The sequence below is a fragment of the Chelon labrosus genome (genome assembly GCF_963514085.1).
Source record: "Chelon labrosus genome assembly, chromosome: 20".
Classification (NCBI taxonomy): Eukaryota; Metazoa; Chordata; class Actinopteri; order Mugiliformes; family Mugilidae; genus Chelon; species Chelon labrosus.
In genome coordinates, this window is record NC_140353.1 from 13,723,238 (window position 1) to 13,950,142 (window position 226,905).

The following is a 226,905-nucleotide window of genomic DNA, read 5'->3' on the forward strand; positions in this document are numbered from 1 at the left end:
GTCTACCCTTGTCAAGCATAAACAGTACGATGGAAGGTAAGATTTTATGTCTCAAAATCTTCTGTAAGTGCTGAGGACGTTACTTATAAAGATGTACTTCAAAAAATGTAGCTCCAATTGTTTTATTACTCTCCATTTTTACGGTGTGGTTGAAATTGTAGTCTGATGGATGTCAGTCCTGACAAAATACCTTTCGGTAGAGGTATGCTGAGAAATACACAGACTAAGCTGTGTAATCTTTGCGTGTGAATTAGTCAATTTGCTCAGATTTTGGAGAATTATATGTCAAGTCCTGACTAGCAGCTATTGCTCAACTGCTGACCCTCTCCCCTCATATCCTCTCCCTCCCTCACGTCACCATAAATTAGCGCTATTGCTACAAGAGAACAGAAAAACGCATTGTACAGCGCTTTCTGCCAAAGAAGATTAGGAGGACATTTAACAGAAAAAGTCTGATAAGGAGAAGACACACAGTCCACTCAGTAACTGGCCGGTGAACTCTGATTTTGCGGCGTACGACGTTTCAGTTCAAGGCCCCATCTCCCTGCTGTAGATGCCTCCCCAGTCGTCTACGTCTGCTTTTATAAACAGCTGTTGTGGTGCGAGGCTCCATTTGGTGACCCCTGGGTGGGGGGGTCACTGCAGTCCCAGAGGTGCCTGCTGGGCAACTGAGCTCCAGCTCCAGCAGGGTTCTGTTCATGGCCATGTTTCCAGTGTTTGTTTTCTTTTCCTTCTGTGTTTGGCCGTAGTCATCCCTGTTCCTCCCCCACAGTCCCCCCGAACGTAACTGGGACACTTTCACACATGTACTCCCACAGGAAAGCGGACTGAACATTAGACAAACTTATTTTGTTGTTGTTCTTAAAAATGAAAACAGGATACACACTGGCGTATCGCAACTGGACTTAGGTTTCTGTGTATGAGGTATAAGGGTTATATATCGTAGGATTGCTGAGGTAGCTGCTTCATAAACACATTTACATACCTAAAGTTGCAAAAAGCACTATGCACTGTAATAGTAAGACAGAGAGATGACCATGTAAAAGTGTACTGATCCCATGCAGCTCAGCATCTACACCATCTCCATCAGAGACACGCTGCCAGGTTTCTAAGTCCACACTCAGCCTCCTACTCTCTTTCGCAGTTTTGATGTTTCAAGAGGTGTGGGGTCGCAGCTTCTGCCGGACCATCGAGAAGCTGGTGGAGGTGGTGCAGGAATACCCGACCGAGGTGGAGCACATCTACAGCCCCTCCTGTGTGCCCCTGGTGAGGTGCGCGGGCTGCTGCGGGGACGAGAACCTGGAGTGCCATCCCACTCGCACCACAAATGTCACCATGCAGGTAAGACGGAGGCATTTGTGCCGCTGGCTAACTGCTTGTGTGATCCATTTCGGTATATGTAGTGTTAATTAATTTCTTTTTTTCTTTTTTTTTTTGATAATTTTAACTACTTTATCCCCCAGCTGTTGAAAATCAGGCCATCAGAACCAGGTCAAGAATATGTTGAGATGACCTTTGTGCAGCATCAGACATGTGAATGTAGGTAAGAAGACAAGAAATATTGATAAGTATGCAAACACAGTACAAACTACTAATTCTTGCTTTTTAATTGCACCGACAACACACTATCCACATTCCTGTAGTCAAATATTGCAAATGCCAGCGCTGACTTGTTTAGCATGTGACCAAAACCACATTCCTTTCCTAACTTCTCTCAGTATAAAAATGGACAATTCCCATAAAACATATTTGGTTAAATAAAGTTAATAGTATCCAAATGTGATTTTAGGAGACTGGGTTGGGAACTTCTTAATGATTTACAATAGATTTATATATTCTTTCTAATTTATTTAAATCTTTTTCCTCAGAGTCAGGAAACCAGTGGAGAAGATTGTAAGGTAAGAGCACGTTTTATAATACCAGTTCCTAGATTGCTGAAAAGAATAAAAATGCTCCCTCTGAGAGAACGGAGGCGTGTTGGTAATTTTGCTCTCTGTGCAGAAAAAAGATAAGAGGAAGAGGGAGGAAGAGAAAGGAGAGACAAAAAACAAAAGAATGTGACAGGTAACTTGATAGCCGTTGGAGAAAGACTTCATATACCCACTAACTATCGTTTCACGTCATTAAAGATGCATCGATCTTTCCTCAGGTGCCAGATCCCTCGCAGGTAACTGCAGTGGCGACCCAAGTCCCTGTTGCAGTGTGGCTCACTATTTATTTCCAGCCCAGTGACGGCATCGAGAGTCTCACTCACTCACCTATCAATACTGTGTCTGCTGCCAGAGACTCAAACAGCTGGGTTGACTTGCTGCGCGCTCTCCTTTTCATGGGTGGGGCGTTTGTAACGACAAGGTTCAACAGGAAGTGGGTTTTGATTGGTGGAAACACTGCTGTGACACACCTGATACAATGGACATCCCTGGGAGCCAGTGCAATGTAGAACCAAACAGACTTCTTTTTTTATACTAGGTATTACTGTATCAGTTATGTTAATTTGTTGATTTCTTTGGTATTTAAAGGTGGTTACACTTGTTAAAAAAAATCTATATTTATTGATACAGCTGAATATACTTGGACCAGCAACCTTTAAAAAGTTTGTCATCCATTGTTGAATAATTATCTAAAAAAGCCTTGACTTGTCGTAATGGCATATGTTGGACTGAATGTACAGCTGCTTTGTACATGCAATAATGAAATGTCTCCCTCTAGTGTTTTAAGGAAACTGTTTAAAATGGCTCTATGTTAAAGTATGTATTTCCTGCTCAGATTTACCAGTAGGATCAGAATTTGGACACATAGTCAGTCAAAATTAATCACATTATCAGCGTATTGGAATCGCCTACCTATCATTAATGAAAGTAATCACTTGTGATAAACCATGAGTTTAATGTGTTTTACTGTCAGATGAAACATAAATAAGACATATAGTTACTAAATAAATATGCCCTCAGAAGATTGTGCATAACTAACTGTGATTTATCAGACTGTCAAAAATGTCAATTTTCAAACAAACCCTCTGTCAAGTGGAATTGAGTCGTTGCTGAGTCTCCTGTAAATATGAGACAGCAAATGTGCCCCTAATGATGAATGAGGAGCTCCAGCTCTGGATAATCACCCCTGCAGGAAGCAATGCACCAAACATATATGTTGATTTGAAATTACACCAGAAAATGTGTGCCTATAGGCAGTGGAGCGGAGGATGTGGCATGCCCAACAAAAACCAATAGACAGTAGGCTGTAGTACTCATGTGGTTTTGACGCCTGTTGTAGAATAAAAAATACACACATCTTTTTCTTTTTCAAATGCGACTTCAGGAGTTCTCATTAAAAAAAAAGAAAAAAGTATTTCTGTGCTCTGTGCAGTGAAACATCACACAATTGTGTGCACTCTAGTGACGCAAGACTCCCATAATCCCACACCACAGGGGTCTTCCTCTGTCTGTTTTTGGAAACACTGCAGTGCAGACGGGATCAATTGAGGTAGTTATGTAAAATTATGTCCTTTTTATTTTTTTTTTTTTCATGTACTACACAAAGAAAATCTATGAAAATGTACAAAGCAACATTTTGACTGTGCTAGTGTTTTTATTTCATTTAAATATTTATTTTGTAATAAAACTCTTATGGTTGTCCAATCATCTTGTGTGATTTATTAAACAACGGCATATCCCATTAGAACTAGTAGACCTATTAATTTCTGTATTATATGTTCTTTTTAATTATTACAACAGGACAGCTGTGTGTGGATTGTAACATAACACACACCGAAGAAATTAAATATGTGCACATCGTAAAAACAAGCGCTCCTGTTTCGTCATCATCCTGGAAGAAAAAGAAACCCGTTGCCTTGGTAACCTCAGTGCACAGCGGGGCACAGCAGTCAGCCAGAACAAGGACATTAGAGCCCTCGGCTGTGTTTTCCAGGAAACTTAAGCACATATCCTCCACTTGAAACTGCTTGACAATGTTTGAAACAAAACCACTAAAGATGGATTTAAAAACTCATTTGGTTAAAAAAAAAATAAAAAAATCAATAACTGTTATCTGTTAATGTTTAGACATAGATAGATAGATAGATAGATAGATAGATAGATAGATGAGGCAACCGCATTTTCGAGTTATGTGTGAATAACAAAACAATTCACCGCATAATTGTTATTTTTTGTATATATATAATTTGAAGCTCATTATAAATATATAAAAACGCCCACTTTGTCACGTTAGTGTGTGCCTGTGAGACCGCGCCGTGGGTTGTAGTAGATTACGTAAATCATAACGGCAGTTGGTAATAGCTAACATTAGCTAGCTATACCAAAGACGTGCAGCGACAACAGTAGAAACACGATTAACTCGGATTCCACTGCAGGCGGATACTCGTTTTCAAGAAAACGGCGTGTTGTTAAGGTTTGCAAAAATCACAGAGTTAGCTAAATAGCTTACGGATAGTCTCGTGATCAACTCGACAACAAGCTAATGCTATGTGTGTAGCTAGCGTAATTTAGCTAACTTGGGCTAACAGCGCAAGGGTAAATCAATAAACAAACATACTTAACGCAGAAAGCAGCTAATGTAACATTGTATATTTTCTTACTACAACAGCCTAGCTGTATAATAGAAAAAAACAATGTATGGTAAATTAACTGTTGTTAACAGTTTACAGATAGCGTTGATAAAGTTGCGTATGTAAACAACATTAGCTACAGCGTGTTACAGCTTATATTGTTTGGTCTCACTTTGTGTTTGTTATCATACTTTAGTAGCGAAAGTAGCGAAATTGTGAACAGCTTTATTGTAACTCTTTAAGCTAACTAATACTGTATTGTTGTTAAGAAGTGTAAAAGTTTAATGGCCTGTTCAAGGCATGATTTGACGATCAGCCACAACATTAAAACCACTGACAGGAGAAGTAAATAACATTGACCATCTTGTGACAGTTCATTGTGCTGCTGGGAAACTTTTGGACCTGGCATTAGTGTGGATGTTACTTAGACATGTAGCAGACCAGGCACCCCGCCCCATAACAACGACACTCCTTAAGGAGTGAATTCATGGCAGCAGCCATCCCCAACAAGATGTAGCCTGACACAGACACACACGCTAAAACACTAACAACATTCTGGTGCCAACTACAGATTAATTATTAGCCAATACAATCTTTGTTATGCCCAAGACCAAACAAGCTCCTGACACAAAAAAAATGCAAACAAATGAAATTACAACTTGAATAATAATGATATTTGACCTTAAACAAATCTGAAATTAAGGCAAAAGTTCATTCAACTTTTTCGGGCTTTCCAGGACTTTGTTCTGTCCAAATTCAGACAAACAATTTTGTTCTCGTTATCTAACTTTTTCCAGAAGAGATCAACATGAGCAGTTTTAGTAGACCAGACAGACACAGGACACCGCTGTTCACCAGGACACCACACCTTGGAACATCCAAGCATGACCTGGAGAGAGATTCAGGCTTCTCAGGTTTGATTCTGTTACATTACTCTCTGAAGGGTTGGGCCTTTAAGTTTTGGGTTTGTCTAGTTTAATTTTGGGTTGTAATTGTGGCATATGTCTTGTTCTGAATGTAATAAGAGTGAGATTATAAGGAGTGTGATTAGAAATTGCAACTGTCAATTCATAAATAAGGTCAGTCTATATCAAACCTGGAGATCTAGGTCACATTTTCTATAGAGACTATTCTCTGTTGGAAATGACCCTTATTTACATGAGAGAGCTGACCTGGATTTTGTTTAGCCCTCATCATTAGGCTGATGGTATCCGTTTCCAAGCGCTTTAGAGATGCTTATCTACATCCACCACTGTTTTCGTACCACTAATCTTCCGCCGCTCTGCACACAACTGAAATGTAAATCTGTTTCTTCTAAACATAATGACAGCCGTATGCTTGTCCCCTCGTCCTCAGATGCCAGCTCTGAGTACCTCAGTACGGTTGAGCTGACGGACTCTGAAGACATAGGACGGAATGGGTCGGTAGTCGGCCAGGAAGCGACTGGTCCGCAGGTGGCTGTGATGGGAGGCTCGTACACTGGACTTTCTCCAATGATCATCATGAACAACTTTGTCTTAAAGCAGGTAAAATACAGCTGTGTGTGTCTATGTGTGTATTTCCCTATTCTTGGGGTGTTTTACTGCACTGTTGAATTTAAACAGTAGCACACAATGGATAATAAATCATTAACTTTTCATTCATTAATGGTGGCTTTGCATTTGCTATTAACCATGAATTTTCCTCAACTAACTTTGTCACTGTGTTGGTTTATTATGGTTACAATAGGTTAACTTGCCCTTATAGATTGGTCAACAGCTGAAATTTATTTTTTCCGTTCCCTGTTCTCATTTTGTCATAATTGGGTATTTTATTAATCCAGACATTTATTTCCAATTCTTACTTTGAGTTAAGAGTGTAACTAAGATGCCTTAAGGTGATATATGGTCGCTCGTCATACCTACGTCCCCTGTTCCCTACCCCGTAGCCTGCCGTGCACCTCCCCAGAAATGTAACGACACGGAGCACAACACCTCTGATTGGTTTGAAACGCATTTGCTCCTCAACATCCCTCAGCAGCCGGACAAGCACACATATTCTCACATCTTCTGCCTCCTGACGTTATCTACTTCTCTCCTTTTTGTGTTGCAGTGATTTCAGTATAAGTAACTAGAGATGTCAAGTTGCCCTCCAATCCGATACGATCTGTTAATCTTCGATATCGGCCAGTCCGAGCCCAGATCCTATCCAATTAAATAAACAAAATTTCCTCCCCTGGAGATTTATAAAGGCTTTTTTTTTTTTTTTTATCTCATATCATCTTATCCTAGATCACATGTGCACCGTACAACTTTATAAAGTACAGTTTATAGGGCTGTCAAAGCTAATGTCGCAAGGAGAGCGTTGCACGTACCTTTGCTCCAGAAGCTCCAACACATGGTAAAAACTTGTGTTCTCTACAACCCATAAACTCTGTAACCCTCTCTATAATATTTTTCACTTGACGCAGTCTCCAGGAAACTTTTCTCTTATTTTAAACACAGAATTCAGCGTTTTTTGTTTCGGTGCAGCCAAATACACTCGGCGTATTCCTGTTTATTTTCTTCTCGTTTTTGCTGGTGGCAAATCAAGGTGGTAGTATTGAATAATGATATCTTAGTACCACCTCGCATTTTAGCATCATCATTACAGAACAATGCTTGCAGGAGCATAAAGGGTTGACATTTATTTTAAAACATTTATTTTAAAAGGTAACACTTTGTTTTGAATATCCTGCTTGTATTTAAAAAAAACTACTGTACTTTAAGTTTTAAATTCTAGATTAAAGAGTGATGTGAAGGTTTTCTTTTCTCTAGCCTTCCTCCATGACTCCAGCAGAAAAACAGTGGGGCTTTCCTTCACCACTGGAAGTGATGCCCCAGTCACAGGTGGTTCTTCTTCAACCCATGGTCCCAAATGGCAGCAGCAGCAGCTCTCCTAAGACAGGCTCTGAAAATGTGCGACAATCAAAAAGCTACATGCCCATCCTCAAGTCGTATCCCAAAATCGCCCCGCACCCTGTTGACAGGCCCACCAAACGGGTGGGATCCTCGAGGGTGAGGGGGAGTGCCACGTCAGGACACGACCAGCGACAGAGGAGGCACCATCACAGCCACAGGCCCTACAGTTCCCCGAGTCCACAGCCCGCAGTGCAGACGACGACGACAACCCAGCCAATCGCCAACTTTGAAGCAGCAAACAACCAAGCACAGTCAGCCGAGAGTCAGGAGCAGCTTGCTGACAAGTCTCTATCTTCACTAGCAGGAAGCGTCTCTCTGCCTTCCTACACAAATGAATTTAGGACTGTGACGGACAGCAGCAGGATGGATGATGACGATTACCAGGACGCCCTGTCAGATCACAGTACCAAACTGAAACGCTTCAGCAATACCTACAACATTCTCAGCAAGTCGGGCCTGCTGGGGATTACCATGCGCACAAAGCAGCTGATCAAGGAGAATAAGCGCACACAGGGCCAGCTGCAGCAGCTTAAAGAGCAAACGGCTCTGCTGCTGGAGGCTCTAAGCAGTGGAGAACCACAGCTGTGGACTAAACTCCAGCTCTCTCTGCAGGACGCAGAAAAGGAACAGTGGGGCACTAAAGCTCAGAGAGTCCTGGCGTAATATGTTTGTGGAACGGCAGTTTTGAATCTGCATGCAGGAGAATCAGTCGAGAAGCATATTTGGTGAGAAATCACATAATCAAATCTGAACTAAACTACAAGCGTTCACACTTTGATCCGGTGGCGAAAGTTATGGATTAGGAGAGCAAAATACAACTGTTGGTTTGAATCTGAAGCACAGCCACTATTCAGAAATGGGAACTACAAAGCATGCTTATATTTCAAACCCTTGCCTATAACAAAATTTTTGCCTCTGCCGTTTCAAAATAGCAAGAATCACTTGCAAATAGGGCTATGGCTTCTGTGTGTCGAACTCCTAAATACATTAACGCATGCCTTACAGAGACGGTGCGGTTGTTTCCTTATAGAGGCCGTGAATGTCATTGCTGTAGAGAAGATATGAACATACATTGTACTTTTTAGATCAGATAGAAAACCTGATGGATACACGTCCATCATGCGTCTTTAGTCAACAGACAACTTGTCAGTTTTTTTTTCTATATCCTTTAAGTGAATGAATCTCGATGAGCTTCTTTTGTAGGGACGTGTCTATACTGACGGCTTGTTTTACGCTGTTTGACATTGTTTTGTTTTTATATACATATATATGGGTTTATTAGTTCGTGTCAGTTATTATTTATTTCCTGCAGCGCTTTTGACCAAGACTAGAGCTTTGTGAATAAAATAAAAAGACAAGAAGAAAAAAATAAGATTATTTTGCCAGTTTACTCATAGAGTGAGCTTCTTGTTTGACAAGAGTTGATAAAGGAATTTACATAGTAGCAATTGCTGTAGCCACATAATTGTCTTGCCTTGGGATCTGTTGCTGACATCTTCATTCCTACTGTTTTGATATGATGTACAGTAATACTAATTGAAACTTAAAGACAAAAAGATACAGCTGAACGTTTAGCTTCATATTACAGACTCTTGCTCTTTAGTGACAAAGTTACTGAGCTTTGATAGAATAATGTGAATATAAATGTTGATCTGGATGCCTGTGCCTTTTAAGTGTGTTTGTACTTCATATCAGTGCTTGAGCAGCTTATTTTACGCTTCACGTGAAAGGAAGTTGAATGTTTTTGAGGGGTGTCCAAAGAGTCCCTATTCTTTGTTGAATTTGTAAAACAAACCACTTGGATACAGAGTGACTGTATCAAAACATCAGCACAAATGGTTGACTTTTATTTATTTGAGCAACTAAACACTGTTGTAATGTTTTCTGTTGTTGAAACCTTTTAAAACGGCACTTAAAGGAGGATGACAGGTTACTTTTGGGGTAATTGTTTTCTTGTTATTGTGAAGTGTGCTTTGTGTATCATCTTTCCTTCAGAAGGAAGTCGCACAGTTAAACTGTTGATTTCTTCTCAGTCATTTATTGCACTTCTCCAGCTCAGAGTGTGTCATTATTAAAGACAAAATCTGACCACTTGGTGTGATTTGCTTTTATTGGTATAACAGGAATAGACAAAATATCTCTAAAAAGTGTATTTCTTGAAACCCAAAACATCTTTGACGTGAAGTCCAGTATGTCAGTAGCTGTAGCCACAGCGCAACAGTGAAAAGTTCATAATATTATTATGCAGAGTGGCCTATCTTTAGCAGTAATACCTCATCTTTGGGGTGATTTAAAAGCATGTTATGGCACGTGGTGAATAATACCCTGGATAATTATATGATCCACATTCCCCCCCACCCATTCTTGTAAAGGAGGATATTACTGTATCTTTGTCAAACTGTCACATTAGTGTAAAAAAACATACAGTTCACTGTCAAAGCTGGCAGTTTATGCTGAATACACGCTATAGTTTCCTCGTCTGATAGCCCTTAACATCAAAGTGGATTACTGTCATAGAAATGACCCTAAGTTTCCTGAATGTCACATTGTAGGCATCCTATAAGGAAGTGTGGAAGAACAAAGCACTTTGACTGGTAATCTCAGAGCACCGCATGGCACAGGCTGTCAAATAACAAAACTGCAAAGCTACGAATGCATGCAAAGCCTTCTTTATATTCGGATGCAAGCATTGCATGTAAAATAGCTGGATTTCCAAAATGACCAAATTATACGTCTTAATATTGCCTTTTAAAAAGCTACTTAAAGGATACACTTACACTATGCACTTATTTGACATTGCTTGTATGGCTCCTGTCCTTAAAGGAATGTGTGCTAACAGCTAGCTATTTCATGGACGTCATAAAGCGTCCACTTAGAATTTCAAATCAATCACTGCATGGATCCAGAGTTTCAGCTATGGGGAGCTTCTGTTTTTACATCTCTCAGTCTTGTTTGTGTGCGTCTGCGTCTTCAGAGCACGTCTCCACTGTCTGCACAGGCAGGATAAGGCCGAGGATCCAGCGCGTACCAAAAACATCCTTTAGGTTGGCTCTCCAGGGGCTGCGACTCTCCACCAGCTCCCCTCTCTGCATCTGACACCAGGTCTGTCCCCGGGCCACCAGCAGCACCTGCTGGCAACAGAAACCTGCGCAGACCAGGCCGATGCCCAGCCACACGTAGAGCATCAGCACCAGGAACAACTGCAAGCCGGGGATCGTTCCTGCGAGGAGACATTGAGAAGTAAGACATTAATGTTTCAGCAAGCCTGATAAATGATCTGTTTTTGTTAGGAAACTCACCCATGAAGAAGTAGCCAGTGGAGAGAGGGAGAAGGGTCAGGAAGGTCAGCGGGTTCTCAAAGGAGATGGAGTACTCCACTGTTAGAAAGGCCACTCCAAGAACCAAAGAGTACAGACACGTGCACGATGTGTAGATACAGAACATGATGAAGTAGCGCATGTTCTTGTTGCCGATGCAGTTCCCGGTGAAAAAACAGTGGTGATCCCTCTTGAGGATGACTTTCTTGCACAGTTTGCAGAAGTGGCGGCCGTTTAGGAGGTAGTGTGCGTCCACTTTGTCCGAGCAGTGCGGCGAACACACCGGGACCACAGTCTCGTTGGCACTTTCAGCCGGATATTTAATAGTCATCATGTAATTCCCTAACGCGTTGAACATCAGGAAGAGGAAAGCCACCGTGTGGAGGGCTGTCGACGCCGTCAGCGACGTGTCTGGGTTTGGGAAGATTGCCGGCATGAAGAAGCCAAAGTGCAGAACAAAGGTGGCTGCTGTAGCCATGAAGAAGTACGCAGGGGCTACGGCGTTAAGAAGTCTGAGTTTCAGCATCCTGGTGAACATGTCTGAGAGGGAAGAACACACAGTTAGCAGCAGGAGTGCAAATCCATTTACTCAAGAACAGAAGACACGTTATAAAAGACATTTTAGATCTCATAGTGATGTTTACACATCAAAGGCATCACTACCTATAATACATTAATAGGACACATTTTAAAGTGGAAAACTGGTCCAAAATAAATTATAAATGAATTAAATTTACTCTTTGTACATTTTTAAATGTTTAATTTTGCTCGTGGAGAAGAAACTTCCTTGAGGTACTTAAATGCAACACCTGAGGACATCAGAAATTTGTGATTAGCATATTATCACAAGATAATTAACAAATACTAGAGCAAATAATCGCCCTCCAGTGATACAGTTTGATTTAGGACAGTTTTCATGGAGCATCTTACAGGAATAGGCATTAAAGAGAAAGTATGTCTGCTGCTGAGAAAACTCATTTCTGAGCTAAGTATGGTCTGGGGACTCTTAGGGGCCATGGAGAATACCAAGAATATCTTCTCCTTCTCTCTGTGAGCTCCTAACCTCCTAACAGCTCTGACACATGTACAAATCACAGGAAACGAAACCCACAAAAAAGAATGAGCTTCAACTCACTAATCCTAAAACTGTATCTTTATGAATCCTCCTCATCGACATTTAAATGCACACACAGGGAATCCCTACTGAAGGCCACTGCGTGCCGTAGATGAAAGAATGCCGCTACTACCGCCGCCTGCTCTCTAGTTTCTTAGATGATGAGATTATATCGTTGCCAGTGATGAGGTCAGTGGTTTTTTATTTCCGTTATTTTATCTCCGTGGCGACACATCTGCCTACCTGCAGATGTCAGAGGAGGCGCGCGGAGGAGAGCGGAGGAGAGCGGAGGAGCTGTCCCTTCAGCACCACGGTGGCTCGGCTCAGATCTCAGCTGCTTCTTTCAAACGAACACGAGAAGGTGTCTCTGAGCCACATCGACGTCTTTTCCATCACCGGGGTGTCTACTTCTTTGTCTACCGCCGCCTGCTGGTCCGGAATCGTCTATTTCACTCCTGTAGTTTTTTATTTTTTATTTTAATTTCTCTCTTTTATTATTGTTTAATTTCACCTTCCTGGTCAGAGCAGGTGTTTATAGACTTTCTTTATTAATAGCACAAACCCAAAATAACTGATAAAACTGATGTTTATATGTAAAACCTCAAACTGTAAAAACATAAGCAGTAAGTTATAGCTGAGTAAAAAGTGCAACAGTTTCCTCTGAAGTACACCTTAACACATGCATACAGTAACACTGCACTGCTAGCTCCTGATTATATACCAATATGTGTTCAGAAAGGGAGTCTGCAGAGGTTTGAGACAATGCAGGACAAATGCATCCAGCAGGTGGCAATGCATCCTCATTTATTTTAGCTCTCAGTCCTGAGTCAGGTTCGTGGTATAGGGACTGATAGAGGTGGCTACAGGTAACAACAGAACAAGGTTTAATCCCAGGGGAAACAGCAGTCTTCAATATATTTGCCATTAACAACTTCTACAATAAAAAACAAGACAATGACACGTTCAAGCACTGACTTCTTGCAGTAGTTAAGTCTGGACGAAGGCATCTGTTTTCAGTTTGTAGTAGTAGAGCAGGACATTGAATCTCTTTGGGTTGTTTTCTTCCTTGAATCACAAAACAACAACAAGTGCTGTCTGAGGACTGACTCCCTTGTAGAAACCACAAATTGCAGCATTCAAAATGGTTGAGCTTCTTTGGCTTCATAATGTGCCCACATCACTGTCCACACCACCACTGGACAACAACCTCTCCGTCCTAACCTCTTCCCCACCTGTGACTACCAGCTTTGCGTGAGAATGTTGACAACATCTCTCAGTCATAACATGGCGGTTATGTGTCTTGGTATTCTCCTTGTTTATCCTCTCTTGCTGCCATCTTCATCTTCTTTGTTTGGTCACCTAAGAGTAAAACAGATGTTCACTTTGGCTGAAGTCACGCGACTGACATGTCCCATCAAAAGCTTTTTGGCTTTGAAAAGACAGCTGATTGATTTCACTATATTTTGTTAGGAAATATTTGTCTTTTGTGTTGTCTTCAGTGTGGGATATTAACTATAAAATGTCTCTTCCACTCTTCACATGGGCCTTTCCTGTATTGTTGGCACCTTCTCCCGTTCCTGCAGTATCACCCTGAGATTTGAGACATTTCTGTTTTCCCTGCGGTGCGGTGCTGTGCAGCTCTTGGTGGCACTGATGAGATGGCTGCCTCTGCAGTGCTAATCAACCTCTAACAAAATCTGCAGCGGTGTCTGGTACTCCCTTGTCCTGCTGACTCAAAAGGCTATCCAGCTTCTGTTATTTTTGGTGCACATACCCAAAAGTGCAGTTCACTCCATAAATCCAACTGGACCTCTGATTCCATTAAAGTGAGGAGGTCATAGACACTGACCACTCTACACCACACATCACCCTATAATCTTTCAATGTGTTGACACTGGATTAAGATTCATTCATTCATTTTCTATACCCGGTTATTCCTGTTAAGGGTCGTGGGGGTCTGCTGGAGCCTATCCCAGCTGTCATCGGGCGAGAGGCGGGGGTACACCCTGGACAGGTCGCCAGTCCATCGCAAGGAGATTAAGATTCTCAGAAAACATTTATCACTACAGTCTGTCCTGTCCCTTAAAGGAGCTCCTTATGTGACCACAACATTCACAATGCAACCAAACAAAATAGCATATGTAAACATTTGTATACATATTTTCACGAATGCAGCTTTTTGTATTATTATTGCTGGCCGGGCCTTTCTGCCCACCATCCAAAGACATGCTCATTAGGTTAACTGGTGATTCTAAATTGGCCGTAGATGTGAGTGTGAGTGTGAATGGTTGGCTGTCTACCTTGTGTAGCCCCGCCTCTCGCCCAATGACAGCTGGGATAGGCTCCAGCAGACCCCCACGACCCTTAACAGGACTAAGCGGGTATGGAAGATGAATGAATGAGGAAGCTGTAGCAATCACATACAGATGATGCATCCATATGGTCTGCTCTAAGCTCCACATTGAATACTTCCATGCACATTTATTTTGAACTGAAATTATTCAAGTTTTCCACGATAAAGATCCACGGTACAGAGTCCAACCACTGAAATGACTAGCCCACACAAAATGAAGCTTTGAATTCAGACTATTTGTTTGTTTAAACCAGTTACCATAAGACAATAATGTTAGGTTTAGATTTCTATGTGCCCAATCTTGACAAAGCATGTTTACCTTGCAGTGCAGACTGAGGAACTGACCTCCTGGAGATACTCCCTGATCTGCTGCTGAGTTTACCCTTTGCACAGGTGAGGCCCAATATGGAAACTACCTAAACAATACCGCACATGACATTTGCAGGGACCAAATGCGCAGTGACAGTCACAGTCACAGCAATGATTGTATCCAACAGCAGCTATTGTGTGCGCAGTGAAACTCTGCTGAAAAAAATAAATAACATAAAAAATTATAACTTCAGTAATGAATATGGCTATATGTACATAGCATAATAATAATAATATGTACAGGAATCAATATTTCTATCTGTTAGATTTGGCAAACACCACACCCACTACACCATTTGTTGTTGGTGTTGTTAGTAGTGATGGTGTTGTTGTTGTTTTACGTCGGCGATTCTCCTTAATGCACACGCTGTTACCTGAATGCACCCTTACGTACGGCGTTAACGTAATGGCGCAAGCGCGGATCTATGATCTTGATTTAATCAAACAAATTAATAAATAAATAAAATAGCTTGACATTTCATTCTGCTTTACAGTACCTGTCTAAACTCAAAGAGTAAAGGCTTCACTCAAGAACTTAATTGGCAGATATATTTTATGACTTTCATTTAATTACAAACGTACAGTTTCTTTAATTTTACTTTCAATATTTACTTCCAGATTTTTCCATTGTTTTAATTAAATGGACTATACCATTGTATGTATATATGCACAGTAATAGTAGTAAAACGGCACCTTACAGGTATTTTAATGCAAAATAGCATGCAGCTATCAGCAAAATTAGCTAAATTAAATCTTATTTTTTGTTGTTTCTTTGTGTAAAGTGTGCATTCTTCAAACTTTAAAATCCACTTCTATAAATCAGCTAAACAAGCAGCATAATTTCAGAGGAAATCAAAATTTTGTCGTCTGCACTACTTGACGGTCCCTTGGACGCTTTCGAAGCAGGTGCTTAATTGTCAGACGGCCCCTGAGAAGGTGGGAGTTTCTCTTGTTTCTTGGTGTTGAAGGGGGGTAAAAAAAAAAAAAAAAAATAACCAGCAGCTTCCACATCACCACCGCCACCACCTGCACCACCACTACACGCCAGCGATCGGGATCGAGCTTTGTGAGGTGAGCGATGCGAATTTTAAACTCGCGTGCGTTGATGGAAACGTGCACTGGTCGTGGTTTATTTTGCTATTTATGGCGCAATCGTTTTTATCAAGTTGCTGGAGGAAGGTGGGTGTGCAGATCGCTCTGAGTGCTGCGGCATGCGGTTGGGGGGGGACATAGAATCGCTAAATATTGCCTTATTGGAGAGAGGACCACCCCTCTCTAAAGCTTAGATGCAAAAATGCGATTTTGAAATTTAATTGGAAAACTTCATGGTGCGGTACAGGGTTGTGGTGGCTGACGAGGAGGAGCATGTTTCTGGAAACGTGTCAGGCTGCTACACCCAAACCAGGTGCATCATTTGTTCTGTCTGTAACACCTATTGTTTATCTGGGTGGTGAATGTTTAGAGAACAGAATTAGATGTGATCTGGGGTTCCTGTTTCTAAGATAAGAAATCTTGCTTTAGTACTTATGTCCATTTCTCTCTGTTGCATCCTGCTGTCTGTTGGATTTACCCACATAAAAGCCGTAGTGGTCTACTGAGTTAGTAGTTTGACCTGTTGACTCAAAGCTTATCCTACTGTCTAGTCAGTAGATTTTAACACTTGTGTTTTCTCCTAATATTGTGCTTTAGACGTTATTCTTGAGGTAAACTGAGGTCACTGATGCTTCCCACTTACTGAATCTCTTACAAAATATTGTAATTTTGTTTTGGAGGATACATGATTTTGAGAGGCATCTCCACAACAAGTGAATTCACAACTCCTGCCATCTGCACCGACAGTGATGAAGGGAGGTGGCCTTAAAAAAATGCCAGATTTATAATGGACTTCTGACATTTTAGTGGGCCGCTCTTGCGTTGCAGCACACTATGACTGATGTCGTACTGGGAGCTTGAGAAATGGGATCTCGAAGTAAGTTATTTCTTTGTAGTGGAACATGATATGTACATTTTCAGTGAGGCTGCATCTCCTACGGCTCCATGCAGCTCATCACGTTTGATAACACCAGATAAATGAGAGCGATGACGGCAATTAGTGTTGCTCGTTAATCGGAGAGGAGCACTATCCCGTTTCCAGGCTCCCATGTAAACATCTTCTATAAATAGAGCTGTTACGCTTTCAGAGATGTTTCAGAAATATCAATCAGTCGATCAATTACTGTAACATTGTCACTCTGCGGGGTGCACCTAATCCTGTAGGTTTGAAAGGCCAATTTTGAAAAGCCAAGTACCACCACATATGTGTCGGCTGAAGGGAGAAATCATCGCATTTTACTTTAACCTTTAAACAAATAGGCGGTGGGCGTTTGATAAGTCCTGGTTCTGAAAAGGGCATTTACAACATGTGCATGTCCAAACTCCCGCACACTATTAAATGTTAGCATTTGTCACACATACATTTAAGCGCCTTGAGTTCCCCTGATGTAGAAAAGTGCCGTACAAGTGCATACCATTTAGTTATCGAAAGCAGGCTTGTTCATTCTAACTTTCGGCTTTAGTATTGCTTCATAATTTCATACCTCGCAAAGGTTTTATGACAGAAAGCTTGCTTTCTCTGTGAAGCACTGTAGTTTACCAGAGTTTACTTCCTGTGGGTGTCACTTATAACACAAACATTTCATCTGACACTGTTAAAAGGATGAATACTGGTCATCTTCAAGTGTCTCACAGGTGTTAACATCTTGGGAGACTCTAATTTGCGATCGACTAAGAGATTGTGTCAGGGGATATGGTTTGCTTGTGCAGCAGTGACCAGCCGCTGAGCAGGCGCCCAGTATTGAGATGCACGTTAAAGAAAGTGTTAGGCTAGCTTCTGTCCTTTGCATACATCCGCTTTTAGTGCTTGCCTCTGTCTGCTTGTTTCAGCACCTTGAGCCGGTGGACAGCTCCAGGTGCACAGGACGGACACGAACAGTGAAAACACTGGAGCAAATGCATCGAGATGTATTGTTGTTTAAGTAATAATAATAATAATCTTCTCAGGTTAACTTGGAAATAGTGAACGAGGCAGATGACACACAGTGAACAAGATATATCAAGCAATGCAGTGATAAATATGTAGTTTTTGATTATAAATTTTGTTCCTCATTTTATTCTGTCATATTGTTTATTATATTTTATATTTAAATATTACTGCTTAGCTGCTGTAATGCCTACATTTTCTCCAATAATGTGTTATCTATCTAATTATATCATCTACCGTCCAACCGTAGAGCTGAAGGAGGATATCATAGTACAGCCTTTACTATGGTAATGAATGGGGGTTACCTCTGCACTTATATTCAGAGAGGCAAAGCCCACGCTGCTGACACCTTACACACATTTCTGTCTTACACTACACAGGCATTTTCCTATGGACTGATGATGATGATGAGTGTGTTCCTGGCAATGAGACGCTTTGTGTGTGTGCGCCATACATTCACGACTGCACCGTGCGTGAGATGTATTTGCGTGAGTCACCATCCTCGTGTCACGGGCTGCCGGGTATAAATAAAAATGTCACAAAACACTGTGGTGAAACCCTCTTGACAGAAAATCAAACACAAACAGAATATTAGAACAAAAGGGCGGCTGATGATGCCACGCTTAGCTGTGAAAGCTCCATTTGTATTCCACCAGTCGTCTAACCACAGCAGTTTCGTACCATAGGCTCGGCTTTGTTCTTTTTATGCCTTTGTTGGAAAGTAGACTCCCTGCTATTTGGGATTCAAGCTGTGAACGTTCCTGCCATTCCACGATGGATGCCGATGGAAGCAGCTTTGTCACTGGTGTATTGTACACACTTTATCACTGATGTATTTTGTTCCCTGGCATACACTTAAGGAAATGGCATCAGATTTTCTCAGATGCCAGACTTTCTTATACCTCTTCCTGGCTCACACTTTTTCCTGATGGTGCCTTTTGTCTACACACTGTAGACTAAACACACAGTCACACCAGATTTACCAAGTAGTTTAGATATTAAAACATGTCAGCGTGACCTCTGGGAAGTTTTCTGTTCACTCATGTCATTGCTGACTATTTTCCGAAGCACATTTCACTCTAACCTTTATATTCATGTATCTAAAAACCACCGGTATTGTGTTTAATTTGTTGTTGAATATCCATGCTGCCTAAAGTAAAATGATAAATAGTTTGGATGCAGTGCGTGGTTGACAGTATGTCAGCAGGCTGAGATGTGCTGTACGTTGAGGGACTTCATCTTAATAATTCAGACGCTTACAGAGAGTGAATCTGTTCCGATGAGCAGCGTTTGCATTTTTCGGTCGATGTTGAGGTGATGGTAATTTTTACTGAAACTCTCGCAGGTCCCTCCCTGGGATCGGCTCCAGCAGGCTTTTTTTGCAGTGTAAGGAGCTGTAGGTGGAATCTTCCAGAAGCTCTGAGGCAAGCAGAGAAAATGCAGATCAGATAGGTGTTTATTGAACTGTGCAGGTTCAGTGTCATCCAGCACACATGTTAGACACCACTGATGCCAGATGGGTCCTAATGAGGAATGGCCCAGTCCACGCAGGAGCAGCAGCAGCAGCAGCAGCAGCAGCAGCAGGGCAGACACACAGCGCTCCCGCGGGGGCATACTGAGCATGTGCAGACAGACAGGAAGCAGGTGTTAGGTTTGTTGAGCAGTCATGCTACGGCTCATTCAGCCTTCAGAAAGAGGCTGGGGGAGAGGATGCTGTTTTAACTGTGAGCTCTGGGCAGACACACCTCAGTGATCTGTGCTCGTGTGTGGTGTGACAGAGAGTGAGTTATGAAAAGAGGGAAAAGTCTCCTCCCTTGCTCTCTACTGAGCAGGTGGTGAGCAGATTGGGATAAACCCTCCGCCCCCTTCCTCCCCCAGGCTGAGTCTGATTAGGGTTGCCCATCCACACATCCAACACCACCCTCCAAGCAAACCCCTCACTGTAGCTCCTGTAGCGCTGAGTATATTAGGTGCACGCACACATGGCATCCCCACTAAAATATCAGCGAACACTGATCAGATGTGCTGTGTGCCTAAAAGCACATACTGATGTCTGTTTCTAGCCACGGTCATGAAATCTTGTGCATAAAGCCATTTTTTCTCAAATGTATCCTGATTGCTTTGGGGATCCTCAGAACTAATAGCATTCCCATCAACCTATACTGTAATATTAAGCTAATGTTAACATGCTAACACACTAAAGGTTTGTGAACGCTGCTCGCAAAACCCCGGCAAATGCTTTTTTGTCTCACTGAGAGAAATCCTTGCAAAATGTGGTGGAAACCCTTATCAGAAGAGTGAATGTTGTTAAAGCAGCAGATTAATGCTTAAGGTTTTAAGGTTTTGGAATCACATGTGTGTTTAATATTCATGTGTGTGTCAGGCACTTATTGGCGTGTAGAAAATGGGACTGAATGGGAGCACTGATAAGCCGGAGAGGCCTCAATGCAACCCCTTATTCAACCTGTGGTGCATGTGGATTGTTGGAGGGCTTAGGCTTACCAGCGGCCTGCAGGAAATGGGAATCCCACGCACCTGCTCTTTGGTGTGTTGGTGGAAAACTGCAGGGGGTAGACAAACTCCCAATGAAAAATTAATTCAGCTCTGAAGTCACATAGTCACAATTAGAAATGCTCCCACGCCGGTTAAAATCACTAATAAGGGGATTAAGTGTTTCAAAGTCCCGTGGCGAGTGGAAATGCGCGTATGCTGTCTGTAATCATGCAGGTCTAAACCAAAAAGCAAAAGTGAGAGAGGGAAGTTCAAGTCTTTACCTTTATTATGCATATACACCGATGTGCACTATATGTTAATGGACAATGGCAGTCATGTGGTATCATTTTGTCTGCACCCTGCCGACTTTTTAATGTGCTCCCTTACCTCTTAGCAGGCTGCCAGTGAGAGGTAAAACATGTCCTCTGATTACACTGCTTTATTGGTTTGTCAACAGTCGGCTAACGAAAGAAAGGTTTCATTAATCAGGGTCACACTTTAACGCGGAGAGCACATCTGCAAAACAGTGAGACATATTCTACTGGCTCAGAGCCTTTAAGATGAAGGAAAAGACGAGAGAAATGTTAAACGTTTCCTGTCCACAGACACAGACACTGCTGTCTCATGCAGAGAGAGAGACCGGTCTTCGCTAACAGAACGGTGATTGGGGAAAACGGCATGCTTAACAAGGTTGCAGCCAGTGCAGTCAAGAAACCTCTAAAACCGTGGTCTCTTATTTATGGTGATTGCAAATTGTCCTTGGGGTTCGTCTTTTTTATCTCGCAGTGACCGGCAGTTGATTAGGTGCAGAGGTTTGGAAGTCAGCGGTAGTTCACGTTTTATTTATGGCTCATTTCTCTTGGCAAAACAGCGCCATCGTTCTCATTCCCTCGGGCAGGTGATGTATCTTGATCCAACTGAGTGTTTGACTAAGGGAGGGCTAGCTCTTCCGGGGCTTTCCACCAAATGGTTTACGGTATTTATTAGGCTTTGGTGCCGCAGGGGATTAGACACCGGCCTCTTTAAAACATGTTTAAAGGTAAAGATACAGATGTTTTCATAACAGACGTAGCAGCTTCTCATATCAGCTTGACGAAGTAGTTATAAATAGATCTGGTAAAGTGAATTAATGGATACTAAAAGCTAATAGTTGATGCCAACAACTGATTTAAATCCTTGTCTTAATCTTGTTTTGCATAACATCCCCTTCTATTTCTTCAGTGGCTCTATAGATGTCATCCTGATTAGGCTCTCTTCACCACGCCCCTTTTTTGAGTTGAACAATTCTGTATTAAAATAAATCCAAAAACAGTGATCAGCAATGAGCCTTGGTCTTTGGACACAGTTTGGGTGCCATTATTGACAAGGATCCAGAGAAGATGCACCAATGAGTGGTCTTCTCACCACTAATGAGGTGTGTTGGCCACAGCTCATTTCCCAGTACGTAGAACAGATTGCTTAGGGGCACAAAGGCAAACCATTATTACCTAAACATTAACATGTGTAGCATCATTTATGTAGCACATACGCTTGTCAGATACAGCACATATTGCAAGAGCAGGACAGTGGCACCAAGTCTGTGTGGCTCGGCTGAATCACTGTACAAAAAACATAGAATAGAATAAATTGTAGTAGATTATAGTGGGGGCCAGATTCTTTATAGGCAGCTGTCAGTTAATTGTTGAGACGCAGGCTAGACTAACCAGACTAACAACAAGTATCTAGTCAGTTGTCTGAGCTCCGATGTAATATGTTTTTGTAAAATATGATCATCGCTTTACGTAGCGACTCTATAAGGAAAACATCTCTGGCCACTGAGCTGAGGCTCCACCTTGATGCTGGGATGGAAGATGCATAAATTTAGCTTTCTCTGTGTATCTTGCGCATTATGGACTAATTTAATGGTGGTGGCTTTCTGTAGTTTTGTATGTGTCTATGGTGGGAGTCATTTGTTTTCCCCCAAAATGGGGCGGAGACTTGTTGCTGGCCATAGTTCGTGGACGTGCTGGTTAGTTGTTTGGTCAGTCCACCTCTTTGATCTCATCTGATGGAGGTTTTGCCATGAAATTTCAGCAACCATGGTCGACAGATTAGCTTTGTCACACTCAGCTCTTTAATGAGTGTGGTAACACGCCATTTGGATTTCGTTATGGGCCGTCTTTCAACTGAGACTTATACCTACACACTTAATTGAATAGTCCTATAACCGAAAAGCGACATTTTTTCTGAACAAATTCAACAATTCAAGTTACATGACATGTGCGTCACTATATCACTGTTGCTGTTCTGACCATCACTGCTTAAAGCCTGCCCAAACTATTTGGTTCAGATCTTTGCCGCACCATAACCAGTTCCAAATGGCGCAACTCCAGTCCAAGGGAAGTTGGTTTGGCTTCCAGGCTAATGGAGACCATGAGTAAGCTTGTGGTGTTAGCAGTTTAAATGGTGAAACCAGTGCACCACTCCTTGCTTAGCGTTTTAGAGTATGAATTTTAGTGACTTTTGAAAACCTTTCAAACCACTGGTATTTCATGTTTTAGTTTAATTGGAGTCAAAATGAGATAATTTCCGTGATTCATGTCCTGTCACACCACCACAAAGTTCAGTTTTATTTGAAATTACATTAAAAGTATTGGACGTCCTGTCCCCAGGCTTGGTCCACACGTTCATGCCCCTGTCGGCATGAATTACCCTCACTTTGGTGAGCTAGTGGCATCTCGTCAAAATGAAATATCACCAAACATGTGCAGAACTGGAGTCTATCCAATCGACCTCAACTGTGCTTGCTGTTTAGTGCTTATCACTTCCTGCATTGTCATTGTGAGCTTGTTGTGATGGCAGCATTAGCTGAAAATGAATCCCTTATCTTGCTTGTCTCTTCTGTTCTGTAGCAACACGTGTAGTTGGTGACACTACCAAAATAATGACACAATCCATGATACTACAGACGGTGATTTGATCAAAATGTTACCAGAGAGGGATGATGGATATCTGGATCACGACAGAGTTTACTGCAACTCATTGATCTTCTGACTGAGTCTAATTGTTTTGTCTGTATCACCTCAGGGATGATATCCTCTCTCTCTCTCTCTCTCTCACTCTCTTTTTCTCACTCACACACACACACACACACATGGATGCAGCAGCTGTTTTTCTTCTGGTGCAATGAGCAGATTAGCAGACCTGAGCACGCTTTTCCTTTTTAAAGCTTGCCTCTTTTTCTGCTTCTCTGACTCAAACTCAGGTGTATGTCATCGCCACCTCGTTGCTCCTGCACTGACTTCAGCATCTGTGCTCATGATAGTCTAACAGAGAACTGGAGGAGGTGATTTCACTCATTCTGCCAGCCGTAGTCACAACACTGCCTCACAAGCCAAACATCACTTTGTGATCTGCTGCGCTGGCTTGAAAGGCTGGGAAGTGAGCAGAGGGAAAGGATTAGAAAGACTCTGGATTTGCAGAGTTGAATGAGCTGGAGGAGAACTGGATACCTCGGGATCGTGCTTGAGTGTTTACACAGGCAGAAAGAGAATGACCACGGAGGCTCGCCGCTAAACTGCTGAGTCATGCTGTGACGTTTGCCCAAATGTTGTGTGAAAGCGCACCACAGTCAGCCTGCATCCTTCAGCATCCTGCCCGGTGCTGGAGGTGGAGAAGAAGAGTTTCTCTGTTAGCATCAGCAGCCGGCAGCTCACAGAGTAAATCTGATGCAGGAAGAGGGAAATCTCAATGAGTCGATAAAGGTCGGTGTGAGTGTCTGCATGTCAAACTACATTAGAGCTCAGTGTGTGTGTGTCCAATTTACAGCTCGCTAGTAGTGTAGTGTGTTTCTTCCATAACAGGGCCTCATTTCTGTTTGATTTAGCTCCTGTTGCTTCTTGTCGTAGTTCTCACTCTTTGTTTTGTTGCCATTAGTTCACGTCAGAGGCAAAGAGTATGTTTATTACTGCAGCTTTTCACATCACGCTGCTGTAGCCTGTTGACTGATTTTATTAAGAAAAAAGCAAATGCTGCGAAAGGATTAGCGCTATCGCAAGATATGGCTTGGTTGATTTGTTGCTCCATCGAAATAAATAAACAGTTTGTCTCCAAAATGACAATTGTAGATGCAGATTGTCTCCTGAATGATCAAAATTCAACTCAGGAACTGTTTCTGACGTCACTGTTTCATGAGCTTCTTTTTCTTTTCTGAGGACAGCATTTTCTATCCTAGTACTATAAACCTGTTTGATTATTTATCATCCATTTGTAGCAGTGACGTAATCCTTTTGTATGTATCAGTGGCTTAAATCCATTGTTGGCAAAGAGAGAAAACGGTTTAGTATCTGCTTCTGTGGAAACATTTCTGCAGACTAGCAGAGTGTTTGTATGTTATGGATCTTTTATGATCCATCCTCGGGGAATCTCTTCCTTGGTCATGTCTACGGGGGAGGGAGGAGGGAATGGGGGGGGGCTCAGATGCTGAGTATCTAAATATTGACTGCGAGCTATACAGTTTCACAACAGGAGCCAAGAGAGAGACAACAGTGGTGGAGAAGTGGCTGCTTAAAGATTGCTGGCTTGTATTTCTATGCTTCTGCTCTCTACCAGACCTTTCCGAGTGTGCCATTGATCAGCTCGCCTCCTACACCAGACGTCCTGCTGAGGCTTCTGTTGCACAGCGTTTGGTGAAACTATGATGGAGCTTCTCAGGAAGTGACATAATAGGTGCAGAGATAAATAGCACCAGGGTTCGGTTCTGTAACGTGCGCCAATTCTGAGACCATTAGCGTCGCCTCTTTCACCTCGCAGCACTTGTGAGAACTGGACTCACAGAGGATGCAATTTTGGCTGCCGTTTACTGCTGCGGCGCACACAGCGTGCCTTTAAGTCACAGTAACATCCCTGACTTTGAGGAATCTTAATTTTTCCCCTAAAAATCCCCTAATTGACGCCTGTTAGTCATGTGAATTCACAGCATCGATGCAGAGCTTTGTCAGCACTCTGTTTCTGCTCCATTTCCTCCGACTGTTTATTCAGTGAGGAGTGTACACAAGCTGAGCAGCTGGGAGTCGGGAGTGTATTGATTGAAAGTGAGAATAGCGTGTGCTGCTGGAGGACAGATGGTCCATGCCTCCATTCTGTGGTCATGGCTGTATGAGCGATCATATCCTATGCATGCTCTGTGGCAATAACTGCCAGTTCTCAACGGCCTGTTCAAACTTGCAGTTGAGTACAGTTTAAATGACTCGCTTCTTTGACATGGTAGAAATATGTTCACATCCATGTCGTTAAGTAGGCTTGTTAGCATTTCCAGCTTTTTCAAGAGCCGGCGGTATACCCGTTATCCAATCTGTTTGTCCCTTTTTATGTAACACCTCGACTTCCATTTGTCGGATAAATCAACAGACACTCATCAACTGCTGCTAATGGGCCGTGGTGCTAATTAGACTGATCCCTCAATGTGCTGTCATAATTTTAGAGTGCATTCAGAGGCACAGTGGTTCAGTGGTTAGCAGTGTCGCCTCACATTGCATGAGTTTGCATGTTCTTCCTGTGCCTTCATGGGTTCTCTCTGGGTGCTCCAGCTTTCTCCCACACAGTCCAAAGACATGCTTTTTAGGTTAATTGGCGATCCTAAATTGGCCACACAGCAATGTGTGTCATCCTAGTTTCACCATTTAAACTGCTAACACCACAACCGTCCTCACTGTCTCCATTAGCATGGAAGCCAGACCGACTTCACCGCCCACTAATTTGTGGTCTGGAGTCACTCCGTAGCAAACTGATTATGCTCTGGCAAATATCTGTCTGGTCAATCAAATAGCTTGGGTGTTTTTTTTTTTGCAGAGATGGACAGAAGAGTAACAGCGACATAGTCATCCACATCATTTGAACACTTTGGAGTTGAGTTTGTGTACAATAAAATGGTTCTGATTGGTTGTAAGGCTATCCAGTAGCGTGCAGAGGTATTTTATTGTTCTCTTTATGCCCCAAATATCCAAATGATGTGTTAAGAATTGAGTGTGGCTGCACCAGACTAAGTCTCAATTGAAATGCACTGAAAATATGTAAATGCATGCATGTACAGACTAAGTGTGCATTCAGCAGGTGGGTGCAAAGGAAAGAGAATCTATGTAACATTTGAGAGATTAAATAAACATTGTTTGATTAATAAAGATAGTTGAAAGCTTTTGATAAATATTTCTCTGTGATACAACTAATTATCCAGTTCACCGACTGTTCCAATAGTATTTTAGCTAAATGCTAAAGCAAAAAGTATTATTTTAATTTCAGTAATAACATTATTCAAAGCTGTATTTCTTATCATTTCAGAGTTTTAAGTCATGACATAGAGACATCAGTTGACTGGTCATGTCTGTCTTGTCTGTCTCTTCTCCCTCAGACATGTTCAAGTCCTGATGGCGCAGTCTGAGCTGTTTGTGACCCGAGCGCCGCTTGCGCAGGCGAGGCCTGTGGAGCTAGACGTTCTGGGCTTCCTGGAACCGTTCGGGGAGGAAAACAGCACGGCTGAGAGATGCTACCACTCGCACTCCCGCAGCAGCGTCCTCCAGGGTCTGCCGTTTGGCGGGGTGCCCACGGTCCTCGCCATCAACGTGGTGCTCTGGATGGTACGGACGCACACAATACACACAGCTTTACACTGTTAACTCTGGAGTAAACGTGATGAACGGACATTTGTTCTGAAATGTTCTTGTAATCCTACTTCCTTTAATGTTTAGTAATCAGCTGAATATTTCTTGTTTATCTGATGGGTCCACAGAAAGACATCAGTGATGGCTTCAAAATAAAATCTTCCAAAAGATAATAGTCTAGTCATAGAAAATTAAGGAAATAGTCCTTATCATTTTTGGTAGAAACTACTGATCCCTAAAAGTAAATGGCTGCTTAAAATATACTTGACTATCAGAATAATACATTATTTGATTTGTTAACAGTTCATCTCTAGTTAGAATCACGTATTTCCTCTTTAACAGGACACGTGTTGTCCATCTTTTACACTCCAAACCATCTCCTATATGTGTACACTGCTGCAGCTAATCGGCCTTGACAACAAGGTTTCTGAATATATCCAGAGCTGCCAACACCCTGTTCAGATATTATGAAGAGCTCTGATAGAAACAGACAGCAAGAGGTGGTCAAAGGGCTGTTCTTGTGAAGCTGTAGTAACTAATGGACACGCTGGCTCAAACACTTCAGTCCGTTGTTGATGATAATAAAGTGGCACAGCAGCGTCAGGCGTGTCGGACACCACACGTGGACACGGATCCAGGCGTTCTGTTGACGTGTCAACACGCACAAACCTGTATATGTTGGTAATTATTTGGATGACCTCACACTCTGGACTCTAACCTTCAGACTGAACTATGCCTTACCCTATAACTAACCTGAGTAGCTTAGATTTTATTTAGGAAATTTAACAAAATAACAAAATTGCTAAATGCTATATGATGCAAAGACAAATTTTTCATCTGCAAGTCAAACGTACCTCACGATTCGATGAAATAAATATAACTGGGAAAGTCACATAGAGTCCTGACAGAAAGAAAGTTGGGCTTCACCGTCCACCTGTCTCTCTGTGCTGAGCTGTATAAATCTAGATAATACATACAGTATATGTCCTTTCCTGGTGTGATTTGGATTTTTTTTAATTTAAATTAGGCCATCACCTTTCAAACAATGCTGAGTTTTTTCTTTTTCTGTTAATTATGTACAAGAAAACACCCCAAAACTTAAACTCATTATGTGCACGTTACAGTTATATTTGCGTTTCTGTTTTAACTTCCCCGTCTCTCAGCACAGTACTGTGTGTGCACTATTGACAAGCCTAGATGCATATTTTCCCTCTCGTGGTCCAGATAATAATAGGCTCGCATTTTCTACTTGTCAACCACCTCCGTTCCACTGTCAGGCCACGTCAAGCTTGATCTCTGCACCGATATCACTCTCGATCTGCCACCTCCATTTTTTAATTGGCTCATTTTTATCGCTGCCTGGTTGTCAAGCCAACACAGAGGGTTGAGTGCTGTCTCTTAATGACAAGCATGAGTCAAAGCGAGCTTCCCCCCCGAGGTGACGGGAGCACGCCTCTGCATCAATTCCATCATCATACAGAATAAATCATCTGTGGGACTTCAGGAGAGCATGCCCACGCATCGAGTCAGAGCAAAATAAACACAACAGGGAGGAGCTGGACACCGAGAAAACACGGAGACGACGGAGAGCTTCCTGTTTCAGAGAAAGGGTGTTTGGGTCCTGGCTCCTAATGTGCAATCATTATTCATCTACAGGTCTCAGTCAAGTTCACCTGATTGTCCGTGCATGGCTTTAGATCACTAAAGAATGAATCATTCAACATTTATATGGGGCCATTTTTCCCATTAACACGGCTGTCATTCCCACCCACTTAACCAAATGTCTTCCCACCTCAAATGAGGTGATGATTTAACGCTGCAATTAAAATCCGTCAGCACTTTTGCTCAATTTGCATTCGTCAACATTCATTCATCACGGTCCGGTCCTGCTCTATAGTACGTGGTTGAATAAGGAGCTTTTTCCTTTTATGGCTCATTGTGATGTCCGGCTTTCTCTCCATTATTCAGATTTATTCTTGCCTTTCGTTTTATTCACACTCATTCGTTCTCACTGCACATGTACCTCATGTGTGCATGCAGACCTGTGTTTGGCAGTTTCCAAGACAACCTTATACTAGCAGTACTAAAGACAGGAGATGGCTCGTTGTTGCTGCCTAGTTACGATCTATTGTGTCTGTTATGATTTATTTTTAGTATATTTTTAGAGGCAGGCTTCGGCTTTATATTCAAGCTGTATGGAGGTATTTGACCGAGGGCAGATGAGGACAGGGAGTGTGTGATCGCCAGGCCCTCGTGAAAAAATGTGCTCTTGTTCTGTGTTACAGTTTCTGCTGCTCATCTTTTCTTGTCTGAGGAAGGCGGCGTGGGACTACGGCCGCTTGGCTCTGCTGATGGAGAATGACAGGTAGATCCCTCACTCAGTGTTTTACAACCCCCCAAAAAAATCGGCTACGCTTTCTGGTCTGTGAGCAGCATGTCAACGTTTAAGATGGAGTAGTAATTCTCAGTGGAGTGAGTCCTGATGCAGCTGCTCCCTCTGCTGGCTGAAAATGGTACTTGGTATTACTGCAGGGAGCTTCTGCTGTCATTACCTTTGCTCCAGTGCTTTAATCATATTCTTTATATGTTCACAGTGAGCCAGAAACACTATATGTGCGGGCCAGACCTACACTTGTGGTTTAGAGTGTTTTATAACTGCCTATTAATGTATCTGCCTCCCTGTGGTGGATTTAATTCTGTAAAAATAGCTAACAGATATTTTTGAATAGGCCACATAAATGTGCATTATAGCAAGCTACTATTACCTGCCAAGGCTTAACACACATTTGTTGTGTTTGGCTACTTCTTATTGTGAGTTTTATATAGACAACAACCCAAATTGATTATTTAAAAACAAATCAAACATTTTGTAAGTTTCCTCTAATACCTTTAAGATTATGAGATGAGTCCAGGTGACAGTCTGCACGACTCTAGTTTTCTTCCACTCGACCTGAGTCTAATCTCCTGGGGGCGGCGGGCGTGATTAGTGCCGCCTGGCCGACGGTGGCTCCACAGCCCTCGAGGCCAGGCTGCATCCGTACGTTGTTGCCACGCGCTCCTCTCTCATCGTGATTCAATTACGTTACTTAATTTGACATGCTGTTGAGCCGTCAGTGGTGAAGCACACAGAGAGATTTCCACAAACTCAATCACAGCGCTCGTTTTATTAGGTTGGACCACATTGCACGTGTTTCATGTCTTCACCGTATATATGAATTGATTTAAGACGGGTGCCGCAGCAGTTACATTATGCGTGCGGTGTATGGCGTACTGAAATGGTCATGTCAGGCTGCAATCAGTGCGACGATCTTGCGATTTCTTTGTGTTTGTTATCTTCCCACATTAGTCTCACGTCCCTGTTTTACGGAGAACCAAGTGAGAAGGAGAAGTCTCCTTCAGAAGGCAGCCCCTCTGACTCTGAGACCAAGGACATGGTAAGTTTTTCATCAGCTCTTAGAATCATCAAAGCCTTTAATGACATTCTCAGATCAATTATAGGTGCAGGGTTGAGTTCATCGTATTCCCACATGGCTCACATTCTTTATTACTTTTATGTGAGTGTGCGTTTTAGCTCATTGATTTGATGAGAGCAGGTGAAATCTCTGCTCGTCAGCTTAGTATAAAGCGACTGCAGCTCTGGTTTTTACATTTTGTCAAACAATCTACTAGATGTAGACAAGTTCCAAATGTTGGTGACTATCAGACACAACCCAAAGAAGATGTTATTTCTTACTGAAGAAAGTAAACTGCCTTACAGTACTAGCTTTTTGTCGGTAGAAAATCCACCTGTAGTTTTGTCCACGGAGGAGCCGCAACAATTAAGACGTATTCATTTCGTGGCTCCGGCTTTCCTCCCGTCCCGCCTCCATGCTCTGCTCTGTGGCCTTGCCGCCCTCAGCTCCAATCCTGCAGCCAATCCTCTTCATACCACAGGATGGAAAATATTCCACTGTCTCTGCCTCTGCTGCTGACCCGTGCAGCTCGCCACACAGAATGCTGATGTGCACCTGAAACCAGGAAAGTGCACGTGCACATAGAAGCAGAGCATATACAAGCAATAAACGAACCTGCTCTGCGGTGGCTCTGCAATACATTGGCGACAGCCTGTGATATATAAGCATGTCTCAGGAAACACAGTTAGACAGTCTACCAGCCTTGTTTTAATTCATTTACAGTAAGGTGTCAACGTTAATTCGTTAGTGATGTATTCATGTCTGCTGCATGCTGAAATTTATTGCAGTCCTGTTGTCCGAGATGGCACTATGTCAAATGTTGTAAGAGGAAAGTTTGGATTATGACTCATCTGGACCGTCTGTGACTCCATGACACCTGTGTGACAGACTGAGCTCACTCCCTGCATGTTTATGACAGTGGAAGTCCAAGAGTCAGACTGGAGTCATTGGCCTGAGCCTACACACAGCTGAGGCTGCAGTAAACCGATTACAGCTCCAAGCCAGACCTATTAAATCTCCATCTCTGTGTCATTATTACTATGCAAATAGTGGATGGATGCATGCAGCCAGACGTGGTGTGTAAAGACTCACACGTATGTGTCATATATCTTTAATAAACAATTTATCGGCTGTTTTATGATTCTCCTCTCCCTCCAGGGCTTCTGCTCGTGGCTCGCATCTCTTTACCATATGAAGTGAGTAAAGGCAAAGTCCCTGTAATTATTTCATCCTTCTTTGATCTTCCATTCTTTCACTCGCCCTCTGTCTTCAAAGCTGAAGTCACCATCAAAATGTAAGGTCTCATGCTGTATCTCATTTAGCAGCAAAAACAAACGAGTCTGGGCTCGCGCGACCGCTGGTGCCGTGGTTTTTTCCCCGTCGAAAATTTGTGCCCGCTCGAGTCAGACTGCACACAACAGATTTAGACCTGTAAAAAAAGCAATTTGCAGGGTTACCATGGTTTCCATAGTATTATGGTGGAGTTTGGGCACTTCTGTTTTTAGCTCCCATACCAGTGGCTCACCCTGGGATCCCTGGGAAAACTGCAAACCCACCTCGCAAGTTCTCAATGTGTGGGCTTCCATGAGACCAGCTAGCGCTTCTTTTCTTCTTTTTCTTGCTTTTTCGTTTTTGTTTTTGTTCTATTTTATGACACTGGGTTTCCTGAACCTCCGGCCTGGTAACCGCAGCTTCAGACACCAAAGCAGCGGTGCCATCGTTTTACTTGCGATGAGGTAGAAGCTGTAGGCCCGTTTGTCCAGATCGCTCTGCTCTTATTATCATTGCATCTGCATGAGTGGAAATTTCATCACTGACACCCGGAGAACTATTTGCGACGTGAGATTGAAATACCAGGCATTTGGGTGACTGAAAATGTTCCCTCTTTCTGTTTGTGCAGGGATGAGGAGATCCGTAGCAAATGCGGCATCGACGCCGTCACATATCTGTCCTTCCAGCGCCACATCATCCTGCTCATGACAGTGGTTACCCTGCTATCTTTGGCCGTAATCCTGCCGGTCAACTTTTCCGGGAACCTCCTGGGTATTTTGGACCTGACATGATGGTCTAGCTAGCAAGGGGTATCCTTCACCTCAGGAGGCGCACATGGCCACACAGACACAGCCCCGTACATGAAACAGAAACCTTTAATCTATCTGTGGTCAAGTTTAAAAAAGAAACAATGTCTCGCAAAATTTAATTTAACTCAGAAGTTAATTTTAACCTAAACAGGTCTTACACTGCACTTCATTTAGAGGGAGTTGCTAGCATACCAGTGGCAAGTCATCAAACACTTCCCCGAGTGAAAATTTAGGAATTGAAAGTGCTTCATTTCCTTTTCAACATACACATGTAAGTGTCAGGGGCGGGATGGTGCACAAAACCGGCTGCTAAATAGCAGCAGAAATTGCTGTTGGCAGTTGTGGAAGTGTTGGGGGGAAAAAAAGTCATTCCACAACAGGATGGAGGCAGGAGCCATTATGGGGTCTCTGAGTAGCTGGGCTGCCCGCAAAAACTTTTTTTTATTACTGCTGGCTGTCATGATATAGACCAGTGTGTCACCCTAGTCATTAAATAAACCAACACCCGTTGACAGGCTGCCCTGGCAACAGCAAACAAAGAGTTCCCGAATTAAAACAGCCCAGATAGGCATCACTGTGATGTTCGGAATTAGTCTAAAATTCATTGAGAGATATTTTATTAAACTGGATGGAAAACATTCTCTCTGAATAGCTGCATTGCTTCATTTGGGCCTCGCCCTCTAGACCAGTGGGGAGGGGTTTCCTTTTAGCCATTATAGAAATTAAAATGTCTCGCTCTGTGTCCTGTTTCATTATTCCTACAGGAGACAGCCCTGAGAACTTTGGAAGAACAACGCTGGCTAATGTTAGCGCAAAGTAAGTCCAACACTGGCGGCATGGCATCAGATCTCATGAAACGTCCCAGAGCCTTTGAAAAAAGAAAAAAAGAAAAAGAAAAAAGAAAAGTGGGCTATCTATAATTGTTATATGTGTTCCTGTGCCTCAAAGGGACAGCTTTCTGTGGCTACACAGCATCCTCGCTCTGGTTTACTTCATCATCACGCTGCTGTGTATGGCTCACCACTCGATACGGCTGGAGTACAGAGAAGATGAGAAGGTCTGTCGGCATCACATCATCCTAGAACGAGGCCGTCTTTCTTTTCCACTGTAAAAATATCCATCGTATGTAGGATGTCTCCATTCTTCAAACCTAAAGGTCTCACTGTAGGAAAACAAGTCATTATCTCAAGGTTGGTTCTCAAGGTTGCCACTCTAGACATTAAAGATGGACTGGAGTGGCAGTTTCAGGTTGCGACAAGATATACAGGAAATGTGTTATTTAATCACAGGTGTTTTGATTTATTTTAAGAAATTAGGACCTTTGGAAAATAAGACACAGAAAATCTGGGCTGCAATAAGAGCAGTGCTCATCATAAACAAAATAGTTCCTTGATGGTTGTATTAGATAAAAAAGACTTTGTCTTATCCTGACAGTGTGAAAATTAATTGAAGATTTTATGTTAGTCCATTCAATAGTTAATGAACCTCAAGAATGTCACCAGAGTAAAAGTCAGATAGCACGTCCACAGAAGTGATCGCACTTCATCCTTACAACATGAAGCCTCACTGCAAATTTTATAGCAATCCATAAAACGGTTCACAACGAAGATGAACCTCATGGTGGCACTGTAGGAAAAGACAACCAGGCAATGCAATCTTTCTCCAACAAATTTCTGTAAAGTTGTGGACTGATACTAACATAACCAAACACGGTGGTTGTGTTACGTGTTACAGGTAGCCAGGACGCTGATGATCACATGCATACCCAGAGAGATCTCTGACCCCGGACTCATCACCAAACACTTCCAGTACACATGTTTTCTTCTCTATTTAATTGTTAAGTCAAGTTGAATCATCTCCGTGTGTTTGATTGCTGTTATCAGAGAGCTTCGGCTAGTTTCATTTAATGCACAACCTCGGTACATTGTAATTGTATTATAATTAACTTCCTTTCCTCTGCTCACTAGTGAGGCCTACCCCAGCTGCACTGTCACTGACATCCGTTTCTGCTTTGACGTCCACAAGCTGATGAGGCTGGACTTGGAGAGGTACGGTAGCTTTCACAGGCTGGAGCAACACAGTTTGGGATGATTAGACTCTTGACTGAGAGGTTGTTGTCTTTTTCAGGCGCAAGGCGATGAAGGGCAGGCTGTATTTTGCTACAAAGGCCCAAAAGGAGGGGAAGATCATGATCAAGACACATCCGTGTGCTCAGATATTCTGCTGCGATATATGCGGCTTTGAAAAGGCGAGTTTTGCCACCATTACTGGGATTTGTGCATTACTTTGTTTTTTAGTAGAGTTGCATCATAGTTGTGTACTGCACAGAAGCAGTGCAGCCACTGGATGGCACTGCAGTGCAATAGTCTAAGACCTTAAGAGTGGAAAGAGTAAAAGATGAACTGAATAATAAGTTTTATTTTGCTGCAGGTGGATGCAGAGCAGTACTACAGCGAATTAGAGGAGAAGCGGACGGATGAGTTCAACGCCGAGAAGAACCGCATCACCATGAAGAGGCTGGGTATCGCCTTTGTGACTTTCCGCGACGAGAGGATGACTGCTGTGTGAGTAAACAGCAGCGTGACATCGAGGTTTATGTGTCCTCTCATCATATAGACGCCGTCACAGCGGAGGGCGACCACAAAATTCCTGGTGTGACACGCTTGGGCGCTCGTGCAGCACTTTCAAGTGTCTTTCCTTGTTTTCCAGCATTGTGAAGGACTACGGTCGCGTGCACTGTCGCCGCAGACCCCAGCAGTCGAGCATCACTACTGTGGTGCAGTCGCACAAGTGGGGCGTCAGCTACGCACCTGCTCCCAGTGACATAATCTGGTGAGTACTGGTGACACTACTGGTACACTACAGTGGTGTTATGGTGCCCCTTTAAAGCTCAAGGAGCCCAATATTCCCTTGAAATTCCCCTATATTTACCAGATTATCAACATTATGCTTAATCCAGATAATAATTAAAGTTCCTTATTCACCTGTGATATATACTCCTTGATACTGAGTTACTGCACCAAGAAGCTGAGCGCACCCCAGGCAGGCAACTACTCAAACTCACACCAACAGTGCAAGAAATGTATTAAACTTTAAACTATAATGTATGTCATCTGACTGAGGGAGAAAACCCGAGCACCCTAGGGAAACCACACAGACACAGATTTTGAGTGTAATATCTAATTTTGCATGACTTGTGCATCATTTAGACACTTTCCCCTGTAATTAGGCCTGACTTTTTTGGTATCTTTGGAAACCTCGGGATTGAGACTAAACCAGAGTTCCATGGGTTTACATGTCCGTGCAGCATTAGCGTGTAGTAATGGGCCCGAAGCAGAGCGACTGTTTTAGAGAAACATCTATCAATATCTGCACGAGCATGGCTATTTCCTTTTTTATTCTTTCTACTTTCGAGACGTTTAAGATGCATCAGTCGGTTGCTGCCTGTGTGCAGACACCATCTAAAGCTCTTTCACAGTCCGCGATTGGATTAGCTTCAGTGCGTGTTTCCTATCTTGGAAAGCAAAAGCAGCAGTCGAAGGGAGATTATGTAACAAATGAGAGATGCATATGTATGGGAGATTAACCGAAGAGATGGTAGCGCTCACTGTGTGTGCTTCACGCCTCATTGGCTGCTGCGTGTTTGTGTGTCTGTATGAGCGTGTTTCAGAGCTAACTAGACTAGCGGAGCAGTCGTAGGCTGCGAGGCTGAACAGGGACTTTAGTTGCTTCCTTAAAACTGAGCGCTGAAGTATGTATATTCCAGCCTGCTCTTCAGTCCAGTGCAATGGAAACACGCTCGCCCCTTCCCTTAGAGCCGGCTATTTCAGGCATATGTCAATACGTAAAGTGCAATTATGTCAGAGGAGGGTAGTGCCTTAACTGTCGCGAACTGAGGCTCATTATTTCTCCCTTTACCAGGGAAAACCTGTCATTGTGCGGATCCCGGTGGTGGCTCCGCTGCGTCCTCCTCAACATCCTCCTCTTCCTCTTGCTCTTCTTCCTCACCACTCCCGCCATCATTGTCAACACCATGGACAAGTTCAACGTCACAAGGCCTGTGGAGAGTCTGAGGGTTAGAGTTTCAGAACTTCGGGACTTCAGTAGTTCATTTTCAGCCGCTTCAGTTTCATTAATTAACCGCTTTGTCGTCCGACACAGAATCCAGTCATTACCCAGTTCTTCCCAACCCTCCTGCTGTGGGCGTTCTCTGTGCTCCTGCCCTTCATCGTCTACTACTCCGCCTTCTTTGAGTCCCACTGGACCAGGTACTCACCAGCCATCGACTACCACTCTCCTCTGGTCCTTCGTCAAATGGACCCTTCATGTGTGGCTACTTGTCTTCCTCTCTGCGCTTTTCTTTTTTTTCATCTCAATTATTTTATTTTTTCTCCTCTTTCGCCCTCTTGCTCTTTTTACTCTCTCCCCTCTCTCCCTCCTTCTCTCTGCCACTGCCTCTCTGCACTGTTATTCTGGGCAGGTTGTCATAGAGATCTCTGTGTGAGGATAATGATATGCACAGTAGTCACCATGTGCCGATCCTGTGCGCATGGTGACTACTGTGCAGGAGGAGGAGCAGAACAACTGTGCATAAGGAGACGGCACCTATAAGCCTCCTTTCTTTACATAACCACCCCCCACAAACGTGTTGTGCAGGCGTGATGTGCGAAGGAGCGAATGCAAATCAGCCGTTTACTGGAGTGAGAAGTGTAGTTTGTGCTAATGAACGCTCCAGTAAATGTGGAGTCAGCTGATTTTTCATTACAGCGTTTCACTTAATGAATGTCTTATTCTGAAGGTCATGGTTTTGGTGTATTTTATAAGTAAACATGTATTTTCGTGATCTTGTTCTTATCCCTTAATATTCACTTAATGTCTCAGATCTGGTGAGAACCAAGTGACGATGCACAAGTGCTTTTTGCTTCTGGTCTTCATGGTCATCATCCTGCCCTCGCTTGGTCTGTCAAGGTACACTTGGACGCAAGACACGCACATGTTGTCTGCTTTAATACGCATTTTAATATGCTTAGAAGTGTCTTCTTTTTATATTTAACCCTTGCTGCAGTCTCGATCTCTTCTTCACCTGGCTCTTTGATGTCCACTTCCTGGATGAGAAGGAAGTCAAATTCCAGTAAGGTTATGGTTTTTGTTGGAATACAACGCACCAAGGGCCGTCTGAACTCTGAAAAGGCGTTTAAATAGCAGCCAAACTCTCTTCTTTGTTGGTGCAGGTGTGTGTTTCTTCCCGACAACGGTGCGTTTTTTGTCAACTACGTGATTACCTCCAGTCTGATCGGCACGTCCATGGAGCTGCTTCGCATCCCGGCTCTGACCGTGTACGCCTTCCGCCTCTGCTTTGCAAAGTCCCAGGCTGAGCGGATTCACGTCAAAAGGGTTAGCAGAGGCTTCACGTGACATTTTGATATTTAATTTGTAATGTCTAGTTTGAGTTAAACATTAAAAGGCTCTCTGTGTTTGTGTTTTTGTCTGCAGAGTCAGGCGTATGAGTTCCAGTTTGGCCTGGAGTACGCCTGGACCATGTGTATCTTTGCTGTCAGCATGACCTACAGCATCACATGTCCCATCATTACACCCTTCGGTGAGCGACGTACAATTACCCGCTTGTATCATCAGCTACCTCTTCTTCTAACCGTCGTTTCACCGCTGTCTGCATGCTATCTCATTTCCCCCCTTCGCCATGTATGTATGTGTCTGTCTGTGTGTGGGCTCTCTCTCTCTCTCCTCGTACTGTAACCTCACTCTCCTCTGCTGCCTGCCAGTCCGATGCAGTCTGTGTGAATTTGCTGCTGTAGTCCCAGACACCCAGACACAGCGAGCTGCGAGCCAGACGCCCACTCTGCTCCTGTCTCTGCCCAGAGCTCACCAAGCTTGTATTTACTCCTGCAGCCTGATCGTCAGTCCGAGCAGGCCTCTCTCAAACTCTGCTCCTCTGCGCATTTTCACCTGCGCTGACCTCTGCAGATCAGCATTTTAGCCTTACAGACGCGTCTCTGTGGCAGGACTGAGGCCAAAACACAGACCAACGACCAAAACATTCATTCATTCGTTTTCTGTAGGCATCAGTGCTAACCACCACACCACTGTGCCATCCATGACCACAACATAAATGTAAAAAATAAACAGTAACAGTAGATTTATTAAACCTGTGGCTTGATGTACACTAGAATTTTCATGCTGTCAGTGTGTGTTTGTTTTATTGTGTCCGTCTAGGTCTCCTCTATGTGATCCTGAAGCACATGGTCGACCGATACAACATCTACTATGCATACGTTCCCACCAAACTCAACCAGCGGATCCACCGAGCGGCCATCAGCCAGGTCATGGTGGCTCCCATCCTCTGCATGTTCTGGCTGCTCTTCTTCTCCGTGCTCAGATTAGGTGCTTCATCACAGACATTTCCATCCTGTTAAAGTTTCCAAAACTACTGTATCTACTGGCGTTATTGGTTGTGATTTTCGTGTTTCTCCTCACTCACGCAGGCTCGCTTCATCCCATCACCCTCTTCACCTTAGCGTCCCTGATCTCCTGCATTGCCTGTTACCTCTTCCGCTTGTGCCTTAGGAAGCAAGCAGACAAGTCCACAAGCTACCAGGTCAGCTCCGCTAAAAACTCACTGAGATCAAGTCGAGCTAAAGATGCGCTGAAGAACACTTTTACCTTTTAATCATCGCTTTCTTTGTTTCAGATGTCTGATCAGCCAGCAGAGGGGACGTTCACTGAGGCAGACAGGAGTACCGTAACATCCACCACCGCCTCCAGTGTACAGTATTTTATCTGTTAGCTATTAAAACACAGTTTATTGCATTATGTTGCAAAACTGAATCCCTTTTCAAAGACGTAACACAGCAGCCTCGGTTTAATATGTGCAGCAGTTGTATTAGGAGCTGTTGCTGAATTAGTTTTCCAGGCCGGGGTGTTCAAGCGCTGGTGGGAAACCGTAACATCTGAGATTAGAGAGCCAGCTGCTGGGCAGAGATGCGGTTATGAGCGATGGCGTCAGAGAGTGAACCCCAGAAGACAAGAAATATGCAAATATAAGAGTGATGATTTGGATTTAGTAGCTGGCTCAAGTTTTGGGTGAGCTTCAAAGCTCACTAATAAACTGTGGTATGTTTGGGAAAATAGTTTAGTTGAGTGTTAAGTTATACTGTTCACTGTGTGTTCTGCATTTATCAGAGACCCTTAATGAGTAGTTACTTAGCATATTATCTTTTGTGGTATATTTTCAACAATACAAACAACTTTTATGATTCTCCAAAGCGTATAATTGATATTGTCCCCGCATTATAATCTTAAAGTGGATCCATAATATGAGCATCCAGAATCATTAGTTTCTTACTATATTAACAAAGTGCAATGATGTGATGTTGCACCGGCTGTGTACAGTACAGTAATCATGGTACATATGCGCATATATGGATATCGACATCTTAAGTGTAGGGTGGAAAAACGTCCCTATATCTGAAGCTATACTTTCATCTCATATAGTCCCTGTGAACTAAGTGATTTACTGCGTGACACGATCGTAAACTAAATGTATGATCTGCCTCCCTCAGCTGTTTGTGGCGTCCGTGTTGCTGGAGCCAGAGCTGGCGTTGACTCCGATGCCCTCCCCAGCCCACCACAGCTATGGCGCCATGGCCAGCTCCCAGAGTTCAAGTCACGGGCCGGCAGATGAAGAGGAGGGCGAGGAAGGACACGCCCAGACCCGTGAGACTGAGCTCCAAGACCCCCCAGACCCCTACTGCTCCAGCACGCTTATGGACAGCCCTGTGGGCTTCCAGTAACGCCAAACTCATCGCCACGTGTCCTTCAGCTGGGGAACACAGATTACTAAATGCTGCGATGCTGCGTTTTCACCACTGACCTCAGGCTCCAACTTAGCTGCCTCAGACCCTGAGACTAGATTGCGCTTGTTAGAAAGGTATGAAGAACGTGAAGATGAGAGGAGCTTGGATCCATATAATCATCACAATAAAGCAGACAACAGATTGCCAAAACATCTTAAAGACACACCAGACTCGACAGAAGATCTCGTCCAACAACTACATGTACGAATTATTTCAGTTAAACAGTCAAATGCTCCACAACAAGGAATCTATCTTCTTCTATGGCTTCATTTGCAAATTAAAAAGGTGAAAAGTGAGGAGAGCGACCGGGGTGGAATTGCCTTTGGGTTGCTATCAGAGAAACTCTGTCCATGCTGTGCCACTTGGACATGAGCGGAGGTGAAAGATCCCATCAGAGTGGGTGGTGTGAGCAGGCTTGCCCCGGCAGACTGACAGAGTGGTCTGGGCACGGGTGATATCTGGTTCCTCCGCGGCAGTGCTCGGCGAGGCTGAGGGTGAGGGCAGCTAGTTGTGAAGCCATCTGCAGTGAGAGAGCAGACAGACGGAGGGTCGAATGTAACTCAGAGATGTACTGTAATATATGTACACTCTCACAAACAGAGGCACAAGCAGCTTGACTCAACCTGAAGCTTGTTGTAACTATTATCAATCTGAGGTCGCTATTTTTGCTACAGTATTTTTCGGTGTCATTGATGTTGTGCTTTGGGTTTGGCGGCCACCGAGGACTGGTGAAGGATTTGCAGAGCTGTCCCATCTTAATCCGAATCGATTCATTAAGTTGTTTTGTTCGTGTTCATGAGCCAACTGGATTTTTATTCATTCGTTTTAAACATGCACACAGATTAATACTACTCACATCTACAACTAACAAGAAGCTAGTCCGCATCCTGTTAGCTTAGCGTAGCACAAATTCGAAATGGGGGGGAAATAGCTGAGAAAAAGCTTGGTGCGGTAACTTTCTGGAGTGCTAAGCTACGTTAGCCGGCTGCTGGTACTAGCATCATATTTGTTTTTGACTCTCAAAAAGAAAGTCTTCTAAAAAAAAGTTGAAATGTTTCTTTAAGTTGTACATCCTGGACTTAAACCCTCTCAAAAATATGCCATTAGGTCTACTTTCACAACTAAGTTCGATATACTTACATACTTTAGTTGTGAAATAAAAAAATATACACACAGTATACAGTACATGTTGTTACCACTGTGGCTCAAAATCATATATTAATTTGTTTGGTGTTGGCCAAATATACCTGCGCTAAAATTACGTTTCAAATGCATTCAACAATCAAGTACTACCATTTCAGTTGCATTAATGTACTCTATCCTGTCTACTCCACTCTTGTGCATGTGCGTATGATGTATAAATGAACTAAATTCATCCATTTTCTGTGTGTTTGCCGCGTTTATCTATCTTTATTTTTATCTCCTTGTGGCGGGTGAAAGATTTTCTCATGAGACTGAATGTTAACCATTGATGTTAACTGATTGTGGTTTGTTACTCATGTCTTTAGCTGTGCCTTGAGGACCCCCACCCCCCTTTTATCATGTGACAATCCAGCATGGCCTGAAATATGCTGCATGGACTGAAAGCTAAGTGGAAGATGACCAAAAGATGAAAACACAACACAAAAACTCAACAGTCAGTTGTTGGCTCATTAGGAATATAGACAAACACGAGAGTCAGCTCCTTCCATTAGGATATTAATCATTTTCAGGCAAAATGATTAATAGAGAAGAGGTTCTGGTACAGGTTTATGACAACTGAGCAAACCTCATCTGTTCATGGAGACCAATCAACAGGATAAAATGCTCTGGATATAAGTGAATTTGAGTGAGAGTCCAAGGTCAAGAATGAACTGTCAAGCTCAACTGTGCGCTAACTTTGTGTCTTCACATCACGTCGGTTGTATCGCTTTTTAAACATGTTTTGTATCGTGGCCTCGTCGGTGCCTTGTTGTTGATTTCAATCAATATCTTTTCAGTTTCAGTCGCTGTATATTTTTTGATCATATAATATGTATTGCCAAGGTCTCTGTACAGGATAAAAAAATCTTTAAAAGTAATTGCCTTGTCTATGATTTGTCTTTGGGTGATCACAACACATTGATTAACACTGACAGCACTGCTGGCGATCGGTTCTTGGGCAGATTTGTTCAAAGCGAAACATATGAAAAAGCTTCTTGACATTCAGCACAGTGGATTTTAATCCGTTTTGTCTGAGAGAATGTAGTATAATAATATATGTGCTTTTATAAAATTGATGGCATATTATTTCATAAAACCAAATGTATTTTGTTTGGTTTTATAAGGAATCTAATTGTAATCCCTCATGCTGTATAAAACAGATGAATGCTGGCAGCAGAGAGAGTATGAAGTGGTCAGAGAATCATGAAGTAAAATCTATTTGGAAAAAAACAAACATCAAAGAGCATCTCAACATTTCTGTCTGTGGACTGCCAGCATGTCCCATGGGTTTCTCTTCCAGAAGCTTGTTTCACAGATCATTAAACATACTTTCCTTTGAAATGTACAAAATAAAACTTATTAGGTTATTCTTAGCTCTGATGGCCATGCAAAGAGGGATTGTCCATTTTCATGTGTAACTAGTTTATGGTATCCTGACATGTCTGTTCATGTGCAGTCAGCTTGGCCATCTGAGGTCTATTAGCTTTCCAGACGTGCCCACGTCCTCTTTGCTCGTGAAATGCTTTTATCATAAGACGATGATTTCAAATTTGAGCCTGCTGTAAATGTGGGTTGTTATATCTCCAGGAAGGCGGAGGCTGAGGGACAGGCTGCATTTAAGATTGATCTCTGTCAGGCTAACGATCTTTCATCTGTCACAAGTGAAGTGCTGTGATCTGAAATTAAAATTAATTCAGCCAATCCACTCATCTGGTGCCATGAACTCCTTGTCACTCTCCTCCGCCGTGGTCTGTTGAAAGGATTTTGAGAGTCAGTGAGTCAGACTTCATGTGGTAAATGGAAGTGCAAGAGCAAACATGATCCCTTCAGGGAATTATGTGCAAAGGATAGTTTGCATACAGTACAATGTTGTTCATGTGTTGAACTAATGTTAAAAATCACCATTTTAAAGGAAGATTGATACCACTCTCATGTACAGACATGACCAACAGAATGTGCTTAGCTTAGCTTAGCTTAGTTTAGCTTAGCTTAGCTTAGACACAAAAAAGGGAAACAATTAGCCTGACTCTGTTTAAGAGAACCAGGAAGTAGTCTTGATAACTTGAGTTTTTTGTTAATAAGTATATTTCACACAAGCATGATATAATGTGTTAATTAGATGGCTTTAGATGTGTGGGTTGACAGACTCTTTGCCAGCACAACCATGCTAGCTGTCTCCATGTGTTTCCTGTCTTTGGCTAAGCTAACCTAATCAGCTGTAGGCTATAACTTCATATTTGATGAACAGATCAAACGTGTCATCTGCTTCTTGGCAAAAAAGTGATGACCTCTCAGAACCCTGCAGGAAAGAATCAATCATTCAACAATGCACATAAGAGGCAGCCAATAAATGCAGGTGCATGCTAGCTTAGTGTTTAAATTAGTGCCTCTGCATACAAACTACCCTTGGCACAATCCTTTGTACATACTACAGACCTCACTGGCCCCTGAAACCACCTCACAGCATGGATTCGACTGTAAACTGCACAAGCAACTGCTTTTATTCAAACCACATTTTAAAAGAGTTGACATCTTACTGCCAGTAAAAGATGATGTTTCAGCCAAGAATAGCAAAGATGTATCTATCTTTCTGGGTGGCATTTCTTTGCAGTGAAAGATTTCGTGAGTGAGGAAAAAAAAAAAACAAACACCATAGCCTGCCTTCCATTTAATACAGTGCTTCTTCACAGCTTAGAGTTACGAAAGAAGAAAGAAAAGTCCCTGACATTTCCCCTGTCACCCGTGGCAACTGCTGAGAGCATGTCTCTCATTGAAAGGTGAATTCCTCTGGGTGCGTGGCCTGCCACTCGCCTTTCTCCTGCCCAGATGCTTAGAATAGAAAATGTCTGCCTCCTGCTGCAAACATACTGTCACTCCCATATGGGTGAGTTTCAGCATGCAAATGTGTCTCTAGAAGTTGAAGTTTTACGTCGCGCCTTCGACGTATTATACTAGTCAGCCGACAAGAAGCTTTATCTTTTAAAATTGTGAAAAGCAGTTTAGGAAACAATATCCCGCCGATGCTCATTTACTGGCTGTGCAAGAGCTTTTCATGCCGCAGTCTTTGTCTTCAGATGGTTCAGAGTTCTGTTTTTCCAAGCACCATGTACGGAGTTTTTGTCCACGTTGGCTTAGATATAAAGATTATACGTGTTTCAGTCTTTCACCTAAAAAACACTTACCACAAGGTCCATTTAGATCAGTTCAAGACCCTTTAATCATATTAAACTTTCTCAGTTTTCCATCTTAACCTTTTTAAGAGATTGCTTAGCCAATTTGATGAGGGAATGAATGACATTCGACTGAAAAAGGTCTCTATAATGACATCAAGTCTTCCTTTTAGATAAATGTTTGTGGTGTGCAGAACTCACAGTAAAGTGCTGCTTTATAGGCCTAGACCAGCTGCTGTAGACGCTCAGATTAATTGTTACTGGATTTAAATGTTAAATTAATTCTGTGTATGTAAATAGTCCTGACCAAACACAAATCATTACTCTGCTTTGAGTAATGTTTGCTATTGTGTCCAGCTGTTTTACCGGTGATTGCTTTTTAGAGATCAGACACTATGTGACACCAGCCTTAACCTAACTGACTGGACTTCATGGTAGCAGCTGCTGACAGACAGCTCCTTCCCAGTGTATCGGCTGTTGCTTGGCAGACTTGTGTTGCAGTCTCCTGGAGCGCCATCGGAGCGAGACTTATTAGCCTGATCCTTCATGCACCATCACTGTCCGCTCCTCACTCCTCTCCCTCGCAGCAGTACGATTTAGGACGAGCCAGCGACTGAGCCTTGCTTTCCTCCTTCATCGAAAAGAACAAACACACGCGCACTCTCGCACACACATATACGGCCATCACTTAACAGTTGCCATGACAACGTTCAATACCCCTTCATTCCAAAACACATTGCAGACTTTCTAAAAATAATGTTGTCTTTTTTTTTCCACAGACTCCTCTCCAGACGACCGCGTACACTACAAGGTAAGATTGAAGGACTAATAGGAATTGATTAATAAATTACCACAAGGGAAATAAACATGTGCTGTGTTTTTGTCAGCAGGTTATTGAATTTAGTTGCCATTTAACCATTGGTTGGGGGGCAGGGGAGCTGGGAGAAGGTCAAATCGGAGCGTCCATGAAGCCCAGTAACTGCATACACTCAGCCTCAGTGTTGTTGTGTAGGCTGAAGGGCGACGTGGAGCAAGAAGCCGACATAAATCCAGCAGACTCTCAGTGGGACAGAGGGAGTGAGGATACTGTTGCCAGTGCAGAGACAGATTAAGGTCATGTCAGCTCCTTCTACGACAGCCGAACAGACAGCCAGCTCATGGATGTGACTTTTTACAGTGATACAGCCAAATTGTATACGAGGGAGAAAAGAGGGAAAAGAGCCTTGTGTGTTAAGATCATAACTGCCCTCCCTTGTGCCGTTGCTGTCACTTACAGGACACACAAACGGGCACAAACACATGCAAACGGAGGAAATTTGGAGGAAAATGAGAACAGTCCACGCTGCAAAGAACACAACTGTCTGTCAAGAATCCGGTGAAGTCCTGATGTGACATTGTGCAGTTGCATGAGTAAGTGGGCTGATGCGCCTGAAGTCGCCCTCGTCTCTGTAGCCAAGGGCGATGAGCCATTCGATGCTTGGATCTTATGTAACGCTTGGGGATGGGCTGTCAGTGGGAAGGAAATCAGGCATCGTGTGATTGATTTCAAAACCGTCGCGTTGCAGCCACAATCAGTCTGCGACAAACAATCTAGGAGGAAAACACTCTGACCTCGTTTAGCCGTAAAATATCCACAGATCACTTTATTGACTCTCAAGTAAGCACATAACATGTTTGTTTTGTTTTGTTTTTTTTCCCCCTTAAAGTGAAGGATGGAATCCGGTTTACAAAGAGAGCGTGCTCGTATTAACTCGATGTGCGTTTTTTGGTGTTGAAGGATAACTAGGTGAAGTCATCGCTGTTCGATAGCAGCTGATAGTGATGAGGTAGACAGTGACACAGCCAGTATATACACATCTGGATGTTAAAAAGAAAACACGCCAGCTGTCAGTCATGCCGGCTAAAAATACTTACAGTTAGGTAATTAAAAACAGAGACATGGAGAACAACAACCTGCATAGGGCTGTGCATCAATACTAAGAAAAGAATCACTATAAATACGCCACCTACACAGTCAGTTAACAAACATTACACCTGTGGGCTGGAAAGTACACACTGAACACACTATGTCGGGGTAAAACACTTCAATAGAAACCCTGCCTTTGTACTTTTCTATAAGAATTGCTCATTTAGAAGTTGTATTTGTAATAGAGAAAATGTTGATTGAATAAAACCCAACTGCAGGGATATTTTCTTGTACTGAATCCATTAACCGAAATAAGATAAACTATAAAAGACATCTGAGAAAAAAAAAAACAACAAAAAAAAAACAATAGACATTGCTCTTTCACTACACATACAAATCAGAATATAAAAATAAACTTTATAAATATAAACTTAGACTAAAGCGATAATAACCACATATCAGCAGCTTGGATTTACAGTTGTATGGTGTTATTATCTAATACTTGGCGCACTGTTGCTAAGTTACTTGGCATTATGGCCATGAATGTAAATAACAACTGACGATGATACATACAGTGTTATGGCAGCAGTAATAATTCACACACACACATTGGACAGAGTCAGCAGCACACAGTATTTCAGTAGTTTTGTGTTAATAAATTAGAAGGATAATCAGTTTTACTTTGTTTCAGGAGAAATTCTCACTCCCAGCTTCCTCACAGAAGCTCAGCGTTGGAGAAACACTGTGATTATCTTCACCTCTAAAGCTGAGGTAATACTACGTTTGTAGCCACAATAACGCAGATAATAAGCATTACTAAGATAAGCAACTACGATACAATAAAACTACTTTACACTAACAATAACTGGAAACTGATAGCCAAGGAACAAAGATGTTATAATTCCTCCAAGATGCCCTTCGCTTTCAAACTCTAAAGGTCACGTAACAGTCTATTATGTAGAGTTTAACAGTCATCAGAAGCCAACTGAAATACTCACAACCTCGACTGAGGACAGAATCACACAGTAAGGTGCGCGTGGACGCCTTAACAGTCATAGAAGAAAGCTATCAGAGAGTATAACAGTTCTTGTCAGTATCTACCAAATATAATTTAGAAATGTGTTTATCTACAGTAGCTCAAAGTCACTCACAAAAAAGATGTAATGTTGCGTAATATCATTTAAAAAAAAAAAAAATAAAAAAAAAAATCCCCACACATTATTGGTTCTGTTTAGAATTTCTTCTGTGAAACCACATTGCCTTGTCCCACAGGTTTTGTTAAGCATCACTGTGTTCCAGTTAAATAGAGAGCTGCCCTTGCTGGCCACAGTAACCATCACAGTTTGAGTAGTGTGTGATGCCTAAATATAATACCTAGTGTTTCACAAGTGTGCAACTCTTTTAAGATACATCACAAAGACCACTACAGTCACTGGTTTCATTTGAGCAGACATATCAAAGCCATTATATACAAAGAGACTCAACAGTTATTCTCACTCTCAGAGGCGTTCAGAGTAAAGGTCCAGACTTAGATGAACCAAAGCAGGCTGGGTTTGATTCTCACAGCTGTACAGCAGCGTTGTCTGGTAGCTAAACAGCCACAGCAAAAGAAATAAACTCTGCGATTGGTCTGTCCGGTTGAAATGTGTAACTACACCATACACTCGCTACGCTATGCGACCCCACTCACAGAGCAAATGTACAGCAGCTAAAGCCACAATGCTGCGAGTTACACAACCTTATTCCATGGCAACCATGTTGATGATCTGACAGCAACTGCTCCCACTGTGCGTCTCAGTCGGCCTTGTCCTCGCCGTTCTTGGCCCACCCTCGGCTCATTGCCGCTACCACGATGGTGTACATGTTGAGCCAGGCTTGGCGCAGCGGTGCGGTGTAGGCCTGGCCCAGACTGCACTGCAGCATGTAGAGAAGGGACTCACCCACCAACTGCCAGAGTCAAAACAAACAAGCACACAAACACATTAAAGAAAAAAGAAAAATATTTTTCACAGTTCATTCACTTGTGAAATTGCATTCTGAGAGTTGTACTATGGGATGTTTGGTCCTACAGCAAAAGACTGTGTGTGAACTCCCACTGCCTGATGCTTCCTCCCAAGGTTGAGCAGAAAGTCCTCCAAGGAGTGAAGGTCATCCAGGTGGCTGACCGCTGCATCGATCACGAGCATCACCTGTGATCGCAGGCACGGATACATGCGAAAACAGAAACAGAGAGGGTTTCAGAACTGTGCACAAGTTTTGAATGTTTGTGTACTTGCAGCGGTCACTGTGGTGAACGCAGCTCACCTTGGTGACATGTTCCAGAAACTCTGGGCTGGAGAGGCAGTCTTGCGTGGAACCACAGTTTGTGCTGTAGCGAAACAGACTGAGGAGCGCAGGATCCAGCTCAAACAGTCTACCACAGACAAACAGCAGACTATTCTATAGGCGTATACACACGGCGCGGGCTCAAATGGGCACACAGACACAGAATCAATCTACAAATCATACATCTACAAATCTCCCCTGCTAGTGTCTGATTTAGCAGCAGCTGTCTCAGAGTAAATTGTGGATTATTGCAGTCTGTCGCCAAGCAACAAGTCAAGCCTCCGGTCCCTGCACGGTGAAAGTGTGCAGCGAGCGATCTAGCTCGACTCTCTCTGCACACCTGTGTTACATATTCTAACATCACAGCTATTAAGTAGCGTAGCAACAAAAAAAAAAACAGCAACATCCTATAACTTTTGTTTAAAGTGCAATTTAAAAAAATCATGTTAATAGAGAGAAAATAACTATCTTTAATACTTCTTCTTAGCTGCTTTGCTAAGATATTCCATCTAAATCATAGATAGCGTGTAGGATCTTACCTGGAAAACATGACGACACCATGAGGAACTTTGTTCTTGCCTAGGCTCTCCCAGCTGCCTCGTATCAGCTCCTTGTCTTTCCCTGACAGCTTCTCCATCCTCCCTCAGGCGGGCAAGCACGGGACAAGTTCTTCTGGGGGGGAAACACAAAACTCCTCTACAGGACAACAAGGCTCAGTTTGAGGAAAGCCATAACATTTGGGTGAATCCACAGACACAACTTCCGGCAACCCACCTGGAAAACAAAGTGGAGCATCAAGTGAGCACAGCTGATTTGTTAAGGTGCGAGACGGAAAGAGAGAGGGACACACAATCATACTGTACCTTTTTGAGGTCAGTCTTCTCTCTGAACTTCTCCTGGTGCAGCCGGGCTGTGTCTGCCTCTACGTGTGTTTGTGTGTGTGTGTACAGGCAGAAGCCTTGCCTGACTCTGGTGCACTTGTTCTCTCTTTCCCGCGGCCCACGGTGCAGTCAGGAAGACAAGTTCTGCCACGCTCTTATCTGTCACACTGGCTGCTATCTCTCTCCCCTTCCCGTTTGTCTCTTGATATGCTCTCTCTCCAGCACTGGGGATATTATTCATGCCACTGAAGGAGAAAAAGAGGGATCTCTCTCTTCTGCTCCAGAGAGGCTGCAGCGAGCCACAGCTCCTCCTGCAGGTGAACCGACGACTAAAGCACGCGGAGGCTTCCACACGGAAACATAACATTCTTAAACAAAACTTGGCCACTGGAGTTTTATAATCAGGCGAATGCAAATAAGCAAGAAATCAAGATGAACAACAAAATAACTAGAGAACACAAGATAAGACTTTTAGGGTGCAATTTTCGGTTTGAGGCAGGTGAAATCCATCTGAGGCCTGTTGTCATCTATTCTAGGATGTGTCCTAAGCTTGCCAACATTTGCAACCCATGCATTTACAAAATTAAATGTGTGGGAATTTTAATATCGTACAGTGGCTAGAATAATAAGAGACCTGAACGCACCACCTTGGTGAAATTATATTGTTCATGTGCTAAGCAGAGCCACTCCTCAAACAGCGTGATCATAACATTCAGTGGCCAGGCGTGCAGCCTCTCATTAATCTAAATGAGATGTGTTTGTTCCCTTTTTTCAGCCTCCACACACATTTGAGGCTGCAGTTTGTTTAAATAGATGTCACCGGCGCCTGCTCCAGCGCGCATTTCTCGGATGCGGATTCCCACTCAGAGATTACCTAACAGGTTGGGAGAGATTGGTTTTGTTTTGAGCTGTGCATCAGGGAATCAGAGGTGCACAGCTTTCTCCTGAGGGACTACAAGGCAGAGTGGGGAGGGATACACGGTTCCCATGACAACCCCACAGGATGGAGCCCTTGAAGCTTTGTCATGTGATGTTTGAGATTTCAAAGACAGGATTATTTACTACATCTTTTAGCGCTACGTGACAATATTCGAGAATTTAGTTTCTTTTTAATGGTGGAAAATTCATCGTGTAATTATTTAAATACCCAAACAGTCATGACACGTGTGCTCGCAGTCCCTTTTGAATGCCATTCTCTGCAGAGATGTACACCAGTCTGACGGCTATATTATAACTGCATGCAACATTTTCCTCCAAGTCTACTGTAAATTTTGCATTTCAAACTATTTTATTATATAATGACTCCACAAGCATGACACACTGGCCTATAAAAGGAACCCATATGGTATGTTCTGATCTCCCAATTTAAATGTTTGATTATGTTTATATACATATTTAGACGCGTGGTTTCTAAGTAAAACCGATCTCTCAAATTCCTGGAAGTCAGCTGTCAAAGCACAAGAGCACAGCGGAGGCCTGTGTACAAGAGTATTTGATGTGGATCTGTAGGCCTGGAGCAGACCAATGAGATGGTCTGTGTGAATGCAGATGCACAGCGAGGATTGTTTATTTAGGTGGCAGTGTGGTTACAGATATAACTGGGAACTTTAAACATCCAAACATCTAAGAAAAGTACATGTCAGACACTCTGTGCTCTTACAGGACCTGTTCAATTAAGAGTGTGTGCTTTTTTTAAGCAAATACAACTGTGATCGTAGATACAACATCTGAAATATTATCCGTTCCATATGGATATGAAGACTCTTGATTTAGCAGCGCAAATTGATGCTACAGACAAAGTGGTCCCAACTGGTGTTCTCATTTTGTTTTTGAACTGTTTATTCTGGGAACCACGTGTTCATCATCCTCTAAATTACAGTCTTCAAGTCCCTCAGCAAAATTGTTGTAAAACCAAAAGCTTTTTTATTTTCTATATATACATGCAGTATATATTCATAAATACTGCATGTGTGTGTGCGTGTGTCGCCTATAAAATATTCATCACTCATAAACATGTACTCATCTATAAACTTTTATCTTCTTCCAGTTGTAATCCCTAACATTGTAAAGTCCAGATGTTTTGCAATTTTGTAATTTATGGCTGTACATCTTAAACTATCAAACGTTTTGTGTGGATAGTTAGCCGTGACATGAATCATTTTTTGAGGACAGTGTTGTTTTCTAGTGGAGAGGCCACAAAAAACTCAGTGCCGCCTGAACCTTTTTGATCATGGCATTTCTTCCCCTTTGGACTTCACGCTGTTCTCTTCCACATCTTCAATTTTCTTCCCGTCGTCCACATTTTCTTCCCTAAATCAGACATGTTGGGTTAGAAAATGGCTATATTGTAATTACATCAAACTTTTACTTGGCTGCAGTATTTGTCTTTTTTCTTCACTAAAGGCTGCAGGAAAAGCTCAGAAAATTATGTAATGTAATATGAGCAAACCACATGAAGTCCTTGGCTCTCCAGCACCACTGCTATTCATAATTTTACCGGACACAGTGGTATTATGCAATGGATGAACAAAACTTGCTATATTCTCACGCTGTGTACCTGCTATGAATGTAATTTTCAGTGCTGTGGTCACTCAGGTCTGTATCTTCCTCTGAGCAGAGTGCTTCTCCTCTTTCTTCAACAAACTGCTCCTTTAATCCGGCCTTCTTGAGCTTGCTTCTGTATGTCTGTTCTGCACGAGCCTTTGCATTTCTCTGCCAGTAAAAAAAAATTTAAGTTATGCTGCTGGTGGTGAATGTCATCTTACAGTGCCTAAGATTCATGTCACGTACCTGTTTCACCTGTTCAAACAAATAAGGGCGTTCACTAACTCTGGCCTTCATGTCACGTAGTTCTCTCATGTACTCTCTCATTCTTTTTTGATCAGCCTCCCTACATTTAAGAGAAGATTATAGTTTCACTGTGTGGTGGTTGTTGTGATGTGAGTTGCAAAGGTTGCAAAATTGCAGAACAAACAGCCTCAGTTGACCAGAACTCACCGATGATGCTGTAGTTTTTCATTATACACTTCTTTCAAGCTGCTGTGTGGGTCCAGCAGCTTTGCATGGATGGCTACTGTCTTCTTCATGGCTTGAGATCGCAACTGGTAGCTCCTCAACCAGTCTGCACTCTCTTGATTCTTACTATCCCTCATCTCCATTGACTTCCTGTAAAGGATAAAAAAAAAAAACAACAGTCTACGTGTCACATGATTTAACCATTTAGAGAGTAGAAATGAAGGAAAAATTTACTGTCTACAGTTCAAAAGTCATGCTAAAATAATCCACCTCACCTGATAGCAGTACAGCGCTTCCTCACAGCGTCTGTGATGTATGTGGGGAGAGTATCATTGGACATACAGGTTAAGGCTCCAAGTGATTTGCTTCTACTGAGGTTACTTATTTTTGGTGCCTGTAGATGAAAATGGAAAAGAAATCATAAACATCTCACATATTTGATGTCTTAAATCAAAGCTAAATATAAAGTTTTTATCATATATTTTCATCAATGTTTTCATTAGGAATTTTAAAACTTATGGAAACTGATGGAAAGTGATTTTACACGTCAATATCTGGCCTCAGATTGACAAAAAAAGTATTCTTAATAGTATCTTTGAGTTGAAAAACCATTTCACAATGGATGACTCATGTGACACCAGGGGTGTAAACAAATGTTTTATCCAGTGAAATGCTTTCTTGAATATTTAAGTGCTGGTTAGGCCATTCGAACTCACCAGTCAGAGCCGACTAACCTTTTTGGGGCGGAAACATGTGAAATAAGTGGAAACAAGTAGTAGCCATGTCATGGGGACAGTATATATTTATATTTATTCAGTAAAAATATGCTATATATTTCTTATTTTATTACTTTTAATAAATTACTGTTACAACAATCACTACCAACATTTACAAAAAGGGACAAAAGTAATTAATTATTAATAGGACTAGACATAAGATACGGATAGATGTAGGAATAATTTGAGCTTACTCAAATCTTTACTTTGATCTAAGAAATCAGACAGTATATGTCTAAGGTTCAGAATATTTTTAGCAATTAAAAGCTTTCCTCTCTTCAGCCAAATGTAGCAGGATATGACTTTAGTTAAGTCGGAAGAATCTGCCCCAAAATATCTGACAAGTTTCTTAAAACAGAAATCTGGCAATTTTATAATTATGGGCGTATGAGTCCCACAACACATGAAAGGAAGACAGGAAGAAAATTTCACTGATCACAAAGTTCACTCTGACATTTTGGATTAGAGTAAATTACTGTTATTATTACCTACTTTCTTTTTTACTCTTTAATGCTCTCATGAGAATCATCCACCCAGACAAATTTTATGAAGACATATAGGGATGTTCCTGTGAAATAATCCCACATAAAAGATTTTGCAGAGGGGTGGAAAGTGAACAAGCATTACAGTATATGGTTGTAGGTCATACACTGCAGAAATGGGGCTCCAGTGGAACTGTGTAAATCACGACTGGGAGAAAGTTTGAAATATGACAGTTTAAGTGTGAGGTTTTTTCCTTCTTTGAAGATGGGCTGCTGCACATATTTTAAATAACATTTCAGTTCCACAACTGAGAGAAATGGTCTGACTGGCCTTGAAAAAGTAACATTTAAGGCTTACAAGAACTTCAACCGTACAATAAATCTCAATGAATCTGTTGTCATAAAACATAGACACAAAAAGGAAAGTAAACTGCGACCTTGTCAAATTACATTGTCACATTTTATGTGACAAAATAATACTTTTGATTGTTGAGAGACCACAGGAATATGTAGAGTTGGCAAAAACTACACAGTATCATCTGTTTTTGTTAAGTCTCTGCGGATAAAATAATTACTCATGAAATATTTTTTAAACAAGACATAAGGAAAACCAGTGTTTGACAATCCTCCTTAAAAAAGATGGGCATTGACCTGATAAAATGGTGTGTGGATATGTCTCCAACCATCCATCCATGAAACCATCTAGGCTTAATGCGTTGGAGCCTGAAAGTTATCTTATTTAGTTCTTGTAAAAACACTGGCTCTTTAAGACGGGCATTATCTTTTACATGTATTGTAAAGGATAACATCAATAAATTAGAACTGTATTTAATTTAATATTAATTAAGGGAAGTTATTAGTCCTGCCTACAACCATTACTGCTTCTAACTAAATGTGATAAACGAAATGCAAATTAAATGGTCATTAATTGATCATTAGCTTATAATGTGGAAAATAACTAAAATCTAAATAAAATTAAATTAACTTATTACATCAAAATCTATTAAACCATTCTAGAAACTTGAAGAAAATGTTTTACCTGTGATTTTTCCGGTATCATCCTACTTTGCCTCACAGGGAGAGCAGATGTCCTTAGTGAGAAGGGCTGACACTTTGTCACATCTGTGCTCTGCGTTTTCTTTGGTGTGTCCGTCTGTAAGGCCTTGTGCAGCGTGCTGAAGTCCGGGACCTGATGGATGATCCTTGGCTGGAAGCTCGGCTTCTCGTCCAGGAATCCCAGCTTTTGTTTCCTGGTGCGCTCAGCAGTACGAAGTTTTGGGCTGCCGGTCCTAGTGGGATTCTCCTGATGTATTGTCATCTGAGTGTGTACTTTCCTGTACCCCGCCTCTGGCTTGACATAAGCTGAAATAGGCTCCAGCCCCCGAAGACGCTCTGGAGGATAAGCGGTTAGGGACAATGGATGATGGAGAGAAGGTAGAAGCTACAGTCACATTGGTGTGTTAAATGTATTAGAGGGACCGTACACATGCATCTAATGTGACACTACATCAGTCAGGTGTGCAGCTGAAACTATTGAATCTTGTCTTTCACTTAAACGCTCAATTCAACACATATTCAGATTAATTTCTGTCTGGCAGCTGTTAATCAACTAAATTATTCAGTTATAACTAATAATAGCACTGCTGTTGCTGTGAAGCATATGCTTCTCAAACTAATCTAAATGCATCTGGTACAATTAATGTTTTCCCATAAATAAATGTAAATTCAGACATGACCATATTACACTATACTACTGTTATACTAACATTAGAAACAACAGAAAAAATACAAAACATTGTCTAATGTTTATGTGAAACTTTCACTCATAGAATATGCTTACTATCAGGGATAAATATGAAAGGTTGGGAAATGACGACCAAAGAAGCACAAAATATATGTAAATCCTTTTCTTCAGTCTTTAAACTTTTCTCGTAATATCCAGCAGAGTTGTATCTATTCTGTTCTCGTTTTAGAAACCCCTCTTTGGTTGAACTGATCACAGCCTACTGACATAAGCAACATTTGTTTGTCACATTTATTTAAACAGTTGTTTAAAAAAATGGTCAGCGTGGCCAGAAAAGGAAACCCACCTTTCAGCTCAGTGTCCGGTGAGTCTTTTATGTTTTTGTGAGGCGATTTTTTAACAGAGGCGACATCGGTTTTCTGATCATGTGAGACTTGGTTTAACATTGCTATCAGCTTCTCCCTTTTCTCCTTCTCTCTTTTCTGGAAGCTGAAAGGCTTTTGTATGGAGAGCAATAGTTGCCTCCTCTGCTCATGGCCCTGCTTCCTCTCCTTCTCTCTCAGCTCCACCATCTCCTGGTAGATGGGCTGGACAACATGGCTGGGGACAGGAAGAGCGCAGAACTTCTTCTGACACTCAGCTTTGGCCTCCTCCTCTTTGCACTGCTGCGTTGTTTTAGATAGAGCTAACCGCTCGCACTGTTGAGCACTGACAGATCGATGCTTCCAGTTCGCTGGAGATACCCCAGCTGGAGAAGATGAGTTAGGCCTCTCTGACTGTTTGGGACTGACGTAAGCTTTGTCTGAGGTCAGGGCAGATGTAGAGGTAGATCTCCTCATTCCCACACATCTGTAAAACAGCAAAACTATTTATAACAGGTCAGTCATGATTAGAACTAGACATTAGAGTCAGTTGAGGAAACTCACTTTGTCGGATCATTATCTTTTTTATCACCAGAGTTTCTGTCTGTATCTGTTGACAGAAGAGAGTTCTGTTGAATCCTCTTCTCCAGCTCCTCTGTCTGTCTTCTCTCTGTCTCCAGCAGCTGTTTCGTGAGGGCCTCGCTCAGAGCCTTGAGGTGCTGCTGGAGGACCAGCTCTGATTTTAGTCCATCTTCCAGCAAGGTCTCCAGTTTTGACATATTTCTCTGACCTATAAAACACTATAAAATTAAAATTAAGAAGCAAAATGAAAGAAAATCAAATCAAAGTACTAGAAATGTGTTTATTCCTGTAAAAAAAATAAATCATTTTGATAATTAATTCCTAAAATGTTTTATAAACATTAAGATGTAATCTGTGACCAAAATATTACACAAACTATCTTACCAAATAGTATGGAGAGAAAATATATCCACTTTTTTTTTTTTTTTTACAGTAAATTAACATAATTAAATCTGTACTTTTTCTTAACCATGAATCATATTTTAAAAATAGAGCTGAATTTATTCGTCAACTGATTGATTAGACTGCTGACAAAAACTTTATTTATCGTCATTATGTAATGTTCTAAGCAAAATAAGTAAAAAATAAAAGTATATCAGTGGATCCTGAATATGTATATACACTCCAGTTCATAAAGTACACTAGTGAAAACAAAACTATGTACGAAGGGTAGTAATTCAACCGTATGATCATTTTGGGGGATTTATGACGCTGTTTTATTGTTTTGAATTAAACACAAAAGTGTTTCTTAGACTGACAAGTGTGATTTAGACTAGACCATTGATTAAAACGAGGTTGCCAGACTAATAGAAACATGTACAACACAACACAGTTCAATAGTGCTACAAACCAGAGCCTCCAAAATGAAAAAAACTGTTTAATCAACAGCTCTCTTGGTTATTGTAAACAAATGCTGAATACCATAACCTTTATGAAGCAAAGACTTAGTGCAGGACTGTTATATTAGAATGCATTTGTCTTTACTAGTGTACCTAATGAACTGGCAAGTGAGTGTATTTTGGCGTTTTTTTAGTTGTTTAACTAGTTTTCTTACTATTTGAGACTTTAATGGAGATTTTTCAGTGCTATCATATATTTCATTTCAAGAAAATAAGTGAACAATTACTGCTTGTTTCAGCTGAAACCACAAATCAAGCGGATTTGCCGGTTTCCCCATTATCTTTTATCATCAGCTGAATATATTTGTTGATATAACAATCAATGGGAAGAAGTCCTGTTGGTCTATTTTTGTCACTCATTTCAACAGTAATTGTAAAAGATGAATACGTTTAGTGATTATTCAGTAATGGTGAAGAACTTCAAGGTTATTATGAAAATTTTACACCATCAACAGATCAACACATCAACTCAGAGAGACTCCACCTCCAGTGTGTAAACTGGTTACTATGGCAACTTCGTCCCGGCGATCTCGACGGTAGCTCATTTCGATTTGGTAGCATGTTTTTAGCGTTAGCTCAGCTAAGTTTCGATACGCATTTACTTTTATCGTTAAGACACAAACTTTATTTTAATTTTCCGCCGTTTAAACACTATTAATAATCACACAGAGCCGATAAAATCATCCAACTTTAAAAGAAATAAGCTGCCAACCTGGGAATAGGCGGGTTTTAGGAAGTATTTCTCATTGTCGAAGCGTCCATCAAACTCGTAACATGTACAAATTAATGTTTCGTATTGACACAAAGTTGTTCGTATCACATCCGAAGCGAGGCAAGTGTCTTTTGCTGTTTCTCAGTCGCCAGTTTTCGGTTGCACAAGCACAGTTTGTGGACAGACGCAGCAGCGGCAGCCGCGGGTAGAACGTCTCCTCTGATTGGCCGTGAAACCGGAAGTACTTCCTCTGGAGCGGTTGTCAACACAACATGGCTGGATTATAGAAGGGACACAGCTGCACGTATTAGGACACATTCAAGGGGAAACGTCCGTCTGTCTTGTAGCTGTATGAAAGTATTGCGGGTCCGAAGCAGGACTGTTTTCTTCATTACGACGCGGCACGTGTCTCATGTGAAGATAGACTGAAGAGGGAATAATGCACAAAATCATAAAGGCGCCGCTGGCCTTTAGCGGATTTAGCCGGTGTTTTATTACAGAAAAGCATATATCTACTGTAAAAATCATCAGGCGGGGTTTGGTATGTGCAGACCAAGGGGGCGATCCGGGGAAGAATGAGGTTTATGATGTGATTATATCGGGGGGAGGGATGGTTGGATCCACAATGGCTTGTTCTCTAGGTGAGTTCTGCTCTGGTGTGTTACTCAGATATTAACCTGTCCAAAACAGGATTAGTTTTGGACACGTGGTTTCTTATTTTCTCAAACTTCTTCATCTGTGTGAAATCTCTAAAATCTACTGAAAAATGCTCTCAGATGTGATGCCATGGGCATAATATCCATGGCATCACGTATAATATAACAAGGTATTTAGCAGTGATGCTTAATCGCACATATGTGGGTCACTTTTGTTTTTTTGCAATATTTAATAAAGGTATGGATCCCAACTTGGAGGGAAAGAAGATTCTTCTGCTTGAGGCTGGCAACAAGAAAGTAATGGACCGGGTCCCAAACACCTACAGCACCAGAGTCAGCTCAATCAGCTCAGGCTCAGCCACCCTCCTCAGTGGTACAGTATACACCCTGACACACAGAATCAGTCTCATCAAATGGTTTATAACAAGCTGACTGCTAAATGTCTCCACGCGGTAAGCCAGGGATCAGACTCTTCCCAGGCACCCGGGATTAGCAGTGATCATATCTGACCTCAATTGCTCCTCATGCAATAGGTCACCCAGTGTTTTTTGTAATGCAGTTTTCTTTCTTGTGAATTTTACCACAACCCAAACTGCACTTAAGTATCTCTCCCAGGGCCTCTCAGTGAGAGAATTACAGCGATTGTCTGAGGCAAGCCTTTTGAAGCAGCTGGGATTAAAACTGGTAGCATGCGTACTGTTGAAGTGCTGCTTTCAACAAACCGCTACAGTCTGCATGCACATCAAGCAAGTCAGCTTAGCATTAGTCTGATCCGGTAAAATAAAACAAAACCGATCAGTCCAGAGCGGCACAGTGGTTTGGTGGTTAGCACTGATGCCTTCGCAGCAAGACTGGGGAACTTTCTTTGTGGAGTTTGCATGTTCTCCCTGTGTCTGCGTGGGTTTTCTCCGGGTACTCCGGATTCTAAATTGGCCATAGGTGTGAGTGTGAATGGTTGTTTGTCTCTCTGAGTTAGCCCTGTTGGTGACCTGTCCAGGTCAAATTAATGAATGATACGGAAAATTAATGAATGAGCAGTCCAGTCAGATGCAGTTTATTCAGTTTTCCAATTGGCAGGCGGCTAAGCTAGCTAGCTCAAGTGTAGGTGTGGGTTGACGCCAAACCACAGCAAAGCAGTGCACATTTTATCGTACATGTAATGTTCACATATTATGACAATACACAGGCCAGAAACTTGACTTCTGCGGGCCAGATACAGTATTTGCAGTGGACAAGTGTGAAGGGGTAACTTGGCCAATGTAATTACTCTCCTTTGACACCTGTGCAAAAAAGTAAATTGTGCACTCTCCTGCCATTTTATTAGGTACACAAAAAGAATTCAGTCTAAAATAACAGTCCTGCACTAAATCTTAACTTCATGAAGGTCTGTGTATTCAGCATTTGATGTTTTGTCTCAGTTTGGAGGCTGTGATTTGTAGTGCTGTGGAATTGTATTGTGTTGCACCGACACATGTCTCTATTATTTTGATAACCCCATTTTAGTCGGTGGGCTAGGCTAAATAACAGAAACGTGTGGGTTTTATTCAGTACAGCGCCACAAACTACATTCTCCAAAATGATCACACAGTTGAATTGCCACCTGTCCGACGCTGTGTCAACATTAACTGAACGTTATAACAGTCATGAAGGGAGATTTAGTTCAGGACTGTTATTTTAGATTGCATTTGTTTTCACTACTGTACCTAATGAAGTTGCAAGTGAGTGTATATTCTCTTTTTAATAACGTCAAATATGGTCAGAGTAGATCTTGCGCTCCATCACCTAGCACAGTGTTTAGAGATTAGTGATTTTTATAATCTCATTACTTCAGTCTGGTTTACCTCAAGTTCTTTTTAATGGGTGGGCTTTAACTAAGGGTATTAGTTGGGTATTGGCCCTAGTGCTGCCAAGATTCTTAGACTCTCCTGCTCTTCATTAGGGCTGTATATTGGCAAGAAATTCATCACAATACTGGGGTTCTGCTTCAGTATTTTAGCATTTATCCTGATACTGAAAGCAAGGGGATCCATTACAGCTTTGTAACACAATTTTAGGAAAACTGTCATAGCATAAAAAGTCTAAACTTGGCACATTTCTGTGCTATCTGAGTAAAGGAAGTAACATTTGCTTTTAGTGGCAGAAAAAAAACAAGGACAATACAGTGTTTTTGAGACTCGATTCAATATCGCAAAGCAAAATTGTGACACTCAAGTGTATCAGTATTTACTTACAACCCTACTCTACACATTATTCATTCAATTTTTGAGTTAAATTCATGTTTTGACCTGCAGATCACGATTAGGATTAGCTGTTGCATTGACGCTAATTGTTTTACAATGTCCACACACAGGTATCGGAGCATGGGAGCACATCACAAATATGAGATGCAAACCCTATAAAAAGATGCAGGTAAGTGGATCTTCAGCTCATTATTAAGCTGCTTTTCTTTTTTTAACTCTGCAACATACGGTCACGGCCTCGGTCATGGTCACTATCATGTGTCATTCCAAGATGAAAATAACTGGAGCCCTGTGTAACACAGCGTATTCCCAAAAATCATTCTGTTACACAATGCAAGTTTTTCCTCATATGTACTCCAGACTTTCTAATTTACTGGCCTACTGTATGTATTTCTGTCATCCATCCATCATGGCACCGTGCAATTTGTGGAGAGAAAAATCTGTGACACTCAGCTTCTACTCAGTCATTCAGCTTAATGAACAAGCAACACAATACTGCATCATATAATCATGTATATGGTATGTAATTGTTCGCATTAAAATGGCGAACGGCGGTTTCGTGTAACATGCATTTTGTTCATTCCTTTGCGCAATTTATGTCTTTGCAGTAGCGCTGCGCAATCTGTGGCACACGAAATGCCAAAGAACACAAGGTATATTTAAAAAGAAAGCCTTCGCCCGGCGCATTCAGAGCACTGCTCGGCTCTTCTGCCCCTTCTAGTTTTTATTTATTAAAGCCATGTTTTCTATGAAGAATAAATCATTTTGATGTTTTCTAATTGGTACTCGTTTCCCCCATCTTCTAATTACGAAGATTCATGTGAACAAGGGGAAGAAGATGAAAGATTAAGGGGGTGGTTGTTTGCTGCAAAGTGAACCCGCTTTACGGCTGTGGGTGCAGGCTCCATCCCGCTTGTAAGATGTGGTCTGTGCGTACCAAACACTTGACCGCAGGGTTTCTCTCTGGGCCTAAGATGTCATCATGCAGTGCCTTACAGTGATTATGGTAGTGTACCTCTCCCATTATACCTTCACTCTGCTACCACTGTTTTGGCTTGTTTGCCTTCTGCATCCTAGTCGTATACATCTCAGCCATAGCGGCGGAAAGTGCTGTATGTGCTGCGCGTCGGCTCTAAATAGCATTCTTTCCATGCAATAAAAGACATTTCCACCTTAAATGTCCACCAGGCTCTGAGGGTTTTAGATTTGAACCAGAAGGCAAGCAGAGTTTTTGTTATTTTTCCCACATTTTTCTCTAGAAAGTTGCAAGGAAGCATATTGTTTAAATGTTGCACAGAAGGTGGTAACTCATTCTAACCCAGAGCTGCATCATTTCATCCCGCATTAAACGAAGCCAAAACAATTTTTGGGCTGGTCTCAGTAAATCATTCTTCCCAACCACTTATCACAAGTCGCAAACCCACTGCCATTAGTGGTTTTCTGTGGGGTATATCCCCCTACTTTATGGCAAGTTGGAAAAAAGCGGTGCAGCAGCACATTACTGCAGAATGATGGGTTCTGTCACCATAGTTACAAGCCAGGAGAGAATTAACCTTGTACAAACACTTTCTCCCCCTCGCGCTTAACTCGGACGGTGCTTTCAAGGTTGGAATTACAGTAGCCTAAAACGACAGCTCAGCCAGCCGCTTCTGGTTGCGGACAAATATTGACTCCCCCTGTAATGTTCACAAACATGTCATTTGTTATTTGCGTTTCCCAGAAAATGTTTGACAAAATCCACATCACACAGTGCGATTCGGTCCTCCGCCTCACAGAGCTGCATTAGGCTGTCGTCCATCCAGAAGCGGGGTGTTGGTGACCCTCGGGGGTTTGATGTATGCAGGCCTTACCAACCTCCAGCAGCAACTTTGATGTGTTCAGCTCAATAAAGCAACACTTCTCTGCCCGGCTATATATAGGGCAAAGGGGGTGCTTTTAAGGATAGAGTTGTAGACCGCAGGCATAATGAGTCTCTCATTTAGGTTTGGGATGCCTGCTCAGATGCCCTGATCACGTTCGATAAGGAGAACCTGGAGGACGAGATGGCGTACATTGTGGAGAACGACATCGTCGTGGCTGCGCTCACCAAACAGCTGGACACTCTGCCTGGTAAGCACGGAGTGTATGATTAAAACACAGAGTCCCACACAGTAGCCTGATTTCTGTTCCATCTGCCTAATGGGCTCAGAGTCTGGCAGCTAATGCCACCATTTTTATTCCATCCTGTCCCCAGGTTTTGTTTATTTGTACTCTCGCCCTGTGACTGTTTTTAAGGACAAGCTCTTGGAGCCATCCGTGTTTTTCCTGTAATTTCAATCAAAACCTCACATTTTGGAAACTGCAGCTCCCCGGCACCCTCAGAGAACACGTGAAATGGTCCAGTGACCTATTTAAATCTGCCATGTGCTCCCAGGCTTTGCCACCTCTTAAGACACTAAATCGCTGACAGAGAGTGTAGTGCCGTATTGGCGTTGACATTAGACCAACTTTTGTGAGGTTCGCAAATAAAATCGAGCGCTGCTACGTGCATGACAGTTAAAGTGGCATATTTATAAACAGTTTTTAACATTTTGCCCCAAACAGCGGATGTGTGGTCACGGCACGTTTTATTTTATTTTTTGTTTTGCCTCACGTGCCTCCCGCTTGTCCGCTTTTCTCTCTCCTCTCATTTTGGCCGTGGTGTTGTTATGCTCAAGACGCAGTACATGAAAAGCATCCTCCTCGCCAGCTGTTTTCAATGGAACTCCGCTCTCCAATCACCGAAAACCCATATTTGACATTGCAGGAACCCGTAGCCGTTTTGTGGATGCGTCCCGCTCCAGCTGAGCGCGAGCCAGCATTAGCTCAGCATCCTTTCATGTTTGGGATGACCCGCTGTTGATATTTTAGGAAGAGGGGCAGCTTTTAGTGCAAAATCTTACAAGCTGGCATCATGTGCAAAGCATGGAGTGGCGTGCTTGTAGATAAACACTATTAGTCTGCGCAGCGCGGCGGGCCAAGACCATTAAGAAGACTGTCAAATGTGAACTCTAGCAGCCACTATACGCCAGCGAGGAAAACCAGTAGTGTTTTATGAGGTGGTTTATAGATATTCCACTGTTTTGGCTGCAGGGAAACAATGCTTTCAAAAAGGAAAAAGTAGCAAAGTGCTGATTTAGTTGGATGATACATTCTCAGGACCAAGATTGATCCCTTTGTTGTGAGAAAGTCACACTAGCTATTGTTTTATTTTAAGGCTGTTTTATTTTCTTTCTTTTTGATGCTTTTATACAATAGTCACCAGTTTTTATGTCCTTATTTTTTTCCTCAGAAAACGTGCAAGTTAAATACAGGTCCAAGGTGGTGAAGTATAAATGGCCAATGCCACACCAGGCTGCAGACTCCGTGCCGTGGGTGCAGGTGACACTCGCTAACGGGGAGACCCTACAAACCAAGCTGCTGGTCAGTTTACAAGCTGCAGATGTTCATTTAGACCCTTTGCTTTTTTGCTTTTTCACGATCTTCTCGTCTTTATCCAAGATTGGTGCAGACGGACCCAACTCGATGGTGAGGCGGGAATTAGGGATACCCACAGTCAAGTGGAACTACGACCAGTCAGCTGTGGTTGCGGTGCTGCACCTATCAGAGGTGAGTTTTCCCCACATTTTATTATGGTGTCTACATTTATACATTTATAATTCACAGACTTGGTTATTTAACCTAGCTTTATTGTCAGTTACTTTGTGAATTTACTGTTTTTTACAATGATAATCACATCTGTCCGCCTGCACAGAGAAATGCACCCGCCTAGAAGCGCCCTGTATAATATTGTTTTCATGCGCGTGACAGTTACACAACACCCCAGAGTAAAATATTAAATACAGCTTAATTTATGTGACAGCCCACGGAGAACAATGTCGCATGGCAGAGGTTCCTCCCAACAGGACCCATTGCAATGTTACCGGTAATATATCTTCATCATTCTCGCAGTAGTATCATTTTCCTGCAAAATACCCACTCGACACAGAAATATTTGATAAACCTACGCCGATCCCTCTCTCTGCACCTCAGCTGTCGGACACCGAGAGCTCCCTGGTGTGGTCCACCAGCCACCGGCTCGCAGAGGAGCTGCTGGAGCTGGACGAGGAGAGCTTCGTCGACGCCATCAACTCTGCCTTCGTAAGTCTCGCCGGGACCGTTAAACTGCTGATGTTGTATTTACAGTCAGCCTCCACATCTGTCAGTGAGGTGTTGCAACATTTCTGTATTTGTGTGCTGTTTGTGGCTGGGCCTCCCCGTAGACTTCTCGTGTGCTGAGCTGTTTTCAGTGACTCACACAAACAGTATATTGTTTTGCCCAGACTATACACAATACTAATAGTCCACTGCAGAAATCATATTCCTGTCTATTTTTTATGTTTTGGAGAAACTTCTTTTTCCCAAGCTGGCTATTTTTACTGGGCCTGCTGATGGATGGGGTCACCACGGTTGAGTCACGTTTGGTTTCAGGCCTGGTTTGCTAATTAAACCTGTGGTCTCCCAGTGTCGACCATTACTGCATGGAATGTTTTTCAAACAGAGCTAATTCAACTGCATAGCCTGGCCGGCATCTTCTTTTAATTAGCCCAGCTCCCGGTACCCTGCCAAACCAGTTAGTTGGAGAGGGGGGAGAAAAAAAGCACTCTCACTGGCTCTGAGTTTTTGTCTTTGCTCCTATGTCAGTTAATTTCTTTGTCCACTCACAAGCACAGTGTCTGTTTTCTCTCTCTTCTGGCCATTTTTCTTCTTCTGTGAATGCGTCTCCCTGGCTGTCTGTGCACTCACGGACAGTGGAGTAATGAGAACCAGTCAGAGCTAATTGAGACGGCTGGCTCAGTGTTCCGCAGCGCCCTGTCCGCCATCATGCCGTCTGCAGGTTCACCTCGACAGCTTCCTCCAAGTGTTGCAGGCATCGGCCCGAAGACCCGTGTCATGTTCCCACTGGGTATGGGTCATGCATCAGAGTACGTCCGGCACAGAGTTGCACTCATTGGGTAAGATGGTCATACTGAAAGCAATTAACTTTGTAAGTGAAGATGCTGACCGCCTTGTCAAGTGGGCATTCAGCTAATCTCCTGCATCAAATGTAAGGGAATGTCACTTTGCACACTGTATAACTTGTGTGAGCAATGTGTTTGTGTGTGCAGGGATGCAGCCCATCGTGTCCATCCTCTGGCGGGTCAAGGTGCCAACCTGGGATTTGGAGACGTGGCTTGCCTCACGCAGCTCCTGAGCCAGTCGGCCTTTAACGGGAAAGACCTTGGTCAGTGAGACAAAAACAGACAAAAAATGCTGCAACTATAGCACAGCGGTTTCCTCTAAGCGCTTTTCCATTGCGCCCGCTCAAATGCACTTTGTTGATCTGAACTATAAAAAGCATCAGCTTTTCCGGCAACATTTATTTGATGTTTTTTCTGGACTTTCTGCCAGGAACTGTATGTAAGTTGCTTTTCATTAAAAAAAAAAAGAGTCCTGTTTATGTTTTACTCTATTAAATGTTAATATAGAACCAGTGTAGTCACTTAATGAAGAAAACATATGACAGACACGCACAGGCTTAAACTGTTTTCTCACTTTTTAACCTCCAGTGTTTGTTTTTTGTTCGTGCAGGAGCAATACAGCACCTGTTAGAATACGAAACTGAGCGCCAGCGACACAACCTGCCCATGATGGCTGCAGTCGACCTCATGAAACGACTTTACTCCACTAACGCTGCCCCTGTGGTTCTCCTACGCACCTTCGGTCTGCAGGCCACCAACATGCTCCCAGCTCTAAAAGTAAGCTCCCTCTCTTCTAGCTGCTCATCTGGGCGAACCTGACCATCCCTCAGATAACATCAACCACCTGTCAAACCTAAGCGCCGCCTCCGCCGTTACCCCACCCTCCACCCTCTTTTCTGATTACACGGAGCTTGACTTTAGCGGTGTCTATAATTTTAAGGCTTCTGAACCTACTACTAGGGCATCTAAGTTTAGCCCCAAATTTAGTGTTACCAAAAGTGTGTGGGTGGGGTGCATGGTTGGTCCCGGGGCAGCGGACAGTGGTGTTGGCTTGTGTTTTCACACCCCTTTTATTACCGACCACTCATGTGAAATGGCTTTATTCCCTACTAAGTGATTCAGACCAACACAACTGTAACTGGTTGTAAAGGCATTTCACTATGGAGGCACAGAGTTAAAAGTGACATTTTCTCCATATTAAATGCCGCGAGTAAACTGGTTTTACGGGTCTCGTGTAGAAGTTTGCAGTGCCACTCAGTTATAACAGGCTTTTCGTAAGAATGATTCAAAGGTTACAGAGCATTTGAGCTCATGTCTCTTTTTCTCTTTGCAGGAGCAGATCATGGCATTTGCAAGCAAGTGATGCATCCGTCGTGCAGTCGTCATTAGAAATCGACTGTGAGCTTTGACGGCTGTAAAAATTGTGAATGTAAAAAATAAAAATATAGATTTATTTTACTCTTCTACTGATTCATGTTTTCGTGTGTGACATAGGTGGGAGAAATCAAACAAATATGCAGCACAAATATTAACATATACACAGCTCATTTGTAATGTTTTATTAAAACATACATGTATAGTATACACCTAGCTCACTGGATTTAATAAAAACAATTTACATGTTGTCAGGTTATTCATACTGATGAACACAGACATTTCTCAGCAATTGTGCGGCGTACAGTTTCTGTAATGTAAAAGCAGTTCCTGCCAAATAATTTCACTAAGTTTACATCATGTATATACAGCAGTAGTTATTGAATATGTTGAATACTGAGAAGACAGCATAGGCATGACTTAGAGAGCAGTTACACAAAGTATTAATATTAAAAGAGAATAGATAAAATACTCTTACACTTACATAGACTTTCAGTTATTTAAATATTTGTACAGTTCACAAGAAAAATGACATACAGAATTCAAAATGACTGACCAACAAATAAGGAAATTTTGTTTCTGGTTTACATTTTGCTATCTTTAATGGTTGTAGATGAAGCTGTTGGATGCATTGCCTTGAGTGTTTTTTTCTAGTGCTTGTCTAAAATACAGTTCAGACCAAAGCCCCCTGCAATTTAGCCATGCTCAATACAGTCTTTTTACACTCTAGACGAAACAAACAGTAATGGCTGCGCTTTAAAATACAGACATTAACCTCCAACATTTATTATGTTTGCAATGCACTCTGTGAGAGGCACCTCTCACAGAGTGATCTCTTTGCCCCCCTGAGCCTTGCTGAGTCCAACGCTATTGATGAATATGTACAACTCTGTAGATGGCATCAAAGCAACTGATTATGTCTTAGCTACAATACCTGCAGATAAAGTGTTACCGTGCAATGTTGAGGAAAAGAAGCTGTAGGGTTGTTTCCAATGAACTTGGTTAGGCCTTGGAATAAATTGACCAGGATCCTGTAAAATAATTCACTGCTAGGTAAAAAAAAAATGGATTTATAAGCAAAGACAACTATGGTTGCTATGTCAGCAACTCGTCCCTAAAATTACTCCACTGTTTTGCACAATGCACACCAGGACCACAGTCAGCACTAAAATATCCTGACTGGCTGAACTGCTTCTTAGCTACCCTCTACACGCATTAAGGTATAAAGAATCAAAAATGTAAACGTTTTACAAAAATAAAGCCCACCAATCATGAGCTCAACATACAGTAGAAATAGCTGGCCTTATAAAAATATAGTGATTTTTTTCTTTCAACAGTTCTCGAAGTGTTCGCAGGGTGCTGAGGTTGAAGAAGATGTTGGGAGGGGTGACGTAGTGGGTGAGGAAGCATGGTGGGCCCGGGTGTGTCTGTGAGGGGATGGGCCGATTGAGGGTGGATGGAGGAAGGGAAGCCCCACAGTGACAGACTGTCCCTCTCAGTGCCAGCTGCAGCGACAGCAAGCTGTACTTAGTGGATGTTGAGGTTTCTGAAGTAGTCAAAGGTGGCCCCCAGGGCCCAACTTGTCTCCACATTGTTCACCTTCTTGGCTAGCTGTAAAACCAAGCGAGAGGAAAATCTCCATCAAAATCACAAAGAAGCACTACTACATCTACTATAGATGTTAAAATAATGTCACTGCTGTTCATATTAAGACTCCCGCATGCACTGTCCACAGTGGTCCCCACTCTGATTCTCTTACCTGCAGCACGGTGCTGTCCTTGAAGCCGAAGCCCTCCTTTAGCAGGCAAGTGATATATGTCATATCCATGCAGAGGTAGGGGCTGATAGCACGGTATTTGGTCATTTTGTTGCACACTGCAAACACAAAAAAACACAGGTTTTAGACATGATATCATAGGACTCACATACAACTGACAAAAATGATCTGCTTTGTCATATAATTCAGTGCAATAGAAAAAAAGACACCTTTTCTAACTTCTGTGCTACAATGATTAAAACATGACTTTTCTGTTTTGCTTGATTGAATAACCAGGGAGGTGCGAAGAGCACAACTAAGGGTCAGCACCAGGTTGCAGGTGGGTGGTGGAGTTAAACATCCTAGTAGACCGTGTGTGTGTGTGTGTGTGTGTGTGTGTGTGTGTGTGTGTGTGTTTTGGTATGTGTCAGATCCCAGGTGGTGTGTGGCTGTCAGGTGCCCTCCTGCCTGGGCCAGCCAGACATCTTCAGCTCAGCTGCCAGCCCAGCTTGAGCAAGACTCGAGACCATGTGACAGTGTTCTCACAACACAAACAGCCTTACATAACACACCAACTCCTTCTTGCTACAAATGTGGTTCAACGCGGACAATACAACTGTCACAGCTGATAAGCATGGTGCATATCGCGTTAAACCCCCTCAAACATTTTAGTGCGATGTTAACGTGTATTTACTCTATAATCTGTGTCCACAACACATTTCAGCAAATAATCGGTTACATTTTACTGTTGTAATAAATTCTTTTTGACAGGATAAACTGTGCCAATTTGCTGCAATTGTGCCAAGTTTGGGGCACAAACAAGTTTTCGCTGTTTAGACCGTGACTGTTTCGCATTAAATTTCAGTGGTAAGAAGAGTTATGTATACATAACATGTAAGATTGATGGTTTAGCCTAGTTTATCCAACCCTAGTGAAGATGGCGTCTAACTTTTACCTTCTTTGGCTCTCTTCTTGAAGTCTCTGACTTCAACTGAACCACCTCTGCTGGGCTCTGTATAGAAGAAAACACACTTGTCATTTGAATTTCTTTTTTGTGCAAAAGATGATAATTAGCATGAAAGACAATGGCACTGGAAGGTGAACTAGTCGTTCTGTGCCCACTCACCGATGAGGCCAGATTCCACAGCTCTGTCGAAGTAGTAGGAGAACGCATAGAAGATGCTGCTGCCCTTCACTTCGTACGGCTGGTGAAATATCCCTTTGATGACTTTCCTCACCTCATAGTAGCACAGCTTATAGCCAGCATATCCTGAAGAAAGACAAAGTAGAAGGTGTAGTTTTTAAAATGTGGAGTAAACCTTAGTGAGCTGAAGTTGCATGGAGGCAGTGATGGATGGAATGCAGCAGGGAGAGCTTAGAGCCTCACTCTGAGGTCAGACAGCGGTTGAAGCTGGGGGCACACCAGATAATATACAAGGGAAGCCCCAGAAGGACAAGTTTCACACAGCCCCATGGGTATGGTTGGTTCAGTTGGGCCGGCAAAAACCATGTGCTGACAAGAGCGGCACTTAACACAGCCCTGTTGTGCTGTCTATTTTTACCACATAATTGTGAGCGGGCCAGATCAAGCTGCTCGTTACACAAAAAAATAACAACTCAGGGACAAGCCCAGCATCTTTTGGCTACTCGTCTGTGGTATGGGAGTGACTGCCTTATTTGTGAAGTTAACTGACAGTTTTCTTTTCATTTAAATACAAGGTTGACTCCAGTATAATTGTTCAAGAGGGACGGCAGAGTGAGAAAGGATGACAAAACATGAGTTTGGCGCCAAGGTTAAAGGAACTTTAGCCGATAAATGTTCTCATGTGTGACTGTAATATACTGTACTCTATTGTGTTCCAGTGTTGGGAAAGGAATGCACGGATTGTTGGATCCAAAACCCTGGGAAGGCAATCAAAACCTCAAAGTGCTTTTATCTTACCGTCTGGAATCCCGCTAACTTTATAGGTGCTTCCTCCAAAAGTCACTTCTTCTCTGAATTTTTTTGGGAGGCAGGAACTAGTGAAGATTTTCCAGTCCAGACCTGGGAAAACAAAAACAAGAAACCGTTTGCCATCTCCAAATGAATACATTTCTGAAAGAATGACAGAGAGAATAAATAGGAGGATGATAAAAAAGATACTGGATACTTTACCATCAGATCCTAGTGCTCCAACCGTTGCCAAGCGAGCCGCATAGAGTCCATTACCAAGGTAGCTTCATGATGATATATAATTATGGTTAGTATTTAGACAGACATTCGTGTTTTATTCTTCGTAACACTGAAGTTCTCATGAGAAAAATCTCAGCGACATATAGAGCAGAATCTTCTCATTGCGCTATTCACCTGTGTGTGTAGACTTGATATGTATGGTTGAACAGGTTGAAGCTGGCAGTGTAACTGGGTGGAGCAGACGAAATTGTTTTCTGTTGGATTAACAACAAATGGTTAGTCATCTACTTTTGGTTGATAATAATAATAATGTATTAACTGAACGACCAAATGAAATAGTTAATGCACCTTTGACTTTGGAAGGAATGTGATCTGTGTGGATCCTCCACCCAAATCCAGAATTCCCACTGTCCTCCTTGTGTTGGAGTACAAGTGACCTATGACGAACAAGCAGAAGGACGATAAGTTGTCTATCAATCCAATTTAATGATGCATGCTGACTGAATATAACTGTGCTGACCCTGAGGGAAAATACTTTTTATATGTGAATATTAAGCTAAAATGAATCTGATGGCACCGTATCGGTGTGAAAAACATGACGAAATATTTCCAGCCTGTTTGGGGCCAGTGATTCAAGCTCATAACCTCAGAATGGAGACAAGAGTCTTTCACTGCAGGGCTTCTGTGTACACTGGAGCCTCAGATATGAGCCTCCTGACCACTAACACCACCATAGCAAAACACGAGCAATGTCTTACCTGTGAGGAAGTTCACTGTGACCCAGGCAAGGACTCCTAAAACGGCACATGGGTGAAAATGTCTGTATTAGTCAAACAAAACAATCATGTTTCCCCATTCAAACACATTCAAGCAGACCGAATAAATTAAATTGAAGATGACAGCACTCCTTCATCAGACTGATATTAAAATAGCTCGTAGGACGGCAGACCAGCCCAGGTAATTACAGTTGTCTCAGATGCAAAGTTATTGCACTCATAAAGTGAGGATAACAAATAGCACATAACTCTGTGATGAAACATAACATAGTGAGGGTGTCTTAATGAGTGATGTGGAGGCCCATGGTAAATTAAAGGGCGTGGGGCTGCACTCACACTGGTGGATTTATTTGTGACAATGAGGTAGTAACAGAACACTTGTAAAAAGTATTACGAGAGCCGTACTGTTTGATACAATCTCAGTGAATGAGGCCGTAAAAGCACCTGGACCGACAAGTCGAAAAATTAAAGTGTACTATATTTAGAACAAATGGCAACAATAAAGTAACTTACCTTCATTTATCCCCTCCATGATTGAAACACTGTTTTCTGGCACATAGAAAGGAGACTCATCAAAGGCCTCTTTTACCTGTGGAATATAATACAACTTTAATATAACTATCTTTGGAGTATGTGTTAAACAAGACAATTCAAATTATTTTTAAATAATAAATATTTTTACTTTTGATAGTATTTATTCTACTGAGGCTCTTGAAAACAAACTGTGCACTCTGTTTTGGAGTGACAGATAACTGAACCGCCGGCATGGCTGGAACAGTAGCCTGGATAATACTTAAAATGACAAATATGGTTACTCCACACAACCCCACAACAGCTGTTCTTTGCAACATGATAGCCACCAAATGGGCAGACTTGCTGCCTTTTTTTTCAGTGACACTTGTAAGCACTTAGTGGTTTCTCATCCCGTTCCTTGGCGGGGCGGCTGGTGTTTGTGCCAAACTGTCTGAGGGCAGAGGGAAAACGTGCCTTACCTCCTTTAGAATAGCAATGGCCTTGTCTTTAGGCAGCATGCGCAGACCCGCTGTGGCCCTCAGGACCACTGGGGTCCTCCTCCACTCCTCCTCTGGCACTGTCTTCTTGGCAATCTTCAGTAACTGGCGGATGGTGTTGGCAGCCTGTAGAAGGGATGATAAATATACACGGCAGCACAATTAACATTTGTGGCCAATTAGGGAACAAAAATAAGGATAATTTATATTCTCGAGTCTTTCAAAACAAATAGAACAGACAAGAGTGGGCAGCAGTGACAGCATCAGCAGCAGGTATTTTTGTAATTATACAGTGTTTACATTACATGAACCCAGCCCAAAGAAAATCTCAGTGGTTTGGTGGTTTGCAGACAGTGAACAACTCCCTAATCTTGCAGATAATTATTAATAAGTGATGGCGTAAACAGGCACACATACCTCTTCAGGTTTGTCCTTATTTTCAGACAGTCCAGGTTTCACTGCATGGTACATTTCATTGTCCAAGACGGGCAGCTCAACTAAAAGAGAAGTGAGAGATCAGATTATGTGATGGAATAGAAAGGCAGTGTAATTGCATGGGTTTGAGGGTCAGGATATTTAGACTGTAGCACTTCACCCACATCCACATTCAGTTTTAAAAAGTCTGCTTCCTACACAGCTGAGTCACACGGGCAAATTAAAAGTCCACCCAGCTACTTTTAGAAGTTGCCTTGCCCATGCACATGCACGCTGCCGGTGCAGCAGCAGCACAGTGAATGACCGAACAGCAAAGTGAGTGGGAGACAGCAGCATGTGCAAAGATGGAGCGAGAGAGAGAGAGAGAGAGAGAGAGCGGGAGAGAGAGTCTTACCGGGGTCTTTCTGGATGAACTTAAAGATGTGGATTCTGGTGCCGGTGCTCCCAGCGTCAAACATGACCCCATAGAAAACACGGCTCCCGTTGGATGGAGGAGACGCTTCAAATACGGCGTGGTCTGCCTCAAGTGGGCTGTAACGATCAGGTGCAGGATGCACGACTTCGGGAACCGGGTGGAAAGCCTCCGGAATGGGGTGGATGACTTCAGGCACCGGGTGGAAGACCTCGGGGATCTCGGGGTAGGTCGGCACGCCGGACTGCGAGCCTTCAGGCACCGGGTTGGAGACATCAGGGAGGAGGTTTTCTGTGTTGGCGGAGTGCTCCCGGTAGCGGTAGTAGTGGGGGATGTAGCGGTGGTGCCGGTAGTAAGTCGCCTCCGCTAAGAGGCTCCCAGCCAGGAGCCACGCGTAGAGAGTGAGGAGCTGACTCGGCGTGGCCATTGTTTTCATAGCCGGAGAGATAAGACAGCTGGACGAGAAGAAGAAGAAGTGTAAAGAAGCCTTCGTGGATGCTGGAGCAAAAGGCTGACAGGGGCCCTGAAGATGGAGAGAGACCGAGAGGCAGAGTGGATGCGATGCACACTCAGGACTGTCCGGTCATCTGTTTACAGTATATAAAGACATAAGGGCTTGGCATGGGGCCACACTGAGAGGAGCCTTCCACCAATCCTGTGGAGGTCCATCCCAACTCCATCAAGAGCCCCCCCTCTCCTCCCCCTCCCGTGAGTTGAGCTGTCGACGGACTACCTGCCTACCAACAGCATTTTCTTTCTTCTTTTTTTTTTCTCTCTTTTTAAGGATAATTATTTTTGGCTATGTTTTTCCCCTCCTCATCTTAACTGGTTATTCTGGAGCCAAAAAATCCCCCATACGAAAGGAGAAAGGGGTTTTTAAAGAAGTCAAAATGAATGGCTCACGCTGAAGAAAAAAAAGAAACTCAGAAGAAATGGTCTTAAAATACTTTTTATGGGACTTGTATTGTAACTTGACTCAGAGATTCCTTCACCCTGCAAACTCGTTGGATTTTCACGAGTTCATGAGTGCTCAGATTTTGCTACTGCCTAAATTAGGAGTGATGTAAGTTTCTGTTAAGCTGTTAAAAGGTCCATCTGCAGAGTCTCTACATGAATTACTGCAGTTTGTAAAAGTTAAATAGCCCATTACAAATGTTCGCGCTCAGATCATCCTGTAAGTATATGAAATACCTTATTGGAGGAGACAATAAATGACTCTAAAAGAAATCATTTATGTCAGACTGAAAATTGTTGTAGATAGACTACATTGTTTAATTGCATATCTCAACCTCTACTAAATCATGTTCAGTAGCTGGAATGAATCATGCATGCGGGAAAAAAAATCTTCCAACTTTTTCTTCATAATCCTACAATAATCACCACATTAGATCCACTGCAGCTGTTTCACCAACCGTAAAAAATGCAAATGTGACCTGCACTCCAGCTGGCATAAAAGTTGAAAGAATGTTAGCAATCATCTCACTCCCACTCATCCCAGTGTTAACCACAGGCTTTCCAAGGGAAAAATATTTGGGCTGCAAGGCACGATTCACAAGAGAATGCATGAAAAGCATGAGTAGCTGTTTCACGACTTTAGGTGGGTTGCTGGCATCCTAAGCCATGATGTAGTCTATCGGTTAATGCTTTCTCATGTAATGTTTCGTGGGTTACGGTGCAGGGATGCAGAGGCATCAGGGATATCCCACAGCAGTGGAGCACAGAGGCCAAGCAGCTCAGCGACCTTACATGAACTGAGATTTGTAGTGGGCTGTGATATTTTTCACCCACTTTGTATCAACAGAGATCTGAAAAAGAAGGCGCTGGTAGTTTAGCAATTGAGCATCCCTTTAGAACTGACCCTGTCTCAACCTCTTGTTTCAACTCTTGCAGCGACTGAGGCAGAAACCGAGCTGTGGGCCAGCCCAGCCAGGAGGGTAAGGGGAGGGCAGAGGTCCTGTCCATGGGCACAAGAAAGTGCAGGAAGTCCAAAGAGAGGACAATGTGGGGAGGGTGGGGCTTGGCATCAGTGTTCACCCATCATGCCATTCCACTCCCAGGACACTCAACTGTGCAAAGCACTGTTCCAACACTGTAATTTGGACTAAAAATATTGAACTTTCTTTCCTCCTTCCTTTTTTCTAAATACTGTGGTTACTTTTTTCAATCCTGTGGCTCACCAGAATGGTCGTTCGCCCCTATCAAAGCGTACATGTGCAGGACCTCTCACTGCCTCGCGCCCATAGATGTCTTGGTTGGATGTTAACACTGTGATACGTGATTAATAAAACTTGAATTAAAACATGTGCTACTGAAAAATGAAACAAGTTGCGTTTTATCTGTCTTACAAATTACACACGAAAACCTTCGCTAGATATGTTAAGACACATACTGCTGTTAATGTTGTAAATAATGTGCAGAACATCTGGGCAGCTCTAATCCAACTTAGAATATTTGGTGCCTCTTCCATGAATCACAGAATAATTTAGATTTCCACACACACCACAATTTAGGTTGCCACAGTGAAATGATGCAATAGGAATTTTCCTCTGAGTAACTGCACAACAGGAATCTTAGAAATGTTGAATTTTCATATTCAATGCTGAAAAATCTACAGTGGATTGCCAAATCATGTTAATGTAAGATGACATTCAAAAGCGCACTAAATCTTGTGTGTGGCGCCTGTCTGTGGCATGACACAGCACATTACAAACACACAATGTTAAACGAGAGGTAGTTTCAATTCAAGGTTTGGTATTTTGTTTCAAGTTAACTGAAACCGTAAAGCATGAGAAGGGACCCCAGCTTTGTAATCTACACTGTGCAATATATCATTAATATGCTGCAATGTTACCCTCAGGAATGCCATGTTTGTGGGTGTCCTACCCCAAAAAGTCCATTGAAGAGACCCAAACCTTGTCATTACAATTCCAATGATAATGACAGCTTTGAAAAGCTCAGGGTTATTTCAGTTTTCTCTCTTCACTGTCATAGTAATTACCTTTAAATTTAGTCTTCAAACTCTGTTCATGATGCCAGAGCAGAGAGCGACCCTATATGATTCGGTTTACAGTAGCTACACCCAGTACATTTGCGATATCTGCATTTTCGTTTGATGTATAATCTGCAGTGGACACTGAGGCTCCTGCCTGCAGAAGGCTGAACAAGATGATGGCGAGAATTCAGTGGTTTTGAGCTTGAATTATGACCTGCGCTAACTTTACATTGTTTCTTCTGGATGAGCTCCTTCGAAGATGTAAGCCAACTGCATTCACGTTGATCTTAGCGGTTTTCCCATAACTCCAGCAGAAAACAACTGCGGGGATGGCCGTGAAAAACACATAGTTCTTTTCAGGACAACACGGGCAATACTGCTGACAGGAGCTAAACGTATCTCATGTCATCATGTGGGAGGAGATCATGTGCAAACAGATCCTGTTTGATAGAGCCCAACATGAAAAGGCTGTAATTACAAGACAAGTGACAAATACAGCCATTCTGTGTTAGTCCAAAGGCTGTTCAGCACAACATACATCTGCACTCTACTCTATCCCACAGCGATTGATTTATCGATTTACAGACTGAATATTTTGCAGGAGAAAGTCATAAGATTTTTTTTGAGGGGAAGAAGACATAAAACTCAAAAATGCAAGAGAAAAAAAATGTAGATTCTGGTTTCAGTCTTTCAAACATCTGTCAGATGTATTACTTTAAAAAGATCAAAGTAATTAGTTCTTGCATCTTGTGTCCTTTTTTATAGGAATGGCTTCATAACAAAAAAAGAGGACATTTTTGACATATTTTAATTTGTTTTTCTATAATGCATGTACATGTGTAATATAGACATTAAACCGCTTTAGTTGTATGGCAATAACTTACATGTGCTGGTTCACTGGCAGCATTTTGATGGTGCCTGAATAAAAGCCAGATAACAAACACTCACGTACCAGTTCATAAGGTGGGCAAGTGAAAACAAATGCAATCTAATATAATCACCCTGCACTAAAGGCTCGCTTCATGAAGGTTATAACATTCAGCTTTTGTGTAAAATAACTGAGACAGCTGTTGATTCAACCTTGTTTTCATCAGGCCATGGTTTGTAGTATTATTGAACTGTATTGTTTTGTTTTTCCCTAGTTGTGTCCTTTCTATTATTTTGACAACCCCATGTTAGTCATAGAAATAACAGAAATACAAACAAGCTACATCTTGTCCAAAATGAAAACCTCCAAAATGATCATACAGTTGAGTTACCACCTTTCTGACAATGTTTCAACATAAACTGAACATTATAATAGTCATGATTGGGGTTTTTAGTCAGGCCTTTGTCAGAGTAGGATCGCTTACACCAGTGTACCTAATATTCTGACGTGTTGTTGCTACGGCGTCTCCATGACAACAACCTAAACAAGCATTCGCAGCAGGTTACCGGCGCTTGCTAACAGTAAAATACAAATTATCTGGGTCACTTCTTCTTCTTCTTCTTCTTGTAGCTGCACCGGTTAGTTTTTAACGCTTTAGTAAAAAGCAGCAGTGATGCCGACGACGAAAGCCTCCAAAGTAAAGAGGGTGAAAGGCGGGTAAGTGTGCGTTTAGTTTAGCTGCTGCGCCGACTGACGTTCAAACTGAAACTAGAATTTTTTATTTATTTATTTTTATGACAGGAAAGGAAAGAAAGATGGCAAACACGAGTTAAAAGCGGACAAGGAGTCGGACGTGGAGAAGGCCAAGGCCAACGCTGCTCTCTTGGAGGTGAGGCTACAGGTCAGCCAACAGTCGCTCGCGGAGTATCGCGAGGCCTGTCACAAGCTGGCACGCGCCAACGAGCAGCTCACCAATCAGCTGTACCGCGCGGAGAAGGACGCCATCGATGTAACGGGCCACTGGCAGAGGCAGCTTGCAGCCAAAGAGGAAAAGGTCAGAAAGAAAGGTGTTTTTTTTTTTTAGCTGTAAATGAAACAACGCGTGAGTGAGGTTTAAGCCAACTGTCTGTCACTGCTCCTAACAGATCCGCATGCTGGAGAACAGCCTCCAAAGTCAAGAGGCCCTCGCACGTGAAGAGAAGAACAAACTGGTGAGTTCATTTAAAACGCAAGCCACAAGAAAAGGAGATTTATTTTAGAGCTTTTTTTTTTTTAGAGCTTACTCGAGCTAGCATGGCCCTATAGCAGAGTACGGCATGGCTGTGATTTACTGTAAGCATCTTAGCATTTCAAAAATGTGCTGCGCTGTGCCTTCACAGCTGTCCTCATGTGTGCAATTATGCTGCCATTTATTATGTAAGAAAACAACAACCAAACAAAGCAGCCATAAAATAAAATAAAATAAACCCCTCACATTCCGAGTTACATGGTCTAATGTTATTTTAATCCATGTCAGTGGCCACATTGGAAAAAAAGAAAGCACAATTTAAAAGTGCTTGTTTGGGAAAAGGCAGTAACACGGCTGGTCTTGATGTGTTAACCATACTTTACTTGTCACACAAGTACCCCTAGTCTTTAACGCCATTTTAAGTTAAATAACATACACCAAAGGATCTTATTTTGTCTCCTATCCTTCGTGACCTCCAGCTTAAGATCAAGCCTTCAAATTTACATGACAAATTCAAGCAGCTTTACAAGGCAAAAATAAGGTTTCTTTTGCTAGCAGCTGTTTTCCATCTCCCGGCTCTTACTTCACGATGGTAAAATCGAGTCCAATAAGCTTCCGAGGACGAAAAAAAAGAGGCCTGGTCTGGACCAACTTGAAACAACCCTGTTTGAGACATGTATGCAACTGTCACATGATGTCTAGTGAGGGGAAAGCGTACTGCGGCTGAGTCCAATGATGTGACTTCAAGACACGGGCCTACCGTTCACAGCTATTTTCCCACTGCTAGGTGATGACGTGGTTCTTAAAAATGGGAATGTGAATGGCTTTTATGGAGTTCAGTTTAATAAACAAATATGCATACGTACATACACCAATCAGCAACTTTGAAACCACCGACAGGAGAAGTAAATAACATCGACTATCTTGTGACAATACAGTGTTCTGCTGGGAAAATTTGGACCTGGCATTCATGTGGATGCTACTGAGACATACCACATAAGACCCACCTAAGCCAGACCAGGCACTCCCACCTCATAGCAATGACACTCCTTGATGGCAGCAGCCATCCCCTGCAGGATGCAGCCTGACACACACAGAGTGTGTGTGTCAAAAAGGCACAAGGGAGACCTACACAACATTAGGAAGGTGGTCATAATGTTATGCCTGATCGGTGTAGATCCAAATATAAACTGCTACGGAGCCTTATGAGCAAAAGACAGCTGCAGTAATGACTTTTAACTTTGATAGACCATTTGCTGGAGTAAAAATTACAGATGATGCAAACCAACATGTGTAAGGACTGGTGCACTTTTGCAGATGTATGCAGAGTTATCTGGAGGATAACGATTAGGCCTAGAGTTGTAATCAGATGGTTGATAACCTCTCATTTAGTCGTCATGTACATGTTTGTGGGTGTGTGTTATTCTAGTATCTCATGACTTTGGTCACTTTGTCACATTTCCCTCTGACTGGCTTCTCCACAGTAGCATCTTGAGGTATTTAGTGCGACTGATCTGTGCTCAAACTGGTTTACAAAATAGTATTGCCATATGGCTTAAAACTCGTCTTTCTCAGCTTTTACAACCTTTGCAGCAACTCCAGAATATACGAGTGGATGCATTAATCAGTTTGTCAGCAACCACTTTAGTAGTGCAGAGGCAGTTTTAGAGTCTATTTGGGCCTTAGGCAAAGATGTCCTCTCTAGACTTGGACACGGGCAACAGACTGGACACACTGATCTGCTAGCTAATTTGACTAATGTTAACCATAGCGATAGACTGGCAACCTGTCCAGGGTGTACCCCGCCCTCTCGCCCGATGACAGCTGGGATAGGCTCCAGCCCCTCCCGTCGCAGGACAAGCGTTTACAGAAGATGAATGAATGAATGAATGACCGTCAATGAAAGAACAAACTAAACAATGTGATGCTACTGGAACTCTCCCCATAGTTAAGGCTAGACCAGCAGCATTCAGTTAGCTATTTAGTATTATTAATAATCATCATTATTTGCTGCACTAACCACTGCCTTGCTTTTTTCTCCTCTTCTTTTTCTTTCTTTCTTTTTTCACTCCTAGTGGGATAACTTTTAATTTTCAATGGGAACTGTCAGACGTAACTGCTTTAAAGACAATGCACAACATGTAACATGTAACTGTCTCATACTGAAAACTCCCCCCCCCCCCATTAACATTATGTTCTATTAAATTCTCTAAAGGCCAGTGACTTCAACATGCTCCACGATGGAATGAAGAAAATGAAAGAGATGGAAGCACAAATGGAGCAGGAACTCAATGCCGTGAGGAAACGCACATATATGGGGGGAAAAAAAGGATCAAATGTTTTCAGTTTTGAGGATGTTAAAATGCCAGCATGAACCATGGCCTTTTCATTTTGCAGTTTAGAGAAGGCATGGACATTGCTGAGAAGGAGCGCAGGGAAAACCTGAACAATATGGAGGATAAATTCTTCAAAGAAAAGGTATCGAGTCTGAAAGGACCACCTCTCCTCCGTCCTTGTCTACATGGCACTAGGCGGATTTAATAATAAAAAGGTGTGATAGAAATGTAAAGGTTTTGTAAATGTCGCAGGAAGGCTTGGGGAGGGAAATGATGGAGCAATACAATCTGATGATAGCCAAGGTGAAGAAGGACCACCATGAAGCCCTTATGTGAGTGTCTCCACTTTTACTTAACAATCAATTTTTATTCTTTAAGCTGCACTGTCATGCAGAATGAAGAGTTATATATCTATCTCTATATATATATATATATGTGTATACACATACACACACACACACTGTATTTAAGTAGAGCTAATGTTACTTTCTTGACCGCACTGGTTCATGACAGTGTAAATCACCTAAGCCAATGATCACAGCCTTAGACCATCCTGGAACCTGGAGGCAGAGAGGGGGTAGAAAAGTGTGTGTGTGGAAAGATCATAGTTTATTCATTTTGAGGCCATAGGATGTATACTCTGCCTCTGCTATATTTAGGTAAATTTTTTTTGCAGCTCATAAAACATCAACATTGATACTGGTGTGGTCCTACTTACTGAATTAATTCTGAACACACATGGGTCACCTTTAAAAGTACACCAGTCCAGATAATCCTGTTCAAGAGCCACAAAAACCAACAGCAAAAAGGAGTGAAATGCTCTTTACATTGAAAGCCTTTACCACCTTGACTAATAAACAGTCTTAAAATATTTCATAATGCATTTGTCTTACTCTATTTGGGACACCGATAAAAATAAAATGTGTACAAATTCTGTCGAGCACACTATTAAGATTCATACAGTTGTGTTCGTAGTCTGACACAAATTTCTCAGTGGCTATTTTGTTTGTACTGTAAACCTATTTAGGCAGCTGGAAGGTGACTTGCGTTCTGCGTACAAGGAGCGTGATCGTCTCAACGAAGCACTGAGATACCACAAAAAGGAGGCAGAGGACCTGCTGAAGCTGACACATTCGCTGACCAGGGAAAACACCTCTCTGGCACTGGACAAGGTATGTACGAACCGTAGGACAGCAAACACCAGTGTAACTATTGGGCACCAGTTGTCCTTGGAATGGAAACCATTCATCTCCATGAAGTAATTTCAAATCATTTGCAGTTAGGAAACACTTGTCAGATCTGTGCAGAATATATTTCAGGTGGTTTTTCCCTCGTGTTGTTTACTTGAGCTGACCCTGTGTATTTTACTTGTGGTCCTTCTATCCCCCCCATCTCCTGACTACTATCCAGCCTCTCAGTGGTCAGTGGTTGTGGTGAGTTTCCACTGGTGTCTGGGTTCAACTACAGTGGCTTATCCTCTGCAGTTTTCTGGCGCTGGTTCTTTAAGACAAATAAATAATGGGCACATTAATCTTACCTCTAATGATGACAGCAAGTCAAGAGAGTAAATCTGCTGTGTTGAAGCTCCGACCACTCACTCAGCAGCACAGGCTGGAACACAAATCCTTATCTGTTCTAGCTTACATTGGCATGAAAGTGAAAGGATTTTCCAAACTTAGCTGTGTGTCATCCATCTTACTATTTATGTTCTATTCCTGCTTATACAGGACATGTTAGAGGCGATGGTTAAGAAGAATTCAGCTCATATGGAGGCCCAGAAAGTGAAGCTGACTGAGCTGAAGGCCATGGTAGCAGCCCTGGAGCACACCCTAGAGCTAAAGGGCAGGGAACTTGAGCGACGGGAGGAGAGGGAGAAGGTGAACCTGATCAGCATCCAGGCCGGCCAGGTAGAGTTGGAGAAACTGGAGAAGGTCATCGCCATGCGACAGAAGGAATTGGGGCAGGTCAAGCAGCTTGCGAGCGCCATTGTAGAGAAGCGCACGGAGCTGGAGGACTTCTTCCACGAAGCGCTTGCTCATGTGAAGCAGGAGATTGTGGCCAGCAGGCTCCAGTACAAAAAGGAAGCACTACAGGGTTATCGTTGGCGGTTTAGAGAAGCCACAGCAGGAAAGATAAAGTTCCCACCCATCCGCACCTTCCATAAAGGTCCCCACAGTACCAACTCTGTCTATTCAGACATGGAGGCAGCCGTGACATGGTACGCCCACTTCCCTTCTCATCCTTGTACCACTATGTATTCCTTTGTGATATTTTTAATTCATGTTCCTGAGCTCCAAGTAACTCGCAGCTTATTATGCAGTGGTCAGCAAAACTCTTCTTGGTTTATCTCAATTCAACAAGTACATTTGCAGTACAAAGGTTAATTTTGTATTTTTCATCTGCTTCTTTTTAAAGGACTCATCCCCCAGACAGCAAAGTCCAAATCTCAGATCTCACTTGGGAGCAAAAGGAACAAGTGCTCAGGCTTCTCTTTGCTAAAATGAATGGACAGACGGAGAGGTAACGGAACATCCCAATCATTTATTTGTGTTTGACTTCGCTGAAGTCCTGTCGGTTGCTTGTTCTTCACTTATTGACTTCATCGCAGATAATACTTTAAAATCCATTTGTTAGCCCCTAAAGTTAACTGAAGCCTGTGCATCAATTAAGTCAGAAAGAAGAAAGTGCAGTGACACCATGCAGTAGTTCAGGCTGAACCTCCGCTGACTCCTCCCTCTTTTTAATGTTTTAAACAGCCATTTCTCAGCAGAAGAGGATACCATAAAACATCAGTTAGGCTTCAACCAATTTTCTTTTCCATCCAGCTGCTTAAAAAGAATGAAGAAAGAGTCTGGGCACAATAGTAAAAATAGGCCCAGCCACAGAGTCGTGTGCTTGGAAACAAACATCTGGTCACGTCGATTTGCTTTCAGCCTATTGGCCCCTCTTCACGTGCACCAGCCGTTTATTTTGTTCTTTGAACGCTTGTGGTCAGAAAGCAGCTGGTAACATGATTTTCAGAGAGGAGTGTGCAGGGGATCTGGACATATGGGGGTAAGGCAGGCAAGAGGAGAAGTATATTCATGTTAGCAGTGGTCTGGCACCTAGTCCTGCAGAATAACACAGAACATTTGGCAGCTGCAGATAGACGCTTTTGCAGCCTCCAAATCCATGTGCATTGTGTTGACCCAGTGTAACCTCTTCTCAAGACAAGTCTGCAGGCCTGAGTGAAAAGACACCAATGTGCTAAAACATGGCTTTTCACTGCAATGTTCTGTATTTAACTGCAGCTCTGAATTTTTCCTGATAGGAAAGTTGGCCAACATTTGTCTTTGTCTGCTTCCCCTGAGAAGAGGAGCCCAACTGACAGCAGTGCTGCAGGGTAAGACACTTGAGGAATGTGCGAGAGAATAAAAGTTGTACCTCGTCCTTGCAATTAAGAAGCCCGTGCAGATTTATTGGTCCCACATTCCATGTTTAGCAGAAAAAGCAGCGGCTGTGAGAATGTGAGTGCCAACATGTGATTTATCAAGGCGCTTGCATTTTAGCGTTGCATAATGATGACTGTCTTCCAGAATTAAAGAGGAGCTCACCCCGGCAACTATCAGCACCCAGGCGCCTGAGTCCATTCTGCCCTCAGATGCAAACAGTCTGCCGGATATGCACATCACGTGACCTTTGTGAGGCCTCTACATTTCACGTTGCACTGTGGATCATTTGCCTTGGCTTTGTTTGCTTCCCAAAGAGTGTCAATCATAAGTATAGTAGAATGCCTAGAGGTTTGTTTGTGCATATTTAAAATATATTATCATGCATGTAGGATTTGTGTGAAGATTGTTGAGCCTCAATACAAAACTCCTTTCACCTTTGACCAACGTGCTTATACCAAAAATACACCCCAGGGATTATACACACACTACGTGGTACGTACTAAAGAGTTTTAATACTGGTGTTAAATTTAACAATGCTTCATCTGTACAGAGCCTTATCACTGTTAAAATCTTGGCAATAGAGGATGTGTGGATTTGCACACAATCTTTATAAACACACACATCTAATACAAAGTCTTCCAGTAGGGTAGAGTAATATTCTTTCATAACTTTATGAAATATTCACACTGAACATAGAAGTCTGTTTTGTATATGGAAGAAGGGCGTCTTCTGTTTTAGCGTCCCATCGTAGGCATGGTGACTGCAGGACTTTTCAAGGTGGCGTCTTCAGCCTTCCACTGTGAGGTCACCGTTTTGATCTGTGTGTAGAACTGGATGCCCTGGAGGAGAAGAACGATTAAAAACATGTACATCAAACCTCCGCTCTGTACTTTTCTTATAGGTAAGTAACAATCAGACATATTTATTTGATTCTTACTTGCTTCCCGTAGAAGTTCATGTCCCCTCTAAAGGATCCTCTCGATCCAGTGAAGGAGAACATTGGCAGTGGGACAGGGATGGGGACATTGACTCCAACCTGCAGAAAACAAGTATTGCCCCTTTCATTTCCATAAGTGTAAGCTTTGTAACACAATTCCCTGGGATTCTAAATTGCTAGGATGAGTAAGATGCAGCAGATGAGAGATGTGGTGCATCCATGCCGTTTAAAAAACAAACTTACATGATGGCACTAAACAAAGCTAAACCAGTAGCTTACATTTGATGTTTTGAAAGCTTACTACACAATTATGAAAGGGAAGAAAAGCCAAATAAAACTTTGTTATGAAGGCAACAGAGGCAAGTTGCGTTTGGTTTAAAATGTCTGAAACAGCTGGAGTAAGTTTTGGACACACTAAGGCCTTTTGGCGAAGGTGCACAGGGACGGGGAAAAAAAAAAAAAGTGAAAAGTAGATGTTTGTTGCATGGAGGTTTGGACGGGAGTACAGCACATGGCCTGCGCAGCATTCCCCGACATGTGAACAGCAAACACAGGGCATAACTAGGCTCCACAGGCAAACAAACAGGGCGAAGGCTGGCCATATTTATGCTCGACTGTCGAACAGGACGCTAGGAATCCCTTTTGAGTTTTAATCTTAAGATTTCCCCTCCCTGAATATTACCCGGAAAAATGTATTTATGTCCCCCTGTTTTCATTCAACAGACACATATTTGCTGTAGCTATTTGTAGTCTTGATGGGTGGGGAAGTGGAGGGAAGGGGGCTGCTGAAGGTGTGTATTTAGGGTCGGGAGCAAACAAGGGTATGCTTGACATGGAAAATAATTGTTTTTTTTTTTTTAAAGTGCGTGAAGGTGAACAGAAATATGATGTGCTCCGTGCTTGAGAAGCCGTGCAGACATGACGCAGGGATGTGAATGCCTCCTTTCTCCCAAAACAGAGGAACACATTTGGAGGCTGAAGCCACTCACCTGGCCCACATCCACCTCGTGAGTGTATTTGCGCGCAGTGGCGCCATTTGTGGTGAAGATCGCTGTGCCGTTGCCATAGGGATTCCTATTGACCAAACTGATGGCATCATCCAGAGTGTCTGCCTCGAGAACAACCAGCACAGGCCCGAAGATCTCCTCAGTGTAGCACTTCATGTTAGGCTGTTAAGAGCACAAAAGAAATCACTATTACTGCAAGCAGAAGCTTTTTATTATACAAGTGAAAATGAGATATAATATATTTAGATATGAAACCACATACTGCGACATCGCTGATGATGGTGGGTCCCACAAAGTTACCGTTCTCGTAACCCTTGACCTTGACGTTTCGGCCATCCAGGAGCAGCTTTGCTCCCTCATCCACACCGCTTTGGATCAGGCTGCAGACTCTGTTCTTGGCCTGGGGAGAGATCAGAGGCCCCACATCTGCCCCAGGCTGGTCGCCTAGTAGGGCCCCCAAAACAACCAGCTATAACGTTACATGTTACAACACATTAAGGGAACTGACATTCAGATACGTCTTGTACCACAAGCATGCAAAAGCCAGGACGAGGGGCACAGTGGGGCACTCCCTTCAAAATGGATACTTGCGGGTTTCCTGTGTAGAACACAAATTAAACTCCATATCACTCTAAACCGGGAGATATTCTCCATTTTACTTCACATCGACTCCCTTGCTCCGACGATTTGATGCTCAAAACCGCCATTTAGGCCTGGCCCGCAGATCTGCCCACAAATTTGCAGCATGGCTGACTCAACAATCCCTCTATCCCAGCTGACTCCAGAGAGAAGTTAGAACGCGGCATAAGGCGAGAGGTGAGGTTAGAGCGGCATGGGTGGCCCCGAGATGACTAAACCAACGGCCCTTTGGGGGAAGAGGCTCAGGAGAGACGGAGGTGAAGGGTGGGGTGACGGGTGTGGTACCTGCATTCACGCGCAGCGCCTTGGCACGTTCCACCAGCTCCGGCAGCCAGCTCCGCGCCTCGCCCACCAGGACGGCTGTAGACAGAGCCATGCAACGCTGACCCGCAGCCCCAAACGCAGCGCCCACAAGCTGGTTCAGAGTATTCTCCTTGTTGGCATCAGGCATCACCACACCATGGTTCTTGGCTCCCTACAGTATACAAGAAGTGGTTAACCTTGTAACGTTTGATCTCAACATTACAGCCACTGACTGGTTAGTTACAAGTAAGAACATAACATCAGGGAATGACAAACAAATCACCTGCAAATGATACACAGTAAACTTGTTCCACATTTTACATGACCAAGAGGATTTATGGACTCAACTCATATAAACAGAAAACTTCTAATTCACAATTCTGAGCAGTGATGCACAGCTGCACTATGGTTTCTCTGATCTGTACATTTGCCAGTTAGAAGGATGTGTTGACCAATGCTGCCACCTTCTGGACATAAGCAGCAAAGCCTCAGACTGCAAACTTGTGTTTCATTATCATTTGACACTCACCATGTTGGACTGGACCCGCTTGCCATTTTTAGAACCCCTCTCATAAATATACTCTCCAGCTTGATTTGAGCCAACAAAGCTGATTGCCCTGATGGCTGGATGGTCACAGATGAAATTCACAGCTGTGGCGAAAAGACAGTCATGAACTTCTGATCTCATAATCTTCTTTAAAAGTCTTTTAATCAACCACAATAATCAATAATCACTAATATGCCCAATACCTGGTATGGTACGACAGAATATTAATTAACAGTTATCTAAATTCTTATTTTGTCAAATGATATCATTGCTGTTAGTGATTTAGAGAATACCTACACATTGTAATTACCATAGATTGCATCGATTGCAACAGAAGTTATTTAAGCTTAGATTTTGAAATGCTGAGATATGCTTGCTCTTTTACATTTGTACAATACTGAATCAATTAACTCCACCACCACCCCAAAGAAAATAAAAAGCTTGATTGAGTCGAAGCTAAAAGTGACAGATGTCATGTTTAGTGTGTCTCTAACTCCCAAACCATTTTTTCTTAAAATTTGACTTGAAGTGCTCTCAGCCTTATCTGGATATTTTTTGAGCAGAGACCAACTCTTACCATCATGCTGGCCGTGGATGATGTTGAGCGTTCCGTCCGGAGCGCCGGCATCCTGCAGCATCTTAGCCAACAGCATGGTACACGTCGGCACACGCTCCGAAGGCTTCAGCAGGTATGTGTTGCCGCACACCATGCCCATAGGGAACATCCACAGAGGGATCATGGCGGGGAAATTGAAGGGGGCGATGCCAGCGCACACCCCGAGGGGCAGGCGGAAGGTGTAAGTGTCCATGTCTTTGGTGATGGAGGGCAGGGTTTCGCCGAGCATCAGAGAGGTGATGCTGCAGGCGTGCTCCACGACCTCTGCAGAGGAGAGGTGTGAACACAACACATCATGCAACATGAGTTCAGGATGAGGATACTTTGCTTTGAGACAAATACCAAATATGCTGACTTCATGCAAGTCACTTTCTCTTTAATTTAACTTGACTGTGTTCAGAATTTGTTATGACGACAACATTCGTAACAATAATTCATTATTTAAAGACAAACGTCCAGATTATCTTATTGACTAATTCAGGTGGAAAGAGAAAGTCATAGATTGTAATTTGTGTTTGAAAGACAGAACTATTGGGTAAAAGTTGTATTTATTTATTTTTTTCCAGGACAACAACCTTTTCACTCATACAAATTCCTAAATGATCATAAATAATTTCTTGCCTGTTAAGTAATCAACTACTATAAGTAAAACAAGATGTGGTGTTTAACTCTGTGGTGATTGGGTTGAAGTAATGCGTTACTCAACAGGTCCATTGAGTGATCTTCATTTCTTTTGGTTCTCCCACGTACAGCCTTACTATAATTCATTAACAGTTGTTCCAACCTCAAAGTAATAGCCTACATAACAATGCAAACATTCACCCTCTGTAAAAATTATCTATGTAAATGTGTGATTCAAATGAACTTACGCAATCCTCTGAACACATCCCCCTCTGCATCTGCAAGGGTCTTTCCCTGCTCCACCGTGATGGACTTGGCGAGTTCTTTCTGAAACACAAGAGGATGTTTACGTCAGCCCTTCTGCTTTAGCTCAAGATTTTATTTAATCTCTAAACTGATGTGGTAAGTTTTAAGGCTAATGAACTCAAATGTGACATGGTGTTCAGCATTAACAGTTCAGCATTTTTTCAGTTTTGAGCACACCTTACAGTTTGTGACCCTTTGACTTACGATATTGTCCTTGATAAGCTGCTGATAGCGCAGGAAGATCTGCTGCCGAGTCAAGATAGAGGTCTCGGACCAGGAGTGAAAGGCTTTGGAGCACGAGTCTACAGCAGCCAACATCTCCTGCTGGGTGGCTTTGGGCACACGGTAAATGACCTCGTTGGTAGCCTGCAAATAGAGGGGAAAAAGGCATAAAGGCAAAAGATTATGATAATGTGACTGTTATTTCTTGATTCACTTTCACTTTAGATGTGTTAGTCCAACACAAAGGATCCACTCAAACTTCCACATTTGTAGTTTTACCAACAGAGAAAGACATACATCATATAACATGTAACTAGTTAAGCTACTCCAAATAGTTTTGCTGCAGTGAGGATTAGGACAAACATAGCCCACTGGTCCAGGCCAGGTGAAAGACTTACAGGATTGTGAACGTCCAGCCATTCTGACGTTTTGGATTCGACAAACTTCCCATCAATGAACAGTTTGGTAGTGGGCTGTGAATGGAGATATTACATCATGTCTGCGGGTTAATCATCGTTGAATGACACGCCAGACTGACAATTCAGGGTGCAAGGTTTCCACTCACCACTGAGGAGGAGGAGTAGCACATACGGCCGACTTTAAGGGGGACCTGCGGGGAGTCAGATCATCAAATTCATATTCATAGCGTCCAGTTTGGTTTACACACTCTGTGAAACATTAAGTGCAGACAACCAGCTGCTTCCAGTTGCAACCTGCTGGCCCTCAAGATTAATGAGCAACTACAAAGTGTGGAGTAATGAGAAGGGGACAAAGTCAAGCAGAGTGGAGTGGACTGACAGAATGAATGCAGTGCAGCCAGTTTTTGCACAATGAGACTTTTGCAGTGTTTGTAGAATTAGTTGACTAAACTGCTTCAAGTTATACAGTAAATCAGTTTATAAATAGTGGCACATTATCAAGAAAGCTACAGTCACAAGGACATTACAGTTCCTCTGAATATATTTGAAGAGAGGAAACGTGTGGATTTAACTCTGTTCATGTGAAATAATCCAGTTTGCAAAGCAACTCTGCAGCACATGACACTGGCATTTTGTAAACAATGGGAATGACCTCCTGCGCCATTTGCAACTGAGGGAGTTTAAAACCTTAAATCTTACCTTTGTCCTAAGGGCTGATCTTAATGCTGTTGACGCCATGATGGACATTTAATGTTGACTTGACCAGGTACGCAGGTAGCCCTGTGGCCAGCAGAAGACAACAGTCAGCCAGGGAATTTCACTTTCTACCTCAGGAGATGTATTTGCCTGTGGGCGGGACTTGACGAGAACAGAGGCTTGCTATTGGCTACACGTTCGCACTCCCATAAATACGGCGTCAAGATTCTTTTTTGGACGCACGTCCTGTCCAATCACAAACCACCATATTCACTATAGTCCCGCCTTTCCCAAGGAACTCGACTTCCCATTGGCTAAAAGAATTAGGCTGTTCCAGGAAGTTATGCAACCAACCAGGAGTTCAACTGCGTCCTAAAGATCCTCTAAAAAAACGCTGAAGCTACTTTCCCCATTAACTGTCTCCTAGCAGAGCTACAGGGCGTTATTTACTCGTTGTAGAAACAACTTTATGAGCAATCAGTTAAGCTTATACTAAAAAAATAAATAAATAAAACGTTATCACAGCTTAGACAATGCAATTGACGTTTGTTTGCCTCGCCAAGGTACTGTAATAACACTGCTGGATGTTTGCTGTGTGTGTGTGTGTGCTGCTTGATGTGAACCATATGATGACCAAATACTGCTTAGTCATGAACCAAATAGGGGGTAGGAGGGAGTTTAGGGAGCACATCCTATTGGCTGCTCATAGTGGATGAACCCTTGGAGAAAAAACTGCTTGAAAAAGTGGATTCACTGTAGTTGAGCTTAAACTATAGAGCTATGGCAACCCAAACCAAGGTGAACTAAGAAACTGGATATGTCTATGTAAGAGGGAATTGTGACCATTTTCAGACTGACTCTTTACTGTTTTCTGGCTTTTTTTAGCCGATACTGCATGGATACTTCAGAAGCTCCTGCAGCTGGAGAGTTCGCATTGGTAAGTCATGCCATAAAGTTACTCTGCTTAGCGGTTATCTAAAACATCTGGATGTCAGCAAGATCATAATTAGTTTTTTTTGTTTTTGCACACCAGCTTTTGCGCTTAAAGGCATTGAATATGATCAGGTTCCAGTCAATCTAATCAAAGATGGAGGTCAGCAGGTAAAGTATAAAACTAAAATAAACCATTGTATTTTAGGACTTTAACATTGTGCTGAAGTAATATCAAAGTGTTAGAGGTTATTAAGTTTTGAAATCTTGCATCGGCCTGATAATCGTTCTCTACGTGCCTAAGCTTACAGAGCAGTACAAAACTTTAAACCCCATGAGACAAGTGCCTGCAGTGGAAATTGATGGCATCACCCTTTGTCAGTCAGTGAGTCTGAACGCTCCATCTATGTCGTTTTACAGAACTGCATTTTATTTCACCTACTCAAATACTACAGCAAATGCGTCATCTTTCACTTGCATAGCTGGCAGTGATTCAGTACATTGACGAGACCAGGCCGGGACCTCGCCTCCTGCCCGCAGACCCAAAGAAATGTGCCCAGGTTCGGATGATTAGCGACATCATAGCCTCGGGGATACAGCCTCTGCAGGTGAGCATAACACAGTTTAAAGTGATTTCCGAAGCAGTTTAAATGGGCATCTCTTCAGAACACACCCCCAACACCACAAGACCATGTACTTAACAGTCAATCATTCCTGGATATTTCAGAATTTGTACGTGATCCAGAAAATCGGAGCAGAGAAGATGCAGTGGTCTCATCACTTCATTGATCGGGGATTTGAATGTTGGTGGAAGCCTATCCCAGTTTTTACAGCTATATATTATCAGCGTGATTCACACACAGATTTTGTTCTCCCCCAGCTCTTGAGCCAATCCTGAAGCAAACAGCAGGGAAATACTGTGTCGGTGATGAGGTAAGAGCGTGACTTTCATATCAAAGAGTAACAGCTGGATGATACAACAGAGGCTTTTCATGCTACTCACTGCTTTCCCTTTAGATTTCCATGGCAGACATCTGTCTGGTCCCACAAGTCTACAATGCAGAGAGGTATGTAATCAGACATTTCATTGTGGCATCTTGAACATGAAGCAAATAAAGCACGTTTTGCATTGCTTTACCTTTTTATATAAAATCCATCCAATATGTCCAGACTCCGCTGAAGCTCTAACGCATCAAGCAAGAAGCATTAATGCTGTGTTTTTAATCTCTGCAGGTTCAAAGTGGACGTCGGGAAATATCCAACTATCAAAAGGTTACATCAAACCTTAGCTGAGATTGAAGCTTTCAAAGTGAGCCACCCATCTTGCCAACCAGATACTCCCGCTGACATGCGTGCATAAATCAGCAGCTCTGCAGCTTTAAACATATTCATGCTTTACAGTTCTTCAATAAAAAGATTTGAAAGCAATCCTGTTTCAGTTCCTTTAAAGAACAAGCAAACATTTAGTTAAAATATTAGCATTTTAATATCAAATTTAATTTTGACTTAAATTTACTCATTTCAACAGTTTTCCCTAAAGAAGTCACACAGATACATGGAGAGGAGGTAAAGGGACATGAGGTAATGTGTAAAATATGCAGATCAGAGATTTGTTATGCAAGAAGCAAAACCTCTTGTATCACTGCTTACAGCACACTGCCAATCTGGTGAGAGATTATTTAAGACTCATACAACATTAAAATAAATCACAGTAAATACGAACAATATACAAGACAAACAAAACAAAACAACCAAATGTAAATTCTGTCAGATCACACCACTATTTCAATGTGATCACTTGTCACCAGGAACCTCTACTGTGCACTTGATTGTGTCGTTGTAAAATGAACCAGAGCAATCTGAGCCACCAAACACCAGCAAGGTGAACTGGATATTGATATTATCCTGCCCATGCTGCTCAGTATCTGTAGGGATGGTGCAGCCCAAATTTAGCATGCTGTGTCCAGCACGAGGCTTGGAGCAGAGCAGGGGCGACGCCACTGAACTCCACATGTTGGTATCTGAGAGGAAGACAAAGCAGGATGCGTCAAGATTTGCTTCACATTGAAAAACAAGATAATATTTCTGTCTTGGCGTCAAATACAGATGTTATTGAACAAGTATGGACCAGGCTGGATCACAATGATGGTATGGTTTTGTTTACCATGTATACAGTTTGAAATTTCACAAATGACAATAACTATAGAAGGATCAGTACTCACCCGTGTTAAAGATGTGGACATCTTGCAGGGCTCCAATCGTACTGCAACCTCCACTAATTACAATCCTGGTGTCTGACACTGGGACTGCTGCATGAAACCTATCCATTATTAAACTGTGTCATTATACTTCTAAATCCAGATATATTTTCCCCAATATATATCTTTTTATATTAAAACTAAAAAGCACAGTAAATAGTGCTAGAAGACGGTATAATTGTCTCACAACATATATTTTGTGTTAAATCTAATTGAATTGAAACGCACTTCTGTCTGAGGCACCAAAAATAGTAAAGCCAGATGGTTACATCTATGACATTTATCGAGGTTGATTAGTCCTGTACTCACCCTCGAGGCAGTGGTGGCATGTTCGCACACTTCACAGCTGTGTACTCCATGAATCCTTCACTCGGTGAGGAAAATTCAACAATCAGTGCAAACATGGACACAACATCATCAACAAAGGCAGTCAGCTGAATCGTCATCTTACCTAGATCTAAAACATGGAGATCATTAAGGTAAACAGCAGACTTCCTTCCACCAAATATGACCAACTTCTGAGAGAGAAGTGTGGTCGAGTGTCTGTTCAAGAAGTAAGATATTAGTCTTCCTGGAAATTAGGACGCCATTTAGAGTACATTTACTGAAGTGGTTTTGAAAAGGAGACTGACCCAAACCGAGGCAGAGGTCTGTCCCCCTCCACGATGGGCTGGTACCAGAGTTCAAACTCTGGGTTGAAGATGTATAGAGCATTACTGCAGGATTTATCTCCGGAACAATGGCTTGGCTGAACACCTCCAAAGACGTAAAGCTCTTTCTTGTAAAAGGCTGCAGAGTGATAGGCTAAATTCGGAACATTCCCTTTTGCCTTAAAAAGGAGGTAAAAACATAAATGCAGCAAAGAAAGTGAGTAGTTCATATGTGTGTGTAAGTTTTAAATAAGAAGGATATGTTAGCAACTTCCAACAAACCCACAGTGACAAGCTTCCACTTCCAGGTCAGAGTATTAAGGACATACAGCTCGCTGCAGCGCTGACCCTCCCTCAGGCCCCCGTAAACAAAGACTGCGTTAGAGTCTGGGTCGTAGGTCGCAGTGTGTCCTCTGGCACATGTTGGTACAGGACCAGGAGCAGAGGAGTTCACGGGGAACCAGAAATCATTGTCTGAAAAATGGATGGATGGATTTCTGGTTTGTCTTAATAATCATCTCTTCATAAATACAGACTAATACAACAAACATTCAACAAACCCCACTAACCTAACTCAAGCTTCCACAGCGAGTCCTTGCAGTAGTTTTGATCTGAGGTTTCCCCTCCGATGAGGATGGCTGTATCAGAGTCACTCAGACACATAGTATGGCTCCAGCGCTTCGACGGACACACTGAAGCTAATCGTACAGATTGTCAAAACCCATTTAGTGCAGTCACATCTGCAGACAATGTAAAGATTATGATTCTGACCTTCTCTGTCCTCATTCTTTATCTGCAGAGTCATTTCTTCTTGGCTGTTCATCCTGCACAGCCTCCTTTTCTTGGGGGTTGAAGCTTGGTCTATGTCCTCCGTGAGACTGTCCATGTCCTCAGAGCTCCATGTCAGGTGGACTCTCTTACTAATGACTGCATGTCTGGGTGTCTTCTCCTTTAAGTCACACAGAGCATATCACAGTCCAACTCCCAAGCAGACATTAATAAATTCTTAACCGTGACACTCACCGTGGGCCAAACTGAAGGTTTATTCACCACAATAGAGTCACTTGTGTCTATTTTATTCACTTGGATCTCAGCACAGCAAACGCTCTCGCCCAGTTGTGACAAGTTTGACGTTATCTGTAAAGATTTGAACAACTGTGACCCATCAAAACTAAAATTGTGGCTTGCCTCAGTAATAGTTGCACCCTGTTTATCTCACCGTTTCATTTTCAACACTTTTGTGTAGCGTGCTGGAGAGATCGGACACATCATGCTGATCCGGGAACAGACATTTTCTCTCAACCAAAGGGGTGCTGCTGAAGACGCCCGTGTTGCCCTGCGGCTGCTTGTCAGAAGTCATTGCATGAAACGGAACCCAGTATCAGCCACAAACCCCCCACGAATTACGTCCTTTAAGACAGGAACATTTTAAATAAAAAGTGTTTTCGCTTGAAAAATTCATACCTCACACACTGTGAGCACAATCTTGCCATAAACTCCTCTCCTGCCTCTCTCTGCAGCCATGTCAGCACTCCAGTCACCTTCCCAGGTCAGGCACCTGAGGTCAAAGACCAGCTCAGAAAATGTAATTTTTTTTTTTACAAACAATTATGTGACAAGTGTCTCCTCCACGCACCTTACTTCAGAGGACAGAGTCCCAATTTTCTGGGGTTCTACGTCTGCCCTGACCAGAACCTCGACTGAAACTGTCTCGCTGCATTTCCATTCTCCAAGACCAAAGATGACCAGCTGCTTGGGAAGAGGCAGCGGGACGTGGACTTGAAAGCACATTCGGTTACGTTTGCTGCGGAGGGGGTGAGGCCCAGTCAGTCTGAATGTGTTCTCAGTGTGAAAACGAGTGTTTTTAGATTTTTTTTTTTTTTAAAAAAGGACATACCTTATAAACTGTCGTGGGGCGTCACGCAGGGACCAAAGGACATAAAAATTGAGCCTCCCCATGTTGTTTCTCTTCCAACAACGAGTGGAGATGCAACTATCCTGCAGACCTCTCGTGCGACCTGGAAGTCCTGTACTAATCTCTGATTGGCCGAGTCAAACTCGAGGCCTTAGTGAAAACGCACACGTGAGTCCGCGGCACAATTAATACGCTACCAGGAATTAAGGCACGTGCACAGGTGATTTGTTAATTTATTAAATAGTTTTAATTTATATTACAAAACGATTCTATCTTTTTATTAACTTGAGGATTTGACTGGTATTTTAATTATTTAATTAGTAATTATTCCTGTTGTTTATTTTCTAAACTTGTCTGATTACGTCTTATTATACGTTGTCTATTCAGTGGCGAGAGTGAAGCTACACTGATCAACCACAACATTGACCACTGACAGGAGATCTGGGGACAAGAAAGTAAAAATTAAGTCAAACAGTCCTAGTCATAAACACGTGTGTGTATGTGTGTGTGTTGGTGAATTATTACAGTATTTTAAAGCCAAACATTTATGTTTGCCTTATTGCTTTTTAGAAAGCATGACCAGGACTAGATGTAACATAGGATTTTGACAGGCCTCAGGGGGAGCTGAAAATAAATCCCAGTTTCATCAGCACCTCTGTAACAATTACATCAATCCCCCACTGCCACAATTTAATGGAAACACAAGGGACCCTCCTGAAGCGCTTCTAATCCTGGATCTGCAGGGAGGCTGTTAAGAAATGACAGGGCAGAATGGGACGATTTGTCTGAGAGACTATGCCTTTTTCCCAAGTTAACCGTGCAGCGTCTACACAACAAATGATCACTCAACCAATCCAACAAAGAATCACAAAGAAACATAGATAATCTTCTCTTTATTGTGGAATATAAATTTCAGGAACAAGTGTCATCATAACATACAGTGAAGGAACAGTACAGGAAACACAGAAAGTTGCTTTACACTGTATACGACATTAGCAGCCAAATCTGTGACATCTTTGGGAACATGCGCACAGGTGACAGAAGCATCGATTTCACAAAATAAAAATGGAATGAAGCTATTCAGCACGATTGACTCTGAAGTGTGTCCCGATGCACAGATGATATTCAAAACAAACACAGTGATATTCACTCACATAGGCCTTTGCACAAAATACATTTAAATGGACAATTACAACTTGTCCTTACCTCCAAAATGGCTAATTAAAGGGGGGCAACGCAAATGTAAATATTGAATCTATATTACATAATGAGAGCTTTGCATGATAAGGGAGGGCTTTTATTTGTGTCATAAAAAGCACGCTCTGCTTCAGCACATTCAACTTCTATCTTTTACCAACAAGATGACAGTGGACTGGATGTCTGCTTTTATATTATATTCTGATCATCACATGACTAGATTCTTCAAATACAGATAAAAAATACATTATGCTACAAGGCCGAATCATAAATACATGTGACAACAACAAAGGCAACATTAAAAAAAAAAGGTGCACACACACACACAAAACAGAAAAACTCAGAAAGAAGAAGCACCATGCCTGAGGAAATATATTCTGTGCAGGTAGTTCCCTGATCACTGCTACCATAGAAATGTTAGGACAATATATTTTATGACCGGCACTTGACCAAATAGCACAGTGCATACATGGGAATATGGCACATATGCAGGGCTTCTTCAAATATATATATTATCAGCAAGACACTGAAGCAAATGATGCATTTAGAAGCAGTATACATCAATTCAACGTGTGGCAACACAAGCTGATGGTGATAAAAAATAGTTATGCCTATATTTAACATTTTATATTATAATTTCATATTTTTTTTTTCAGAGAGAGGAATCAAAAATAGTTCATTGTTCATAGGAGTAATATTCTTCTGTAAATTATACATTCATAAGCAATAGACTGGCATCTCAGGCACTGTAATAAACCCTGTAGTAAAGAGTTTTGTTTCTCCAAAGGGAGTAGGAGTTGTCGAACTTTAGGAGGTAAGTGCCTTCACCTGGGAAATCGTGGCTCCCTGCCTGGACTAACAAATGGCTGTCCTGACGGTACACAGGCAGAATTTCAGCCAAGTTTGAGTTAGTGTGTGTTTTGGAGCCCTTCTCAATATCTCCGTTAGTGATAGGCGCTGAAACAGAAATTACATAAGGTCAACAACACGTTGTCTCAACGAGTCGAGCGAAACATGTAAAACAAAGTATTTGATACGTTTTTGCAGAACCGTCAAGTGAAAAAAAATGATTCTGTTTCTAAGCTGCAGACGCCAACTCACCTTCCATCTCCTCTTCTTCATCTTCGTCATCACTTGACTCACTGATGTGCACCGTGATGGCCCGGGTCGTCACGGGAGTCCAGTCAAAGTATATACCGAAGCCAATGTCATAACCGTCTGTGGCAAACTCCCAGCACACTTTCTTGGCCTCGGGGATGGTGGGCACGTGAACCGTCATGATGTCGCCTCGGTACACCGTCACCATGCTGTCCTTCTCCGTTCTGAGCTTTGCCTTTAGCTCCTTCAGCGCAGCAGATGTCCAAGTTGTTGGGGGGTTCAGGGGCGGCAGCTGGGCTGCGATTGGAAGGAACAAACAGCAGTACGATTACAGCGGCACCTCTGATAATTATTTATCGATCTTAGAGTTAATATTTTAAGAAGTATATACTACACTGTATGCCATCAGCAACACATTTATGAAACATCCGAATCCAAATCACAGATGAAACAAAGCAGCAGTCATAATAGCACACTCAGCAGGTCCTCACCTTTCATCTCAGCAGAGAGCTGACAGCTCCCAGCGCTGTTGTTCTCCTCGCCTCCTTCCCCCAGGGCCAGCTCAGCGGGGGCCTCTTCATTAGCCTTAAAATGAACACACATATTATTAAACAGAAATGGCACTCAACTGTATATCCCCGATTATCAACTACCTCAGCAAGCTGTCTTGAGTCCTCCTTGGTTTCATCCATATCAGCTTGGTTTTTGGACTGAGTAAAGCTTTCTGACAGATTTGTATTCTGGAGCCTGAAGTGAAGACAAAGCAGAAATCTAAATATATTTATATGGTGATAACATTGAGATGCAAGAAGTATCAGCTATCAGCTCGTTTCAGTAGCTGTCTAAATATGAGACACTCTCTATAGCAACAGGTTACCTGTCCAGTGGTCTGATGTCGCTCTGTTTGGATGTGATTCCGGGGAAAGATGAGATGGACAAGGATGACAGCCGTGACTGGAGCTCCGATGTAGCTTCTAGTCTCTCCATGGCTGTCAGGACAAGACAAACACCTCAGTGTGCGTGGCTGGAAGGGATGAAACCCCGCCCCTTACAACCACGGGGAGGGAGAGGGATGGCAACGCTCAAACTAGCTTCTTGGATAAACGCAGGCTTGGATAAACTTAAATAACAGCTGTTTGGCACAAATGAACCCTGTAAAACATCCACACTTACGTATAATTCAATAGCTGCATCATACAGACGAATGATGTGTATATGTGTGTGTATCATGAGCTAGCTCCATCTTGGTAAACTCACATTAGCTTGCAGCTGGCTAACTGGTTAGCTCCCGTTAGCTGTCTAGCCAGCAGTAAAAGTACATCCTAAACTGAGGACATAAACTTTACCTTACCACGGTGGCACGCTGGTTATCTGACGGTCTGACACCACGACTGTACTTTAAATCAACTCAGACCAGTGGGAAGTGCGCCTCCATGTCTCTGCAATCATGTGACGGGTCTCTATGCTACAGTGCTACTGCTTGACAGGGGAAAAAACAAGACGTGAATTTTTGAGACTTCCGTGTTTTCGCGAGTGTTGACGAAAATCGGCGAAAGTGCAGATTTATTCTGAGGCAGCCTCCTGAATAAGAAATATTTATTTATTAAAAGAATAATAATATACAACAATGTCATATGCTCAAACTGTAAAAAAGACGTTTGTTTTATTTTATTTTATTTTATATTTTATAGAATATATATTTTTTTGTTACCATTTCCTTTTCATTCTCGTTTCATTGGCTATATGTGATAAACTGATCTTTTTTTTATTATTTTTTCACATATTAATTAAACTGTGTAGGTCAAAACAACACATAAAAACAACACCATGGCTAAGTGTTAGATAATAAAGTGAGTCCTACATTAGGAAGTAGTTGCGCAATGACTTCCCAGCTGTGATTTATATGCTGCAGAGATGCACTGTTGCATAGATTCACTCCTTGACAGAAAGCGCAGCAACGGCGTCTCCTTGCTCTGGGCATCAGTGAGTGAAATCCAGGGAAAAGGCCTTAGTGGAAATAAAAGAAAATGTATTTGCATTAGTTTATTTGTTTTTCCTTTCAATATTTATATGACAGTTTCTGTTTTCCGTGCAGCATAAACCACTTGGGACGCTTGAACTACTCACTCGTCTGAACAAAGTGAAGATGCATAAGATGAACTTATGAAACTCTGTGCATTCAATTCCACAGGGTTCTCTTTGAATATGCCGTTTATCAAAGAGAGAGCCTCACTGGATCCCAGACTGGCAGACGTGCAGATATTCAACAGACTGTACAACACTGCACACACCCATTTCAGTCCCAGGGAGATGCCACCTACACATGGATGAAACATTACAAATCAGCATCGGCAATAAAAATAACAGAAAAGGCAAATGAAGGACGGTCTCTCTGCAGCACGTATCAAATGTTTCACTTTCAAATTGAGGTTTTCAGAAAGAAGCTGAAGTCTGCAGAAATGAAACATGACACACCTTTCATTGTCAGAGGACAGGAAGCCTCCATCAGCAAGGAATCTGTCAAAGCTGTGTTCCGACTAGTGCAAGACAGCCACATGTCTGCAGTGTCACAAACAACAAAGTCATACTGCGGTTTCAGGACGTGCTTGTGGCCAAAAAATTCCGATAATCTGAAACAAAAGAGAAAGACTGATTGACTAAAAGTACAAAAATATGACTCGTATGTGTGTACGGGTGTGCTAGCACCTGGTGACAGGCACCGCAGAGGTGAAACTGTACACGAGGCAGTGCTTTGGCAGACGAGAATGGAGCTCAGCAGAGACTTTGGGGAGGTGAGAGGGCAGGCAGCAGAGGAACAGCACATCTGCCCACGCTGCTAGTCTGCGATTGTCAAAGAAACATTCAACTCCTGCCTGGACAACCTCCACTGAAACAGAGAATATAACAGGATCTTAACATTTCCAGAAGGAAGTGAGCTCAAGGTGCAATTTAGTTAAATCAACACGTGCTCAATCATTAACTCGAGAATATTTTACAGCCATGACCTGCAAAACTATTCACCGTGTAAACTGAGCACACGGCAGCAGCTTAAATACATGTATTCCCAGCATTTAGAAATGATTTCTTCTTTTGTTTGGACTGGAAAGCGTAAATGTATATATCCGTCTGTGATGAATGGTTAAGGCTGCATTATTTACTGCATATGAACGAGTGGCCTGTTCACAATTCTTATCAAAGTTTTTCGTTTTTACTTCCTGCAATAATGTAAGCAGCTGCAGTAGCAGAATAAGCACTTTACTCTGGTAAAAGATTTTAATAGTGCATTCAAAATCTAAATCCTACAATATAGTGAATGTATTAGTAAAGTAAATAATCTAATCATTATTATACACATTGATAATTATATACATAAATTAGATTATTAACACTGAAGCATCAGTGTGTGAGCAGCATGTTACTGTTGTAGATTCTGGGGGGCTTATTTGATCCACTTCACAACTGCTTTTTGTATGACATCAGAAGCCAAGAGAGTCGGAAACCACTGTCTTGAACAATGTACTTAATTTTAGAAGCTTGTTATATTGTCTACATTTTAAGCTTTAATGACTAACGCTGTCAAATCACATCTCCCTCTCATCGAGTGGAAATATAAAGTAGCATAAACTGGAAATACTCAGGGAAGTACAAATGCCTCAAAATTGTAATTTTCCAACATGAACCATGTCTTTTTGTGTCATTATCCGATTATTAAGATTTTGTGACATGTGACAAAAATGGGCTTTTAATTTGCAAACAAGAGAATAACAGGCACCTCTAGTGTACCTGCTGATCCCGGTCTTCTAGTGGAGATCTTAATCTGTGATGGTTTGATGGTGGTCTTTTGAAGGAGGGTTTGGAGCAACTGTCTGCCAAGGTGACCCATCCCAAGTATCCCCACACAGAGTTCACGGTCATCTCCTGAATCCAACTTGTCTCTGTTTGCAGTGTGCCTTCTGATAATACCTCTAAATATAAAAGTGGATAAGTTGCAGGTGACTTAAAACTTTAACACAAAGTCATTTCTGTAAAGCTATTCATGAACAGCACGGACACTTTAAATAGGCTTACAAGTAGATTACCTCAGTGAGTGCATGAGCTCGCACATGAAAGCTGCGTGCGCGCACCCGCAAAATGTTCGTCCAGCCGAGCGCGCACGAAGGTGAAGAAACTTCTTCTCGTCTTCAGTCAGCCCTCTTTCAAAAGAGAAGCTGCTCAGCCCCGCAGCTACGTCCTCCATCACAGTTAATATCCGAACAAAGTGGATATTGAAGAGTTTTTACTAGCAAGTGAATATTTGCCTCGTCTCGTTTCCATGGAAACGTAAACATCCGACTTAATGGTTGCACGTTTCAAAATAAAATAAGGCGACAAACGCGGTCTGTTTTTCACAATAAAACTTAACTCTAAACCTCAACTAAAATATCTCCCCCATCAAGATCAAAACATTTTAACTATACAGAAGACGAAGAAAAAACAACATACCTTTGCTGATGACTTGAACCATTTTTATTTCCCTTTCATGCTTTTAATACAAATTCATGAATCAACTGTACAAGTTATGTACAAGAAAATTATTTTTTTCACATAAACTAGAAGGTGAGCAAATCAAATGTCTGCAACACAACATTTCACATCAAACATCAATATCTACTTTAAAAAAAAAAATCTTTCAATTAAGACTTTGCTTGAAGAGACCTCCTTATAAGAGTTTGTATCAATGATTTGAAGGTGTGAGCAGCAGACTGAAGCATCTTAATCGTTTTTAAACTTAAAAAGCAGCTTTTTCGGGAGAGAAGCTGTTGTGAAATTACTGACCACAGCTCAGAATAAAACTGTTACATTTGTACAACATATCTGTGTCGTCCTTCCATCCATCGTTAATTTGGGAAGGTAACCCTTCATGTCGCTTAAAAGTGCTGATTACAGAAAGCTGTAAAACATTCAGTTTCTAAACTTGTTCTCTTATGTTTGCATGAAATGTTGCACATTGGGTTTATTTACAGTAAATAACAAGGCCTACATACAGTACATGTTATATAAAGTAAGGGCCATTACACCTATAATATTAGTGTTTGTTAACACCAAGTAGGATAAGAGAATGGAACCACACAATTTGTAAACAGAGCTCTATGAAAATGAAGTAAATGAGACAACCTGTTTCTTCACCTGCGTTTACATTTGAAAGAGCCTTGTCTATTCTACAACAGAAAATGACCCACAATAAGATATGTGGGTCACAAGCTGATCCATTTTCATATATCCCTTTGATAATACATACAGTTGGACAATGCTGTTGACCATGAAGGCACTGTGAGGGAACCGGTACGCTGACATAAGCTGAATCACAGTAGCTCAAACTGCCACGAGACAAACACTAGTTTATTTACAGCAGTGCTTGCCGTCTACCTTTCTCTGTGCTCATATTGGCTGTGCCCGCTGCACAGTTATGGTTTCTGGAACTGTATGGCATTGAGATTTACTCCTCACCTTGCCTCCACTTTTGTGACTCCTCCTGACGGGCGTCAGGGTGAATCTGGTTCCTCATCCCTCCTAGCACGTTAGACGTGGCTTCAGTGGCCATGATGAGGGGCTTAACTACTGCTGGTGGCAGCTGGCGGAGAACCCCACCGACTGCCCCAGTCATCCCACGCTGCTCGTGTTCCCGCGTGGCTGTGTCATAGATGGTCAGTGCAGTGTCTGTGATCCCCTGTAAGTGGAAACACCATGAAATCTTTACTAAAAAGTTAAATACAGATTCTCTTCATTAATGCAAAAGAAGTGAAAATATTAGTCATTCCTCATTAAGGTCTGTTTACCTCTTTCACCACAGTGTACGCTTTGGCTACACCTTCTCTAAGGTCAACAGGCTGATGAGCCAGTCCATAATGGGAGAACCGTTTTATCCTCTTTGTGTCTCTCTCATCCGGCACTGGAGACACCATGTCATAGGCTGTCTCAGCTGCTGCCTACAGACACAATAACAATTCATTTGATTCATGCCTTATGAAGGAATTAATATTAAACACTTTTTATGTGATAGGGGAAGACGACTTTACCTGGATGGTCCGCACCATCCTGTTGGTGAGCTCCAGAGCAGCCATAGCAGTAGAGGTGCCAAAGGAGGCAGTGCCACGCTGAAATCCACGGACTATCCGACCATCCTTTCTGTATTGCTCAATTGGGAGCCAGACCAAGTCCCTGAGTCCATGAACTGAACAAAACATTGGTCTTAAGAACAGGGCAGGAGAGGGTGAATTTTTTGGGACTCCCGCGGGAATACGGGAGTCAATTTCACTGTTGGTAACTTGATAGGGACGGGACGGGATAGAGCAAATAATCAACGGGAGTGGTACGGAGCTAGAGATTAAATTAAAAAATGGTGCTGCAATGCAGTGAGTGCGCCCAACTTCAGACAACAACATAGGGAGCAGGACGGGATTTGGGAGCCTTTCTCTCGGGAGTTTGCGGGACAGGATATTTTTGGGGGGCAGTCACGTGATCGGGATATGACGGGAGTATTTTTGAGGGCTCGGGATTGGATGGGAGCGACAACTGATTCCCGTGTCACCCTCTACAGGGCAGTACTACATGCAACAGATAAACCTGAATAAGTAACCTCTCAAATTGTAAACGTCCACAGCGCTTATTCAATGAGATCAGCTTCAAAAACACAGGCAACGTGTGATTCTACACCTTTAACAATAAAAATTTCGATTTTATTTTGTACAATGTTAGTTAGTCCTAACACTTACAGAGAAGACATCTGACCTTTTTTTTCTGAAACATAAGTTTACAGGTTGCAGATCGTAGAATAATGATGTATAGTATAGTAATAGAAACTGGAAGACATAACCATAAAAAAACCTGTGACTGGGTTAAGAACAAGTGTTTTACTCACCAAGTTTTACCAGAGTATGAATCGGTGCGACACCACTCAGTATTCCTTGAAGCTGGTTCGTCTTGATGTCATTTAGCCACTCGTTTATTGCATAAGAGAACAGCTTATCCACACCTAATAACCTGAAATACAGACAAGCGTTACCTTACTATGAAGAATTAATATTGATACAGAAATATAAAGTATAATACATCATTTACTGTCTCATTACAATTTAATATAGATATTCTGAGAACGTACCCTTGTCTGTAGCACAACTGCCTCAGTTTCAGCTCTGAACAATTCAGCTGTGTCAACCCAAAAATAATCCCTGCAAATGTTCCCTGAAACAAAGCATTCACAAAATTATTCATAAAGAACTAATGACATAATATTGAGCTGATAAAAACTTCAGACTGAATCCGCTTGTCCTCTCTTGTACCTGGTCCATCGACACGTGTTTGCCATGGTAATCCAGACGAATGGGAACCTCAGAGGTAAATCGAAACTCCCTGTTAGGAACAGAAGGCGTTACACAAATTAGACAAGAAATTTGGGGAATTTAGGGGTTTGTAAAATTTAGTTACTATGGACCTAAAGAAGATGGGCTGGTCTGTGAAGGGGGAAGCAGATGCTTCGTTGTCATTTGCTTCTTCCCTGCCAGATGTGGAGAAGCCATTGTGGCTCAGTCGTCTCTGAGCAGGCACTGATATGATTGGTGCTGGATCCTGACTGCTGCTCGTCTGCTTGGAGAAGCTGCATGAGATCTCTGGGGCTGCTGCTTTCTTCGTGGTAACACAGACGGCTGCAAAACAAAACACCACCAAGAGCCATGAGCTGAAAGCAAGATTCACAGCAGTAGGTGTTTTTGAAAGTCATTGGTCTTACTTTCTTGGGCAGGCGGTGAGAAGAACTCAACTTCAGTAGTAAGACTAGTAAAGAACTCCTTTAAGAAGAATAGTGCATCCTTCAAACAAAACAAAAAAAAGAGGCTGTCACTTATATGTTACAGATGATGCTCAGGGTCTGCCATATCTGTGACACGCTGGATCAATCATCTGTAGCGGTATGTACCTGATCAATATTGAGGCGAAGCGGCATCAGGGAGACACGTAAACAGCACTCTGGAGGAGCCTGGCCTGACTCTGGACACATGTGCAGTGCCTTAACAGTCAACTAAGCAGAAAAACAATCATTATGTTAAACCAGGTAAACGTTTAATGAGACTGTTTTGAGTGTGTTGCTATCCTCACCATGTTAGAATGGGCTTTTCGAGGCATTTCTTTACTTGAGTACAAATAGAGGAACTTGTTCATCTGTGAGGTAGCCAGTCTGTCTCGAATCTCCAAGTCCTGCACAACAAACACCTGCCGGGACACTGGCTGGTCGGCTGCTGAACGAGCCGGGGACTGTGGGTACACTTCATGCTGAAATCTCACCTAGGGAAATAATAAAAGAAAAACTAAATGGTAAAGAAACCTGTCTTTATTTTGCCTCTATTTGATCAGAATGAACATTTATTCCCAGTAAGATTAACTTTACCTTGCTGAGTTGGATCTCCATTAGGATGTCGGGGTTCCTTCCTCTTCCACCCGCAGCACGCCCAGAAGCCTTAACTTGTCTGACAGGAGTCTGAGAGGGGGAGCTGTGAGGTGTAGATCTGCAAGACACCAACAACAAAACTCAAACTAATCTGTTTCCCTTTGAACACATTTAAACTGAATCCATAGTTAAAAATGTTCAGGGCTCACCCCCGGCTTCTAGCAGGAGACACTGTAGAAATTGCACTCCCGAAATCTTTTCCACCATAAAGATGCCAGATGACAGAGATCTCTTTGATGAGGTAGCGAACCTCTGGGATGGGAAAGTTCACGGCTCCACGGCTGGAATCACTCCCATACAGAGGCTGACTAAAGTAGTCGTCTTTGATTTCCACTGGGTCCGAGGTAAGTCGTTTAACCACTGGCTCCTGATCTTGATCCTGAAACACATATTTCTTACAATAAGGCAAGCTGCTCACTGTGTTATGTAGCCTATGCGACTGGCAGAACAAGTGTAACCCAACCTCTCCTCTGGATCCTGGAGTTTCCAAGATACAAAAGTCGTCCGTCTCTTGGGCCAGATTAGGAGCAGGTGTGATGAGAGGAGATGGAAGCATGGGGTAGGTAGGACTGGACTCTTGGGTAACATTCCCACTCTCATCTGGGAACAGGAACAGGTCTGAGCGAGGTGGGTCATGGTCCTGAATCTGCTCCTCACGTGCACCTGCGCATATATGTATAAAATATCATTAAGCAACATAACAACCCTCATGGAGCCGACACTTTATCACTGAGCCAACTCTTCACCATTCTGCTGCGGCGCTGGTGCATGCTGTCCATCAGTCTCCTCCATGGCTTCACTCATAAGATCCTGTAACATCTGCTGCTCAGTCTCAGCGAGCAGTGAGGTTTGAGATGTTGGCCGGCTAGGAACCTCCGCCTGTCCAGAAACACACCCACACTCACTAAGCATGTACGACTGGTTTTGCACTGGCATTGTAATTGTGAATCACCAGATGATGAGAGCCGTCACCGCTGACCTTGCTTCTTTGTGTTGTGCTGCTGTGCTTGGCTTCTGGTTCTGTAGGGGGAAGTAAGTCTCCATAGCTGGCGACGTACTGGATAAGGTTCATGAGGGCGGCACAGGAGTCCGAACACGTTCTGATGTGGATTACGTCACTGGAGCAGCGCAGCTCGAATCTGGGCTCCGACTAGAAGTAGTAGGGAAAATGTGTTTAGAAATTGTGAACCAAGTTTCTGAATGAGAACGCTATTACTTTGTCTAGAGGTAGATAAATCTTACCAATTTTCCATCTACTCCAGGCTTGACAGCCGTAATCCTTAGTTCCAGTGTCCCCATATCTACCACTTGGACATAGTCTGTGATGAAAACCATCCATCGGTCAAAGCTCCATATACACATGTTAAACAGTTCATTCAAAATCGTCAATGAAGTCAACTTACCACGCACTAGATTGACAGAGACAGCGTTACTCTTGTCTGAGAGGAACAGAGCAGCTTCATCCAAAATAATCCTGAAAGCGACATATTATTATACATACAGGGTCGACAACTTCACTAGATCTTTGTTGAGCTTAGTCACAATTAAACACTTCAAAGGTTTTACCTGAGTGTTGAGGAGGAATGGTCTAAAGAGACGCTGCTGGAGATGCTGAAAGTCTCAACAATCAGTAGTGATCTGAGTGGCAGGTAAAGGGGTCTGTTAAGAGAAAAACAAACGCCATATTAGAAAACGGACACGTAACAAGTTATTATTCAGCGGTTGTTCTGAATTCTACTTTACCTATAATCTAGAGAGCAGCTCCATAGGTGTAGATGTAGAGTGGTGACGGACGTAGGAGGGGCATAACCCAACACGGGTTCATCGGAAACATTCAGAAAGTCAACAATCTGTTGCACATAAATCGGCAGTAAGATTACAAATGTCGGATTTTATCGTACATTTTCTTCATACGCTCTTTAAGTTTGAATATTTAGCAACATGGTGGCCTCGGTTAGTTTTACCTGGTCATACCAGCCCAGGCTGGGGGGGACCACTCTGTGCTGGAGCGTCGCTCCCCTCACTCCAATAGCAACCAGAAATTCCTACATAACAAGGAACAAAATATCAAAGTGAGTGGCTTGATTAATTAAAAACTGATATCGCTACATTACAATAACTCACATTACTGTAACAGCACAGTACAGAGTTCAAACAAACTGAGATTTAAGGAGAAGTGTTTAAGACAACCTGGTAAATCTAAAGGGTTGCAACTTTTTTCCTTCTACTTTTTCTCCAATCTGATTTTGGTGAAACAAAGTAGAGATTTTACATCATCAAGTCTTTAAAAATTATTTAAATATAAAACCTTTTATTTAGTATATGGTACTGGAGCTTTAAGAAGACTTTGTTGAAGTGGTTCTTAACATTTTTTCAGAGCAAAGAACAATGCTGTCTCGATAATACAACACATTTCCACGCAGTACCAGTACCTTGATGTTGCGCTCCGCGTTCTGTGATGAGATTTTGACAGCGACAGACACCATGCTGCGAGCTTCCAGACCGATGCCCTCCGAGGGCGTGGAGGATCTTTCTGGAGACGTCTCAGACTGGTAGATGGTCGGCTCTAGCCAATGAGGATGCGTCCTGCATGGCAACTTGATGTCTGAGATAGCAGTGCCTCCATCGACAAGTCCTGGATGCAGACACAGTATTGTTGTACAGTAGTGCTCTACGTAGCTTAGGTCACATTTTAACAATAGTATCATAAAGGAGTAATATTATAGTGAGTGAAAATGGTTTACCTTGATGATACATGCAAACGCTGCTAGTATGGAAGCAGATGTAGTGTTGGTCTTTGTAGCCTTCATACTGAGTGACACTGAACAATACAGCATTTTTCACCTCCATCCAGAACTCTCCATGTTTGTTTTTCAGCACAGTTTTATCTTCCTTCTGCAACAAAAACAAGTGTCTTAGCTTCACTTTACACACAACAACCTCTTAGAATCAACAAAATAAAACTGGTTGTTCTGTAAGTGATGTCAAAAAGAGTGTGAGTTTACCTTAGCGTTAGCTTGAAGAGCCACCAGGCCATGATTGACACTGAGGATGACAGAGAAAAGACTCTGGGAGGACTTGCTGTGGGGTTTGGGCTTTTTCTTCTTACGAGATCTGAGACCCATATCAGAGGCAGGGGAGTAATAGTGCACGTGCTCCTCTTCTGAGCCACTGCTATCCTCTGCAAGAACAGCACAATGAATGTTTATGAGGAGACAAGCTTTAGGATTTTACTACTATAAAATGATGTGTATTGTCCTTTCTCTTCTCACCCTCAGGACCAGTCGAGCGGAACTGGCTGAAGCTGTCCTTGGAGTAAGTGTTGATCAACTGGCTGGCGACAGAGAGTCCAACTCCATATGGCATGTTCTCAACGGTCTCCACTGGGGATGGAGCAGTGGGCTCCCACAGCAGCAGGTCATTGTTTATTCTAAAATATTGATAATATTCATTTTACATGTAAAGCAGGTAGGGATGAAGAACAGGTGGCAGTTTGATAACTGTGACAGACCAATGCTGATTCTTTATAACATATTAGCTGGCTGTCTGTACTCTGTGGGTAATTTCCAAATGACGTACCTGTTGTGTAATTTCTCATAAAACGCTTTGCTAGGAAGAGCCAGCTGCACGTTGGGGAAACACAACTCGAGGACAAAACGAGAGTTGTTCATGGTTTTTTCCTGGAACTCTGTCATCTCAGCAACATCACCAGGAATGACCATCTGGAATAATAAATAAATAAAAAAATTATGTCACCACCTGCTATGTCAACAGGTTAGGTATGCAAAGCAGTTCTCTCACTGCTGTTTGCATAATAATGCACTTGTTGTCTATCAAGCAGAGAAAATCCTCGCTTCTGAATGCAAATGTTTCCACCTACATACGAAGCACACCCGCCATGGACCAATGCCATGTTCAAAAATGTGAGACCTATTTTGCCATTAAGCAAATCTGAAAGGGAATGTTTTTATAGATGCAGATTTTATAGAAGCTACTGTAACATCAAATATATCAGTCCACTAATACTGTGTGTTATTAATGCCCCTGGTTCAAACTGGGTACATTTAAGAGTTTGAAAAGTTGCTGTTTGGTAGTCACATTTGTTTGTGACCTTGTTCTACACTAGGATTGGACATGTCCCCTACACCATTCGGAAATTATGTGCAATGAAAGCTTAAAGTCTCCACATCACATTCAGATCCAGTTGGGAGTAGGATTGCCTTTCAGACTTGTTGTGACGTTACAAATCATTTTTATGTGAGATTTTACACAGAGACCTATCTGAAAACAATCCTCTGGTATAAGACTCTGAACAGAGTGAAGGTTAAACACCCAAGTGAAGTAATACTGACCAATCAACCCTAGTATCTGTTTGTTTACATTTAAGCAAACAAACAGCAACAGGCTGTAATTTATCATTTTTGAGTTACGCAGCCCTTCATCCATGACCCACCTCTTCATTCTCATACATGACCCTACGAGAAGAAAAGGGCGATGGCTCTGGTTTGCCGAAGTCACACACATCCTTTAGTGAATGAGCGGCCCCTTCCTCCTCTTCTTCTTCGAGGGAATGGTCTTCAGCCCCCTCGTCATCTTCAGCTGTCACACGCTCAAGGATTGAGTGGACAGCGGTGGGGTTCATCTTCAGAACAATCCTGGACAGAGAAATGTAATATGACTGAAAGATACCGCTGACTGGACGGATCAGTTAGAGGTCAGTTATATAGATTTACCTCGGCCAGTCAAATTTCACACTTTCAGATGTCGACATTTCTCCATCCATGGTGTTGGACACTCTGAGGAACCGGGCAGCTGGTTGATCCGGCTCCTCCTGGAATTTCCCTGTGTAAATGGAGCGTAACAGAAGTCAGTCAAGAGCAACGCTACAGCCAATAAACAAATCTTCAGAGGTCAGTTTGGAAACTGACGTACCAGTAAGTTCCCTGAACGTGAGCTCCATTTTGGTTTGGTCAGGTGAACTGCCACCCATGAACTCGGTTTTTACTTCCAGGTCTTCAAGCTCCAGGTGGAGTATTTCTTTCTGCAAGGACTTCTTGAACCAAGGGCCCCTCTCCTGATCTGAACGCAGGTCAGGGATGGGGAAGCGCACTGCGATACCAAGCACTGGGGCATTGACTGTCACCGTTACGTGACAGTTGGTGGGAGTACGGCTGTCATCAAGGAAAACCTCTGTAAAGGCTTTGTGCTGTGAGATTTGTGTAGAAAGACAAAGATGGAGATAAAATACAATGTTTTAGAACCGATTAATATGCAAAAGAAGTGCTAAATAAAGGTGACTGAAGTGTTTGGCTGGTTCATTTCACCAACTGACAAGACTCGTCAGAACTGACAGAAAAGACAGGAAGCCAGGTAACAGTCTTCACTCAGCTAGAAGGTCTCAGTATTGTTTTTATACACTGATTTGTCAATTTTATGAATTGGACCTGCAGTATGGGCCTACAGTAAATTGGCGGTTTGTATGACGTAGACATCTGTCTGCAGAGATTACGTTGATGCGGAAAAGTTGAAAAGTTTGAAGCCTAAAATTAGGTGACGGACATCAACAGACATCAAGACCCTTACCAAACTGACGTGCTTATTGTAAGATGTATACATGTGGGAGGCCATCATCTCTGTAGTGGCAAGTTTCTGAGGCTGCAGTAGTGAGTTGAGACGGTCCACGATACTGATGTCCAGCTCAGAGCGCACAGCGCCCAGCACCACCTGAATCTCCGCTTTCCTCGGGATGGTGCTGAGTCGCACCTGGCCGCCCTGCACAGTGAGACAAAGAGTTAATAATAGAAAACCATGCAGGAAAAGCATTTGAATGCTAAATGTCCACTGTGTCTACACGCTTAAAAAGTGATGAGTATTAGCTGACTGCAATCTGAATCTTCACCGCGAGATGCTGCTAAATGTTACACACTGGACATTAGTGTTGTGGTCTCATATTGGACTAATAAATGCAGTTACCTGAGGGCCTCTGCGCTCAGCCTGTTTGTAAAGCAGGTGAAGGCAGGTGGTAAGCGGCGCATCAACATTGGCTGTGGTGTCAAATGTCAGGAGCTGAAGTGTGACAGACAAACTAGTGTCAAACACTCTTAAAGTCAAGCCAGCCGCATCTTTCAGGTGTTCGATATGCATAAGCAGTGTTCAACCAAAGCTTAGTGTACTGAAGAATTAGCTTAGGGTTCAAAGTCCAACCTCGGTGTACTGAATTCCTCTTTGGGAGCCGCCGATGACCGCCTCAGAGGGGAAGAGACACTCCAGAAACTCCATCTGGTTGAGGGAGATGTCAGTGCTAAAGGTCCGCAGGCTGGATCCCTGACAGTGTTCGTAGCTGATCTTCAGACCCTGGCCTACAAACCTGGAAATGTAATCCCAAATCAGACAGATTTATACATTCAACTCACAAACCTGTCCTACGGAAAGTAAGACAACCTTGCTCAATAGCAACTAGTGGAAAACAAAGCGCACCTGAGGTGGTCATGGGGGCAAGCCTGATTAAACACTGTCCGAGACTGAAGGAAAGCAGCTGGGTCGAGCTGGCCTGGGCCCACTGTGCTGAAGAAGTGTGCAGCCAAGGGGCCAAGGGGACTGGGAGCAGCATGTGGTGGTGGCAGTGGATCAATATGGAGAATTGAGACAGCCAGGCTGCTCAGTGTCAACCTCAGTACCAGCTCTGGCCTTGACTCATCGCCGTGAGTTTTGGAGAGATGAGCTGAAATACGACAACAGATACCGTAGTCCAACAATAACCACGCAGGGCGTTGTAGATTTTCACTTAACAAAACACTTTATCAGTAGATTTCACTGATTAGTGATTGCTTTCAACAATGCATGAGGAACTAATCAGGGAAACCATCTGATGCAATCTGTAGTTGTTTACTCATACACAATTGTCAAGTAAACTCCTTTCCTTCTTCAAAGCTAATGGCCACAAAAAGACCGGCAATTAATAAAGCAATATTTATTACGAATGTATGTGTCTATTAATCTATCATAGAGCTTACAGGTTTGCCTCAATAATTTGGGAGGGAGCTGTGAGTCTCGTGACTGGACAGGAGTTTCACTAGTTTGCTTGTCTCTTTGTCGTGGTACATCCATATAGTCATCCCACAGAGCCTAGAAACACAGATATACAGATGACACCATATTAGGAGAACACAAATAATAATTTCACTACACAAACTAAAACATCCATATTCAAAGTACAGTTTGTACAGCTTAATATGTTATCAGGATAAAAGATTACCTGACAAAAAGAAGACTTACCGTTGCATTTCCAGAGGGAGACTCTCCTGGGGAGGCAGAGTAGTTACTGTTGAGTGACAAGTCCAAGTCTACAGTGGGGGGTTCACCCAGAGGAGGGAGGGACGACAAGCTGTGAGACATGTCCATGTCAGCCATGGAAAAGAACACGTCATCTACATCACCAATAAAACAAAAAAGAATAGTTTTCATTAAAAGGGTGATTGATTCAATGACACCTGACTTCCAGGAAAATATACAGGTTACAGGTTAAGTCCAACCTCGACTCGACACAGTTCTGGTGGTCTGGCTTTCAAAAAGGTCCGGGTCGGCTCCTGGCACAGCAGTATCTTTCTTCAGACACCGGTTCAATTCCATATGGAGCCGATACTCATCCTCTTGCTGCATGGGGCGACTCTTCCTATCCTTAGTCCACTCCTGTGCACCTTCATGTGAAGAGAAAGACATAACTTGGTTGATGACACGTTTACGCTGTTTGGTCCAAATGTTTTCCTATCATCCGTAAAGAGAGGGACACTTACCTGAACCCGAAAAAGCTCCAAACAAGTCCAAAAGGAGATGAACTTGCCGTGGGGACAGAAGAATAATCAGCGTATCAATGTGTCCAACAACTTCCAGCTGAAAAGCAAAGCAGGCAAACATTTTTACGTCTGATGTTACCTCAAGGGCAATACATAATCTGGGATATTTTTTTGTGTGTGTTTTGCTAACCTTTGCTCCAGGCATAGCTAGGTTGTTTTTCAGAGTGAGAGACAACTCTATTTTACCACCGAGGCTCCCAACCTGCACAGGTTCAAAGGGTGTTGTAGAGGATACAGGCTGCGTGAACTGGGGATGAGGTTCACATATTATTTTAGGATTCCAGCTAGGGGAGAGTTTTGGCTCAGTTTCCTGCAAAATGAGAGGAAAAGGGTTTAGAAGGAACATACACGTGGAACTCCTCTGGGCCTAATTTGAAATGCTGGCTACACGAACCGTTGGAGCAGGTGAAGATTTACAACCCGCACGAGATGCATCTGAGAACTCGTCCCAAAATACAGTGATTCCTTCCATCTGAATGTTTTTATGAGCAAACGTGGTTGGCTGATGCACATTTACACTTGAACTCTCCTCGCCAGTTTCATCACAGTAAACAATCCTGAAGAAAACAAAAACACACAATTAGTTTAAAAAAAGACCTGCGGAATGACAGTAAAAACCTAGAGATATAAGAGCTGTCTCCCAAACATTTAGCTGCACGTTGCACCGTGTAAAATCTTTAAAAAAAACTACAAGGTAGGGTACTTTGTCTTCTTCCACCTATGATGGTGATGAAATAAACTGATAACAACTGCTTTAACTGTGTTCAGTTACTCTGGAAATTACCTGTTGTTCCACTGACTGTCAAAACTTACTTGCTGATTCGAATCTCAAGAGCGATTCCAGTTTTAGAGTTTTCTGGAATGTGTTCGACTCTGAGAACAGTGTCCAAAAATGTCACTTTGACTCTTCTCAGAACTGCAAGACAGGAAATTAAAAGATATTTCTTTACACAGTCTCAAGTAAGGTAAGTTTGCTGAATGCTGAGAAACAGCAGAGATATAATTTACCCGTCTCTATCGTTTCTGCAAACTTCTCTAATCCTTCAAAAGGCTGGAAGGTCTCTCCCATATCATCAGTGAGTTTCTGGCTCAGGCATTCCTTGGCGAGCTGCATGCTGCTTGTCATGAAACTGGACCAGTACATGGGCTCAGTGCCAGATGCTGGAAGTACAACCACGGTGACACATTTGCTTTTATTAGGAAAACTCACCCCCTTTCCTTCTATTGCAAAATGATTTTCCTTGATGGTGTTGCAGAGGCACATGGCGCAGTATTTCCTTACCAACTCTTGGTCTTGGTCTGAGCACCATCTCCAAACCCTTGACCTCGAGGGCACAGTTTTCCTGGAGCAGAGCTGCCCATGGGACCGTTAGAGAAATAGTCTGGATGAACCCTGTAATAACCTCAAAGGGGGCATCGGCCGTCTCCAGGAGCTCATTGAGCGACTGAGGAACAAGAAATAATGTTGAAACTTCTTCTTGATTCATATGAATTCTGTTTTTTAGTCAAATAAATTAATCTGCTGCATTTCCTGCTACAGGCGTAATATTACACCTACCCATTTATCCAGTGGCACTTGTGCGAGGGACCCCGTGCCTTGATAAAGGTCAAGACTGAGCTGATCCAGGCTCAGCTTCTCTTGTAGAAAGTTGCCCAGGTATCGGTGCAGGAGGTATCTGCAGGCCCGCTTCTTGATGGACTCAGAAAACGGCCAAGGCATCTTGATTTAGCAAGCGAACAGTACACAGGTAATGGAATGGGTGTTGAGGCTCTGCGACTAAATGCTATAGCTACCCAGACAGCTATGGATTAATCACTGGTGTTACAGTTGTGTCATCCTGTCGACTTGAACACATCGAGAAACCGTGAGCTCAAACATCCTTCATATCCCAAGTAAAGGGACACTCTGGAGGATGTGTTGACACTCAGAGATATGTGTGGGAATTGGTCCGACTCCAGTTTGCTGCACCTACAGGAAACACAAACATATGGTGCCCCCCTTTGTAATTTGACACTTGACACAACATGTGACTTGACCAGAAATATTTACACAACACATGCGAAATCAACAAGGTCCATCAACTGTTAGCGGGATAATTCAAGGCAATTTAACTACTATAAATTGCCACTGGGCATCTTTGCAATATACTGCAACGTAAACTATCCAAATACCGTTTGTGTGGTGCTAAGCGGACGTCTGTCCTACTTTTAGAGCCACTGTAAACCTGCAAATCATGCTTGCTAAAAAGCTGTTAGCATGCCACAAACTTGCTATTTCACATCTACCCTTGGCGATGTTTACTCACACACAGTTGTCATGGGCCGACGGGGGCTGTGCTGTAACTGCTGGCTAGACAAAGGCATGTCATTGAGCTAACTAGCCGGCTAGCATGCGTGAAATTAGCTAGCGGGATGAAGCTGTCAAAAGCGGCAACATTAGCATAGCCAGCTACCGTTTTAGCTAAACACGTTAGCTAGCAAGCTAACCTAAAATCCAACAATTTCGAAAGTTGTCTACCTTCATAAGTCAGGCGTACGCTGACGCAAACACTAACCACACAGTCGCCAGGTCGACAGGCTGACATGCACGAGTTAGTGGGAATAACTGAGGATATTAGTGCAGCTCTTAAATTACCTGCTAACTGAGTTGTTTACAAACACTTTCATGACTCCGCACCAACTGAGCCCGCACGCTCCGGGGTGGGATTAGCCAGTGACGTCACAGCATGGCGGAAGTGTTTGGTCCACGGTACCTTACTGGGTCACGATCCGATGTCTTTTTTAGGTAGTTATTTAGCGACACATCACAGAAACTAGGCGCAGGAGAGGAGTGTGCGTTAATGCGTCTTTTATTTCCTCTGACTTCTTCATAAATCGGAGCAGCTTAATATATTTATTTGAGGTCAGGTGACGCCTGTTCGACTGGACCTTTTCCTCCCACGGACGGAGAGCTCAGTGTGGGCTGGAAGCTTCCACGACCGGAAGAACACAACCAGCGAGGAGGTGAGAAAAACAAACGCAGTTCGGTTAGAAATCGTTTCTGCTGCACGATCAGACCAAACCAGTGATTGTTGTTGTTAATTATATTAATCATTAACGTTTTAGGTTTACGCTGCACTTTCGCTAATCGGTTATTTTGGGTAAATCAGGGGCTTATGGTAGTTTAGCCCAACATGTAGCAAGTGCTAGCCACCTAATTTAGCCCCCTCTCGATCAGTCTAGAGGTGTATATGAGTTAAATAAGTATTTGCATGAAACTTAAACGTTGGTTTAATATTAATTAATATGTATGTGTATGGACAGTTATCAGACCCACTCGCTTTAGCTAGCTGCACAGGGATGCTGCTCATGAGGGTCCTCAAGATGTCGCTGTTGTTTATTGAATAAAATAAAATCTCATTATGTAAATTCATTTAACATCCACTGCACAAATAAATGCAACATACACTTGCATCAGTTAATATAATTCTGACGATTAATAAATAATAACAGTCTTTTTATAGGGTCAATTTGCGTTAAATGCTTTTTTATTCAAATTTTATTGCTTATACGTTTGTGTGTTTTAGTTTTCATTTATTTCAACTTCTTCTGTTACTTATATTATATATACAAAACTTCACAAATAAAGAACCACAAGATATTTTGCTAAAAGTCTTGTCTTTAACTATTCTGATCAGCAGCTTAAACCACAGTGTAATACTACCCAATCTAATAGTGAAAAATACATGCAGTGTGCAGCTGATTGGATGTGTCCTGTTGTAAATGGGAGGATCCATTAAGTTAAGGCTGTTGGGCGTCTCTGCTCATCATGCAGGCATCCAGCCAACAGAATGAACGATGACAGTGCCAGATGTGAAGCAACAGGCAACAGCTGATCTGACATGCGGGAAGAAGGAGTTCATTGCGCAGTTTAATGCAGCTTGACATAAATAGGGCATCACAGGATTCAGCTTACTCAACAAATGCACCGGCGTTAGGCAACGCAAACAGTAAACATGCAGACGCAGATCAGGTGGTTCTTTTGAGTGGTATAAGTGAGTTGCAAACCGGGATCCGCTCATCAAAGTGCTCAGGCAGGTCAGATTTCAGTCATTTTGAGGGACGGAAACAAAAACCACAGTGCGTACATCTAGCCGGTTTAGCGCTGGGACGCTCTGAAAATAATATTCAGTCACACGTTGGACCTTTTGGAGATTCTATCCCTTGACAAACTGAAGCTAAACCAAGTATGGACATGTCTGTTAAAGTTATGCCTCATAATTGGTTGGAAATATGTGGCTCAGTTGTGCAGTGTTGTGTTATTCTAAGCAGATATATATATATATATGAACTTTAGTTCCTCCATAACACATTCAGCCTTTCCACACAGGATGATATGCTGAAAATAGTCTACATTGCATGAAAAAAAAAAAAAAAAAAGATTTCACTTCTCTTTTGCACACACACTGTCACGCTACATCACAAGACCTGCCACTGCACTACGACCCTGTTAAACTTACACCGCTGCTGACGCTTAGACAAAGATGCATTTTCCCATTTTATGAGCAAATGTTCGACTTTCAGTTCAGGACTGCGCACACACTTATCATTCCTGTCAGTTTAATACTTAACAGGGATGATTGTCCCATGAATGGAAAAAGTAGCTTGTAGGAATGGCGGTAAAGCTCAACACATTCTTATCTGATTACTGAAGTATAATCATGAGGATGTGGGGAACGCATATCGTTTTGGAATTCAACACATTTTATTTCCACAGACGGTGAAATATGTTCCTCAGTGGATGTTGGTGTTGTTGTGTTGCAGGGGATGGAGGTAGACTGCCAGCCTGAGGAGTCCATTGTCTCTGCTTTTGATGAAGACTCTGTTGAGCTCGGCGACGTCAAAGACATGAGGCTGGAGGCGGAAGCCGTGGTCAATGACGTTCTCTTTGCCGTGGCTGAAATGCACGTGTCACAAAGTCTCAACTGCGCATCGGATGTGGCCTACATAAATGTGGAAACAAGAGAAGGAAATCGCTATTGTCTGGAGCTCACGGAGGCCGGACTGAGGGTAAGGCGCTCTAACAGTGGCTTCTTGTTTGGTTGCTCCGTGTACGGACTTTTTCCAATTAATAGCTAATTTCTATCCACAGGTGGTGGGCTATGCTTTCGATCAAGTGGACGAGGAGCTGGGCACCCAGTATCACGAGACCGTTTACTCGCTTCTGGACACGCTCAGCCCTGGCTACAGGGAGGCCTTTGGGAATGCTTTGCTCCAGCGGCTGGAGAGGCTGAAACAGAACGGACAATAGGAAGCACCAAGACGCTGCATAAGTTGTACAAGTTGACGACGACATTTGGATATGAGCCAATGATAACCGAGTGGTCAAATACTTCAGCCTAATATGTGATGTCTAACTGCCTAGCTGCCACTACAAAAAGGGTAACCCTGCCCTATCAACTCCAGCTTTTGTTCCGAGTTCATGCCATTCAGTGACTTCATGTTAGGTTTAGTGACTGCTGCTGCTGCTGCTTGGCTCTGTTGCGACATTTTGTTGTTGACTTTTCAGTGGAAGGATCTTTCAGCTACAACAGATTTGTAACGGCGCACATTGGTCAGGATTTCTGCCCCTTTTATACTCATTTAAAAAAAAGGAAAAAAGCTCTGAGAAAGAAACAAAATATATATTAATAGAGCTCCAGTTACACCTCCTGCCTTGCTTGCACTAAAGCTGTGACCTGATATCTGCTCCAATATAACCAAGTATTTTTTATTCAGCAGGTGTCTCTGTGAGAGCCAGAGCTATAGTCTCACATAACTCATAAATACTGCCTTAACGACTGACTTTTAAAAACAAAAATGAGTTCATTAATTTACGTTTTACTTACTTTATATTGGCTGAGTTATTGGTATTTTGTGGGGCTCTCATTTCTCATGGATAACTAGGTCAGAAACAATAAAAGCTAATTTCAGAAGCTCAGATTACTTTGTAAAATAATGGTTCACTGTAATTAGTACCACTCAAGTTTTGTTTATGCATTACTTATATTTCTTCCTCTTCATTGCACAGTGCATCTTAAGCATGAATTATAGATGTTAGCTGCAAATATACTTTCAGTTCTGTTAATATTTGAAAGGGCCATGTAGAGCTGCTTTAACATATCGGTTTACAATACATTTGACCTGGTTTAACTTCAGTGTTATGAAATCTACTTTAAGAAAACTTCTTCCGTCTCTGTATTCATACTTACATTCCTTGCTTTGGGCCTTTACTCAGACCAATAAAATCTCAGAAGTGTTTCTGCCTTCAAGTTTCTTTTTTCAATTTTACGGTACATGGACATTTTTCCACATAAATATATACGTATATACTTTTACTTCACTATATTCATCTGGAAGCTGTAGTCACTTGTAGATGTTTACATTATGAAAAATAAACTTGAAATATAAAATTAAGTATATAAAAACTACATTTTCACTTAGGGCCTCATGCCACATCACTGTCTGAGGACCGAATATGTAAATAATCAGACTTTACTTGGGACCCAGCCCCAATGCATCAATATTCAGCTTACAACTTCAGCTTCTGCATAAAGTTTCTGCACACCATCTAGTTTGACATCTTCTCATTTGTGTGTTGCAATAATTTCAGTAAAACTGGTTCAACATTTGCTCAACACAAACTTGCAGGGTGAGTCAAAGGATCACAATTTACCAGGAAATTAAACTTCTACATATCAGCCAAAATGACTCACTGTTGTGAAATTTATGTCAAAATAACTTTAAAGCACTTCCTCTATTGATCCAAATGGTTTAACATTTAAAAATAAATAAACACTTTAGTAGTCTAAGCCACTCGCAACTTTTAGCAGGTTTTCACTCAGGCGCCTTCATTATTCAGTTGGAAAGTCCATTTATTGCTTAATTAATCCAGTTTGCCCAGTACACATTAGATTTTCCTTTATTAGAATTTTTTTCCTCCATACAATTTCCAACAAGTCAGGTAGCACATGGTCAGTAAGAAATATTACAAAACTTATAGCAAAGAAAAAGTACAGAATATACCTTTTCTGACTACACAGCAGCCGGTAAGTCAAGACATTTGCACGGTAGTGGAATGTATTTGAGCCATTCACACAATTAACCTAATTTCTCATCAACATCGCTTAAAATTAACCGTTGGGAAGGCACAAAAATTATATATAAATGTGCCCTTTATTTCAGCAGGATGTAAGATGCATGTGCAGCCAAGTCTTGCAAACGAGTGAAAGACACTTAAAAATCAATTTGATGAATTAATAAAAAGATCTTGCTGGAATCATTGACATTCTGTAGGTTTTAGTCAAAGCTGAATCCCTTTTAAAAAAAAGAAGGAGAGGTATAGTGGCTAGTTTGACAGGTTTACACGATCTGAACAGGGAATTCAATGCAGAACAAGTCATTTTGGTTGTCGTCTTTCAGTTCCCACTTCACCACCAGCTTTATCTAGAGAAAAAACACAGAAGAGAGTGGTCAGTGAACAATGTGTACGTAGCGTCTCAGGAAATGAGAAAGGGGAAAAAAAAAAGAAAAGGGGAAGCATAACATCTGATATGTCCCTTCTGATGGTTTAAGATAAAAAAAAGTTTAACCACAAATTAAACGGAGGTATAAAGGCTGTCAAATCTATCCAAGTTAGTCAGGCAACACCGACATGCCTCATACGTCCAATAAGAAAAAAGTCACAGGATTTGATGCATCGATGTTTCACACTTGATTACATCTCAATATCTGAATAGGCAGACCGAACATTTCTCATCTGGTGCCATCTTTAACCCCCATATCCCTCCTGTGTAGCAGACTTCCAAATACTTCCACTGCATGAAAATAGAAAGCGAGTACCCAGAGCTGAGCCGCACCAAAACACGGCCGAGACGTGTACGACTTACTGCAGGATACTCCGTCTTCACAGGCAGTGTCGTCGCATAGGTGTACGTCTGCTTCCGGATGGGACACTGGATTCCAGACTTGCAGCCGTCTGCGTTGGGAATAGGGAAGGGGATGGGAACGCCGGCAATAATGCCGTGAACCACCGCTGTGCTTGTCTTGCTGTCCACAACTTTGAGGTAAAAAAAGTGACATAATCTTTTAATTACAAAAACCATTTATATCCTGGGGAAGTACTCCACCACACACACAAAAAAAAAAAAGATGCAGCCCACTCACCACTGGTGAACGTCACGTTGACACTGTAGTCTTGTCCTTTGTGTAGCTGGCATGGCTGGGTGGGACACGGGCTGATGTCAACTGCGACAACTTTTCCAACGGAGCCTGGAGAAGGACATTGAAAAAGTTTAAACACCATAAATCAACATGTGAAATATTCAACAGCATTTTTTGTTTTAATGTGCACCATTTATAGCCGAGGTGAGCAACTCATTGCAGACAATCCATCTCGCTTCCTCCTTCAGTAGCCAGACATGAGTAACATGCTTGACTTAAGTTTCATAATCAATCTTTCCAGGTTATATTAGAAAAGTAACTCTGTACATACAGGATGTGCAAGGGTTCAGATGTCATTGTTACACTCAATTTTTGATTAATCTGGATATCAAAGCACTAAAATATAGACTTTTAAAGAGCATACACTGCTCAGACCTGTGAGGATACCACGTTGAACCAGATGGTATAAGGCACCAATTAATGGTGTCAAATGTAGGGCCTTTCTGAGCCATATCATTATGATCAATACTGTTGTAATGTCTTTCAGCAGAAACTGAAAGACATTACTAGACGTCTGAGTCATACCTCCATTTGAACCTAAAACGTCTCTGGCGTGTATATATTCGACAGCAGATGCAAATTCTCACACAAAGGCAGTCAGGTGAAACTTACCGCAATCAAAGAACTTCACCTCGGCACAGGTGACCCCCATCAAGCACAACAAAACGACGAAACCGGCCAGGGAATCCATGTCTCTTCAATGTGTGTGTGTGTGTGTGTGTGCGCCTAAAAACGAGAAAATAAGTTGACTTTATCAGTGCAGTGAAAAGACAAGCGGTCAGCAAAAAATGTTCAATCATATGACTTCGGGGTTGTTTCCCCTCAGTGCCCCGAGAGTAGCTCTGATTACGAAGTTTAACATAACGAAAAAAAAAAGACAACAACCGTTTCATTACTTGCCCATATGGTAAACAACGCAAATACCGACGAGTCTTCTCATTAATAAAGTAAGAAGAAACACGAAATCTTTTAAACAACAAACCGTACCTTTGAAAAAATTCCGTCAGATCCCGAAGCAGCAGCAACAACAGACGACTTCTCACTTCCCTATGTCACGAGAGGGGAGCGACGCCTTTTTATCAGCACATGGGTGTTTTCCTTGCCCGAAATTTAGCCTGTCAGGAAACCCTCTTTGCGTTAACACCCCGCCTCCTGCGCTATTATTGGACGATCAGAACATCAGGCAATACGCTCCCAGCGGCGTCACCTCAACGTCAGCGTCAACGCGTTAAACTGCTAAGAGGGATGGGCTTTTGCTTATTGCGGGCGGAGAGAGCCGTACATGAGCCTGAGAGACATGACTAGGGTCAAGACAAAACCCCCAAAACCTCACGATTGTCACGTAAAAACAACCAATCAAATAGCCGCGTTGGGCCAATGTGGGCGTATCCGTTTGATAGACAAGTACTTTAGCCAATGAGGCTGCGATGTGTTCGTAGTCGAGGGGTGGAGTGGAACATTTTAGTATCTGTTATGGAAGATGTCATTCGTTAGAGGAGCAATGATAACTGCGTCAAAGTCAAAACTACTGAGCCTTGCAAGGTAATGTCAGTTTGCTGTATCATTTTATAACTCCACCAACAAAATCTTAACCTTTAAACAACCTGTCTGGGGGTGATAATAGCTGTGTTGAATGTTTGCTAAGTAGTTAGCAAGCTAGCCGTTAAGTAACGTTAGGCTAACTAGCTAGCACCAGTTAAAGCGACGCTTCTATTCCTTCTGTTGTCATGTGACCTGATCTTAACGGAAAGTTCGTGTTTTGCAGGGCATCTGCTATTCTGCACAACATCGCTGCATCGGGTGAACAATTACGACGGCTTCCTCAAAACTCCCAGCCCTTGTTTGCGGCGGGGCTTCGGGGCTTCAGCAGCTCCTCTGTCCAGGAGAAGCCAGGGGTGTCTGGTCCATCTGAGGATAAAGTGAGCCTCACTGAGTCATGTGTGAAGGTCAGAATATATCCACGATCAAACATTACATCCATGTCGTGTCTGAATTGCCAGCTGATGGTGTTTGTTTCTGCACATCCAAGACATTTGACTGACTGCTCCTTCACTGTGCTCACTCCATCAGCCATCTCCATCTTTATCTCCCTTCACGGCTGCTATAATGTTCAGTTTATGTTGAAACAGTGCCACAAAGGTGGTAATTCAATTGTTTAACCATTTTGGAGGATGTAGTTTTTGGTGCTGCTACACTGGATTGAATTAGAAATGTTTCTGTTGTGCCCACTGAGCAAAATGGGGTTGTCAATTTGACTGCTTTGCTCTTCGTTTAATCCAGAGACTAGGGGAGATCATGGAGAAGGGCGAGTTCCTGAGGATACATGTGGAGGGAGGGGGATGCTCCGGGTTCCAGTACAAGTTTACCATCGACACCAACAAGAATGAAGACGACAGGTAAATGGCCGCCGCGTATATGTGTTTGTGCTACGCCGGCGCTCCCTTCCTGTCTGTTAATCCCCCTCGCGTCCGTTCTGCTCTTCTCCCAGAGTGTTTGAGCAGGGAGGAGTGGGCATCATCGTTGACCAGGACAGCCTGGAGTTCGTGAAAGGAGCCACCGTGGACTTCAGCCAGGAGCTGATCCGCTCCACCTTCCAAGTGCTCAAGAATCCTCAAGCCGATCACGGCTGCTCCTGCGGCAGCTCGTTCTCTGTTAAATTATGACGAATTAATCCCGCCTAGTGTTGCTCAATGCTCTGATTTGACAGCTTATTGGGTGCACACGTACAAATTAGAATCAAATATTAGAGAATTATTTTTGAAATACTTACGGGTATCGGCATATATATCATCTGATATGTGCTAATAAGAAAACAGTGCTGAGAAATGTGCTTGGGATTGTTTAGAAATTGTGCCATCACATAGTTAGTGCAGCCTGTGGTGGATCACAGCTGAGCAGACGGTGGTGTGGAGTCAAGCGGTGGCTCCACTGGGCCACTAACTAGTTTGTGCAATATATATTTATGCGTTAAAAAACAATGAACCCATTCATTCCTCTTTTCAAGATAACTCTAACATATCTATCATTTCACTCATGCTTACTGCCTGTTTCCTATGTTAGCGAGGTTGGCTCCAACAATCAAGTATCAGTCGCTTCTAATTCTTAATAATTCATCTTAAACCATTAACATAGAGACGGGTGTACCTAATAAACTGGTAACTCAGAGTATGTGCTGTGAACTATCTGATATTTAATTCACTACTATTTATCGACTCATAAAACTAGTAGACAATAATTGTATCTTCTTTTTCGGCTGTGAAAATTACTTTACCTGATTGAGCAGCAGATATCTTCATTTATCAGTGTGCTACTTTAAGATATATACAGTATTCAGTACATTGACAGTTCACAGAAGTCAGGTGATGTAACGTATTCCTACATAAGAAAGGCTCACTTGAATTGTTTTGAGTATTCAGTGCTTAGATTTGCCTTTATGTGTAAAATATGTAAATATAAATATAAAGTTTTAAGCTGTGTTTGTTGCAATGGGAATAAATTAATTGAATTTAAGATATAATTCTGTGTTTGCTTGTTTCACCGTGCCTTCACAAAGTTATGTTCAGGTTTTTATCGAGTACTTGATCAGCTATTGGTCTCAGTTAACACGGATCACTCAGAGTTTTAAAGTTCACAGTTGCATCTTTTTTTTATTAAAGTGGATTTTAAGAAACATCTCACAAAAATATACAAAAAGAATATCTACAAATGATATTTACACTGGTTAAATGTAAATCAAAATATGCAGCAACATTTTTTAGTAGTTAGTCTTAATACAAGGAGCAAAATGTTTTGCACTTTTTATGTTCTCTCTGATAAACATTCCATTTAAGCAATATATCTTTACTACACAAAACATTAAATCACTGTTGAGTAAAAGTCACACCGTTCATATTGATGAAAATGCAACAATAATATATCATAGCAGCACACTGAAAAGTGACCGGAATTGCATTGAGATATCGATTTACAGCTCTTCTTTTCTGTTTTCTGAGGAATTCGGTTCGGACGGATTGTCTTCCAGAAAGCCATGCACACCCGTCAACCACAAACAAATACTCAAACACGCGTTAACACGTCGGGAGGGGTGAACACTGCCGAGGGAGGTCTGAGGTCAACCGGTCAACAACACAACAACAACCACGTAAATCAGAAATGAACCACCAGGGCAACACAGTGACCAGGTCAGGTGTACAGTGCATAGTATGCTTTGGCATGCTGACATCCAGAACATAACAGTGGATGTTACATTCAGGAGGAAGGCCACAGGATTTGAAATTACCAGTAAAAATAGAACAAATGACAACATGGTCTGAAAAGTAAAACAATACAAAAAGAATCCTCATAAACACTCAGATTAAGGCTAATTCAGTTTGCTACATGTTTTAAAAAATGGCATTGTCAGTAACACAATTTCAAGCCAAGTGGCAAAAACTGCCATTTTTGGGACACAGGTCATTTAAAAAAAAAAAAAAATCCATTACTGAAATGATATGCACATATTAGATGCTTCTTTTTTTTCTTTTTTCTTTTCTCCATGATAACGTCACGAGAGCAGGGCTGCACGCCCGTCACCTGTTTTCACAATGTGATACTGGGATGAAAATGGGCCTTGCACATATGCATGCACCTAGTTTTGAGGCAGTAAGTCGAATCAACACTCATTTACAAGCTGCCAGGTCTGCCACGGTCTCCTCCTGTTCGCTGAAACGCATCCATCAGTGGTGGTGGTGGGAGACGCCCAGACTCTTTGAGGCAGGATGGGCCGAGTGCGATCCTCAGTGCGGAGCGTGGACGCACCTCCACACAAAGAGGCTAGGGGAAAGGATGCACAGCTTAACTTATATAATTTAAGATTGTCACGTGCAAACCATGTTGTTATCCGGAGCGTCAGTCATACCTTCTGTCGTCTCCGCCGGCACTCACAACGAAGCGATCGCCACTTGTGAAGCGTACATTTGTCAGGTGAGCAGAATGGCCCAGAAAGCGCTTGTGTTTGGCCTAAAACAAATCACAACATATATGTAGTAGTTTTCAGACTAAAGTCAACAGAGTTTTCAGTTTTTGGCAAAGACAATTAGAAATGTTTCTGTTGTGCCCACTGAGCAAAATGGGGTTGTCAATTTGACTGCTTTGCTCTTCGTTTAATCCAGAGACTAGGGGAGATCATGGAGAAGGGCGAGTTCCTGAGGATACATGTGGAGGGAGGGGGATTCAAGTACAAAATGAATACTTTGTTTTCATTAATGGATGAGAGACTGATAAATTAATGCCACGATCTTTTTAGGACCTGATGTCATGTGCTTTTGTCATTAAAACTGTATAAAACCCTGGTGAACCGATTCATGTCCTCGTCCCCAGGTCAGATTCAAGGTTAATTCCTATTCCTTTGTCTGATTCTACCACTAGGGGGCATCAAAGACACGTAGTGGCTTTACAATCTGCATTTAATAAACATACACACATCCTGTCATCAGATACACTGTAATAGTTTAAATAAGACTACTATCCTAATTGATGAAACAATGAGAACACGTGAAATAGAAATATTAATATAATAAGAATCATACTTACAAACTTCTCCGGACAGGGAAAGTCAAACAGCTTTACCATTCCAAAATCATCACCTGTGGCGATGTTAAGGCCCGAGTGGGACACGCAGGCACAGGTGACGTCCGCCTTGTCTGTGTTACGGGACCAGATCCCTATGACCTCGTCCCCAAGGACACTGTTTATAACACACACAGAGACATCATCGTCCTCGCTCTCCAACACACGAAATGATGGCATGTGTCAATCTCACCAGCGATGACTCTCACCTTGTCCAGGTGGCCCAGGTAATCCTGTCTATGTGAGACTGCTCCGTGACCTGCTTCCCGGACGGCACCTCGTACACCAGCCGTTTATAAGCACCTGTGGATATCTGTTTCAAGGCAGGGCAGGTTAGAGGTGCGCGCGAGCCCAGCCGGTGTCGGCGTTAATAAGCCCTGGCACAGTCCATACCTGGACGAAAGTGCTGTCAGCAGAGAAGTCCATCTGCATCACGAAGCTGGGGATGTCCCTGCAGCAGTTGATGCGGTTCAGCTGCGGGCCGAGCGTCAGGTCGTAGAAGTCGACGGCGCACTCGGTGGAGCCCACGGCCAGGTAGCGCGAGTTTGGACTGAACCTGTAGAGGAGACACGTGGTGTAAAAAAGAGCAGAGCCTGATGTTTAATGCTTGATAATACAAAATAGTAAAATAACATTCCCATAAAAAAGAACATGGCTTAAACATTGACTAAATACAAAAAAAGAAGAAGCAGGAAATACATTAAAAATATTAACTAATACATCCTGAACTTTATCAATATTAAGTTTGTGCTTTACACATATTTTTTCTCTCCATTTGCCCTTCTGTTGACACTATGCTAGTCTGTTTCACCTCAGGAAAATGTGATTTTTGAGATTTAAATTAGAAATATAAGCTGGCATGACTGAATGTGACCATCACAGGTAACAAATGGGTGCAGAGTCCAAAAAAAAAATGGCCTGGAGGCAAAGCAGAGTAACCTCTTTCTTAAATAACATTGCTAATTAGTAGAAACAGTTGAAAAAAACCATCACATATCTCATAAAAGGCCACCCCAGTATAACATTTTTCCCATTCATCAGGTAACTCAACCGTATCCTGTGTAAAGTGTCAAATTCCACTTTAATTACCTTATGTCTTGAATAGGAGAGCGACGGTCCCGTTTCTTGCCCCAGATTTTGAGTGAGGCTACCAGAAGGATGATGAATTCTCCGTTCTTCATGCCGATGGCCACCATGTCTCCCTCAGGACTGTAGCTGATGGTGCGCGCTGGGTGGCCGAGGTTCACCTTATTCAGCATCTTCTGTTAATCCCCACCAAGCAATACAACATCAGCGCATACTTGTGAATCAGCTTAGAAATGTCCACTGTCAACTCTGTGGTAAAATGGTGAAATACGACTCTGACCTTTTCTGGGATGTCCCAGAGACGAACAGTGCCGTCCTCTGCGGCGGACAGAAATACATCTCTGGAAGGATGAGTGCCCAAACCCCATATAGGTCCGTCCATGTGTCCGTTCACCAGGATGTTGCACACTGCGTTCTTCTCTCCCACTTCAATGATCTCCGCGTTCCTCGTCCCCACGAGGATTTTACCCTAAAACAGCACAAAACAATACATGATGCAGAGGATGATGATGTCTGAACAGCTGGATGATGCTAATCAGGCACCATGTTACTTGTCTCTTACCTTTCCTCTGCACACAGAGCGAACGCAGTCTATGATCTGTCCAGTTTCTAATCGAAAGGCTCTGCAGCGTTTCAGCTCCTGGTCCCAGAGCTTCAGAGCGCCGCCCTCCTTTGACCTGAAGAGAAAAGTAGAGTTTAATCCTCGTAAAATCCTTAATCAATTACTATATATTTGAGCCTATTAGTATTATTCTCAATCAGTAATTATAAAAATATAGAAATGTGGAGAAGGTTTGTCACAATTTCTGGTGCAGCAACGTTAAAGGGATAGTTCAGTTTTCAAAGTGGTGTTTTATCAGTACCTGCTAACTAAGTTTCTAGAATTCGACATGGAAGCCAAGCTATGAACTGTTTGGATGAGGTAAAGAGCAAAACACATTTTAATCTCCCAGAAGGAGACCCAACAAAAAAGTAAACTAAACAACAGACAATATATTTTGTCTTTGTCTTGCTGTTGGACAGACATTTCCAAAGGGGAACTGAAGCCGTCAAAGCAAAAAGACAGCATTGGCAGAAAACAGTAATTTTCCTTTCCTGAACATGGAAGTAACTCTGATGTTTTAACACTTTGACTTTAAACCCAAATTAATGTGTTAAGATGCCAAAGTCACCCAATAACAAGCCAGCAGTTCTGTGAGATAAAATTACAGTTTTTTTCAATGGAGTCTGGTGGCTTTAATGAGGGTGTTATAACGCCTTCAGGCCCATGACGAAAAAAGGCCGTCTGCCAAGATAAAGCGGTGATAATATTCTAAATATAGAGTACACTTCAAATGATATTGATTCTTCAGCTCAGTCTCGTTTGAAGTGGCTAAAGTACGTTCTTCCTTTGACCTCATCCGCAGCAGTTCATTGCTTGGCATCCGTGCTGGTACCCCTCTCAGCTTCCTCAGCCGACCACCATCTACTATAGGTTATACAGTGACTATAGATCAGAACTGAGCTACCCCTTTAAAGCCCCTATACACCCTTACTCCACCCTAACGGAGGCTTTTGCTTTGGTCGCCTGATCAAACATCTTATTGGGACTTTACCGCCTGCACTGCTAGACTGACAGCTCCCTCGAGGCTTTGTTGAGTTTCCTCTGCTTTTCAATGCATGCAAACCTACACAGCACACCATTCCCATGGCAACACAGGTTTTGCCTAACTCAAGTGTATCTGAAGACATAAACGGTGGCTCTTGTTTTAAGGAGCCAGCGTGCACAATAGTTTATTTTAACCGGTTGCAGCAAAGCACAGGTTTAACAAAACCGACTGATTTAGGTTTAGGATCGTGGACTGCGTCTGAAAACACAATTAAATTAGTTATTGTGGGCACACTGCCATGTCTTACAAGGACACTGTTATTAGTAGCATCTGAGCTTTTCTGACCTTGACTAGTCTAAAGTGTCTGCTGTGAGGAAAAGGCTTATGTGAGGGTGCTGGAGCTGCTGCTTGTAATGCTGCCATTACAGATCAAGGTGTTATATTATCAAAGTTGATGCATTTAAAATGTTTTTTTTTTTATAAAACTAAATCTGTGTGATTTAACAGAGAAGCACTTACGGTCTTTCTTTGCCTCCCGTGACAATGAGGCCGTCTCTCAGTGTGGTGTACATAGTGAACACGGGGCCCGTATGAGCCTTGGCCACTATTCTTACTAGAATGTGTTCCTTCCATACACACACATCCCCACTTATGGTACCTGTAAATGTCAAGTTATTCTGAAAAGAAAACAAATCTGCACTAATCTAGTGGCCTAAGAGAGCAGAGCAAGCAATGGACAAACAATTACAGCACATTTAAGCAGACACAGTGTTGGAGCTTTAAACATTAGCGGAAGTAAAATGTAATATTTGTAACAGCAAACAGCATATTAATATTTTCAAACATTATGAGCAGAAATAGAGAATGTGCAGTGGACTTCACTTACAGCTCCAAATGCTACAGAAAGCATCGTCTGCATTCGGGCGTCCTCTAAAGAACTCAGCACACCTTTCTTGCTGAGCAAAGCCCGACCAGCTAACGTCCAGAAACGCACATGCTTGATGCCCACAGACACAAAGTGTGTGTCTGAGTCGGGCCGAAACTCCGCCACAAATATCCTCTGGGTGTGACCTATCCGGCTGGCCAGTTTGGCACCTGAGAAGCAAATCAATGAGTGATGTCTCACTTCAAAGGTCAGGAAAAATAAAATAAAGAATGAAAGGCTGTTGATTTTTTTTTTTTACCTTCCTGCCACTTCCAGATGGTGACGGTGTGTTCGGGGTCCAGACCCACAGACAGCAGGAGTTTCCCTGTGGCGCTGAAGCTGACAGAGCAGACCCCGCCGGAGTGGAAGCAGCGTAGCACCGACAGCGTCTGCTTGGTCATGGCGTCCCACACATGGATGGATGGAGACGTGGCTGAGGGGCAGAGGCAATAAACATAGATTTTGTCTAAATTTAACATTTATTACATTAAAGCAGTTCTTTAATTTTTGTGTACAAATTATATAAAAAAAATACTTCTAGATAAATTGGTTTATTTGTTTGCTGGTTTATAAAAATGCTAGTTTTAAAATTTACAAAATCTTAAAGTATTGTTGGCCACTAGAGGGCAGTGATGTAACATCTTCCAATGATTATTTATCTCTAGTTTTACGAATTTTGTAAAAGTCTTACCTGACATGTCACCAGTATCACCTGTAAAGCAATAAAATCAGATTTATTGAAAAAACAACAAGTTACTTTTTTTATTTTTGACTCCAACAAAAGCGTAGATATATAAGTAATAAAGTGCAGCTTCATAAGGTAAAATTTCCTTAAATTGTCTTTTGCACATTGTGAAATGTGTAAATTAAAAAAATGCATCATTCATGTCCGCAGAATTTATAATTGTGTTCATTAGTTTCTTTGCAGCAGAAATAAACTTGTAAGTGGAGTACGGCACTGGATACAGGATAGAGAAACGAGGCTGCTGGTGACACAGGAGGTCAACTTCTCACAAACATACCTACTTGGCCAGTTGCCACCACGTTGGGGAACTTGGGGTGTTGATTGATTGTCAGGCACAGAATGTCGTCGCTGTGTTCTACATAGAAACTTTGGCAGGCTGTAAGAAAACACACACAAATAACGATGTGTCTGGTGAACAGCAACAGCTGCCCGTGCTTCCGCTCGCCTGTCCTCCGTCTACTTACAGGTTGTCAAGTTGAGGACGATGCCAACCGAGGCCGTGTGGTAGATGATGTCCGCCCCCTCGTTCAGGTAGTGCACGTTGTTGCGGCAGTCGTTGCCACGATAACCGAACACCAGCTCCAACACCAGGTCCTGAGGGGGAGTCAGAGAAAGACGGCCTGAAAGTCAGAGAGGCTAGCGCCATGACAACTAAGATGTTTAGAGCCAGTTGCCGGCTCAAGAACGTCATTATTCGATTACAGTATCATCACAGTCCCCAGAGAGGCTGTCTGGACAGAGGAAAGAACACGCAGCGCCTTCAGCTGGAATAATCACATTAGAAACCAGCATTTTAAATCTGCTCCTCTGACAGAGACAACCCCCTCTTCTGCTTACATAAAGTTCCTCGTCTGTATTAGATTGCTGTGTTTAGGTGAGGACGTGAGGTCCCTTTACCTCAATGGGCCTCTTCTTTTTGCCGACATTGTTGGTCTGCAGCTTCTCCGGCTGTGGCAGCGCTCTGCTGACAGGAGGCCTGAAACAGACAGCTGGGATTAGAGAGCTGCTGTGGAGCTGATTACCATGAATTATAATGACGATGATGATGATGATGATGATGATGATGATAGGACACTGATCATTACCGCCTATGAATGTTAAATGAATATTGTACTGCTTCGTCTATTATTAGTGAGATGATGAAATGAAGGCAGATTTGATTTATATCAATATAGAGCCCGAGTGGAAGTGTTGTTTTAATAATGCACTAGAAATACTAAACTAAGAGATTTGTCATTCGCACACACCCACAGCTGCAGCCAAGCAACATATTGATCGAGAATCATTTATGTTTAATATCAGAATCAATGGCTGAATAATACATTTGTCTGTACTTGGTTTGAACAACAACTCATCTAGCGAAATAATTCTATATTTAAAAAATGCACTGTTGTTCAAGACACATAATGAGTTTTAGACTTCTCTTATTCAGTCTTTGTCTCAGTTTTGTCGCAGTTTTTCAACCTGCTGTTTAGTTTTTTACCCTCATGTTAGCTGTGTCTCCCTGCCTGTTGTGTTTTTTTTGTTTTGTTGTACTATTTGGTTACCATGTCCTCCTGTTCGATTACTCCTCCAAAACAGTTGTGACTCATCAGAGAATGGACATGGGCCTTCTGAGTGTGTCCTGTGGTGTCTGGCAACAGGATGTTGTTAGTGGGGGCCTTTGGGTCCTATGAGTTGAGGGGAGGGACCTCTGTGGATCATTCCACAGATACTTGATCAGTTTGGGATCTAGTGAATTTGGAGGCCAGGTCAACACCTTGTGCTGTTGTTTTCTTTGAGTTGTTCCTAAACCATTTTTGTGTGTGTGCCTGTGTTGGCTGCTGCCATCGAGGAGTGTCATTGCTATGGGGTAGGGGTGCCTGGTCTGGTGTAGGTGGGTGGTACATCCACAGTAACATCCACATGAATGTTTCCCAGTAGAACATTGAAGTATCATAAGATGGTGGTGTTATTTACTACTGCGTTCAGTGGTCATAATGTTGTGGTTGATCGGTCCATGGACAGGATGGTGCGTCACATATTTATCTGTAGTGCTAGTACGTAACATAAAGGGTCAGAATTGTGTAATCCGTGGGCAGTGTTGGGAACGTTACTTTAAAAAAGTAATTAGTTATAGTTACTCACTACTTGTTCCAAAAAGTAACTGAGTTAGTAACTGAATTACTCTATAATAAAAGTAACTCGTTACCAGGGAAAGTAACTATTTGCGTTACTGTTAAAAAAAAAAAAGTTGCTATATGTCAAAGAATTTGGATTTTTTTGAGCAGTTTTCACAAGTCAGTTGAATTGACTAGAACAGACAGGTGTTTGTACATAACTTTCGATATTTATATATATATTTTATAATTATATTTATATTAAATTTATATATTTCGGTAGGGTTTAGAGGCGAGCTGTCATCTGTGGTGGAGGTATCGGTGTTTTTGGCCACTAGCTTTGTAGACGCGTGTCGTTGTGAGATTCATTCATTAAATTAGAGTTGCTTACATGCACGTTCCTCCCTTTCCCTAATCCGAACGCAGCCAGGGGTGCGTTCGGATTACACAGTTTATTCAATCAATGCATAGTAACGCACCGCATTTAACATCCAGTAACGTTAACGGCGTTGTAACGACGGGAAAAGTAATTAGTTAGATTACCCCGTTACTGAAAAAATGACGTCGTTACCTAACGCCGTTCTTTTAAACGGCGTTATTCCAAACACTGTCCGTGGGTGATGTACTTACTTAAGAGTCCATAATTAAGAGTTTTAATACAGTCTATGTTTAAAGCACAGTGGTATGGAAAACAATTAATAATGCAACGACTGTATAGAGTGGTCGAAACAATATCAAGTGTCCAAAGGGGGCCCACTAAGACACTTAACTCTATAGGTTTCTAAATGAGACCAGAAAAGTAACAATGGGGAGAGTATTGTAGAACAACAGTGAGAAACTTACCGTGACCCTCTTCATGGCAGCAATAAAAAAATGAAAAAACAAGAATTAGAAAAAGGTTTCCCCGCAGCGCTCACTGCTGCCCGGCGGACACACACGTAACACAACACCTCAGCCACCGAGGACATAAATACAAGAGTCAGCGCCATCGCGTAACCATGACAACCGGAGTCTATTGCTATGACAACTGCTACTCAGAAGATGCAGCGTGTATGCTCGCATCGGAAATCGATAAATCTGAAGCAGTAAAAGACTGTGACACATTTTAAACGTATCACATTTGCAAAAAGAAACACGACGTAGCCATTAACGTCAAGCAGATAAACAATAGTTGATGCTCTGAAATGTTTTAATTTCTTTTAGTTTGCGGTGTGGAATTAAATCTTGGTTCACTTTAATCATGGCATTTCCACTGAGCCAAAAACACCTCAGGTACAACTCATTCATAGTCTGTTGTGGTGTCTACTAGTAAAGTAAATAAAATTCAAGCTCCAGTTTAATTTTCATCCCAATAAAACAGCAGACAAAACAAATGAAAACTTCACCAAGAAAATATCACAGATTCACTTTACAGGCATCAGGGGGCTTCTTTGCAGTTTTGAGATACGTCTCTTCTCTCAATATCTTAACTGTCTTTTATCTGTTGCCGTTTTTGAAAGCTAAGGCGACCACATGATCCTTCGCCAAGCCCCACGGTTAGTAAGGTCTGCCTTATTTAGCTCTTAACACAAACTGTACCTATGCCTTTTTTTATTTTATCAAATTCTTCATACAGTGTATATGATCACAAGAACTTACCTGACCACCCCTTGTCTTCAAGTGGAATAAAAGAACGAAGCAGGATAATGACAGATGGACAGCCATTAAAGGAAAGAAGAAGAGCAGAAAAGGCTGAGTTATTTCAAAAAGGCAGGGACAGGATGGGAATTTTCACGCAGGAAAAGAAAAGTTGTCTGAAGAAAGCAGGACTGGCCTTTTTTTATCGACCTTACTAGTGTTACTGCTCAGGAGCGCCACCGCAGCTTCAGCGACAAATACCTTTCATCCACAGAGGGCTCCTTCAGCTGTAAGTGGGGTTTCACACCCGTCATTGGTCGCATGTTGGTCGATAAGGCCTTGATGGTGTAGTTGATCTCGTTCTCTCTGGTCACATCGCTGTCATAACCTGGTGAGAGACAGGAGCAAGGACTCTGATGTGGTAACTGAAAGGTGTGACGAATAAAGTCCTCAGAGGAAGTTAATCTCTTGCCTCCATCATCCTCGCTCTCAATATCCGACTCCTCGCTGTCGCACTGTTTGAATTCCCGGTGGCCTTCAAGCTCGTGGGCCCAGATCATGAGGCACGTGTCACCCCCACCGACTGTCACCAAGAGGCTGTCGTCATGGCTCCATCGCACATTGGTAACATGTGTGCTGTGGGCCACATAGCGTTTGAACTTTGCATACTTCCCCTGGAGGACAGAAACAACATTTATTTACCGCTTGTGACATTAACACAGAATTAACATCACATTTACATAAAGCTTAAACCTTAAGAGTTGAGATGTTCAAACAAGATAATACAGAGGATTATGCATAGTTTCTTACCTTGACGGGGTATCTGAAGAGCTTGACGTATCCTAGGTCATCTCCTGTTGCTAGCACCTTTCTGTCATTACTAAGGCAGGCAGCGGTCACCTCAGTGACCTCACTAATCACAGGCCAGATGCCCTCAACAGATGTTCCAAGGACACACGTCCATGTGGTCCAGTCGATCTTCTCCACCTGAATCAAGTCGGTAAACATTTATTTACGTAGCAGTTGTCTAACTAAATGTTTTAAACCCCCCACAACACAAGCATTGAATACTGAACAAACTAAAGCGCAACACAAAAGATTCTCATGGGCCTTCATTGAGTATATATTAACCTGACAGGTAATGCTATATTGAATCTATACACTCAGGAGGCAGCTAATGTACCGAGGTTGGAGTAATGAGTTCATTGCACTTTGTCTTTATTAAAAGCTGGACTGCAGCATTTTTAACCATCTGCAGGACGAGCTGCAGCTCATGGGCTAAAGCAAGAGCATAATTCATTTCATTAAACTGTTTGTGAGGACAAAAAGCAATGATTCATTGCAGTGCCCTTTCAAAAGATAGAATATATCTGACTTAAGAATATTGATCTAACTTACTGCTTGAATAAAACATTATGAAAATATGGAAATCCAGAGGAGAGTCATCTGTGAAAACCAAAACTCTTAGTGCGCAGCTTGACATTAGAGAGGAATAGTTCACTTTCTCGCTGAATAACTCTCTGTCTATCTGTGAATAACAGGGGTAAAACGCCAGGGCAGGTAAACCAAGAAAGTGTCTGCAGCCTTGTGAAAAAAAAATGAGAATGTGGGTCCCCAGATGGCTACCTTTTGTCATATTTTTCGACAACAACCATAAACTCAGTTATGATGCACTCTAGGCATCATGAATTCAAGGACATCTATTTTTACCTCCCGTTCCCAGTCTTTATGATAAGCTAAGCTAACCAAGGAGCGGCTATAGACTCACATTTAAAGAGCTTTAAACATAAAAATGAAACATTATTAGATTAAAATGAATGTTGGTGTGAATAGAAAAGGACCAAGAACAGATCCTTGAGGTACTCCACAGCTCAAAACAGAATATGTGTTATCCTGAATCGTCACAAAAAATCTAAAGAATATAAATTATATTATAGTCCAACACAGTCTGGGTCTGTGATGAATGGCATGGAAAGACAAATGCACCACGACGGTGTAAAATTCAATGACGGCAAAGATAGAAGAGGACATCTGATGCTCCACTAAGACATGAGCTAACATGATCTATCATCTTTGACTCTTATTTTCTTAATGCTCCCCTCCACTGTGTTCTTCACAGGCTGAATGTCACTATGTATTAAAGGGACCCTAAACACTAGCCCACTTTTACTGCCAAAATTAGAACAATACTGGTGAAAAGTGGGCCGTGTTAATGCTTCACTGTCCTTCCCCGGGCCTCTACTGATCCCGAGGGAAAAATGTGGGCCAACAGCACCATGGTCGTGGCTGTTCCCGCCTTTTTCTCCCCACTTACCTCTGTAGCTGGGATGGTCTGTCTCTTGCCACGAGGAGCTTCGAAAAAAAACTGCTCTTTAGCACCTGTGTTGACTTGGAGTAATTTTCCTGTGAATGAGAAGAGCACAGTGGGCCACGGTGTGGTGGTTAACTGTTTTAATAACAGTCATTTGCAAGGACAAAAATATTGAAAGAGTCATGTTTACCTCTCTTGTCCCAGTCCATATGGGTAATGTAGTTGAGGCATCCTTTGCACACGCCTACCCGTTTGCTACTCATTACATTGTAAATATCTACAAAACTGTCTCCTGACGCTACAGCGAGGTACTTCCCAGATCCTGAGGCAACAAAAGAGAAAAAACATTTCAAATCATCAGTCCTGACTAAAATATTTCAACCTCATAGATAAATCATAGAGATTCTGGATGATCCCTTGGTTTTGATGACGTATAGCAACATCTACTAGATGAACTGGCACACAACTTTACACCACATTTTGTTTCATAAATAAATAAATCCTTCTGACTTAAGTAATTGAATGTAGCAAAATATGTCCCCTTGACGTGTCTTCTCCTCCCACTTGTAGTTTTGAATGAAACATGACTTACTTAACATGCAGATATTAGATTGTTCATATTCCCTATGCCATCCATTTTTGTAATTTTGATGCCTCTAGCATGGCTACACAAAATAAATGAATATTAAAAAGAAGGAATTAAAAAAAGAATTATCACTTTAATCATACTAAAACCTACTTCCTCAGATTTACACAAGTCTACACAGTTACTTCTACTCCAAGATGTATGCTGTCAGGAATTCATGGTTCTTGGGTGAAGAAACAGGATCCCTTGCATTGCTGATTAAGGTTAAGTGTCCTGGCGAAAGAGAGTTTAGTTTCTTGCTCTCACTTTGTCCGCCCCCACTGTTTCTCATTCCTCTCTTGCTGCTTCTCTGTCTGGCCTTATTACAGAAAGCCATTAATTTGGGTCAGGCCCGCGGCAATATCTCCTCACAGTAGGAGGGAAATATGTATACCTGCCGAAATTCAGCACAGTACTGCCTACACACTGTAAATTCTGAGCTGTGGAGGGCACAAGGCTTTTTTTCCAAGTTGTGTTTACTTCTCAGACTAGACTTTTTGGAAGAGTTTTGAAGAACCACAAACCTGGAGAGAATCTGATATCAGAGATGATGTCCTTGCGGTGGTGGAAGGACACCAGGTCCTCCAGGGTGTCTGCGTTCACAATGAGGAAGCTGCCGTCATTCAGCCCGACAGCTAAGGCTTTGCCGTCAGGGGAGAAGCAGCAGCAGCGGCCGCCTGCGGAGGACAAGGTGTCTGCTAAAGCTCTGGGACCAGCTCACTTCCTGTCTGAAATTGCTTTTCAACGGTGACTCACCTTTCCTGAGTTTGCGTACAGCCAACATGCAGTGGCTTGGCGAGAGGTCCCATATGCGCAGGGTTTTGTCATCGCTGACGGTGGCACAGAGAGGGAGATGTGGATGAGTGGCCAGGCCCCACACTTCACCCTCCATGTGACCCTGCAGACACATACAACAGCATAAATATTTAATTTATAGGAGCTCAACTCACTCTCTGAGCAGGTGATGAAGGAAAACAGGAGAAAAATAACATGGATATGAATATTATTATTACTCTCATTACTCTTACAAGTTATTACATTCACATGTCATTGTCCTTTTAACTTTTTTTTATTTCTTACATGCTCACACAAGAGGTGTGATCATGAAATAAATAAAAAGTCTAAACTCACATATTAAAAAGTAAACATTAACAATATCGCATTTTCACATTTTGTCTTTTACATCTATATACCAGTCTTCCTGCATTACAACATTTATTAATAGAGTAGATCAAGAACAACCTTCGTTTTTCGTCTCCCATCAATTGACGCCATCCATCAGAATGTGTAATCTAAAGGGCAATCAATCGCATTTGAACCGCCTGGATGCAATCGAGGGAGCCTCTGAGACACTGCAGTGCCACTTAGCTAAATTAAAACTCTTCCAGTGAGTGACAGTAATTCATTAGCGTTTATAACACTTTTTTCTGTGAATCTGCATTGCCGTATGTGAATGTTTTAGCCTATTAACCGTATTAACCAGCATTTAGTCTCCTTGCTGTTGGCGCATTCAGAAGAACTTCTAAGTTGCAATGCAGTCTTAAGTTAGACTGCCCTTGAACACACCACCAAGGAAAGGGCTTGAATTACCATTGCTGAAATGCAGAGCATCTCCAACTTCTTGAATCTTAACTAACTTGGAGAAACTTCACCGCCCCCACTGCAGCTGTCAAGTTATAGTCTCCCAGCTCATCACGCAGCAGAGTAACTCGCTTCCTCATGAATACCCTGCCTGAGATAGCGCAGCTGAATCCTACACTATGAACTGTATATATTATTAGATGTGTGACATGTTTTTTTTCTCCGTCTTGCCTGGACCAGAAGAGTGATGGGGCCGCTCTTGTCCACCTCCAAGATCTCGCCGTTCTTGGTGCCCACCAGGATGTGGCCATGGCCGAGAGATATGGCACGAATGGAGGGGTTGTCCTCCAAGAGCAACCCTGCAGAGCAGACGAATTACAGAGTGATGTCAAAGGCCCGAGCTTGAACCAGAATACGGGAGGCAATCTTCATTTCAGCTAAAAGCATTGAACGTTTTAAATGGATTTGCATTAGACAGTTGTGTTATGTCAAGGACAGCGGAGGACAATTGGGAACAGCTTGACTTTTTTACCTTTGGAGCCTGGAGCTAGGACTGCTCTCTTGATGGCATAGGTCTTGAGGCATCTCTCAAATGTGTCATCCCACAGAGCGACTATACCATCCTTTCCTCCAGTCACAAATCCCTATAGAGACACAATAGCGACACATTTATGTTGCAATAACCTCCTCCTGACTGAACATGTCACTGTCATGCTACTATATAAAAAAGGAAATTAAACTGAGAGGTAAGAGGAAGTGGAGCAATGTCATCTAATAATATTAGATGTATATACATGTCACATTTTTATGAATAAATTGCTCATCAAAAAAAGCTCCATCATCGTGTCTCCTTTAAATACCTTTTCTAGAGCGTGCATACTGAAAACGGGGCCGTCGTGAGCCTTGACCGTCTTCATCAGGAACATGTCCCTCCAGATGCAAATGTCCCCCGTGCACGTGCCTGAAAACACCATCTCCTCAGACCAGCCGTACACAGCGCACATCATGGTCTCAGTCTTCCCCATGTTCCCCTTGCGCCCAATTAGCCCACCACCTGAAAGAGAAGCAGACAGTCGGCTCACACCGGGACGTGACAGAGCTCAGCCGCGGTCCAGCTTGTTAGAGGCTGTTTGAGTCAACACAAAAATACGGGTCTCACCGGCTTTATGCCAAAACTTCATATGTTTCACACCGGCTGTGATGAGCTTGTCAGGCAGGTAGGGATTAATTTTGACAACGAATATCTTGTCCTTGCTTCCCCTGAAAAACAAGTTGCACAAACACATGGACAAAAAAAATAAAAATAATTAAAATGTGCACAGTTTTCTTGCTTCTGTGCTCTTCAGATGTTTTAAAACAGTCTATTCGTACACCTCGACCTTGAGAGGAACAACATGAATATGTCTCCGTCAGCGCCAAGTCAACAGTCAAGACAACAATACAGGCGACACTGAGAAGTTTCTGATTATGGCAAAGAAATGAAGAAATTTGGAAAGTTTGGAAGTTATGAATCTCCTGGTCTTGATTGACAGATTTTTCACTCAGTATAACCACGGCTTGTCCTGTCTCTTATCTTAAATTCATGAAGTACTCTCAGTCTCATACCCACTCTTCCTCTGCCAGCTAAAGATGAGGCAGTGGCGCTGTACAAGCTAGGCTCTGTCAAGCCCCATTTCCCTCTGCCCACCTCACTGCATTGACCACCAGGGTCTGCAAAGGAGATTAGTGCTGCTCCAAGCTGTCCCTGAGCTGCAGAGAGAGCCTGGCACACAGGAAAGCAACCCGCGATGCATTGTAAGTAGCCAGGGGGGGATTTCAGTGGAGTAGACACTAAATATGAACATCAAGTAGTGCGAGAAACAAAGCAAAAGCAGAAAGATATTTTGAGATACGGATGTTTTCCAGTTAGATACTTGTGGTTCCTCCTGGTTTTCGGGTTATATAATTTTACCTGCTGTGAAAACGTTATGCTCTGAACAAACTGACACCTCCCGTGGTTTGAAGGAATTCATAATTCACGTTCGGTAAAACAATACACTTGCATCAAATGCACAAGCCTGTTGAGTGTGCCATATCTGTTCGCGTGTATCGTTTACATCCGATGTGCACAGCTATCGTTTGCATCATCGGGTGAAACAGGAAATCAGTCAGTGTTTAGTGATGATTATGACCCCTGGGGCACTCGTATACTAAGTCTGCCTTTTTTCTTTTATTGCCCAATGGTGCACAACATTTTTTATTTACATTTTTATTCGTTTTTTTGGGGGGGGGTTTTGTATTTGCTTTTGTGTGTTATTTGTACCTTGTTAAATATGTAGGCCCAAACCTGTCATGATTAAAAATCAGTTAACAAACACAAAATGAATGGCTCTATAAATACATAGATATGCTTTTACATGAACTACAACTATTAATATTATAACAATAGCAGTATTTATTTTACCTTCTCATTTAATTCTTTATTTTATTTATTAATGGCTTCTTTGTCTTATGTATTGGTCTATGTAGTTATCAGTGTATCTATATCTGTTTTCTTTATACATGTCTACTCATTATGCATAACGGGCTGTGTCACTCAAAATATTGGTTGACTGAAAAACTGCAACCCCCACCTAGGAGACCATTTTTCATTTGTCACTGATTTCTTTCTGTATTTAGTTTTGCTTTTTACAGCTTTGGTCCTCTGTTGCAGGAACAGGATACATTTATAAAAGACATTCTTCATAAAATAACAGCTGACACATCAGAGCAGGTCAAACTCATCAGGTTAAGCTCCTGGAAGAGGAATTAAATGTGATTCTCTTTAATTATGGATCTACAGCTAAGGCCCTGGGGACAAACTCCTACTCTAACCATTCAGACTGAGGCAGGGTTTAGTAGTGCAGAGGAGCAGCCTTTAATCTAAGAGGTAATTCCCTTTCTATCCACTCCTCCATCCGTCATGCTGCTAGCCTCACACTGTAAGTGGCTTCAATTTAGCTCTCATCTATAATAAGTGCTGAATTAAGCGAAGGTTTGCTAAAGGTGTACCTATGTGGGGACAGCAGCTGCTATGTGTTGAATAGCCGACGTGCAGCCGTGTAAACACAGCGATATAATGACACTAACCGCATGGCAGAGAGCTTCTCCCCCTTTCTCCAATCCCACAGCACAATGGTGTGACTGTCATCCAGGCCCACAGAGGCCAGCCGTTTGCCATCCGCTGTGGAGGGAAGAAAATCATTCAGTACAGCGCGGAGAGAGTTAGGCTTTGTTTCAGTGAAGTTTGGTCCTTGTTAGCAACATGAAAGCATCCTGTTGGGTTTGATCTACGGCAGGTGATTCACTGACACTGACAAACAGATCACCGCCGTGCCCCTATCTGGGGCCAATTACGGATAGTGAGATGAATGGCTCCACCTTGATGTTGTCAGACTGCTCTGGATAAAAGACAGCAGAATTTTTTTTTTTTTCTGTGTTTATTGTAAATTGGGTGCCTTGTGAATTTACCTGTTTCTTTTATGTTTGAAATTCTTTTTTATTTTATCTTTGTTCCTATAGGAGAGCAATGTGCATTGAAGAATTTGTGAGTAGATTCTGTCGAATCTGCTCAGAAAGATGAGCTAAATGCAGCTTGAAAAAACAGCAGTGGGTTTCACCTGAAAAGTCCAGAGCGCAAACGCCGAGCTGGTGGAAACCTCTCAACACAGACATGGGTTTTAATGTTTCTGTGTCCCAGATGTGGATTGAGGAATCTCTGCCAACCTGGATAGAAAGCAACAACATTCATATTCTACACTACAAACGAGAAGCTTGGATCAGTTCAAACTGAAATGACGATGAATCTACAGTCTTCCTCAGTTCAAACGTTTTTTTGAGGAGCAGTTAATCTTGAATATTTTATGTTTGAATAACCTGGCCTGTTGCTACAAAGTCCTTCAGGGGGTGGATAGCCAGACAGAGGATGTCATCATCATGGCCCATGTAGAAACGTTGAGTATTCTGTTGCCTGTTGTATACAACCCCTATGGCAGCTACATGGTAAACTATTTCTCCAGTTTGGGTGTAGAACAGGTTGCTCCTGCAATCGTAGCCTCTGTAGCTGAAAACAAAACAACAGATGGTATGAATAATGATATGTAGGATTTAATTTAGTCACCATGCAAGAGAAGACTACTTGAAATTCATTTTACGTTACTGGCGTGGTGTGGGATTTGAAAACTTATTTTTTATTATAGTACAAGGGAGGCCTACCCATGAATGAAGTGCAGCTTCACCCCACTCCCCGGTGCCCGTTCTCGCTTCTTCATGGCTGTTGCTCGATGTTTCTCTTTGCACTGCTCTTTGAGCTGAGGTAGATCTTCTTTATAAACCTGGATGCACACAGAAAAGTATTTACATGCTGTTTAATAAACCATATAATTTCCCCTTAAAACATTTTTTCTCGTTTTTAATCACACACCTGCCGTCGATACGTGAGCTGCGTCTCCTGCTCAATTTCCGAGTCCATCTCAGGAACATCCGACTGATCAGAGTCTGACTCCTCACTGTTAGAGTCTGCCAAGGTCTCTGCAGGCAGAAACAAGGTTACATCACAGCTCGCCAGTAAAACACCCCCCCCTGCTTCTAAATCAAAAGGATATCCTACTGCACGCACAGTAAAGAAAATAAAACACGGCATCCTGATTCAGTGGGAGAGAGGGTCGATCATGCAATAACGCCATGACATCTCCTATTTATTAGGCTGTCGTGCTTCACGGTGACAACGCTCAAGACAAATGTATAAGAATGCTGATGCAGCACAGCGAAGCAGTGCCAAGTCAAGGCAATAAGCAGAACTGGCAGCTAAGGGCGGCTACTCACAAGATCCATTAGGAAAATTAAAAGCAGGGGCAGTAAGTGTGCGGTTTAATTTCGGAAAGCTGCACTCTGTCTTAGGAAAAAAAAAAATATGACTTTGGAACGACAATGCAATTATACTTTCCAAGCTTCGTTCACTTTTATTGGATTTGTCTTAATTAATGTGATGGCCATTCCTTTGCAGGGCATTATACAAATGATAGTCGTCAAAAAAAAAAAAGCGTGCGTGAAAGGAGAAATCTGGTACATTGCTCTCTGGTGGTTTAGCACATTAAGTTCACGAGGCTAGTGGGAGCCGTACGCACATTATGTAACAGGAAGAAACTACATTCATAAAAGCCTGTACACAGAAATGTATAGTTATACATTATTTATTTTAACGGGTTGACAATAGCACAGCTACTGATGAATAAAACAAATCCTTGTTTCCCACTGATACTAACAGGAACAATCAAAACATTTTACTCTTTTGCTGATGCAGTACCACTCCCATGTCTGTAAGTATAGAGCTATCGAGGCAGGTGTAGGATTAATGGCATGCCATCATTTGAGAGATCAACAAATATATTGAAAGCTTGCAATCTAATAATAATAGTCTGTAAATATTATTTTATATTTGACTTTTCCCTCTTCACAGCAGCAGCAGTATTTTTTTCAGACCTTTATATTTGTCATTGTTCTCAACGTATTGTTTGTTTTCCAGGTTTAAACCTTGTAAAGGATGATTTAAAAATGACTGTGCATATGTCTGTATGTGAAACGTGCAAAATAAATAATAATAATAATTATGAAATTTTGAAATCTTGCAATTAAAGGTTGAAACTTTATTTTGAAACATTTAAGGATGGAACTAAAGTGCTGCAGATCTAAAGGAACTCAGTCATAACTATATAATGTATTAGGCAGGTTTACAATATATTTCAAGTTCCAAATTATTAATATTAATATCAATAATCCTGTAGTAGTTAAAAGTCTAGCTAAGCATAAAGACTGGAAGCAGAGGGAAAAAACTAGCATGGTTCTGTCCAAGTAAAAAAAAGGCAAATATTGTCAATGACATTTCCCTTTATATGTATACTTCTTTTATCTGAGCAAAACAAAAGGGGCTCAATAGTGGCACTTATATTTTCTTTTTACTTCAGATGCATTTAAATTTAATGCACAGACAGAAGGGTGGTAACCTCATGTGACCCTCAGCAAAACAACGAATATCACTTATTTCCCAAAGGAATTTAATTTAGCTGAAGACAACCTCCTACTTATTTGATTGAGTAGACGTCAGAAATTTCCGCACTAATTTAATAATGTCTTGTTGGCAGGAGCCATCAGCTACATTAAAATGAAACACTGCAGTGTTTCTAAAGTCTATAAAGTCTATTTTTTAATGGGGGGAGGCGGGGTAAACCCCCACTTTACAGTAAATATAAGTATCATCTCACCTTGTGGTGCTATGTGCAGAGCCTCCTTAGACTTTCTTTCTGGAACAAACTTCCACTGAAACACCGAGTGATCAGCACCACCAATAGTTATGACCCACTGGTAGTCATGTGACCATCTAGCGTTGGTTATGTGGGCTGAGTGACCTAAATATTTTTTAAATTTTGCACCTGTAATCAAGAAGAAGTGCATTAGAAACACGGTGCATGGCTTTACTCTGTTTCAGTATTAAATAATAAGGTCTGTCTTACCTTTTTTAACACACGGATATCGTAAAAGTTTGACTAATCCGTAGTCGTCAGCTGTTACTAAGACTTGATTGTTAAAGTTGGCATCCACAGAGTTGATGTCATTGATATCTGAGTATTTGGGCCATATTCCATTAACCTCAGGGCCCAACACACATGTCCACGACGCCCACTGCACCAGCTTAAGCTCCTCCCTGTTGGTCACCTCCTTCCCACCTCAACAAAAAACAGGAACATTTTATCTCACAAAGCAGCTCCCCTACCATCATTGTACATTTAAAAAAAAAAAAAAATACAAACACAAAATAGCTGATGGTGTTGTACTTACTTGGCATCCTGTAGAAGAGCCTCCTGCCACTACCGTCATTGGTCTGCAGATACTTGCTGTCCGTGGACCAGTCCATGTGAGTGATGAAACTATTGGAGCCGATGCACTCGCCCACTTTCTTGTACCTCTGCACGACGCCATAGATGTCCACCGAGTTGTCATTGGAGCCGACAGCCAAGTGAGCACCATCGGGGGAGTACTTCAGCTCATGGATGGCCTCCTTCCTGTCCTTAATGTGGACCACCTCCGTCATATCTCTGGAGGGAAGCGGAGAAATGCATCTTGAATTTCTTTTTTAACGGATATTCGCTGAGGATCAAAATTTCCCGTCGTGGACCCACCTCACTCTCAGAACGGTGAATGAGCCATCCTTCATTCCCAGCGCCAGGTGAATACCATCAGTGCTCACAGCTGCACAGCGGATGGGCTCCTCCATGTTACAGCGAGCTATCAGTGCATGATCTATAAGGCTCCATATCCTTTAGACACAGAGGAGTAAGAAAAATGAAGAAGCAAAGCAGGGATGCAATTACAGAGTCAAAAAAGTGGGGCAGAGAAACATCCAGGAAAATAGTCTCCAAAAATGAAAATGCATTATAAATGATAATGTTTGTGGTCTCTTTCCTGTTATATATTTGTTTTTTGACTGAGTACTGACTGTACTATAGTAAACGCACTCTTATATCCAATAAATACAAATGCCTGCTGTATTTTCTAATTTAGACTAAATGCACCGTTAGTATTACTGAAGCTTCACCTGACTGAGCGGTCGTCACTTCCCGTCATGGCCAGAGGCTTGGTAGGGTGCACGGCCAGTGCCCACAGCTCGCCCTCACAGTGACCCTGCATGATGAGGAAGGGCTTGTTGCGGTCGTGGACCACCACCTCGAAGATCTCACTGTCCTGAGTGCCCACTAGGATGTGATCTCCCCGCCAACACACGCTGCGCACGGACAACCCTATCCAAAAACACACACACACACACACAACATCAGACTAAAAATTAAAACAAACAAAACCAAAAAACAAACATGCAAACATGAATGCAGATGGACATTTTCCACTTATACGGCCGTTAAAAGAGACACAACAGGGAAACCAAAGACAGGAGGTGATAATAGCCATGTGCAGGCTAGGACGGAGATTTTGACAGGAAATACAATGACTGCAAATGTCTTTCAAGCCGATCTGTAACTGACTCTGGGTAATACAGCAAGAATAGGATGCGCGATGCATATGCTGTATACACAAACAGTACTGTGCAATAGTTTTAGGCACTATAGATGTTTGGATTTTTAGCAATCACAATCCAGGAGGTGTCTTATCGTTTGTAAATTCTGTCTGTAGTATTACAGTGACCCCAAGTGAACAGCCAGAACTATCTTCAGATACAAGAGGCGCAAGGAGTCGTGCAGTCCTGGTGCCCTGACCTCACAGAGTCAGTCTTTATTACACAAAGAGACAGAGAAGACACAGAGACAAGATGCTTGGAATGACCTACATGCCAAGTTATTTTGAAAAAATGGTGCACATCTAGGAGAGGTCGTGCTGTTTTAAAGACAAGGATGTTCACACCAAATACTGGAGTCAAATGAAAAGTAAAAATGTTGCCGAAATCATCCTCGCTTCACATTTAAGCGTAAAACTTTTGCACAGGGCTGTAAGTGAAGAAGCACTTACGTCTGTATGCAGTGCAAAAATTGCAACAAGAGCTTGGACTAACAACAAGAGGAACGGCAGAACAATATGGGGACTGCTACAAACAGACTGACATGGTTGTTAACTCCGCCCTCAATGACATTACCCACCTCGGCTATTTTCACCTCTAGCTACTGTTAGGTCCACGATTATAAGTAATGGATAAGATAGAGAACAAGAAAGAAATGTTAGTAAGGAGAACACCAATGACAGCAAATATTGGCTTTTCGTGTTGATTTATATAAGTCTAAAAAGAGCAGCCGGCAACCTTTGTGAAGTCAGATTAAAGAATAAAAAATAGCAGGGAGTTTGACATCACCTTTATATCCTTGGTCTGTTTCCCTGAGATCAATGACAGTAATTGGTTTGAAGTTGAGATCCCACAGCCGGACGCAGCCGTCTCGGCCCCCAGTGGCAAAGCCCTCTTCGCAGGCATTCATGCTGAAAATCCCTGACTGGAGGAAATGACAGGCTGTCAGTGAGGATCTGTACAATAAATGAGCAACGACGCAACCAGCCCCAGCTACAGACCTCATAGTGCTGCTGCTCAGCCGGGCATTTGTCTAACAAGCCTTTCACAATTACAAACCTGCTACTGCGGCCTGGAGATAAGACCAAACCGAGGAAGGAGAGGTGCCATATTTGTTTTCATCATTACTGGAAAGCTTTACTGATGGCCTCATTTGTATTAGAGGTCCTTCATGCACAGGGAGGCTCCTTGTTGAAGTCACAGTGAGACATTTGGTGGCACAAAAAGCAGGAATGAACATGTACTGTAGTTATTATCCCCTCCCCCATTCGCCTATCCCCTCACCCAGCTGTTGATCCCATAGATATCATTTAATCCGGTGGAGCAAAAGGCTGATCCTTTTCCACTGAGCAAAATCAAATGAAGCCAGCCTTGGATGATTTTCCGATGACTCTATACGATGCAGCAGGTGGGTATAGGCAAAAGCAGCCCACGCCAAAGAGCACACTCTGATCCTCTCAAACGTACCCCGTGAGCTCCTTGCACTGTCCTCATCAGGTTGATCCCCTTCCACACGTAGATGTCACCATTCAAGGCACCCGAATATGTGACTTCGTCCTTGGCGCAGGCGAGGCAGAGGATGGTTTGGAGATCCCCCGTTTTGCCAAAAACGCCACGTTTGGGCGTGAGAGCATTACCGCATAAGCTCCAAAACTGCAAACACAAACAGGAAGCGTGAAAGAGTATGGTGGCTAATAATCCCCTGTGTAATCCTGTCCCGACAGAACAAATGCACAATTATGGAGTATTTGAAAGCAATAGAGCGAGAATAATCAAGTCGTTCATGGTTTGACACACACATATACACGGCCTCCGTTAAAAACAACCCAGAGACCTTGGAAGGAAGTAAAGTCGAATTTAAACGTGCCCCCTCCTACCTCTGCATGCGATACTGGGAACACATTGCTGGGGGTCAGTGCTGTAACCACCTGATCAGCATGCACAGACACAGACACACGCACGCATACACGCAGGCTCATTATTTATGAACAAGGTCATTGGGATGCACGGGCCCCGTCTGAGGGCTAAATCCATCAAACAGAGGAGGAGATGAGAGCGAAAGAGAGACGCCTTGTCTGCATGGAGATGAGATCACAGGGAGAGGGCTCAGGGAAGGTGTCTCGAATACTGAGACGCGGCCGTCGGCATGTGAAACCGAGACACACTCATCACTGGCAGGCGGCAGGAAAATGACAGCCCTTTTTTTCTGCTCTGTCTAAAGGAGCATTTACCTTTGCTGACATTTGATATAGGCGGTGGTATGTTGTATTTGACAATACAAGAATTCGTGATAGACAGTAACAAGAAGGCACAAATGAGCTCCTTGACAGCGACGCCCGTCACACCCTCACTAACACCTACCTTCCCGACTGATAGAGCCGCTGTGTGCTAACAGGAGGGATCGATTATCAGAGACAGGCATCACAGACTCAGATACAGCCCTGCCATCAAACATCCAAGGCCAATATGGACCTTGACGGAAAGGACTTTTCTAATCCCGAGCTCCTAACTGAGATTTGAGCATTTGCATTTGTGCGTCAGCTTACGTCTGGGGTCGGAGCTGAAGGTCAAGTTCCGTATATGGTGGGAGAAGGGGTGGGAGGGGGGTTTTGTGGCCCAGCCTGTTGCGGAGGATAGACGCGGCGTGACTGCATAGCCCTCCCTGGCCGCAACTGATAAGCAAGCGAGACATGGGCACTGCTTAATCCCTTTGCTGTTGAATTACTGAGGAGACGGGATGCTGGAGGGGTTTATGATGAGGCCAGGAGCACGAGAAGAAGGACATCACATCAGAAAGGAGACGGAAAATGAGACCTGGTTAACAATGCGGCTTTCTCTGAATAACACTTTTTATCCCCCGGGCATAGTAGATGCTTCAGCTCTTAACACTGAATTGGCGGAGTGCCATTAGCTCAGTTACCTCCACCATCACTCCAAGGAAAACCTTTTAAATGTAATTAACACGGATAGGGTGGCAATTCATTAGCTACTGTCCTGCACACCCTTCATCTCACTCATAATCAGTCACACTACAGTGACCCCAAATGCCGTCAGAGTGCTAACTGCTACACTAGCAGAGGTCAACTGTTTGGCAACGTGCTTGAAGCGCATTTCCTGATTGTGTCAAACTCAAGCACCTCCGTTTCAATTTGCAGCTTTGTTTTCCACAAATACACCGAGCAATGTCTGTCTCTGAGAGCTCTCTCTCTCACACACATACACACACGGCTTTCTCAAAGGGCATTTGCCAGTTTTAGCTCCATAAACTGTACATCATGTATCCATGACATTTTTGCTGCGCACAGTTTTAGCTTTATAAATATACCCTCTTATCTGCTCCAGACACATCTGGTGTTTTCCATTCATTTGGATGAATGTGATGTGAAAATACATCCATCCATGCATCACACTGACGGTCATGCCTGCATTATTTTTTTGTCAGATGGATAATGGCGCACTCATTGGCTGTAACGATATAAAGCATGTCTTGAAAATGGAACATTAATGCAATATTAAACACTTTTTTCCAGTAAGCTTTGAGCAAAACTTTTATCTATTTATACATTAGTTGGTCGATGGTTCCAACTGGAGGCAACCACATAAAAAAGTCTTGCATGCATGTTTGGCGAAACTGTTTGCATTAAATTGGCTGTTAGTTAAATGTGATGGATGATATACTGGATAGCATCGGAGAAAATTATGTTATTTTCAGATTTTCTTCAAATGTTTTTCTGGATTATTCTACCATTTTCATGCTCCAAAACTGCTTATGATTAGTATGAGCATAAGTAGCTCTGTTTAAAAGAGCCACAAGTCAAACGTGTTGGGCTGCAACATGCAAAACCAGCAGTACAAAGGTCCTTTACACAACCTCAAAACAGCAACTGGTAACTGGTAGGCGGACAATTGGGGGATAAGTGTATGTGTTTGTGCAGGGTGGCTGAAGAAGAGCAAGCTAGCATCTGATCTATCCTGAATGAATCAAAACACAACGAGTTATGAGGAGCTGCGGGAGGAGGAGAGCGTCCTCGTCACAGAGGTTGCGTTTTCCTCAGCCTGCTGGTGAGTGGATTACTGGGGCTAAATCTCCTGGATGCTCTGAGTGCTATAATCGCTGAGCGAGCACAGACCGGGGGAGCAGATGTCACATGGTCCGCAGGGTGAAGGCTGGGGAATTATGTGGGACAATTGCTGGATTGCCTTGACATCAGAAAACCCGAATGGAGGAGAGGAGGAGGAGGTGGGGAAGGACTGAAGGATTCAGCAGGGACTGGGGTGGGGTGTGTGCAGAGGCTGGAGGGGGTTTCTGTGTCATGCCGGTGACGTTCCCGGGGGAATTACTACAAGAGAGGAGGCAGGTCAAGCTGGATTGAGAGGACGGAGTTAAACTCCCCCTGACTTCAACAAACTCGTTTAAGCATGTTGCAATGTTTAGCCTCGCAGGAGCAGGGGGCACATTTCCGTTCTGAGCACGGTTCATTCTCTTCCCAATGTTTTGGAAATAGGCCTCCTCTGTAGCTCCGAACACTACTATATATCCCATGGGAAGACCTGGTGAAGACACCCTGCATTAACTCATTGAAGATTTATGAGCACCACTCTTGTGTGAAAAGAAGTGATAGAGATAGGCCTGGAAAGGGAAGTGAGCACAGCTGCAGTTTGTACAGTATAGGGTTTTATAAAAGCTGAATGAGGAGAGCTGAAACAGGCAGCTGAGTAGCAGAGTCACGGTCCCCCCCATACAAAGATAACATTTCTCCTCCTTGCAGTGAAGATTCCTACAGATTTGAGAGGAGAGATTGTGAGTCATTGCCTGTCCTACTTATGTTAAGTGTCTAATAACCATGGACTCAGGCGTAAAGTAAATTTGCATGATCTATTTTAAGGCTTTGATACGGCCATGACGATAAATCAGTGAAAGAAGTGAAGAAAGGGGCACGGGAGCCACCAGATTCTTCAGACTTACTAGACATCGTGATCTAATTTTAGATATTATGCAAATGAGGCACAAGATCGTCAGCTTTCCCAAGCCGACTGTGATATACTGCGTGCAAAATGACCAGGAAACGGCTGTACCTTGATATGTTTGACACCACAGCTGACAAGCTTGCTCGGCTGGTACAAATCCCACGATATGTCAAAAATCTGAGGGAAGAAAAAATACAAGGCATTAAATATTTGAATTATAATAATAAAAGTCCGGAAGAGTCCCATTTGTTGCAAACGAAGGAAATGAAAGGAAAAATGTGCGCGTTTGTCTGTGTGTGTGTGTGTGTTTGCGCTGCCCATGTGTGTGGGCTGAATCCGAAAACAACAGCTGCCTGTATTTCATCTTTTTAAAATTCCTTTTCATTAGCAGTGCGCCCTCTTAGACAGGCTCTGGAAAGCTCACAATCAATCAGGCCTAACTTGTTTATGTCCCTGTTGGGCAGGCGCTCCATCCTCCGTTTATAGCTAATTGAGCCGGTCGATACCCAGCTTGTGACGGAGACCGGGGAAGGAAGAAAGTGTTTACCCTGTCTGTATGACCGGGTGCAGCTGCCAGGACCTTCCCTCTCCTCCAGTCCCACACACAGATTGTGTTTTTAGAGTCCAAGCCCACGGACACCAAACACTGCAAAGACAGCAAAAAATAGAAAAACACTTACATCACAGATTGAACAGACTCTGCTCTGTTGCACTAATCACTGTGAAACAAACTTAGCTACCTCCACTGTAGCATGGTAGGCCACAATGAAAGGGCTAATAACGGCTACAGAGCAGAAGAGAACAGTTGTCCAGCCCCTGGCACTTCCAGTGAGCACATTTGAGTGCTTTTGCTGGAGGAGCCTCCTATAGCTGACTGAGTGAGTAGGATGGAGCAGCAGCGGCAGCAGCAGTGGAGCAGAAGAGAGCAGCTCTCATGGAAATCCTTCACTGCTTTGCAGTTTGCTTTACATGGTAAAGGATGTCCTCTTTGATCCAAGGCTGAATCAGTGTTTGATTAAGTACAGAAGTCCCTGCAGAGGCTTTAGCACAAGTTTAACTTTGAAAAGCCTGTGTTTTAATCATGAGCAAAGAGCGTCTGCGTAACGAAACCCAGTGAAACCATGTGGTGTTGAAATGTGCATCCAAACTCAAATAGTTTTCTAGTTACACCAGTGGCGAATGGCTCGAGGGATGTTCTGCCGACTGATGCAGCTCAAATGTTGAATGGATTGCGACGGAATTTTGTACAGACATTCATTGAACTCGTGGATGAAAATATGGATGCGCACTAGACTCACTGAATATACTTCCTACGAGGGAAAGAACTTTTTTATTTCACTGAAATTCTACTTGGATTCTTTCTAATTAGTTTTTCTCCCCCTGACTGATAAAAATAGTTTTGCAGGGGGCAATCCTGATGACCTCATGCCTCATGCAACTATATTTCCTGCACTGTCCTATGATGGTGTCCATCTCCACCTGTCTCTCCCTTTTATGTCTTCTTCTCTGACCTCATTTCTCCCTGCTCTTCGAATTCTCTTATCCCTTCACTTCGACCCCACTTAAACTTCGGCCAATTTCACTTGGGCCCCTTGAATTAATAAACTCCTTTGCATCAATTAAGGCCGGGTCTTTGTTCGTGAACTGATCTCTTAAACTTTCTTCTAGCAATAGATTTGCCTTTGATTTTGATCAAAAATCGACAAAACGTCCTTCTCATCCACTTTAGTTATTCTCTGAATTAATTACTTTAACATTATACTGCTAGGCTATACATCAACATGTCAGCATGAATATTTTAAGCATGTTAGCATGGCTACGGTAGCAATGTCTTATGCTTAAAGTCTTGTTGAGGGTTCATGTGGAAATATACCGTCCATTCATCACCATTTCTGCAGGCTGTTATAATCAACAATATATAAACATAACTGTATCTTAAATGAACCCAACGATGGCATAATGCTGCATAAAGTAACCGGCTATAGTAGTAAAAGCAACCAGAATAAAGTAAAACCAAGGTCCTGAGCACTGCAACTCATACCAAAATATCTGGATGTCTCAAACATCAGCGTATATTTTTTGATATTGCTTTAATAGATGGACAGGGTAATGGCATCAGGGATTCCTCTGGATTGTCCTGAGCTAAGCTCTGACTTCCTCTGATCCAGGAAGGGAAGACATGGAGAACAAACAGAGCTGCTAAACTGAGAAGTGATGGAGCCTCCTCTGGCTTTAAACACTGTCACATTCCATCTAAATCCTCAGCTCTCTACCCGAGCAGCAGCACAGGGTCATCTCTCTGTCTCTTACTGGAAAATACAGGATGTAAACTCAGCTCGGGAACCTCCTACGGGGGCGAGGGAGAGGCATGTATACATAAAAGCGTAGTGATGGTCCCGTACTGTATTGATTTCCACCGCCTAAATCTACATTAAGTGGAGGCTGCAGAGTGTAAACGTGAACTGTTGGCAGGTCTGCAGAGAGCTGGTTAAATAGACAATATAAAATGACTAAAAAGGAGGATGCTTGAATGTATCAGTGAGGAAGAAATGAAGTGTACACTTTGGTCGGATGCTGCCTTAACATTACTAGTTGCTGTCAGTCAACTAGTCAACTAGTTCTAGTGCAGCTTTGTGGCTAACCATTAGCTGCAAATGTCCCATTCAGAAATCTGGTGTCACTTTCAACTCCATTCTCTAGACCTAATACTTGATAAACACTGAAACAGACCTCACCAGCTTAAACTACAGCAGCAATGTCTGTGTTTTAATGTGAAATCCTCATTATTGTCTCACAACTGTACCTGTCCATCAAGGTCAAAGGCCAGGCAGGCGATGCCGTGTGTGTGCACGTCCTTGAGGATGGACACAGTCTGCACAGTATAGGAGTCCCACACACAGATGTAAGGCTCCTTGCCCACCTGTCCCGTGGCCACCAACACTCGCTCCGGATGCAGCGCTAAACTGCACAGAGAAGAAAAACAGGGGGAAGAAGAGAAAACATCTGATTAGCTTTGCCACTTTGCGTGCTCGGATTGAGCAGACGATGAGGGATTCACGCTCCCAGCAGAAACCACTGGGATGAGATGAACACATTAAGCCCGCGTTGGGTCTGAACATGGAGGCAGAGGGGCAGCTTGACGAGGTGACATGGTTCAATTAACCCAGTCACGCTCAAGTGCGCACACGCAGCCGTGCTTCATGCATGCCCACCGGGCGTTCGCAGAGGATGAAAAGCGGCGTTGGTGAATCTCATCTATTTGTCTATTTCATTTGTTCATTTGCTCCAGCATCCCTTGAACTATTCTCTCTCTGTCCCTTTCACCTTTTCTAACTCATCTGGGGTTTCCTCGCATCACCAGGCATATGTTTGTAGCGCTGTTACATAATCTCCACCCGTACCTCCCCCCACCTACGAGCACTCTACAGCTGAGCAACAGCCTGCTGTATAAAGCTGTCACTCCCTTCCTCCTGCTCCACCCATCCTTTCAGCAGACCCCAGTCACGTTCCAGGCGGGCCTGAGTGATTCACTGGGCGATTTTCACTCTTGCCTCGTCCTGGCCTATATATTTCATGCAGCGTCGGTGCTCCCTCCATTATAATCAGCCTGTTTTGCCAACTGCTCGCCAGAATTACTAATCCTGGCGCGTTAGACAGCAGGTCGGAGAGGCTTCACAGGCCGGGTAGCATCAGCCGGAGTCAAAGCAGCTCGTGACAAGCGTTTCGCTTCTTGCTGTTTTCCCTCATTTTCCAGCCCTACCTGTCTTTCTCCTTCAAAGTTTTCCATGTGAACCTCTCTGTCTGACTACTGACACACGCCTGACAAAACTCGGTGGTAACGTCTCTGAAAGCTGAGGTGCCTTTGATGTGACAGGCCTGATCTCTGTCCTCCTTCAAACGGTCCTGGTTGTTCTCCGCCGTTGCTCTTTCTTCGCCACCTTCTTTGTTGAACCTCTCACCAACCTGGCACAGTTTCTCTTCTTACTTTTGACGAATTATATAATCAGAGCAAAGAAGCTAAAAATAGCATTCAGAGGATGGGAGAAAAAAAAAAAAAAAGATTGGAAGACTTTGAGATGCAGACAGACGCGGCAGGGAAAGCTGCTTTGACGTGACCAGGTTACCGCACAGCGTTGACACTGGAACAAGAGAAAAACACGACAGCTCAAGAATAACACTTCCAACAGCTCCGGAGCCAAAAGTGTTCACAGGAAGTGCTGATTTTAACATGCGTGGTATGTTCATGTTACTGCTTGGTGTTTGAGCCTAAAACAGCAAGATCACTGTTTCACTTACATTCCTGTCAGCTGAAGAGCTTGCTAAATGCCATCACTAATGAGTTAGCCTGCAGCGCATTGCCACAGCTCTCCTGTTTGATGTGGCCGTCTTCCATCTGCCAAACGCTGTCGTACAAAACTAGTTACGTCAAATGCTGCAGCAATTAAACGGCCTGCTCTCGTGTAGATATGAGGTAAATAAACAGCCTCGGGAGCTGATTACCGACGGTGAAGATGTGAAAGATTTAGCAAAGGAGGGAGCGCTAAGCATATAGAAGGACACGAGACACTCCAGAATAAATCACCATCTGCTTCGACACATGAATGGAGACGGTTATGGGCATGAATGGTGATAGAGCCTAATGGAAAGGTGACCTCCAGAGACATCTTTGATTCACATTCTCCAGTCTTTTTAATTTTTTTGCCCACGGTGAATTAAAAAAAGCAAAGGATTAGCACATTTCTGCAAGTCTATACCGTTGGGGATATTCCCCAGGATGCCACAAAGTGTTTTTAATCCAGCACCAGAAATAGAATAGCTATAATGAACGTAAGAAGCAGGTATATACAGTGATGCTCTGCTTGATTGGACTGAACGAGAGGGACAAAAGGGCGGTGACACTGTAAAGACCCTCTCACAAAACAGCTTTGATTGCTGGTATTTCTGAAATTGTTTAACCCTCAAATCAAAATGTGTGCTCCCGCGCAAGTACCGTCAGCTCTGTCAGTTAATCTAGTAAATAATCGAGTAGCGGAAGAAGTAGTTTATAAGAGACAAATTCAAAATCTTGTTTGCTGGTTAAAGCTTAATGCAATATGAGGATTTACAGCTTCATATTGCTGCGCTGAATATCGTTTGGCCAGAGAAAAATGTCCCTTCGAGCATCAAGGACATCTATTGTGGCGTTTATTGGCGCGCAGTGAAATATTAAGTCATATAAAATAACAAGAGAATAACCAGCAGAACATAATAATGAAACTATTCTAAATATATAGCCTGTACGTATTTATATCCTTGACGCAACTGTTCACAAAATCCTTTTTATGTAATATATGAGTTTTGTCAATGTCACTTAATTCCTAAACGTACTCCATTTGTACAAGTAAGTTGTTTTAGTGGAGCTAAAGTAAGAATCTGAGCAGCTTCCTCCTCATCTGTAAAAAAATGAATTACGGCACCGTAAATCTGTCTGTCTATTATTATTTTTTTTAATGCCAGCAACAACAATGCTGAGTCACGTCATTGTGCTAAGTGACTGTACTTAACTCTGGAGGATCCTAATTGGGTAAGACAGATGTGCTCTTCAGAGGCCATAATTCCTGTCATAAAGCAGCCTGGCAGCTACTCGCAGTGTATTTACACGTACACAATGATCCTGGTTCTGACTGGATTCCTGGAGCAAACGGTGAAGTGGAACATTGTCGATCTAGTTACGACGTAATGTTCTTCTGGGAAACCCGGCTCCCGGTAAATTACTTCGATACGTACCACCAGCTGAACAATGTTGCAGACCAAGCTTAGCCCCAAGGTAGGTTGTTTTTTTTGTTTTTTTTTGCAACCTGGTGCAGTGTATTCCCCGGATAAGCAACGCACACGTGCCCAGCCATCCACGTGATGTTAAATACAATGTGATTGATCAGATCAGACTACCATTTCAGCAGTGGACAGGGGTCAGTATGGCCACCCTGACTGATCTGCAGCTTCAAGGCCCCACTCAAAACAAACATGTCCTGACACTTTTCTATCAGAACCAGAATCAGCTTTTTCAGCAATTTGAGTTACGGTAGCTCGTCTGTTGGAATAGACCACGCGTTCATCGCTTCTCCTTCCTTGAACCACTTTTGAAAGGTACTGACCACTGCACACTGAGAAGTGCTGCAGTTTTGGAGATGCTCTGACTCATCAAGCCGTCACAATTTGGTCCTTGTCAGAGTTGCTGAAAAGCCCATTTTTCATATTTTTTTTTTTCTCTCTCGAAACAAATCAACTTTAAGGACAAAATGTTTGTCCTGCTGTCTAATACATCCCACACATTAACAGGCGTGATCATAACGATATAATCAGAGGTAATCACTTGACCAGTGATTATGATCATTATGATCGTAACGATACAGCTGATCAGTGTATATGCACATGCAAACTTTTTTTTTTTTTTTGAGAAACCTGGATATGCAACCTGGTCTGATAGAAGCAGTGTACTGAATCACCATAGTGAGAAATCAAGACACGACTCTATGCCAATGATCAGAAACCTCTATAGGGACCATGAGTACAGGGATATGAATAATGTTCCATGTAAACACCACGTCCTGAAATCCCCTATTAGGTCTCCACAAGACCCTAGACCTCTCATTAACATCCTGGAAATGTGTTTGAGGGTAATTAGAAAACAGACTGGGCAGCAACACTGAAGATTGTTTGGTAGGATGATGTTTGACCCATGACAGGATAAAGTTATGGATGTTCAGGTGTCTGGCAACCACAGATAAGCAACACAAAAGCTCAACAACTGCAATCAGAACGGACTGACATTATACCGCAGAAAAGTACGCTAAAGATTACATCGAGGAAGATGATCACCAAATACTATTCCTGTTAATCGACGCTAAAACAATGGAGGATGGATGGAAGGATCACGTTTAAAGCTTTAACCCATTACGAGCTGAACGACATTGTTCTGCATGTAAACTAACTATAGTTTTCAGGTTGATATTTTACCAGAGCTCCTTCATGCTGTTTATAAAGGTTATAAAGTCCAGAGAATACGCCGGCGAGAATCTTCTCCGCAAACGTGACATTTTTATTGTATGAACCCTGCAGCAGTATTAGGACTAATGTATTCCCAGCATCCCTCCACTGAAACAAGGCCAGCTTCACTCTGGCATCTATAATCTATAACTCTGGCTGTGGTCCATCATAAAATTAACAAGATATTGTAATAAGAGACAGCCTTTTATTCCTGTGTCCATTAAGCTATCACATTAACTCTATCTGGCTATCATTAAACAAACCAAAAAAAAAAAAGCATGAATCAGGCGAGATTTGGGATAACAACAGGAAAGAACCTGAAGCCAAAACATTTTGATCAGGTTTGGATTATTTTAACCAGAGAGAGCTTTCCTTTTGAATACTTTCTGGAGGCCTGTAGAGGTAAATGTATGCAGTATTTAACACTCACTCCAGTTAATCACATATTTATTTAAAGGGGCATCATATTACATGACTAAACACAGAATTCTCTTATATCTCCATCCAGCCGCAGTTTTTACGTCTTCCCTCTCGAATGAAAAACGTTAAAGCGTATATGCCCCTTCCTAATTTCTCCCTCATGACTAACGCGTTGCAAGGATCCAGGGTAACTCAGTGGGACTCCACTTAACACATCATTTATAGATGTCAGTGTGTATGTCTGTGTTTTAAATGTATTCATGCGTCCATGGGTCATGGTCTGAGTGTACAGTCTGACTCCACAAAGGAGAGCTTAAGCTTTGCAGTATGGATCAACTTCCGCAGGGTTTTAGCAGCAGCCTTGGGTTCTTTGAGTTTCTGACTGCAGTCTGGAACAATAATAGACACGAGGAAAGAATACCAAATAGCAGTTTTTACAAACTCATTTCACAAGCAAGCCTCGCAGTAAACTGTGTTAGGATCCTCCGTCAGTTATTACCCAGTACTGTGTTTTAATTTATATATTTTTTAAAAGCATTATTAAACCACAGTGCAAACCAGCTAAAGGAGGGGTAAGACTATGTTGCATCCTTGTTCTCAGCCTTGGACAGCTCAGCCTTTCATTCATGCGAAAACCTGCCTATTAGCTCTTCCACATGAGACTAGGAGACCAGTTAAAAGAGCCTGCAGGGCAAACAAAACCAAGAGGGAGAAACCAGGGCACCAATTAGCTCAGGAAGACAATTTATAGGTAGGCTCAAAAACAAGATAAAGAAGGAGCCCAAATACACCTAGAAAAAGAAGAATAGGAGACATTTAGATGTTTTTCAATCGTAGATAGAAGAGGCGACTGCATCTATTCCACATGAGTTCATGCAACGTGAGTTATTCAGCTCCTGGATGTGCCAGAGAAGTCTAAAGCAGTGTTCGTGGGAGCGTCACAAACACTCCTCTGAGGTTTGAAATCCCTATTTCTTGTTCTGTGTCAGCAATGACAGATAGATCAAGAGATCTGTAGCTTGATCTGTAAATACATTCATATGATTTTGAACAATCTGGCTGCACAAAAAGCATGTCTGTCTGTCTGAGTCCTTACAATTGAGCCTGAAATGGTAAAATCAAGCGTCCATTACCAGTTTACTACTTCAAGTTGCGTTTATTTAATCGAACATCACAGAGTGATTTAGTCAGTGACTCCTCCAGCTAAGCGTTTGAACCCAGGGTCTTCACCCACAGGGCAGCCAAGGGTTAGTATATTGTCTGATTAATAATGGAGCAGGAGCCCAGCTGACTACCGACACGGGACATAAAGCTTGTCATCTCCAGGCCAACCCACACACAGACACATGTCAACACAAGCGCTGAAGCGTTGGACACAGGTCATTGTAGTGCGGCATGCTGAGAAACACACTTCAGGATCATCAGATGGCCGATGTTACGCTGGCAACTTTATTTAGAAAACTTTACGGTGTTTTTCTTTGGCCGTGCAGAGACCACGAGCCGGGGAAAGCTTTCCAATCCAAGGTTTCCAGTGCATCTTTTTTAGATGGAGACATGCGCTCCAACAAAATTATTTTCACTGACAAATTATTCATTCACCAAACTGTTTTTCTCAGGGTGACATTGTCATAAGTAATGCGGCTCATTTCCCATATTTTTGCAGATTACATGATTCATTTGGGTTAAATGATTGAGGCTAATTGATGCAGCCTGGAAGAAGTGGCATGAGGAGTGGCACCAGAGTAATCTTTACTAGAGATGAGGCTCACTCTTCAGCCTATAATGCTGGCTAGAAGCATCTGCCCTGCCCTGAGTGTCCATGAGCAAGACACTGTACAAACTACAGGGATGCTGCTGAGTAGGCGTAGCTTCAAAAATATCATATTACCTTACACAATGTGACACCAGAACCTACAATGACAACACTATGAGTGCTGTTTGTGCTGTCAGTGTGGTGCTGTCCGTGGTGCTGAAACAAACTGTTGTCTTTGCGTGTATCGTTGCACTACCTGATTATGTCATCGTTGTGCCCCAGGTAAAATTTCTGCTTGTGCTCCCGGGTGTTGTAGACAACTCCCACACCGGCGACGAAATAGACAATTTCCTTGGCGGCGGTGTAGTACAGGTTGTTGCGGCACTGATGTCCCCGGTATCCGTACACCCACTCCAGTCTCAGGTGGCAGTTGGGAGCAGTCCTGTCAGCCATGTCCGCACTTCCGTGTGTGTCTCTCTGTCAGTATCACGCAGGCTTTCTCAAATAGTGTCATTCACCAAAAAGGATTTAATTTAAGCCCGTGTGTCCCATTAGATCCGGTGGGTTTCAACCAGTCCTGGGAGGAGCGTTGAAATGAGGCATTTTTTGAGGTTCGTGTGAACTAGACGACTCGCTGCCAAGTGAAATTAAAGCCCCCTGCCTCTATCTGAGAAACTGAGACCTATGCTGTTGTTTTCATTGTGACAGTTTTACTTCTTCAGCCCCGGGTGTTCGGTCCTCCTCGACACAGGTCAAAGCTCCTGTCAAATCCTACAAAGATGGAGCTGCTCTGTTATTCCTCAAGCCCCGCCCACAGTGATGACGGAGAAGCCTGCTGTCCAATCAGAGGCGCTGACTCTTCCTCGAGGAAAAACAGCAGGAGAGGACAACTCCGTCACGAATGCAGCAGGTCGTGTTAGGCTACTTCAAAACGGATGTCAGAATAAAAGTATGAACTTCGGACTGAAAATTATATTTTCGTTAATACTTGTCATTATTTAGTCTATTTAGTTATTTAACGTTTTTATTATGTATTTTTTTTCTTTCTTCTATTTTTTTTTAACCTTAATTTTTTTTTTTTTTTTACCCTGGTTGTTTTAACTTACATTATTTTTTAAACTGTTTGCCCTGTAGCACTTTGAGATTGCTTTAAATGTAAAGTGCAATACAAATAAAATTGATTATTATTATTATTATTATTATTATTTCCTACGGAAGAAAATTGCTGTCTACGTAGGAAAAATAAAAAAAAAGGTCAGTTTCACCTTTTAACATGATAACCTTCTGGAGTTATTCATTAGTTATTTACAGATAGTCAGTTGTAAATTCATTAATTTCCATTAATATTTTTATATTTTCCAATGTTATCATGTCATCCAATGTTATCGCGCTATGCTATCATAATACCATGTTATCAAGTTATGTTAAGCACATGTTTATTTCTTATTTTAACTAACGTATGATTTAATCGCCATTCGTTTTATCATCATAATATTTATTTTATTTTATTTTATTTTATTTTATTTTATTTTATTTTATTTTATTTTATTTTATTTTATCAGTTCCTTGGAGGAAGCCGCGGCAGGGAAGGACCGCCCACTTCTGCTGTTGCCGAGCGACAGAGGAAGCTTCGTTTTCGCCATCATCCCATCTTCGTTTAAGAGCTTGCTAACTGGCTTTACTCGTATTTTTTTCCCCCCCTTAACTTATCAAAGCGATGGAAGTGACGATGGACCCGCTGTTTCTGGCGTGGAGTTATTTCAGGAGGCGTAAACTTCAACAATGTTCAGATATTTGTACAAAAATATTGCAAGACAACCCCTACGACCAGGTACTTAGCTCGGCTAGCCTAGCATGCTAGCGATTAAACTGAAGGAAAGCCTGCTAGCTTGCTAACTCAGTGAAGATGCACAACCTGCTCCATAATCCCCATTAGTTGCCCCTGTGTAGTTTATCATAACTCACTAACGTTGCACTTGCTTTGACTTCATCGCTGTTCGTTTAGTGTCTATTATTTACTGCTGGGTTTTATGTCGCATTTTACTACTTTCCTCTTCAGCATGTGTTACTTTCACTTTTTTCTTGCATTCGTGCTTAACTTTATTCTTTTCCCACTGTCTCAATCCATACTGTCTTAAGGACTCCTCCTTGTTTATCTCAGAGGTAATCATGTCCCCATACTGCTCCTGTCACCATTTTCACACCTTGTGATAGCGATAGTTCAACATTGGTCCTGGCTGTTTATCTATAGCCTTATCTAAGACATTTGATATGATTGTATTCATATTTGTTTGTGTAATAGGCTGCATGGAGTTTGAAAACCCAGGCTCTTACAGAGATGGTATATATAGATGAGGTTGAGGTTGATCAGGAGGGGATTGCTGAGATGATGCTGGATGAGAGCTCTATTGCTCAAGTTGCACGTAAGTCTTATACAGTTAAATAATAAAGTCAGTCAATGGTGAGTAAAATGATTCATTTTAGATAATGAAACTCAACTTTCTTTTAGGACCTGGAACATCATTGAGACTCCCTGGAACAAGTCAGGGTGGAGGTCCCACACCAGCTGTCAGGTACCTTTTCCAAGGCAACCAAACCAAATAAGACCTGGAAAGTTAACCTTTGATCATGTTGTCAGGGAAGTTAAAGATGCCTTAGTATTTATTCACTCAGTTATTTATTTAAATGTGAATTTTAGGCCTATGACACAGTCAGGACGTCCTATCACAGGATTTGTGAGGCCCAGCACACAGTCAGGACGTCCTGGGACAATGGAGCAAGCCATCAAAACCCCGCGTACTGCTAGCACTGCTCGTCCCGTCACTAGTGCATCTGGTCGATTCATCCGTTTGGGAACAGTGAGTATTAATGCCAGTAGTAAAGGCCATATGTTAAGCACGATTATGTTTTTCCCACCAAACAAAACAGATGTCTGTTTACTATGTTGACTAAAATGTTTAGCATGATATTTTGTTTCATTCTTTACCCAGGCTTCAATGTTAACCAATCCAGACGGGCCTTTTATAAACTTGTCAAGACTGAATCTGGCCAAGTATTCCCAAAAGCCCAATTTATCCAGGGTAAGACAAAAACCATGACGTTCTTAAACGAATCCAAATCATATTTTTTTTCTTCACAATTACTGATGTAATGGAACATTTCCCTTTGCAGACATTATTTGAGTACATCTTCCATCATGAAAATGATGTGAAAAATGTAAGTGTTGCATGAATCTGCGCTATTAAGAACATTTCTTTGTGTTGTATTGTAAGATTTGTTGACAAAAATTATATTTGACGTACAGGCTTTGGATTTGGCTGCTCAGGCTACTGAACATGCACAGTTCAAAGACTGGTGGTGGAAAGTGCAACTGGGAAAATGCTACTACAGGCAAGTAACCCACAAACCGTTAATGCTTAACATTTCTGACACTGAAGTCACATTTTATTTGCATGAAGTTATATAATAATTCCTGTCTCTGACCTCTGCAGGCTGGGTTTATATAGGGAAGCAGAAAAACAGTTTCGATCAGCCCTCAACCACCAAGAGGTGGTAGACACATATCTCTACCTCGCAAAGGTAGTGATAGAGACGTCACATGAATGAATCACATTACCAAGTTGTTGTGCGGTCTCTTAATTAAATGGAACATGTTTCCTGACAGGTTTATCAGCGCCTGGATCAACCAATAACAGCCCTCAACCTCTTCAAGCAAGGCCTGGACCACTTCCCCGGTGAGGTCACCCTTCTAACAGGAATTGCTCGCATCCATGAGGTACAGTATGTTCACTCTCATGACATAACTGCCAACATTAAACAAGAAACAATATTTACTGTCCCCGAAATGATATCGTTCCAGGAGATGAACAACATTTCATCAGCCACAGAGTACTACAAAGATGTCCTGAAGCAGGACAACACTCACGTGGAGGCTATAGCTTGTATAGGCAGCAATCACTTCTACACTGATCAGCCTGAGATTGCTCTGCGGTTCTATCGGTCAGTCTTTTTTTTTTTTCTTTTCAGGTTTCTGTACAGTTTATACAATGTGTTGTTACACTTCATGTGATGAGAAGTTCCAGTATATCCCATCTGTCATTATCTCTTTGTTAGGCGACTGCTCCAGATGGGAGTGTATAATTGCCAGCTGTACAACAACCTGGGCCTGTGCTGTTTCTATGCCCAGCAGTACGATATGACTCTGTCCTCATTTGAGAGGGCTCTGGCCCTGGTAGCCAATGATGAAGAGCAGGCTGATGTCTGGTACAACATAGGACACGTGGCTGTGGTGAGTTAACAATTTTAGAAAATGTCCAGCATGCCTGTTGATTTAATAATATCTTCTCATCCTGGATGTGGTTTTCAGTTAAATTAAATATCGACTGCAAGTAGGACTCACAAACTTTTATCAGAAATATAGATGTCAGCGCTTAGTGTGTTTGTTCTTTGTTTCCAGGGTATCGGGGATTTGACACTGGCCTATCAGTGTTTTAAACTGACTCTGGCTTTTAACAATGACCATGCTGAGGCCTACAACAACCTGGCTGTGCTGGAGCTGCGCAAAGGTCATATTGAACAGGTAAAACCTATTTTGAAGTTACAGCTTCTACTAAATATGACGTATGGGGTCATAATGTGGTGCTTTTTGGACTGGAGGACATTAGTCATAGTTGCTGTAACTGTTGGAGGAAGTAACCCCTTTTTTGTTTGTCAGTAGTGCAAGAAGTGAAAATTATTGTAGTTCTTAGAAATCATTATAGGGAATTATTAGGCCCTTCTTAAAGTTAGGTACTTTTTTAACACAAGAGGAACCTCCAGTTCCGTTATTGTATGTTGACTGTTTGTGTGCCAGATGTCGTACCCTCAAGGATTTCCCAGAACTGTTTGTTTGAAAAGAGCCTATGGTGTCATTTTACACTTTTTCAAAAGATGTGCCACAGTTTTACAAGATTACACTGACTTTTATACAATCTCAATGTAGCCGGTGTTATCAAAATATATTTCTTCACACTATAAATCCAATGAGTTACACCAACCAAGCGCTTAGCAATATATCAATTTGGACGTGATGTAATCATATGAGACAAGACATCATCAGTTATGTGATATTTTACTCATCCAGCAGTGGCGTGGACTTCCTCTTTGTCTGCAGAGCCGGATCTCACATGCATCGATGTGCAAGCCAACAGCTGGCCGTCACGTCTGCAGCCATGCTGACATGATAATAAAAATTTACTAGCAACCACTCTTTTCTAGCGATACTGTTTTGTATTGACAGCACTGTACAACAAGTCAGGATTTTGTGGTTGAAAAACAAGTCATATTAGCAAATGTGTCCTATCGGCAGGGATAGTACTATGTAGCAATAGAGGGATGTTGAGATGATGATGATGTGATGTCAACAGTAATTGTTGTCTTGTCTTGGATCCAGTCGAAAGCCTTCCTGCAGACTGCTTCATCTCTGGCCCCTCACATGTATGAACCGCACTACAATCTATCAATTCTCTCTGAAAAGGTAATATAAAATAATCTGATTCAGCCTGAACCTGTAAACGGTGCCTCGACCTCCGTGCTACAGTGTCAGCGTGACGTCTTCATTTGTGTCCAGATTGGAGACCTTCAGAGCAGCTACACCGCGGCCCAACGAGCTGAAGACGCGTTTCCAGAGCACGTCGACACTCAGCAGCTTCTCAAGCAACTTCGGCAGCACTTTTCGGTGCTGTGAGTGTCAGACCGCCAACTGGTTGCTGTCAGTCGCGAACTTATAGTAAAAGGTTGACAGGTTAGTCAGACTTTGAAATCCAGAAATGGGCATTAGATTTGGTTGTGTTATTTTTTGAGTGGTACATTGACACCAAACCAAACACCATTATCATGTGTAATCAGAAATCATAATGACATGTCTGTCACCCGGCAAAGAACTAGAAGAAATGTGCAATTTATGTGAAGATGGAGGTTTTCCTGACAAACTGGTAATGTAGTAATGTGTACATAGTAAAGATAAAGATTTTATTTATTACAGTGAAACAATTAGCATACATTTTATAGATCATTTCATAACTCAGAGGTATTTTTAATATTTTAACCTTTCTCGATGTTTTGTAGTCTCAACAGACATGACAATAAAAAAATACCAATTCAGAGGAGTTAGTGCTTCATTCAGTCAATTAAACCAATATAACTACATTAACCCATAGATCTGGGTGGCATTTCACAAATCCATTTCAGGGCAGTATTGCATGGAGCATCGTTCCACGTCTTAAAGGGGTTGAATCTGGGATACACAGCTGCGCAGTCTTCATTGTTCAGGTTGTTGGGCTCGCCGTCATTCCAGTACCTGAAACGATGAAGAAGTCGCTTTGTTCAGCTATAATACTTGCCCTGAAATGGATGATGGACAGAGCAATTTGAAACTCCAACAATTCATAATATCTCCAATAAGTTATTTGCATGTTTGTAATGTTTTGTATTCAGCTATTACCCTTCAGTCAGAGTTGTCCCATCCGGCCATCTCCAAGTCCCTTCCTCCTCTGAATCCCTCAGTCCGATCCAGAAGCCGCTCTGGGTTATGTGTCTCGAGCTGTCTTGGTAATTATTTATCAATTCCGCTACTGCCAGCTGACAACACAGGTAATGTTCACGATTATTCTTTCACTGTTCAGAAGTGCTGATAATGGCCATCGCTAAAGATGGAACAGCAAATTCAGTCCAGAATTATCATCATCTTACGTGTTTCTCTCTGCTGTCGATGGTAGCCAGGTCGCCTCCTTGCTTCTTGCAGAATTGTCTGGCATCCTGCCACGCTCTGCGTGAAATGGTATCAGAGAGGGCGAAGTACAAACACACAGAGTTCATGAAAGTCCATCCTGGTAAGCAGTGTCTGCAGCCCTCTTCTGTTACCAAAAAAAAGAAAAAGAAACACAATGAGCTTGTCGGCAATAATTATGAATTCAACAGCGTAATCAACATGTTAAAAACCCACTAATCATTGGTATGTGGGATCTCAACGCTGCAATGTCTGTTTGAATTTTGTCAGCCCGCTTTTCGTAGTCCGTGTTTCTTCTGGTCTGGTGGTCGAGCTCCCACTTGGTGATCTGTTGCTGACTCATCTCTTTTGCCAGCTGTTTCTTGGCTTCGTCCCTGCTTTGGACCGCTGAGTTGTAACTGGCCTGCAGTTTGGCCATCTCACTTCCAATGTCCGTTATTAGATGGTTCCCATCCCTAAGTTTGTTGTCTGTAAGTGGTGAAGACATAGTATTACACACATTTTTTTAAGATCACTTTTTTTTTTTACAGTACAGTTAACGGAAAACGTGCATTTATTATGTACAGCCCAACTAAATATATGAGTCCATGCAATACATACATAACTTGTTCCCTTTTAGTATTTTATCCACAGTGGGGAAATGTGTTGTCTGCTTTTAACTCATCCACTTGGAGCAGTTTTCAGCGAACTTTGCAGCGCCTGGGGGAGCAGTTTAAGAGGCTGCTTGCCTTGCTCATAGATATTTACGCTATGGATGTCTGCCTCTCAACCAACTGACTCACAAGCTCCTATAAAGAGTCTTTAAATGATTTCAAACCTTCCATATTTCGTACTCGAAATTCTCGTTATTTATTGGCCAACATATAGATTAATGCCATACACTCATCTCAGTGTCTTCTTCCATTTTTAGGGACCGAACGTCTGTTTGCAAACTCAACAAGTCCAGTTCTCTTTGTCTTAGCCTTGTTTAAACATACCATGACCTAGATGACAAAGGATCTAAACAGTTGCCTGCTGTGGCTGAAAACATGTGGTCCATTAACACTATACATCATACAGTCAAAGAGTCAGTGATGTTGTTTATATATCAGCTTGAAAGTAAATCAAAACGTCACATTTCTATTCTGTTAACCTCACGAAAAGTCCAAACCTTTCAAAAGAATCGATCTTAAACATTGCGAACTTGATGTCACCGCAATTCTTTTGACAAAATTGTAAAGCTACGTGTGTTTTATGGGTCAGCAGTGACTTACAATAGACTCCCAGGCCAATGTTGACTGCTAGCAGAAATGCGGCGAGCACTGCCAGGCTCACCGCAAGCCGTTTGTGATGATTCACACTGGACAGGGGCCTCAGTCTGGACATGGAAACTGCAGAGAACAGTGGTCTATCGATATCAGATGCATAAACAACACAGGAACAATTCTATATAATGAAATCGACATACAGAGTGTTGATAGAAGTAAAGGAAAACATGGATGAATGAGTGGAAGTGCTTTTAAAGTCCTTATTAAGACATTTTATGTAGCTTTTTAATGTGTCACCCATTTGTATCTGAGTTTACATACTAAAATAAATAATTCAAAGCATGTACTTCACTTATAGAAGATTCATATTAAGGATTTAACCGGGTTCAGAATCAGGCACCGTGTATCAAGGAGGTCATTGTTAATTTCCTGATCATTTACGATACCTTGTCGCCTCTCCTGGTTTGAGTAGAAAGGCTCCTCATCCACCCTGACATCCTCTTGACAGATCAATTTGTTATACGTGCCTTCAAAAATGCCACCAGAATTTTCTCCGTCCCCCATTGTGACTGTTAAGACGAGAAACGTCTAACGCTGTTGTCCAGGAGAGATTATTTGTCAGGACATTGCCCCGTGTGTCATTACAAACAGAAAAACTGGGTTCTCTTGTTAAATATTTACAGGGGTTGCAGGACACACGATGAGCAGTTTCGTTTTCTGATTCCCCGAACGACGTGATTTCTCATTCGTTTGAAAATCATTCACTAGAAGACTTGAAGAACGATTCCTTAATGGTCACTTTTTATTTTATTCAGTCAAATGTTGTCCATCTTAACACACGTATACAACTCATCAGACTGGTAATTCAGTTACAGTTAGAGAAGTTTAATCAAGCTGAGCCTTTTACTGTTTCTTTTCTCGTGCTGTTGTTCCTAGAGATGCAGTGACTTCTTCTGTAGTTGGGTGTTTAGCACATTTGCATTTGAAATAGCAATTTTCTTGTAAAACATAAAAAGACATCCTCTTTTGCGCCACATTTGCAGCGTAGACATCTGTGGCCTTTCCACATATACCTTAATGATACATAACATGAGTAGTAGTGTGTCAACCTGCAGCTTCTTTATTTTAAAGACTCTGTGACATTATTATTATAATTCCATATAATCACTGTTATTATCGTGCCGTTATTGTCATTTCTACTAAAGAGTTTTCATGTCTCCTTCAGCTCCTTCTCACAGATCCAGTTCAGTAGATCGTCCTTGCAGTTTGCGTTGTACCACGTCTTCATAGAGTCCGTGTAGTGAAGTAAAGCGGCACAGTTCCCGGTCTGAGGTCCACTGCGGCTAGGCTGTCCACTTCTCCAGTACCTAAACCAAAACGAGTCACAGAAGAATTTATTTTTTGTCCCCATGAAGTTGTCACAAAGAGCAAGTCTGCGACAGCCTGCGAGATGCTTACAGTGGTGAGCTCTCGGTCACGTTGTTAACCCAGACCCACGTTCCCTCTGCCACCACATCAGTGAGGCCCATCCAGTATCCGTTCTCCCACCAGGAGCTGCCGCCGGTCTGCCTCACAAAGTTGTCACTGATGAGTTGCTGTGAGGAAGCAGACATGGAAAACTTGTTTATTTCAAGTTTCTTGTCATATATAAATATACTGTATTATCCAACAAACCCTTCATTTTCAATTCTTTTGCTGAGTGATGCCGCCTGAAATGAACAGAAGTATTTGCTCCCTAAACTTAAAGGGGAACTACTGTTTTTTACAACCTGGACCTTATTTCTGGCATAATATACGATTGTTTACTCACCCATATAACTTTTGTGTAATTTGTAGTTGTTCGGGAGATTTTTAGAGCTGCGTATATCCATATAGTGGGAGTGACTGGGGCACCGAAACGCAGCCTCTTATCTGCTGCGAAACTCGTTCATTTCACCAATATTTTGTTATCGTACGCTAGTACTATTCCCCGTTGAGTCCGGAGTTACCTGTTATCATCATCCGGGGTCTGTAGGTCAATCTACAGACCCCGGATGATGATGTCTTCTGACCTGGATGATGTCATCTCTGAGCGCTGCGCATACCCGCGACAGTCGGCTTGTTTACCTGTAATTTGCTACTGATAGTCTTTTGCAGCCTGGCTGAATATTTTTCCGATTCTGAGCTTGTGGACAAACCGCAGCAGTAGCGTACTATAACAAAATATTAGTGAAATGAACAAATTTCGCGGCAGATAAGAGGCTGCGTTTCGGTGCCCCAGTCACTCCCACTATATGGATATATGCAGATCTAAATATCTCCCGAATGACTACAAATTACACAAAAGTTATATGGGTGAGTAAACGATCGTATTTTATACTAGAAATAAGGTCCAGGTTGCAAAAACCTTTAACCCTTTTAACCTTTGACTTTTTCACATGATGCCACATGCAGTACATTTACTCATGTTGCCAGCTTGATGCCATCTAATTAAATACACCCATTACAGTTGACTTTGGATATTATATGCGTATATATATATATCATATAATCAACTAGATATAGTGACTTTCAGCTCATTTAGATGCAAACCAGACAACTAAATGAGCTGAGACTTGGTTGATTGAAATTTTAATTTGAGAGATAGTTATTAAAAGAGAATAGATTATAACCATTTGCTTTTAATTCTAAAAACAGCATATTAAGCAAATTAATAACTTTTTAAATAATTATCAGGAAAATTCCTCCCACATGCTCTACTTGAGAAACAAAACCTGTAATTGTACTTAACAGCATTTGAAAATCAGATGTCAAGACGTCCAAACAAAGAAAATAAAATCCTTTACAGAACCTGGAATTTCCCAAAAAAATAGAAATGCCTTTTTCATTACAGAGACAATAACGCTTCCTTACGTGTGTGTTTTTGACCCACCTGCTCCTCCAAGCCACTGATCACAAGTAGGTCGGCCTTTTTGCTAATACAGTCTGCCCTGCTATCCGACCAATTCTTTCTGGAAGCCAAGTCATTGCGAGAAAAATAGTAACAAGATGATTTCAGAAGGTTCCATCCTGGTGGGCATCTGCCACAGCTTTCCTCTGTTGTAAGGAGAGATTGGAAAAAAACGTTTCGTCATATTTTATATATTTCTGAAATGTCGTTTCCGGTTGCACAAAAGTCGAACAGGTTCATGCAGGGGAGAAGTTTGGAGGTCTGCCTTACCTAAGGCGGTTTTATTGGTTTGGAGATTTGTCTTCTCTATTTGTAGTGCTTCAACTCTTCTCAGAATGGTGTCAGCGAAGGCTTTCTTCTGCTTTATTTGCAGCTTTAGTTGCACATGGTTGTTGCGCTCTTTCACCAGTGCTGCCTGGGCGTCCAGTTTAGCTCGGATGATAGCACTGTGGTTGCGGAGATAGTTCAGCTCAACGGAGAGAGGTGTAGCGTCTGACAGAGGGATCTCAAGGTCTTTGGCTTTAGCACCTGAAGCATAAGAGTAAGAATGAGATAAAGGGGCTTTTTAGCCTTACTAGCGGTCTGGGCTGAAGTTCACCACCTTGCACCAGAATGCAACATCTCAATAATAGCCTGAAGAAATCATTGTCCTCTGAGGATAAATCCTACATACTCTTGATGAATACCTGACTTTTCCAATCATCAACAGGTGTAAGTTTTCACTTATCCTGTGAAATATCTCATATCTCAACTTGACAAAATTGTCAGAATTCTCATTACTTTGGTTTACCAGCAAATACTTGTATTGTCTTTAAATGCTGAACACCAGCATGTTGAGCCAGCTGGAAGTGGGAGAGATTCGTGGTATACCCTGGATGGGTCACAAGTCTATCGCAGAAAGACAACCATTCACCAGTTAATCTAACATACATGCCTTTGGACTGGCAGACACAGGGACAAAATGCAAACAGAGAGGCGCCAGCTAGCCAGCAGGTTCAAACCCAGAACACTTCTTGATGTGAGGCAACATTGCACAACCACTGCGCTGCCATGCTGCTCAAATAATGAAATAATTAATGAAAACCATATTAGTACCATTCTTTTTGATGTATTGTAGCAAGGCTTCATGTTGCACATACTGTATTACTTCACTTGCTTTATGCATTTCACTTTATCTGTGTGTTTCAAAGCATTGTGTTCACATTAAGATACAAATACAATACTCTAACAAAAAAAACGTTTTTATTTTGATAGTGTGTAATGTCAGTTCAGCTCTGTTATTCAAATCCCACTAAACAGGGTCTCGAAATCAGATTAAGGAAATCGGCTGCCAGCGCATACTTACAGTAAATCCCAGTGACAACAGCACCAATCAGTAGAAGAGCATTCAGCAGGCCCAGACTCAGTATAACCAGTCGGTGGTGTGGAAACCCAGATCCATCTCTGTCTGCAAACAGTCCTTGAAAATGTTCTCTCTGTTAAAATCTCTCCTCTAAATTAAATTAAGAATGTTACCATGGTGACTTTTCCCCTTCGATAAGGGTTACAGAGGAATCAAAGGCGTATTAGTTGAAAATGTCACATTTTTGGTTTTAAACCACGGGGTATAGCTTTAAAAATGCGGTACAGATGTTTAAAATTAAGATATATTTGTAGATTTTTTTATTTTTTACATGTATTTGTGATCTAGGTTACAGAATGAGGTAAAGCTACTCAAATGTTCAAGATAGAAAAAGTGGTGGTGTAAAAGAAGAAGTATGACATAGTTAAGAAGCTGCAGATGTTGTAAAGTGAGCCGTACCTTGTCCAGGTGGGAGCGAATCCGTGCCGAAATCTTGAGAACTGTTTTGTTCAAATGACATTTCCTCTTTACGTTGTGACTTTGACAGTGAGTTCTCCATTTTACCTCTGCAAGCAGCGATTATTGATCTGTTTGTCGCTCCTGCTTGTACCAGCGATAAGGGGTGTGTGTTTCAGCCCCTTTATAGATGTTATGCCTCTGTATGCATATGTGGGGCTGTAAAATGGTACAAAGGCAGATGCATGTGTAACATAATTTTCAGCATAAACAGAGTTAGAGTAAGGGATTCTGTAACACTGCTTTATGCCATTTGGCTCCTTGTTCTCATATTATTACACTGTGCTCAATGTTCTACATTCTGTCCAAAATAATTCTCTATCCTAAGCACATCCTGAGAATAAAGTACAGAACAGTACATGGAGGTTTAACCAGTAAATGCAAATATACTCTACTATTTATCTGGATTGATTGCACGCTTTTCACCAGCTGACTGAGAGGAACTATTAAAGGGTTATTTTTAAAAATCTGGGGGAAAACCTACATCCTCTTTCTTAGAAAGAATGGATTCCCAATGACTTCTTAGCAAGAAAGAGGACGTTTGGAGTAAGTTTAGAAGATGCATAACGTCTGTATGGTTTTTCTACAGTCAGCGCCTAGTTAACTTAACTAGGGCCAGAAAGAGCCATCCAGGTATGGAGGACTGAGAGTGCCATAATCACAAACCAATGGAAGAAAAAATAAATGACTTAATGAGTAAATGCATATGCCATCAGAACCACTGAAAATTAAATTAAATACGAGTGATGGCATTAATTAAGTTGTAAAGTGAGATATATGTATAATAAAAAGAAAATTGAATATGAGTTTATGCCACATTGTATTCATATATTTATAACATCATCTATTCACTGAGTCATGGCAGTTTTTATCCTCCATTTCCTGGTTCTGTGGGATGCTAAAAAAATCCACCTACCAGGAGCTCTGATGCTCACCATTAACAACAACAACAAAAAAAAACATGATATATAATATATATAATCCCCATACTGCCATGAGACTTTAGTTCTGATTAAAGCAGAGAATTTATTAAGCATTTATAAAGCAATTTAATTATCAACAACCTCTTTATAACGCACTATAATTTTAATTGTAAGCAGATAAACATGCTCCTTAATGTGTTCGTCCATTACTACAACTCCCTCTATGGGCACCTATAAGTGGAGGCTGGTGTATAAACAGACAATATGGAAAAGCATGTTGGTAATAATGTAAAACAATGTTTGTAGGATACAGTGCACTTTCCCTTATATAACTGCTTATACAGGCTAACTGTGGGAATTTGATGTGTTAGCAGTTTATTTGTTTTTGCTCACGGAGATTTGTACGATAATAACATGCACATACAGTATGAAGAGTATGTAAGAATCACCAGTGCAAGAAATTTCAACTCATATAAGCTGGAGCCTTTTCACAGATCCATTTCATTGTTTCTTTACATCCAACATCGTTCCAAGCCATGAAGAAGTTTTCTCTGGGATACACTGCCGCACAGTCCTCGTCGTTAATATCGTTTGGTTCTCCATCGTTCCAGTACCTGGAGCAAACGATAGGCCTGAGTGACAGTAATTGTACATGTTGTCCTCATTCAAGTCAGTGCTGTAACCAGTGAGTGTGTCAAAGCCTGAAAACATGTAATTGGGTCTTACTGGTGCACAACAGTCCGGACTGTATTACTGTGTCTACTTCCTATACAGGAGTTTTTTACTGCTCCCAGACATTTCTGGCTGTTCATGTCTCATTTATGCCAAGAACTATTTGAATACATGGTAAAGTGCGCTACAAGTCTTACTTGCCTTCCCTAAAAACACATTTTTTAGAATGTGAAGTACAGTACATTAAACTCTTACCCTTCAACAAGCACTGTTCCATCCAGCCATTTCCAAGTCCCTTCCTCATGAAAATCTCTCAGTCCAAACCAGAAGCCATCCAAGTGCTTTGAGGGGTCTCGATTATTTATCAAGTGAGTCACAGTGGCGTTCTAGCGAACACAAAACATGAACCAAATCACTTTTTTGAAAACAACTTTAAAATACTACACGTTGCACAGAAATATTAACTAACTTCTTTGTCTGTGGTGTCTATGACTGCAAGATCTCCTCCGTAGACGTGGCAGAAGTTTCGGGCATTTTGCCATGTACTGTAGCCACCAGCGACGTTTGAGAAAGAGAAGTAGTAACAGATGGAGTTCATCAAAATCCATCCTGGTGGACACTGTCTGCAGCCACCATCTGTTGCCACAGAAAATTGCATCAGTATATAAAACCATAAAAAACATTTTTGATTATACAGTAACAGATGTCTCACGGATCATTGGTAAGTGTGATCTCAGTGCTGCGATGTCCGCTGTCATTTTATCGATCCTCGCTTTGTACTCGGTGCTTCTTTTTGTCTGGTGCTCATACTCCCAGTTGGTTTGTTTCTGGCGACCCATCTCACTGTCCAGCTGCTTTTTGGCGCCCTTTATGTTTTCCACTGCAGCCTTGTAAGATTCCTGGAGTCTGGACAGCTCTTCGCTGATGCGCTCTGTATCATCAAGTGTGAGGTGGGTGTCCGTGAGTTTGTTGTCTGTAAGTGGAGAGCAAACAGTGCCACTGAAACAAAGAAATCTTTATATTTTGTCTCTTGTGTTTTTCTCATCATTAGTATTTGTATTTTCCCAATCAAAATACTGTCTGAGCTTATTCTTATGTTGCTGATCTAAATCTTCCAAATGAGAATGAACAGAGGAAAAGGGGAAGGAAAAGTGATGAAATCCTTGCCAGATAATCAACAATGAAAAAGCCTTTCGATTGTTTTCTATAATTGCACAGGAATATTACGAATTGCCTTTACATACTATTAACACAAAAGTCTCGAGATGCATTTAATTTTAACAAAAATATGATCATTTGACTTCTATATCTAGAAAACAGAAGTCTATTTCATCAGAGGTAGAAAATAAACCATTAGCTAACTGACTCTTTGTCAAGCCACGCCCCCTCCATGTTGCTGTTGACTCTAGACTTTATTAACCAGCATTTAGGGAGCTAGGGTTGTAGGCAGCAGGGACTTCAATATCTTGAGAAAAGCTATGTACATGACATTGCATAACCAGAAGTAGGTAACCATGGTAGGAGGCCTCTGATTGGTGGGTCAGCAACCAATCAGAATTGCCTTTACATACCATAGCCCTAAAGGTCCAACATAAGCACAGTGGTAGTTCATTCTGTCTCTAGATGAATTTAATTTTGAATTATATAATCATTTAACTCATTTTTTTTTTGTTTTGTTTTTAAGTAGAAATGTTCTAATTTGCTAATTTTCCCATTAGAAATTCATTCATTCATTTATGACACTGTAAATGAAATACATCTGGCTAAAGCAAAAAACAATCTGTCAGTTAATTATCACCAATTCAAAATAATCTAGCAACTATTTTAATAAACAATTAATGAATTAAGTCAACTTTCAAGCAAAAATACTCAGTTTCAGGATAATAAATGAGGCTCTAGGAATAAAGAAACTAGATTCACTCGATTATTGAACCATGTAGCATTTACTTACAATAGGCTCCCAGGCTGATGACGACTATCAGTAAAACGACCGCAAGAAGCGCCAACATCGCTGCAGCCATTCTGCAGCATTTCCCAGATGTCATACTGAACATGGGCACTGGACAGAAAGATCATAAATCAACATCAACAGCCAGGAACTACATTAAACTGCAGCAACAGTGGATTGCTATGTTATTGTTATTTACATTTTAGAGGTTCTGTTATTGGCTTAATTTATGAGCAGGAAAACCTGTTAGAGCCGAGCACACCTTCCACTTAGCAGTAACTGATAATAATCAAGTCTTTTCATGAAATGTGTTTAACAAACATTTAAATTATGCTACCATGTCGACGGAATCTGTTAAACCTGCGGTAGGAAGGATGCTCCTCGTTGTGAAAGTCCTCTTCAGAAATCAGTGTGTTAAATCCGCCATCGAAATTACACCTTGGGCCATCGTTCGCCTCCATTCTTGCTGATTAGTTAGGATAAGCAATAAACTAGAGAACATGAGCGACGATCTGCCAGGACACTGTTGTCTCGTGATCCGAGCTACACTTGCTTAGCTCATCAACAATTGTCAAGATTATTTTGTTCCGGAGAAAAATCTTTTCTGTTGAAAAAGAGAAGTGGAACTATTACTTTCTAGTGTATTACATTCACTTTCCTCTGCTGGATCCTTGTTGTGTACGCAGGATGTGAATATGCTGACACTTCAGAAAGAATTTAGGCATGCATTCAAGTGGAGGCCTAGATAATAGTCGATGCCCTTCAGTGATGAAAACAATTATCATGCAGTAGGAAAACACTCGAGTGATTTCTAAATCATCTTTATTTCACTGAACAGTAATTTGAAAGATCTTTTGTGTAGGCTGTGAAAATAGTCATGTTCATAGTTTTACTATGAATTTACGGTCAGGCATAACTCATCAGAGAATGGACATGGGCCTTCTGAGGGTATCCTCTGGTGACAACAGGGTGTTGTTAGTGGGGACTTTTGGGCCCTATGGGTTGAGGGGAGATCAGAGTCCATGGATCAGACTTGTTCCAGTGCACAGATATCCCACAGATACTTGATCAGTTTGGGATTTAGTGAATTTGGAGCCCAGGTCAACACCTTGTGCTGTTCTTAATGTTTTTGTGTGTGTGTCTGTCTCAGGTTGCATCCTGCTGGGGGTGGCAGCTGCCATCGAGGAGTGTCATTATTTTGGGTTGGGGGTGCCTGGTCAGGTCTAGGTGGGTGGTACGTGTCTAAGTAACATCCACACCAATGCCTGGTCCACAAGTTTCTCAGCATAACATTGTCACAAGATGGTCAGTGTTATTTACTTCTCCTGTCAGTGGTTTTAATGTTGTGGCTGATCGGTGTAAAATGGCAGTTGTACTGTATATGTTCAGTTTCATGTTATTCTGCAGGACTCCACTTGGCAGTTAAAGCATAATAATTTAAGGAAAACATGGCAACCAGTGACGTTGCAGTCTACCTCCATGTCTGTCCAGACTATTCTTCTGTACATCCTTTAGTCTAAAGAAACATTTTCACAATAGGCTTATGGAAGCGATGGACACTGACTAGGTCACTCCAGGACATTTACGTTGTTTACAGTGCCTAAAATAAGTATTCATCACCTCAGATGTTTTCCCTATTTTTTGCTTCTATGAATGGAATCATGGTCAGTGTGATCTGGCTTTTTATTGACAAGAATTTACAAAACAAAACAAAAGTCTTTGCTGCTGAAGTGAAAAGATCACAACTCAGCTCACACACAACTCACCTATGTGGATAGGTATTGTTGGAGAAGACCGTTTACAATCCCTTTTGACCTCGTTCCTCTTCTCCGCGCGTTCGTTTAATGGACGACACTGCACGCTTCTATTTCTCCGTTTGAGTAATTTATTAAAAGCAACACAAAGAAATAAGCTTACAGAGCTCTGGGCCAAATCTTCCTGTCCCTGACAAACAACAAAGTCGTGTCAGTTCATGAAGTCTGATTACCTAATATACTACTACAGAAAGTTGTGTAGGATGCAGGCGAACTTGGGTGTGTCGTCTTCTGGTTGGCTCGTAATCTGACTCCGTCTCTCCTCTTCACCTGCCACTGACGCCCATAACATCTGACTCCATCCACGCTCCATCTCCTCGAGTGAGTGCCTGCACAAAACAGCCTTAACAAAGAACACATTCTCTTCCCTGATATGGACGTGTGGTTAATCTAGCGTTGGATCATCTCGACCTGCTGCATCCCCTTCCTTTATCTGTTATTGACATTCTTCTGTTCCTGCACGGCCTGGAATATTCTGTGGTTAGTAAGCTACATTAAGCAGAACACACTCTTAACTACTATACATTTTGTAACAGTAATTATCACACCATGTTCTTAAACTATGATTAACTCCTCAGGTATTCTCATCAATTATATCTACAGTATCAATCAGGCTTGTACATCAAATTCTAATCAGTTACAATAATACATTTATCACGTAAAAACAAACATAAATTCAAAATCAGGGGTTCTATATAAGGTGCCAACTTCGATATGGAGTGGCAAGTAGTAGAGACAGCAGACCAGTCTTAAAGGTTTTATTTCTTAAGCGCCACCACCATCTGCTTGTGTGTGCTTCAGATGTGCTTCCTGATTCAGCTTGATGTCTGTTCACATATCCAGTGTCCCTGATGCTGGCTGCAAGGGGCATCGTTGCGGGTCTTCCAGGGATTAGAAGGACTAGCAACTGCAAATGCACAGTCCTCCCCATCACCCATGTCATTCGGTTCTCCCTCCTTCCAGTACCTTTGAAAAATCAAACAGCCGTCAATTAAGACTCACAATTAATACAGCACTATGAGTTAATGCTGCAGCCCTCACCGTTGTTCCGCCTCAGTGACGTTATTAATCCACATCCATGTCCCTTCTGTGACTGCATCTGTGAGACCAATCCAGAAACCCCAGACGCCACGTTCTCTGCTCCTGTTCTCAATGATGACACTCACAAATTTCTGTTTAAGAACACAAAGTGTAGACATCTTCACTGGGTCAAGTATAAATACATCTTATTGGCACACTCTTTACACTTTTATTCAACCCACCTGTTCCTCCTCGTTATCAATCACAACCAGATCTGACCCACGGCCAATGCAGTCTTCTCTGCTGCCCTGCCAGTTCTTTTTGACAGCAGAAGAAGAAAATAAATAGCAGGATGAGTTGAAAGGAATCCATCCAGAGGGACACCTGCCACAAGTCCCCTCTGAAAAAAACAAAAGTTGTGTCACGTCGGGTGCTTCGCTGTTTTGTAAGTTAACAAATTAAAACTCTGTCTCACCCAAAGACGATACATTGGACTGCAAGGATGTCTTCTCTTTTTGCAGCACCTCAATCTGTCTCTGATAACCTTCATTGATGGTCTTCTGCTGCTCAATCTTCACCTTTAGTTGTGCGTGGTTTTTACGTGCGTTCTCCAAAGTACTGTTGGCCTCCTCTTCAGCTTGGATCACATCGCTGTGGTTGCTAAGAAGATAGTCGAGCTCGCTGGTGAGCTGTGTCGCAGCTGAGTGGGTAACGTGGATGGAGCCCTCTTTGACTCTGGCACCTGAACGCAATGTTGCAGAAGACCATTTACAATTTATACTTCCTCAAAAGTTGTTTTTATACTGACAAAAGTTCATATGAAATAGTACACACACCTGTCTTCCCCTGACATCCCTCGGATTTACTCCAAATATGTCTCTCCATATATATAAGGCTACTACAAGACCCAAAGAGCCCGTGAAGCATCATTTGATCTTATTGTCAAAAGGTTTAAGCTTAAGAGAGATGGAACACAGTAACGTGTTGGAGATACTGGTCAGGGAGGCTGTCAAGAGGGTACATTGAAGGAGCTGCAGCTCTTTCTCTCAAGTACTGGAAGCTGCAAGCTGTTTCTGGTGAAAAACTCATCTAAGCCTGGCTAAACGTTTTGTCCAATATTGTTAAATGTACAGTATGTATGATGGCAAACAAATACCATGGGGCTGCTTTTCTTCAGATTGTACTTGGGCTTTTACTGATGGAGGATGGAGGAAATCATGAACTTTCAGCATGACAGTAATCCAAAGCACACATCCTAATCAAAAAAGGGATTAATGCAATATAATCAAAGGCTGCGTCAACTCAGTATTAAGTCATGCAAAACAGTTTTACTCTTTTATTTCTCTGAAAAGTGTCAAAGTGGTTTTCAGTGGCATTGTAATCTGTAAAATAAAGATATAAATGTTCTGTTGTGACGTGTCCTAGTGTTTTTTTATTCCCATTACAAAAACCTGCTAGTTTAACAAGGATGGACAGACTTTTCACTGTATACATATAAGTCCATGCATGTCTAACGGTGAACAACTGTTCCCATGCATTTACTCTATTTGGTAACTCAGTGAATCAGAGGGATGATGAAATAATTGTAAAGTCAGCACAATAAAAACCGTCAGTTCCGAACGTGAAAGACGGAAATGAAACTTTGCCGTACTCACAGTTAATTCCAATAACAAGAGCGGCTGTGAACAAGGCGGCGTTCAGCAGGGCCAGACACACCGTAACCAGTCGGTAGTTGGTAAAAGTGGGCCCACCTGTGATTTTTGAATGTAAATGTTGTCATTTCTTATCGTTAAAGGTTTCCGTTCCTCATATTTTCTGAATTAGCTACTTCTAAGTCAGTCTTACAAATATCAGTGAAACTGAAGCAAAATAGAAATTAAGCTTAAAGTCAAAACATTGAAAATAATCTCAAAAATTTAGCAGTGTAACATTTAAACAAAGCCTTTTATTGGTTACTATCTGTAACCAATAAAATTTGTATAGTCCACTGAAAATATGAAAATATGTTTTACCTTTACCTGACCAGCAACTCATTTAAATACCACTGACTACACGTATCAGACACTGGAGAATAAAACTCATACCTCGTCCAAAGATTTTATAGACATGTCGTAAACCTCCGTCTTTCTCTTCATTTGTCTTCCTCTGTGTATTCTCCATAAGTGCAAGCTCGCTGTCACTGCCCACTGATCTTTTTGCCTCCTCTTTTATATCCACAAGCGGCAGACTTACTATGGGTGTAGCAGTCGTATCACAGTTCATCAGCTTAAGATGTGGATGCTGTTGCTCCGGGACATCCTCATTGTTTTTTTGTTTTTTTTTAATTAAGAAGCATAATTTAAATGACTTAAATGATCTGTCTCATGGAAAAGGTACTGTAAAAGTGCTGTAAAAACCTACAGGTATCACGCTTTCAAATCCATAAATCTCAGGGGTTCCAGATTAGGTGGTAGTAATTTAAGGAGTGAGGTGTGTGGTTTCATCATGCCAGTACATAAAGCTCTCTCCACAGCCTTCAGAATAAAAGGCTGTTTTTAGATTTAGAGCCACGACATCCGTAAACAGATACCTCCACTGCAAGGAAAGTCATCCGCAAGCAGTGGGGATTTCAAACTAAATCCCATTTTATACTGGTTGCCCCTGCAAATTTAGCCGAAGAGGAGATTTTGTCTGTTGCAAAAAAAGTCTCCATGAACTCGAAAAATTTCATCACAGGACCTAAAAGAGGAAGACTTCGCTCTTGCAACTGCTGTTGTCAGATTGCATGTGTTGACAATCAAAGAGAGATTGCACAAATTTTACCAGAAGGAAATATGAGCCAGAAAAAAAAAAAAAAAAAAAAAAAAAAAGAACATTTCAGACCTGGCATTTTCTGACAACGACAGTGTTGTGTATCCTCAGTAACAGCAGACATTTGAGACTTATGAGGATAAGGGTTTACTTATTTTTCAATAGGAATATTGTTTCAGGGGTACTATCTGATTCAGCTTGATAATTGGCCTCGATCTTCACATATCCAGTGTTTTCCCAAGTATTTGGTTATTTGGTCCTCCATCTATCCAGTAGCTTTGAATGAACAAACAGCCATCAGTTATCATCCTTAATTAACACGGCACTGAGAGTTTATACTGCAGCCCTCACCGTTGTTCCACCTCGTGTCCATAATATCTGTCAGCTGCAATTTTTTATTTGAACTGAGGTCTGGATGCTGACTTGGCCAATCTGGGACGTTCACATTTCTGTGCCGTTGAAGTCCTCTCCCTTGACAGCTGGCTGAACTTTGCTAAACTGATGTTAAGCACGTCTTCATGTGATTTCTTCAAAAAGCTAGAACGTAAGGCTGGGGAAGGTGTTTTTATTTTACACAGTGTTGACTGCACTAGTCATAAGGAGATGGGAGTTTTTTTTAAGTGGTGTTTTTTCCCCTTTCTTCATGAAGTTGTGACTTGTATGCAACAGCTGTTTAATTCCTCCAGAGGCCTCTTGGTGGCCTCCACTTCTCACACACTGAGGTTTTGAAGACAGCATGATCTAACCTCTTTCTCTTTGCTGTTAATGACTAACATCACACTGCCTAGAATAATATCCTTCTTGAATGTTCTTATATTCTCATTTATACTCATGTCTAGCAGACTCGTTATGCATGTGAATATTTTATATTATATACAAATATATATAATGGTAAATGGTAAATGGCCTTGTTTTTATACAGCTTTTCTACCTATTGGTACTCAAAGCGCTTTACAGTCACAGACACATCGACCCATTTGCTCACACAAGCACACACACATTCACATACCAGTGCCACTGCACTGGGAGCAACTGGGGGTTCAGTGCCTTGCTCAAGGACACTTCGGCATGTGGCATATTCCGGGGATCAAACCGGTTAACCCTCTGGTTTGTGGACAACCTGCCTTACCCACTGAGCCACAGCTGCCCCCATAATATATACATGTATCCCATACTTTGGGAAATAAGGGAAGCTATGCAGCAGTAACACTGCGGATGGCAAGCATAAACAAACCTCAAGTTCAGCTTGAAAGCGCTGCTGGATCGTTCTCTCGACCAGACAAGTTATTAGCATTTACTGTTTATTTGAATTACATAACCACCAGAGGACAGCCAGTCTCAAATACCACTTGCTGGCCAAGCACACAGCTGATGCAGACAGCCCTCCTGCCCCTGGCCAAAAGGCAGACCTTTGAGGTTATTCAGGAGAATATTCTGCTGTGCATAGTTTTGTATTGGACTTTTGAATATTTTCTGTGTTGATCTTGTGTTTGTGGTACCTCTGTGGTTTCTTTGTGTTTCCTGTTTTTACTTTCTAAGCTCCTTCACTTGTGTTTCTTGTCCTGCTTTACTTCCTGTGAAGTTCCCCCTGAGGTTATTTCACTGGTTTCTTCTTGTGTCTCAGTAGTTTCACCTGTGTCTCTCCTAATATTTACAGTCAGTGGTCTCCTCAACCCTTCTGCCCATGTTTATATATAATCCTGCCTTTCTCTGTCTTCTTTGTCAAATTGTCTGTTAAATTTTCTCGTTTTGCTCACCCTGTCAAGTCATCTGTGGATTTTCCTGTATCCTGTGCTCTGACCCCGGTGGGTTTTCTTAGTGTTTCGATTCAGCTTCTAGTGATTCCTGGTTTCCAGAGCTTTTGTCTTGCTTTTGTTTTTGGATTTTACCTGCCTACTCTGCAACGTCTTCTGTTCCTGCTTTTTGTAAGTACTTTTACTTTGAGTTGCTCAGCCCACGTCTCTGGACTGTGCCTTGCAGTTGTGTCCTCCCTCCCATGCTACTAAATATGACAATATATGCATAAAGCAAGTTGTTAAAGAGTAATAAAAACTAAAGACATATCCTCTTAAGCTACACTACAAAAAAAAAATAATGTTCAATGATGTCAAACAAGGAAGTACAATATAAGTGGGGTGATCTCTTATCATTGATACTGGATTCAGTAAAAACAAATTAAATCAGTTGTCGGATCCCTGGGGCTTTCTAATAACGCAAAACAGAACCACCACAGTTTACATTTCACGTATTTATTCATAAAGAAAGGATACTTTAAATAAGCAAATACATTTGCTACGAAACAAGACTGTTTTCTTCTTCCCTCCTCATGTTTAACGCTCAAACTACTGAATATGGGCCACCAGACATTCCACAGTTAGTTGGGTTCCCTTTCACATAACCATTCCCTGTTCACTTCGCAGATTCCGTCAAACCACGTTCCCCTTGGGGTGCCTCTGTTCAAAATTGCTCCACAGTCTGCACCCTGTATTTCGTAGTTGTAGGGCTTCCCGTGTGTCCAGTACCTAAAGTAAGGTTGAAGTTATACTCCAAATGCATCAAATGGTAATCGTCTGAGGCAAAGAAGTGAAACGGGAGATTTTGTCTGTCAAATATTACGCAGCAGGTGCACAGGAAGCTTTAACTTGTGGTCTAAGTTTGAGTTTATTCAGAGAACTGTCTACAAGGACAAGCAGAAGATCAGTTCCACTGTGTCCTTAATAAAAAGCCTAGAGGCAGTTAGCTTGGCATAAAGTCTGCATGCATAGAAAAACCACTAGCCTGGTTCTGTCCATCTAGAAAAAAAAAATTGAAAGAGTATTGACCCCCATTTAAGAATGTTTCATTTTGTTGAGAACCGATTTAAAGACTCAACTTGTTCCAGACTGACTGATTCTCCGTCTTCAAACTTTTATTTAAAATGAGTATAGGAACTTTGAAAGCTCTTACCCTTCATTCAGCAGGGTCACATTATTTACCCAAACCCAAGTCCCCTTTCTTTGGACATCAGTAAGGCCAATCCAGACTCCACCACTGATCCACGGTCGAAAGCTAGGATCCACTTTGGGTAGATACTCAAAAAGATTTACCTAAAAGGAAGTTTAAGAACACCGCACTTTACATTTTTTTTATTTTATCTTATTTTCTATGCATCACGTGGAAAGCAAAAAAGTACCTTTACCGCATGGGGACACAGTTTGATTTCTGCAGCTTGTGCCATGCTACTACATTGACCATCTTCAGTGTTCTTCGTTGACTGCACACTTGACTCACCTGCTCCTCCCAGCTATCAATCACAGCCAGGTCGGACCCACGGCTGATGCAGTCTGCTCTGCTCTCTGTCCAGTTCTTTACCATTCCGGATGCTGATCTGGCATAGTAGTAACACGATGTGTTTAATAAAACCCATCCTGGCAAGCACCGTCCACAACTTTGCACTGTCAACAGAGAAAGCTTGTTGAAGTCACAACAAGATGAAAAGATTCCAAAATTCTGTGAAAAATTAATTTAAAGGGCTCACAAAGGTCTGATGAATTTGACTGCAGCGTTGCTCTCTCCGCCTGCAGTGCCTCAAGCTGCATCTGCAGGCCGTCGCAGAGAGTCTTGGTTTGCTCTAGTTGTAGTTTCAGTTGCTGGTGGCTCCTGAGCTCTTGGTCTAATGCTTGTTGGGCCTCTGCCTGAGCTTCAACAGCTTCACTATGCTTTAACTGAAGTTGCCTCACCTCCATGATGAGAGCTTGTGCTTTTATTGGTTGGGGAGAAGATTCTTCAATGATTTTGCCACCTGGGATTAAAATAAATGCGGGCCGTCATTTATTCAGAAACCAAGTTCACATCAGCGGATATAAAAAGGGAATTACAACTGTAGCTCATAGCTGATTAGTTGTTCAGGACTGTGTATTCAAATCTGATTCTTAACAAGTGAAATAGAGCCACTTTCTTTTATTGGATGTACTTACAGTAAATCCCAATAACAACAGCCGTTAACAGCAGAATAGTGTTCAACAATCCTAAACACACAATAACCAACGGATACGTCGGAAGACTTCTGGACCCAACTCTGACCGGGCTCATAGATCCTGAACAAACAGACACTTTGATGTGAACTGAACGGGAACATACAAATGCAGTAGGTTTGGTAAAAAAAGCATTGTTAGAGCAGTTTAAATAAGACATACCTTGGCTTTCTGTGCTTGGGTGTGAGGATTTTCCATCTGTGCTGCGATCATGGCATGAAATCATGTCTGAATATGTTCAGGCTTTAACTTGCCGTGTCCCGTTTATCTGCGTGGCTGCACTGTCAACATTACAAAACCACCAGTCTACGGTTGTGCGCTCTTGAATCCCCTTTAACCTTTTTCTTTTGTGTGAACATGTATCCTCCCAGTCTTACAGTTTTTCACCACTGCTACGTAAGTTCATTCTAATGTGCTTCATACTTAATGTACAGGCCACTACGGGAAAAGATTGAATCACATTAGTGAAAAGCAATGTGGTTTCCTATAAAAACACATGACTTTTGGAGATAGTAAACTATGCCAGGTGATATTTTAAATCATCAAAGATCAGAATGTTGGATTTTTGTATTATCATATATTATACACAGAGTGCATCCGCTTTGTGTTTAATGTCCCTTAGTTTAATGTAGTTTTTTATTTTTTTTAAAAGTGACATTGATGTGTTGATTTCTATAACATGCAAGTTCATAACATAATAAAACTCGTACTGTTTTGTATGGTTTGTAGCTATTGGGGATGAGGAATGGTATAATTGTACTGTCAACATTTGGCAATAAAGCATGGAATTAGGTCATTATAATAACAACACAATTAACAATGTAGCTATAGATTGTCTTTTATATTATTTTCTAAGACACCAAATAATAAATTCTCCCAAATTAAGACAAAGGTTTCCTACATAGTTTCAGTAATTAAACCGCATGTGAAGTCTGTGAACAGTAGGTCAAATGGCAGTAAAGTTAAGGCACTAACGTGTAGGTGTAGCTAACAGTGTTTGACAGTTTCCGGGTCTGAACGCAGGGCAGGGTTGTTTAGTTGTAGGTGTGTAGCTGCCTCTGTATCCGAGGACAACTCGTTTTTAAACACTCTTGAACTATTTTATTTGCTATCCACGCCTATCAAAACTTCCTCTAGCTGCGCAACATCCGACCCCGTTCAGAATTTGATTGTGAAAAGCAGCGCTGCCTTTTTCTTCCTGCTAACTTATTAGCCAGGTCAAGCTAACGCAGAGACCAGGCTGACGACGCTCCCGGAAATTCGCTCCGCCGCCTTTCATCGTAAAACATACCGCGGCGCGTTTCAACGGAAGCGTTTTATTTTGAAAATCAAAAGAAAAGTTGTCTGAACGCCCTCGTTTTTATTGTGTCGTGCTTGACACTTGTGCAACTACTACAGTTGCACGCATTTTGCTACGTTGTCTGGTTTTTATTTCGTGTACTCTTGAGTGGCTTTGAGGCGCCTCCTTGTGTTTATTGGACTTTGACGGGTGTTTCTGTTAGCCCGCTGGGGTGTCATGTCGGACGTGTGCTCTGCTTTGTAGGAGTCTTTCAGAAAGAGTTGTCGTTAGGCCTTTCTCCGGGTTATTTCCATCACTGCCCCTGGCTAAGAAGTCCCTAAACAGAAATGTCACTGGACGAATATGAAAGACACTTCGACTCGCTTAACTCGGACCTGGGCGGCGGGTCCGTGGTCAGTGAGCGGTCCGCAGCGAGCACGTTTAATGGCGAAGAGGAGAAGCTGCATTACATTCCTATCCGGATCCTCGGGAGGGGGGCGTTTGGTGAAGCAACTCTGTACAGAAGAACAGAGGTACGTTTGATTTTTATGTAACTTTTCCTCAGCCAAGCACTGGGTTTTACAGTCTGAGCAGCTGATTAAAAAACAAAACAAAAAAAACGCCTTGCTCTTATAACAGCACTCCATTTCCAAGTGTATAATTTTGTAAACAGTACAGCTCACTGTATTGCTCAGTGTTCCTCAGTTTCCACATCCTCGATATTTCTCACACAGTGACTGAGAAATTCTTCAGTGAGGACATGATAAATTACTTTCTCATGCCTTGCTGCTTTCCTGTCCTGCATGAGCCACACATAAAAACCACTGACAGGAGAAGTAAATAACGTTAACCATCTTGTGACAATACAGTGTTCTGCTGGGAAATGTTTGGACCTGGCATTCGTGTGGATGTTACTTAGACATGCACCACCCACCTAGACCACTCCATCTGCATCTGCACAAATGCCAGGACCCAGGTTTCCCAGAAGAGCATTGCATTGTTGTGAGATCGTCAGTGTTGTTGGTGGTTTTAATGTTACGGCTGATTGGTGTATAACTGCACAGAAATCCTATGCTTTCCCTCATTCTGTTAACATTTGGTTTTTCCTAGGACAACTCTCTGGTGGTATGGAAGGAGGTGGACCTAAACTCGCTCTCAGAAAAGGAGCGCAGGGATGTGATGAACGAAATAAACATCCTCTCCATCCTGGAGCACAACAACATCATAGCCTACTTCAATCACTTCATGGATAAAAACTCTCTGTTCATTGAGTTGGAGTACTGCAATGGTGAGAAAATGTCCTCTCTGCGTCCCCCTCCGAAGATTTGATTCAGATAGGATGTATGTCGATTATCTGTAGCAGAATTCTAAACAGCCTTGTAATCACAGGAGGAAATCTGTACGATAAAATCAACCAGCAGAAGGGGAAACTCTTCACTGAGGAGGTATGAGTGCATCGTTTTGGAGTAATTATTCTTAATTATATATACATATATTTGTCTTAATTTACAATATGTTTGCTTAGGTGGTTGTATGGTACCTGTACCAAATTGCCTCAGCTGTGGCTCACATTCACAAGGCTGGGATCTTACACAGGTAAGATGTTCATGCACTCACTGGAGGCTGATTTTAAGATTTACAAACTGAAGCATATGAGGTGATTTTTGGTGACGTGACCATGTGTTGTTTCTTGCAGGGATATCAAAACGTTGAACATTTTCCTGACCAAGACTGACCTCATTAAGCTGGGCGACTACGGCCTCGCTAAGAAGCTTGACTCTGAGTTTTCAATGGCAGAGACGGTAAGTTGTGAATCATCAAGCGGCAGTGATTTAGTCAGTAATATGTTCTTACTTCTGACTGTGCTTTATGAATTCAGTTACAATCAAGCTGAGAAACGTGTCTCTTTATTTTTCTTTCTCACATTTTCTTCCTTGGTGTATCCAGTGTGTGGGAACTCCATATTACATGTCACCTGAATTGTGCCAGGGAGCAAAGTACAACTTCAAATCAGACATCTGGGCCATGGGTTGTGTAATTTTTGAAGTCTTGACTCTTACGAGAACATTTGATGCAACGGTAGGTTGGCCAGCTTTTTATTAATCAGTGTAACTTGTGACATACATTTGCATTACTTGGGCAGAGTGGGTTTACTGTGCTGTTTGTGTCCGTGCAGAACCCACTGAACCTCTGTGTGAAAATAGTCCAAGGCAACTGGACTATGGAGGTGAACTCGGATGTTTATTCGTCTGCATTGATCAAGCTGGTGTACGAGTGTCTCGATCAAGTGAGTTAGACGAATAATCAGAGAGTAAATGGTTTGATGTCTTTGACTGATGTCACCAAGGTCTTGTGATATTTTTGTGTGGCAGGATCCCGCAAAGAGGCCCACAGCAGAGCAGGTTCTGGACCAGCCATTGATCTCCTCCTGTCGACAGTAAGAATTGTTTGGACGCGTTTCTCAAAGTCTATTTTTCCTGTAGTAAAGATATCTGTTTTGACAACTTCCTTCTCTGATAGGGAGCTTGAAGAGCGAGTTTGCTTGCTGAATTCAGCAATGAAGAAACCAAAGTAAGTATCAATTGCAAAAGCATGGCTGTCTTCCAATGTCAGTGTGTGACATAGTGTTTAACTGATTTATACCTGGACTTCAGGCTGAGTACAGTGAGTGAGACCCCTGTTGCTGTGGTGACTACTCGCTCGAGGGAGGTGTATTTCTGGGGGGGAGGGAAGTTCACCCCCCAGAAAATGGACACATTCAAAGGAGGCAGCAGTGCCCAGCATGTGTGCGCAGGAGAGAGCCACTTTGCAGTGGTGACGGTGGAGAAAGAGCTTTACACCTGGGCTGTAAGTATTAAATCCATCGCTCTGGGGCAAATAAATTGGGTCCAGTTGTGCTTTCTGCTGCACTTTAAGGAACTTTATCACCCCTCAGAATGTCCAAGGCGGGGCTAAGATGGTGGGCCAGCTGGGGCACGGCGACCAGGCCTCGTACAGGCAGCCAAAGAAGGTGGAGAAGCTCCAGGGGAAGGCCATCCGACAGGTGGCATGTGGCGCTGACTTCACTGCCTGTGTCACCGGTGAGTGAATAAGTCCTCCTCCTAAAGCAGGAACTGGTATCCTTAAAGACACACTTAACAGTTCTGCTGCTTGTTTTGCAGATGAGGACCAGATGTACATGTTCGGATCAGACTATTACGGCTGCATTGGGGTAGAGGGCGAGCAGGGCACGGAGGTTCTTGAGCCAGTGCTTCTGGAGTTTTTTGAGGAGCGGCATGTGCGCCAGGTTTCATGTGGGGACAACCACGTGGTGGTGCTGACTCAGAACGGGGACATCTACTCGTGGGGCTGTGGAGAGTATGGTACATAGGTTTCGCTTTATGTATTGTTATAGTTTAAAGCGGATGTTAACAGGCGCCTGATATGTTGTTTTTGTTTTTATAATTGTGGCCAACAGGTGGAGACAGTGGCTCTTCAATATATAACTACAGCTTTCTTTATTAACTCTAGTCTTTTTTTTTTTTTTTCCTGTCACAGGGCGTCTTGGTCTGGAATGTGAGGATGACTTCTCTTCTCCCATGCAAGTAAGCATTTCTTGTCATGGTAAAAGCCTTACAAGACCCAGTTAGACACTAAGTGTTTTAACAGTGAGAAATGATTCGCTCCTTTCTTTTTCTCCAGGTGGAGATTCCTAAAGCCGCCACCATATCCTCGGTGTCATGTGGCAGCGATGGAACCTTTTTTTTGACAGATACTGGCAAAGTCCTAGCATGTGGAAACAATGAATTCAACAAGCTGGGGCTGAATCAGGGAATCTCTGGTCTCAAAAACCACCCTGGAGAGGTACTGGGCCACGTTTATTAAAATACTGTAACAACAGGTGTTGCAGCTGTGTTCATAATCTCGAATGTTTTTTTTTGCATGTACACCACACCAGGGTTACCAGGGGATCCCGTACATCACCACGCTGACCTTGGTAAAGCAGCTGTCACATTTCAAGATCCAGGCGATAGCTCCTGGGAAGAGTCACACAGCTGCCATTGACGGTACAGCAAACGCCTTTATTTCTCTTGTAAGTGTGAATTGTAATTAATTCAAAAAGGTTTTATCATCACATGATTCTTTGCTTTGCAGGACGGGGTCGTCTGGTCACATTCGGTTGCAACAAGTACGGCCAGCTGGGTGTTAAGGACTTTAAGAAACACCAAGGTGTCCAAGTCCTTGTTGGACCGTTTGGAGGGAAGCCGGTGACCAAAGTGTCTTGTGGAGACGGGTTTACTATTGCAGCCACTGAGGGTATGAACACACTTAGTTCATTTATGACAAACATTATTTGTATATTTTTCAGATTTTATGTCAGTGTGTTTTTTTTTTTTTTCTTCTTGCAGACAATCAGATCTTTGCGTGGGGAAACGCTGGAAACGGGAGACTTGGGATGCCTGCTGATAAAGGCTTTGGGTCAGAGGTTTGCCCTGCAATGCCACGACCCATCTTTGGTTCCCTCCACCATGTGCCAGACCTTTCTTGTCGTGGTTGGCACACAATTATCATAATGGGTCAGTCATCAGAGTCATTTCACAGGCTCTGGCAAAAATAAATGAAGACACAAAAACAGATCTGATTGCTCTCTTTTTCTTTTTTGCAGAAAAAGTGCTCAACTCAAAGACCATCCGCTCAAACAGCAGTGGACTGTCAGTTGGCAGTGGTAAATACTTTCCTTTAGCCACAGATTTGTATGTTGATTTGTTAAAATTGCGTGATGATCGATGATCTACATTTCCTTTTGTGTGTGCATTTCTAGGGCTGGGCCAGGAGGCATCCACATCCACAGTGGATCTGGACATAGGGCCTGGTTCAGAGACCGAGTGTCGCGACAGAGGTCTTGGGGGAACACTGGAGGTTAATACGGAGGACTGTCTCATGGAGACCCCGATGATGTCAATGGCCAACCAGACTGGGGACAGCTCCTGTCCTCTCTGGCTTAGAAAGGTTTGTTTTCATGAAAGCAAGCAATAAGAAAACCTTAATTTGGATCATTAAATGAAAATATGTCTCTAATTCAAGTGGTCCTCATCCAACAGGAGCTCGAGAATGCGGAGTTCATCCCGATACCTCATGACTCTGAGGACTCCATTCCTGCCCAGCTGTCCTCTGTCTCTGATAGCGTCACCCTACCGTATGAGGAACTGAAAGAGCTAAAGGCTGCAGCAGCAGCTGTCAGCAGTAACACAGACCTACCGGTAATGCCATCCTAACTCTTGTTTACACAAATGTAGAGTTAGGTGCAAACTTAAAACTTAATAATTCTGTTCTTTATTCTGTTTAAACATATCCACTATATTCTCACTCTGCTTTTTCTCTGTTTGTTTTATAGACCAAACGAAGCTATGATAAAGTGAATGGGCTGGAGGAGGCTGACATCTGCAGGAAAGGAGAATCGGGTGCATGCTGCAGAGCAAGCTGTGAGGTGGCACAGGTATTAAATGTACTCACACAACAGTGCAAATGAACTAATGAGCACACTCTATGCCACAGTGACAGCAGAGCTTTTCTTGCAGCTGCAGGAGACAGTCGCCCGTCAAGAGATGAGAATCCAGATGCTTGAGAAGCAGGTGAATTTATATGCCCCAAAAATCCATCTTCTTCAGGTCTGACTTTGATCGGTGTGCATATCAAACTGTAACCATACATTTCTGCTGTCCTTAGGTCATTGATCAGCAGAAGGAGAACGAGAGGCTCTGGGCGGCAATCAATCGCTCAGCGCTACAGGAAGCGGGACGTGACCGCAATGGAAACCATCACTCCGATTCTGCGCCTGACGGGGATGGAGGAGGAAGAAGAAGCGGATTCACAAATCACGGAGGCCGATCTGCTGGGGCCAGTGTGTGAGAGTTCACCTGAAGACGTCGTGGTCATGTAGACAGTCTAAGCACATGCTGGTTAGATGGAAGTAGACGTTCGGTTAGAGGTGCAGTACAGGCTGCATCCTCATTCCCTCTCAATGGTTACATTACAGTATAGATGTTTAACAGAGTGCAAAGTTGCATGATTACATTTTATTGCATAATGAATAATACATTGCACACTCTCAATGCACACTCGTTTTCACCTGGGTGCGGTGATCTGGCTCGTTTCTCCACAGACTGAAATGTTGGCTGGATTCAACATCGGACCTAAACACCTGCGAGAGACAATCTGATCGCAGTGCTTGGCTGCAATGTGAAAACTAAGTCTACAAGTTGGTGGTATTATTGTCGACTTTTCAGTCTTCAGTGCCTCAAATATAAGTATTTTGTCACATACAGGTAAGGCCAGCTTAGGCAAATAGGAAACTGTTTCCTAATTTATCCAAAGTTCATGTTTTCTCTCTTCAAATGTTGAGATGTGAGAGGATGGGCAGCCAGTATCTGCTGGCATCATCTTCCAATGTGATCTTTCCTTATGCATCCCTTTTTTAAATGGTTTTCATTTTATCTGATATTTTTAAGAGTGACAAATAAGATATAGCCTTCATGACTTTTTCATAGAAAGATATTCATCATCTGATGCAAGTATAACTACTTTTTAAATGCGCATGTTTTGTTGTCATTTAAAGAAAATTAGTGTGAAACACGAAACTACTGATCTGTTTTTTACAAGTTACTTTTTCTTATTGACTCTTGTATGTGCAGCACATGTCGGTCTGTTTTCTTTGCGGTATGTATGGACACTTGAACAGTTTTCTTAGAATGGATAACATGGGCTTTAAGGCATAATGTTGTTTTATTATTTTGTTTTTTAACCATTGTGCCTGAATTTGGTACTTTGCTATTTTGTTCGTCCTTTGTGAAAGCAAATATGTAATTGTATTTTTTTTGTGTGTGTTAACGTCTGTTGGTTTGTTGCTTGTGTTAGATATGTGTGTGTGTGTGTCTGTGTGTGTGTAAAATCCTTAAAAAAAAAAGAGAAAAAACGCCACAACTTGCGGTCAGATGAGCTGTCAGATGTCAGCTGTGTAACACTGGCAGTATTTTCATGCAGTAAAATGCAGCATAGCTACAAAGTCCATTAGCAAGCCATTGAAACCACAATTATTGCAATGCTGTGCCTTGAATTTGTTTACAGTGTGTTGTGCGTTTAAAAATGTGGTTTACTTTTTTTCAGCAGTTTACCACATAATGTGGGAACGCGACAGTTTTATAAACTCTGCTACTTTCACTGTCACACTGTTGCCTCATACTTTGTGCACAAGCTATGAATAAAAGTAACAGCAGTCTTTTATTATCACTATATACAATGCCTATAAAAAGTATTCACCCCCTTGGATGTTTTCAACTTTTATTGCTTTTATAATTGATTGATTGATTAGACAACTCCACCTTTACACTGCTTGTTAAAGTAGAAGGTGAGGTGAATGTAGAAAAATGTAGGGAAATCTCGGAGGACAATATGATCCGGTCTGAATAAGTGCTACGACTTGGGAGAATATTTAATTTCAAGCAAGACAAAGACCCAAGGCAAACTGCTAAAACTATACAGAGATGGTTTAGAAACAAGGTGGATGTTCAGGACCTCAGTCCAATGAAAGATTTGAGGCTGGACTTGAAAGGGGCCGTTCGCACCTGATCCCCATGTGATCTTGCAGAGCTTAAGTCCAGATGTGCAAGATGGAGTGAAACCTATTCACACAGACTGAGAGCAGTAATTGCGGCCAGAGGTGTGTCTTCTAAATACTGAGGGGGGATGCAATCTCTTGTTTGACCTTATGTTTTTAATTAGCATTACTTTGTGGATATCAAGTTTCACTTTGTAAAATAGCCTAATTATACTGATCACGATTCCATTTATAATATCAATAAAACATCCCAGGGGGATCTTGAGTTTTCATGCAATAGTTCTCACAGTGTGAGCTATGATGTACTTTTGCTATAATCACGCTATCGTTGTAAAATGGCTCCAACTATCTCTATCAACTATCAGTTCTGACTGATTAAGATGTAAAACATTCAAACAACACCAGGTTTAATGAATAAATTCTAAAAAGTGATTAAATTCAGAGACAACATTAACAACAGCAAAGGGACGGAAGGATGTCCTGATGCATCTGAGGATATGGTGCGTGTTGTCTGGTTCATCTTACTTGGACCATTTCTGCTGTGAGGTGCCAGCTGGGAGTCGCCTCGGCGGAAGATTGCTTATATTTCCCTTGTAGCTTTGTCTACGGTTCTTTCTCTTCAAAAAGATAAAAAATAAAATAATTCAGATAACAGTTTAGGGGAAGTGACACAAAAATATGCATTTTTTTTTAAGCAAAGTTAAAACATAAACCTTCATAAGAATTAAAACGACTACATGCTTACCTCTGGAGTCTCACTTCTGGTGCGGGTTTTGTAGAACTCCTCCAGTACCGATCCTTTGGTCCTGTGAGTGTAAGAGTTGAAGACCGGACGTTGTGATTGTGTCGTCTTTTTGCAAATTTGGACATGCTTTTCTAATCTTTCCCTTGCAAAGGTTCTGTTGCAGACTTTGCAAGGAAGAAGCAGTGGGCTGATGTCTGTGCCATCCATGAGTGTGCGCTCCTCCCGTTGCCGTCGACTGCCATGGGAAGGACTAGAAATCAGCGGGAGAGCTGTTTCTTCAGGCAGTTTTACTTGTGAACTTCTCTGGTTTTCTGTCTGACCTGTATCACCCATATACGCCTTATTTTGTTTGCTGTGTTTAGTTTCTCCACAAATGCCATAAGCTTTTTTATCCCCTTGTTTTTGTCTGGTATGCTCTTTCACATTCTTCCATCTTGATTTCATCTCTCCACTCACTTCTTGCTCTTTACGTAGTATATCAAGAGTTCCTTTTGTTCCTTTTCCTTTTGACGGAGGAGTCTCTGCAACTTGCGTCTGATGTACTTCATTCCTCTCTCCGTTCTCAGTCTTTTGATCTAGTTTCTTCCCAGGTTGCTTAAAATCATCCTGCCGTCTTTCCTGCATCAACATGTCTCTGCTTCTCACGGGCTCACTCCTCTGGTGCTCCGATATTCTGCTTTTTGTCTGAACTTTCCCCCTATCAGCTTGTCCTCTGCTGTGCCTCGTCTCCCTGTACTCTTGGTCATCATCTGCAGCTACGTCAGCCGCTTCCCACCGGATCTTTTGTCTTATTTTTTCTTCAGCCTTCCAAAGCTTCTCCTGTAGCATGAGCTCTTTTGCATGAATTGCTCTGGCCATCCGCAGCTCTCCACTGGGCAGTGTGTCCCTTCTCAAGTGTCGAGATCCAGCGCCATTTGAATGAAGCTCCTGGGACAGAAAATTGCCTCTTGGTTGCGTGAATTTGTCAGGATCGGATAAATCGAGTGGGACTTGCGCCCTGGCAGGTCTTCTGTGGCTAACAGGCTTTGTTGGAAATGGCTGGTCTAACGCAGCTGCTTTCCTGTTGGGTAAAACATCTCGTTGTGCGTGAATGTGACCATTGCCATGCCTTTGTCCTGCAATGTTGTTTTGTGCTTGAGGATTGTGTCTTCTTCTTGTGTTGGTGCTCATGGCTTTATCTTACGGTTGATCATGTTGTAATGTTTTTCCATAGATTCTGAGATCCCCAAGTCTTCCACACTGTTGAGGATATTTTTTGTATGATATCTAGGGGAAAACAAGAAAGTAAGGCTTGGTGCTAACACAGTTTGCATTGTATAATAGCATAGGGGAGACTTAAATCAGCTTAACGTGAGTTTCAAGTCAGAGTCAAGTGACCTAAACTATTCAAAGTCCAAGAGTAAACAGAATACAATGATAACTATGCTGCAAATACAATTTAACTGCAAAGGTTTTCGGGTGGAACTTGGCCTTGAAAATAGAAGCCATTTTAGGTGCAGTTACTCACTTCTAGAGGCTTTAATTATACTATTGAATAAACATCAATAACATTTTTTTTTTTTTTTAAAGAAAACCTTTAAAACCTCGAAAACACTTAGCATAGCAAATATTGCTGTCGCGGCCTGCAGTGAGTTTTTTTTTTTTTTTTGGCTCACATTCGTTAGCAAAATTACGCAACTTGGTTTAAAAATATGTTAGAAACTGCGATTTACTTACCAGTATGAGTACAAGTACGTTTAAAAATCCGTTTATACTAATTAGACATTTGCATGGGCCGTTAGTGTGAGTTTAGCTACAAATAAATGTAAAATAACCACAACAACTGAACCGACTTCTTTTCCAACGTTTACGCTTGTTGCCTAGTAACCAAGCGTCTCGGGTGTTCCCTGATTGGTCCCTCGTCAACGTCACTTCCTGAAGTGGAGTCCCGTATGTTTTGAAATCGAGATCTTTCGTTCTCCGTGCTGTCGTTTCACGGCTTCTTCTTATATTCAGGTGAATTGTTTTACAGAAGACGATCGGCCATGTGCACTTACAGCATGAATATAGAGTCGGGAATGTTCATGATCTAGATTGGTAGTTGTTTTTAGCATAAATGAACTGTGTTAGCTTAGCGTTGAGCTGTAAAATAGCCCCTGCAAGGCATGATGGGTTGCTAATGCACACAACGCAACAGTGAAGTACTGTCTTATTTCTCCTTTTTCTATGTCCACTCAGGTCCACTATGTCCAGTGAAGACCTCATTTCAGTGGATTATGAAATTTTTGGCAGAGTGCAAGGTGTATTTTTCCGGAAATACACTCAAGTGAGTTTGACATAAACCTTTAGTAGTTAAATAGTTAAAAACTCTTACTGGCTCATTGTCTGTCAATTGCTTGATTAAATGCCTTTTAATTGCACCTGACAAATGTTTATCAAATGATCTGAAATGAAGTGATCAGTCCACACAGCTAAAACAGATCGCAGCATTAACAAGGGTGTTCAAGTGTAACAAATGTGATCTAACATGAAATTAAAACATTTTTCATTTTTGATATCCATCCTATTAATGCTAGTACTAAAACTCGAAACTGGACTTCGGAGGTTCTGATCTACCTATTCCTATCTGACAAAATATCTGGGTCACATCTTTTCACCCAGACTGTGTCACTTTTTCTTTTTTTTTTTTTCCATCAATCTCATCATTGCCATTTATTTATTTCCAGGCAGAAGGGAAGAAACTTGGCCTAGTTGGCTGGGTCCAAAACACGAGCGCAGGAACTGTTCAGGGCCAGCTACAAGGCCCACGCAGCAAAGTGAAGGAAATGCAAGAATGGCTGAAATCCACCGGGAGCCCCAAGTCGCACATTAGCAAGGCCGAGTTCAAGAACGAAAAAACAGTTGACAGCCTAGAACACTCCTCGTTTAACATAGCAAGATAAAATAACCCATGTTGTCTGTGCCTGTAATATTAACTTTTATTTATTTAGTCTCTTTTTATTTGTTGGAGTTCAACCCCTGAATTAAAAGCATGTGCATCATATACGCTGGGTCTTCTTAATATCCCCAGGATATGTAATTAATTACAACAATAAATGAATGAATGAATTCGAAAGGCCTCACATTATTTCATGTATTTGTAATATTCCAACAAGGGTGTGGTAGATATGATAGCCCAGTGACACAGATGACATTGGTTAAGGGATCATTCTCGTTTCAGCTGTGTAGAGCAGATAAAGCACAAAGTTAAAATGACAATATTCCTCCAGGACCATGGTGCTACATGAAACTACACAGAACCAAGACAGGACAACACAAAACTAAGACATCTACTACATTGCTGAGAAACTACAAAATAGAGATAGATTAGAGTCGAGGTTAAGACAGAGTCTTGTTCACTGTATCAGACCTTTTTTCTAATACATAAACATTATTAGTGCCATCTGCTTACTTGTATCAGTGGGTCAGTTGTTTTTGAGACATGTTGACTTTCAATAGAAAAGGCACATGTGTAAGTAATTAAATTGATGATACTGATCTGGTGTCATACAGCATACTCCGCACAGCATGTGACAGAGTGGACATTTAAAGCAGGCTCCTAACCTGCTCCTAACGACGAACAATCAAATAAGATCAGCTGGAGGGGCAGGATACGTTCATTTTCCAGTTGGAACTTCTGAAATAAAATATTTGAACTTTAAAATGAATGGTTTCAGCTCATTTCGCCCAGTGTAAACAAAAACATGACTACTGAAAACCCCAAATATATCTACAACGTTTGTAGAGCTTATTTGTGCGTTTTAATGAAAAACAAAGAATATAAGTAGTAGATATAATGGTCTATTTCGTTCTTCTGTTATTTAATTTCCCAGAATATTTTGAAGAGTTAATTTGAACGCAGCACTAGTGAGGTCTCTCAGACCAGAAGATGGCGGTATTAACTTCGGTCTGTTAGCAATGAGCTGCTGAGGCCATCTCTTTGTTGCTCGTTGACTGTACACAACAGCTGAGCAATTTTTAGGCATACTTTTCTAATGTTCATTATATTGAGCTTTTTTTAAGTGCGAAACATGACGTGTTTTTTATTTATTTATTTGTTTTACATGTGTTGCTGTCAAGAAGGTCACAAGGCTAGCTAGCATAGATGCACGTTAGCTAGTTAGCAACGGCCAGTTTTAATACAGTTGGTGAACTTAAACCTCTGCAGACGTCGGGGACAGAGAGGACACTAAACATAACGAGAGAATTTAACTTAATGGCCAACATGATTAAGTGTTTGCCCAGAGAGGTTCAGGGGAAGCTTCGCTCCGGTGTTGCGATCCCTTCACTTCAGCAGTGCATAGAGGAGCTCCTTCTAAACAGCATCGACGCCGGGGCGACCTGTGTGGGAGTCCGGATGGACATGGATGCATTTAAAGTTCAGGTAATCGACAACGGTGCCGGGATGAGCGCTGAAGACATGGAGTGTGTGGGAAATAGATACCACACAAGCAAATGTAGCTCTGTTAAAGACCTGGACGACCTCAGGTGGTATGGTTTCAGAGGAGAGGCTCTGGCAAGTATCGTTTCTATGGCTACGCTCGTTGAAATCTCATCCCGGACCAGATCATCAGTGAAAACTCACGTTAAGATATTCAAGGATGGCAAGGGCTTGGACGTCTTCGAAGCAGAGACTGTCCGACCCTCTGCTGGGACTACTGTCATAATTTGTAACTTCTTCCACAACATGCCGGTCCGGAGGAAAAGGGTCGATGCTGTCCTGGAGGGTGAGAGGATCAGGCACAGAGTGGAGGCTGTTTCCCTGATGCATCCATCTGTGTCCTTCACCCTGAAGAATGACTGCACGGGAGCCATGATGGTGCAGCTTCCTAAAGCCAGAAACACATACCACAGGTTTGTTCAGATACACAACCTCGGCCGAGCAGAGAAGCTTGGAGAAATCAGCTACACGTATAGGCAGTTTGAAGTGATCGGCTACCTCGGCAGAGAGGGCCACTACAACAACAGCTTGCAGTTCTTGTATGTTAATGAGAGACTGCTGCTGAAAACGCGCATCCACAAGCTCCTGAACTTTCTCCTGCGCCGACTGAGCAGCTCAAACCAGAAAAATGACAGTCCAGATGGGCAATCTGTCATCAGGAGTCCAAAACACAAACGAAGCCAAGAGCTGTATGGTGTATACATCCTGAATATCAAGTGCTCTTACTCAGAGTATGACATCTGTCTTGAGCCTGCCAAAACTCTTATAGAGTTCAAAGACTGGGATGGCATATTGCTCTGTATAGAAGAAGCAGTGAAAGCGTTCCTGAGCAGGGAGAACTTGGTGGCTGAATTTTCTCAAGATGACTTAAACTGTGTATCTCCGAAGGTGTTTTGCACTCGCATAGCAGAACAAGAAGGGAACAGCGGCAAAGGTGACCAAGCAAGTATCGGCACTTCTGCACTGGACTGCGGCGTAGGAATAAAGCTGGCGTCTGAATCTGTTCATCGTAAGCGCACAGTGGATGGTGGATCTGCAAATGATGCTTACATGGAGTCTGGTGTGATGGAGTGCGATGCAGAGGAGAGTGAGCATCTGGAAAAGAGAAATGCAAATGAGGTGGAAAAATGTGTAAACGAAGAATGTATAGATGAGCCTTCATCTCATAATAAAATTAATGAAGAAGAGAGTCCAATATTAAGTGAAGAATGCTTGGAAGGCTTGAAAAATGTACACGCATCAAATGAACTAAAAGGTGCGCTTTTAAAAGAAGAAGAGGTGCAATTAAACAGCGCCGCCTCAACCAGCAATGTGAATTCACAACCGAGCCTCGCACAACAAGTTCAGCCTGATTTAAACCAGACTGAGATAACTGTACCGCACTGCCACAGTGGAGACAGAAAGATCAGTCTGTCTGATCCATATATTCATAAAAGTCTGCAGACTCAGAACCTGCCTCAGACCAACAGGACTGTACGTCAGGAGGAAGAATTGGCATCAAAATGTAAAGAAAAATTAAAACGCAAAATATCACTGGATGCATGCAGAGATGGATCCCAGAAACAATGCAGAAACTTTGCCACTGTCATCCCCATAAAGATACCCAGAGTAGATTCTTGCCAAAAATTGTCAACATATAAGGACTCTGGATCTCTTGACAGGTTTAGAAGACTTTATAGTAAATCTGACAAATCGAATTTACCTTGTCCTGATCCTCACATACAGAAGCATACTAGACTTCCTCAGCGGGACGACTTTATGTTGAAAAGTGTGTCACTTTGCCAGGAAGATCAGCAGGAGGGTGATGTTGCTGAGACACAAGAAAAAGAGGAGTCACAAAGCCTCATCAAAAGCCTACCCAATTTCTCATCGGTCACAGAGCTAAAACCAGACTCAGATCAGAGTGGAGGTAAAAAGTCTTTGGCAGCTAAACTTTGCCATTTGAAACAACACAAGACAGAAGATTCGCTATATACGGTGAGGTCTGCCTCACAGGACATCTGTCTCAGACGTGACAGTGATGGTATCCAAGACAGTAACAACAATGAGGATCCTCGTGACTCTACACTGAACTTTGAACAAGTCTCAGATGGCAGTGTGAATCCTCAAATGGCCGAGAAGGAAGAAGAGACAACAGTGAGTGACTGGCTTCATCATTATGACACATCTGTCGGGAAGACGGTTTATGTCAACAGAGAGACTGGGCTGAGCAGGTATGAGGACCCAGCGACTGAAGAAACACAAGTACCTTGTACATCTGACGTCACCAATGTGGCAGTTAGTGTCATCTCTGAAATGGGTTAGTACACATAAATACCTACACTATTATCGATTTAATACAAAAGCAAAAGTGTAAGCCATGGTTCTTGTGTTTACTTTCATGTCCCTCTTCCTTGAAATGTAGGTATGGAATACAGGTGTTACCCTTTTCAGGTGGATCTAGTGTTGCCTTTCCTGCCTAAATCCAGGCCAGAGAGAGTGATTAGCTCAGGGCTTGATTATAGAGGTATCTCACAGACGTATCAGATCGTAGACTGTAAGGGCGTAACACACACAATGCACAAAATGTTCAGTAAATCTCACTCATTTATGTTGTCTGTCTTTGCAGAGGACGCTGGTGAAAGCTCCAACTCCCTTTCCTCAATGTACTCAAAATGGAATAATCCTGTGTTTGTCCGCCCTCCTACGGTACGGAAAATGTTTCACGTTTCCCATTAGAAGTCGCTTCTGTAATGATTTTAAAGTGTTCCTCCCGTTCTTGTCTGTTCTTAAAGATAGTGTCTTCAAATTTCTGTGGTGGTAACTTTATTAGATCTTTATTAACACCACTGTGCTGACAGGTCGGTGTGGATATTTCCAGTGGACAAGCTGATGGACTGGCTGTAAAGATCCACAACATCCTGTTTCCTTACCGCTTTTCTAAGGCCATGATTCACTCAATGAAGGCAAATATATCCTTTGGCTTTAATCATTCTTTTAATGTTGGGACAAATACGAATGAAATAAAGTTCTAAAAATGTCACGCAATTGCTTTATAGGTGATTCATCAAGTGGATAAAAAGTTTCTTGCGTGCCTTATCAACACAAGAGATGAAGAGCCAGAAACTGAAGGTATGAGGAGAATCCTAAAAGTTGTGCCATCTGTTGTTTTCCTGACATTTGACTCATATTCATATGCTTTCTTTTGAAATCCCAGGAAACCTGCTGGTGCTGGTGGATCAGCACGCTGCTCATGAAAGAGTTCGACTTGAGAATTTAGTCGCAGGTAAAAAAAAAAAAAAGAAGAAGAAGCTGTTGTTGGGATACTGATGTGATACCGCAGTAATGACTACATGTGTTGGTATAGATTCATATGAGGACGACCCGGACGTCGTAGGGGAGAAACGTCTGTGTTCATCAACCATTTTACCACCTCTTGAGATCAGTGTAACAGAAGAGGACCTGAGGCTGTTAAGGTGTGTTTATTTACTATGTACAAAGCTACAATGAAAGGAATAATACATGGACAACCACAAGACATGGGTAGAGGCAGAAACTGTTAAGAAGTCTGAGAATGTTAATTTATTCCAGCATCTTATGTTGGCTACCTTTCATACGTATTGTTGTGCAAGATCCAGATTTACGTCAGTTTAGTATTATATGAAACTTGAATAGTTTGTCCTAGACTAGGGAATGCTTTAAATTTAAGAATAAAAGTCTACATCCTTTTGTTATGTGGAGGACTAGATGAATAGTGAGTTGGCAATGACTAAAACAAGGCCTATGTTTTCTTTATTCTGAAGCCACAGTCTGAATGCACTGGGGTATGTGCTTTAATATAAAGGTTTGTCAAATCCCTGTGGGTCTGCTCACCCTGCAGTTGGCCTCAAACTATTTATTTCTTCTCTGGGCATCTAGTTTGTAGTGTGGTAATAAAGATGACCTAGGAGTGGATGCAGTAAGAGCGACCTATTCCATATTAATAGTTTCCTTGTCAGGCAATGATGAAACCTGCATTTTTAGGCTGGTTATGTTTTTACTGTTTTCCATATTTTTGGGTTTGTTAAGAAAATTCTGTCAGTTGTTGCTGCTTGAACGGAACAGACTAAATGTCACTTCAAGGAACATTCAGCCATCGGAAAGAGTCAAGTAGCAGGAGCGAGAAAAGAAGGGTGGTTGTTCTATCATTGCCACAGTCTAGTTATTTCACCTTTTAAATAAGGTTATATCGTGGAGCTGTGAGGGAACCTCTTGTTACCTCTGATCTACCTTTCCTGATCATATGAGGCTACACCGATGAAGACTACAATGTCTCTCCTCCTACAGTCATCATACAGCCTACATTATCTAAACCATCCTTTAGCTAGCTAGCTAAACTATTACACTACCATTGCTGAGTGTTTCCTTGTATTGTGACATGAGAACCCCTTTTTATTTTCTTATCGTTTCTCACTACAGATGCTATTACACTGTCAATAACAAGAGAAGTGCTAATAGATTTTGCACTTATCGTCCCGCAGGTCCTGTCAACCAAATTTGAGGAGTTTAGGCCTGGAAGTTACTTTCTCACAGGCAGCAGATCCCCAGGTGTTTGTAGGAAAGGTGCCGTTGTGTTTCATGGAGAGAGAGAGTAATGAGCTGAGGCGGGGGAGGCCATCTGTTATCAAGCTTATTGTTCAAGTAAGACTTGTTAAACCTGAGTATTGAGACCATTTATGTCTCCGATTTATCCATGTGAGAGTTTTGCAGTTGTGCTTCTTTATGATAACTACTTGCCTTATCTTACATTAGGAGTATCTTCGAGAGCAGATTGAGGTAAGCCAGATTTTGTCTTGCTAACACCTAAATTCTGGCGCAGAAAGCATGTTGATGTTCAGTGAGGGATAACGTGATTCTCTTGTTTCAGTTACTCCGCTCAGCAGGTAGAGTGAGAGGAACGCTGCCTCTCACCGTTCTCAAAGTGCTTGCCTCGCTAGCGTGCCACGGTAAATATAAATGATCTCCATCCTTAAATTCTTCCGTGATAGTGGGTCTTCAGTTTTTATACCGGTTATTTTAATACTTGTATGCGTTAAACAGGCGCCATCAAATTCAACGACACTCTGAGCAGAGATGAATGCTACAGCTTGGTTGCGTCCCTGTCTTCCTGCCAGCTGCCCTTCCAGTGTGCCCATGGACGTCCATCTATTGCTCCCCTGGTAGACATCCTTCATTTGGACAAAGACCAGAGTGTAGCAGTAAGTCGTAATAGTCTGAATTTGGGACTAAATTTAGGATTCAAGGTAATGTACGTCGCAGCAATCTGATGGTGACTAAGCTTTCTTGTCCCTGCAGGAATTTCAGAAACCCAACCTTGTGAAGCTGAGAAGAATGTATAAAGCATGGGAACTGTATGGAAATAGATAAGTGGGTGTTTTATACTTTAGAAACTGTACATTTTTAAAATGTATTTATATAAATGACATGTTGTCATATCTTATTAAAAGCAATCAGATTTTTAAGTACTCAAAAGAAAATAAACAGGTACATTACAGTGCTGACCAAGCTGTATCCCTTAATTTGTGATTGTGAAGTAACATTCATTTAATCTTTGCCTTGATGAATCGTCTCAAACTAAATATTTTCCACGTAGCAACCAAACAGCACGCGTAGATGATGTTGAAGAGCAGCACTTGTTCTGAGGCTGTTTCAGCTAGGGTATGCCACTTAAACAGTGTTAAAGCTGTCAATATTTTTTGTCAACACAGACAAGAATAAGTGAATCACACATTCAGAGTCCAAACTCTCAAGCTTATTTTTCTTTGATCACGCCTAAGACGCAGGTGTCCATCTGCTCATTTCTCACTTTTTACATTCTTTATTTCCTTCCTCGCCTCCTCTTCTCACGCTTTAGTCCCTCCCACCTGAGATGCGAGTGGAGGCGGCGAAGAAGAGACCAGAGGAGAGAGTAGTCGAGGCAGCAGGCCAGACATCTTTTGAAGCGATGTTAATGCTGTATTTTATGATCTCTGTATAACAGTGAATAACGGAGAATAACAGTGTTCATGATGACTTCTATATTCATTTTTAATAATATAGAAGTCACCACAGGGTGGTTATTAATCAAGCAGCGCCTTTTACATCAGAGGTTTTGAAATGACTTGTGCAATGGATGCCGCTGTGTATCCACAAGATGCGTTTTAGACGAGCTGACATTCTCTCTGTCATTCTGTAAACCGTAACTGTTCCCTGTCTGCCATCACAGAGGATCTTCCAGTCCCTTAAATGCACCTTGGAGAGAGAGAGGCTATTGGATGAGTTTAGAGAATGACAGAGGTGTATCATACCGGGAAGTCTTTTAATACCTCCGCAGCTGTGCAACACCTCACAAGTAGCTGTTGTCGCTTAAGCCTGACGCTGTTAAACCAAGAATTTCTCATTTCTCATCTTTGTGTTGCCTCCTCTCACCTCTCTTTTACGTCCTCGCTTTGAGTAGCTGGGCCGCAAGAAACGAACACAAGTGAGGGAAGCGAGGACGCACATCAGCATAATGAAAAGCACCCTAATAATTGAGGCATTCTTCAAGATGATGTGCTGTGATGCTATGACATCACCCTTGGGATGTGGCCAAAAAGAATAATAATACAAAAGTGAATGCCGTACGGAGCAGTGCTACTAATACACCCTAAATATACACGATTCACATTTGTATTGCTGTGTCCATTTGTGCACTTAAAAGCATCTGCAGTGATCTGTATGAGGTGATCCAGATGCATTAGCTTTTCCTCAAGGGTTTAAGTTCAAATATGATGATGGCATTCAGTGTGATTAGTCAGTTGGGAGCTTCTTAAAGCCTAAACATCTTAAATTATTAATATTTAACATGATACTGTATATGTGATGTTATTGAAGCAATTGTGAGGCAGGTTGTGGTTTGGACAGTAAACTAGCAGAAACTGCATATGTGCCTTTTTATTTTTTATTTTTTGCTGACTTTGTTCTAGCCTTTGACCAACACATTATTCATGTCTTCTTTGTAGACATTTCCTAGTTCTGGTCTGTAGAGGCGTTTTAAGGGAAGCCACGGGGTCCATTAGGACAGCTATCAGGAGTTAAAGGCAGCGTAGTGTGTCGACATGCTGCTGCTCCATTGTTGTGTTAGGTTTGATGGATGTTGCTGCTGCTGCTGTTGCTGCTCCTCCTGTCAAATGACCCCCACCCCTCCTCCTCTTCCTCCTCCTCCTCCTCCTCCACACTTCCGGGTCATGCCACGTGACTCTCCCGCCCCCACATGTCTCCTCTTCACCACCATCTCCCAAGTAAACAATTCAGCATCATTTCATTATGTCTGCCAACAGTCCACCGATTCTTATCTTTGGAAAAGGCTAATGGCTGAGCTCACAGAGAGATGCCTGCTGTCACACAGCAGACTAGTCTGTGTGAAATAAAAAAAAATAAAACGAGGAGAGCGGGAGCGGCTAATCTTACATCTGTATGTAAGAAATAATGACACATTTTAAAACGTAAAACGTGTTGAGTTGACCTTGGAATTAAATGAGCTTCTATTAAATAAACTGGCTTCGGTTTTTACCAGATCACAATCGCTCCATGGCATCATTAATTAAATGAATTCACACGAACACTTAAGTTTCCATCACCTGGGAAGTGGTTACATATGTGGGTTTATAAATAGGCTCACGTTTTACATCCCATGTTGCATAAATAAGAAGCCGATATTTATGAATGGGAGCGGAGATAGGAATGTGGCGTTCACGCGGCGACAAAGACGTGGCCACATCAGTGATAAAACAAAAAAGGAGAATAAAATAAAATAAAAATGTATCTGTGAGGAAGACTTATTTTGGAGGATAAATATCCAAATAGTGCTCTTTTGCCCTAAAATGTGGGCCTGCGTGGCTGTCAGTCTGACCCTCCCCCCCTCCGCCGATGGTACAGTCTTGGTTCATTCATAAAATTCTAGCAGAGCATAAAAGGAGGGGCTTGCATTCTAGTCGTCCAGTTACCAGGTATATACCTGGAGAAAAGACCCGCGCCGCTCTGCCCAGCGGAAGGCCAGAGTCATATTTGTCATTGATAAGGACTTTGTTTTTTTTTTTTTTTGCCTTCCTCCGTGATGTATCAAAACAACCTGACGCCCGATATGGACTCAGTCTCTCCCACCTGCCGGACAGAGTCTCCTGTCGGGACACTCTGCGAGAAGACGCCAGAAGAGGCGAGCTCTCCAGCCTCCTCCTCAGAGAGCAATGCAAAGGTATGAATGGCTTTGTTGATCGTTCATTCAGTGTGCAACCCAGAGGGCGCCCCTTTTACAAGCAGCTTTTTTTTTTTTTTTTTTTTCTCCTCTTTTCTCTTTCTCTCCAGTGAACGCTCCAGTGCTTTTTTATCTCCGTGGTGGGGGGAGGGGGAGCTGATTGATAAGATTTTAATTAACTGGGTGCGCTTAATTTTAAACGGCGTCTCTGATATGTTTTGACGCGAGACCGGATTAGATGTAAGTGCAGGTGGAGATGAGACAAAATAGCCCTGTAGGGTCGGGTTGTTATGATGCCGACGTCCTGGGACCAAATGTGAGCGTGTCGATGCAGCGGTTCATTGAGAAAAATAAATCCATTCAGGAGACTCCACAGCAGCCCTGCGTCAGTGGTGACGTCAGGAACAATGATAAAGTCAAATATTGATCCGGAGAAGGCTATTTCTGGTGGGGTATATTTCTAGACAATAGACCACATGCGGGGCATCCTCTGTTTTAGACCATCATCTAATTATGTGTAGGTTTTATTGATGGTTTTGTCATTGCAGCGAGATGCACTCGAATCCTCTAGAAAATCTTAAATTTAGTCATCATTGTTAATTATTTCCGTTTTTCAGGGTGTCTGCAATGACAGGAGCGCCCAAGACACTCCATTTGTTCCAACAGTTACAGCAATTTCCTCTACCCCAGATTTCCAGTGGATGGTCCAGCCTACGATTATTACATCTGTCTCCCCGTCTCCGGGTAGCAAGCAAGCCAATGAACCGCAAAGCTCTCACCAGGCAACACCCAAAGCAGGCGGGAATAAGGGAAAAAATGCTGCCAGAAAGGGGAAAGCAGAGGAGGTAGGTTAGCTCGCATGAAGTCCACCTGCTATTGGACAGAGTAGTCAATAGTGTTCATTTCCATATATGCCAGTCTGAATTCCTTCTGTGCAACAGAGCTATTGTGCATGCTGCTGTGGTGCCGTGTGCGGGCTGTGTGCCTTCCTTAGGCAGTCCATTTATATTCAGGTCACAGCAAGTCTGCAACAATGGTCTATTTTTAGACGCATTGCAGCGAAACATGCTTTTGCCATTCTTCAGAGGGTGAACTGGGAGCGGACGCGGTGGATTAGGGGATGAAATGGCTGGATTCTTCAAGGTAATAACTAAATTCTTTCTTTTACATCCCAGCTGTCTCCAGAGGAGGAGGAGAAAAAGAGGATAAGAAGGGAGCGGAATAAAATGGCCGCGGCGAAGTGTCGCAACAGACGGAGGGAACTCACAGATACACTGCAAGCTGTAAGTAAACAGTGATCCATTTGCTCAGCTGTCGTTAGCACCTACTGCTGTGTGTGTGTTTTCCGTGCGGCTGATCTTGGATGTTGAATCTTTCCGAAGGAGACAGACAAGCTGGAGGAGGAGAAGGCAGCCCTGGAGACGGAAATAGCCAACCTCCTCAAAGAGAAAGAGCGTCTCGAATTTATCCTTGCGACACACAAGCCAGTGTGCCAGATGTCGGAAGAGCTCGAGTCCATTTTCCAGGAGCCTGCGGGGTCCCCAGAGCTACCGCCCAGCCCAGATGAGGACAGACTTCCAGATGATGGCACCCAGGAAGCTCCTTCGCTCCAGGACATGGACATCCCCAGTGATCCGTCCACGGCCATCTCCGGGAACTCCAATATCTTGCTGTGTAGCAGCGCTGAAATCAACATCTGCGATCTCGAGCCCTCTCTGGACATTAAAGAGGGGCTGCTGGACAACATGTTACCCAGTTTGGAGGAGAAAACCCCCTTGGAGACGGCTCGGTCCGTGCCAGACATAGATTTGAGCAGTTCCCTCGGGGTCTCGGACTGGGAGACCCTGTACAAGTCGGTTTCCAGCGACCTGGAGCCTCTCAGCACTCCCGTGGTGACCTCCACCCCCACCTGCAGCAGCTACCTGTCCGTGTTCACGTTCGCGTGTCCCGAGCTGGACTCTCTCACAGAGGGACTAGACAGCCATAAAGGTGTAGGAAGCAAGGCTGAATCTGTTGACATCCTCAACTCTCCAACTCTCCTAGCCTTATAATGTGCAGAGGGGGAAGTGATCTGTCTGATCTCTCTCTGGTTTTTCTGTTTGCAGGTTCCCGACTTTGAAATGAGCAACGTATGCCACAGTATGCTGTAACACTTCGAGGAGTACATTCATGAAATGTCTCGTGTGCGACGAACATATAAACTTTCTCCAGATACTTAGCCAACAGAGTGATGTAGCTAAAAGCATGGCTTTTACTTTAACAGGGAGGAAGTTTTGATTTTAAAACGCATGCAGAGAAAAACAATTTTCATATTTATCTGATCTGTTACTAGATCTAAGGTGTAATGTGGAATTCAGTGTAACGGTATGGTTTTGTGTTTTGGTGTCAATAGTGTTATTGATTGCTGTAAATGTTGTATTTACACATTCATCTACTGTATGTTGAGTACTTACATACCTCAATGTCATCCACTGTGGTTTGACCTCATTGTTAAAACGTTGAAAGTTTTCCATGAAAACATCCAGTGCTATATATAAATATATATATATATATATAAATATATGATATATCTTATCAAGATGTAACTTATGATTTATTTTTTTACCTTTCAGATTTTGACTTATTTGTTAAATTAAAAAAAAACAAAAAAAAACGGGCATCGATTGCTTATCTATGCTGCTGAATAATAACAATAAATCTACGTTCACAGTGGTGTTTGGTGCTTCATGAGAATGACTGATTAAGGTTAAAATGACGAGTGCATGCACTGAATCTAATTCTTGAGTAAACCAAAGGAAGGCAGAGTCAAAGTGAAAGTTGCTCAATTTTAAATAGCCTTGTGAAACCGATTTTTAAATTTGCACTTATTGTTTTTCAGCAGCTTCTCTCCATCTGAGCCACTGTGGTTGCAGCAGTATGCAGCCTCAGTGTTTCTTTATGGGAGGAGCGGTGCGACTTCCCCACTTCTGCCCCCACTATGTACTTTTTTACATCCCTGCTTACGTTTGGCTGGCATAGCCTAATTTCCGCATTCCCAAATCCTCCCAGATTGGGATCACGTTTAAAAAATCGGGCTGATGCAACGATTTCCACTCTTTAAAATCTACTCTCGACCCTCGGCTGACCAGAAGAAAGGACATTTGTTGCACCTGGGATCGAAGTCAGGTCGGTAGAGCGAAACTTCCCAAGTCGAAAGCTGAATTATTATTTATTTCACATATGAATAGCTCACTGGCGCGCCGCGCATAGGTCACGGCGAGCGGAGTTCGTGAACAGGCAGCACGGATGTTTTCGGTTAAACGCAGGTTTCGCCGCGTTGTCCTGAATTTCGCCGTTCAAAGCAGAACACCTCGATGGGCATGCTGCAGAAAGATCATTTTTCTTTTGTGTGCATGCTCGTCTCGCACGGCGTGCACAATTCAGAACAAAATGTCCTTATATATATTGTCTGCTCCGACGTTTACATGATGAGCGCCGCGCAGTCGTCCTTAAAACTCGTTTTTATTTAAAGTCTGGCCGTTTGATCGCTGCAGCTCCGGTGGAAAGTTACAAAAGATAAATGCTGCACTAAAAAAAAAAAAACCCCAAAAAACTTCCGCTTTCAAGTTGACCAATTCAGAAAGCTATGCACGCCACAATATAACCAAGACCAGAGCTGACTGCAGATTTATAAATACATTCATAAAGCCACCTCTTCATCCAGTACGGTTCAAAACAATCAAAAGAACTTAATTGGTTCATTGGGACTTTTAGAGGGAGTCAATAAAGAGGGTGCCATAATAAAAGGCGGTTGAACAGCTGTTACACGGTGGAGCATCATGGGATTTTTTTTAATGGCAGAGATTGTTAATAGTAATTTTTATGAAAACTCTCAACATTGTGTTTGTCATCTCTTTCCATTCTAACAGTGTTTTTTTGCGCCATTTTCAGTCTTGTTTATGTGACCCTGGCCTGCAGAGTTCCACTTTGTCTTTTTGACCTGCCAGTTTGGGGAAGTGCAAAACAGAAAGTTTTTCCCATGTGAGAATGTCATGTCCATGTCCTGCGCATAACCAACTCACTTGAAGTCCCACTAGATCGGCCTCTGTCCTAGAAGAGAAGAAGCTACTGTAAGTGTCTGTTTCCTGTAGTGATACTTCCATCAGATATTTTAACCTGCTTATTCCTGCAGTGTGGGATAAAGATCTCTGAGTAATTGACCTTAGATAGTTTTTGGCTGTGTCATGTGGCTTGGAAATCCGCTGAGCTGTTGAAGTCATTTCCTGTGTCTTTGGCCGGCTTTGCCTTGCACACCTCTCTCCGTTGTCCTTGCGCAGATTTTAAAGGTTCATGTCCAGATTTCTGCCCAGACAAGAGTGTATGTACGCCATCTTAATTAATCTTAGTCCGGCGAAAGAAAACAGGTAAAGTTTGGTCAAAGTTGACCAGATTATGCTAAACATTCTTCTCCTCTCACATCAAGGCCGAAAGCACATTCAAATAATATGTCTTGGCAACGGCTGCCTTTGGCTCTGCTTGGAAAAAAAGTGGAATTTGCTGGAGTCTGCGTTGTGTGCTCATCTCTCTTTTGGCCTCTTGGGGTTAAATGAGGCAAACTGTTGCCAAGATCTCAGTAAATAGCGTTACATTCATTCCAGAAAAAGTAGCAGAATTATACAATAACCTAATGAGCAGCAGCCTCCACATCCTGCTTCTGTAACAGAGCAGCAATTCATCATAGCACGGCAAGCCTGACCACTAGAAAGGAGCCGTGCACCTCGGGCAAATGCCTTCATGAACAACAAGAAGGCATTTTCGACGCACCGCAGGTCGAATAAATCCATCCGTCCCCAGTTTGTTAATGTTAAGTGGCTGCTTTTCCAGCCTCGTACCCTAAAACCATGCTCTCCAACAGGCGCAGCAGACGTGTTTTTCATTGATCTGGTTTGAGCTGCAGTCTGAGTATGTCTCCCATTTTCTCCCTCTGCCTCCTAGCTGTGGTCACGACCGAGTCTGACACGATGCCAGGACAAATCCCAGATCCCTCTGTGACAGCAGGCTCCCTGCCCAGCCTGGGCCCGCTGGCTGGGATCTCAGCCACCACGCTGACTGACAAGCTCAAATTTGGCGACCTCCAGGAGTTTGGGACAATGCTGTCACCTCTGCACTTTCTGGACAGCCTGGGGAAGAGGCCATTGGTCATCAAAACGGAGGTATAGGACACACTGAGCAAATGGTAACATCACCCTTTAAATTCAGATAAATGGCACGTTTTCACTTCTTACTCAGGTTACATGCATTTTTTATTTATTTTTTTTTTACGGACGATTTTTCCGTACAGATGGACGTTTGTGTTCCCTTTATGCAACTATTGCACAAACAATATTTCAGACTAATGCCCTCCGTATAGGCTCATCATTAACAGATCTGCTTGAAGTGAAAGCGCCTCTCCGGTTAAAGTCATATCTTGATGAACAGGACCATCTAGTGGACGAGGCGGTGCATGCTACTGTTGTTAAATGTATTTTGGGAATCTCCTCATTGTGATTGTTGAGGGGAAGATATGGTGAGAGCGAATTCATTTTGCAACCAGATGGATTTGAGGCGTATTGAGCAGGTAACACATAACAGATGCTCTTATGGCTTTGGTTTTATTAAATCAACTTTCACTAGCCAAATATATAGTTTTATTTTGCTAGCTGTTTTTTTTTTTTTTTTGCATGTAGTTTAACTTTATTCTTGGTTTTAACTTTCTAGTCACATGTTGGCATTTGACAGTAATGTTGCAGTGATATTTGGCTAAGCGGAACTGCAAGGGAAAATACTCTTGGTTACTTTATTATTGTGACTTTATACTCTTAGTTACTTAATAGAAAATAACACAAGTCACCCAGGAGTCCTTTATTTCATGTGAATGCAGTTTTAGTATATGTATAATGATAATAAAGAAGGCTTGGTAGTGTTATGCAAATTAAGACGGCTGGCATACTAATCTTTCATAATTTCAACATGTTCCGGCTTGTGTACCGCAGATTGATTGAATGTTAAGATGTGTTTTTTTTTCCTGTGCTGTTCTTTAGAGAGATGAAGAGGAAGAGAGGAGGAAACGGAGGCGAGAGAAAAACAAAGTGGCTGCAGCTCGATGTCGAAACAAAAAGAAGGAGAGGACAGATTATCTGCAGAAGGTGAGACGTGCCCAAGCGACCTCTTTCACAATATTTCACATATTTACCTCATCTGTTGTAAGAGCCGATACAAAATTCCTTCTGCATATCAGCTTTTCCTCACTTTCTCCTCTCTTCATCCTCTGGCAGGAGTCGGAAAGGCTAGAGATGTTAAACTCTGACCTTAAAGCCCAGATCGAGGAGCTGAAGCTGGAACGGCAGCAGCTGATCCTCATGCTGAACCGCCATCGCCCCACGTGTATCGTGAGGACGGACAGTGTCAAAACGCCGGAGAGCGAGGCAAACCCCCTGTTACAGCAGCTGGAGGCAAAGTGAAGGCGTCCCTCCGGTTTGAGAAGAAGCAGCCAACTAGCAGCACTTAGGTCTGGTCCTCGGTGGCGCAGGAGAACCAGCCGATCCTTCCTACCTTAAGACGCAGAGCGCTACTATACCACAAATAGTGGATCCAGTAGGTTCGGACACTGTTTTGGCAGTTGAATCAAACTTGTTCTTTTGTTTTTATGTCCTCATGCTTTCCCATTTTATTTGTCGCTGCGGTCACGAGGGCTGCAGCCACAATCAGTATGAAGTGAAACAAGTGTTATGTGGCGGATTTATACTGCATACTGTATGTCCTTAACTAGAGCAACAAGACATTACTTTAACACATTTGCAGCAACGTGTTTGGTTGCAGAAAAACATTTCACGTACAGACCCATCAGTGGTTCATGTCAACTGAAGAACTTCAGTAATGTATTCAGTAGTTTTCATTTCCTTATTCACAGTTTTTGTTGAAGTCGAAGCCCAAACTACATTCAGTCAGCTGTACGTGACCAATTGAAACAACGACAACAACCGTGTCGGCGTGTGGCAGGTTAAACGTGACCAGGCTCTTCTTGTACATTTGTTAAAACACATTCGGACGGTCGTAGACATTGTTACTGAAATTTGGGGGCTAATGTGTGATAGGAACATTTACTCAAATATATGTAAATTACTGGAATGATTTAATCGTCGCTTACTGGGGTCATACTAAGAAAAGTAAACCAGAGTGTAGCCATGGACATAGAGGCCTCCCTAACACACAAATCAGGAGTTTTACTGGCTGAACCTTTTTATTTCTGTATTCTATTGTTTTGGCGCAGGCGTCATGTATGCACATATATATATATCTATATATAAATATATAAATATATATATATGTAGTGTTTACATTGTACTTTATTTTCTGTTACCATATTGTTACTACCAGTTATGTTTTTTTATACTTTTGTATATGATGTTATATAAGCATATAAGCTATCACTAAATCCAATTTTGTACTTCCTTAAGAAATAAATGTTTAGTTTCTTTTTTTTTTACTTTCTTTTTATTTTTTATTTGAATCTTATAAAATTGAAAATGGGTTTTATCATTTTGTGATAAACTCTGACATCTTGTGGTGAGTAGCAGCATTACCCCCCAGTGCTCCTGCGTGTTTTATACTTTATTATATATATGAGAAACTTTAAACGGTGTTAACACATGCACCTGTGTGTGTTGCTCCCTTTCCCTTCACGCTTTGTCTTCAAGGAGCACAAGGACAGTCCCCCTGTGGGAATAATTGTGTTTATTCGTTTTTAATCAAATGGGGAACAACTGTGTTTTACAAAAGACATTCCGTTGAGCTCAGATGTCACGTTTAATCAATATTTTAACTATTATTATAAATAAAAAAAAAACACCTTACGTTATAAACTCAGAAGTTGTCAGCACAAAGGCACACATTGTTTAACCCTGTGTGGTTTGCGGATTAACGAGGCGATGATTGATCAGAAGGAACTAAACAAAGCTTCTCGTTTTGTTATGAGGAAGCTTAGTACCGGGAGAATTGATTCGTTATTGACTAGAGTAGTTTTGTGATAATTTGTGACTCTTGCGTGGAGCCGGAGGAGATAAAACAAGCAGCTATAAGAGCAGAGGCTTGCGTCTGTGAGATTTGCGTTTATTTTGTCTGCCGAGTGTTGTTGTTTCCGTCGTACTCCAGGCGCAGAGTCCTTGCGAAAAGTCGCTGTCATTCCTTATCTCAACAGCTGGGTGGAGTATGAGTTGGGATTTCTGACTATAGCTCTGGACCTGAATCAACTGAATCCTGAGTACTGAATCAACTACAGGAGAGCAGGTCAGTCCTCTGGAATCAAGCTGATCTCAGTCCTGTTTTAGGGCCAAAGTAAACCGGTTCTCCTGTTGGATCTTTTGGCAGAATCACGTGGAACGAAAGTGATACTGTCACTTCTGTAATTTCGTTTTCTTTTTGTTATTCCTTTTGTTATTTTGTTATTTTTTTTTCTTTCTCTCTCTCTGCCATCCTACTGGTGGGTCATCATCTCCCAAGTGCGCATAGCTAAACCGGAGCAGAGAATGGGGGACAGGAGCGTTAGTGCTGATTTGGGAGAGAAGGGTCCTGAAGCCTCGGACACCATTGAATGCATCAACACCCCAAACGGCGACAGCACCTCTGCGCCCGCTCCGCGCGTAACCAAGAAGCGCTGGTTGATCGTGTTCCTGTTCAGCGCGTACTCCCTGAGCAACGCGTACCAATGGATCCAGTACGGCATCATCAGCAACATATTCATGAAGTTCTACAACGTGGACGCCTTCGTCGTAGACTGGCTGTCAATGATCTACATGCTCACCTACATCCCATTCATCTTCCCCGTCACCTGGCTCCTGGATAAGAAGGGTCTGCGGGTCACGGCGCTGCTGGCGAACTTTCTCAACTGCGCAGGGACATGGATAAAGGTGGCCAGCGCCAAACCGGACCTGTTCTGGTTGACCATGCTCGGGCAGTTTTCAAGTTCGCTGGCTCAGGTGTTCATCCTCGGGATGCCCTCCAATCTGGCGTCCGTGTGGTTCGGTGCTGATGAGGTCTCCACCGCCTGCTCCATTGGAGTTTTTGGCAATCAGGTGTGTTGACGCCACATAGAAAAAGAAAACTTAACACCCAAAATGAATTCAACTTTCTTTGATTTGATTTTGTCCCTTAACCCCCCCGAAAACCATAATTACTATGTTAAATTACTACATCAGCAATCTGAACTAGACCTAAACCCATGACTGGATTAATGTATTAAGGGACCCCGTGCAAATATTTTCATTTGGTCCCCAGCTGACCCACCTTCATCCCTATAACCATGTCCCATAATCCAACCAGTACCTCTCTGCTAGAACAATAAAACAACATTTAATCTCAGTGTAAACCAAATGCATAAAATCGAGGTTAAAGATAAATTACATACACATACGGGGTCTTTTATTTTATCAAAATACTTACTTGTATTCTCCAGCAAATGGGCAATTAATACAAAACCATAACACATGACATGCAGTAAATATGTTTTTTTTTTCAAGGATCCCTGTTGATGTTACAGTTGCTTGATTTCCCTGGCTGGCAATGCATCCGCATCTTAACCTGATCCAGACAGTTATTTGTTCTTCCAAAGCATCCATGAAAGGATAAATGATGTGATGTGACTAAACCCAACACTGACAGTAAACAATGTGACCATTCTGCTGGACTAAAGTGTGAGTGATGGGATCATCCGTGTGTCATAGTCTAACTGCACGCAGCTCAGTCCGTGTTTATCGTGCACCTAGGTTATTGAACTCCACCCTAATGCAACCTTTTTTTTAACTCCTAGTTATATCTGATATACAGTGCCGCTTAAACGTATTATTTTTTAACTTTTTGTATAAAAATGAATCAAAACATCAGTGGATTTTCCTGAAAGCAGACAAAGAGAAGCCACTCAAACAAATGAAAATGAAATATTATGCTTCCGTGTTTGTTTATTCAGAAAAATGACCCAGTATTACAGATTTGTGAGGTGCAAAATTAAGCGCATCTGTAGGATTACAAGTTAATTTCTCGGCGAAATTAGAGTCCATCCGACGGAAGTGTTTCTAGTCAGAGTGAAGAGTCTGAGGGGTTGTTTAGTGCACCACTTTCTTTAAAAATAATCAGGGATTTATCACAAATGGAAGAGATTTAAGACCCTCCACAGGAGTGGTCGACCAACAAAGATCACTCCATAAGTCTGAGAGGTCACAAAGGAACCAGGGTGACTTCTGAGCAAGTCTCTTCCACATTGGCTAATGTTAATATTCATGAGTCCACCGTTAGGAGAACACTGAACACTTGCCAATCTGTGCATAGCAGAGTACTTAGGACAAAGCCGCTGCTCTCCAAAAAGAACATTTCTGCCTGTCTGCAGTTTGCTAAATATCATGTGGAAAAACCAGAAGAATACTGGGAAAATGTGTTTTGGATTGGTTTAAATATTTATGGCTTAAATAATGGTTGGCGACGATAAAACACTGTATGTCAGCATCAGAACCTCATCCCGTCCTTGAAACGTAGGTGCGGTAATGTCTTTGTTCGGGTCTGTTTTGCTGCATCCGGGCCGGGACGTCTTGCCATCACTGATGGACCAATAAATTCAGAATTATACCAGTGAAAACCTCTAAAAGAAAATGTCACGACGTCTGTCTGTGAGCCGAATCTTAAGAGAAACTGGGTCATGCAGGAAGACAACTACCCCAGGCACACAAGTACAAAAGAATGATTAAAGAAGAACACAATTAATGTTTTGCAATGGCCAAGTCAAAGTCCTGACCTTAATCCAACAGAAATGTTGTGGAAGGACCTGAAGCAAACATTTCATGTGAGGAAACCCACCAACATCTCAGAACTGACGCATTCCTGCCAGCCTCCGTAGCCTCCGCTGCTGCACAAGGCAATCACATCACATACTGAAAACGAGTATTATTTCAATTTCATTTGTTTGGTTGGGTTCTCTTTGTCCGCTGTCAGGAGTTGTGCAGATATCCCTGATGTTTTGAATAATGTTTTTGCAGAAATGTCCCAGATCTTGAGGGGTTACATTTTAAGTGACACTGCAGATAATTTGTGTGTCTTTAGCTATGTCACCTTTTATACGGTACATCAAATTCACTGAATACTAAATACACAGGAGTTTTAAGCAAACATTCTAATGAAGTTCTGCATAAGTTTGCTTTCAATACTGTCACTTGACACTGTACAGTATTCCGAGGAACAGAGGCTGACACCTGCTCGTGCTGATGAATTTCCAACAAATTTGTCATGGCGTGGCACTATCTTTCCTTTCCCTCTTCCTTGGTTTAAGATACTTAGATCGTTTAGTCAAGTAATACAAAACATGTCAAAGTAGTCCATTGCAAGTACAAGTCCTGGATTCTGAATGAGGCTTGAGAAAAATAGGGGCCTAAAAAGGGCCTAACTGTGAATGCTAGACGACTGGGTCAGAGGATCACCAAAACTGCAGCTGCTGCAAAACTGCTTGTGCTGTGTTCTGGTGTGCGGTGGCCCATACCTACCAAGAGTGGTCAAAGAAAGGAAAAGCAGTGAACCGGCGACAGGATGGATCGTGAGCAGCCAAAGCTCACTGCTGCACGGGTGACGCTTTAGGCTGTGATCTGCTGGGAGACCTAGGGTCCTGCCGTTTTTACATGGATGCCACGTGCCTCCTACCTACCTAGGCGTTGTTACAGACCTCAGTAACAGTATTTGATCACTTGGCCTCCAAATTTCCAATCCGTGGAGGCTGCACCTCACAATTAGCTGGAGTTAAAGGGTCTGCAGCTAATGTCTTGGTGCCAGATGCCACATCTACCTTCAGAGCTCTAATGGAGCCCGGGTCTCTGCAAGTCAGGGCTGTTTTGGCGGCAAAAGAGGCACCTACACGACATTAGGCACGCGGTTACAATATTACGGTGGATCGATGTGATATTTGCTTGCCCTCTGTCGCCTGAATATTTGTCATATCTTACATTTCTGATTCTTAAAGATGCAACTAACTGAAATGGAGTTATACTCATTTAAAACTTATGTGTAAAGTCTCCCAGAGAGGGCCACAAAATAGAAGAACAGCTAAATTTAGCAAGGGTGGCATGCACTGTATGTGCCCTGGATATGTAGTCAAGTAAAGAGGAATATTTTCTATACCACGTTTAGTATATAAATGAAATGAGACTTACACATTTCTTATGATCACCTTTTTCATTAACAATAAGAAAATACAGCGATTTAATATTAATAATAATAAAAAACCTTTTATTAACCGTTTATTACTGAGCTAAGCAGCCACATCGGAAATGACGTGAGCTCTGTTGCACATCGTCGCCACCTCCTGCTGGTACAGTGCATGCATAGAGTGCAGTTTTGTCTTAAGTGCCAGCTGCCCCTGCCCCAGGTATGGTACACTGTCGGTTATTTCAGACTTTTTATTTCTATTTTTATAAAACTCTTCTCTCATAACACCACCAGGCAGAGTGCAGGCTGTGTAACCACGGCTCAGTTACTGTTGTCCAGTCTCTTTCAGGCAGAGGGGTCGGGACCAGCTATAGTCCAGATGAAAGATTATCTTTTATGGATAAGTATACGGCCCTGTAAGTGTTTTACAACCGACATATCAGTTGTGGTTCAGCGTTTTATTGCGACGGTTTTTTATGAAAATAATTATGGAACTATACCTCGAGCGCGCTGCCAACATGGCACTCTCGGCTCAGCCGCTAATGCGTCTCACCAGATTTCAAAACACCGTCCCTGTAATCTGCCTTATCTTTGACTCGATATAGATACCAAGGAATTCCCTTGAGTAGTAAACACCTGGTGCATCTGGGGTTGCAGTTTAAATGTCACAACAGTGGTTTTGGCTCTCTATCTCTTTTTTTCTTTTCTTTTACTTTACTGCTTGAATGCATGTAGTTGCTGCGCGCACAGAGAGGAGGGGGCGTAGCAGGGCAGGGACAGTATACAGAGCTGCCCTAGGAAATTTCCTGAGCAGTCACAACAACGATGAGGAAATCTGCAGCATGTGGTTACTCATTAACCCGCTGCATCTTACACTATGGTTATCTGAAAGACTGTTTCCTCATCATGATCCATAAAATGCACCCGCGTGCTTTTGATTTCACTGAAAGGAAAGAATAATCAATTAAGTTTTTATTACTGTATTTTTATGACCTCCCCCCCCAAAAAAAAATAAATAAAGAAGAAAAAATACTGATTACTAATCAGTCAGTTAATGATTACCTCTGTCATGTTATCATGGTACATAAAATACTTAAAACAACAGTAATATTAGTATCTGAGAAGCTTAAGTCAGGTTTCTTTACACCAAAAAAATGTCTTTTAACATATTTTATCCATCTAGTCACTTAACCGATTCATCCTTCAATCTCTAATGCCCATGAATGAATGCTTGATTGAATAATTTTCTGCAAAACACACTGCACAGCGTTGCCCAAAATAGCTTGTTTTAATCCTTAAAACGGCCAGTTCTGCACATGTGCTCAAAAGTTCTCATGTACAGTAGGTTTTCTTCAAGGTCCAGATGCTAAACATTTGAGGTCCTCTCATGTTGCGGGCCTAATTATGCCATCATTCAAGGATTCAGTATCTATCACGTCCCCACCGTGGCCACAGCATGAAAGCTGTAATTTGCAAAGTCGATTTTATTTTGTAGGACAGTAAGTGTTGGGCTTGTTTTATAGCGTAAGCAGCGCAAAATACGGTAGCGTAACATTAAAACCAACTGTTGCACCTCTGAAACGTTGACAGTGTGAGGCTTCGGGTCCTGTGACTTGAGGGGTGGGGAGTATGCGGACGGGGCCTCTTCAAGCACGTTCTGCAGTTACTCCATCAGTTTGGTATTTGGGGAGTTAGGAGGCAGGCTCAACACCTTGGGCTACTTTCAAGTTTTTCCAATTCTTTGGTTCCTCTACCTGTGTATGGCTGATACTGTCGTGGAGTCATTGTTATCGGGTGCCTGCTCACCGACAACGTTTGGGTAGGTGGGCAGTATTATTTGGGTGGTAACATCCACATGAATGCTGGAATTAAAAGTACATTCCATTGTAATGATGATGTTTAAAGTATCTTACTTCCTCATACTTAAACTTTTAATGTTGTGGCATGTACACACTTTACCTGCACGCACTGCCTTTGTGTTGTATGTCAGCCAAAGCGCAAACAGTTCCTGCAGTTTTACCTTTAAATACCAAGTCATTATTTGACATCTTAGCTGCCTGAATGGTTTTCTCGCTCCACGTTAAGAATCAGTGTGGACTTTAGCTCTTCTTC

At 42.3% G+C, this 226,905-nt stretch overlaps 30 protein-coding genes across 41 annotated transcripts in view; 15 read left to right on the top strand and 15 right to left on the bottom strand.

Annotated features, from left to right (window-relative positions):
• The window catches only part of pgfb (placental growth factor b), a 13,866-nt gene extending 10,234 nt beyond the window's left edge, over positions 1 to 3,632 (top strand). The window contains exons 2-7 of the mRNA XM_084569868.1: positions 1 to 36; positions 1,145 to 1,341; positions 1,464 to 1,543; positions 1,869 to 1,898; positions 2,002 to 2,064; positions 2,150 to 3,632. The exon at positions 1 to 36 is cut by the window's left edge and continues 1 nt beyond it. Of these exons, the coding sequence (XP_084425994.1) occupies positions 1 to 36; positions 1,145 to 1,341; positions 1,464 to 1,543; positions 1,869 to 1,898; positions 2,002 to 2,064; positions 2,150 to 2,171 (428 nt within the window). The 3' untranslated portion in view covers positions 2,172 to 3,632. The remainder of the gene's footprint in view (positions 37 to 1,144; positions 1,342 to 1,463; positions 1,544 to 1,868; positions 1,899 to 2,001; positions 2,065 to 2,149) is intronic.
• A 623-nt stretch (positions 3,633 to 4,255) lies between these two features.
• Positions 4,256 to 10,226, top strand: cipca (CLOCK-interacting pacemaker a). 2 transcript variants are annotated; one of them, XM_084568456.1, is made up of 4 exons: positions 4,256 to 4,404; positions 5,362 to 5,475; positions 5,918 to 6,087; positions 7,357 to 10,226. In XM_084568456.1, exons 2-4 carry the CDS (start codon positions 5,370 to 5,372, stop codon positions 8,161 to 8,163), a joined length of 1,083 nt encoding a protein of 360 aa, XP_084424582.1. In that variant the 5' UTR covers positions 4,256 to 4,404; positions 5,362 to 5,369; the 3' UTR covers positions 8,164 to 10,226. The 2 variants fall into 2 exon arrangements, with proteins under 2 accessions (XP_084424582.1, XP_084424581.1); XM_084568455.1 differs by having other exon boundaries at positions 5,359 to 5,475; positions 7,357 to 10,225.
• A 216-nt stretch (positions 10,227 to 10,442) lies between these two features.
• zdhhc22 (zDHHC palmitoyltransferase 22) lies at positions 10,443 to 11,656 on the bottom strand (the record flags this gene model as incomplete). The annotated part of the gene is made up of 2 exons (XM_084568470.1): positions 10,800 to 11,656; positions 10,443 to 10,720 (listed from the first exon to the last, which is right to left on the bottom strand). The coding sequence occupies exons 1-2, from the start codon at positions 11,353 to 11,355 to the stop codon at positions 10,443 to 10,445; spliced, it is 834 nt and encodes a 277-aa protein (XP_084424596.1). The 5' UTR covers positions 11,356 to 11,656.
• A 14,910-nt stretch (positions 11,657 to 26,566) lies between these two features.
• tmem63c (transmembrane protein 63C) lies at positions 26,567 to 42,263 on the top strand (the record flags this gene model as incomplete). Its single annotated transcript, XM_084569597.1, has 22 exons — positions 26,567 to 26,776; positions 29,086 to 29,165; positions 30,147 to 30,234; positions 31,411 to 31,448; positions 32,153 to 32,295; positions 33,098 to 33,149; positions 33,282 to 33,390; positions 34,068 to 34,141; positions 34,301 to 34,381; positions 34,461 to 34,581; positions 34,764 to 34,897; positions 35,043 to 35,165; positions 36,255 to 36,408; positions 36,495 to 36,601; positions 37,215 to 37,301; positions 37,399 to 37,464; positions 37,565 to 37,727; positions 37,827 to 37,932; positions 38,565 to 38,732; positions 38,834 to 38,946; positions 39,040 to 39,114; positions 39,911 to 42,263. 22 exons carry the CDS (start codon positions 26,567 to 26,569, stop codon positions 40,139 to 40,141), a joined length of 2,523 nt encoding a protein of 840 aa, XP_084425723.1. The 3' UTR covers positions 40,142 to 42,263.
• Positions 42,264 to 45,976: 3,713 nt separating this feature from the next.
• Positions 45,977 to 51,099, bottom strand: ngb (neuroglobin). 2 transcript variants are annotated; one of them, XM_084568966.1, is made up of 5 exons: positions 49,651 to 51,099; positions 49,327 to 49,483; positions 48,767 to 48,875; positions 48,532 to 48,651; positions 45,977 to 48,409 (listed from the first exon to the last, which is right to left on the bottom strand). In XM_084568966.1, exons 2-5 carry the CDS (start codon positions 49,422 to 49,424, stop codon positions 48,257 to 48,259), a joined length of 480 nt encoding a protein of 159 aa, XP_084425092.1. In that variant the 5' UTR covers positions 49,425 to 49,483; positions 49,651 to 51,099; the 3' UTR covers positions 45,977 to 48,256. The 2 variants fall into 2 exon arrangements, with proteins under 2 accessions (XP_084425092.1, XP_084425091.1); XM_084568965.1 differs by having other exon boundaries at positions 49,327 to 51,099.
• A 120-nt stretch (positions 51,100 to 51,219) lies between these two features.
• Positions 51,220 to 58,339, bottom strand: fam161b (FAM161 centrosomal protein B). The gene is made up of 9 exons (XM_084568964.1): positions 58,241 to 58,339; positions 56,612 to 56,847; positions 56,032 to 56,534; positions 54,981 to 55,333; positions 52,959 to 53,077; positions 52,666 to 52,833; positions 52,459 to 52,558; positions 52,226 to 52,380; positions 51,220 to 51,978 (listed from the first exon to the last, which is right to left on the bottom strand). Exons 2-9 carry the CDS (start codon positions 56,824 to 56,826, stop codon positions 51,897 to 51,899), a joined length of 1,695 nt encoding a protein of 564 aa, XP_084425090.1. The 5' UTR covers positions 56,827 to 56,847; positions 58,241 to 58,339; the 3' UTR covers positions 51,220 to 51,896.
• Positions 58,340 to 58,516: 177 nt separating this feature from the next.
• On the top strand, positions 58,517 to 67,607 carry coq6 (coenzyme Q6 monooxygenase). The gene is made up of 12 exons (XM_084569311.1): positions 58,517 to 58,881; positions 59,135 to 59,269; positions 61,247 to 61,305; positions 63,119 to 63,245; positions 64,447 to 64,577; positions 64,656 to 64,763; positions 65,017 to 65,079; positions 65,187 to 65,294; positions 65,946 to 66,148; positions 66,302 to 66,417; positions 66,765 to 66,931; positions 67,488 to 67,607. The coding sequence occupies exons 1-12, from the start codon at positions 58,680 to 58,682 to the stop codon at positions 67,515 to 67,517; spliced, it is 1,449 nt and encodes a 482-aa protein (XP_084425437.1). The 5' UTR covers positions 58,517 to 58,679; the 3' UTR covers positions 67,518 to 67,607.
• A 91-nt stretch (positions 67,608 to 67,698) lies between these two features.
• On the bottom strand, positions 67,699 to 76,074 carry entpd5a (ectonucleoside triphosphate diphosphohydrolase 5a). Its single transcript, XM_084569310.1, has 13 exons — positions 74,073 to 76,074; positions 73,661 to 73,740; positions 73,226 to 73,369; positions 72,747 to 72,822; positions 72,216 to 72,251; positions 71,806 to 71,894; positions 71,632 to 71,711; positions 71,440 to 71,501; positions 71,227 to 71,328; positions 70,411 to 70,554; positions 70,240 to 70,296; positions 69,288 to 69,403; positions 67,699 to 69,139 (listed from the first exon to the last, which is right to left on the bottom strand). Exons 1-13 carry the CDS (start codon positions 74,524 to 74,526, stop codon positions 69,056 to 69,058), a joined length of 1,524 nt encoding a protein of 507 aa, XP_084425436.1. The 5' UTR covers positions 74,527 to 76,074; the 3' UTR covers positions 67,699 to 69,055.
• A 2,549-nt stretch (positions 76,075 to 78,623) lies between these two features.
• On the top strand, positions 78,624 to 85,295 carry bbof1a (basal body orientation factor 1a; the record flags this gene model as incomplete). The annotated part of the gene is made up of 11 exons (XM_084568518.1): positions 78,624 to 78,667; positions 78,752 to 79,004; positions 79,096 to 79,161; positions 81,394 to 81,474; positions 81,576 to 81,656; positions 81,767 to 81,846; positions 82,542 to 82,686; positions 83,242 to 83,732; positions 83,930 to 84,034; positions 84,825 to 84,896; positions 85,090 to 85,295. The coding sequence occupies 11 exons, from the start codon at positions 78,624 to 78,626 to the stop codon at positions 85,187 to 85,189; spliced, it is 1,518 nt and encodes a 505-aa protein (XP_084424644.1). The 3' UTR covers positions 85,190 to 85,295.
• A 143-nt stretch (positions 85,296 to 85,438) lies between these two features.
• aldh6a1 (aldehyde dehydrogenase 6 family, member A1) lies at positions 85,439 to 91,401 on the bottom strand. Its single transcript, XM_084569309.1, has 12 exons — positions 91,262 to 91,401; positions 90,709 to 90,753; positions 90,542 to 90,616; positions 90,126 to 90,287; positions 89,864 to 89,942; positions 88,956 to 89,258; positions 88,361 to 88,482; positions 87,814 to 88,003; positions 87,152 to 87,333; positions 86,872 to 87,051; positions 85,883 to 85,981; positions 85,439 to 85,784 (listed from the first exon to the last, which is right to left on the bottom strand). Exons 1-12 carry the CDS (start codon positions 91,307 to 91,309, stop codon positions 85,680 to 85,682), a joined length of 1,590 nt encoding a protein of 529 aa, XP_084425435.1. The 5' UTR covers positions 91,310 to 91,401; the 3' UTR covers positions 85,439 to 85,679.
• A 232-nt stretch (positions 91,402 to 91,633) lies between these two features.
• gstz1 (glutathione S-transferase zeta 1) lies at positions 91,634 to 93,570 on the top strand. 2 transcript variants are annotated; one of them, XM_084569312.1, is made up of 9 exons: positions 91,634 to 91,821; positions 92,144 to 92,195; positions 92,292 to 92,359; positions 92,493 to 92,573; positions 92,671 to 92,796; positions 92,916 to 92,991; positions 93,069 to 93,121; positions 93,206 to 93,255; positions 93,422 to 93,570. In XM_084569312.1, the coding sequence occupies exons 1-9, from the start codon at positions 91,792 to 91,794 to the stop codon at positions 93,546 to 93,548; spliced, it is 663 nt and encodes a 220-aa protein (XP_084425438.1). In that variant the 5' UTR covers positions 91,634 to 91,791; the 3' UTR covers positions 93,549 to 93,570. The 2 variants fall into 2 exon arrangements, with proteins under 2 accessions (XP_084425438.1, XP_084425439.1); XM_084569313.1 differs by having other exon boundaries at positions 91,636 to 92,056.
• Positions 93,571 to 93,683: 113 nt separating this feature from the next.
• LOC311505636 (uncharacterized protein) lies at positions 93,684 to 97,176 on the bottom strand. 3 transcript variants are annotated; one of them, XM_084569308.1, is made up of 13 exons: positions 96,994 to 97,176; positions 96,733 to 96,900; positions 96,561 to 96,654; positions 96,316 to 96,441; positions 96,120 to 96,233; positions 95,868 to 96,039; positions 95,666 to 95,794; positions 95,383 to 95,570; positions 95,079 to 95,275; positions 94,898 to 94,989; positions 94,756 to 94,810; positions 94,411 to 94,508; positions 93,684 to 94,209 (listed from the first exon to the last, which is right to left on the bottom strand). In XM_084569308.1, exons 1-13 carry the CDS (start codon positions 97,053 to 97,055, stop codon positions 93,983 to 93,985), a joined length of 1,722 nt encoding a protein of 573 aa, XP_084425434.1. In that variant the 5' UTR covers positions 97,056 to 97,176; the 3' UTR covers positions 93,684 to 93,982. The 3 variants fall into 3 exon arrangements, with proteins under 3 accessions (XP_084425434.1, XP_084425432.1, XP_084425433.1); XM_084569306.1 differs by having other exon boundaries at positions 93,685 to 94,209; positions 95,868 to 96,045; positions 96,994 to 97,166; XM_084569307.1 differs by having other exon boundaries at positions 93,686 to 94,209; positions 95,868 to 96,045; positions 96,316 to 96,438; positions 96,994 to 97,163.
• A 711-nt stretch (positions 97,177 to 97,887) lies between these two features.
• Positions 97,888 to 100,797, bottom strand: tmed8 (transmembrane p24 trafficking protein 8). Of its 2 annotated transcripts, none has more exons than XM_084568677.1 (6): positions 100,658 to 100,797; positions 100,184 to 100,295; positions 99,960 to 100,053; positions 99,798 to 99,891; positions 99,310 to 99,603; positions 97,888 to 99,165 (listed from the first exon to the last, which is right to left on the bottom strand). In XM_084568677.1, the coding sequence occupies exons 2-6, from the start codon at positions 100,291 to 100,293 to the stop codon at positions 98,948 to 98,950; spliced, it is 810 nt and encodes a 269-aa protein (XP_084424803.1). In that variant the 5' UTR covers positions 100,294 to 100,295; positions 100,658 to 100,797; the 3' UTR covers positions 97,888 to 98,947. The 2 variants fall into 2 exon arrangements, with proteins under 2 accessions (XP_084424803.1, XP_084424804.1); XM_084568678.1 differs by having other exon boundaries at positions 100,653 to 100,797.
• Positions 100,798 to 101,168: 371 nt separating this feature from the next.
• noxred1 (NADP-dependent oxidoreductase domain containing 1) lies at positions 101,169 to 103,594 on the bottom strand (the record flags this gene model as incomplete). The annotated part of the gene is made up of 6 exons (XM_084568690.1): positions 103,386 to 103,594; positions 103,090 to 103,271; positions 102,013 to 102,193; positions 101,782 to 101,936; positions 101,434 to 101,623; positions 101,169 to 101,313 (listed from the first exon to the last, which is right to left on the bottom strand). The coding sequence occupies exons 1-6, from the start codon at positions 103,541 to 103,543 to the stop codon at positions 101,169 to 101,171; spliced, it is 1,011 nt and encodes a 336-aa protein (XP_084424816.1). The 5' UTR covers positions 103,544 to 103,594.
• Positions 103,595 to 103,735: 141 nt separating this feature from the next.
• Positions 103,736 to 118,374, bottom strand: atg2b (autophagy related 2B). 2 transcript variants are annotated; one of them, XM_084569599.1, is made up of 43 exons: positions 118,157 to 118,374; positions 117,197 to 117,607; positions 116,921 to 117,083; positions 116,647 to 116,799; positions 116,452 to 116,554; positions 116,033 to 116,195; positions 115,769 to 115,948; positions 115,579 to 115,675; positions 115,318 to 115,482; positions 115,061 to 115,212; positions 114,799 to 114,910; positions 114,263 to 114,506; positions 113,990 to 114,152; positions 113,759 to 113,851; positions 113,369 to 113,557; positions 112,718 to 112,991; positions 112,519 to 112,627; positions 112,239 to 112,440; positions 111,365 to 111,507; positions 111,058 to 111,215; positions 110,791 to 110,966; positions 110,530 to 110,680; positions 110,218 to 110,420; positions 109,750 to 109,830; positions 109,529 to 109,635; positions 109,352 to 109,444; positions 109,189 to 109,259; positions 109,028 to 109,104; positions 108,765 to 108,935; positions 108,532 to 108,664; positions 108,249 to 108,448; positions 107,935 to 108,164; positions 107,726 to 107,843; positions 107,437 to 107,622; positions 107,258 to 107,359; positions 107,072 to 107,150; positions 106,778 to 106,988; positions 106,626 to 106,695; positions 106,445 to 106,527; positions 106,205 to 106,326; positions 105,363 to 105,517; positions 105,123 to 105,272; positions 103,736 to 105,013 (listed from the first exon to the last, which is right to left on the bottom strand). In XM_084569599.1, exons 2-43 carry the CDS (start codon positions 117,356 to 117,358, stop codon positions 104,783 to 104,785), a joined length of 6,225 nt encoding a protein of 2,074 aa, XP_084425725.1. In that variant the 5' UTR covers positions 117,359 to 117,607; positions 118,157 to 118,374; the 3' UTR covers positions 103,736 to 104,782. The 2 variants fall into 2 exon arrangements, with proteins under 2 accessions (XP_084425725.1, XP_084425724.1); XM_084569598.1 differs by having other exon boundaries at positions 118,274 to 118,309.
• Positions 118,375 to 118,426: 52 nt separating this feature from the next.
• gskip (gsk3b interacting protein) lies at positions 118,427 to 121,915 on the top strand. The gene is made up of 3 exons (XM_084569600.1): positions 118,427 to 118,641; positions 120,442 to 120,687; positions 120,770 to 121,915. The coding sequence occupies exons 2-3, from the start codon at positions 120,445 to 120,447 to the stop codon at positions 120,926 to 120,928; spliced, it is 402 nt and encodes a 133-aa protein (XP_084425726.1). The 5' UTR covers positions 118,427 to 118,641; positions 120,442 to 120,444; the 3' UTR covers positions 120,929 to 121,915.
• A 647-nt stretch (positions 121,916 to 122,562) lies between these two features.
• On the bottom strand, positions 122,563 to 124,938 carry LOC311505359 (NPC intracellular cholesterol transporter 2-like). Its single transcript, XM_084568877.1, has 5 exons — positions 124,867 to 124,938; positions 124,492 to 124,605; positions 123,823 to 123,927; positions 123,546 to 123,715; positions 122,563 to 123,102 (listed from the first exon to the last, which is right to left on the bottom strand). The coding sequence occupies exons 2-5, from the start codon at positions 124,568 to 124,570 to the stop codon at positions 123,019 to 123,021; spliced, it is 438 nt and encodes a 145-aa protein (XP_084425003.1). The 5' UTR covers positions 124,571 to 124,605; positions 124,867 to 124,938; the 3' UTR covers positions 122,563 to 123,018.
• A 346-nt stretch (positions 124,939 to 125,284) lies between these two features.
• On the top strand, positions 125,285 to 127,410 carry isca2 (iron-sulfur cluster assembly 2). The gene is made up of 4 exons (XM_084569194.1): positions 125,285 to 125,421; positions 125,645 to 125,825; positions 126,160 to 126,275; positions 126,368 to 127,410. The coding sequence occupies exons 1-4, from the start codon at positions 125,360 to 125,362 to the stop codon at positions 126,540 to 126,542; spliced, it is 534 nt and encodes a 177-aa protein (XP_084425320.1). The 5' UTR covers positions 125,285 to 125,359; the 3' UTR covers positions 126,543 to 127,410.
• Positions 127,411 to 128,330: 920 nt separating this feature from the next.
• On the bottom strand, positions 128,331 to 164,764 carry eml5 (EMAP like 5; the record flags this gene model as incomplete). Of its 2 annotated transcripts, none has more annotated exons than XM_084568901.1 (41): positions 128,331 to 128,691; positions 128,777 to 128,877; positions 129,451 to 129,604; positions 129,696 to 129,799; positions 129,880 to 130,042; positions 130,576 to 130,748; positions 130,853 to 131,041; positions 131,135 to 131,249; positions 132,681 to 132,838; positions 133,048 to 133,256; positions 133,346 to 133,519; positions 133,778 to 133,798; positions 134,109 to 134,207; positions 134,296 to 134,425; positions 134,729 to 134,807; positions 137,809 to 138,221; positions 138,358 to 138,534; positions 139,862 to 139,950; positions 140,049 to 140,180; positions 141,008 to 141,160; positions 141,240 to 141,381; positions 142,296 to 142,423; positions 142,597 to 142,708; positions 142,925 to 143,118; positions 143,224 to 143,324; positions 145,173 to 145,266; positions 145,703 to 145,808; positions 145,959 to 146,145; positions 146,298 to 146,416; positions 146,506 to 146,612; positions 148,343 to 148,510; positions 148,592 to 148,804; positions 148,917 to 149,173; positions 149,258 to 149,395; positions 149,674 to 149,875; positions 150,934 to 151,069; positions 151,612 to 151,797; positions 155,221 to 155,289; positions 155,660 to 155,758; positions 157,916 to 158,075; positions 164,568 to 164,764. In XM_084568901.1, the coding sequence occupies 41 exons, from the start codon at positions 164,762 to 164,764 to the stop codon at positions 128,655 to 128,657; spliced, it is 5,985 nt and encodes a 1,994-aa protein (XP_084425027.1). In that variant the 3' UTR covers positions 128,331 to 128,654. The 2 variants fall into 2 exon arrangements, with proteins under 2 accessions (XP_084425027.1, XP_084425026.1); XM_084568900.1 differs by having other exon boundaries at positions 134,729 to 134,837.
• Positions 164,765 to 165,979: 1,215 nt separating this feature from the next.
• ttc8 (tetratricopeptide repeat domain 8) lies at positions 165,980 to 170,440 on the top strand. The gene is made up of 14 exons (XM_084569468.1): positions 165,980 to 166,142; positions 166,614 to 166,734; positions 166,821 to 166,884; positions 167,010 to 167,169; positions 167,302 to 167,391; positions 167,483 to 167,527; positions 167,616 to 167,701; positions 167,803 to 167,890; positions 167,976 to 168,086; positions 168,171 to 168,310; positions 168,425 to 168,599; positions 168,768 to 168,890; positions 169,743 to 169,826; positions 169,920 to 170,440. Exons 1-14 carry the CDS (start codon positions 166,029 to 166,031, stop codon positions 170,034 to 170,036), a joined length of 1,518 nt encoding a protein of 505 aa, XP_084425594.1. The 5' UTR covers positions 165,980 to 166,028; the 3' UTR covers positions 170,037 to 170,440.
• A 3,094-nt stretch (positions 170,441 to 173,534) lies between these two features.
• LOC311505116 (C-type lectin mosGCTL-7-like) lies at positions 173,535 to 177,154 on the bottom strand (the record flags this gene model as incomplete). The annotated part of the gene is made up of 4 exons (XM_084568519.1): positions 173,535 to 173,691; positions 173,783 to 173,919; positions 175,639 to 175,781; positions 177,055 to 177,154. 4 exons carry the CDS (start codon positions 177,152 to 177,154, stop codon positions 173,535 to 173,537), a joined length of 537 nt encoding a protein of 178 aa, XP_084424645.1.
• Positions 177,155 to 178,092: 938 nt separating this feature from the next.
• Positions 178,093 to 179,881, bottom strand: LOC311505187 (perlucin-like protein). The gene is made up of 4 exons (XM_084568615.1): positions 179,419 to 179,881; positions 179,176 to 179,342; positions 178,962 to 179,092; positions 178,093 to 178,648 (listed from the first exon to the last, which is right to left on the bottom strand). The coding sequence occupies exons 1-4, from the start codon at positions 179,543 to 179,545 to the stop codon at positions 178,498 to 178,500; spliced, it is 576 nt and encodes a 191-aa protein (XP_084424741.1). The 5' UTR covers positions 179,546 to 179,881; the 3' UTR covers positions 178,093 to 178,497.
• A 2,600-nt stretch (positions 179,882 to 182,481) lies between these two features.
• LOC311504982 (uncharacterized protein) lies at positions 182,482 to 186,252 on the bottom strand. Its single transcript, XM_084568348.1, has 6 exons — positions 185,573 to 186,252; positions 185,144 to 185,239; positions 183,964 to 184,230; positions 183,731 to 183,888; positions 183,510 to 183,640; positions 182,482 to 183,434 (listed from the first exon to the last, which is right to left on the bottom strand). Exons 1-6 carry the CDS (start codon positions 185,748 to 185,750, stop codon positions 183,284 to 183,286), a joined length of 981 nt encoding a protein of 326 aa, XP_084424474.1. The 5' UTR covers positions 185,751 to 186,252; the 3' UTR covers positions 182,482 to 183,283.
• Positions 186,253 to 191,321: 5,069 nt separating this feature from the next.
• On the top strand, positions 191,322 to 199,002 carry nek9 (NIMA related kinase 9). The gene is made up of 23 exons (XM_084568902.1): positions 191,322 to 192,103; positions 192,681 to 192,858; positions 192,960 to 193,015; positions 193,096 to 193,166; positions 193,267 to 193,372; positions 193,518 to 193,649; positions 193,747 to 193,857; positions 193,943 to 194,007; positions 194,091 to 194,141; positions 194,225 to 194,417; positions 194,506 to 194,650; positions 194,732 to 194,932; positions 195,108 to 195,154; positions 195,252 to 195,413; positions 195,508 to 195,616; positions 195,705 to 195,866; positions 195,959 to 196,126; positions 196,216 to 196,275; positions 196,372 to 196,559; positions 196,652 to 196,810; positions 196,945 to 197,046; positions 197,129 to 197,182; positions 197,277 to 199,002. The coding sequence occupies exons 1-23, from the start codon at positions 191,918 to 191,920 to the stop codon at positions 197,457 to 197,459; spliced, it is 2,889 nt and encodes a 962-aa protein (XP_084425028.1). The 5' UTR covers positions 191,322 to 191,917; the 3' UTR covers positions 197,460 to 199,002.
• A 166-nt stretch (positions 199,003 to 199,168) lies between these two features.
• Positions 199,169 to 201,079, bottom strand: LOC311505379 (uncharacterized protein; the record flags this gene model as incomplete). Its single annotated transcript, XM_084568903.1, has 2 exons — positions 199,169 to 199,781; positions 199,910 to 201,079. The coding sequence occupies 2 exons, from the start codon at positions 201,077 to 201,079 to the stop codon at positions 199,686 to 199,688; spliced, it is 1,266 nt and encodes a 421-aa protein (XP_084425029.1). The 3' UTR covers positions 199,169 to 199,685.
• A 631-nt stretch (positions 201,080 to 201,710) lies between these two features.
• Positions 201,711 to 202,984, top strand: acyp1 (acylphosphatase 1, erythrocyte (common) type). The gene is made up of 3 exons (XM_084568904.1): positions 201,711 to 201,904; positions 202,127 to 202,214; positions 202,615 to 202,984. The coding sequence occupies exons 2-3, from the start codon at positions 202,134 to 202,136 to the stop codon at positions 202,828 to 202,830; spliced, it is 297 nt and encodes a 98-aa protein (XP_084425030.1). The 5' UTR covers positions 201,711 to 201,904; positions 202,127 to 202,133; the 3' UTR covers positions 202,831 to 202,984.
• A 757-nt stretch (positions 202,985 to 203,741) lies between these two features.
• On the top strand, positions 203,742 to 212,576 carry mlh3 (mutL homolog 3 (E. coli)). Of its 3 annotated transcripts, XM_084568617.1 has the most exons (13): positions 203,742 to 206,667; positions 206,773 to 206,874; positions 206,977 to 207,056; positions 207,209 to 207,313; positions 207,407 to 207,479; positions 207,565 to 207,633; positions 207,715 to 207,823; positions 208,868 to 209,027; positions 209,139 to 209,162; positions 209,254 to 209,332; positions 209,427 to 209,584; positions 209,682 to 209,753; positions 212,498 to 212,576. In XM_084568617.1, the coding sequence occupies exons 1-12, from the start codon at positions 204,144 to 204,146 to the stop codon at positions 209,751 to 209,753; spliced, it is 3,555 nt and encodes a 1,184-aa protein (XP_084424743.1). In that variant the 5' UTR covers positions 203,742 to 204,143; the 3' UTR covers positions 212,498 to 212,576. The 3 variants fall into 3 exon arrangements, with proteins under 3 accessions (XP_084424743.1, XP_084424742.1, XP_084424744.1); XM_084568616.1 differs by lacking the exon at positions 212,498 to 212,576 and having other exon boundaries at positions 209,682 to 209,873; XM_084568618.1 differs by lacking the exons at positions 206,773 to 206,874; positions 212,498 to 212,576 and having other exon boundaries at positions 209,682 to 209,873.
• Positions 212,338 to 215,371, top strand: fosaa (v-fos FBJ murine osteosarcoma viral oncogene homolog Aa). Its single transcript, XM_084568619.1, has 4 exons — positions 212,338 to 212,598; positions 213,216 to 213,443; positions 213,774 to 213,881; positions 213,981 to 215,371. The coding sequence occupies exons 1-4, from the start codon at positions 212,461 to 212,463 to the stop codon at positions 214,647 to 214,649; spliced, it is 1,143 nt and encodes a 380-aa protein (XP_084424745.1). The 5' UTR covers positions 212,338 to 212,460; the 3' UTR covers positions 214,650 to 215,371.
• Positions 215,372 to 215,615: 244 nt separating this feature from the next.
• On the top strand, positions 215,616 to 220,085 carry jdp2a (Jun dimerization protein 2a). 2 transcript variants are annotated; one of them, XM_084569743.1, is made up of 4 exons: positions 215,616 to 215,763; positions 217,573 to 217,790; positions 218,658 to 218,762; positions 218,892 to 220,085. In XM_084569743.1, exons 1-4 carry the CDS (start codon positions 215,676 to 215,678, stop codon positions 219,075 to 219,077), a joined length of 597 nt encoding a protein of 198 aa, XP_084425869.1. In that variant the 5' UTR covers positions 215,616 to 215,675; the 3' UTR covers positions 219,078 to 220,085. The 2 variants fall into 2 exon arrangements, with proteins under 2 accessions (XP_084425869.1, XP_084425870.1); XM_084569744.1 differs by lacking the exon at positions 215,616 to 215,763 and adding an exon at positions 215,777 to 216,707.
• Positions 220,086 to 221,111: 1,026 nt separating this feature from the next.
• On the top strand, positions 221,112 to 222,130 carry LOC311505597 (choline/ethanolamine transporter flvcr2b-like). Its single transcript, XM_084569244.1, has one exon. The coding sequence runs from the start codon at positions 221,142 to 221,144 to the stop codon at positions 221,694 to 221,696; it is 555 nt and encodes a 184-aa protein (XP_084425370.1). The 5' UTR covers positions 221,112 to 221,141; the 3' UTR covers positions 221,697 to 222,130.
• The last annotated feature ends 4,775 nt before the right edge of the window (positions 222,131 to 226,905 follow it).

Excerpts from the sequence above, each read along its gene's own strand:
- cipca (XM_084568456.1), top strand. The coding sequence starts at position 5,370 with ATGAGCAGTTTTAGTAGACCAGACAGACACAGGACACCGCTGTTCACC. Across the intron at positions 5,476-5,917 it reads GAGAGATTCAGGCTTCTCAG|ATGCCAGCTCTGAGTACCTC; the intron begins GTTTGATTCTGT and ends CCTCGTCCTCAG. Across the intron at positions 6,088-7,356 it reads ACAACTTTGTCTTAAAGCAG|CCTTCCTCCATGACTCCAGC; the intron begins GTAAAATACAGC and ends TCTTTTCTCTAG.
- LOC311505636 (XM_084569306.1), bottom strand. The coding sequence starts at position 97,055 with ATGGGGAGGCTCAATTTTTATGTCCTTTGGTCCCTGCGTGACGCCCCA. Across the intron at positions 96,901-96,993 it reads GCCCCACGACAGTTTATAAG|CAAACGTAACCGAATGTGCT; the intron begins GTATGTCCTTTT and ends CCCCCTCCGCAG. Across the intron at positions 96,442-96,560 it reads TTGTGCTCACAGTGTGTGAG|CAGCCGCAGGGCAACACGGG; the intron begins GTATGAATTTTT and ends ACTTCTGACAAG.
- aldh6a1 (XM_084569309.1), bottom strand. The coding sequence starts at position 91,309 with ATGTCCATCATGGCGTCAACAGCATTAAGATCAGCCCTTAGGACAAAG. Across the intron at positions 87,052-87,151 it reads CCATCATCAGCGATGTCGCA|CCTAACATGAAGTGCTACAC; the intron begins GTATGTGGTTTC and ends TGCTCTTAACAG. Across the intron at positions 85,982-86,871 it reads ACGAGGTGGATGTGGGCCAG|GTTGGAGTCAATGTCCCCAT; the intron begins GTGAGTGGCTTC and ends TGTTTTCTGCAG.
- mlh3 (XM_084568617.1), top strand. The coding sequence starts at position 204,144 with ATGGCCAACATGATTAAGTGTTTGCCCAGAGAGGTTCAGGGGAAGCTT. Across the intron at positions 206,668-206,772 it reads TAGTGTCATCTCTGAAATGG|GTATGGAATACAGGTGTTAC; the intron begins GTTAGTACACAT and ends CTTGAAATGTAG. Across the intron at positions 207,314-207,406 it reads CCATGATTCACTCAATGAAG|GTGATTCATCAAGTGGATAA; the intron begins GCAAATATATCC and ends ATTGCTTTATAG.
- gstz1 (XM_084569312.1), top strand. The coding sequence starts at position 91,792 with ATGCAATTGACGTTTGTTTGCCTCGCCAAG. Across the intron at positions 92,797-92,915 it reads CGGGGATACAGCCTCTGCAG|AATTTGTACGTGATCCAGAA; the intron begins GTGAGCATAACA and ends TGGATATTTCAG. Across the intron at positions 92,992-93,068 it reads CATTGATCGGGGATTTGAAT|CTCTTGAGCCAATCCTGAAG; the intron begins GTTGGTGGAAGC and ends GTTCTCCCCCAG.
- nek9 (XM_084568902.1), top strand. The coding sequence starts at position 191,918 with ATGTCACTGGACGAATATGAAAGACACTTCGACTCGCTTAACTCGGAC. Across the intron at positions 193,016-193,095 it reads GGAAACTCTTCACTGAGGAG|GTGGTTGTATGGTACCTGTA; the intron begins GTATGAGTGCAT and ends ATGTTTGCTTAG. Across the intron at positions 194,651-194,731 it reads CTTCACTGCCTGTGTCACCG|ATGAGGACCAGATGTACATG; the intron begins GTGAGTGAATAA and ends CTTGTTTTGCAG.
- ngb (XM_084568966.1), bottom strand. The coding sequence starts at position 49,424 with ATGGAGAAGCTGTCAGGGAAAGACAAGGAGCTGATACGAGGCAGCTGG. Across the intron at positions 48,876-49,326 it reads GGTGTCGTCATGTTTTCCAG|ACTGTTTGAGCTGGATCCTG; the intron begins GTAAGATCCTAC and ends TGTCTGTGGTAG. Across the intron at positions 48,410-48,531 it reads TTCACACACAGTCTTTTGCT|TTGGTGGGTGAGTCCCTTCT; the intron begins GTAGGACCAAAC and ends TGACTCTGGCAG.
- fam161b (XM_084568964.1), bottom strand. The coding sequence starts at position 56,826 with ATGTCAAAACTGGAGACCTTGCTGGAAGATGGACTAAAATCAGAGCTG. Across the intron at positions 53,078-54,980 it reads TGATACCGGAAAAATCACAG|GCACCAAAAATAAGTAACCT; the intron begins GTAAAACATTTT and ends TTTCATCTACAG. Across the intron at positions 52,381-52,458 it reads TGTTTGAACAGGTGAAACAG|AGAAATGCAAAGGCTCGTGC; the intron begins GTACGTGACATG and ends TTTTACTGGCAG.
- jdp2a (XM_084569743.1), top strand. The coding sequence starts at position 215,676 with ATGCAACGATTTCCACTCTTTAAAATCTACTCTCGACCCTCGGCTGAC. Across the intron at positions 215,764-217,572 it reads GCACCTGGGATCGAAGTCAG|CTGTGGTCACGACCGAGTCT; the intron begins GTCGGTAGAGCG and ends TCTGCCTCCTAG. Across the intron at positions 217,791-218,657 it reads CATTGGTCATCAAAACGGAG|AGAGATGAAGAGGAAGAGAG; the intron begins GTATAGGACACA and ends GCTGTTCTTTAG.
- fosaa (XM_084568619.1), top strand. The coding sequence starts at position 212,461 with ATGTATCAAAACAACCTGACGCCCGATATGGACTCAGTCTCTCCCACC. Across the intron at positions 213,444-213,773 it reads GAAAGGGGAAAGCAGAGGAG|CTGTCTCCAGAGGAGGAGGA; the intron begins GTAGGTTAGCTC and ends TTTACATCCCAG. Across the intron at positions 213,882-213,980 it reads TCACAGATACACTGCAAGCT|GAGACAGACAAGCTGGAGGA; the intron begins GTAAGTAAACAG and ends ATCTTTCCGAAG.
- LOC311505359 (XM_084568877.1), bottom strand. The coding sequence starts at position 124,570 with ATGGATTCCCTGGCCGGTTTCGTCGTTTTGTTGTGCTTGATGGGGGTC. Across the intron at positions 123,716-123,822 it reads CAACGTGACGTTCACCAGTG|TTGTGGACAGCAAGACAAGC; the intron begins GTGAGTGGGCTG and ends TTTACCTCAAAG. Across the intron at positions 123,103-123,545 it reads TGAAGACGGAGTATCCTGCA|ATAAAGCTGGTGGTGAAGTG; the intron begins GTAAGTCGTACA and ends TTTTTTCTCTAG.
- ttc8 (XM_084569468.1), top strand. The coding sequence starts at position 166,029 with ATGGAAGTGACGATGGACCCGCTGTTTCTGGCGTGGAGTTATTTCAGG. Across the intron at positions 166,735-166,820 it reads CTCTATTGCTCAAGTTGCAC|GACCTGGAACATCATTGAGA; the intron begins GTAAGTCTTATA and ends ACTTTCTTTTAG. Across the intron at positions 168,600-168,767 it reads ACATAGGACACGTGGCTGTG|GGTATCGGGGATTTGACACT; the intron begins GTGAGTTAACAA and ends CTTTGTTTCCAG.
- LOC311505187 (XM_084568615.1), bottom strand. The coding sequence starts at position 179,545 with ATGGGTCGCCAGAAACAAACCAACTGGGAGTATGAGCACCAGACAAAA. Across the intron at positions 179,343-179,418 it reads ATCACACTTACCAATGATCC|ATGGTGGCTGCAGACAGTGT; the intron begins GTGAGACATCTG and ends CTGTGGCAACAG. Across the intron at positions 179,093-179,175 it reads TAGACACCACAGACAAAGAA|AACGCCACTGTGACTCACTT; the intron begins GTTAGTTAATAT and ends TGTGTTCGCTAG.
- gskip (XM_084569600.1), top strand. The coding sequence starts at position 120,445 with ATGGAGGTAGACTGCCAGCCTGAGGAGTCCATTGTCTCTGCTTTTGAT. Across the intron at positions 120,688-120,769 it reads TCACGGAGGCCGGACTGAGG|GTGGTGGGCTATGCTTTCGA; the intron begins GTAAGGCGCTCT and ends TTCTATCCACAG.
- atg2b (XM_084569599.1), bottom strand. The coding sequence starts at position 117,358 with ATGCCTTGGCCGTTTTCTGAGTCCATCAAGAAGCGGGCCTGCAGATAC. Across the intron at positions 110,681-110,790 it reads CTCTTCAAGCTAACGCTAAG|AAGGAAGATAAAACTGTGCT; the intron begins GTAAACTCACAC and ends TTTTTGTTGCAG. Across the intron at positions 106,989-107,071 it reads CTCACCGCCTGCCCAAGAAA|CCGTCTGTGTTACCACGAAG; the intron begins GTAAGACCAATG and ends TTTGTTTTGCAG.
- coq6 (XM_084569311.1), top strand. The coding sequence starts at position 58,680 with ATGCACAAAATCATAAAGGCGCCGCTGGCCTTTAGCGGATTTAGCCGG. Across the intron at positions 58,882-59,134 it reads CACAATGGCTTGTTCTCTAG|GTATGGATCCCAACTTGGAG; the intron begins GTGAGTTCTGCT and ends TATTTAATAAAG. Across the intron at positions 66,932-67,487 it reads ACATGCTCCCAGCTCTAAAA|GAGCAGATCATGGCATTTGC; the intron begins GTAAGCTCCCTC and ends TTCTCTTTGCAG.
- isca2 (XM_084569194.1), top strand. The coding sequence starts at position 125,360 with ATGTCATTCGTTAGAGGAGCAATGATAACTGCGTCAAAGTCAAAACTA. Across the intron at positions 125,422-125,644 it reads AAACTACTGAGCCTTGCAAG|GGCATCTGCTATTCTGCACA; the intron begins GTAATGTCAGTT and ends CGTGTTTTGCAG. Across the intron at positions 126,276-126,367 it reads AACAAGAATGAAGACGACAG|AGTGTTTGAGCAGGGAGGAG; the intron begins GTAAATGGCCGC and ends CTCTTCTCCCAG.
- LOC311505597 (XM_084569244.1), top strand. The coding sequence starts at position 221,142 with ATGGGGGACAGGAGCGTTAGTGCTGATTTGGGAGAGAAGGGTCCTGAA.
- entpd5a (XM_084569310.1), bottom strand. The coding sequence starts at position 74,526 with ATGAAAACAATGGCCACGCCGAGTCAGCTCCTCACTCTCTACGCGTGG. Across the intron at positions 71,712-71,805 it reads CATTCCTTCCAAAGTCAAAG|AAAACAATTTCGTCTGCTCC; the intron begins GTGCATTAACTA and ends TTAATCCAACAG. Across the intron at positions 69,140-69,287 it reads AGGACAGCACCGTGCTGCAG|CTAGCCAAGAAGGTGAACAA; the intron begins GTAAGAGAATCA and ends TTGGTTTTACAG.
- LOC311504982 (XM_084568348.1), bottom strand. The coding sequence starts at position 185,750 with ATGAACTGTGATACGACTGCTACACCCATAGTAAGTCTGCCGCTTGTG. Across the intron at positions 183,889-183,963 it reads GTCCAATGTATCGTCTTTGG|AGGGGACTTGTGGCAGGTGT; the intron begins GTGAGACAGAGT and ends TGTTTTTTTCAG. Across the intron at positions 183,641-183,730 it reads TTGATAACGAGGAGGAACAG|AAATTTGTGAGTGTCATCAT; the intron begins GTGGGTTGAATA and ends GTTCTTAAACAG.
- tmed8 (XM_084568677.1), bottom strand. The coding sequence starts at position 100,293 with ATGGAGAGACTAGAAGCTACATCGGAGCTCCAGTCACGGCTGTCATCC. Across the intron at positions 100,054-100,183 it reads GACATCAGACCACTGGACAG|GCTCCAGAATACAAATCTGT; the intron begins GTAACCTGTTGC and ends TCTTCACTTCAG. Across the intron at positions 99,166-99,309 it reads TGAAGAAGAGGAGATGGAAG|CGCCTATCACTAACGGAGAT; the intron begins GTGAGTTGGCGT and ends TTTCTGTTTCAG.
- acyp1 (XM_084568904.1), top strand. The coding sequence starts at position 202,134 with ATGTCCAGTGAAGACCTCATTTCAGTGGATTATGAAATTTTTGGCAGA. Across the intron at positions 202,215-202,614 it reads TTTTCCGGAAATACACTCAA|GCAGAAGGGAAGAAACTTGG; the intron begins GTGAGTTTGACA and ends ATTTATTTCCAG.